This window comes from Sceloporus occidentalis, unplaced genomic scaffold (genome assembly GCF_023333645.1).
Source record: "Sceloporus occidentalis isolate IW3139 unplaced genomic scaffold, rSceOcc1.0.p SCAF_8, whole genome shotgun sequence".
Lineage (NCBI taxonomy): Eukaryota > Metazoa > Chordata > Lepidosauria > Squamata > Phrynosomatidae > Sceloporus > Sceloporus occidentalis.
The window spans coordinates 5,836,840-6,122,500 of NW_028316988.1; the positions used below are offsets into that span (position 1 = coordinate 5,836,840).

At 43.4% G+C, this 285,661-nt stretch overlaps 8 protein-coding genes across 28 annotated transcripts; 3 read left to right on the forward strand and 5 right to left on the reverse strand.

Annotated features, from left to right (window-relative positions):
* Window positions 1–6,315: 6,315 nt before the first annotated feature.
* SLC35E2B (solute carrier family 35 member E2B) lies at window positions 6,316–19,445 on the reverse strand. 4 transcript variants are annotated; one of them, XM_089534328.1, is made up of 9 exons: window positions 19,350–19,445; window positions 14,665–15,182; window positions 13,767–13,902; window positions 12,779–12,906; window positions 11,696–11,816; window positions 11,145–11,198; window positions 10,848–10,920; window positions 10,165–10,310; window positions 6,316–9,780 (listed from the first exon to the last, which is right to left on the reverse strand). In XM_089534328.1, exons 2-9 carry the CDS (start codon window positions 15,005–15,007, stop codon window positions 9,531–9,533), a joined length of 1,251 nt encoding a protein of 416 aa, XP_089390454.1. In that variant the 5' UTR covers window positions 15,008–15,182; window positions 19,350–19,445; the 3' UTR covers window positions 6,316–9,530. The 4 variants fall into 4 exon arrangements, with proteins under 4 accessions (XP_089390454.1, XP_089390453.1, XP_089390452.1 ...); XM_089534327.1 differs by lacking the exon at window positions 19,350–19,445 and adding an exon at window positions 18,889–18,937; XM_089534326.1 differs by lacking the exon at window positions 19,350–19,445 and adding an exon at window positions 18,754–18,876.
* On the forward strand, window positions 19,167–31,016 carry LOC149307729 (uncharacterized). Its single transcript, XM_089534331.1, has 9 exons — window positions 19,167–19,480; window positions 20,418–20,535; window positions 20,832–20,985; window positions 23,973–24,118; window positions 24,598–24,774; window positions 26,149–26,265; window positions 26,986–27,072; window positions 28,260–28,407; window positions 29,448–31,016. The coding sequence occupies exons 1-9, from the start codon at window positions 19,461–19,463 to the stop codon at window positions 29,477–29,479; spliced, it is 999 nt and encodes a 332-aa protein (XP_089390457.1). The 5' UTR covers window positions 19,167–19,460; the 3' UTR covers window positions 29,480–31,016.
* A 1,082-nt stretch (window positions 31,017–32,098) lies between these two features.
* Window positions 32,099–76,297, reverse strand: NADK (NAD kinase). Of its 9 annotated transcripts, none has more exons than XM_089534334.1 (14): window positions 76,189–76,297; window positions 71,007–71,067; window positions 65,286–65,484; window positions 61,973–62,029; window positions 55,882–55,965; window positions 45,626–45,755; window positions 42,548–42,656; window positions 42,122–42,207; window positions 41,382–41,484; window positions 40,711–40,865; window positions 39,532–39,631; window positions 38,959–39,116; window positions 37,654–37,736; window positions 32,099–36,403 (listed from the first exon to the last, which is right to left on the reverse strand). In XM_089534334.1, the coding sequence occupies exons 3-14, from the start codon at window positions 65,465–65,467 to the stop codon at window positions 36,253–36,255; spliced, it is 1,398 nt and encodes a 465-aa protein (XP_089390460.1). In that variant the 5' UTR covers window positions 65,468–65,484; window positions 71,007–71,067; window positions 76,189–76,297; the 3' UTR covers window positions 32,099–36,252. The 9 variants fall into 9 exon arrangements, with proteins under 9 accessions (XP_089390460.1, XP_089390459.1, XP_089390462.1 ...); XM_089534333.1 differs by lacking the exon at window positions 76,189–76,297 and adding an exon at window positions 75,566–75,659; XM_089534336.1 differs by lacking the exon at window positions 76,189–76,297 and adding an exon at window positions 71,575–71,778.
* Window positions 76,298–88,078: 11,781 nt separating this feature from the next.
* GNB1 (G protein subunit beta 1) lies at window positions 88,079–143,125 on the reverse strand. 5 transcript variants are annotated; one of them, XM_089534343.1, is made up of 12 exons: window positions 142,629–143,125; window positions 109,305–109,412; window positions 108,259–108,297; window positions 103,144–103,250; window positions 101,904–101,967; window positions 96,810–96,929; window positions 96,036–96,198; window positions 93,606–93,672; window positions 92,974–93,175; window positions 92,586–92,802; window positions 91,508–91,619; window positions 88,079–90,245 (listed from the first exon to the last, which is right to left on the reverse strand). In XM_089534343.1, exons 2-11 carry the CDS (start codon window positions 109,359–109,361, stop codon window positions 91,513–91,515), a joined length of 1,143 nt encoding a protein of 380 aa, XP_089390469.1. In that variant the 5' UTR covers window positions 109,362–109,412; window positions 142,629–143,125; the 3' UTR covers window positions 88,079–90,245; window positions 91,508–91,512. The 5 variants fall into 5 exon arrangements, with proteins under 5 accessions (XP_089390469.1, XP_089390468.1, XP_089390470.1 ...); XM_089534342.1 differs by having other exon boundaries at window positions 88,079–90,250; XM_089534344.1 differs by having other exon boundaries at window positions 91,504–91,619.
* Window positions 143,126–153,824: 10,699 nt separating this feature from the next.
* Window positions 153,825–166,215, forward strand: CALML6 (calmodulin like 6). Its single transcript, XM_089536937.1, has 5 exons — window positions 153,825–153,874; window positions 162,614–162,788; window positions 163,717–163,861; window positions 164,261–164,361; window positions 165,726–166,215. The coding sequence occupies exons 2-5, from the start codon at window positions 162,665–162,667 to the stop codon at window positions 165,770–165,772; spliced, it is 417 nt and encodes a 138-aa protein (XP_089393063.1). The 5' UTR covers window positions 153,825–153,874; window positions 162,614–162,664; the 3' UTR covers window positions 165,773–166,215.
* A 1,499-nt stretch (window positions 166,216–167,714) lies between these two features.
* Window positions 167,715–175,404, reverse strand: TMEM52 (transmembrane protein 52). Its single transcript, XM_089536801.1, has 4 exons — window positions 175,211–175,404; window positions 174,189–174,233; window positions 171,726–171,895; window positions 167,715–170,969 (listed from the first exon to the last, which is right to left on the reverse strand). The coding sequence occupies exons 1-4, from the start codon at window positions 175,402–175,404 to the stop codon at window positions 170,644–170,646; spliced, it is 735 nt and encodes a 244-aa protein (XP_089392927.1). The 3' UTR covers window positions 167,715–170,643.
* A 6,564-nt stretch (window positions 175,405–181,968) lies between these two features.
* CFAP74 (cilia and flagella associated protein 74) lies at window positions 181,969–238,616 on the reverse strand. 5 transcript variants are annotated; one of them, XM_089534349.1, is made up of 39 exons: window positions 238,541–238,616; window positions 236,688–236,851; window positions 235,666–235,765; window positions 233,936–234,079; window positions 230,874–230,972; window positions 228,148–228,252; window positions 225,902–226,075; window positions 225,467–225,577; window positions 224,619–224,721; window positions 222,058–222,215; window positions 221,355–221,559; window positions 219,622–219,798; window positions 216,093–216,266; window positions 215,620–215,738; window positions 213,322–213,388; window positions 213,087–213,176; window positions 210,915–211,088; window positions 208,191–208,356; window positions 206,841–206,962; window positions 205,433–205,555; window positions 204,066–204,187; window positions 202,109–202,237; window positions 198,352–198,439; window positions 197,718–197,891; window positions 197,335–197,468; window positions 195,071–195,347; window positions 194,090–194,224; window positions 193,407–193,543; window positions 191,851–191,985; window positions 190,547–190,656; window positions 189,899–189,954; window positions 189,023–189,142; window positions 188,196–188,351; window positions 187,421–187,547; window positions 186,744–186,898; window positions 185,719–185,854; window positions 184,669–184,796; window positions 183,004–183,138; window positions 181,969–182,674 (listed from the first exon to the last, which is right to left on the reverse strand). In XM_089534349.1, the coding sequence occupies exons 2-39, from the start codon at window positions 236,827–236,829 to the stop codon at window positions 182,561–182,563; spliced, it is 5,121 nt and encodes a 1,706-aa protein (XP_089390475.1). In that variant the 5' UTR covers window positions 236,830–236,851; window positions 238,541–238,616; the 3' UTR covers window positions 181,969–182,560. The 5 variants fall into 5 exon arrangements, with proteins under 5 accessions (XP_089390475.1, XP_089390473.1, XP_089390474.1 ...); XM_089534347.1 differs by having other exon boundaries at window positions 182,965–183,138; XM_089534348.1 differs by lacking the exon at window positions 238,541–238,616 and adding an exon at window positions 238,449–238,531 and having other exon boundaries at window positions 182,965–183,138.
* A 13,291-nt stretch (window positions 238,617–251,907) lies between these two features.
* GABRD (gamma-aminobutyric acid type A receptor subunit delta) lies at window positions 251,908–275,993 on the forward strand. Of its 2 annotated transcripts, XM_089534353.1 has the most exons (9): window positions 251,908–252,195; window positions 268,000–268,112; window positions 270,564–270,631; window positions 271,622–271,842; window positions 272,216–272,298; window positions 272,520–272,657; window positions 273,052–273,207; window positions 273,673–273,884; window positions 275,150–275,993. In XM_089534353.1, the coding sequence occupies exons 1-9, from the start codon at window positions 252,113–252,115 to the stop codon at window positions 275,447–275,449; spliced, it is 1,374 nt and encodes a 457-aa protein (XP_089390479.1). In that variant the 5' UTR covers window positions 251,908–252,112; the 3' UTR covers window positions 275,450–275,993. The 2 variants fall into 2 exon arrangements, with proteins under 2 accessions (XP_089390479.1, XP_089390480.1); XM_089534354.1 differs by lacking the exon at window positions 251,908–252,195 and having other exon boundaries at window positions 268,059–268,137.
* Window positions 275,994–285,661: the final 9,668 nt, after the last annotated feature.

The window sequence follows — 285,661 nt, forward strand, 5'->3', positions numbered from 1 at the left end:
AAGTGTCCTCTTATTTAGTGTCCTTCTCTCTTCAGGTGAAGGCAGTGAGAATCATTGGGAGAATCTTAACGTTCATCCCGGATACGGAAAAGCTAAATGACTGGATTCCAGCCGTTCTCACTACCATCTTGGAGGGTCTCATATCTGATTTACCATATTGCTCATCATCTGTGTCAAGTGTGTCTCCATGGTCTGTGCGAAGATTCCAGCCGTTCCAACCATGAAAAGGCCATGGAGATTGCAAACAGTGCTGCAGAGGGGGATATGACCATCTTTGTGGACCACGTATTGGCGTCATCAGAAGGGTAGATGGATTGCTTCTCCTCCTCCTCCTCTGACAAACAGCTTTGTAGGGCAGCTGTAGACAGGAGGGATGGTCTTTTCCTCCCATCATTTTAGATGTTCAGAGTCTGGAGATAGCTGGGATGAGCTGGCTACCCCTGAGAGCAGTGAGGAGGAACACTGTCTTACTGAGCTGGTAAGCAAAGAGAGTCCTAATGACCCAGGCGTCGTCCTTCAGCGGTTATTGGGATCCAAATTCATTCTAACGTTAAGAAGCCAAAAGTTCCAGCTGCTCCAACTGTGAAAAGGCCATGAAGATTGCAAACATGGTTGCAGAAGGGGATATGACCATCTTTGTGGACCACGAATTGGAGTCATCGGAAGGGTAGATGGATTGCTCCTCCTCCTCTGACAAACATCCCCGGGGTCCTCAGTATCCAGGTGACTTGTTACATTTCTCTTGTCAGAGTCTGTGATGACTTGATGACTGGCGTCCTCACCAGAGAGAATTGCGAGATGGACGAAGTGCTCCACCTGGTGCTACTACAGATCTCCAAGCAACCTTGCCATTCGCCAGATGAGATGCAGATCAAGGCCCAGGTAAGGATATCACACCATCACAAGGTCTGTGCTGATTCTCCGCAAGAGGTGTCCTCTTATTCCTGAGGCCAGAATGTCTTTTTCTCCTCAGGAGAAGGCACTCTGCGTCATCGAGAAGATCATCACTTTCATTCCAGATCCAGAGAAGCTCCATGAGTGGATACCAATAATCTCGACCATCTTGGGGAGTTTCATCGTGGAGCAAATCCTTAGGCCTGCGAAGATGCACATGACTTTAAAGTGAGATGCGTTACAAAGGTGGGCCTGGGGAAGATCCTACAAGATTCTCTGTCACTTCAGAAGAAACTGGTGGCATGACAAACCGCCCTCTCTTCTCTGCGGAGAAATAGCCAATATCTTTGATGTCATGGAAATGAGATGGGACATGGTGCCCTCCTTTGACTCGATGCTGAGGCAACTGTGCCTTCCATTATCAAACCCTCATTTGGGGAATGTCCATTTGGAATACTGCAAGCAGCGGGCTTCAAAAGAAAAACAAAATCCTGATTTCTCTGTCCTTTTTCAGGTGCACAGTCCTCCAGAGGATTGAAAGGTGGCACCTGCAGGAAGACCAATAAGAGACGGGAGACAATATTACTGTTGTATTTTAAAAATTATTGTTGTATTTCTTATTGTACTACAGTCATCCCTCCGAATTCACGGCTTTGACTGCTTTGAATTCGCCAGTTCCCCCCGTCCCTTTCCCTCCCCTCCCTCCTTGCCTCCTTCTTTTGCACCCCCCTTGCCACCTTTGCCCCTGGGGCCAATTTTAGGGCTCCGGAGGGCTTGGCATCCAGGCGCGCCCAACCCTACAATCAGCGTCTGCGTGCCATTTTGCCACAAGGAGCATGCGACGATGATGCACAGGCATCCGCGTGCCCAAACAGTGGAAGCAGTGGCGTCATGGCGAGCGGGCACCATTATGGCGCTCACAAAAAGAAGTTGCCTAAAGTGGTTCCTTTTTAGGGAGCGCATCAGTGCCCTGCCGTGCCGTTGGCGCAGCACCTGCAAGGGGCAAAGATGGGCGGCTTTTAGCCTTCCTCAGCTAAAGGGGAATGGAGACTTTTGAGCTTTTCAGATGGGATAAAGCCAAGGCCAGCTGGAGGAGTTACGACAGTCTCCATTGGTTGAGAGAACAGGACCCGGGATATAAATACTCTACATAAAATACATTCATTTTGTCCTTAGTAAGTTACCTTTAAACGAACAGAGGAATGATCGCTTGTGGTTATGGTTCCTTTTGCGGCACCTTTGAGACTAACTGAAAGAAAGAAGTTGGCAGCATGAGATTTTGTATTATTATGATTATGATATCTTTATATACAGTATATCCCGCTCTTTTCAAAGAACTGGGACCTGTAGTGGCTAAGACTAAAGTCAACTTCCTCAGATGCATTTGCTGAGATGCATTATGGTACCTGTAACTCGCTTTCGAAAGCTGGCATAGTGTCCCATTTTCATTGCTGGACTGCGGTCCAAAACACACGGCAGAAATAATCCAGTCTGAGGCCGCTTTAACTGCCCTGGCTTAAGGCAAGGGAATCCTGGGAACTGTAGTTTTGTGAGCTATTTAGCCTTCTCTGTCAGAGAGCTCTGGGGCCACCACAAACTACAATTCCCAGGATTCCCCAGGGCAGTTAAAGAGGCCTCAAACTGGATTATTTCTGCAATCTGTTTTGGACCTAAATCTGAAAGGGTACTACAAAGATCCCTTTGAATACTGAGTTTCCAGACTAACATGGCTAGGCCTTTGAACTGGGCACTCCAGCTCCCAAAACTTAAAACTCGTTTCTTGGGGCTGGGGAGGTCCCTTCTTACGACTCTGCTTTGGACTACAACTCTGTGAGGTCCAGGGTTCGAATCCCAGCTCAGCCATGAAACCCATTGGGTGACCCTGGGCATGCCACACTTTCTCAGCCTCAGGGGAAGGCAATGGCCAAGTTCTCCTTAGGGTTGCCATAAGTCCAGAACAACATGAAGGCACACACCACACGCACAAAATAAATAGTAGTAGTAGTATAGGATTGCCATAAGTCCAAAATGACTTGAAAGTACACAACAACAACAACAAATGACTGACCCTGAGTCGGTCACACTCTCTCAGCCTCAGAGGAAGGCCATGGCAAACCCCTTCTGAGGAAACTTGCAAAGAAAACCCCATGAAAGATTCTCCTCCAGGATGCCATAAGTCAGAAACAACTCAAAGACACACAACACGCAAACATATCCTGCTATGAATGGCCATGCGAACCCACTGGGCAAGCCACACTCTCTCAGCCTCAGAGGACGGCCGTGGCGAACCTCCTTTGAATAAACCTTCCATGGAAGGTTCTCCTTAAGGCTGCCATAAGTCAGAAACAACTGTTTCTTTCAGAGTCTGAAGGCCCAGATGCAGACAGGCCAAAATAAAGCTGTTTTGGGTCACTTTGGAGGTATGCTGTTTAAATGATGCATGTGTCCGAAGAGTCCAGAAGCCGTGCCAAAGCTTAGGACTGGAGCGTGGCTTTGGCGCAGCTTCTGGCCTGTAGGACACATGCACCATTTAAACAGCATACCTCCAAAGTGACCCGAAGCAGCTTTATTTTGGCCTGTCTGTACAGGCCCCGGGTCTCTTTCTTCCAGTCTAAATACATTACGGTCCCTCTCTTGGCCTAACAGGACCTTCTTTGTCTGCAGTCAAGCCCCAACTAACAGTTTGCTCCTAGACTCAACCGTTCTCCAACTGCCAGTTTTAACTGCCAACCCAGTCCTTCCAGCCAGTATTCTATTGGCTGAATGAAGGCATCTAGCGCATGGTTGGCTACATGGTGTGTCTTTTCACCACCATTTTTGAGGCTTGCGCAGAGTGCTCCCTGTTTCACCTCCCAAGCGATTTGGCAACGTCTTACCTGGACTCTTCAGTGAAACCGGCCAGGAGGTTTTTCGGAGCGAGTGATAATGTTCATGACAGTCACAGACCCAGGAAATTTGCAGCAGAGGTATCTAAATATGAATTCCAAATATTTACAAACACAAACAAACCACAAAAAGATTTTTTAAAGGTTTTTCGGGTTATATGGCCACGTTCTAGAAGAGTTTGTTCCTGACGTTTCGCGGCATCTGTGGCTGGCATCTTCAGAGAATGCTGGCATGGGAGAGAGTCGGGTATATAGAAAGTGATTTACATGTTAATCTGTCTATTGTTGTGTTGTTGAATGGCAATAGACACCCTGTAGACCTTTCCATTCAACAACAGAACAATACACAGACTAACATGTAAATCGCTTCCTCTCAACTAACAGTACATAATGTGTTGTTAACCGCCCTGATCTGTTGGAAGGGCGGTATATAAATAAAAATTTTATTTATTTATTTTTATTATATACCCCACTCTCTTCCATGCCAGCATTCTCTGAAGATGCCAGCCACAGATGCTGACAAAATGTATATATACCATCTATCTATCTATCTATCTATCTATCTATCTATCTATCTATCTCGATATAGATATAGATACACACACACCCAACTCTCTGCCAGCCACAGATGCTGGCGAAACCTCAGGAATAAACTCTTCCAGAACATAGCCACATAGCCCCCCAAACCCACAAAAAACTATGGATGCCGGCCATGAAAGCCTTCGACTTCACAAACCACAGATATAGAAATCTGTCATAGCATGAAAAGAATTTCTCAATGGAGCCATAAAAGACGCACAGGGATTACACAGCTCTATGCGCAGCATTGATCCTCTTTTCAGAAACATTTGAATAGAGGTTTAAGCAAAGTTACAACATCTGTATAAAACGCAAATATAAAAGCATCCAATGGCATATCAAAATTAGTCCGAGCTGCCATGTTTTTAAGTGAAAAGAAATCTGTTTTGAGATAGCGACATTTGGTTTCATCTCTTTATCTCTGGTGGTGCATTTGGGCATCTCTCTCTTTTTTCAATTTTATTATTAAAAATACACACACACACACACACATATAAAACATATAAACATACAAACAAAAGGCTCTACAAATCACATTATCAAAATGATTCTGTATCATCATACCATATCATTTACATTCTATTATATCACAACATTCACTATAGTTTTTTGTGGGTTTTTCGGGCTCTGTGGCCATGTTCCCAAAGAGTTTATTCCTGATGTTTCGCCGGCTTCTGTGGCTGGCATCTGCAGAGAATGCTGGCATGGAAGAGAGTTGGGTATATATGTATATATACTGTTGGTTGAGAGGAAGCGATTTATATGTTAATCCGTGTTTGTTTCATTGAAAGCCTCCTGACTCGGTACTTTTCCATCTGCATTGGCTGCGTCCTGATTTTGCTGTTTTTCCGGACTGGTAGCCAACTTTTGTACACTTTAAGGGTTTCTTCTTCCCTGTTGAAGTTGTCCAGGTGTCTATTTCAATGGCTTCTCTGGGCATTCTGACCTGATAGTTCTGCATTTCAGTGTTTTTAATGCTCTCTCTCCTCAGATAGATAGGATATTCTCTGCATGCAAATAATGGTAAGCCACCCTGAGAGCCTTTAAGGCTGAAGGGTGGGGTATACATACTGTAAATAAAGAAATCAATAAATGCTGCTTTTCCCTGGATAGGATTCCCTGGATTTGGAGGATGTGCTCACAGGCGCAGGAGACAGGGAACAGCGTCATGGATATTCTGATGACCCACAAAGCTAGCTTTCCAGATTCAAGGGTATGTTGGGCAAGGAAGAATAAATGTTCTGTTTCTCCTCTGAAACTATTAGTGGCACTATTGCTTCCCGTGATCTAGACACTATACATCTATTGATGCAGCCTAGAATCGCATTGGCCTTTTTAGCTGCCGCAGCGCACCATTGACTCATGTTCAACTTGTGGTCTACTTGGACTCCTAGATCCCTTTCGCATGTATACGTCTTGTTCTGCCAGGTGTCTCTCTGGCTGTTCTGCAAGAGATGTATGCGCCCTCTCTAACAAATAACACCCCTACTTTTGTTGTATTGTTTAAACAAAATCAGCAAATGAACTGAAAAGAAATGTTAGCTGGCTAACAGCAGCATGCTGAAAGTATGTGCATAAATTCAAAGAAACGTTAATTCTACCTTTTATTTTACACTTGACTAATATAGGCCTGTTACAGACTGCCAAAATAAAGCTGCTTTGGGTCTCTTTGGAGGCATGCTGTTTAAATGATGCATGCACCCGAAGAATCCGGAAGCTGCACCAAAGCTGCCCTCCAGTGCTTAGGAATGGAGTGTGGCTTTGGCGCGACCTCCGGACTCTTAGGACCCATGCGTCATTTAAATAGCATACCTCCAAAGAGACCCGAAGCAGCTTTATTTTGGCAGTCTGTAACAGGCCATAGTGTCCATTCCAGTTTTCACCCTACATCAATGCTAAAACGTTTCGGGGAGATGTAGTGTTAAAGATTATGCGTATTTAAATAAGGCATCCAGTCAACATTAAAAAAACACGTTATTTTTAATTTATCAAAGCAGATATCTTCGATGGAAACAGTGAACAAGAACAGGAATACACAGCATTGGAAATTACATTTAAAAAAATGAACGTTGCAGCAAGCAAGTCCCATAATTTATCGGTTTGCATTTGATACAAACCGACAAAATGATATCCACAGGATTGGTCAAGTGGGATTTTAAATAGACCTCACAGTTGCATCAAGGTGATTATGCGCAGAGCTTAGAAATGTTGCTTTTTCCTCTACAACTCCCAACATAGTCGGGGGATTCTGGAAGTTGTAGTACAAAAGTCTTTTTCCAAGTTCTGATTAAGCTTGGAAGCTAGTTGGCAATATGAAGGGCGTTCTTCGCCAGCATTTTCCAGCCGAGTGTGATGGACCACCATTCCTATCATACCCAGACACCACAATCTTCTACGATGGATTGTGTAGTCCAAAATACCTGGCTAGGAAAGGCTGCTCTATGTCAAGTAAACACTGAAAGAGTGAGTACTCAAAGAACGTGTTGGATAGTATTATTTTCTATCTCATATTGACATCCAGAAAGCTGAGGTTTGGCCCCCAATGCAAAAGCACCAGCAAAAATGTTAAGTCTTCAAGTTTTCACAGGAAGAAAAGGGTACGTTTCCATTCCTGGGAAACAGGTCCATGCAACTATTTACCTGGCATTACTTGCAATTGCAAATGAGAAGTACAACGTGAACTTATATATGCTTTTTCCTTGGAAGAAAGTCTCCAAGAACATACCCACAAAGTTGGAACTGTGAAATTTATGACCCAAGATAGAAAGACCTATCCCCAACACGGCTGTGAACTTCTTAAATGTCATGGCTTCCCCTTAAAATCTTGGGGGTTATAGTTTGGCAAGAGTAGCAACGATTCTGTCAGGTACTGTGAACAGACCAGGCTTGTAAAAACCGACCAGAACCTCAGGTTTTACTACCTGGAGCTTGGTGTAAAAGGCATTCACTTGGCATGAACCTGAGTCCAAGTCTCCAACTGTCCCAATCCCTCTGCCATCCCATCTCAATGGAGACCTCCCTTCTTCAGAACTAGTGTTGCATTCATAGGCAAGTGCAGCCATACTGAGGTTACAATCCTGTATGTATTTGCCTTTCCATAAACCCTATGGAACGAGGCTTGTCTTTCAACTGTGTACACCTCAGTCCCACCAATACTTGGCAAGCAGTGGCTCCCTCAATGTGTTCAACAAACTCTCCCCCCCCCCTTTGTTTCTTCCGTCTAGACATTGTGGAAGATTGAACATTGGCTCTTTTGCATCCTAAGTTGGTGTTGACTTGACTCCTCTAAGAAGCAAGGCAAGGACTAGCAATGGCATATCGCACAGATGGGATGGGATCTCAGCTGGATGGCTCATTGCTGTGAATCACTCCATAGTTAAATCCCTTCCAAAGAAATGGCAACAATACTGGGCTAGACAGACCAATAGTATGATACGTTTGGTGCTGGGGTGCTGAGAATCCCACCAAGTTGAGATGACAACCCATCAAATGCGGATCCGCAAAGATGTGGATCCTATCAAGCAATGTCCAGACTGTTCAGCATGAGTCCCTGGCAGTACACTGCCTCACTTTCTCTCTTGCTCAGCATGCATAAAATGAGCATACAACTATAAATGACTTGCCTTATATACTCATACGTTTTAGTCAATAAATGGACTCAAAAAACCTAGGTCAATGCAAGTACTGTACTTTAACTCTTATCAAAAAGGGAACTATGCGCTGGTGAAAGGTGAGAGCTTAATCTCTTCTCAGAGGACCTAAGAGAAGCATTAACCTCCTCTACTATGCATCCATCCAGCCTTTAGGGTGAGCGCAAACATTAACATCATTTTCCTTTGCGTCATCCTTTATATCCTTTGTAAAGGTTGCTAAGTTTTACTCTCTCGACTTATCCATGGGTCATATCAAAATCCGTAATTCTGGCCCCAAAACCTACCCTTGACTCATACATGAGATTGACTTACAGTCGCATGTATATACGATATGTCTAGCTTATCTACAATATTTAAAGACTGAAAGAGAGAGAAAGAGACTTCTCCCCTCTTTCATCCTGTTTCAATTTACTCTTTTGGAAGAATGCTTCATTCACCAGGAAATATACCTGTGAAGCATCATTTATTGCTTGCCTGCAGAGTACAGACATGGAAAAAAGGGTAATTCCTGCTTGCAAAATGTTTTCCAAACCTGGCCCTAAGAACCCTTCACAGATTTCAACTCTGAAATGCACTGCATTGTATTACACTTACCATTCCAAATGTAAATTTGGTCTGTGCAAACTGCTTATGTAATCTCAGCCATACCTGAATATCTTGAGAGGGCTTTACCTATAGTAAGACAGTCTCATCCATTCCTAGAGATGGTTAACAGTGTGCATTTGCATAAGGGCCTAAGTACACTAAAGGCACCAGATCCATCTGATCTTGGAAGCTAAGCAGGATCAGCCCTGGTTAGTACTTGAATGGGAGACCACCAACAAACACTAGGAGCTATATTTCAGAGGAAGGAACTGGCAAAACTGCCTCTGAGTATTCCTTGCCTAAGAAAACCTAAGGAATTCATGGAGTTGCCTAAGTCAACAGGCAGCTTGAAGACACACACACACACATTTGTGTTTCAGTTTATGCAGCAGATGAGACATGTTAGTGGTTAAGAATCCTTGCAGCCCCAGTTTTATCCCCTTTGCTGGTCTGACTTTTTAATGGTCCTCAAACTTGGGTCCCATAGTGGCAACTGACATCAACTAACATGCAAATAAAAAAACCTGACCGGTGTCTTTCAAAATGCTGTTACTTCTGCTCACATACAGAGTGGAAAAAATCTTGACCGTTCCCTGCAGAAGGCAAGTATTTTTGGCCTTGTGTATGTAAGGAAATGAAAGGGAAAGATGCCACATTTCACATTGTTTTGTTAATGGCCAGACCTCACAAGAATTCCTCCCAGATTTGCATTTCTCCTTTCCAACAAAACTCAAGTGTTGAGTGTGATTTCCAGCTTTTTCATCAACCCTGCTCTTCTTTACATCCTCTTTGCGGGATGGTCTCCCATTTTTCTTGACTGCAAAACGTATCCCGCAGCACAGCCCTGGCACTGCTGACTGCCAGGCGAAGGACTCCCGGGGAAAAAACAACGTTCGCTGTGGAAAAGCCATGATGAAAAGGGCAGAGGGCCAACTCACTCGTAGGGCTTTAAATCTGCTGGAATGAGGGGCTCCGTGTCTTCACTTGTAGCCTGGGACGAATGGGGCGATGATGGCACTGCCAGGCTCTTGAGGGTGGCCTGCTGATGTTGCTTGGCTTTGTTATAGAGCAGAACTCCAAGCGTCACTAGAACTGTCCCGATGGCTGAAAGGCTGGTGATCTTGTTACCAAACACAATGATACTGAGCCAGATGGAAAGGGCATGCTTGACTGTGCTGGCGACACTGAAAAGGGGACAAGAAAACGGAGTGAGTGAGTAGAGAGGAAATAAAAACATCATTTTAAACAGTGAGATATGGCCTTTAAAGATCCTCTTGTCAGATCTATCATGGCCTTTCTTATGTCTCATCTAGCACTACTGTTCCTCCTCTTCAGTAAATCGGAACTGAGACTGAACTGAAGATAAGGAGTCTCAAATCCTTGCCAATATACTAAAAATCACATCTTTTAAGAGATGGCCCTCATCTCCTTTGTGTACCCCTGTTCCCAATTTAAATAGCATCGTGAGCTGTCATGAAGATTAAATTCTGGACAAAACGTCGGAAACTTAACTGCTGAAATGCAGAAACAAATTTCATTTCTACCGCAGAACCAAATGAACTGCTCACCTGAAAGTTACAGGAGAAATCTTGCCCATCAAGGCATAGGCTGTAACGCTTTGAAGGTGAAAAAGGACTCCGTCAATCAGGAGCAGCACAACAATGTCCTGGTTATACTGGAAACTCCTTCCGCTCTTCCCAATGACTGGCATATCCTAAAAGCAAAAACAAGAACATAAATAGCAGATGGCCCTTCACCCTTCCATATACAGAAGCCAACCAGGTGGGGAGCTGGACCTTCCTCCTATGCTGGCTGTGGTTTAGGATATTCCCTTACACAGGCTGCTTGAGGGAGTGGAGGAGATGTTGTGTGGCACATATAGCTCTCTATTCTAAGGACAGAGAAATGGCCAGTTGGGACTTAGCAGAAGCTGCTAAGGGAGTGGCCATCCTCACTACCTTCCAGCATCTGCTACCTGGGGCAGTTGCTTATCTCTTTCTAAAGTTAGGACCTGTCTTTGACAAGGAGTATAATGGCAGAATATAGTTTTGCAGAAATTTGGTCACCATTTCTATCCCATATATCAGACTTGTCATTATCTCTAGGTCCTCCAGTAACTAAAATTTGGGAAGGACATCTTCTAATCATTTCCATATGTCCTTCATTATTTGTTTTTCTGACCAAAGCAGAAGTAAACGACACTGTTTTCGATTCACAGAAACCTCCCATCACTTCCCTCTGCTTTTCTTACCATGAAGAAGATCCAAGCCGGAATTAGCATGATCACAGCAGCTGTGCTGGTATAGAACTGCAGCTCTGGAGCACTACAAAAGCATATGGAGGGAGGGGAATAAATGGAGTGAAATTAGCCATTTGCATGGGCATGATAACTGCAGAGATGAAACAGGCATTGAAAAAACAGAACTCGGCAGTGTGCTGAAATCTAAAAAATCACACATTCTAAGAGATGATCCTGTGCTTTCCCCCTAAATCCATCCATCGAATCAGAGACAATCATGTTTGTTTCTAAAATATGGCAGGTACTTACGAGAAGCGGTACTTGTCTCCACTAAGCAGTTTCTTAGAGAACACGTTCTGCAAGCTGTAAGGAGGGAAGGAAACCACGTTTATTTTTAACCATCGCTGGGGAAAAACGCAAGCAAGGGAAAGTCAGTGGCTGAAACCAACGAAATGGGGATATGAATAAAAGCAATGGATACATGAATACCTCATAGTAAACCAGGATGCCACATGTGCAAAGCCTGATTGTTTGACTCCTCCTGAAATAGGGAATCAAACTAATCTGGAAATCAAACCAGAGTCCATGGTCCAAAGCACACTGAAGAAACAATCCAGTTTGAGGCCACTTTAACAGCCCTGGCTCAATGCTAGGGAATTCTGGGAACTGCAGTTTTGTGAGAGACTTAGCCTTCTCTATCAGAGAGCTCAGGTGCCACAATAAACTATGGCTACATTTTTGTTTTAAATTATTGTAAGCAGCTTTGGGTCTCATTCAGGATGAAAGGTGGGATATATTAAACATATATATATATATATATATATATATATATATACACACACACACACACACACACATACCAGTCCATGATGTTAGTAGACAAAGCTGCTGAGAAGCCAAGGACATTGAAGCTCAGCTCAGTCGCAGTGCACAGAGCAAGGCCTCCCATAACTGGAACAAGAGAGAGGTTCACTAACAGTCCTGTGGATTTCAGAAACAAGAGAGAGAAAATAACTAAGGGGCACAGTCATGCTTCTGAACATGCTTAATATTTGCAAACTGCCTCCAAGCATTATGTACTTGATATATGGAATGCACAGACTTTGGAAATGTTATTGAAACGCATAGATATAGGATGGGGGACACCTGGCTTAACAAGACTATGTGTGAAAGGGATCTAGGAGTCCAAGTAGATCACAAGTTGAACATGAGTCAACACTGTGATATGGCAGCTAAAAAGGCCAATGCGATTTTAGCCTGCATCAATAGAAGTATACTGTCTACATCAAGGGAGGTAATAGTCCCACACTGTCCTGCTTTGGTCAGGCCCCACCTGGAATATTGTGTCCAGGTCTGGGTACCACAATTCAGGAAGGATATTCACAAGCTGGAACATGTCCAGAGGAGGGAGACCAAAATGGTAAAAGGTCTGGAAACCATGCCTATGAGGAACAACTTAGGGAGCTGGGTATGTTTAGCCTAGAGAAGACAAGGTAAAGAGGTGATATGATAGCTCTGTTTAAATACTTGAAGGGATGTCATGTTGAGGAGGGAACGAGCTTGTTTTCTGCTGCTCCAGAGACTAGGACCCGGAGCAATGGATGCAAACTGCAGGAAAAGAGATTCCAGCTCAACTTTAGGAGGAACTTCCTGACAGTAAGGGCTGTTTGACAATGGAACAAACTCCTTCATAGTGTAGTGGAGTCTCCTTCCTTGGAGGTCTTTAAACAGAGGCTGGATGGCCATCTGTCAGGATGCTTTGATTGAGAGTTCTTGCATGGCAGAATGGGGTTGGACTGGATGGCCCTTGGGGTCTCTTCCAACTCTATGATCCTATGAGTCTATGTGTGTGTATGCGCATCTGTCCGTCTGAGAAAGACTGCTGTATAAATCACTTCTGTACATTAAGTGACAGACACATATCCATATTCATTATTACTTACCAGTGTATTCCCCCAAAATCATACGGGACATAATAACTGTGAAAATGGGTGCAGAGCTTTTAACTGTCTCAGCAAAGGAGACGGCAACGTTCTTCAGACTAACTAGGCCCAAGACCACTGTTGCAAACCTGAAAGGATAAAAGAACAACTAGCTAAAGACAAACACTGTGATTTATAATAAAAACCAGTGGACAAAAACAAGAGCAGAATCTTCTGGTCGATTTTTAGGTAATTTGCAGTAGGTCATCTGGCTTGTGGCACTCACTACACCAGCAAAGCCCATGAAGTAACTTTACTTTGCCAGGTTCAGGGGCTACTGCATGCTTACAGAAGCTCAGGAGAAACCACACAACTGGTCAAATAATTCAGTCTCCTGATAGTCTTGGGTTTCATGAAAGGAAATGCCACCCAGTTACTAGCTCTTATGGTTACTTGGGCCTGTTACAGACTACCAAAATAAAGCTGCTTCGGGTCTCTTTGGAGGTATGCTCTTTAAATGATGCATGGGTCCTAAGAGTCCGGAGGTCGCGCCAAAGCCACACTCCATTCCTAAGCACTGGAGTGCAGCTTTGGTGCAGCTTCCGGATTCTTCGGATGCATGCATCATTTAAACAGCATGCCTCCAAAGAGACCCGAAGCAGCTTTATTTTAGCAGTCTGTAACAGGCCTCAGATATTTATTAAGCATTTTCAAGCATATCACAGAAGACGTCTTCTTTTGATTTTAGGTGGCTCAACAGAGACTTGAACCTGGATCTTCCAAATGTATGCAGCACAGAAGTCTATGATTCAATGGACTGATTCAGTATCAGATGAGTTCTGATCTTCTGGAGCTTGTAAAGATAGAAACGGCAGCAATGGACAGAACTCTTTTCATACCACAGGAAACGCAAGACTGTACAAGAAGAAGTGGGACCCCAATTTGATGCCTCGAGCACTAGGTTCTTAAATAAATAAATGAACATGAACTCACACAAGCTCTTTCTTACCTCATCAGTCCAACAAACAACATGATCATGATGAAATTGGGAGGGTACGAGAGGCGAGTCTTGTGTTGGTACAGGCAGCAGGGGACAAACATTTTGACACAGCCGATGAAAGTGGTGGAGAGCATCTGGACAGCACCTGAACAACAAACAAAAAGATACCCAGAATGAGAGAGGAACCACAGCAGATTTGAACCTGCCTCCCCTTTTGCCCAGAACAGGGATGCCACTTGCTCACTCCCGCAGCTTGGAAGAGTGAAGTCCTTCTCCTTGGCAGAAAACCTTTGGCTTGGCAGATGTTTTGGCCTATAGCCTCTATACCTCCTCACCATTGGTCCTGGGAGCTGAAGTCCCAAACATCTAAAAAGGCAGAGGTTCCCTGGCTCTGTGCACAGGCGGCTGTATTTTCTGTGAGCCCTTGATATCCGTGGGCTTGCCATTCCCAGACTGAACTGTCTGCGGACAGCAAGCCCTGTTGCTTTCAATGGCAAGCGTGTGCACGCACCCACCATTGAAATCAATGGGACTCATGGTCTGATATTTTTGGGATGTGTGTGTCCAGAACAGATCCCCCACAGATACGAAGACGGACTGTATATCCCACCTCCATCCCAGTCTGGAACTCAAGGTGGCTTGTAAGAGTTAAAACAGCTAAAAGATTAACATCGTGCAAAAATTAAGCATATAACTACATTATCAATAAATTTAAAAGCATAAAAAAACCATGAAACTCACTGGGTGAAACTGGCCCAGCCACTTTCTCTTACTCTGATCTACCTTTTAGAGGGATAAAAGTGGGAAAGAAGCTATGTACCTGAGCTCATAGGAAGAATAGTGGGACATTATAATAATTAATTAATTAATGATAATATAGGATGTTGTTTGGGGTGGGAATAATTACCCAGCATGCTTGGCTCCCCTTCCAGAAGCGAAAGAATGTACTTGTTAAGGAACAGTGTGCAAAAGCTGAAGAAGAACCACAAGGTGAGGTATGTGAGAGCATGCGAGTTCCAGATGCCCAGATCTGACTCAATGACAGTGGTCTCAGTGATGGTGATCTTCAAAACGTTCTCTTCTGGCACGCTGTCACTCCGGGCAATGACAAACTTTTCGCTCCGGCCGTGGAAGAGGGAACCTAGCTGGAGACCTTTGCTCTTGGGCTTTTCCTCTGGGAGGAGAGGAGAGGTGGCAGTGGCAACCGTGACTGAACTTTCCAAACTCTGGCCGCTTGCGAGGTTGGCCATCTTGAGGAACCGGGATGATGTCTGCCTTTGACTTCGTGAGCATTGATCAACTGCGGTATTTAGCTGAAGTCAGTTGGATCCTTCGGTTCCTGGGAGGCTGAGGAACTTTCCCAAACAAAGCTCATCTTGCTTGCGTTTAACTTGAGATGGTTTCCTTTGACTATGGTCCCATTCCCTGCAGGTAAAAGAAAAGAAAAAGGAAGCTTTTTAAAACAAGAACATGGATTTGAAAACTTTAACATCCCTATCATGGAATGTAAAAGGACTAAACGACAAGAAAAAAAAGAGTGTTTAGGAATCCCATTGAATTCATGGATCTTTCAGTCACTCACTGCTTTTAACAATATTTTCAAGCAGTGGGCGACTGAAAAAATCCATGGATAAGGAGGGCAAACTGTTCAAGCATGGTTACACGGAAGTAAGTTTGTCTGTATTCAATTACATTTACTCCCATTGCACATTGCCTGGGAATACAGTGCACAGTGTGTGACCTAGAGTACATCTCATTGAAGTCGCCTACGTTCAGGAGACATGCACAGAATTGCACTGTAAGGGTGTTTTATATTTTACCTTTTCTAATCAAACATTTCACTTCAGATGCTTTGGACTACTGGAAAGAGATGAGGGGGTTTTATTTTTATTTGTGTGTGTGTGTGTGTGAAAACCCCACGCTGTTTTTGCACAGATCTGGCTTCAAGCACAACCCTGCCCAGTCGACTGCCAATCTTCAGACAAATCAATTAAGCTGTAAAGCCATGCAATATTTACCTTTGAACATCCTTGGCACACAGATAGATTGGGAAAAGCTGCTGCATTAAGAACCTTAATCTGTTTAATGGAGCTATTAAAATGGCATTTCGAAAGACAAGGCAGTGAGTTGTTGCCACGTCTTTTGAAAGTAACTCAACTCCTTCCCTTCTGTCTGCAAAACTTACGTGTCTCTTTGTAAAAAAAAGACAAAAACCCAAAGAGGAGGTTAATGCATCTCCAATTTTGGAGCTGATATTATTGGCCCCTGCAATATTGCTCCCAAAACAGATGTGGGCACAAAGTTGGCATCTGGGTTTGTGGTAGGTTTCGTTCCTGTATTACGTTCCATGTTTAGCTCATGGTCACAGAGGCCCCATACAGACAGGCCAAAATAAAGCTGCTTTGGGTCACTTTGGAGGTATGATGTTTAAATGATGCATGCGTCCTAAGAGTCCAGAAGCTGCGCCAAAGCCTCGATTCAGTCCTAAGGACTGGAGCGCAGCTTTGGTGCACTCTTGGTGCATAGCAGCTGCAGCGGCTAAATTAAAGCCCTTGGTTTTCCTCCCTGCTGGGGACTATTTGATAAGAACCTCCTATGTCTGGATGCAAACTCAACATGAGGGAGGGTTTTCTTCTTCTTCTTAATAGTGTAGCTAGGTCCCAAGACTTCCATGCCATGGATCCAAGGCAATGTAGCTGCTTTGCATGCAGACAGACCCAGTTTCAATACAACTGTAGAGCTGTTGTTAGTCTGTGGCAGTCAATACTGAGCTAGTAGATCTGGAATCTGATTCAGTGCATGCCCTGCAACATTGCACAGGTAAACATCTGGGCACATGGGTCCAAGAAACAACAGAGAGTGGTCAAGATGGCAAAAGCTATTTATGAGGAAGAACTTGCAAACTAGCAGAGCTTGCAGCAGTTTCCTTTTGTCTGAAAGCCAAAACACACAGCAGAAATAATCCAGTTTGATACCGCTTTACCTGCCCTGGCTCAATGAAGGAAAAGAGATTCCAGCTCAACATTAGGAGGAACATGTTGACAATAAGAGCTGTTGGAGAGTGGAACACACTCCTTCAATGGAGAGCGGTGGAGGCTCCTTCTTTGGAGGTCTTTAAACGGAGGCTGGATGGCCATCTATCAATGGGGATGCTTTGACTGAGAGTTCCTGCATGGCAGAATGGGGTTGGACTGGGTGGCCCTTGGGGTCTCTTCCAACTTTTATAACTGGCAAACATTAAATGATTACTCTGCTTTTGCTATCCCTGTGTTCTTCAGTCACGCAACCAGCTGCAAGCGATGTCTTTCAACTCCTACATAAGGCAAAGAGGTCACCATTGAAATGGGTACATTCAGTAGTCGGTCGAAAGGAACGTTTAACTACAAAGACGTGTCACAGCTGATCTGAACGGTTCCTGTTCCTCAGCCGAGGGAGGCTCCAATGTTAGCTTGGATTTGTCACGGAGGTTTGGTTCTGTTTAGGTTCACTGACTGAGCCAAAGTTTTCTTCTCTTGGTTTCCTGTCCCTTGACAAAACACAACACCGTTGACATGGCTGGGATCATTACCTATCACTGACGTTGTAAATAGTGAGACACAACTTAGTAAATATTGCAGTGAGCTTAGTAAATAGACACCGAGCCTTCTCTGTCCGAGAGCCCTAGTGCCACAATGAACTACAGTTCCCAGGATTCCCTAGCACTGAGCCAGGGCAGTTGAAGCGGTCTCAAGCAGGATTACTTCTGCAGTGTGTTTTGGACCTCTGGCAAACCGATCCTGGGGTTTTCTTGGCAAGGCTTGTTCTGAGGAGGTTTGCCATGGCTTTCCCTTGAGGCTGAGAGAGTGTGGCTTGTTCAGTGAGTGCCATGGCTGAGCTGGGGACTGGACCCTGGTCTCCAGAGCCATAGTCCAGCACTCAAACCGTTGTGCCATGCTGGCCCTTGTATAGAATACCACTTGGGAAAGTTACTTATTTAGATTGCAACTCAAAGTCAGCGTGGCGGAGTGGTTTGAACGCTGGACTGGGACACTGGGAGACCAGGGTCCGAATCCCAGTTTGGCCATGGAAGCCCAGTGGCTGACCTTGGGCAAGCCACACTCTCTCAGCCTCAGAGGATGACTGTGGCTGTAGAAACTGGCCAAGAAAACCCCAGGATAGGGTCTGCCACAGAAACAACTTGAAGGCGCACAACAAGAAAGTCTGCAACTCCCAGAATCCATCCGATAGTATGGCCAGGTTGGCTGGGGATTTTGGGACTTGTAGTTCACGTAAAGATCACATAAACACGCACAATGACGTCCCACAGAACCTTATCTTCCAATTCAGCCTTTAAGGCGAATTCAGACTCCTTGCTTCTAGCATCCTGGGGTCCATAATACATAGTCAGATCCCTGTTAAAACCCACCCTGACCCTCCCCTGCCTCTTTGGGTCCTCTTTCCCTTCCAAAGCCCCCGCATCTCAGGACTGCAACTCCCATCAGCACCGGCCCAGAGCAAATGGATTTGGCAGGCAATGGCATCTGCAGGACTCCCAAGTCAGAGAACCACTGCTTGGAGCCCAGGCTGCATCTACACTATAGAAAGAAACAACAACAATAATACACTGGAGAAACAATCTGGTTTGACAGCACTGGGAACTGCCATGGCTCCCTGCTGTGGGATTCTGGGAACTGTAGTTTGTTGGGGCACCAGAGCAGAGCTACATTTCCCAGAATCCCACAACATGGAGTCCAAGTGCCAGAGCAAACTACACTTCCCAGAATGCCACAGCAGGGAGCCAGGGCAGTCCAAGTGGTATCAAACCGTAGTATCTATACCAGTGCTCCCCAATTTACTGTGCCCTTTAAAGACCTTTTGGACTCCAGCTCCCAGGAGCCCAGGCTACTGGCCAACGTGGCTGAGGCTTCTGGGAACTGAAGTCCCCAAGCCCTGATCCCTGCAGTGTGGCTGCGAGCCCCTTTCCATCAAGCAGCCAAGGGCCCCTCCGTCGTCTCACCCGCAAAGGCTCCTCGGCCATCTCTCTTGGGAGCCTTCCCTCCAGCAAAGGAGGGCCTCTGTGCAGCTCCAGTCTGGCCAAGCATGCCCCCCGCGCTTGGCGTGCAATGGTTCGCTCCAGCCCCAAGAGACCCACCTGCCTCTGGCCCCAGACACGTCCAGGCCTCCCCTCCAGGAGCCATGGTTGCGCCCAGAGGGAGGGGCCAGGAGGAGAGGCGTGGCTCCTGCCTCTCGAAGGCCCCGCCCCCGTCAGTCGGCTTGCCTCGCTGGAAGGAGGGAGGGGCCAGGAGGGGGCGTGGCTCCTGCCTCTCGTTTGTGTGAGGAGTACTACTACATTTCCCAGCATTCCCAGGGCAGTTAAAGCAGCCTCAAACTGGGTTCTTTCTCCTTGGACTCCTCTTCCCAACGGAGGGAAGGGCAGCGTGGCTCAAGAAACTGTTTCTCAATAGCAAACAGTTGTCCATCGTCGCTCCTCTTTATTCAAAGCCTGTCAATCAATGCCTCAGCGTGGCGCATGCGCACTCCCTCCCTCGGAATGCCCAAGCGGCGCAGAGCGGACACTTTGACCAAAATGGCGGACCGGAAGTTTTGTTTTACCGGAAGTGGTGCCGCTCCAGCCTTCCCCCATCTCTATGGCCTCCGCCGCCATCAGGCGCGCCTCAGACCCGGAAGCGGAGCCGAAGCCCGGGCCATGCGACGGCCGCTGCCATGGAGCCGCCGGACACGAGGTAGAGCGGCCCCCTCGCGCCTCCCGGGAAGGGAAGGGGAGGGCCGGCGGCGGGGCTCTTGCGCGGAGGGAAGCGGCCGACTACCGCTCCGCCTCTGCGCTCGAGGCCCCGCCTCCCGGCATTACGTCAGGACGGCGTCACAGCACTGCTGCTCCTTGACGTCATCACGTCAGCTGACGTCATGTTTCCATATGTGTGTGTGTGTGTGTGTGTGTGTGTGTGTATATATATTGTATGTACATATACAATATATAATGTTATATATATATATATATATATATATGTATATATTGTATGCTGTATGTAAATATATATATATATATATATATATACACACACACATATATATATATACTGTCTATACACAATATACAATATATACATACAAACAATATATTATATATATATATATATATATACAATATATATATATGTATATATATTGTATATTGTATGTATGTGTATATATATATTATACACAATATACAATATATATATATACACACACACAATATATTATATATGTATATATCGTATACTGTATGTGTGTGTGTATATATATATATACTATACACCGTATACAATATATATGTTTATATTGTATATGTGTATATATATATATACAATATATATGCACACACACACAATGTATATGTATATTTTGTATACTGTATGTATGTATGTGTATATATTATACACAATATACTATATATATATATATATATATATATACACACACACACACACACACACACACACACAATATCCCTCTTTTGATTAGTTGTATCCCTTGTCTATTTCCACTTGAGTGTTGTTGCCACTATGCCTGACATCTGACAGGAGCCTTTGCCATTTTGTTCCATCGTCTGCCGATCAATATCTTGGCATTTGCAAGAGGTCCATCGCTGGCTGTCTTGCTTCTCTCCTTGACATTCAGGGTCCTTTTCTCACCTGAGGAAACCCTGCTTTCTCCGTGTCCAAATGATGCCGTAAACTCTCCGCTGCCGAATCTAATGCCGAGGCATCAGGAACTCATCCCAACTCCATGTGGGCCTGTGAGTAAATTCAGAGCATCAGAGAGCAATATTAATCCCAGTTGTACTGTTTGTGCATGTAGTTATCCTTGGGTCTCTTATAGCAACAGCAAGTACATCTTGCCTGATAAAGAAGCCCATGGAGCTTTGAACACTTGCAAACTACATTAGCAGAGTTCAGAGAAATAATTTTTTGGACTGTTATTGTGCAGCAGATTCTAATAGTCATAATATCCAGAGTAACTTTTCTAAGCTCTGTCCTTTGTAAATTTGCTGGAAAACTGCTTAGAAAGCATGTGCATACCTTCTATTTACAGATCAAGCCATGGTCAGAATTGTCCTCTCCTGTCAAGATTTACTTCTGCGTCACCATCCTCTCCCTGTTGAGCGTCATTGGATTGACCATAGAGAACCTTGGCCAGCAAAAGGATGAAGATTTCCCCGTCTCTCTCATTCAGTTGATTGGAGTCGGTAAGAAAAATTGAGACACAGTGTCGTATTGTGGTTTGAATGTTAGACAAGGACTACGGCAGTCCAAGGTTCAAATTCCTGTTTGGCTATGGAAGCATTGTGTACCCTTGGGCAGGTCACACTTTCTCAGCCTCAGAAGAAGGCAATGGCAAACTTACTCTGAATAAAATCTTGGTAAGAAAACCCTGTTCTAAGTAGCCATAAATAAACCACTTGAAGACACACAACAAGGTATTACACTGTGTGACAAGCACATGGACTTCCTTATGGTCTAGTAGTCTCTCAGAAGTGAGGCAGAAGGCTTCCAGCCTCTTGTCTGTACTTGGAAGTACACTTCCCATCTTTAACAGACGCTGTGCCAGTCAAACCTTTTGCATCCCATGTCACTTGAGAACCCACTCATCTAAGAAGTAGTAAGCCAGAGGGAGATGGTGGAGATGTACATTCAGTGCCATCTTTGCAGGAAGGGTGCCAAAGCCACACAGGTGTCTGATATGGATGGACGTTTTGCCCAACCCTGACATTTGAAAACCAGATGCTTTGCCCTGTGAATGGGAGCCAATTCAGACCAAATGAAAACTCCTAGAGTCTTATCTTTGCTCTATATACATCATTCCATATCTGTACACTACATGACCTTTCAGCAAAGACCATGCCATGATGCAACTGGACAGTTGGGCAATGCTCAGCTGTCCATCTTTCCCATGACAGCAACTTTTTAGCCGTGTTTTCTCTCCTCCTCCCTTGTGCACAATGTGATTTCTCTTCTTATCTACATTCTTTAGTCAAACCATGAATCTCCTTTGAGAAGGAGGAGGAGGCCTTGGATGGTTCATATTTCACCAGAACTGCCCTTTCAAGATGTTTGACCACTGGAGTTTAATACTGTCAGATTTAGATGAGCTAAACAGCCAGGGTCCTGTAATATAAACCTTCAAACTGTTAGAAGCTTCCAGATTCAGTTCTTAGCATCTCCTGTTCAAAGGAAAAGGTAGCAAGTAATAGGAAAGACCTCTCGCTAACACTCTGGAGAGTTGGTACCAGACAGAACAGAAACTACTAGGCTAAATGGACAAAGATGCTGACCTGGAATGAGGCGGTTTCTCATGTTCTCTAGAGGCTGGGTAGCCATGAAAGGGCTCTAGCTCAGTGACACCTGCTTTGCACGCAAAAGGTCTGTTTTTCCGTTCTGGAAACCTCAGATAGAACTGGGAAAGTTACATATCTGAAATCCTGGAGAGGAACCAGCAGACCACACTGTTAGTACTGAACTAAAAGGACATAAGGTTTGTCTTAGTATAAAACAAGACTCTGTGTTCTTAGAGATAGGCCCCTCTTGGTGGTGGCACTCCAATGACTGAATATCCTTGTTAGAAATATCCAGCAACCTTGTCTTAGCTTTTCAGAGTTCCATAAAGACTTCCATTTTCCTACTGGTTTGGGCAAAAAAGACTAGCAGCAATTTCAATTATGATCTCCATCACTGTCTTGAAATTGCCGCTGGTCTTTTTTATGGTACTGTTTTCAAACTGGTTGTCTTTAGATTCCTTGATATGAAGTACACTTCATGCAGGCTTTCATGGATTGCACTGGAAGCTGTTGCAGTTCCTGCAAGATGGAAAGGGTTCAGATTGAACTGTTTTAGGTAGATTGATAATAAACATATACACGCAAACACATATACTAATTGCCTTCTCTGCAATGGGCATCAAGAGGCCCAGATTCAAACATCTAGAGTAGGGACAGACAGCCTAAGAGATCCTCACCCGCCTATTTTGGGGTCCTCTAGACACAAATAGGCTGCATACCATCACTTTGGATGCTCACATCATTTCCAGTTCTTATTTCGTGATGGTTCAGGCTGGGGTCCAAAGTAGCAATTAAACCTCACACTGCATCCTCTAAAGGTGTCTGGAGGTACATTTGGGCCAGGGCTGAGACTGAGTCAGCAGTTATATAGATGTAGTGGCTGTTAGTAACACAACAGAAGCCCGATCCTTCACACCATTTGATCAGGAAGAGCACACAGCCAAAGCCAACAAAAGCCCCCACACTAGCTTTAACAAAAAACTAAGACCCCCAAAACACAGCTCTCCTTCTGCTCTCTAACTTTGACTCCATTCTACACGAATCCAAATTTGGACGCAATACAGGTCTCTTTCAAGAGTAATTGTCATCATAGGCAATCTGCAGATAAAAAATAGCAATATGTCATAACCCAGGTAAATTACATTTCAGGAGATTTGCTATAATCAGTAACTCGATGTGGGAGTGATATAATTTTGCCTCTAGCAAGTAAATATTTCTTGTCCTTTTCACCAAGCAACTACTCTTGATACCGCTCCCGTCACATCAGAGATAAGAGGCTTTGAAGCTTGGTATCTAGATAGGTTTGCTTGAAGTGTGTCTGTCCTCTTGTCTGTCTAGATATCTTTGGCTGTGCCAAGGATGTATGTACACCCTTTGCCAGCATTACTTCTGGGAACAGAACACTCTCTCAAAGTGCATTTTAACAGTTTTCAAACATGGCTGTTACCCAAAAAATTGAGGTGTGCTTCTCTGTGGGTTTCCTAGCATTGGTCATTGGCTGCTGCTTGCAGGGAAAAAGGAATCTCAAAACCTAAGTAGAGCTGTCCTGGATCAGACCAAGGGCCAATATTGTCACACATTCATAGAGTTGGAAAGCTAAAGCACCCCTTAAAGATGCCCATCTGTTTAAAGATCTCCAAAGAAGGAGGGCCTTTTAAATCAAAAGGAGCTCCCTTGTCTTCCAGGTCTGTCATTACAAGGATATATGGGCTGAAGGAGTGATGTTCTTTCCCGTCCACTATCTTGGAGATAAGGGAACACCATCTGTCTCACCAATGTTTAATTTTGAAAAATGAAGAAATACCTTAGTTGACGTCAGCCTTTAGCTTCCCATTCATCTTGGGAGATTTTCATCCCCCACGCAGAGGGTAACTGATGGATTTCTCTCTCCTTGGCAGTCTTCTGCATTTACTATGTGGGCCGGGGGATCCTGCAAGAGAACCGCCAGGAGCTCATTGTCTTTGTCCTCTCAATCTCACTGGTCATGCTGCGCTCCATCGTCAACTTCACGGTGCTCTCCGCCAAGCAGAAGCCAAAGTTGCTCGTGAGTGTTTAGCAGGAGGTTTTGTGCCCTGAAGTGAAATAATGGGGAAGTCTTGTCTTTGTGCTCTGTGTAGGTCTGACCAGAGCTCAGGAAAATTAACCTGTTTGAACTTTAGCTCCTAGAAATGGCCATGCTGTCTGATGGAACAAATCCCATCAAACTCAATGAGCATTAGTTCTGAGGACGATATAAGATATAAGGCTGTACTGTTCTGTACTGTTAGGCTTTCACTTGCAGTATAGGAAGTTATGGTACCAGGAATCAGATACAAATGGTTGAGCCTGTTGGTTTAAAACTCACCACAGTTTGCACAATCTATGGTTTCCCATGTTGAGATGTAATGGATGACTGTGGCTAGTCGCAAACTGCAAAATGGAGTTTTTGCAGGACAAGCACAAGCTAATCCGCTTCCTCCTCAGGACAAGGCAGGTGGGTGGGATGGTCCATTCTGACATTCCTGTCCTACTTCGTCCCCTCAGGCTCGCTTCATCTTGATCCTATTGGTCGGTGCCTTTGATGTGATCTGTGCTGTCATCCTGATCCAGAGTGACAGCATGATGGCTTTCCGGGTCGGCGGGGCCTTGGAGAGCCTCCAGGCCCAGTATTTCATGCTGAACCTCTGCTTTTCTATGCTGACCTTTGACTTCCAGGTTCAGGTAAACCCAGGTCTCAAACCAGATTATGACTTGAGAGGAATGCTTGTTTGTCCATCTTTGCCTATGTAATGTGCGCCTCACTGATCTCATAGTAGAACTACCAAGACTGTGGGAACTATCATTACTGAAATTTCCCTTGGAGAGTGGTGGAGTGTCCTTCCTTGGAGGTCTTTAAACAAAGGCTGGATGGCCATCTGTTGGGAATGCTTTGACTGAGAGTTCCTGCATGGCAGAGGTTGGACTGGGGGGCCCTTGGGGTCTCTTCCAACTTTATGATTCTGTTGACTGCCTTTTTACAGACAACACTCACAATGACATGTTGCTAGGATTATGAAGCCACTCCCAAGTTTTTGCCTCAACTTTAAAGGGGCTATCCAGGTTGTTGATCTTATATCTCAGGTAGGTTCAGATCATTGAACAGTGCCTTTACGAGTCTGGGCTAAAACCTGGATTAGCTTGACTGCTTCATTGGCATGGGAGCCACCACTCATGTCATTTACATGGCAAATTATTTAAATTTGGAAAACCAGCAAAATACAAGGAAACTGAATGTTCTACTAAACCTGTTCGTAAAAGACCAGAATCTATCTCTCCATCCTGACCCCTGTCTTGGAGTTGCACTGCTTTAGAATCTCTGTTTGTGTCCGCATCGGATCTTCAAATTCTTCTTTTTAAAAAACAAAATGGCATTTTAGAGATGGCTAACTTGTTGTGTGCAGCAATGTTATCAAAGCAGTGACGCATTTGATTCCTGATGTGGTTCTGTCTTGGAGGAGTCTCTGGCACACTTTTATCGATCATAATTCCTTCAGTTCAAGTAGTTAGTGCCATTATTTAGGGAACCAAAACAGAACTTCCTTTGTGCAATGAGTTATATCAGGGGGCTGGAATGCCTAAGGTTCATGGAGGTACAAAAATAGTTGCAAGGGGAAAGCTTAAAGGAGAAGGGAATCCACTTCTCAACAAAGAAACAAGCCACTGAGCAGCCTCCAGCCTAACTCCTGTTGGTAGTCCCAACTAAAACAGTCCCATTGAATTGGTTGTTAATGTTGAGCCAGCACCTGCCTAAATCCCATTGTATCAGTGAGTCAACTCTAGTTGAAGGAAACAGGGGAGGGAGTGGAAGATCCTTGGAAAAAGGCCAATCCAGCTAGTTGGAAATCTAAACAGGAACATTCAGTCCTGCATAATTTTGTTGCAGGTCTTACTTATTTTTCTTCTATTATAGACCTTGAAATAATTCAAGGAATTATTAACTTTGTTGAAATGAAAGAGTATTACTTAGGAATAGGGATCTATTAAGAATGCCTGGCTAAGGGGCAGATTTCACTCCACCCAACGAGGGCTCACTGACCCTACTGCTTTGCCTTACAGCTCTGCTTGTGTGTTCTGCTTCTTACCACTATCCAGACGATCTCAGTCCTCCACATTGTCTTATTGTCAGTTGGGATTCTCTGGGCTATCCTGAAGGTGACATGCGGCATCATTGCTGTGAGTATTTCTTGAAGCTCAGGTGGGCCTTTCCTGGGGCCAGGGACATTTCCTCTCTAAGAAAACTGTATGAGGAAGTAGCTGCCCTAGTCCTGGCCAACACTGAAAGTTGATAGAGTAAATAGGACAGCTCTTATGAGCAGATCATATATGAGAAACTGGAGCGTGTCCAAAGGAGGGCGACCGAAATGGTGAAGGCTTTGGGAACCATGCCCTATGAGGAACGACTTAGGGAGCTGGGGATGTTTAGCCTGGAGAAGAGAAGGTTAAGAGGTGATATGATAGCCCTGTTTAAGTATTTGAAGGGATGTCTTATGGAGGATGGAGCCAGCTTGATTTCTGCTGCTCCAGAGACTAGGACCCAACGGAGCAATGGATGCAAGCTCCAGGAAAAGAGATTCCACCTCAACATTAGGAGGAAATTCCTGACAGTAAGGGCTGTTCAACTGTGGAATAAACTCCCTCGGAGTGTAGTGGAATCTCCTTCCTTAGAGGTTTTTAAACAGAGGCTGGATGGCCATCTGTCAATGGGGATGCTTTGATTTAGATTTCCTGCATGGCAGAATGGGGTTGGAATGGATGGCCCTTGCGGTCTCTTCCAACTCTATGAGTCTAAGCAAAATATACAGAACTATATGCAGTGCTCTTCCATCAGATAACCCTTCTGATCCAATTAGTGAGCATGCAGTTGGTAAGAAAGACTTATCTTCTCTTTTACAGATCTTAAAAGAGTTAAAACCATTCACCTGGATTTTTCTGAGTCAGAATTTACCTGAAGTGGCTTATCTGGTCTACCTGCTTTACATGGTAAGTCATGCCAAGGTATTTGTTGATTTAACAAGAAGGGCAGAGGGAATGCTTTCATCCTCCAGGGGCTGCCTTCCCACACCAGTTAAATGCCTGTCATTTTGCATTTGCTTGGACTTTTGTCATTGTTCAGAAGCAGAGCCCTCACTTTCAGGAGGGCATGCAACTGGCCAGCTCACCTGAAATGAGTAGTACTAGTGGCGATACTATACTACAGACATTAAAAAGGCACAGAAACCCATTTATACAATTACAAGCTTAACCAGGGTTTTTACACTTCCTGCTCAATCTTCACTGGGATGGAAAAAAAATCTGGCTACTCTTTCAGAAAGGAAGGAAGATAAATCTTCAAGGCAGTAGGAAGCAATATTTACAAAACGGATTCCAGAAAAAGCTGTTAACAGAGGAGGGATTAACCGTTCTGGGCAATTATTACACAGAACAAACACGCTCAACAGTCTCCCAGCTGTCAGCTCTGCACAGACATTTTTGTTCATTAGCTGTCATCTTATTAACTTGACTTTCTGATAATGCTGATGGTAACACAGTGGAGCAGGCAAAAGTAAATGCTTTGCCGTATGTAGGGACAGTTTCTGAATGCAGACATGGAGCTGTAAAAATCCCATTTACTGTAATTCCCATTTAAGGGCCATCTGTATTTCCTTTAGCACATACTAGAACATGGATCTTATTATATTTGATAGAGATTGTTCCGGACATCCAACCGGACTAGAAGTGTGATCATATAAGCAACCGATGAGGAATAGCAATCACCTATCATAGTACTTTTTGTAGTTCAATTAAGTAGTTTAATTTAGAGCACAAGAGTTCCCTTGAACTGTCTGACTTTTAGGGTCGGTTTTCAGGACTCTTTCAGTCGTTGCAACGGTGAATGTGAATTTTAAACCTTACTGCATCATAACTTTGGCTTATGATATCATAAATACTGAAAAGGATGCCAACCGACATTTTATCTTCATTGAAGACCCTGTGGGGCAGGTTGTAATGGGTTTATGCTGACTGATGGACAACTTTTGTCCCTGACAGTGTCACCACTTTTGCAGGCTTATTGGGCTCACACTGCCAAGTTGGGCAGATGGGAAAAGCTAGGTTTCTCCTGTTCTGCTTTATTTTTGTTTGCAAATGTAAATGTCCTTGTGGAACATGGTCTCTTTCTTTCTCCCCAGGTTATCAGAGAGTGGGGCCAAGGGAATTCTTATGCTCTGGAAGCTGCCATCATTACCTGCTCTTGCATTTCTGTAATTATCAAAAGCATCCTGTTCTGGGCATTGTTCCATGTCTACTACAGCTTTGGGCAAGGACTGAGAGAAAGGAGTAAGTTTTTGAGGCAATTAAGCCAGTGGGGTTAAACAGGGGTTGTACCAAAGCAAGAGCAAAAGGAAGATTGTTATTACATGCCTTCAAGTTGTTTCCAACTTACGGTGACCAAGGCAAACCCATCATAGGGTTTTCTTAACATGATTTGTTCAGAGATTTGCCATTGCCTTCCTTTGAGGCTGAGAGCATGTGACTTTGCCCATGGTCACCCAGCGGGTTTCATTGCCGAGCTGGAAATTGAACCTTGGTCTCCAGAATCCAACACACAAACCATTACACCACGCTGGCTCTAAAGCAAGATAACAGACAGTAAACCCCAGAGGATTTGGGATCTCATGCCAGTGTGGGATAGGCATCACTACTTATGCAGCTTTCATCCCCAGGTGTGTTAGACTACACAACAAGAGTTACAGTCCAACACATGGGGGGCAGGTTGAGGAAGGCTCTTCTGTAGCCTGCAAGTGGGTTTCCCTAGAGCACTTTTGCTGAGATATCTGATGAGGGGGGCAGGATTTGTTTCCCTAATGTGCCAGGAATTGGCACCGTATTTATGTTCAATGACTAAAGCTGCTTCCTTCTGTCCTGGAAACCTGTGATGAACTGTGGCCACCAATACCTCACTCTTCAGCACTGATCCACAACAGTACTGCCCTAGAATTTTGGCTGGGTAAAATGGACAATTCGTATTGAATCCTGCAATGGACATCAAAATGGCAAAAATTGTGCATTGACCACTGGTTGGTAGAGAGGTCACCAATCAGCAGTCAAGGCAAAAAGCATTAGCACATTACGAAGGCTTCCATGGCCGGCATCCATAGTTTTTGTGGGGTTTTCGGGCTATGTGGCCACGTTCTAGAAGAGTTTGTTTCTGATGTTTCACCAGCATCTATAGCTGGTATCTTCAGAACACCAGCACATTGATCAAATGGCATTAGAGCAGGATGAATTTGCAAAGATGGCTCCCAAATCGTTTTCTAGATAGGTAGCAACACTGCGATGCCTCCTTTTACTGTTCCTCTCTCTGTTTCTCCTTGCAGTGTTTTCTTCCTATGGAAGAATTGATTCATGAAGCAACTCTCCTTTGTCGAGTTTGATGCAGCGCTCTTATAGAGTGAAAATGTTCAAGATCTGCTCCTGCCTGTCCCCAGGCCTTTCTTGGGAAAGTGAGGCTGAAAGAGAGACGTTAGGCGGAGGAACAACCACAAAACTCAAGTAGACAGTGTTTGCCTGCTGCTCCATGACTGGGCTTCATAGTTGGGGAAGTGTTTCGCTGTCTGGTTGGGTCTCCTTGCTGAAGCAGCTTAGTCTCATAACTCTGACAAATTCCTGAATTAATCAAACATTGGTGAACCGCTCTGAGCTGGAGGCCCCAAACCGAAAAGACAGACCTTAGAAGGCAATGCTTGTGGGTTCTGGTAAAGAGTCACATCTACTTTATGGTTGCAAGCCAAATTTGAGCTTTCTTAAAACTGAAACCGCTGGTCAGAATGCATAGGAACCAGGACCCCCTCATCTTGTACCAAGTAAAACATCTACTTGATGCCAGCAGCTTCTACAGAGCTCCTTAAGAATAGAGAGATTGCAGAGGTCCAAGGCCTAGGGTCTTATCCAGTACCTTCAAGGCTGTAGGAGTTCTGCTTTAATGGCTGTTGCATTTTGTTTCTCTTTGGGGTCTGTGAGGGCCAATGGGACAACTACCATCTGGAGTTGCTGTTTTGCCCCAGAATGGACTCACTTCTGGGAGGAGGAGGAGGAGGAGGGGTAATAACAAACCCAAGCATGCAGTCTGATGAGAAGTGATCCATCAGAGTGAGGGAAAGCAGTATCCATGTAGGATAAATAATCTGCCCTCAAGCTTTTGGGAGCACTTAAGACCTGTCAGGCTGGGGAAGACAGTTAGACTTTGGTGGCTAGAGAAGTACATGGATCTCTTAAGAGAACCTTCCCTGGCATTCACAACACAAGGTTCCCAAGGTTGGAGTAGCACATGCTGCCAGCTCCGATCCTCTTGGCAGCTGGTGACCCTTCTAACTACTTATAGGTCTTGACCTTTCCAGAGCCCAAGGAGCTGGATATGGAGTCTTCTCTGCTGCTTTCCTAGAAATTAAACTGCTTAATGTAAGAGGAATGTGCTGCAGTACAGAACTTTGTTCACTTAAAGTTTAATTTGCAAGACAGCTGCCCAATATGAGGCTACAGAAACCTAGGCTGTTATTTAATACTTAATACTTGCTCCTCTATATGCAGAAGCATGGATCTCGGTGCCTATGCTTTGCTCTGCTTGGAAGCCACACAGTCCTTGGCTCACCACCAGCCATTGGGTTGACCATTCCAGCTTTTACGGGCTAAAACTGTGGCATTTTGCTTGTGTCTGTATTGGCATGACTGATTTCGTGCTAAAGCAAAACAACAACATAAACTACTACTTCTGCCTCCAGGACAAACCTTCTGGTGATTTTGTTTTTGTTTCTGGTCCTCTTCTTTCAAAATAACCAAGTATGTTTTTGTAAAAGGAATCTTTATTACTAATATTAAAACTTTGTTAATATATTAATAGGTTGTTACTGAGCTTGTATTTTTTAATAAAGTGTTGATACCAACAATCAGACGGTGATTGTTGTCTTTCTATTCCTTCTTCATATAGTTCTTCTGTAAGTATTATCCTATATCCTTCATTTGTTTTGGTTAGAATATCTTCCTTTACCCTTGAATAACTAGGTTGGCGACTGTCACCTCGAGGACATTTGCATCAGCCGCCCCTAAATTGTGGAATGACCTGCTGGGAGAGATTCAACAGCTGCATATGCTGTCTGGATTTAAAACAGTATTAAAGACCAGTCTCTTCCAGCAGTTGGCATTTAAACTGTAAATTTTAAATAATAATAATAATAATGATAATAATTTTTATTTTTACCCCGCCTTTCCAAATGCATGATCAAGGCGGCTTACAAGATGAAAAACAATAAAATACAGTTAAAAACATCACAATATAAAATTTAAAAACATCATTACAAGGGGTATGAACGGGAATCTATACAAATCGCATTCACCAGGGGCGAGAAAAAACAATGTTTGCACTAGTCTGGGGTCAAAGAAAACAGAGAGACAAGGAGCAGAGAAGAAACACTATTAACTGAAGTGAAAAAGCCAGCTGTAAATTTTAAATGATGCATTTGAAATGTGGGTTTTTTTATACTATGGATGTTGCTTGTTCTTTTAAACTGATGTGCTTTTAACTGATGCTGTTGTTGTTCCCTGCCTTAGGTAAGGAATCGTCACCATCACCATCCCTTTTCTTCTGCAAGTCCACAACATTGCAGCCCCACACCTTTTTTGAGTCGCTATGTTTTGATCCACTTTGGATGGCCAATGAACGAATGGCCAGCACCAAAATATAGCAAAAATACAAAACATATAACATCCGGTGTACCGCCGTAGCACAAATATATCCACATTCTATTCCAACGGAGATTTATATCTTCTATATATCCAAGTAGGAGGGGAGAATGCCCACAGTCCCATCCCGCGTAGCATCACAACATTCACACATTATTATAAGACAATGGCATAGTCAAGTATTATAAAATGTTGGCACATTCAACAGTTGGATGCCACATCCTCATTCCACCAAACCTTTTCAAGGATGGCCAATGTACATTCACACACATGCACAGAGTGCGACACCATCTTTGGAAAAGAAAGATTTATTGAAAAGGTCTGGAAAATAGGTATGCTCTCAGCAATATTTTACAAGTTTTCAAAGCATTAACAGTATGAAATGTTAGGCATTTTTTTCTTTACAAAGTTCAGAATTCCGGATATGGGTTTAACATTAGGTTTGACGATAACAAAGTTTAACAATTAGACCTCTGGAGGATATCAGGCCAACCAGTTCCTTGTCACCAGCATTCACCCCAAACCTTTCTCTGCTGCATCTCCCTTTGTTGCCACATTTTAGGATGCTGGGAATGGACATAACCATAAGCAAATAGCTGCTAGGCCAGGGATGCTTTGAAAGCACCCAAGGGCAGCTGGTACTTACTGGGTTGGTAGGACACAGCTCTTTACACCAAGGTGCAATCATATGTTCTTTCTGGGAAACACAATCATAGCTCAGGTAACAAAGCCTTAGGTAACAACAGCCCCCTTTCTTGTATTCTCTGTATAGCTGGAAGGGTTCTGTTACTGGTTTTTGCAGCACAAGGCTGCAATATGAGAAAGAAACTCCTTTTTACACACCTGTTTCCCACCACCCATTTTGCTGGATGCTTTTCTTGGTAGTGTTGGCATTACGGGGATGGTGATTGTGAAACACTGGAGCAAGGAAGGATTTCTGGCTCCGGCACCAAGGTGTGTATATTGAAAAACGTTGGTAGTTTCTTTAGCAGAGGTGCTGAATTTTTATGGTTACTTTGGTCATGTTCTACAAACTCAATCTCCTAAACAAGGCTCGTCGTATTTTGTAATCTCATCTGTAATGAGTTTTTGCTTCTGCTACTAATCCTTTCTTGCATCAAAGTACTTCATATGAACACTAACTAGCAAAGCCTTTTACCCTGTTCAATGAAGCAAACTTACATTTAAGCACTATCCTGGTCACCAGAGGTAACTGGAAACTGCTTGGAAGTGAGCAGGATATCGGAGGAAGGATGGAGGACTGTGTGTGCCCAGCATAAAAACCTAGCAGGCTGGTAAGTGGAGAAAAATCCCTGTTGTTGTTGTGCGCTTTCAAGTCATTCGTGACACACAGTGACTCCAAGGCAAACGTATCACAGGAGCTTTTCTTGGCAAGGTTTGTTCAGATAGGTTCGCCTTTGCCTTCCTCTGGGGCTGAGAGTCTTTGACTTGCCCAAGAGTCACATAATGGATTTCCATGGCTAAGCAAGGATTCAAACCTGGTTCCCAGGGTTGCAGTCCATTGCTCAATGACCAGCAGACAAATGAAACTCTTGCCTCTCTGAGAGCCCACAGTGAACTAGTAAGGATTCTTCCAGGCTAGTAACATTTGTGAGCATGTTTACAGAGCCGTTCTAAAGCAATGCTCCATCACTACAGCTCAAGGAGGCAGTTATTAAAAAACCGAATACCATGCTGTCTAGAAACCCCATGACTTTTAAAAAAAGGTGATAACATAAATTATACAATTCAAGTGAAAACACGTATCTAAAATAGCTTTCTGAATTTCCTTACAAAGAGAGGGAAGGAGGGGTGAGGAGCAACTCACAATCCTTTGCTCTTTCAGACCAACTTTAAAAATCTATCCAGCAGCTCCAAACCCGCCGTTCTAACACACAAAACATTCACAAGACTTGCTGTTACACAAGCACATAACTTACATACACACAGATACTTTAGTGCAGCTGACACTACTGCTGAAAGCTGAAAATCTGTCCTGTGCAAAACAGACACGAGAAAGAACGTGGTGGAGGAATAAAAGCATTCGCACATTCAATGAATGCTTTGGGGAAAGACATTTTTACACGTGAATTAGGGTCAAGTTAGCGCCAGCCACGACACTGACAGACATCTGCTTAGCTTATTTGGAGCACACTAACTTCCCCCATTCTTGAGAATGTCTCAAGATTTTTGCAGAAGAGGAGGAGCAGGGGAAGCAAAGAACATAAATGGAAATGTAAAAGGCTGGACCTACCACCTGCAGCAGAATGAAAAAGCACAAACCAGTTGTAAAATGCACATTCTAATGAATGGAGGAGGTAACACTTTTATGAATGGAAACGCAGGCACATCCCACTCATCCTTCAAAACAAGGATGCGCTATTAAGCTTCTTTTTGATGCCACAGTTTTCTACTCACAGGAGATATTTATTTAGACATGGAAAGCATTCAATGCTGGAAGTTCCTACTAGTTGCCAGCAGCTATAACGCCTCACTTTGCAGCAAGTGAAGATTCGCCTGAGTTTCAACTGAGCAGGAGGATCTTGCCCTTCAACTGCGGAGATAAGGCAGGGATTAGAAGGAAAAAAGTATATTGGTTTTTAGAACAGCCTCTGTTTTCTTGACAATCCCCTTTTATCTTCATAAAAGCAGTGTGCAATTTCAAAATACAGGTATGCCTATGAGATAGAAACCACAGTGTGTTGAAGGCACCATAGGAAAAAATGCTAGGAATGTCTCCTGGTCTTCCAGTTGAACAATCCTTTTGATATCCTGGTCAGAAACTAACCAGGGGACAGCCCTCATTTCAGAGCCACCGGCTTCATTCTTGAGTTAAGGAGCATTTAGAGTCTTCCCACCCGAACAGCGCTAATAAAGCTCAGGCGTTCAGAAGACAAAAGCCAAGCCAGCCTCTTTAAACAGGGGGACTGGCATCTCAAGCTGCCATTCCTTGCTGGCTGGGTCATAGCTATGTGCTTGCTTCTGGTGTCGAGTTTGAATGATGCAGAAAGACATCCTCGTTTTAAAAGTACATACATACAAGCTGAGCTTCAGAATTACAAGACAAAGAACTCTGAGTGAAACCTTGTGGCTTGCTCATATAAGCATAGCGATTATGGAACCAGCCTCGCAGGTCGGTTCTGGCACAATGCGATGCCTCCTTGTGCAGCAGAGCAAATGGGAAAAGTATACAGAAGCAAAGTTTCACCTGGAATGGGCCTGGAAGCTCTCACTCTGCAGGGCTTGGCCTCAGAGGGCTGCAGAGGGCTGCAAGAGATGCTTTTGAGCCCGCAAGTCATCTACTCAGAATCCCACATTGCCACTTTAAAAGATGCTCCCAAATGTCATAAGAGCCAACCATTACAATGAAATGGATACATATGGGAAAAGAAACTGCTGTACATATGTACAGCATCTTTTTAAAAAACAATTCCACAGGTTTCTCATGCTCAGGTGAAACTTTAATTCCCCATAATTCCCTGGGGACATCTCCAGTGCAAAGAATGTGCACAGCAGCAAGTTCAGGAGTGCTGCAGCACACATCTGACATTATCCATTGCAGCATTTCTTCAACAGACGTACCCAGAGTACATTTTTGAGCAACACTGGCCTGGGTTTTCAAATCTCAAAAGCGCACTCATGTCCTTCAAATGCACAACGAGAAGCCAAATGCTTCCAACTACTGTCATATTCAAGGAAGAGCTTCAAAAGCTTGTCTGGATTATTCTTCCTGATGTTAGGGTAGAGGAGTGGGAAGAGAGGTCTGCTTGTTTCAACCACCATCAAAGAGGTCTAATGAACTTAGTACAGACATATCAGTGACAACAGTGTAAAAACACAGAGAAACACAGGAATGAAAAATCAGCAGCTGCGAAGACCCTTTTTTCGTAAACCGAGGACAAAGAGAACGAACAAACAAGAAGGAGCAGTCTCACTGATCCTTCTCACTTGGCTAACAGGATGCTGTTCTAAGTGCGCAGAGCTGCACATTTTACAAGTGCCATTTTAACAACCATTTGCTTAGCTCACCAAAATCGTGGCTGTTAAGAGACCCTGGGATTAGCCAACGTTGGGAACAAGTCCAAAGGAACGCCAACCATTTTAATAAGGCTTCTGCAAAACTTTTCTTCCCCAGAAAACACATTGCACATTTACAAACATTTCTTTGATCGACAAACTGCATCTCTAGTTACTCTCAACTCAAGCATTCCCGACGGACAGAAAAATAACATGATATCTGGTCATCAGCAGAACACACTGATATGAGGTACACTGCTGTCTTCTTTAAAAAATTATATATATGCATGTATATGTATATACATATATATACATATATAGCACAACATATTGGTTTAATCCCAGTAGATTTAGGCTTAAAAATACATTTTATACATAAGGGATAGTGCTATTTGTCATCTTGTCCCGTGTGCCCCACTAGCACCAGCATTAAAACTCTTCTTCCTCATCCACAGCAAAGTGATTTTGCTTCTTCCGAACGTTCCAATGCAAACACTCAGCCAGGCTTTCAAACCAGTCACTGACAGGGTCTTGGAAACAGATCGATGGGAGAGGGTAACATGAGGTAGTGATGCTGATACTGTTGGAAAGAGAAGAACTGCCTTCAGTTAGTATAGATCCAACACAGGAAACAGGCTGGCCCTTGAAAGCCAAGGAAGTGTGGTTATTAAGAAGCTCTCTATGATCCCACCACCACCACCACCACCATGGACTCATTGCAAGGACTGGAGAGCATCAACAAACCACTTTCAGTGTCAGTGCATGAATGCAAACAAAACCTGGAACTAATAGAAGGTACCTATTGTATATTGAGGCCTGCTGAAATAAGGTACATGGGAAAGGACAAAACCTGGAGGGAAAGAACAGATTTTGCATGCAAAAAAAAAAGCATTCTGTGAGTGTGGATCTGTGTCTGTGTCCAGTAAAAGGAGACAGAGCTGATGGGCAGAAGGCAAATTTGCTGTAGGAACCTACATGCAGAGCATAAGGGAGAGAGGGATGGAGGGAGGCATCACAACCCACTCAATAGAAGCAACAGCACATGGTTTCAAAGCTATCAAACTCTGCCAATTTGTTTATTTTATCCTGCAGAAGGGGGGAGGAGATGCTGCAAATTGCTATCTCTATAGTTCCTCAACCAACCCCTTTCCCAACCTGGTACCCTCAAGGCATGTTGGACTACACCTTGCACCACCCTCCGCAAGCAGGGAAACACTGAGTAAAAGTGTGATAGAATGCAGACAACTGGATAAGAGAAACACAGATGTGTCAAGAGAGAGAGATGGAGAGTTACAGTAATGTCTTATAAGTCTTTTTAATTTGTCGAATGATTGAAGGTATGGAAGGAAGAAGGAAGGTATGATTATGAGAATGATGGGGGCTGGTTATGGGGGGGTGGGGGGATTGAATTGTTATTTGTTATATGTAATGCGAGTTGTTGTATAAATGTTGTATGTGTTTATATTGTTTGCTTAATAAAATAATTTAAAAAAAATAACTGTTGCAGAAGCTGGCCTGATTCTGATATGTGCCGAGACCTTTGTAACAGCTAGAAATAAATAAGACAAAGAGGCAATGCAAGTGGGTGGGAATTCTTTTCTCTATTCCCTGCCCTTCCTAGCTACCAAGAACAAAGACTGCTCCTGAACTATTTGATCAAATCTGGGTTCCATTTTTTCATCCCAGTAAAGTCTGAAGGACTGTTGAAAAAGTTGGAAATTTATGTATTTTTAAAAATGACACAGAAATACTGCTCTTTCAGATGTATTTATCAGCTGAAGTGAGCGTTGAAACCTTTCCAGAATGTCAAGGAGGAAAAGAAAGCCTCACCTGTCCCCATGGCAGATTTCCTGTCTCTTCCGTCCATCAAATGAAACCCATGCTGTGTTTCTGGCATCAGGAGAAAGCATGATCTGAGGAGAGAAAAAAGCACATGACTTCCAAGATCTCAACACTTAAGCAGGAATTCATCTCTAACAGGCAGAGAAATGATGGGTAGTAGTTACAGTGGTCACATATTATCCTCCAGTATCAAAGGCAATGTTCCTCCAAAGATCATTTACTGAGAAACTAGAGGAAAATTGTGCTATTGGGTTTGAGTCCTGCTGGTGGACTTCCTAAAGTCCTAAGCTTGGTTGCTGTGGGAAAGACATTGGTGTACTGGAGAGACCTTTAGTTTGATCCAACAAGGACTACTGTTGTGTTCTTAATCATTAAAGTGTCTCCCTTGCTGCCAAGTTTGCAATGAATATGCAGCAATGTAGCGAAATTGCCAAAGTACAACTGGGATTACTTAAATGAGTTTATCATTAACGTACAGTATAACTGGCTTTCTTGGTGGTGACTTTAACTTTGGGATCTGCACATTTGGGGACATTATTAACATTTAAGATGTACCAGAGGATGGGGGAAATAGAACTTTATGCTCAATACAAAACAACTTTATGCATGCCTCCTTCTACTTTAAGAGTGGGGTAGCACTATGATTGATTGATTGATTATTTAATTTCTATCCTGCCTTTCTCCCCGAAGGGACCCAAGGCGGCTCACAATAACAATTCCAAAAACATATTGCCATAAAACAATTGAAACATCAGCTAAAAACAATATAACATTACAAACATTAAAACCACAACAAAATCACATCCCATATAAAACCCAATCCATGACTAGACATTAATGGCCTGTTACAGACAGCCAAAATAAAGCTGCTTCGAGTCACTTTGGAGGTATGGTATTTCAATGATACATGCATCCTAAGAGTCCAAAGGCCGCACCAAAGCCACGCTCCAGTCCTAAGAACTGGAGTGCAGCTTTGGTGAAGCTTCCAGACTCTTAGGACTCATGCATCATTGAAATACCATATCTCCAAAGTGACTCGAAGCAGCTTTATTTTGGCTGTCTGTAACAGGCCATTAAAAGCCTGCCTGAACAGAGCCACTTTTGCCTGCCGACAAAAGGCAAGCAAAGAAGGGGCCAGCCTTGTTTCTTGTAGAAGGGCATTCCAGCGGGCAGGAGCAGCCACCAAGAAGGGTCTTTCTCATGTCCTCACCAAGCGAGCCTGTGATGGTGGAGGGACTGAGAGAAAGTGTTCCCCAGAAAAGCTTAGGGCTCTAATTTTCAGGAAGCACCCACCTTCAGTTCCACTCCTGCAGGAACCACAATGGGCCGGAAGGACAGCGAGTGCGGGCAGATGGGGGTGATCATAATCGCAGGAACGTTTGGGTGGATCATGGAAGCACCCGCTGCAGCTGCGTATGCTGTGCTACCCGTTGGAGTGGAGACAATGACACCTGAGCAAAACAAGAAGCATTGTTTTTATTTGCAGCTTTTTCTATGCTTTAGGCTCAGCAGGGGGGAAATCCCTTGCAAGAGGATTGGACAATCTGCAACCCACTGGATGGGCATAAATTCCATGGTTTTGCTGTCTGAACTTCAAAAAATGAGGGAGGGGAGAGGTTTCCTAGCAGGCCAGAATGCATGGCTGGTGAGTTGAGCTTCGCTCGTTGGGTTATCAGGAACAGAGGTGTGCCTTATGAATGAACTAGTTTTTGAGCTAAGAAGATTCAAATGTTTCAAAAAGAAATGAGAGCCCACTCCCTTTCTCCAGTTTACATGCCTCATTTCCAGCTGGAATTTAATTTTCTTATGAAAGTATCAAGCTCTCTTGACTAAGAAAGCAGAGAACACCTGAGAGAATAGGCTTACCGTCACCTTGCACTGTAGTTATCAGATGCCCATCTAAAAACACATCCACATTAGAGAGGTAGGATGAAGGACCTCGGTCCACCACAACTTCATTCAGGACCTGTCATATATTAGAGAATTAAGTTAAATATCGGATGCATTTATCTAAAACTGTAGCCAGAATGACTCTGTTTTAAAAGGTATTGCTTCACATAATCAGACATTTTACCATTTGTGAGCAACCTGCAGAATATAGGGAAGAAACCAGCTGCACTTTTTTCATACAGGAATGGGCAAGTGCACAAGGTACAGAGGGCCATTTTCATCCTGCAAACTCTGCTGGGCTGTACCAGCACCCCAAAGCCCTCAGTGTGTCTGTGAGTACGCACACTTTCAAGTCACCTGTCGACTTGTGGTGACCCATGAATGGTTTGTTTAGGCAAGGAATACTCAGAGATGGTATTGCCACTTTCTTCCTCTGAAATATAGCCAACAGCATCTGGTATTTCTTGGTGGTCTCCCATTCAAGTACCAACCATGTCCGAGCCTGCTTGGCTTCCAAGATCAGACGGGTCTGGTGCCTTTAGGGTATTTAGACTATAAGAGGCTTTAGGGGCCATGTTTTGGGGCACCAAGAGCCCGTGATCCACACTTGGACAATCCCTCCCTATAGTTTGAGTCTCAACACTGATACATACCAGCTAAATACAGTTGTCCCTCCACATTTGCTGGGGTTGGGGTGAAGGACCCCCATATATGTGGAAAAAACACAAATAAAAAGCACTATTCTATTTACCTAAGAGAACACCTCTCTAGGAAAGTCTAGGTCCTCTATGGTCAACATCTGCCAGAAGTTGATCATAGAATGATGCTGGAGGAACTACAAATGCCTAGAGAAGTGTTTTCTCTAGGGATGTCTAGGTTTTCTAGCACACCTCTGCGGTCAACTTCCAGCAGAACTGCAACTTAGAGATTCCTAGAGAGAACATATTAATCAAAACCACAAATGATCAAATCCACAAAAGTCAAAGATGCAAATGTGGAGGGACAACTTTAATAAGAACAATTCAGAATAAGTGTAATTTCAGGAGTGGAACAAAGAAGCAACTCTTTCCTTCCCTTATTCCATACAAATCATTCTACTATGCATTCTTGTCCAAAAAGAGGAAGAAAAGCAAATGCATCTGAACACACACCTACCTGATACTGAATAGCATGCTTGAACATTTCTTTCTCCAGATTTGGAGGCATCACTCCATTTTCTTCAATCCTGTTCTGAATCACTGTTTTCGTCTCCCTGTGCTCCTTGACAACTTTCACTTTAAGCCTGCTTCGGAGAACAAGTGCTGCATTGCCTAGAAGAGTAGGTTTGAGGGAGAAATAGGGAATCAGAAATATAGCAGCTGCCTCCACTGGGTCAAATTCCAAGTTTAGTGGACACTGTTTACCACTGTGGCTTACGTATAATAAAAATACATTTGACACAATAAAATGATGTGTCAGGAACTGCGTCGTTGAACTTGCCTGCCATGGTTAATAGATTCTGGTTTGGTCACCATAGTTAATGGAAACTGGCTTTGCTTGCTTACAACATTATATGGTACCACCAGTGAATGATGGGATATGCAGTCATAAGTTAATTGCTATGCTTTTTGCTTCCATGTTTCCATGTTTCTCCCTGCATTTTTTTTAACTGCCTCACCTGATGGAGAGTCCTGGAGGCCACAGAAGCTTTCATATTACTGTGGGATTGCTGTTGGTCTTAATAAGGGTATTGCCTATCTGTGGATTGTGTTCTGTTACTTCTGCAAAAGCTTGTGAGAGCCAACACCAACTACAACTAAGACCACAACAACTAACACAATGCTTACCTTCTATAACCTGAGTGACTTGGGACTGAAAATTCTCAAAATTGAAGGGGGTAAGAAATCCAAGGGACCCCAAATGGAAAGCCATAACTGGAGGCACACTCCCCTATTGGAAAGAAGAGAACAATATTCAGAAATTGGACCCATTTTAATAACTTAACCTTGGCATTATGGCCCAGGCACATTACACAGAGCAATTCTGTGCTAAAATGTACAAGCTGAGTAACCGATGCCAATTAAAGCAACCTTGCAACTAAACCAAAGATAGGCCAGAATCCCATCAAGGTACTAAGCTTCCATAAAAACAGCGATGTAATTGTTACACTTCCTTAGAGCTCCCACAACTAACATTACACTTGTATCCTATGATGCTTCTCTACTCTAATTGCAGACCTTCCTCAAAATTAATTATCTTAATTATAATTTCGGTTATTGCTATTGACGAATTTCCATTTCCCTGACTTTGCAGAAAGTGTTAATACTGATTTCATTCAACCTAGGTTCCACTCTCCATTCCTACTTGCTAAAAGGACAAACAGATGTTAAGGGGACATAGTGATCTGGTGAAGTTCAGAGGACGTGACTGAGACTGTAGAAAGGCTGGATTTGGATCCAGGGCCAGCAGCTAACCACTCTTTGTGTTGTAGCAATATGGAAGCACACACAGGTATCAGGAGTGTTCCAAAGTACGCTTAACAATAAGAAGATTGTAGACAAAGAAACAGTGCTGATTATAAACTCACCGGGAAAAGTGAAGAAGCATACAGTAAGGTCCCATCTCCTCCCAAGCAGATGATAAAGTCTATCTGGTTTGAGATATCATCATAGTCTAAGGAAGGAAAAAAACATTTTACCTTTTAATTCCAATCCTATCAATTTAATGGGCTGAAACAGAGTGATATAAACAGTACTGCAAAGGCTTTCCACCGTTGTAACCATGTCCTATTAACACTATCCCTTCCAATTTTAGTCATTCCTCTTCTCTTGTGATTAAGTCAGAATATAACATTTACAAAGGAAGAGGACTTTCAGCAACAAGCGCCTGTACCCACTGATCTGGAATTAAAGGGGTGGATGTCCTTCCAAGGCACAGCAAAGGGTCCCATTTCACTCTGCCCTGATGGGGTTCTCTCTTAAAAGAGGGATGTAGACATAAAAGTGAGAATTACCTTCACTGAAAGAGCAAAATTTTTTCTTCACTGGTCCAAAACTATCATCATTCATGATGGCCGGGTCTTCCAGCACTTTTTTCTCTACATAAACAATCATGTTGTTCACCTGAAGGGGGAAAGACAGCAAAACATTTAAAAATATCATTATATTGGGGGCAGGGAGAGTCAAGGATGTCCTTCTGGAAGCAACATGCAATCCCAAGCCAACCTTATCTGCCTCAACAGTAAAAATGTTTCACAGTTCTTCCATGTTAAGGAAAAGCATATGCAAGTCTCACCAAAAAAACTGTAGCCATTCTACTGTCTCACAAGGCAATCGAGTCAGCCAGCATCTGAGTAGAGTCTCTACCTGACTATGGCTTTTCGAGAGGTCATTATACGCTCACACATATTTGAACACACACATTCTGTGCCTGCATGGAGATCCTCAAAAGCTTCTAGAGCTATGTTTATGTTATATCCCTTTTAACTGCATGGATATAAGCAGTGTGCTCCCACCTACTCCCAGTTCCAGGTCTGCCAAGTGGTAGGCTTGGAGCAAAGGGGCAGCATGAAGAAGGTGGGCTGTGTGAGGGCACAGATGGCCACTGAAAGAAGTATGGGTTTAGGTAGGCAATCTGCTTTTTTTCTTCATGAGTTTTATGACTTGCTGCAAGCAGTTCCTCAAATTCTATGGAATACCCTTGTCAAATTAAAATAATTGAGAAGCACTGAATTACACTGAGAACCCACATTTCTGCAGTGATAGTGTCCCATCTGTTGAAGAACAAGGCTAGTCTGTTGTGAAACAAAGGAGAGGGGCAGGGGGAGAGGGAGATAACTTAAGAGTCATGCAGAGGCATTTGGGTGGAAAGGCAGTGTTTCAACTGGAATGACAAGAAGAAGATGAGATCTAGGACATTTTATCACTGGGTTACAGGTGTTATTTCTCCTTCTGCAACCTAGGCAGCTACCATATACTGAATCAAACCAGTGGTCCACCTACCCAGTATTTGCTAGAACAGAGTTATTCCTCTGTACTCTTGACATTTTGGATTCCAGTTTCATCATCCTTTCCATTGGTTATACTGGCAGGGGCTGATGAGAGCTGGAGCCTCAAATATCTAGAAAGCAACAGGTTGCGGCAAAGCAGCAGGTTGGACAAAACTGATCTAGAATGAGTGGCAAAAATCCTTCAGGCAGGAGGCAAGAGTCTGCTGGATTTTACAATTGTTAACTTAGGGCCCAAACAGACAGGCCATAATAAAGCTACTTCGGGTCACTTTGGAGGTATGCTGTTTAAATGATGCACGCATCCTAAGAGTCCAAAAACTGCGCCAAAGCCGCGCTCTAATCCTTAGCACTGGAGTGCAGCTTCTGGCTTCTTGAGATGCATGTGTCATTTAAACAGCATACTTCCAAAATAATAATAATAATAATAATAATAATAATAATAATAGGATTTATTTATATACCACCCAATCACTGGGAATCTGAGCAGCTTTATTTTGGCCTGTCTGTTTGGGCCCTTAGTTTTTCAACTGTTTTCATTATTATGACTGATCTTTGGTTGTGTTTTGTTTTAATGTTTAATGTTATGAGCCACACAGATTGCCAATATTGGGAGAAAGGCAGGTGTAAGCAAAATAAACAAGTTAAATAAAATAAACAGAATAAGCCTGCAGTTGCCACACTTCCCTACAACATTTGGAACAGCTGAAAGAGTGGTCATACCAGTCTAGCCAGTGAAAGCTTCCCCCAAAGAATGAAAAGAATTGCAAAGGGAACTGAGCTTCATTGGCAATCCCTAACAAAGGAGGTCACAGTCCAACCAATTTTCAGCCTGGCTAATGTAAAGCTCCAAAAAATATCCTATCTGCAGGGCGAGTGAGAGAACAGCAATGTAAAAAATGCAGTATTTTGATAGTACTATGCCCTCCAAAACAAGAAATGAAGCTAACAGTTCAAGCTATGTCAGAGCTACATCCTCTTATATAGAAAACAGATTTGCTTTAAATATTGGAAACAAGGTGGGTTTTCTTCCGCACCCCTTATGTACTTTAGCAAGCATATACTCTTGCAACTGTAGGAGCTTTTCGGAAGAAAATAATTCCCCTAAGATTCTTCAGAATCAATGACTTGGATGACAGAATTGGGAGCATACTTATCAAATTTGCAGATGACACCAAATTAGGAGGAACAGCTAATACTCCAGAGGACAGGATCAAGATTCAAAATGACCTGAATAGACTAGAAAGCTGTGCCAAAGCTAACAAAATGAAATTCAACAGGGAGAAATGTAAGGTACTGCATTTAGGGCGGAAAAAATGAAATGCACAGATATAGGAAGGGGAACACCTGGCTGAATAAAACTACATGTGAAAGGGATCTGGAAGTCCAAGTAGACCACAAGTTGAACATGAGTCAACAGTGTGACGTGGCAGCTAAAAAGGTCAATGCAATTTCGGGCAGCATCAATAAAAGTATAGTGTCTAGATCAAGACAAGTAATAGTGCCACTGTATTCTGCTTTGGTCAGGCCCCACTTGAAATATTGTGTCCAGTTCTGGGCGCCACAATTCAGAAAGGATGTGGAGAAACTGGAGCCATGTGTCCAAAGGAGGGCGACTAAAATGGTGAAGGGTCTGGAAACCATGTCCTATGAGGAACGACTTAGGGAGCTGGGGATGTTTAGTCTGGAGAAGAGAAGGTTAAGAGGTGATATGATAGCCCTGTTTAAATACTTGAAGGGATGTCATATTGAGGAGGGAGCAAGCTTGTTTTCTGCTGCTCCAGAGAGTAGGACCCAGAACAATGGATGCAAACTCCAGAAAAAGAGATTCCAGCTCAACATTAGGAGGACCTTCCTGACAGTAAGGGCTGTTCGATCGTGGAACACACTCCCTCAGAGTGTGGAGGTCCTTAAACAGAGGCTGGATGGCCATCTGTCAGGGATACTTTGATTGAGAGTTCCTACATGGCAGAATGGGGTTGGACTGGATGTCCCTTGGGGTCTCTTCCAACTCTACAATTCTATGATTCTATGATTTAGAAAGCCCTGGCTTTGCTTTCTCAAGACTGAGGCCTTCCAGCTTACCTCTGTGAGATAGATGCAGAGTTCTTTAAAGGGCTGCAGGAGACTTGCATCCCTGATTTTTTTTATTACAAGGACGCTCTTCGGAGGTTTGTTCCATGTCAACCGCTGGCTTCCTGGGTCCTGAATGTGCCTGCAAACACAAACCCAGGGTTTTTCAAGCTGTAAGGTTAATTTTCATAGGACAGAACAGACCTTTCCTGGTAGATTTTCTCAGGAGAGAGTCATGGGCAATTTTTGATTCACTCGGCAGAAATAAGCAAGTTTTTGTTTGAGTACATCAAAGCTGCAGGTGGCAGAGTGCATATATTTAACATATCACTATAAACACACACATCATCTATAAAAACACACACACTTAGAAAATGTATCCAGGATTAGCTCCGTGTTGACCATACAGTAAAGTATAACAACATCCAAAATCCACAAAACAGTGATTGGGACAACAAAAATGCAAATAAATAAATACACAAAGCAAGCTCTCGGTGCTCCATTGGCTTCTTCATCAGGCAAAGCTTTTAAAATCTATAGCAGCATCTTGACAAAATGTAGGCTTGTGACTCCAATATCATCATTTTGACTTTTAACACCATTGCCTGATGAAGAAGCCAGTGGAGCTTTGAAAACTTGCATCATGTATTTTGTGCATTTTGGTTATCCCAGTAAAAGTATCACTATTTTGTGGATTTTGTACATTATTTTTCACATACACACTTTTGTCCATATAGAACTGACCCGACATAAGAATTGTTCAGAAATATGACACGTTGCATTTGAGTGGTCATCTGTGAACCCACACACATCCATGCCTGTGCAGTGCATTGTTTGGAACCTCCTAGGACTCTTAGATAAGCTTTTTGGTGCTAATCTCCATCCCACTGTCTGGGCGCCTTACTAGTGCGGATCCTGCTTAACCCCTCAGTTCCATGGATGCTGCAACAGCAGCATCCAAGGAATTAAGAACATGGCAAAGGGAGGATGGGTGGTGTTGTGTGAGTTCACAATGACCACCTGAAGAACTTCAGTTACAGGTATGCAACCTGTCCTCCTTCTTCATGGTCTCCGTGATTCACACAAATGGAAGACTAACCAGTTAATAACCATAGGGGGAGGGAGTATCATTCTGCAATGAAAAAAGCACACATCCCACCAGAATCATGATAAGCAGGTAAACAAAACAACACTCCCCAAAGCAGTATCAGCCTCTGTTGTGGCATCTAATCTAAAGTGAGGATGGAAAGTCAAAAGCTGTAGCCATATAGTTGTTGCTCTGCACACATCCTCCCAATGTACACCACAGTAGAAGGCATAAGATGAGGCCATGGCCCTTGTATGGATACAGACTTGATCTGGAGGGTCTTTTCTGGTCAGTTTGTAAGCAAGATGAATGGTGGAAGGCTTCTTAGAGAAAGTCAAATAGAATCATAGAGTTGGAAGAGTTGAAACCACCCACTTTGAAAAGCACTGCTTTGAAATGGGAAGTCCAAGCTTCTTGGAGGAGTCTCCGAGACCCTACAGTCCTGTCAACATAGAAAGGCTAGAGTCCGTCTGGCATCCAAGCAATGGAGGGTCCATTCAAAGTCCACAGCATGTTTTTGCACTGATGCCAGCAAAACAATATTGAGGTGAAATGATGACACCACCTTAAGTAGGAAGGAAATATCCAGGATGATATCCAGGATGACTTTGACTCAATGGAAACGTAAATAGGGCTGGTCCACCCTGAAGGCCCACAGCTTTCCTGCTCTTCTGGCAGGTGTAATTGCTACCCAAAAGGCAGTCTTTCAAGTGAATAGATGTGGGTCACAGGAAGCAATGGGTTTGAAAAGTTTCCTGAAAGCTGCAATAACACCAGCTCCAGACTCCATTGAGGTATTGGCCCTGAAACTGTAGGATGAAGATTCTTTTAACCCTTGAAGAACTTCTTCACCAAAGGGTTCTGGAAACAGAAAAGCTTTCTGATGGTCTAGAAATCTGCCAAAGGAGCAGCCTGACAGATAAAATGGAGAGGCATCTATCAATGAGAGCAAGAGAGAGAGAGAGAGCAGGAATTTGAGGACATGCTGAATTTGAGCTTGAATTGGAGAAATTCCTTCAGGCAACAAAGACAGAAGTTTCTTCCATTTATAAGCACAAGATCACCAAGTAGAAGATCTATGCACTACAGCGACCTGTTGGACAGAATTTGGGAAGGATGTCACTGGAGCATCTTCCAGGCAGTCAGCTTGAGAGAGTCCAAGTCTGAGTGCCTCACCTGCTGCCCATTGTGGATTGCTGACTGACACTGAGGAGAGCTGACTGGTATGGAAGCTTGAGATGGCTGCCTTGAGACAGATGGAGAAATGGAGCAAATCACAACTGTCTGCATCATCACAATGTAATGAGGGTGCATCTTGCATCGTCTCTTTGGATCTTTAATATCACACTGGTGAATAGGGGAAATGAATGAAAAGCGTACATGGTGGAATCTCCCCAGTAAAACAGGAATGCATTGTTGTGTGACTTCCCTCAATGAACCCTGGAGGAGAACGTCCAGCACTGGCTGTTTTCAGGAGTTTCGTCCAACTCCAGTGCCTCCACCCCACCAGTGTTAGAAAATCTGCTGTAAAATGTTGAGATGGTTCATCCATTCGTGGCACAAACACAAGGTTTTGCTCAGAGCATCTGCCAACATGTTCTCTTCCTATGGAAGATGGATTGAGGAGATGCTCCAGTTCCATAGTCTGAGCATTAGATGAAAAAGGGCCCTGGACTTCATCCCGCCTTGTTTTTTCAGGTAGTACATGGCCGTGCTGTTGTCAGCAACTACTTGAACCACTGTGTCTCTCAAAAGTACTGCCAAGACCCAAGATGCTTTCTCCATAGCCAACATCTCGAAGTGGAGAATACTTTCTTCAGATGTCCAATGTCTCTTTACTGAGAAGAGATCCATGTGAACCTCCCACCCTTCCAAGGAGACATCCAGGTAGACTGCCATTTCTGGTTGGGGTGAAAGGAAGGGCATACTGGTCTAAACTATGCTAATGATTGGTGAATACTTTTCAGTATGGTGAGACAAGGAGAATTGGTCAGAGAATCAAAGGAGAACAGGAACCTGCATCCTGAGCTGAGAAAGATGAGTGTCAGATGCCGTCAAAGCCATTAATCTGAGCAGTGCTTGAATGATCTTGGCACATGCCCTGTGGCTGCCTCAACATCACAGCTTGGCCTGGAGCAAAGCATTGTACCAGTTGCCTGGCAGAGAGGCAGTTGAAACGTGAGAGTTCAGGATGAGACAGATAAATTGTGAAGCCTGGGTCAGTTCCAGGTGAGACATCTCTAGGTTGACAATGAGCTCCAAGTGAGTAAGTAGCTTGTCCTGAGAATGAGCTTATAGAAACCAGTCATTGATGTAACAGGAAACTATTATTCTCTGTTGCTTGATATCTGCTGGGCTAAGGCATGAAAGTCTTACAGTGAGTACAACCTCCTACATCATGGCCCTCACCAAGACAAAAAGGGCAACAGGTATGCTCACCTCTTTCCAGTATTTTGGTACCAGAAGAGGCGCATCACTTGAAGGAAGTGGAGGAAGCCATAGAGAAACAGTGAAAGGAAGATGTAACTGAGGATGGACTACATGGAATCAAGAGTCATTTTTTCTAAAAAGCCAAATCACTACTAAAAAGCCAAGTCATAAATACGGCCAAGAGTCGACCAAGTCTGAAGCATATGCTAAAAAAACAGACCAAAGTCAAAATACCCAACAAGAGACAAAACGTAGCTCTGAGCATTTCTTCCGATGCCGCTGCAGTGGCGGATGAAAATGAACTGAGCGGTTAGGCAAGAACCCTGCTAGTAAGACAAGGAAGAACAAGTCTTTCCCCTCTGTTCCAGGAAAGAATTTAAACATATCATAACCTATCTGTGATGCAAAGTGGCATATTCCAGAAAGGGGTTTTCTAAACTTCAGCCTGCTCAAGAGCCAAAAACACAACAGCACAGAAAATTCCAAATATTACATAATTATGACTCCAAGATGTTTGATTTTCTCCCCTCCTCCATGCCATGCTCCTTTTTGCTGCAATGTGGGAAGTTCCAAGTGCTGAAACCTATTATAGGTTCCTCTTTCGACACACAAAAACAAACATAATCAGAAACATCAGGGCTATGTCTACTCTAATGCCAACGTGAAGGCTGTGATCCAATGGATTATTACCTAGGAAACCAGCCTGGGTGGGGGCCCTTCACGTCCTAGGAAAATCCCTTGCTCATTCCAGCACAATCCCTTGCATATCTGCTCTGTAGCCCCTGGCTGCCCTCTAACTTAATGCAAGGTGCTGGCTCTATCCAGTTCTATTCTAGATGTGCATTACACAAGAAGATCATCAGGAGAAAAAGAGAGCAAGTCGTCTTCTAGGAACCTGTTAGCCCATGTGGGTCATGTTGTCACAGAAACCTTGGAGGCTTATGAGAAATGCAAGGGTTCCTAAGGAATAGCATTTAAGGAATAGCTAGATAGGATAGCATTTGAGTTCAGTAGCTCTTTAAGAAACTGGGCATTGGCAATGTTTTCTATTCTGAGTTTGACCCCCTCCAGTTCTATGATCTTGAAATTCTTTGCTCCTTGTATCTTCATAGAGGCATCAAGATCTTTATGAGCTAGAAACAGGATAATTGTTTATGGGGATGGGAGTATGAGAGAAAAGGCAAGTTGTACCTTCCTCCAGTTCATGGAACTATAAATCTGGAAGAGAACTTGGAAGATATTAGTACACTCCTCATTTCCAGATCTACAGTGGAGGATGCAACTACTGTATATAGTTGCTATAGTTGTTGTTTTTGTTGTGTGGCATCAAATCATTTCCAGCTTATGGCAACTATAAGGGTTTTTCTCAGTAAGATTTGTTCAGAGGAGGTTTGCCATTGCCTTCCCCTGAGGCTGAGAGCATGCAACTTGCTCAAACTGCATAATGGTCATAGGTGCTGGATAGCAGTGGCACACATGCTTCCAAGCAGCTGTTTAAAGCTATGACACTCTGCTGTCAATGGAACACCCCAAAGAGAGCACTCCTTGCCTTCCACACATTGCATTGATTCTGGGGCAGCACCCCTGGAATGCTACTGTGGTCATGGCTGTATCTTTGTTGTTAACTGCCCTTGAGTCTGTGAAGTCAAAGGCTTTTATGGCTGGCATCCTTTTAATTGCAGAAAGAAAGAGAGAGGAAAGAAAGAAAGAAAGAAAGAAAGAAAGAAAGAAAGGAAGGAAGGAAGGCTGAGTCGCATTTTAAAGTGCCTGTCAAATAAGGAGCTTGCATTGTTGTCATAAAGTAGATTACTGGTGGAAAACAGCTCTCTTCTTCATACCTGGAACCAGGAAATTATTAGGAATTTTAACATAACCAGCCCAGTCTAAGCTATTATTAGACTCACAGATTATTCCATAACATCATATTCCTTTAAGAAATCCCAAACCACACCTAAGATAACCACAAATTCACTTCCAGTACAGTATATGAGACAGATCAGCTCTATTTGTTTCCTTTCAGACCACTCACCACTTCCAAACAGCGTTGCTGAATGAACGGTCACTAATATGCTGAAGTATCTTCATTGCTTTCTCCGCGGAGTCAGACACACAGTGAACCAAAACCAGAAATGGCCTCGAAACAATATTTTTCAGTCGCTACCTTAGGCAAAACATTGCAGCTGCATGTCAGATAGCCCCTGTTTCGATCTGTTATCAACAAGCACTGCCATGACACGGCCGCTGTTTAAAAGGAGGCCCAAAATGGTCCAGAAACGACCAGATCAGAAAAGGAAGGAAACATCCACAGCCTATTTGTTAAATATTACTATTGTTCTTCTGGGCCGTTCTCCATAATAGCAGCTTTAAAAGACCTTTAATCAATGTCAGGCATCTTGGTCTGCCGTCATGTAACCAACCGCAGCCATCCAAAGTTTAATCGTGGATTTTGTAAAATTCCTCTTCAAGGAGAGAGCGAATCGAGCACTTTTCAGTTCATTGAACATGCAGCCTTCTCTTATGATGCAGGAAAATAATGTTTGGATGTTCCACGCACTGTATTTTCAGTTTTCATAGAAGAGTTTAACTCTTCTAGGAAATTTAAAAGCTGTTTTTCTGTCCGAGAGTCGAAGGACGTGCCAAACTCGCCGGGTTTCTTGGATGCCGGGTATTGTTTGCTGTCTATCTGGGCAATGAAGGAGCTCTCAGTGTCTCCTGAAAAGCCTCTGGGATGGACTCAGCTCAACATGTTGTCATTATATTGTACAATCCCGGCTCAACCCAGAGGGAGGAGCAGCAGCGGCCGTGGCTCAGCTGCCAAAACCTGATGATAAAAAGGCATGATGTCAGTCCAAAGTTGAATAGCAGCAATCATCCCTTAACCCATAGGTTCCCAGGCTGTGGGAAGGGTGGCTCTTCACCTGGAGCAGTGAAATGGGTGATTCACAAGCTTTCCTGTGCAAGAAGTGAACAAACAGGACTTGGGAGGAGAAGCCACTGACTTCCTGCTCTTTGGGTCATAGCTTAAAGCAGCCCTGAAAGCAATGTCCTCCTGTCGAACCCATGTCTCGATAGGGCAACCTCTTCTTCTGCCCACTTCCCAGGTGCTTCAGGTGAGCAGTAGTGCTTGTGCCAGAGAGATGTTCTTGCACCCTCGCAAAGCAAAAATGTTATATCATTATCTACAAATCCACACACCGGGCTGCAGGCATACAGAGCATAGACAAACTGTGTGGCCACCCACTAACCGGACAGGTGGCTCCTGCCTAGTAGTGTGTTGGTGGTGGAGGGACTGAATAGGAGGTTAACAAGCTTAGAAAGGAAGAGTTAACTGCTTCTTTTGGAATCTCTGCCTCAACCACACTGAAAGGGAACTGGCAGAAGGGAAGTGACCCACAATCACATCCCCTTTTGTTTGGGAAAGTTAAGGAAGTAGACCAAAGCCTACGAAAGTCCATGCTGCCAACTTCTTTATTTCAGTTAGTCTCAAAGGTGCTACACCCAAAAAGGAGGCGATGGTGGGGAGGAGACTTCAACTCTCATAGATTTAAGAGCACAGGTTGCTTCACTCCGTCGATACATTGTTACACAAGCCTCTGCAATGTATCTTGGCATGCGTGGTCAAAGGCAGCATTGACCGAATTGCTTAATCTAATTCTGCTACGTTCCTCTTTTCAGCAGGAGGAGGAGGGCTTTCATCTTCTTTAAGCCAATGGAGCCAAAAAATAATATTTCAGATATGGGTATTAATACCAGACCTTCGTAGAATTTAATTTCTTCACAGAATCATAGAGATGGAAGGGGCCTCATGGGCCATCAACCCCAACCTCCTGCTCAGTGCAGGATCTCCAGCTAAAGTATCCCCAGTAGTAGGTAGCTCTCCATCCTCTTTTTGAAGATGTCCATCCAGAGAAGGAGACCCCAAAGAGAAAGGAGGCAATTGGTTCCACTGCTGAACTGCCCACATGTCTGTTGTGAAAATGAAAATCAGGGAAAGGACCACATGTGCCTTAAACATCTTATTGGAAATGTGGGATACAAATGAACAACAAACAATATGTTAACCTTCAAAACGTTTCATCGGCATACGAAAAACATATCCTGCCATGCCAGAATGACTGTTACATATTGACTTAGCAGCTGCCAACAATGATCTCTACTGTCCACAGCCCACGACAGGGTCCTTGGCTCATTTTAACCCCTGCTCTTAGAGCAAACACCAAACTAAGGGAAATTTGAAACATTGCTGTTCCAACGTCAAACGTGAAAATAAAAACAGTGATAAACAAATCACCAATTCAATTTAATACAAAGGTCTATATTTTAATGTGGATTATTTGCTACCACAATGGAAACTAACAAAATAATGTTGGAAAAATATTATGCCATATAACAAAACTTTAAAGCACTAGCAGTCGATCCACTACATTGGAGGGCAAACTTTATATCAGAGGTTCTGCCCCAGTATTTCCATTAGAAGTCAGAGTACCAGCCATAGACACAGAACGGAAGAAGGTACTCAAAGCGCATCCTCGACATAGGAATTTTAAAATTACTTTTATTAATTTTGTCCGTATTTAATGGCAATAATAAGAACTGCCTCCATCTCAACATTTGGACTTATGGAATGATGTTGTTTTCTGATCTGACACATCTCTTCCACGATATATACTGCATTCATGAATTTTTAATCTTTCTCAATGGATTATGTACAATATTTATTTAAAAATAATGTGTTTAATTAGAACAGTTTTATTTAAGTAATGGACTGGCAAGTTCCCATTTGTCATTCTGAATACTGACAAGTGGCAAGCTTTCTCTTGTCCAGTCCAAGAGAAAGTACAATATTTCTATTCAGGCAAAACTCCAGGAAAAGCAAGGAAGGCCTGTTACTGACTGCCAAAATAAAGCTGCTTCGGGTCTCTTTGGAGGTATGCTATTTAAATGATGCATGGGTCCTAAGAGTCTGGAGGTCGCACCAAAGCCACACTCCATTCCTAAGCACTGGAGTGCAGCTTTGGTGCACTTCCGGATTCTTAGGATGCATGCATCATTTAAACAGCATACCTCCAAAGAGACCCCAAGCAGCTTTATTTTGGCAGTCTGTAACAGGCCCACAACTCCTATATAATCTGTTCTAAAATGTTCCCCAGAATTGATGTCAGGGTGACTAGTTTTCTTTTAAACCTTCACACTTGAACCATTAAATGAAGCACCTTTACTTATCTTGGCCTAGTAGGGGTGCTATAATCAAGCGAGATGTGGAAGCAACTTCAGGGAGGTAGCATCTGGATCCTGTCCCTCATAGTCAAGAGTACCTTTTCCATCCTATCCATCTGTCCCATGGTGCCACTAAATTACAGCTGCCACCATTCCCAGTGGCACAGCTAAGGATGAGTGTTGCAGTCCAGCAAAATCAGGGGAGACTCAAATTTTTCTGCTGCTCCAGATAATAGGACCCCGGGCAATGGATTCAAACTACAGGAAAAGCAATTCCAGCTCAACATTAGGAAGAACATCCTGACAGTAAGAGCTGTTTGACAGTGGAACCCATTCCCTCGGAGAGTGGTGGAATCGCCTTCTTTGGAGGTATTTAAATAGAGGTTGGATGGCCATCTGTCATGGATGCTTTGACTGTGAATTCCTGCATAGAATCCTAGAGTTGGAAGAGACTACAAGAGCCATCCAGTCCAACCCCCTGCCATGCAGGAACTCTCAATTAAAGCATACCTGACAGATGGCCATCCAGTCTCTGTTTAAAGTCCTCTAAGGAAGGACACTCCACCACAATCTCCGAGGGAGTGTGCTCCATTGTAGAACAGCCCTTACTGTCAGGAAGTTCCTCCTAATGTTGAGGTGGAATCTCTTTTCCTGTAGCTTGCATCCATTATTCCACATTCTAGTCTCTGGAGCAGCAGAAAACAAGCTTGCTCCCTCCTCAATATGACATCCCTTCAAATATTTAAACAGGGCTGTCATATCACCTCTTAACCTTCTCTTCTCCAGACTAAACATCCCCAGCTCCCTAAGGCATGGCAAGGGGTTAGACTGGATGGCCCTTGAGGTCTCTTCCAACTCTATGATCCTATGACCAAGGGCTGGGACAGGAATGTTTTTTTCTTAATTTAGGTTAATGGTTACATAATAGGCTGCTATAAAAGTCGCACAGCAAATATGGGATGTGCACATACGCACAAAATTGAATTTTAAATGACCCCAGACACATGTCTTCTGAAACCATTTGGGAGATAAACTGCCTATATTTAAAGACCATAATACCTTCCTTGGATTTAAAGAGAAGCCCACAGTGGAGCATCATCTCAAAAAAGCCCCCATAGGGCATCCTCTAATGCTACAAGCTGTCCTACATTGACTCAGAACCTGATGGTAAGCAAACCATCCATTTATGGCAATATACCCTGCATAGTGAAATAGAGGTAAGCCCTACTATGTATTGTTGATGAAGCAGTAAAGATTCTATAAACCAAAGAGCTTACTGTAAGTTCCTGTGATAAGAGGTTTTTATGACTGAACCACCAAAGCAATTAAGTAATAGTTCAAAAGAATAAACACACAGGTTCATCCCATTTCAGCTTTCAGAGAATTTCCATAAACATCCAGGAAGAAATAATGAATGAGTTCAACCAAACAGACTGAAAAGCTTGTGTTATGTATGTATGGGAATGAAGAATTAGGCTTCAATTGCTTAACAGCATACAGTCTGATCAATAGGACTTGAACCTTTCCTACTTACATGATAGTTTTGGGGTTCTGCAGCATGCAGGCTTTTGGTCCAAATGTGGTCACTGGGCATGGTCCATGCAAGGAGCGCGTCCTCCTGAAAGAGAAGAGATACAGCTTAGTTCCTCCGTTATTTAAATGTCCTTGGAAATACATTTCCAAATGTATTTTTAAAAAGAAATCCTCAACTTAACTGATCACTACACAAAAATACATATATTGCTAAAGTTAGTTTTGCCTTCGTAGGGCTATGTTCTGCATATAATAGCTGCATTAAACATTTAAAAATAAAAAAATAGGGCACCATCTTGCTCCAAATCGAACAGTTTTAGATAGATTTACTTTTAGCAAGGAATATGTGTAAATTTTATATTAATTCAGGCTACTGGTCTTCCTAACCCAATTTCAGGGTTACTTTAAAAGTAGACAAAGTTTAGTTATGCCAGATCATTCTTTGTTTTTACCAGAACTTCAAGATCCATGAAGCAGAGCCAGGCAGAAAAGCTCTAACGTGGAACAAGATGTTTTAAGCACATCCTGAATCTGTTTTCAATAGCAGAACTGAACTGAAATCATGCTCCTTCCGTACAAAAGTCTACTTTTGGATTCTCCAAGCTTTCTGAATTACATCAGGGGAAATTCTACTGTTGCTGCTATTAGATAATTGGAAGGCCCTGCTGTTCTGATCTACTGATAGTTTACCATTGATCTATCTTCTACTGTATTTAACTATACCTAGTCTACTCCAACCAGCAGTGGCTTTCCAAGGTTTCTGGCAGATGGTTCCCTCAGTCTTGTCAACAGAAGATAATTTTAAGGGGTAGAAATAGGGCAAGGTTGGGGAATGATGGTCCATCCAGATGTTTTGGACTTCCAACTCCCAGAAGCCAGTGCCAAGAAGGTTGATGGTAAAGGATAATGGGTTTGTAGAGAAAACATCTGGAGGGCTAAACGTTCCCCAGCCATGCATTGGGGAGTTCAATTCAAGATTACACTACAAAATCACAAAACGCATGCTTACCTATTTCTCTTAATGAATGAAACAGGATAGCAAAATGCCTAACTTTGGCTAGACAGCATTCATAAAATTCGCTATCAATACCCATTATGTTATGTATGCAATTCTGATGACACAAAGAATCCTACCCACAGTGTTGCGATCTAAAAAGGGTCTATGCAATGCTTAGGAAAGGAAAGAATCAATAGCAAAAGAAGTTCAGTAGGTCCTTGTTATCTGATGGGACTTAGGCCTGTTACAGACTGCCAAAATAACGCTGCTTCGGGTCTCTTTGGAGGTACGCTCTTTAAATGATGCATGGGTCCTAAGAGTCCGGAGGTCGCGCCAAAGCTACACTCCATTCCTAAGCACCAGAGTGCAGCTTTGGTGCAGCTTCCGGATTCTTAGGACCCATGCATCATTTAAACAGCATACTCCAAAGAGACCCAAAGCAGCTTTATTTTGGCAGTCTGTAACAGGCCTTAGTTCCAGGACCACTACCGCCATTCCACATGGATACCATAATCTGTGGAAGCACAAATCCCATTATGGTGCAGTAAGTAAAATAGTAAAGTGGCAAAATCAAGATTTGCTTTTGCGATATTTTAAAGAAATATGTGTATGAGGATATATATTGCAAACCAAAACTGTTCATCACATTCAAAATTCAAGCTTCCAGTTTGGATATTTAACCATTCATAGCCGCAGTTCTGTAAAAATGCATCCGACTCCTTCTGCGACGGTCAATACTCCATAAACCCAGTGATTGGACTGACTCATGCAGGATAACTAAAAAATTACATAAGCTAAACTATATATCTAATGACTAACAGACACACTTCTATTAGCTATCCTAATATTCTTTTATAATAAATCACAACTTCCTCCCCATCTTCCCTCTCACTCACTCACACACACACACCAACACAAGTGTCCTGAATTGTCAAGTATGTCATTAGGGTTTATTACGTATATTTAATGTGATCAGAGTGGTGCATCTTTCTATGTAGTTTTTTTAACCTTGGTCAGGCAACCCACATTCTGTCCTCTTGTCCTGAAAAATGACCCTAAGGTTTGCCCCTTAGAAATATGAAACCAATTTGTGCACAGAATTAAGGGCCAATGACATAGCAGAATGCCAAAATACTGGAAATTTCATTTAGTAATTCCTTTTGAATTGCGGCAGCCACTGCCTCCGGGCATTTTCAAGGTAATACAGTTGGCCCTCCGCATTTGTGGCTTTGACTTGTGCAGATTGGATTATTCATGGATTTGACTCTAGAAATATCGAGGTCCTCCAATGGAACTCTGTGGTCAACCTCTACCAGAAGTCATGCTGGAGGATCTATATTCCTAGAGAGAGCACTTCTCTAGACATTTGTAGGTCCTCCAGTGCAATTATATGGTCAACTTCTATCAGATGTTGACCAGAGAATTGCCCTGGAGGACCTAGAGAGGTGATCTCTCTGGTTAAAAAAATAGCTTTGCGGGTTTTCCACTTTCATGGGAATTCTGTGCATCTAACTCCCGCGAATGTGGAGGGTACACTGTATTCACAGTAACAAAGCCCCTTTAAAAAAACAAAACCTAACCCAAACCTCCCACCCCCCAAAAATCCTTAGGAGGCTGAAATTTGCATCCTTTATCACATTCTGTCCTGTGAAGGATTTAGAACATGCACTATAGCCTTGAATAGGAAGAAATCAGATCACTAAGTGGTTCACATCCTGCCCCAAAGGTTGAAGATACTTCTTCTTGAAGCAATGCTCCCAAAGTAGAGCAAGCATACACTCAGCGCACAGCTTGGGCAAGTTTGCTAAACCAATTGGTTCAAGCCTAGAGTCAATCCATTAAGTAGAGAAGAGCAGAACAATCATATGTTGATCAAGATATCCTGGCCAAAATATAGTTCATTGAGTGGCAAAGACTTTCACAGGTGGTGACAACAAACTCTGCACTTGGAGCCTGATGGTGGACTGAAGGACTAGCTATTCAGACCTTTGGGTATGTCCTTCAAATATTTATCAGTCTGATCTCAGTTTCTGAACGATTACATACCACCAGTAGGACAGAACCTATTTGGGATTCTCCAGTGCCATGCATTAAGGCAGCAAGTTGCACCACATCACAACACTAAAATGTGCCATAAACACAGCTTACAAAAACATGTGACTTAGGCAGCTTTCGCAAATAAATCACAAGTTGCTAGTCCGCATTGTAATAGCCTGCTTCCCCATAGTATACTTACACAACTCATCAACAAACTAAACTGGAAAGTTAATTCTCTCTGCCTCCCATCCCAATGACCTGCGGGCAATTTTTCTTCACCACAGGTGACCAAAGAAGTGATGCAAACAGCTTGCGCCTTGTAATGAACTTGTTATGATAGAGGGAGAGAGAAAATTTGTCTTCTTGTCCATATTAGATGGCAAAAATTAAGCTGCTATATATACTTGACTATATGTCAATCTCATGTATAAGTCAAGGACAGGTTTTGGTGCCAAAATTGCAGTTTTTGATATGACCCATGGATAAGCCAAAAGTTAAATGTAGGGGCATGAAACAAAGGATCTAAAGCAGTGGTTCCCAAACTTTGGTTGTCCAGATGTTTTGGACCACAGTTCTCAGAATTCCAAATTGGCTGCGACATCTGGGGATTCAAGTTCAAAACATCTGGAGGACCAAAGCTTGGGGACCACTGATCTAAAGGATGAAACAAAGGAAAGCAATGCCAAACAACTTACAAAATCCCAGCAGGCAGAAACTGTTTGTGCTCATATTAAAGGCTGGATGAGAGAATAGAAGAGGGTCAGTGCTTCCAGGACAGATGACCCTCTTGGCTTTCACCAGGGGTTGGTTGCTTTTTCAGGAGGAGTTAAAGTCCAGTACTTACATTGACCTGTGGATAAGTCAATTTAGTGTTTTTGCGTCCCTGTCTTTCAAGGGACAAGTTTGATTCTCAGGATGCTCCATCCCACATCTGGCCTTCGTGCAGTATCACTGTACAAGTTGTTATATGATAAGGATATATTAAAGCAACAAAGGGAGGTAATTCTTTTTAAATCATTCATGGAAGCAATACCATAACCATTCTAGTCATCCCCCGATGAAGATCATCGGGGATTATCCCTTCAGTAACGTGATGACACAGTTCTGACTATAAATACTTATATTGCCATCATTAGTACTAGTACTGTGAGAGTGACTAAACCCTCTTAGGAGCTTTAAAAACTCCAAACTGACACATCACTCTCCTTGAGGTTTACAGAACTAAGACCCCATACAGACAGGCCAAAATAAAGCTGCTTCGGATCACTTTGGAGGTATACTGTTTCAATGGTGCATGCATCCTAAGAGTGCGGAAGCTGCGCCAAAGCTGCACTCCAGTCCTTAAGACTGGATCATGGCTTTGGCATGGCTTCCAAACTCTTAGGATGCATGCATCATTGAAACAGCATACCTCCAAAGTGTCTCGACGCAGCTTTATTTGGGCCTGTCTGTATGGGGCCAAAGAAACTAGTAGGAACAAAGGAATTCTTGGATTAAAAGGACTGCGAGAAATGAAAAAAATATATCAAGGAGACATGGGTCCCAAGAGCGATTATCTGTACATCTTGCTTTCTTTGGCACAAACTCTTAAGTATGCCGTGAGGCAGTACTGGTCAAAGTCCCTAAGCCTCTGACTGCTGGTCCCTGGCAAGTTTTCAGGAGAGAAAGAAACAATTGTACCCAGTGGGCACAATGATGGTGATGGTTCCCCACATTAGATATCCTAAGGATTACTGCAATAAGGAACATCTACCTGTTGTGGAACTAGTCCATTAATTTTCCAACAGGATGGGCAACCTGTTGCTCTCAGCCTAATGTCAAAAGCAATTGGTTCAACTTAACCATTGCACCAGAACAGTGTGTCCTAAGAGAATGACACCAGTTGGATAGACTTGGACCCATTGAGTCCCGAGAAAGGAGACACATTTGCGATATATTTTGCAACACCCTGCCATGAAGGTCTTCCAACTCTATGATCCTATGATTCAATCAACCCTCTGGAGAGGCCAGCTGCTTATGGCCAGACTTGTGCACTAGTTCTCGCTCCCTGTATCAGACCTATAGTATCTGATTTAATGGCCTGTTACAGACAGCCAAAATAAAGCTGCTTCGAGTCACAGTGGAGGTATGGTGTTTCAATGATGCATGCGTCCTAAGAGTCCAGAAGCCACACCAAAGCCACACTCCAGTCCTTAGGAGTGGAACATGGCTTTGGTGTGACTTCTGGAGTCTTAGGACGCATGCATCATTGAAACACCATACCTCCACTGTGACTCGAAGCAGCTTTATTTTGGCTGTCTGTAACAGGCCAATATGATGGGATTTGCTTCTGAGTAAACACACACCAGAGCAAGCTGTTAGTTCACAAAAGAGGAAATCAACTCTCCTGAACCAATGCTCCTTAATTTATTTCAGCCTCATATTTAAGCACTACCCTGACAGCCGTAGGTAACAAGAAAGTCCACATTTTGCAAGATGTCAGCTGACAAGATTATACTATAATGCCAAGGTTAATCTTGGATGTTGCAAGGTAGCTAAACTGGTCTGATGGAGAGAAATTAACTTTTCTTTGCCTATGGCCTGCTTCCACAGGCACAACGACAAGACAGCAGAAGCATAGGCTGTGATCCTGAACACCCTTAATGGGGAATAACTGTCCCTGAACTCCATGAGACTTCTTCTGGGTAAATATGTCTTCACAGGAAGCCCTCTTCTGCAGTGGCACCCTAGTTGTCGAATTCCCTCCCTCAAGAGGCCCGACTGGTGCCAATGTTAGAATCATTTTGGCATCAAATTAAAACCTGGCTTTTTATTACTGATTTTACCCAGGCTCTATGTTTGATAGTTATATTGTTTTAACCAGTTTTAAACTACTTAATCTATTTTAATGTTTTTAAACATTTGTAATTATTTATTGTTTTAGGTTGATTTTATTGTAGGTAAAGGCCGTTGGGACATACATATTTTTTACAGAGAAAGAAATCTGTCTCTTGCCCTGCCACAGTCCCAGCTGCACCCTGCGATTTCAACATCCCCTTTCGCTTGCTTTCAAACTCACCCACTTTCTCCTATCACTGTTCCTTTCTCTCTCCTTTTCAAGAAGTTGCAAGGAAAGCTGTGGGTAAAGAGAAGTGGGAAGGGGTTACGTGGGTCACTTTGAGATCAATGCAACCAGGCATTAACTTCTACATTAAAAATCATCAGCCTAATTACATTACTTGAAATTATTATTATTATTATTATTAATTATTATCCTTCTGGGTCAAAAGGGAGAGGGAAACAGAGGAAGACCAAAGAGAAAAAGCAGGTAGTAAAAAAAAAAAAAAAAAAAAAGAGTGTATGGGTCCAAACAGACAGGCCAAAATAAAGCTGCTTTGGGTCACTTTGTAGGTATGCTGTTTAAATGACACATGCATCTTGAGAGGCCAGAAGCTGTGCCAAAGCTGTATTCCAGTCCTTAGGACTGGAGCATGTCTTTGGGGCGGCTTCTGGGCTCTTAGGATGCATGCATCATTTAAACAGCATGCCGCCAAAGTGACCCAAAGCAGCCTGTCTGTTCCAGCCCTATATACACTGAGAATGAGCTGGGGACAGAGAGGGGCCAGAAACTCAGAGCTGGAAATATGACTTTTTAGGCTACAATTCTTAGAAAGTCATAGTCAACTACACCCCCTGAAGCAGTTTTTAAGACCACAAAGGGCTCTGGTGGAAGCAGGTTCCATTTCTGCTGGTGTTGGATATCAAAGTATAATATTGGATCTTGGCCACCAGAAGTAACTTTCAAAGATCTGCAGAATCAGAGAGAAAAGGGACACTTCCACCTCTTTTAGCTCTGACCCTGCTCTCTGCCAGCAGAAGGTTATCCACCCGGCAGGGGTTGCATTCAAGGAAAAGCAGTCTGACAGTGAGGGGAAAAAGAAAAGAACTCCCACCCCTGTTTTAAATTATGTTAAGAAAATATGACAAAGGGACAAAGGGAGAAAGAGAAAGAGAATAAGAGCAAGAGAAACAGGAGACAGGAGAAGTGTGGCTCTCCTAAAAAGAGGCAGATGACCCACTGTAGACTGTGCTGAAAGACAGCTCTAGGCTTCAGAAGGTTAAGGAGATCCAGATTGCAATTTGCTTCCACTCTAAAGAAGATGATTTTACCTGCAAAGCCGTAGCCGTTCCATACTCTTAAGCTGTTCAGAGGCAACATCTAGGTTAGCAGTGAAGTAATGCCTTCGTTCTGGAAAGGGCACTGAAGTGTTAAACCCACGATCCTGGCACACATGACTATCAGCGCCAGCTACCCATTTGATAAACATTCACTGCCATTAAGCTTCCAATTCAAACACAAAAAGGAGAGCACTCCTGTTGTGAAGCAACCAGCTCTACAAAGAGTTACCTTTGTACCATCATTAGTCACCATGCGGCTGAAACCACAACAGGTATTTCAAGCCACCTCTGTTGGTTTTATTTACTGGGTGAGACACACTGATATAAAAGATGCATAATAAAGCCTAAGAACATAACTGCACTTGCTTAAACTCATCCCTGGTATCCCATGTCTCTCTTTCCTTCAATCACCTCTCAAAATATGGACTGAAAACTTGTCAAGACATACACTTTGTACATCAATACTTCTTAAAAGATTTCTTACCCACCTCTCCCACAGGCTCAAGACAGGTTACAACATACATTAAAACACATAAAATCAATTTAGCATATTTGTCCACCAGAGGACATGATCATCTGGGGCAGATTGTACAGGAGGCGACAATCCTATAGGTAACCTGGACCCAAACCATGTAGTGCTTTAAATGTAATAACCAACACTGTGTACTTTGCCCAGAAGGTAACTGGCAGCCAGTGAAGTGATTTTCATATTGGTGTGAGAGAATCACTCCAAGATGTACCAACAATCAACCTGGCTGTGGTGTTTTGAACTAAGTGAAGTTTCTGAACTTGGTACAAAGGAAGGCCAATATAGAGTACACTGCAAATGGCAGCCTTGAGGTGACCAATGTACGCACTATCATCTTTAGGTCCTCCAGCTCTAGGAAGGGCCACAGTTGGCATATCAGCTGACGTTCATAATAGGCACTCCTGACCATCACATGTATCTGGGCTGACATTCAGAAAGATGGATCCAGCAGTACATCCAAGCTGGAAATAGTCTTTTAGAGGTAGTGTAACCCCATCCATAACTGGTTGACTCACCTCCAACCCCAGAATAGGACTCTTAATAGTAAGCACCTCTGTCTTGTCTGGATTCTGTTTCAAAGTTTTTTCTTCATCCTTACTTCCAGGCATTCATTCAGAGAAGACACACTATCCATACCTGTAGGTATATTTTTGAAGGTACGGAAAACTATACTTGGGTGTCATCGGTGTAATGATAGCATCCTGCTCCATGCCTCAGGATGATCTCTCCCGGTATTTTCATATAGATGTTACAAAGCATTGGGGATAGAATGGCACCTTATGGCATGCCATATAACAATGCCTTTTTTGAGGAGCAACTATCCCCAAGCACCACCATTTTGAACCTGCCAGAGAGGCAAGACTGGAACCTACACAATAAAGACCAATTCCTCACCAACAAAAACTGAATCCTGCACACCAAAAAGGTAACAAAATTCAAGTTACTTTGCAAGATTTGTTTCTTGTATCACCACACAAAATTTATTATCCTTCTTTAGTCAAGAAAAAAGTAAAGGAAGTATACAGATGCTATCAAAACATCATTCTCTGACCTCTACAGATGTCATTTGGTGGCCCCTTTTGCCTTCTATGACTTCATCCCATACTGCCATGGCACTCCAAAGTCTGTCCAAAGTCAAGTGTATACAGAAGAATTGCTCTTCAGACTTTAGCAAGACTATTGCTAGGGCCCTTTGTCTTATTGTCCGGCAATTTAATAAGATGATAACAGCCAGAGGCTAAGGTTTAACTAGTAGGAGGCATCTACAAGTTGGGACCATCCCTTCCTAGCCCAATTACCTGAGATATGAAATAGCCTTGAAGCCATGCACACACCTTCTTCACAGAAGAAAACAAGCCAGGAAATTATTAACTAGTTACTCTTTCTTGCTTTGTCCAAGGAAGGAAACTCTGGTTGACAGTTTTCAAACTAGCCAGGATATTACACCAAATAAAAACATGGTTAATATATTGACCTGTTCTGAAGCTGTTACCGAGAGTTTCCTGGTTTGGATTAAACAAGAAACTATAATGAGTGGAGTGCTTTGGGATATGTTTATTTGCTTGATATGAAGATTAGTATGAAACCTCAATGCTTATCAATATGTTGGGTTATTGAACCAAAATATGACTGTCTGAACTCAGACATCAAATTAAATTATTCATAACCATGCCTTTAGTTATACCTGAATTCTCTGGTGCTGCCCTGGGCTGGAGAAGCAGATAAACTGCGTGTCTTCGAGTGGCTCCGCATGGAGCTGGCACAACTGCGATCATCATCAGTACAGCATGTAGAACATTGGTAGCAGGTTGATTCTGAGTTTAGGTCATCTCCAGCAGGGCCAAAAATGTCTGGATCCATCTCCATCCTGGAAAAACAGCTTCCTTGGAAAGAAAGGAAAAGGGAAGTTTAAATTTTAAAACCACAGAGGTGCTCTGTTGGATCACAGTCAAGGTTTATCTAGCCAAGCGTTTCATTAGAGAGAGATGGGACAAACTTCTCTCAGGAAGGAGTTCTAAATTGTGGGTAAAACCACTGAAAAGGCCCTCTCCCTAATCCCAACTAAGTATCTGGGGATGTTGAAAAGCAACGCAAAACATTGGGAGGTGTTCCCTGTTTTCCTCTAGCTCCTACTACGGTACTTCCACTGAGGTGTACATATTATACCACTAATAAATAAACCCATTATATTAGAAGAACATAAGTCAGCCTTCCCCAATGTGGTAACTTCCAGATTCGGTGGAGTATAACTTCAAGTTTCTAGCAGGCAAGCAGTTAGGTAATGAGCTGAGACACCAGGTTGTGGAATGCTGTTTTAAGGGGATAGATCTATGCATGTACACTCCTTTGCTTTCAGAATAAGATCAGAATAGGGCAAGATATACACTTCATGCTGCATAGGTCCAGCAGGACACAAAAGGTCCTCCCTTCATTCCAAATGGCACTGCTGTGCTCTTGAAGGGAGAGAAGACCTGGCAGACACAGCTCTATCACACATTGATCCGTCACAGTTGATAAAAGGCTCTCCATTCATCCCAACTGCCACAGCTGTGGCCTGAGAGCAAAGAACTGGCAGTATCTGCAGGACTTGAGTCTGTCCTCCACTGCCATCCCCTTTTCATTATGGGTCCTGTCTTATTTAGACTGTAATCCTCAGGGCAGGGAACTGTAAAATTAACAATGTGCAAACCACTCTGGGAGTCACTGCATGAAGAGTGGGATATAAACATTCTAAATAAAGAAATAAATATGAAAATTCAGAGTGCATATTTTATAAATTCCTTGAATATTTAAACATCAAAGTTCCCTCCATCCCATCCTCAGCCAAGCACGTTTCTAGGAGTTTCCAGAGGGTAAACCATTTTAATCTGTTGCAACAAAACCTAGGAAGCATCTTGTGGTCTCCTTAAAGCATGGCATAACTGGACTAGAATCACAGAATCATAAAGGTGGAAGAGACCACAAAGGCCATCCAGTGGCCCACTGGCATGCAAGAAGATACCATCAAAGCACTCCTGACAGACGGCCATCCAACCTCTGTTTAAAACCTCCAAAGAAGGAGACTTGACCACACTCCAAGGAAACATCTTCCACTGTCAAACAGCTATTACCGTCAGAATTTATTTTCCTGTAGCTTGAATCCATTGCTCTGAGTCCTAGTGTCTGGAGCAGAAGAAAGCAAGCTTGCTCTTTCCTCAATATGATAGCTCTTCAAATATTTAGACATAGCTATCATGTCACCCCTTAACCTTCCCTTCTCCAGGCTAAACATACCCAGCTCCCTAAGTCTCTCTTTGTAGGGCATGGTTTTCAGACCCTTCACCATGCAGTCAGACCTATAGTCTATAAAGCACATGCTGTTACCCATCCTATGTTTGCAATGTGATTCACAGTGCCTTTCTGTTTCCTGAACAGACGTTCTCTGAACAGACTCACTATTAAGAACTGAATGCAGGTATCTCAGACTGCCCCCTGAAATAAATGAGTAGAAGAAGGAGCTGCTATAATCCAATGCTCCTCTCCCCTCTGCATTTCCATGGTTAAGTACAGGAGTCTGAGTGGCTATGGCACAGCCAAGTCTTTGGTGCTGGAGAGAAGTGTGTTTTTAGCTCTGGAGCTGTTGGATCAGCTTCATTCCTGAAACACATCCCTCGTCGCATTCAAACTCAATTAATATCAAGTACATTTCTATTCAATACTTATATATAGACAAACACACACTACAGTTTTTACCAGGTAATGGTAAAAACACTGGTCAACTCAAACTTTGGTGGCAGGACGAGAGATAATCCAGTATTATCTATTTTGAACTCACAGGCATTTCCTGGCTAGATCAACCAGGGGATTATTTTTAATTCCCAAGGAATCAAACAAGTGGTTTTTTTACAAATCAAAGTAACAGCTCCTTTGTTGAGAGTAAGAAGGAACTAACAACGTCTGCTTGCTTGGGATTTCCCTTTTGACTAGCAGCCATTTCATTTCAGGGGGAAACTCGATGCAACAGGTGCTGCAGCCACATTTAGGCATTTATTATCTTAATTCACAGACAATGCTTATAGAGCAGAATTTGCTTTTGACATAAAGGGGCAGAAACTTGCTCCAATTTATGACGCAGCCGGTTGCAGAGCAAAATATTACCTGCATCAAAAATGTGTGGTTAAAAAGGCAAGGGAAGCTTTAGTTCCCCTCAATCTTCTGCACTTTTTATTCTAAGACTCAGAGATCCCCACTTTATACATGAAGGGAGCATAAAACATGAACAGTCAGCTATCCTTCCAAATCAATCTACATCCATCTAGGGGTGAGTCTGGTATATTAACCTTCCAAACTAAAGGTTGAAAGCCTGGTAATTTTGGCTTGTTGTTGTTGAACAGAAAGGAAGGATTATGTATGCCACCCTGGGTTCCTTGAAGGAAGGATAAAAGTAGAGGCTAGCATCCTATTGAGAAGTTATGCCATCATAAAGTGACTTATGATGCCACAAGGTTGAATTGTGTCATTGCACAACATACATATTTTCCGGAGGGGAGGGGAGACGTAGCACCAGGTTCATTGTGTAAGCTAACCCTGCAGTGTGGCCATTGGTAATGGTCCGGATGCGCAAAGCGGGCTCCCATCACATGGCAGGATGTCTTGTACTCATAAGCCACAGGAGACCCAGTTGCACAATGAGGCATCATGCATGGTGCCTGATGCTCATTGTCACAATCCATTAGAAGGGTTGAATAACGTGTCAAGAGACATAGCAATGTTATCATAAAAGTTATGCGTCCTGAAGATGATATCAGGAAAAAGAATGAAAGAAGAAAGTCATGAGGAAGAAGATGATGAAGGAAAGAGAAGTTTGCAAGAGGATAAGACAGAGCAAGGACAAAGAATTAAGAAAGACAGAAGGGACTGAGTCCTAGTCCTGGGAAAAGAGCGGGATACAAATAAATATAATAAATAACTATAGTAAATAAATACAAGAGAGGTTATAGACAAAGAGGAGATTTATTGTAATGTTTATTTGATGTACAGTAGATAATGTCTTAGGATAATGTCTTAGGATAAATGAGGTGGTGTTAATGTGGAGATGTTTAGGAATGTATGTTTGAACATGTATGTATGTATGTAAATGAATGAATTCAGGCTTCAGACAGGTGAACCTTTTCAATGAGCAACACATTTTGTGTATGATTCAGGTCCTCATATGTCTGGCCATCTGATACAATAAAGTGGAGTATCAATGGAGTGGAGTACCACCATCATAAAGTGTCATGTGGATTGTTTGAAATATTTCTGACTCACATTTGTTCATGTCATCATTAATCGGCCAGAAATGCCTAGATCATCCCATGTCAGCCTATAAATTACACTATGAAGACTTCACTATTGTTCTTACACAAGAGGACACTGATGCATTTAGAACGGAGAACAAGCAGGCACTTTGTCTCACCCTTATTCTCTTTGCAAATTGATTTATTTTATTAAAATGAAATGTTTTATTTCGCATTTTATAGGAACAGTAAGGCATGGGAAGACATTCATTCCTAATGGTTTGTCTAACCATTTCTCTCTCCAGAACGCAGAAGACAACACAAATGCTAGCTAAAACACGTTTTAAAACATGTTATTTTGTGTAGATTTCTCTCTACTGTAGACAAATTATTTCGAAGGGCTTTAAAAACTCTGCCATGCTTCCATAGACTCATAGAGTTGGAAGAGACCCCTAGGGCCATCCAGTCCAGCCCCATTCTGCCATGCAGGAACTCTCAATCAAAGCATCCCCGACAGTCAGATGGCCATCCAGCCTCTGTTTAAAGACCTCCAAAGAAGGAGACTCTACCATACTCTGAGGAAGTGTCTTCCACTTTCAAATAGGTCTTACTGTCAGTACGGTCTTCTTAATGTTGAGCTGGTATCTCTTTTCCTGTAGCTTGCATCCGGGTCCTATTCTCTGAAGCAGCAGAAAACAAGCTTTCTTCATCCTCAATATGACACCTCTTCAAATACTTAAACTTAGCATATCACCTCCTAACCTTAACCCTATGAGCATTTGCTTTCCCTTATGGACTAGTATTACCATATGTGAAGTCAAAGGCTTTCATGGCCGGCATCCATAGTTTTTCCATTCACTATAAGCTTGTGGTTCAGCCACTATAGGTTTGATTTAAGTAAAATTAAAACCAAAATACTGTTATCATGTAGTTCTGTTTCGATAGGCCAATCTAGTCTGGCAGACCCAAATCCATCTGCTGTATTTACTGATGAATTTGCTGTTAGTATAAAATGAAAAGCACAGGTGAAAAAATGAAGCACTTCAAACTTCCACCAGTTACGCAACTTTTTAGTTACCGAGAAGTGAGAAATTGGCAAACTTCTTTGTCAAAAGCCCAGAATACACAAGACTCTTTTCCTTCCTCAAATGAGAGAGGAATTCCCATCATGTACTCCTGCCACTATTTTGTAATTGACTTTCTTAGCACTATGCAGAAACACAAGGTGGCCATCAGAATTAAAGCATACTTCCAAAATGAGCAACTGAAGTTTTATGACTTTGAGGAGACAGAACAGGGCAATAGAGAGTTAGGGTTGAACCTGAACCAGTAGAGCAACGTTTAAGCACCCAGGACTCAAGGTTCTGTCACCAAACTAGGGTTTGCACCAACCACAGTTTTAGAGAAGGCTATGAAAACTTTTGTCTACAGACAGCTGCATACCCTAAAATGCTAATATTTCAGGGCCTGCATGCTGGCAGCTTTGGGTCAAAGTCAGAACTATTTGAAGGGATGTCATGTTGAGGAGGGAGCAAGCTTGTTTTCTGCTGCTCCAGAGAACAGGACCCGGAACAATGGATGCAAGCTCCAGGAAAAGAGATTCCACCTCAACATTCGGAGGAACTTCCTGACAGTAAGGGCTGTTCAACAGTGGAACAAACTCCCTCGGAGTGTAGTGGAATCTCCTTCCTTATAGGTTTTTAAACAGAGGCTGGATGGCCATCTGTCAGGGATGCTTTGATTTGGATTTCCTGCATGGCAGAATGGGGTTGGACTGGATGGCCCTTGGGGTCTCTTCCAACTCTACGATTCTATGATTCTATGAGTGGGCCCAGATTCAAAGGCAGGTGAATCGATTCCCTTTTGCCCCCTGCTATGCCCATCTTCCTTCTTTCCCCCTTTGAAATTAGGATCAGGTTGTAGGTTGCCACGCTTGCACAGAATTGTGCCAATAGCAGTTGGTTGCAATGTCTGAACTGACAAAACACTTCCACCTCTGGAAGTAGCTGTGCCACATAAGTAGTGCAAACAAGCAATTGCAAACCATGGTTTGACCTTCCAAATGAACAAATGGAAAACCCATGATTCCAGTCCAAAGCTCAAACCTGTGGGCACTGCACTGGCTCCGTATTAAAACCATTACTAACCTCTTTTATTCTCAGTGCAAGCGAGGAAGAAGTCCCTTCTGACACCGTTGTGAAATTATTTCTGTTTGGATAATAAGAACATATGGTACATTGTATTGAACGTTTAATGATTTGTGAACCTAGCAAACTCCTTCTAAAGCTTCCATTTCAGCAAAAAGAAAACGTGGCACCTTTAGAGTCTGATATTTAGCAATACAAACTTGAGGTTTTGCCACAAGACTTTTTTTAGCAGCAAATGAGGACAATGGTTAACAAACCACTCTGTATATAATCATCAGAGGTCAGAAAATATTGCGCCGCAAAGAAGATGAGTCATAAGAAACAGAAAAACCCTGGGCATATATACACTGATGTGGCTCTTCTCCCTTTCTCTTGAATTATGTAACTTTGAAAAATCCACCCATTATGCCAAAAGTTAAAAATAGACAAAGCTCACGTTTCTTCCTTATTCAAGCCCACCTCTATTCAAGATTTTGCAACTTCCCTTTTCTATTGCACAGTTCAATATGCTTTCCAATATTCTTTCAGTCGTGTGCATTACTCCAGGTCTCTTTTTAGGGCTTCATACCTCAACCCTCCAAAGCACTCTTCTTCATCCTTCTCATTTTTCCTATCCAGCTGTCCTCCACTTTGCATTTGTTCTGCTCATACATCCGCTATTCAGGACTCTCTTTGCATTCAGCTTCTTTCTCACCATTTCCATATGGCAGAACCTCTGTATCCTTCGTACCTCCGTGATTCTTGCTATGTAATTCCCTACTGCTTTGCTGCTGAATTATGTGGGCTTAGTTCAGGAATGTGGTCAATATGACAGAAGCACAGGTGTCTTTCCTCTCTATTGAGCAATGATAGATTAGAATTGTGCATATCTAGGTGGACTGCTATCTCAGCAGAACAGAGACAGAGCACTTCTCATTAGGGAAATTATAGACTGCCTGCTAGTTATTAAACCTCTCCCAATTCTTGCTCCACTATGCAGCTCATCTTGCCCTCCTACACACCTTCCCCTTCTGTCCATACATTCTTGCCTGTCGTAATAATCTGAAGGTACCATGGACAGTCAAATAGACAAGTGAGTCAGGCCTGAAATCTCCCTGGAAGCCAAGACAATCAAGTTGAGGCTACTGGACTTTGGCCCCTTCATAAGAAGAAATGGGTCACTAGAAAAGACAATAATGCTCGGAAAGGCGAAAGGAGGTAGAAAGAGAGGAAGACTGCATGCAAGATGGTTGGATTCTATTAGGGAGGTCACAGAAATGAATTCACAGGACCTAAGCAGAGCAATGGAGGGCAGGGAGTACTGAAGACGTCTCATCCATCCATCAGAATCAACTTGAAGACAGTTAACAGCAGCAACAATAATCTATTTTCCTCATCATATCCCATCTTCCTCTGCCTCTCACAGCCCTGTCTTTCCTTTCTGTACCCACCCCAACTCTTGCCCCTTTTTATCATATGTCCCGTTCTCCATGCCTCTTCCCAAACCTCTTTTCTCCCTCAGTCCCAGACTCCTAGAATCCCATATCCCTACTCTTCTGACCCACCCAATACCCCTTTTCCTCATGCTTTTTCCTCCACCACATAACTTCTCCTACTCAGTTCCCTACTTTACCCCTACACTCCCACCTCAGCATCAAACTATAGTTCCTTTTCCCTCTTACCCCATCACTTCATGCTCCATATCCTTCTTTCCTCACCCACCTTGGTCTTCTCCTCTTTCCTTTACATCTCCTAATCTCCAGCCCCATACCTCACACTCTTCCTTCATACCTCCAGCCCATTTCACCTCGTGTTCACATGTCCTCCACATCCAGCCTTTTATGCCTTGTGCCAGTGGTTCCAAAACTTTGGTTCGCCAGATGTTTTGGACCTCATCTCCCAGAAGCCCTAGCCAGCTTGGCTAACAGTCAGGAGTTCTATGTAGAGAGATCCTGTAGCACCTTCGAGACTAACTGAAAGAAAGTAGTTGGCAGCAAGTGCTTTCGCAGACTTCAGTCTACTTCCTCAGATGTATTTAGTGGCGTCTTACCTGGGGGCATCCTACACTCATCTATTCTCTTCACCTACAGGCTAGATCCCAATGCCTTTGTTCACAAGCGACCACCACTGGACTTGCTGCTTCATTTCCATACACAAAGGATTTTGAATTTGAATTGACATTCTCACGTATCAAAGGCATAAATATCTCTGTCTCTGGCTTTGCTCTCCCCCAAATGTATCTCAGGAATCAGAGAGCTGGAAGAGGCCACAAGGGCCATCCAGTCCAACCCCCTGCCATGCAGGAAATCACAATCAAAGCAACCCCGACAGATGGCCAGCCGACCTAAGCCTACAAAAGCTCATGCTGCCACCTTCTTTCTTTCAGTTAGTCTCAAAGATGCTACAAGATCTCTCTCCATCCTGATTCTACAGTGGTCCCCAAACTGTGCTCTTTAAGGGATTTTGGACTTTAGCTCCCAGAATCCCAGATTATTGGCCAATATAGCTGAGACTTCCAGGAGCTGAAGTCCGAAATCTCTTAAAGGGCACAGTTTCGGGACCGCTGCTACAGAATCACACAGCTATATCTGGGAAGTCAGGAAGTCAGCTGAAGTCCAAATCATATGGAGAACCAAAGTTTGGAAACCACTGCCTTATACCCTCTAATTTCCCACATGAATGCTCTACTCCTCCTCACTTCACAGCCCCTCTTCTTTCGTTGACACCTCACAGCCCCTATTGCCCCAGGATTCCCCTTTTCTCCCTCACTCCCAATCCCTGGGCTCCCATTACCTTTCCCCATTCCCCACACATACACCTTTCCTTCCCAGGGACCCTCCATCTCTCCCAACACACCCCTCACAACCCCTCCTGCCATAGAGAGCCCTTATTTCTCTTCATCTCCAGACTAATCTCGTCCTGCTTTCCTCAGCCCCTATAGCCTTATCTCCTTTGCATCCCCTGACTCCCTTGACATCCCCACCGCACACCCTGCAAAGCGGACATACTAAAAAAAATGACTGTACTTCCCCATAAGGAAACCATACTTGGTCATAGGGAAAGACTGGAGGATATTTGGCCATAGGGAAAGACTGGAAGATACTTGCCTATAGGGAAACATAGGTGAATCCTTGTCCACAGGGAAAAATTGGAGGATTCCCTTATGTTTCCCTATGGGCAAGTATTCCCCTATGTTTCAAAGACTCATAGAGTTGGAAGAGACCCCAAGGGCCATCCAGTCCAGCCCCATTCTGCCATGCAGGAACTCTCCATCAAAGCATCCCCATTGACAGATGACCATCCAGCCTCTGTTTAAAGACCTCTAAGGAAGGAGGCTCCACCAAACTCCAAGGGAATGTGTTCCACTGTCGAACAGCCCTCTTTGTCAGGAATCTCTTTTCCTCTAGCTTGCATCCATTGCTCCATGTCTTTGTCTCTGGAGCAGCAGAAAAGAAGCTTGCTCCTTCCTCAATATGACACCCCTTCAAATACTTAAATAGGGCTATCATATCACCTCCTAACCTTAACCCTACGAGCAAATATTTCTTTATAGACTAGTATTCCCATATGTGGAGTCGAAGGCTTTCATGGCCGGCATCCATAGTTTTTAGTGGGTTTTTCGGTCTATGTGGCCATGTTCTGGAAGAGTTTATTCCTGATGTTTCACCAGTATCTGTGGCTGGCGTCTTCAGAGAAGGCTGGCATGGAAGAGAGTGAAGATGCCAAAGCCACAGATGCTGGCGAAACATCAGGAATAAACTCTTCCAGAACATGGCCACATAGACCGAAAATCCCACAGAAAAACTATTCCCCCACGTCTCCCTATGGACCTAACGCTTCCCTAATATTTCCCTATAGGCAAGTATTCCCCTATGTCTCCCTATGGACCTAACGCTTCCCTAATATTTCCCTACAGGCAAATATTCCTCTATGTCTTCCTATGGAGAAGTAAATAATAATAATAATAATAATAATAATAATAATATCATCCTGCCCCTCTACGAAATGCAATCAGGGCAGCTTACAAAAAAGCACATCCCCATGTTTCCCTGTGGACTCGTATCCCCCTCTGCCTCCCTATAGGCTACCATTCCCCTATCTATGGGCCAGAATTTCCTAATGTCTCCCTATATGGACTCGCATTCCCTTATGTTTCTCTGTGGGCAAATACTCCCTTATGGACTAGCTTTCCCCTATGTCTCCCTGTGGGCCTGACGTTTCCCTATGGGCAAGCATGCCCCTATGTTTCCCTATGGAAACATGGAAGACTAGAGTTGGAAGAGACCCCATGGAGGGCCCTGATCCCGTCCAACCCCATTTCTGCCATGCAGGAACCCTCCCTCAAAGCATCCCCACTGACAGATGGCCATCCAGCCTCTGCTCTTCCCTTAGGGACTGGCATTCCCTGTGGGCAAGCATCCCCCAGTGTCTCCCTATGGCCTTCTCTCTGTGTGCGAGAGGCCAGGGTTCCAGGGACTGGGGCTCCCATCACCCCCTGCGCGCGCCGCCTGTCCCGAGGCATGACGGGAGTTGTAGTCCCAGCCCAGAGGCGCCCAGAGACCCTCCCTCTCCTGGCTCACCTCCTCCAGGTGAGCGAGCCCCGCCGTTCCCGGGGCCGCTGCTCCTGCTGCTCTCCTCCTCAGAGGCCCCCTTCCGCCGCCTTCCTCCTCCTGCTCCGTCCCATGGTCCGCCCTCCGAAGCCCCCGCCCCGCGACGCCTCCATGAGGCTCCCCCTCCGCCTCTCGCTCAGGGGAGCCAGGGCTCCATGTGCGCATGCGCCAACCGAGCCCAGCAGCAGCAACCAAGGCCGCAGCTCCGCCCCCTCCTAATGCGCATGCGCCTCGCCTCTCGTGGAACTAGGCGATGCCTATAGACTGCGAGTGTAGAGTGACGCCGGGAAAGGGTCTTCCGGGTCCTGTAGGTCCCTCTCCCTCAGAGAAGAAGGCTTTGGCCTAAATTAGTGGCTTAAATAAACCACTTTGCCAACACTTTCACTGCGCAAATGAACCAGTTTGACACCACTTTTACTTTACAAACCAGTTTGGCACCACTTTCACTGGAGAAATAATCCAGTGTGTGACACCATTTTCACTGCAGAAACAAACCAGTTTGACACCACTTTCACTGAAATAAACCAGTTCGACACAACTTTCACTTTACAAACCAGTTTGACATCACTTTCACTGGAGAAAGCTTCACATACCACTTCCTTCCTCATCGTCTTATTTTGCTAGAAGTTTGGTTCTTCTTTCTTTAGCAGCATTGCCAACTTGAGGAGGAACGCACACTTCCAGCGTTGCGTTGCAACTTGCGTCTGTGTACAAAACAACACAAGTTTAAAGTTTGGGCTGGAAAATAATAGGATTCCTCTCTGATTCTATTGTTGTTGTTAATAATCACAATTCATAGACCCATCAATACAAACAATAACAAACAAAACATGTACAATATCAGCCCGTCTGTTTTGGCCTGTTTTTAACTCCTTGCCTGATGAAGAAACTGGTGGAACAAAACAATAATTATATAGTAGAAGGCAGCTTGAGAGGAGACTTGTCTTAAGGAGACTTATCCGTGTGAAAGGGATCTAGGAGTCCAAGTAGACCACAAGTTGAACATGAGTCAACAGTGTGATGCAGCAGCTAAAAAGGCCAATGCGATTCTAGGCTGCATCAATAGAAGGATAGTGTCTAGATCAAGGGAAGTAATAGTGCCACTCTATTCTACTCTGGTCAGGCCTCACCTGGAATACTGTGTCCAGTTTTGGGAAAAACAATTCAAAAAGGACATTGAGAAACTGGAGCCATGTGTCCAAAGGAGGGCGACTGAAATGGTGAAGGGTCTGGAAATCATGAAGCCCTATGAGGAAAGACTTAGGGAGCTGGGGATGTTTAGCCTGGAGAAAAGAAGGTTAAGAGGTGATAGGATAGCCCTGTTTAAATATTTGAAGGGATGTCACATTGAGGAGGGAGCAAGCTTGTTTTCTGCTGCTCCAGAGACTAGGACCCAGAGCAATGGATGCAAGCTCCAGGAAAAGAGATTCCAGCTCAACATTAGGAGGAACTTCCTGACAGTAAGGGCTGTTTGACAGTGGAACAAACTCTCTCAGAGGGTAGTGGACTCTCCTTCCTTGGAGGTTTTAAACAGAGGCTGGATGGCCATCTGTCAATGGGGATGCTTTGATTGAGAGTTCCTGCATGGCAGAATGGGGCTGGACTGGATGGCCTTTCTTGGGGTCTCTTCCAACTCTACAATTCTATGATTCTATACCCTCCAACTGTCCCGATTTGGCAGGGACAGTTTTGATTATACTCTCTCATCCCCCTTTTCCAGCAGTTCTTAAAAAGTTGCTTTCTCCCCCGACTTCCCTCTTTGCACTTAGCTTACTCCCATTCTTATTTCCATAACTGCAAACCAGAGTTCAAAGTGCAAAAGTAGTTTGCACTCCGTTAATTCAGCAAGAACAGGGTGCGAAAATACTACAGATATTACTGCATTGTAGCCAATTTCTGTCTGCCGCTGATTGATTTTTAAGACCAGGACACAGATTCCTAGTGGATGCATTTATATCATCCATGCAGAGGCCAGCAGATGTGTCACTTGAGTTGGAGAGTTGATTGACGCTTATCCTGAATGATGGCAATTGGACGCAACAGGTAAGCAGGCCGCGATGGCCTATTTTTAGGCAGCTCAGGGGGTCTTGCAATCGCCTTTAAAGCAAGCAACCTTGGCAATGAACTCTTCAAGGGTTATGTTTCCAGGCTATCTGTCGCCCAGGACTGTCTCTGAAGGGAATCATTCACATCTGAGCATTCTCATAAGCAGAATCAACACAACATGCCTTGTCTGTTCAGAGTGTTTTATTGTCTCTGCAGTGTAGTGTAGTGTGGTGCCTGGCCATTCCCTCTGCCCCAGAACCATCATTTGGACATGATACTTTTAGCACTTCGGTTCTGATCCTCCAGCAAACATGGCCATTTGGGAATTACTGTATACAGTTGTCCCTCTGTTTGCACGGGCTTCGAATCAGTGTCCCTTGCGAGGGGCAAATGGAGGGACTTAAAACGGGGCGCACTGCCATTCAAGCCAATAGAGCTTGAATATGCCCTCGACTTATATATGAGGCGGACTTATAGTTGAGTATATATGGTATACTCCAAGAAAGGGACTTTCCCAAGCTTTTGGGGTAGCTGTGTTGGCATTATAGCAAATCCAATAACATCCAAACGTTATCTTTCCAAACCAAAATGCACAATTACATGTTGCAAGCGTTCAAAGAGCTGCAGATAGCCCTCCCTACCATCTGAATTAAGATCAGAAGCAGAAAAGGCAGGCCTATGACTAACATCTTCCGCTTTTGTTCTCCTGTTTGTGTTGCAGGATGAAGAAGAAGCCAGTGTGACTTCGAAAGCTTGCAACGTTTAATTGTTCATTTTGGATGATCCGGTAAACTCGGTATCAATGTTTGCATGCTATTGGATTTCCCAAGCTTTGTTCAAGGTATGTTTCAGAATCCTGATACAGCATGAAAGCACATGATGTGACACTTGTGAGCTTTTCCAGACAGACCCATCTCAAAATGGTCCAAAACGCACTGCATACATAATCCAGTTTGAGACTGCTTCCGCTGCCCTGGCTCAGTGCTAGGGAATCCTGGGAATTATAGTTTATTGTGTGGCACCAGAGGCTCTCTGACAGAGAAGGCTCAGTGTCTTAGAAAACTATCATTCCAAAGATTCCCTGGCATTGAGTCAAAGCGGCCTCAAACTGGGTTATATCTGCAGTGTGTTTTGGACCTATGCTTGCCATCTAGAATGCTAAAAGTCCTGATACAGTATTTATGGTGTGCATATCTGGAGCAACTCTTGCTGGGTTATTTCTGCAGTGTGTTTTGGACCTATGCTTGCCATCTAGAATGCTAAAACTAAAAGGCCAGGTCCAGAATATTTATGATGATGTGCAATATCTATAGCAGCCCTTGCTTGAAACTGATGCGGCACTTCTGTGCCAGAGACGTTCGATAAGAGGTCTGGCAAGGAACTTCCCAGCCATGTCAAGTAGGGATTTAATTCTGAAGGGCACATGCTTAAGAGCCGTTTAAGCTGAGATTTGGCGGCTGGGCAAAGGCAGTGTAAAGCCGTAGCAAGGAGGGGAAGGTCAGGGTGGCTAATGGAAGTGACCAATCCTCCTTCCTAATGCTAAAAGGCACCTAACTAGGATGGCTGGCAAATAGGTTCAGGATGCGACCGCTGTAATGATCTCAGTATCATGGTCAGGGCATTAGCAGACAGCGGGAAAACTGTGGATGTCATTTGTCTGGATTTCAGCAAAGCATCTGATCCGGTCCCCCAATACATTTTGATCCGCAAACCGATTCAATGTGGAAACATGGGTAAACTAAGGTCTCTTTATATACTAAATGTCACAACGTACCCAGTATCAAATGCTGCCCAATGCTAAACCCCAGTGCATGATGGCCCTAAATCTAAACACCATTGGATGCTGTTAAAAGGTATTGATATCCATCATGACGACAGATAACAGGTACAGGCAACAACTATTTGTTAGCGCATTAAAATGCTATTGATGTTTAGTGAATAAGCCAGAAGCTTTGGAGACTAAATCCAGCTCAGTTCCAAGAAGGTCCATTCCTGGAAATGAAGGTAGGCACATTTAGAAACATGAAACAAAGCCTGGGAATAATAGTCTTCTAAGGGTCATAAGTGTGTTTTCATTATATTTTTGCTAAGCAGTGCTATTTTAACCTGCTGTCCGGCAAATACTGACAACCGAGAGGCTGCAAATGTCTTGACCATCCGTCGGCTGCATTGTCTCTGTCCTTCCTCCTCCAACATTGATATTCATTTTAGTTGCACCTATTTAAATACCTGTCAGCCTCAGATGTTGAAGATCCCTGGTGTTTTTTGCAATCCTACTCAGGCTTGGAGGACCACCACTGCCATTAAAAATCACTACAAAAAATAAGCTGTTTTGGAAGCTCTTACCTTTACTGCCTCCAGGTTTCTAAAGCAAGGCAAGCGGCCGCTCTGTGTCCGCTCCGCAATCCGTCTTCTTATATAGTATCAACGGCGAAGGATTAGGTGCTTCGACTAAGTCCTGCCTGTGCACTGAGTGAGAATGCTCCTGAATACAATTGCAAACTAGTCTTCATCTTACTAACATCTCTAATTCTTCTCCTGTTTGATATATAACACCTTGCCTGATGGAGAAGCTAGTAGAGCTTCGAAAGCTTGCAACAAGCATATTGTGTATTTTGGTTGGCCGATAAAGGTATCACTCTTTGGTGGGTTCTTCTTTTCACGTTGTTCTCTGCAAGATTGGTTAATTTCCATGTGTTCCCCCCCCCCCCAACTTTGTTAGCAAAAGCAGTCCCAATTTCAGAAGGACCCATTGCTTAGACCCAAGTTGGTGGACGATGAGAATTGCAGTCTTATCATATCTGGAGAAGTGGACCCCAATTTCTACGTGAGACTTTTTTTTTGCAATGTAAGATAAATTAATTCTTTTTTTCTAATCTTTCATTCCGACGGTTAAGAATATTTAAGGGATTTTAAAAAAACAACGACTTATTATTACGGTATTTTGGAACATTGTATTTGCAATTTTAATGGTATATTTTAATGCAGATTGTTCCCGATCCTGAGAGCGTTTGAGGAACAGCAGAGTAGAAAGCAAATAGATAATGAACAATATGTATTTTATTGCTTTTTCATGAAAGGTGTAATTCAGTGGTTGTTTTAATTTGTCGTCTGCCTTATTTTATTGAACGTTAACATGTACTAATACTACTCTGTCTTTAAACAGAGGCTGGATGGCCACCTGTCAATGGGGATGCTTTGATGGGGAGTTCCTGCATGGCAGAATGGGGTTGGACTGGATCAGGGCCCTTGGGGTCTCTTCCAACTCTACGATTCTATTTATGTACAGCCAACTTGCAGGATCGTAGCACTAATTTCTGGGTGTTTTTTCCCCCCGATGTTAGAACCATGTCAACAAAAAGAGTGGATTTATGAAGTGCTGAATTTGTGCCATCGTGAAGTTCCTGTCCTTGCAGAAGAAAACTCCAAAGGAGATCCATGAGTGTGTGATGCAAACATTGAGTGACAAGTGCCCATCATCATATTCAACAGTGAAGAATTGGCGTGTCAACTTTCAACTTGGAAATTTTAAGACCAAAGATGCAGCAAAGCCTGGGAGACCTTCAACAATGTCAACCCCTGTTGATCCGATCCGGTTCATGGTCTGCTTTTGACAGGTCAGCAAATGCCAGCTAAAACAACTGCTGAGACACTAGAAATATCCTGGGAGCGCATTGGGGTTGTAATTTGTGAGTAGTTGGCTATGCAAAAGGTGCCAGACAAGCGGGCGCTGAAATGTTTGAATGCTGACCAGAAGCGAAATGGAGCGGATACCTCCGAGTTGATTTTGCGGCATTTTGAGATATCTAGTGATCATTTTGGGAACGACTCGTCACCATTGATGAAACATGGTTACATTGCAATGATCCAAAGAGGACTCGGCTTCTCCACGGCTGGAGCAATTCAAGACTCAAAGATCAGCAGGAAAGGTCATGGCCACCGTATTTTGGAGAAGGAAGGTACTTTGATGACTATCTCCAGAAAGGCCAAACAGTTAAAGGCAGAACATGACTCTAACTCGCTCCGCCGATTAAAGGAAGCGTTGAATGAAAAACAATGAAGGAAGCTGGGGAAAGGTGTTGTCTCTTTGAGAGTGGCAAAATGGTGGGTGTTTTGGAGCATATGAGGTTTGAGTGCATGGCCAGTTTGCGCCAGTTTGAAAGGAAGGAAATTTTCAAGTGATTCAGGGGTGATAGCAGCATTTCAGTGAGCAAACATCAGAATTGGGGGGGGGGGGGGGAGGTTTAAAGAAAATTGAAAAACGATGTGCCTGGCGCATGTAAGTTTCATGGCTCTTCCCTTCTTGGGCAGGCCAAAAACTTTTCACCACCCCTTCATAAGGAATGCTGAGATTTCTAGTTTGGTGACCAACACCCTTATATATATATAAATTTAATTTAATTTTAATATATATTTATTTTTAGTTTTAGTTCATGAAAGTGTTTCAGAATTTGAACATTAAAAATAATTAAATAATGATTAAAATAATAATAATTCTAAGCCGCTCTGAGAGCCTTTAGGGCTGAAGGGTGGGGTATAAATACCATAAATAAAAATAAACAAATAACACATGTCCCTTTAAATACGGTACAAATAAATAGCCTCACACCAAATTATAATACTTTTAAATGGAGAATAGCCTCCCTCTCTAGGGCCTTTAAGTATGGATTTGTTACAAATCAAAAGGGAGTTTCCATCTTTCAAAGTCGTCGCAAATCCAATTTGATAAGAAAGGTTTCCATCTTCATTGCGCTCTGGGTGCAATGCATAATTTGTGGCAAAGAAAGGTTCTTGGCTTAGGTTACAGGATCATAAACACACTTTTTCTGCCTTCCTTGCCAATGCCCTGCTCAACCTCTGAGTTTCCCTACTCACAGTTTTCCCAGAGCAGATGCCCCCAGAAAATGATATGGCAACTAGCACAGGTGTCCACAGCATGTTCACCAACCACAGCCAATGGGTTAATCCCAGACTTGGCCATGTCTCCAACTCCTTAGAATCAGTGGAACATGCTAGTCATGGTTAATCCAAGCCCTAGTGACTTCAGTCTGTCTACTCAAACCACAACTACATTAGGATCCAACCCAAGATGGGGAATAGCTTTTCTTCTTCACATCACTAAGATCACACATTGTTCATTCAATGTTCCTTCATAGTCTTTCAACAAACTGACAACAGTGAGCCCTCCATCTCCAGGGATTTTTTTAACCATGGGTTCAAGCACCTACAGTTTGAAAATATACAAATTCCAGTAAGCAAACAATTTTATATCAGGGACACCATTTTACTACGCCATTGTATTTAATGGGATGTGAGCGTCCATGGATTTTGGTATCCATGGAAGGGTCCAGAAACCAAACCCCAGCGGATAACAAGGGCCCACTGTAACATACACTCACTCTGCTGAATTCCGGTCTTAACCCATGCTTAGCCCTTTAGAGAAAAAGGGTTCAAGCGAAGCACATGCTCTTAAGCATGCTTCATTGTTTGCAGTGATATCCAGACAAGAGAGTCCTTGAATCTTGTTGAGAGAGAGAGGTACTAGACAGCTCACATAACTTATTTATGTGGTTTCATGCTATGAAGTGTCCACGATGATGATTAATGCCAACGTTTCTCTTGGCTTTGCTTTCATCCTGCAGATGCTGCAGCGATTTCATACAGATCTTGTGGCCGTTTTGACCCATCGAGTCAAAATACTGGATGGTCTCCCTCCTCATATCTAGAACCACAAATGCCCAATGTATCCTTTCATGAATTGGCACCAAAGATCATATCTTGTTGGAATAAGTGCACTTCTTTGGTCCGTCTTCTTACCGCATTATAGCCTGCAGTATTTAACTTAAGAACATTCCTGTTCTTCTTTTTCAACTAGACAGTGTCTTCTGCCACAAGATTCCCAGGTTTAACTTAAGTGAGACCATCTCTGATAAATCACTGGCCAAGGGCTGCATTATACACTCTTTTTTCTGGACCACTATCTTGTCAGGTTCTGAAGATCTTTCTGGCGTTGCTAAGCTGCTTACATTTCTGCTAGAGCACAAGAAAAAGGGTGCAAGTGAAGCACATGCGCTCAAGCATGCTTCATTGTCTGCAACGATATCCGGACAAGAGAGTCCTTTGAATCTTGAGAGAGAGAGGTACTAGACAGCTCACATAACTTATGTATGTGGTTTCATACTATAAAATGTCAATGATCAAGCATTAAGGTCAACGTTTCTCTTGGCTTTGCTTTCATCCTGCAGATGTTCCAGCAATTTCATACAGATCTTGTGGCCATTTTGACCCATCGAGTCAAAATATTGGATGGTCTCCCTCTTCATATCTATAACCATGAATGCCCAATGTACCCTTTCATGAATTGGCACCAAAGATCATATCTTGTTGGAATAAGTCCACTTCTTTGGTCCGTCTTCTTACCGCATTATAGCCCGCAGTATTTAACTTCGGGTAGAAGAAAGTAAAGTACTGAAAGCATAAAGAGCTGGATATCCTTGCCTTTTATTTCTTTCCACTAAAAGACTCATATAGAAATTGATAACATTGTGGAGCCACTGTTGGTTTCTTAGAGACTGAAGGTCTCCTCGCGTAATATTCAGCTTGAAGGCGCTTGCCAAAATGTCATCTTCTTGGCTGTAATTTAGTATATTTGTTATCTTTCATTCCATATCAGGAAAGTACTCTATAGTCATTTTCCAGCTTAGACATTTATACATATCCATGCATCATTTTATTAGCTTACTCTTGTCCTTATTTCGATCGGTCCTTCTTTCTTGCCTTTCTAATGATCAGTATATCTTTTCAATATTGCTCATAGGGTACCCTCTAGTGGATGAAAATTTTCCATTGGTATTCGTCATCTTTCCATTTGCTTTACTTTTTTTCCTTAGGAAGAAAACCTCCACAGAAAGAAATCGCAGAGGTGCTTCCAGATGTCTTTTATCCTGCAATTGCAGGGTTTCCAGACATTGCCTTCTCTTTGTTATCGTTCCGCATTTTCCCATTTTGCTGCTTCTGTCTTTTTGTTCTTGCAAGAAGGAATCCTGTTAAGAATTGGTAGTGCTAGGCACGCTCTAGAACAAGGATGGGAATCATAAAGGCCTCAGCTTTTCAAAACCAAGTACCTTGAACTGGCTATTTGGAAGGCTATTTTTCAAAGGGTTTTAACCTATCCACATTCACCCAAGTCAATCAACTCAGGTCTGCCTCACTGTCCTCCAAGGAAGGCTTTCTCTTAGCCCTGATGCCATCACAGACACATCTGGTGAGAACACAGGAGAGAGCCTTTTTGGTGGCTGCTCCTAGGCCAGTGATGGCAAACCTATGGCACGCGTGCCAGAGGTGGCACTCAGAGCCCTCTCTGTGGGCACATGTACCATCGTCCCAGCACAGAGTTTGCTAGAGTTTGTTACTAGAAAGCCAGAAGGACATGGCACTTTGCAATAAGTGGGTTTTGGGTTGCAGTTTGGGCACTCAGTCCCTAAAAGGTTCACCATCACTGTCCTAGGCTACAGATCTCCCTTCTAAGACCAGCTGGATTAGCCCCTTTTCTGCTTTCCAGTGGCAGACAAAGATCTTTGAATTTACCCACACATTTGACTGTTAACTGGCCATTGCACAAAGTCTTTTACTTGTGGTGTGCTATATTTTTTTTCATGTTTTAAATTTTAAAGCGTTTTAATGTGTTTGGATAATTGTTTGAACTGTACTTTGTATCAACATACTGTGAACACCCTTGAGTTCTATACCGAGAGAAAACTGGGATACAAGTAAAGCAAAAATCAATACATATCTGTACTGCTGCTGAGACAGGTCTGACCTATGCGCACCTCTGTTTTTTTTCCTATCCAAATACTACGTGTCCCTGTTGTAATTCCTTTGGTTAGCTTAAGCACAACTTGTTTCGAGCCCATGCCCTCTGGGGTATCATTTGGTGCAAGTAATAATCCTGGATAACTTGCTGTGTAATAGCTTCAGATCATGATTATTATTATTATTATTAACCTTTATTTATGAAGCGCTGTAAATTTACACAGCGCTGTACATGCAATCTTTTTAGTTAGACGATTCCCTGCCCTCAGGCTTACAATCTAAAAAGACATGACACAGAGGGAGAAGGGAGTGGTGACGGGAAAGGGTAAGAGGTCCAGCAGTTCCTCTCAACCTCCGAGGCCTGGACCAAGGCAGATGGACTGGAGGGAGGGCTTGGCTTCAAAATGGAAGGTTAATCATTATCCAGGGACAATACATACTCACAAGTAGGATAATACATATACAGTACATAGCAATACAGGAAATGGATCAATAAACAGTCAACAACAGAACATCGGATAGTAAGCAACAATTATGCGAAGTCTGGGAAGGCTTCTCTGAACAGGATGGTTTTCAACACCGTTTTGAAGCTGGTTAAAGAAGTGATGACTCTTGCTTGTGGGGGAAGAAGGTTCCAGGAGTGAGGGGCAGCAAGTGAAAAGGGGCGAATCCGGGATGGGGCAGAGGAAATCATGGGCTGAGACAGGAACCCTTGACTACCAGAACGGAGGGCCCGAGTGGGAAGGTGAGGAGAAAGAAGGTCTGATAAGTAAGGAGGGGCCAGTCCATGGAGGGCTTTGAATGTCGACAGCAGGAGCTTATACTGAATGCGGAAAGGGAGAGGGAGCCAGTGAAGGGATGCCAACACAGGAGAGATGTGGTCAGAGCGGTGGGTGGAAGTGATAATGCGTGCAGCTGAATGCTGGGCAGAGATTAAAGGACGGAGGTGAGAAAGAGGAAGTCCAGCCAGGAGGACATTACAGTAATCAAGTCGTGAGATCACTAGGGCATGGACCAGGATCTTGGCAGTAGAGGCGGAGAGATATGGTTGGATTTTGGCAATATTGTACAAAAAGAATCTACAAGCCTTGGCTGTGGTCTGGATCTGAGGGATACACGACAGAGAAGAGTCAAAGATAAAGCAAAGACTGCGGGCTTGCTGGACTGGTTGAATGGAAATGTTGTCCACAGAGACAGAAAAGGAGTGTTGAAGGTTGGGCTTAGGAGGAAAGACAAGAAGCTCCGTCTTGGACATGTTGAGCTTCAAACGCCGATGGCGCATCCACTGTGAGACAGCTGTAAGGCAAGACGAGACTTGCTGTTCAAGCCTTGGAGAAAGGTCAGGGGCAGAAAGATACAGCTGGGTGTCATCAGCATACAGATGGTAGGAAAAACCAAAAGAGCTGATGAGTTTTCCTAAGGACAGTGTGTAGAGAGAAAACAGAAGGGGACCCAGAACAGAGCCCTGGGGAACTCCAACAGATAAGGGAACAGGAGAAGAAGTCTGACCCCCTGCAACTACTGCAAAAGATCTGCCGGACAAGTAAGATCTAAACCAGTCGAGAACAGAGTCTGAGAACCCAAGGTCAGAGAGTATGTCAATTAGGAGACAGTGATCAACAGTGTCGAAGGCTGCAGACAAATCGAGAAGAATGAGAACAGAGTAAAGGCCATTAGCCTTGGCCTGTAAAAGGTCATTCGAGATCTTTGTGAGAGCTGTCTCTGTGGAATGCCTTGGGCGGAAACCAGACTGATAGGGATCAAGGATGGAGTTGGTTTCGAGAAACTTGAGACAGCGTGAATAAACAACCCGTTCCAAAACCTTAGAAAGAAAGATCATGGCAGTTGGAAGAGTAGTTGTCGTCAGACATATATGCAGGAGCATTTATCATGCAGTAGTTACTCCAGAACATAGAGTACAGTGGTCCCTCCACATTCGCTGGGTTTAGTGGTAAAGGACCACTGTGAATGCAGATACCTCTCTAGGAATCTCCAGGTCCTCCAGTGTTAACTCTGTGGTCAACATCTGCCAGAAGTTCATTGTAGAATCATGCCAGAAGACCTACAAAAGCGTAGAGAAGTATTTTCTCTAGGAACGTTTAGGTTCTTCGGGGCAACTGTCTGGCAGAGTTGTTTTTTCCTAATACTGAGGTGGCATCTCTTTTCTTGTCATTTGAATTCATGGTTTTTGTTCTTGACTCAAGCAACAGAAAACAAGCTTGCTCCCGCATATGCATTCCTTAAAAATGGCTATCATATCACCACTCAGTCTTCTCTTTTCCATCTTCAGCATACATTACTCAACAAATAATGAAGACTATTGCAGAGAGATCTTGTAGCAGCTTTGAGACTAACTGAAGGAAAGAAACTGGCAGCATGAGCTTTCGTAGACTTAAGTCTAGTTCCCCAACTGCATCTGAGGAAGTAGACTTTAGTTTAGTCTTTCAGTTACTCTCTAAGGTGCTACAAGATCTCTCTACAACTGATTCTACAGACTAACACGGCTATATCTTTGAATTCCAACATAATGACGATGTAACACATAATAGGCAGAAGACATTATTCAGGCTGATAGCAAACAACCCAATCTCTGAGTTGGAAAAACCACACACGGTCCAAGTCAACTCATGTCAAACTGCTTTATTACATCTTAAATAACAGTACATTTTAATATAATCTATCTTGCATCCAGCTTTCTTGAAGTACACCAACTTTAAAATTAAATACAAAAGGTGAAGGATACAAGGGTGTGGAGAAAGCTCTACGGAGTTCCTTGAATGGGGTGGGGAGGTGGGTTTTAAAGTTTCAAAATGCCAAATCCAAGCCCCAAAATGCACGATCGCAGCACATTTTGTACCAAATGTTGCAGCGAGAGAGAGAGAGAAGAAATTAAAACCCAAATGAAGAAAAGCCACTGCTTTGGCAAACAAGGGTAAATTTTGGTTTGGTGAAAGAGAGAACCAGCGTTCTGACAAGACCTTTGCTGTTTAAACATTCTTTAGAGGCTTTCCCCTCCTCTTTCATTCTCAAAACACAAAGCCAGGAAAGGCGCTTGGAGGAAAAAACCCTAATCTGATTAAATGGGAGCACTTGGTCAGAGCCAACTGGCTTTTAGGAACTTAAAAGTGTTTTCCCCCTCCCTTCCCCACCCCAGAATCAAATCTATTGTGATGGTTGAAAAGGTGGCGATTGGTTTTTCCTTTTAAACATTAAGAATAGTGACTTATTACTACTCCGAGATGTGCATAACGCGGTCCGTTTCATTTCTCATAGGTCCTTGTTATGCACAGAGTAGTGACAGGAGATGAGATCGGCAATGGTTACGGCTTTCTTTTTCCTTTTGTCTTAAAATGAACAGGTTTATTTCTCGAAAGGAAACACATGTAAGGACGCTTTAGTCTCAGATGCACTTTAGCATTTCTACAGCATGCGATTCTAAAGAGTAATCCCACCCAATATGGCAAACTGAAACAATTTTTATGTCCTCTTCCCGTTGTTCTTGTTTAACTTAGAAAGTTTAAGATCATTATTTTCAAAAAAACATTAATTTGTACACTTGTTTCATACACAAAGAATTGATGGAGTAGCCAAGCGCTGAACAGGTTTCTCTTTTCAACCGCCCGCCCAACCCAAACCCAAACCCAAACCATCTTTGTTGACATTATGGGGTAGTGTCTGGCTATATAACCTGTCCTCCATTTAGGCATTAGAAATCCAAACTATGCAAAGGAAAGGATAATAAAATGTGAAGTGGGGTGGAAAAAAATCCTAGGCCTGTTACAGACTGCCAAAATAAAGCTGCTTCGGGTCTTTTTGGAGGTATGCTGTTTAAATGATGCATGCATCCTAAGAATCCAAAAGTTGCACCAAAGCTGCACTCCAGTGCTTACGAATGGAGTGTGGCTTTGGCGCGACCTCCAGACTCTTAGAACCCATGCATCATTTAAACAGCATACCTCCAAAGAGACCCGAAGCAGCTTTATTTTGGCAGTCTGTAACAGGCCCTAGTTTGCATTTTGATACCTATAAAAGGTGATTTTTTCTCTTAAAACAAACATTATACCATGTACAGCGTGTGCTTGGTTATCTTACTTCTTAACGTTATCCTATATATGCAATATTTTGTGCAACGATTTGTGACACTCGACGGAAACGGTTTTAAAAAAAAGGGACTAAATTTACAGCATTAACAATCCCAGGCGCGACTGGGCTGAGACTCCCTTAGTCTTGGCTCAACAACGGACCGTCAAAGCAAACTGTATTAAAAAAAGGAAAGGAAATGGAAATATGGACGAGAAAAGTAGATATCAACCCTGCTACAAACACGACTTCGAAGTTTGAAAGTGAGATTTAAAACAAAGGCCCTCCCACCCCCAACTCAGAGATTCGGTAAAACCAGGTCAACGGTCTGCGATTTTAAAACTACAGTGAAAGTTAGAAGTTGTCTGTTTCACAATGTTGTTTTTTTTCTCTTTTGTTTGGACATGCTTACACAAGTGTGTGTTTCTCTTTAGTTTCCTAGACGAAAAAGTGGTCCCAAAAAGGAATGCACAATTTTGACTTCTTTTGCTATTTTTTTGTATATAATAATTCACACAGATTTCTTCGCTTTAGAGAGAATTGTGCTCTTCGTTTCGGCAACGGGAGACGTGAAAGATCTCACCCTTTGGTGGTGGGGCAGGAACCGGGGAGAGGCAGGGGGTGTCCGAGTTAGTAGTAATAGTTGGATTCGATACATAATTTTAAACTTTCAACTGTTGGAAAAGTCTTCCAGTCGGCGGAGAGTCCACTGCTATTCTGACACAGAACAGACAGAAAGGTTTGTTTAGCTTGAAGGATATCAATCACAAAAAACATTGGACGCTAACCTTTCTCTCTCTGCAATCTGCAATGTAATCTAATCTGACCACCTGATTTTATTCCTAACTTTCTATGTTTTAATGTGTTTTAACATCATCTCTCCATTTTATATGCTTTAAGCAACCTTTCCATTTATGTAATCTAAGTTACTTTATGCCTCGATGGGCCTACTGACCATAAATAAAGACTGATTGGTTGATTTTGGTCATATCAAAAAAGACTGACAACTGCAATGAAAAGGAAACCAAACCTGGGATTTGGTCACGTTTATAGAACATCTTTAAAATCTTATCAAATCCTCTCATGCCTCTGCTTTTTAGAAAGCATTTAATCCTGGAATGCTGCAAAACAACAGGTACTAAGCTCCTACAATGGTTATTCTTTAAAGAAGTGGTTCCCAAACTTTGGTCTTCCAGATATTTTGGACTTCAGCTCCCAGAATTCCTGGCTGGGGCTTCTGGAAGTTGAAGTCCAAAATAACTTGAGGACCAAAGGCTAGGAGTCACTGCTCTAAAGCCTCAATGCTGCATATAATAAAGGCTTCAAGTTACATTCATAAGGACACACAACGTCAAAGGACACACAATATGGATGTGTTGAGCATAAGAACTTTCCAATGTCTACAGCAACTATGCAGTGTTATGTGCGAAGGGAAGTTTCCACAGTGGCTAAACTGAGGTCTGGGAAGCCCATAAGGAGGGCACAAAAGTCAACGCTTGTTTTTCACTTGTTGCTCTGCAGCAACTGGTGTTCAGAAGTATATTACTCCTACAGTCTCATCATGACTAGTAGCCACTGAATGCTTTATATTTCCATAAACCATATATCGAAACCATCAACTTCAAAATGACAAACAGGCTACAAGTGTCAACCTTCCCACAGGGATGCCATTAAAAGAGCACTCTCTTAACAATCTCTCCTGTCTCTGTCCTTTATGCGAGTTTTACAATGCTCTGTGGTTTCATGTGGGAGAGACAGACATACTGAAGCCCTGGAGCCTTCTCTGTAGACTGGAATGGGGCTTGGAATATATTGGGCTTCCCAACAGAAACAGGGTGATGGTGTGAAGCTATTCTGGAGCACGCATGTGACTGGTGGTCTTGTGCAATTACAGGACTAGTTAATGATAATGTGTGTGTGTGTGTGTGTAGTTGTGTTTTCCCACCCCTTCTATCCTTCTTAAAAAGTACCTACAGACTTTAATTCCAGATCTTGAGGAAGCTATCCCATGATCCTGTCGCCACTGCCATGCCATCATCAGTTACACCTAAGCAACTGACACGATTATCATGGCCAGCTAGGACACCTAGAAATTGGAAGGAGAGCGAGACAAAAAACAGAAACAAGTTTAAGATTTGACAGGTTCCAAAGATTATCACATCAAATATACACAGAATCCTAACATGGACAAAGTCTGGGTTTTTTAAATTATTGCTATTTGGCTCCTGCAATTTAAAGTGTTCTTCAGTAACTGGAAATGATTTTGGAAGGTGCTATTTTCTGAGTTCTTAATTCTACTACAATGTTCCTTGATTTTCTGAACAGCAATAACTGCACAGATATATTATGAAAGACAAACATCAGAAGCAGAGCAGTAGTAGCACATTTCCTGTTGTTATGGTACCCTGAAAATACAGCTAGCCCATTATTATATTGATAAATTCTTGCTAAGAAATGTATATATTAAGGATACTAACAGTAAAAGCTTTGGAAAATATTTTTAACATTAACAATGAGAACACAAAATACATTATGTTCAGAAAAGGAAAATGTTATTGAATGAGTGTTATAATAATAAAACCAGCATCTACAAATCAATATAGGATAGTTACCACTACTTGACCAAAAAGTGTGTGTGTCTGTGAAGTCCCACATTGTGAATATCCAGTGTCTAACATAGGTTATTATTAGCCTTATTCATAGGTTCTCTCAATTAGGATAGGTATACATGCAGAGAAAGAGGCACAATAACTCAGCTTTAAGAGGGCTATTCAGTTTCTTGTTACCGATACTGGCTGACATCCAGTTCAACATTTACAAGGTTGTAAGCTAACTCCTGGTTTGGGTTGGGGTAAAGTAATGTGCGTGAGAGAACCCAGAAATTTCTGGTTCGAATCACTTTAGTTTCTTTGTAAATGGTTTGGGTACTGGACTAGGACTCTGCCTGTCTTACTTGTTTCACCCTCCTTCATTTAGAGACCATGTCTTCTACCTCTACAGTATACTTGTTTCCTCTTTTGTATTCTTGGCCAAAGAGATTCCATAAGCTTACCTGCTCTGTCAGCTTTGAGTGTGTCCCATACATTGCAGTTAAAGTCATCATAGCCAGCTAGGAGAAGGCGTCCGCTCTTGGAGAAAGCTACAGAGGTGATGCCACAGATTATGTTGTCATGGGAATAAACCATAAGCTCCTGGTCAGCACGAAGGTCAAACAGCCGGCATGTGGCATCATCGGAGCCAGTGGCAAACGCATTGCCATTTGGGAAGAACTTGAGGGAAACAAAGAAACACGATTACAAGAAAGGTGTACTCTAACTTGCAAAGAAGCTTTCACAACAATTGGAGAACTATTTCATTCTCTGTGAAGATCTCCAGAATAAGTGTACAGTATCTCCTGTGCATGAAGATGTGTTCACTCTTACAATAAAGTTTTTACGTACACAGATGGCATTGATGTCTGACTCGTGGCCAGTGAAGGTTTGCCGGCACATTCCTTCTCGGACATCCCACAGCTTTGCAGAGGCATCACAGGCACCAGAAACAAAACACTTGGAATCCGGAGCAAGGGACAGGCTCATGACATCTCCGGTGTGACCAGTAAATGTGGTTGTTTGTTGGCCTGTTTCTATGTCCCAAAGGGCACTGACAGAGAATGGATGAAAATGAAGAAAAGAATGAGACTAACAAAAGCAAACAATTAGCATAGCACATTAAGTCACTGGTGACTCTGACTCTTTCCCCCCCCCCCCCAATTTGGGGTATCAGAAGAGAAGATAGCTCAAAATCCTTCCATGCAGAAATTTAGTTTTGGTTATCTCAAGATATCTTATGTCAGAAGTATAATATAGGGCTGTGGGAAGGAGGTAATATCATTGCTCTTGCTGGAGTTTGCCTTGTTAATGTATGAGAAAGTATTCAAGTAGATGGGGCTCCATCTACTGTCTGCTTACAGACACAGTGACTATCTCTGAGAGAACTAGACCCTAGTGAATTCATGCAAAGGTAAGACCTCAGAAGAACGTCCTACTTTACAGTTTTGCTTCCCAGCCTGTGTTAGTACTCTACTCCTTACCAAGTAGTATCTCCAGAGCTGGTAACAATTTGATTATCGTCCACAAAACGACAACATGACAAGTAGCCTGCAAAGGAGAGGAGAGAAAAAGTGAGAGCAAAATATGGTTGATGAATACTGAGAATTTTCCCCACCCCATCCTATACCTATTGCTTTTACTTCTTTTTAAAATGAATTGTTGTCTTCCACCAGCTAGACCAGGAGTGATCAACTTGTCCACTCCTAGATGATGTTGGATTGTAACTCTGTGAGTACTCATCACTTGCTAGTACCAGTAAGAGTTCCAGTCCAACAACAATGGTAGGGCCACAAGTTACTCACCCCACATCTAGACTGATATGTAGACCAGGGGAGGTACTGAAGTCACATAACTAGAGCTAGCATGACGAGACAACATTGCACCTCAGATTCTTCAACTTTATGTGTAGTAATCTTTTACCCGAGTAGACATACTTGACATCAACAGAGATTATAATCCCAGCATGCAAACTGCAGTCTATCAGAATCAGAGGTCTATCAGATCTTTCTATTCTTCTGTCCAAAACAAAAGGCTGATCACAGAAACTACCTTGTCTAAATAAGAATATTTTCTGGAAGTCTCCTAAATTCAGGTCTCAAATTTCTCACGCATATTGCTTGATAACTTCCTTGTCAGAGTAACATTCCCAAAGTTGGCCAAGGGTTTCCTCAAATGAAACAAAACAACAATGCTACCACAACAGTTCTTTCCATTTTTCGGCTTCACAGAACGAAAGGTTTTGGTGGAAGAAGCATAATTAGCCATAGCTGTCACCATGACCAAGAATCTGCTTCGACTGAGCTTATATGAGTGTGTAACTCTTATGCCCGTCTGAATATGGCTTTATGCATTTGTTATTCATTACATTAAATTGAGAGTTATAAACACTTTTGGCTCCGCTGGATTATAAATAACCATTCATGGCTGAGTAACCTCAGTTCCCCTCTGTGAGCTGTTTGCAGAGAGCGCCTTTTAGTCTGTATCTCTGAAGCCTTGCAGCGGCGGTGAGCCAGCAAGATACAGAGCCCCCCAAGGCTTCCTCTTAAGAACTGTTAAAGGTTTTTCCGGAGCCAAGCTGGCAACCTCTGGAGGAAGAGCCCTCTGCGCTTGGCCACACTTCGAGATTTTGTCCTTTTACAGAAACAAAGACAGTATACGAGATCCAACATAGCTCTGAAGGTAGGATGGGGGGTACAACAGTCTATTAGGATTTCTCTTGAGTTCATTCTTCCAGGCTGCAGTTCATCTAAGGTTAACTATCAATTTCAGGAGCAAACTGACTCTTGGATGGGATTCACTTAGGCCTGTTACAGACTGCCAAAATAAAGCTGCTTTGGGTCTCTTTGGAGGTATGCTCTTTAAATGATGCATGGGTCCTAAGAGTCCAGAGGTTGCGCCAAAGCCACTAAGCACTGGAGTGCAGCTTTGGTGCAGCTTCTGGATTCTTAGGATGCATGCATCATTTAAACAGCATACCTCCAAAGAGACCCAAAGCAGCTTTATTTTGGCAGTCTGTAACAGGCCTACGTATCACAAATAGTGGCTCCATGCCTATGTCTATAAACTTTACCAGTGGGAGAGATAAAAGTCTGTAACAGAATTTAAAGCTCTCTTGACAAACTGCAATTCACAGATTATTTGGAGGAATCCATGAGAAAGAATAAGTTCATTTCAAAATTGTTTCTTTTAATGTCACACAGCCCTGATTTTGGCAATACTTGTTTCTTTAAAAGGAACACCATGTCAATTTAGAGATGAGACACGTCGAGATTTCTGTGGTGATGGAAAGCCATTAATTTCTGTTATATTTGCTATATTCACTCATTTAAAGAAAAATAACAATAGCTGAATTGCCCTTTTAGATAAATTAGCTTCATGTATCGTGTCCATGTGCCCCTTCATTCTTGGTGGCAAAGCACAGCATATACATCCCTAAAGTGGTAGTCTAGCTATATGTTGCCTTGCCAGAATCTGCACCAGGGTGTCTCTCCAGAAGTTGCTGGACTTGAACCATGGGTTAGAAATGCTAGGAGCTGCAGTCCAATATCTAGAGAGCCATAATTTGACTACACATACTCCACACATGTGTACCACCACGAGGCAACATAAAGCGATTTCAATCTGCTTGTGGTATGATCTGTACAGGCAGAGAAATTACTCTATCACTATTCCAGCCTTGCTGTTGCTACTACAAAAGTAACTACCTACCTACCTAGGCAAGGCATTCACAGCCCTTGTAAAAGTTACAAAAATTACTTTTGGATTACAGCTGCCCATATCTTACAATAACTTTTATTTGCTCATTTTATAACAAACTTTATTGTGCAAGCAAGATGGAGACAGTTCTTTCAGGAGACAACATGGAGGAGTGCTTGCATTCATGTGGAGTTAATAGACTAAACCCCACTCACCTGTATGGCCAGCCAGTTCACGGCTTACGCGCACATTGCCTTCACGTGTTTTCAGGTTGTAAATGGAACATATGTTATCCAGACCACCACAAGCCACATAGTTTCCAGATGGGGCATAAGCACAGGTCATTACCCAGGAAGAGCGCAAGGGGATGGCATGGACCTAAATTAGAAGGAGGGAAAATACGTTAAGCCAGCCATTTTGTCAAGTTTTTGAAGTGAAGTAGCTTCCTTTGCTAAAAAAAAGTAGTAGACTACTGCTAAAAAACCTCCTCCCTGGATCTTCTGGACTCTAATATGCCATTCAGGGTAGCCTTCTGAAATGCCTGAAGGGGTTGGGACTCAGAGGCACTGTGTTTCAGTGGTTCCGGACCTACCTCTTAGGTTCCAGATCGGGGATAGTTGCTTCTCATAAAAGGAGATGTTATATGGCATACCACAAGGTGCCATTCTATCCCCAATGCTATTCAACATGTACATGAAACTGCTGGGAGTGATCTTCTGGAGGTATGGGGCAGCATGCTATTAGTATACTGAAGACACCTAAATATACTTCTTCATGCCTTCAAAAAAGAGCCTCAGCCAAGGATAGCGTGTCTCCTCTGAATGAATGCTTGGAAGAGGTAATGGATTGGATGAAGAAGATCAAACTGAAACTGAATCCAGACAAGAGAGAGGTGCTTACTAGCAAGGATTCTAACCTGGGGCTTCAACAATTGTATAATTGACTACAATCCCAGAGAGATACTGTAAGGGTTGAGAAATATTGCTTACCCTCCCTGATCCACGTCTCTCTAGGCGACGTTGGAGAAAGTAAGTGACCATGTTTGGACGTTGAGGGCGAAATGTGGGGGTGATGAATGGGATGGAGAGCGAGGACGGGAAGAGAAGGATCTGTGGAGAGAAGGTGGAGAGAAGGCAGGCTGAGGCGGACGGAGCATAGAGTGTAAGAAGTGGAGATGACTGCAACGGAAGTAGGAAGTAGAGGAGGAAACCATAGGGATGTCCATAGGGATAACCATAGAAGCGAAGCAAGAAATGGCGCTTGAGACTGGAATTGTAGTTTAAGAAAGGTAGAAAGAAATTTTCAGAGGAAAAGGCAAGACTGTAACTAAGCAAATGGTATTGATATGGGTATAATTGAAGTGATCATTATCCAACCTGGATCTGGCTCTGCTGGAAACAGTGAGAATATCTTAAGGTGCTGAAAGGTGGGTAATGAATAATTGTTGGGGCTTTTTTTCAGTTGGAATTTCAAATTGCTCAAAAATATACATAAGGCTTTTGGAATATATTTTGAACATATAACTGTATATGTATGCTTGTAAGGTAATTGTTTGAAATACTGTTATACTAATTAAGTAAGTAAGTAATTAACTATGCAATCTGATAGAATGGCATTTCGTGGTCAAACACAGAAAGCAAATATGCAGCCACAAAATCAAAGAAGATCCAAAACCAAAAAAATGTAGATTTTAATCAGGCAATTGTGGATAAAAGAAAATCCTTATCTCTGAACCTAACCCAACAGATGAATGCCTTTAAGAGGGAAATAAAACAGGAGATCCATGCAGATCTGAAAGAGATTAATCAATCTGTGGACAGACTGATGGCAGATATATGCAAGCCACAAAATGAAAAACGGACATTCTAGAATTTAAAAATGATAAGCTTGAATTAGATTTTGCCAAAATGGAGCATAAAAAAAGAGGAAGACTTAGATGAGAAAGAAATATAGGAGCAGAGAATGAGGGAGAAATGAGTGAAGATAAGAGGCTTATTGGAGGGAAAAATGAAAATTTAGTGGAGAAATTAATACCGAAAATTGCCCAGTTTATGGATAAAGAACTTGTCTGACCACCTTGTTCAGAAGAGATGGGAAATTCAGGAAGGTTTAAAGTTTTGGTGGGGGAAGGGTTTGTTAAACAATTCTTTGAAAGGAATAAATCAATAGGAAAACAAAAGGATAATCCGGATAATCAAGAAAAGGATGAAACTGAAGGAGGAGCCACAGCAGCGAAGCTAATTATAAGACGACGAAGAGAAGATGTGGAAACATCAGATGAAGGCGAAGATGGAGAGTTGAATCTTGTACCAGAAGATTTGTTAAGAGAATTGGATGATGAGGAAGTTGACTAAAATGAAAGAAGATCTTCAATTGAGAAACTAAGAGGGGAGGAGGACTACCAGCTGTTTGAGATGCTGGAAGAGCATGGGAGCACATACTAGCTGGTTCTCCCTTCTCTCCAAAGGCTTGGGAGAAGTCTGGGGACCCCGCTCAGGCCTTGCAGGGAAGGAAGGAGGGCACTTTGACTGCGTCCCCCTTCCCTCTGAAAGCTTGGGAGACGTCCAGGGACCTCTCTCAGGCCTTGAGAGGGAAGGGAAAAGGGTGCTTTGGTTGCTTCTACCTTCCCTCCGAAGGCCTGGGAGACGTCCAGGGACTTCTCTCAGGCCTAGGGAGGGAAGGAAGGAGGACGCACCTGCCGCTTCCTCTTTTAGTCCCAAGGATTCAGGGAGCTCAATTATCTGTGAGTCCGTTGCTGTGCGTGTGCACCCTCCCGGCTTTTCCGTCACTCACAGGGGAAAAGCCAGGGAGGGACGGAGAGGGAGGAGTGGACACGCGCACAGCTAGGGATTCGCGAATCGAATCCGCGAATCCCAAAGCCGCGAATCCAGAGAGACAACTGTAGAGCATTAGTAGATCAGTGAAGGCCTTTTGGAAAGAAAACATAGGCGTCTTACAGACGGGCCTAAGTGGCACCGTCGTTGCGCCAGGAATACGCGTGAGGGGCGGCGCTTCTGAACGCGCCTTGCCCCTCACGCGTATTCCGTACGGCAAGATGGGGGCGCCCTATACAGACGGGCGCGGCCATCTTGACGTAATGGACGCACAGCGTCCGGACGTCTAAACCCGGAAGAGACGTCGCGAGTGCGCGCTTTGGCACTTGCGGCGTCTCTTCCGGGTTGCCGGAAGTCCTTTTTTACAGCGTGGGGGAGTCGCGCGGTTTGGCTGCAGCGGCTTCCCCGCGCTGCAACCAGCAGCGGCCCAAGACCGCCCCTTTTGGGCAGTCTGTAACGGGTCATAGTTGCTGAAATATTTAAATATAATATAGTCCATAATAAATATAACCGGTTACAGATTCAGAGTTTATCTTAGGACACAGCCAAGAGTTTAATATGTATATAATATATAACATATATACAAGAATAGCTATACTCATAGATATATTATTTAAAGTGAAAATGAAATGGAACCATAAAAGCTCTTATACAGAGGACATTTACTAATATAGATATATATAGTATGGATAGTTATAATCTAGAGAGTACATTATATATTACAAATAAATATGTAGGATAGATTGAGCGTCCTTGTAGATAGTTTTTACTGTATGAACAACCTACAGTGCGCCCGCGCCATACGCGTGCGCGCCATACGCGGCCTTGAGCATATGTGCTCAAGCCCTGGCGCGTGCGCGGGGCAGAGTGTCCCATTCAATTGAATGGGCGCGCGCCCCCCGTTGCGCCCTGTGCGCGCCCGCGCCGCCGCGCACGAGCCCCATTGTTTCCAATGGGGCTCGAGCATAGGCGGAATTCGCCTTACGCAGAGGGATCTGGAACGGATCCCCCGCGTAAGGCGAAGACGGACTGTAGTTAATTTAAGCAGATTAGTCGGGGAATATAATAATTGACAGTCTTGGTATAGTTGGGTTTATCGATAAGCTTCAAAAGATAATAGCTTAAATTTAAAGAGATGAAGAGTTTGTGAAAAAGTAAGTATAGTTAAGGAAACTTATTTGTACAGCTTAGGAAGTTAAGATGTTCTTTGTTTAAATGTGAAGATATTGTTTGTTTGGTTGTTTTGTCTAATGTTTTATATATGTTAATATCACAACTTATAATGCTCAGCCAGTCAGCAAAACTTGACTAATGATACCGGCTTACTATCTTACAGGACATGGTAAGAAATACCAGAATGATGCATACATAACATTGGACTGGATGGCCCTTGTGGTCTCTTCCAACTCTACAATTCGATGATAACTGTTTGAACACTCTCAAACGCTATAAAAATAACAATTATAATTACCACAAGAGGCTTGACTTGAGGATGCAAATGAATGTGTGTTTAGTTACTGAATTAATCAGTGTATCTGTACAGTAAGATTCACTATGAAATTATGTCCTTGAGGGCCTTTTAAATATATATATATATATATATATATATATATATTCATATTAAGAAGAAAAACAAGGAAGCACCCAAACAAAGTTAAGCATGCTACTGTAACAAGTGGAATGATCCTTTATTTGGCATCCAAAGAAACACCTCTAAATCATTGCTCTTACTGCATCACTAGGATGAAGCCCCCCTTCTTTTAAAAGCACCTTCTTTGCGAAGTTCATCATCATAGCCAGCATGTGCAAGACTGCTTAGTTACAGCTATGATGCCTGTGATATTTTTAGCTTAGGTTTTGAATGTGTAAACGATTCTGATACTTATGAAAATGCTCATTTGAATCTACATTCTGGTTATTGCAGAACTGTCGTCTAATATCCTGCATTTGATGAATACTAGAGTCAGCATGGCGCAGTGGTTTGAGCACTAGATTTCAACTCTGGAGATCACCAGGGTTCAAATCCCTGCTTGTCCATGGACTGTGATTGGGTGATCTTAGGCAAGTTACACTCTCTCAGCATCAGAGGAAGGCAAACGCAAACTCCCTCTGAACAAACCTTGCCAAGAAAGCCCCATGATAGGTTTGCTATTAGTTAGAAATGACTTGAAGGCACACAACAACAACTTTACTGGCAAAGTCCTCCTTTCTAGAAGTGAAAGAGCGTGGTGAAGAGTAAATAGAATACTAACCTGTCATTTGACAACAGATTAACCCTTACTGTATTTCCTAACAATGTGAGTGAAGGCATCCAGATCTGTCTAAAAGACTGATCTGAATGTTTGCTAGTTTCAAGACTAAGTGAAGGTAATGCATAAGTGTGTGATTTTGGGGCTGTGCAACCAAGGGTTGTCATGCAGGCACCTCCAGGACTGCGGCAACCACATTTCGTGGTCCTGAACTGGTCTTTCCAGGGTGCCAAAAGAAGCTGCAAAAAGAGGCTCCATTTTGCATCCTGGAAAGGGTGCGATAGCTGTGGCTTTATGGCACTCCTTCGGCGCTGCATCATGTGGATTCAGTGCCAGAGGAGCAATGTGGCACCTCAAAGAACTCAAGCAATTACTAAGTACTTTCTTTCCCACACTGAAGAAACAGATGTTTCAAGGGATGAAAACTAAGCACCAGTGAGGTGCTTCCATGAACCTTTGCTGTCTCCTCTTCTAGAGTTGTACTTTACATTTAAGTCTGTATTTCCATTTCTGTTTTTTATCCAGCTATGACTTTCAATTCAATTATCTTCTAATATGTGCTAATCAAAGTCAGTGGATGCATCTCACATTAAGTGAACCTTGCATAATCTGGGTCCATGTTTCATATTACTACAGCCAGGACTGCAAGCCTCATTTCTAATACATATTTCTCTGCTAGAGAGGTTAACACTTTGCCTCACCAAGCATACCTCTTACTAAAAAGTTCCTACTCAGTGCCATTCCCCTTCATTTCACAAAGCAGCCTGCTCCCTCAAAATAAAATAAAATATTTAAAAAAGAAAAGAAAAAAGGTACCAATCTTGAATTTGTCTGTATCTATCCTCTTGGAATGATTATCTTTGGAAGAAAGCTAAACAAAAGCCCAATCCAAAAATGCAGCATTTGAAACACTCCTTCATAAAGTTTTCTTCCTTTGATTTATTCCTCCTCTTTCAGACAAGCTGTACTTAAGCAGAAGAAGCCAGGGAATTGCTCTCACCTTATTTGTGGTGTAACTGTCCCAAATGATAAGCTTGCCATCCTGTGATGCGCTAACAAGAAGCCTGGAGGTATGGGTAGGAAGAACGACATAAAACAAACAGATGAAGTACATATCAGCCGTGTAGGAAGATAGGTTTTACTTTCAATTAGGAGCTTTTGCTCTTTGTGTGGAAATGCTAACAGCTGTTTGTTCCAACCATTTGTTTAGCAAATTTACCAAGTTGTCCTCACACATTGGGAAACAAAGGCTCCATGCAGACTGCCAAAATAAAGCTGCTTCAAGTCACTTTGGAGGTATGCTGCTTAAATGATGCATGCGTCCGGAAGTTGCGCCAAAGCTGCACTCTAGTCCTTAGGACTTGATCGTGGCTTTGGTGTGGATTCCAGACTCTTAGTATGCATGCATCATTTAAAGAGCATACCTCCAAAGTGACCCAAAGCGGCTTTATTTTGGCCTGTCTGTATGGGGCCCAAGACAGTATGATCTGCCCAAAACCATCTCACTGAGCTGATTTCAAAACCAAACCCAAGATATCACCTGGTAATGAATAAAATGAAATTGCTTCTTACATCTGAAGCAGAAGCTACTGTTAATTTCAAAAGAAACAAGAATTTAGAAGTGTACTTTAATCTATAGGACTAAATAGGGATGCACAAAGATCATGCATATCCTGTTTTTTAAAGGTGGAGTTGATTGCTTGGAGTAGGCCACTGAACACTTCCAACATATTTACTACAGGCAGTCTATTCTAAAACAATGTTTTAACAAGGGAGCAGGAGTGGGGAGAGCCAAAGATTTATGTAACGTAAATGTTCTTATGACAACACAGATTGGGTTATAGCAGCCAGTGGCAATTCATATCCGTGCTGCTTGCTGCAAAACCAGTATCGCTGAATAATAAAAGTGTCAGGCATTCAGAAAAACAATGTAAAAACAGGCACATGCCTCTTCTATCTTTAGAATGCTCCAGAACTCCTCCAATACCACAACTGTATTTATTTTCCCAAAGGAGAAATGAGCAATGCTATTTTTAAGAATACATTTCAAATACTGCCGCCAACAAACAAAAAAATGTTAAACTCTTACTAAAATCAAAACCAGATAGTCTTAAAGGTGATGCCACATTCCTTTTTCTCTCCCTCCCTTCTTCCTTTTCATATTCAAAGAGTTACAACAGAGGTGGCTCTTATCAGAGGGATGGACAACTGAACATTCTTTAGGCACCAATGAAACTCACCTGGAATCGGTCCCCCAATGCATTGCATAAATTTTAGCCAAGTGTCCTCTCAGTGTTCTTCTAGTGCGCATCTGGATACGACCAACTGGATCAATGTTGGCGGTGATCTAAAAGAGAAATCGATTATAGATATTTGTAAGTGGCAACCACAAGGCTATCTTCTGACAGAAGAACCCTCAACGAAACTAGTCTTCTTGACAATGAACAAAATAAATGCACATTCCATTAAGGCCATTTTGGATGTGCTTTCCTAGTGTACTAAATAATGTTGCCAACTGATCAGTTAGGAGATGCACATTACTATTTCTTCAGAAAGAGGACCCCCATAAGAATACATAATGCAAGCTTTCAAAGCAACACTGGCTTTTTCATCAAAGATACTACAAATCATATAGGAGAGGAAAAGTGACCATGTTAGTTACAAGCCTACATTCTGCCTCAGTTGCTATTTTTGCTATCAGTTCAGCTGCTCTGGACAATGCAATCCCCTTCTTGGCCGTGGGGGAACTGGGGACAAAGGGCAGTAAAAGTCAGATAATAACATTTCAACTCCATTAACAACAGCAAAGTAACTTCCTTTGAGATCCAGGTGATCTCTGTCCCTTTTGAGGTTTCTATCTCTAGCAAAGGTCAAACTCTTTCATCTGGACTAAAATTGGGAACGCCTAAGATTAACAGATTTCCCCAGATTAACAGTACAGAGGCTTCTCGAGAAACTGAAGCCTTGCGTAAGGGAGACAGTGCCTGTATCTTTAGGGAAGTTACATTGCTGCTGCTAATGGAGCAGAAATTTTATTACCTGGCTTTTACTGATCTTTGTCCTCAATTCCCATACAGCCAGGAAGGGGACTGGCCTTTCCCTGCATTGATATCCATCCAGACCATCGTAACCGACAACAGAACTAACATCTGAAATGAAATATAGTCCTGAGTGGCTGACATCACAGTCCCAACACAGAGAGGCAAAGCTCCTTTATCGTGGTTTGGGGAGAGGCTAAACCCGCCAGCACAGAGAATGCCACTGGAAAGTACAACTATGGCCTGTTACAGACTGCCAAAATAAAGCTGCTTCGGGTCTCTTTGGAGGTATGCTATTTAAATGACGCATGGGTCCTAAGAGTCCGGAGGTCGCGCCAAAGCCACACTCCATTCCTAAGCACTGGAGGGCAGCTTTGGTGCAGCTTTTGGATTCTTAGGGTGCATGCATTATTTAAACAGCATGCCTCCACCAAAGAGACCCCAAGCAGCTTTATTTTGGCAGTCTGTAACAGGCCAATGATATGTTGAGTTTTGAACCCCCGACTGGTAGCTGTGTTAAGTCTGCTGCAGCAAGGTCTTGTGGCGTAATCTTTCATGGTTACATTCAAGATGGTTGCTCCCTTTATTTAGATTCGTTTCTTCATCTTGCTTTGTCAGTTACTTTGTCCAATGGGCCAGTGTCACACTGCAAAAAGATCCTTTCATTTTTTTACTATGTGCATACACCATTTTCATTTGTGCTCTACACGGTAACATTCTGCATTGCTGGTCCTTTTGACTTCGTCTTGAAAAACTTTCTTTGGACCTACGCAATTTTGGTATATCATTAATCAAATCTCATCAAGGTAATTGTATCATGTAGCGGAACTGGGCTCCAGCCCATGAAAGCCTCTAAGCTGGCTTTGGGGAACATGTTCATTTTTATAAGATGCTACATGACTCTCCACTGTCTGAAACAAGCATGCTTTCTAAGAAACTACTAATAAAAAGCGTCTTAAACGTATTTCTCCAGAATAAATTTAAGGCTTGTTTGTCAGTAGATTGTAATATGTTCTGGGAACTTTAAAGCAACCTCCCCCCCCCCCCCCCCCGGCCACATTTTAAAAAATAGTCTGCATACTTGTTCTGTCTCCATGTAAACACAGTTATTTAGCTAAAGGACCTGAACAAAGAATTCCAGCTTCCTCTTGAAATATGTCAAGGAAACTTAGTATGGATCAGAATGCTTTCCAGATTTATATTCTGACACGATTCCCTTTCTCTGCTCTATGTCAGGTTCTTGAAGTCTCTTTCCGTGCTTCCATGGTCTAAGTTACAACAGTAACACTGAATCTTGTTCATTCAGCATTTTTGTAAGACAGCCAAACATGATCCCCCCTCATGAATTATGCTAAAAGGCATCCTCACAGTTCAACACCACAAGACAAAATATTCAGGGAACCAATTTTAGCAATGTATGCTTAAGAGGCAATTCACTCGTCTCCTCCCTTCATTACTACTACCAATAGTATTCTTTTACATCAAGCTCTAGCACAGAAAATTTAGCTGACAAGTAATGTAAACCTGCATTCAAAACAGAACAGTAGATGCCAGTCCATTTTATTTATCTATGACCTGGCCACTGGCTGCAAAATGATGAGTGATGTTCTCCTGTTTTTTGCCTTTGAGGTCACGGGTTCTTGTTCAAAAAGTCAATACAAAGCCCAAAAGAAAGCTTGATGGGAGGTGCAATCCAACAAATCTGGAGGGCCACATATTACTCATTCCTGGTTTATGTTAACCTGTTTTGAAAATAGTTTCAGCCTTGGCCTGTTGCAAAAACACATGTAGTTTACCTGTATCTGTGGCTCTTCATGTGGTCATTTGAAAACTCACTCAAATGGGTCTTCCCATAACCTGCACAGATGCTTAGAACATTCTAGAGTTGAGCAAGTGTATTTTTGCAGGTACTCAACCACCTCTATTGTGCAAATCAGTACCACATCCCTACAATTCACTTTAGTTCCACATCTGCAGAGAGGTTACAAGTATAGCAATACAGAGAATTCCCTTGAGGGGAGGTGGGAGGGTTGTGTGAGTTCACAGATGACCATTCAAAGAAAGAGTATTACAGGAAGCAACTTGTGGTGTTTTTCCTCCCTTTTGTGGTGTCTGTGATTCTCACAAATGGGAAATTAAAGAACTTGCCTGAGTGGAGGTTGGGAGGAATTCAGACAAAGAGGGATGTGAGTGTTACAAATAAACACCAATGACTGTGACTACTGGCTATGCAACAAGTGTCTGGAATCACTACCTTGCTTAAGAATGGTGTGGATGTAGCTGTTGCTCTGACTTCTCAAACCCTGTGGAGGAATTATGTCCAATGGTCACAACAACCCACTTAGCTAGACACTGAAAGGAAACCAATTCACTGTGTTTTGTTAATATCACAAAGAGGCTAAAGGTATGGTTTCAAGACCTTTCACCATTTTGGTTGCCCTCCTCTGGACACTTTCCAGCTTCTCAATCTCCTTTCTGAACTGTGCTGCCCAGAGCTGGACACAAGATTCTAGGTGAGCAGACTAGAGCGGGACTATTACTTTCCTTGATCTAGACATGATACTACTACTATTAATGCAACCTAGAATCACAATGGCCTTTTATCTGCTACATCGCACTGTTGACTCATGTTCTACTTGTGGTCTACTCGGACTCCTAGCTCTCTTTCACATGTAGTCTTATTAAGCCAGGTGTCCCCATCCTATATCTATCATTTTTCGCCCTAAGTGCAGTACCTTACATTTCTCCATGTTGAAATTCGTTTTGTTAGCTTTGGCCCAGCTAAATCTATTAATCTTAATCTATTAAGGGGATTTTGAATTTTGATCCTGTCCTCTGGGGTGTTAGCTATTCCTCCTAATTTGGTGTCATCTGCAAATTTGATAAGCATGCCCTCTATTCTTTCATCCAAGTTGTTGATAAAGATGTTGAATAGCCCAGGACAGAACCTTCAATGTCTCTGAGGACAAAAGGTGCTTTAGTACTGAGCCAGGTCTATGTTACATTGCTGGCTGTTGAGGAGCTCAAGAGGTATTAAGGCCAATGTTGGGATTTTGCACACACTGGGCTGGCTGCACATTAGTGGAAATAAATGTACCAGGATGAATGGGCATCAACTAAGGCTGCATCTGCACTCCAGAAATAATCCAGTTTACCCCACTTTAACTTCCATGGCTCAATGCTATGGAATTCTGGTAACTGTAGTTCTGTGAGGCATTTAGCATTCTCTGTCAGAGAGCTCGGGTGTCACAACAAACTACATTTCCCAGAGTTCCATAGCTATTTGAGTTAAAGTGGTGTAAAACTAGATGATTTCTGCAGTGCAGATGCAGCATAAGTTGAAACGGAAGGAGGTATGTGGCCAATAGTGACAGTTTCAGTTCAAAAACCTTGGGAGGAAAAAAGAAAAAGCAGTCTGCCCAAGACAGTGTGCAGTTTTCCTGCCCTAATCAATCTACTTTGAAGTTTCAATGCTAGACAACATTTACACACAGAAACATTATGGGAGTTTTCCAAGGCAGAGAATGCAATGACCATCATTAGGAGACACCTTAATACTACCTTTTGAGAACATCTTCTAAATCAAGCCCTTGAAGCCACAGAGGCCATAAAAATGGGAACCAGTGGCATTACTGATGAAAATACAGGAAAAATATTCCAATTTTACGTTAAAGAGAAAGAAAAGATTATGGAATCTGCAAATATCTCTTTGGGAACAACTCAATAAATAGCTAGAGAGCATTCAACTAAAAAGATTGGATTGTTTAAAAGACACTGCTGTCAGTGAGGCAGATAAAAAGGAACTAGGGATATAAGGGATCTAGAAATTAAAGGGATATGGTACTAACCTGTGCATGTACCACCAAAAGTTCCTTGCTCAGCTCTATAATGTTACTAACACTCTACACAGGGGCAGGAAGACCCATTTATGTAATTCACTAAATGGCAAACCTCAATCATGTTTAAGGCCTCCATTGAGAGCACTATGAGTCTGGAAAAGAAACTTTTTGATCTCATTTCCTTAACCATGATTAAGGTAACAAGACATTACAGGTGTATCAGCATTCTGTATTTCAAAACTAACTTATTAAGTCTCCTTTATTTCAATGATAGTTGAGAACAATTTATTCCAAGTTAAATAGATTATTCCTGTTGCCAAGAGAAAAGACGACCCCCTGAAAAAGGTGACCACACACAGCAATCCCTTAGATGACATTTTTGCTGGTAAGCAAGTTAAAATTGCCACAGCTCCATCCGATGTAAGCCTTTTTAGTTTTAAAAAACTAAACAGTGTTTGGCAAGGTGATGTACACTCACCTGGGCCAATGTAGCATCAGCGCACGCTTTTCTAGCATCCTGGGGAAAGAAAGAACGAAGGGATTGTCAGGGAGGTGGAATATGCTCGCTGAATAATTTGGCACCATGCTACTATTACAAAAGGACAAGCAAATGTAAAGAATCTGGACAGCCTGTTTACTGCTGAAACCCAAAAGCAGTGACAGGAAATGTACATATCCAGACAGTTGAGCAGACAAGCATGTGCACCTTGTAGTAGGAAGCCCTGAAATTATAAGGATCCTATAGAAATCTGCAAAAATAAATAACACAAAATGTGTATAACTGTACTTCAACACATCAAGTTATTGTACTTATACTGTACAGTAACTTGTACTTATAAGTAACTATACAGTTACTTACTAGTTCTTCTAGAACTGTGCTTACAACTGACCTTGTTTCATAAAACATTTTTACAAAGTAGAACTTACAGGACCTAAAATAAATCTGCTTCTTTGAATATTATTAGGCTTTGACACTAGGTCTTCTTCTTTCATAAGGCACAAGCCAAAGAGCTTAGAAATTTACTCCTATATTAAGTGCAGAGTAGCATTGAAATTACAGTAATTACAAAATCAGTGTAATGATTTGACTGTTGACTCTGGAGACTAGGGTTCAAATCCCTGCTCTGCCTTGAAAATCCAGTGGGTGACTTTCAGCAAGTCACATGCTCTCAGCCTCAGAGGAAGGCAAAGGCAAAGCCCCTCTGAGCAAATCTTGCCCAGAGAATCCCATGAAAGGTTCATCTTGGAGTAATTACAAAATAGCAAAACTACAAGTGTTGAATATGTATAGCAATGAACAACTGTTTGGTTACTGTTTTAAAGTTATTTTTTAAAATTCTTGTTCTATTTGACTGCTTTATTATATATTGCTGCTTTATTATATATTGCTGCTTTATTATATATTGCTGCTTTATTATATATTGATTTACTTTATTACGTGCCTTGGAAACATCAGATAAAATTGACTTTATCCAAGGAGTCCAACAATGGGAAAACCGAACAGTTTTTTCCTTAAATACTTACTCTGATTTGGTTTCTCAGTTGTTCCGCCTCCTGGCGTAATTGGTCAAGTTCGCTCATCCTCTCAGGCTAAAGGTGTGCTTCTATGACACCCCTTAGATACTCAAAAATCTGGAGAGAAACATAAAACAGGTTGTGGTCAGAATTTAAATAGCACATTTAGACTGCAGTCCTATGCATATCAATCAGACATCATCCCAAACAATTCACACAAGATTGCCCTCACAGTCCACATTGCTTCAGTTATGTGATGTTGGTCATGTTCAATGTGAAGTCGAAGGCTTTCATGGCCGGCATCCATAGTTTTTTATGGGTTTTTCGGGCTATGTGGCCATGTTCTAGAACTTGGTCAAGTCCACTCATCTCGCCGTGTGTATATTCTGCTCTAAAGGCACACATAACCAAGGACAGGTTCAAGACAATCCAAATTCTGAAGTACAGTACATAAACTTTAGTCCTACAAGCATTGTAAATTATGCAACTTTGCATATGTGCCATACTCTGCATAACTTATTTGGGGTTTATTATCCATGGGTGGGGGATAAAACCTTATATATGGCACTGAAGACTCACTTGTCTTAGAAATGTGAAGCAATTCCTCTGGCCTGACATTGGTGGATTTGCTGAGCCCTGAGGTCTCTTCCAACTCTATGATTCTACAATTCAACTTGCATGCAAAGACCAAAGGTGATTTGTAATATATTTATATAATGGCTGTTTACTAGTTACAATAAATGTATGACTGACTGACTACTGACTGAACATTAAGAAAACAACAACAATGACCACAAATGATGTTACATAACTTTAAACAAGACACTTAGACAGTGAAATATATCCTAAACCTTGGTTCAGCCATTAACCAAAATGGGAACTGCAACCAAGAAATCAGACTAGGAGTAGGAAGTAGAGAAGCTATGAAGAAACTAGACAAAATGCTCAAGTGTAAAGCTAAATCATTCAATACCAATGTCGAGAATAATCCATGCCATTGTATTTCTAGTTGCTATGTACAATTGGGAAAAAAGCTGGACGGTGAAGAAAGTTGATAGGAAAGCTGAAACGTGGTGCTGGAAGAGAACATTGGTCATCTAAAATGCTATGGGAGACAGGATTGCTGCTTAAGTTTTGCATAAGTAATTGCACCCTCACCAACTTATATCTCTTTTGAAGACGTTATTTGATTTGTATTCTACTTTCCCTTCAAAATTGGAACAAGAAATTCACAAAAAGCTTTAACTGGTCTTACAACAAAATCAGCTCAAACTGTAGTTAGAACTGTGGATTTAAAAATAGTATGGGGAGAGGTTTTCAACTTCATGTTTAAGAGTAATCTTGAAACTCAGATTACAGGTATGGATAATTAAAACATTTTACTGGAAAAATCTTAGGGACGTTTAGGTAACACTTAACTATCATAGCAAAATGGTACCATGACAAATTTAATCTACAACTCAACCTTCTTAGTTCCTCACAAGTACTCATGGTTGAATGTACTCATGTTCACCACTGGACTTTTTAACTCAGGAAACAAAGCAAAGCAAAAACAGAATGACACTGTCACTTGATTCAAAGCTGTCTTAGTCTAGATCAGTATGCAATGGGATCTTCCAGCACCTTTGAGGCTAACAGCGTAGGTGTCACTTAGGATAGCAAGTGCTTGCATTGGCATTGCACTGCATATCTATGTATGCAGTTTGAGTCAGGTTATATACTAGTTCCTGGGGAATGAGGATGAATTCATGACCCCGCCGCCCAAAGGGATGATCAAAGACAAGGTTCAAGGAAAATTTCCATGACAATAGACACATGATTCTATGCTTAACAGGGGAGAGATGAAATTTTTCTAAATGTGCAGACTACACATGGTTGAGTCATTATTTCTACCACCCTGGATACTTCTTCTCTTGCTCAAATGCATCCCACGTAGCTTCTACTTTACTGGCCTATCACATCTTCAACCTACTGTTCTTCCCATCACTCTTCAACATGACCAAAATCTCTAAAGATACATGTCCTCCTCTCAGGCAACGTTCTCTTACTATGCAGGAGAGAGGCAAAATAAATAGAAGGAAGGAAGGAAGGAAGGAAGGAAGGAAGGAAGTCTACCCATGCAATTAACGGTAATGCTCTACAATTACTGAAGTACATTCTGCCGTCAAACACGTCACTTATTTCACCAGTATCAACACTTGAAATTCAGAGATAGAAAAGGCTAACCCTAAAACTAAAGTACAGTGCGCCCACATCATACGCAGGTGCATTATATGCTGCTTTCAGCATACACTGAAAGCAGTGTCGGAAGAAGCGCCGCTGTGCGCCGGAAGAAACAATGGCTTGTGTGCCCATGGTACGTATCCGCACCACCACACACTGCCGCGAGCACGAGCCCCATTACTTGTAATAGGGCTCGAGCATATGCGCTATTTCTTTTATGCATGGGGGGGGGTCTGGAATGGATCCCCTGCATAAAAGAAGGGCGCACTGTACCAATTCTACATTTGGTTGCCAATGATACAGTTCATCCATCCATGAAATCAGCACATCAGTGATATAACCAAGAGAACTATTTGCATTCTGCTCAGCCTCAAGAATTGTGATCTTGTAGTTATTATTTATGTATTTATTTAAAGTACGTATGTTTGTCCACATTTTAGCCAAAAAGGCTCCCTTACAATACAGAAATCTATGCCACCAGGCTTATATTCTAAAATTTAGTCTAAATGTGTTATCCATCCATAAGAGACTGAGGGAGAAGGGACGAACAATTGTTACCACTTGAATACTCCATTTTTTTAACCACACCTTCACAGCAATAGTAGAAAAGATACTTAAGAGGATCCTAAGCTTGTTAAACCTGCAGTCCCTGTAACAGTTTCTACGTAGGACCAGGTCCGAATAGTCTGCCTTGTGGTTGCAGTGTCACTGTTAAATCTCAATAATCTCTTGGCTAAGCTTAGCTACTCATTCAAATCCAGTTAAGATGAAACTTGCATGCTGTTCTGAGACTTGTCCTCCTAGAAGAATGTGTGATCCCTTTTCTGTTTCTTGCGAAGCCAAGAAATATAATCTTGCCACCAGAGGCTGGCTCCTTCTCCTTGGCTAGAATAGACCTTCACAGTAAGTAATCCAATGTGCCATTCTCCACTGGCAGAGGAGGTGTCATCCAGAAAAGAGAATAGCCCTAGGCTAACCAATGCATGGAACGGACATGGCAAGAGAAGATAATTAATATATCCTGCAGCTGAAGGATGCATGAGCTGATGCAAACAATTAATGCCTGGTAAAGGTGGAAAGAGTGATACAAGTGTCACCTCTACAAATTTCCTTGGGGGGCATTTGTTGAGAAGGCTGAAGAAGTAGCTGCTGACTGTAGAAGGACCCATAGGCTAAGAAAATACAAGCCTCCCACATCCCTAGTTCCTTCTTTCCAAGAGGAGAAAGAGGGAAGGAAGATGAATTCTGACAAAGAGGGGAAATAGCCAGAAAAAGATGAGCTTGGTTATGATCTTTCCTGGGTGAGGCAAAGGAAAGAACTGGAGTTACGGATCAGGATACTGATTCACTTCAATTAACATAGGCTCCCTTGCCTGGAATGAACCCTTTCCTGGACGGCTCCTTCTCTGCCAGCTGAGAGAGACTTCTTTAGAGTATCTTGAACTCTGGGCAAACTCCTATGGGTGAAAGCTATCTCCCTACATTCTCATCTCAAGAGGTGTAAGGCTTTATAGGCCAAAACCAACCATGTCTGAATGCAAAGATATAGCCGTGTTTGTAGAACCAGGATGCAGAGAGATTTTGCAGCACCTTTGAGATTAACTGAAATAAAGAAGTTAGCAGCATGAGCTGCTCCTCAGATGCAAAGGAGACTGACATCTATGAAAGCTCATGCTGCCAACTTCTTTATTTCAGTTAGTCTCAAAGGTGCTGCAAGATCTCTCTACCATTGCTTTTATAGTTACAACAGGTTTTACTTGTTGTTTTATACAAATGTGTCTGAAGCCACTATTCAGTACCGCAGTTTGGACTAGCTATTGTTGTTGCTGTGTGCCTTCAAGTCTTAAAAAAGACTTATGGCGACCCTAAGGCGAACTATCATGGGATTTACTTGGCAAGATTTGTTCGGAGATGCTTTGCCATTCCCTTCCCCTGAGGCTGAGAGAGTGTGACTTGCCCAGTGGGTTTCGTGGCTGTGCTGGGAATCGAACCTCGGTCTCCAGAGTCATAGTCCGACACTCAAACCACAACAGTTATGACTATATTGTATGAGAAATCACACTAAAAGGTGACATGCTAAGAAAGGCTCTTCAATGCAAGGTCACCTAATTATAAATCCATTTAATCCACTAATTTAAATCCTATTACAGAAACTGATAAAGGGAGAACACACATTCACATGAGGAACAACTTGCTCTGCAAACAAAGCATTCTGCTTTACTTTCACTCGAAATCCTGGCAAGATCAGACTTTATCTTTCTACCACCGTAATCCTAAAAGGATTTTTATCTTTCTACTACCTGCCTTTAGTATCCTAAAACTCCGCATATATGGTTCTGGTGAGTGTGTGGATGAGAAACCCACTTCAGGGACCGAAACCAACATGGATACAAGACTAATCCAAAAAGCAAGCTCTAATGGGTTTGTTGTGTGTTTTAAGTCGTTGAGAATCTCACAGAAGAATTTTAAAAGCATTTTTTAATTAAACATTTCAACAACACAACCATGAAAACAAATATTTTGCTTGATTTAAAATAGTATGGAACAACTCTAGTTACTTCTGAAACCAAACAGCAGAACTTTTACAGGATATACACTGGACATTACTGATATAAATGTGTATTTTCAGTGGCATGTTGTTAGAATGTTATGGATATGTTCCATCTGTGAAACAGCCCATATTTAGTGTATGTTTCTATCATAATTCTATCATGTGTGGCTTCGTCTTTGGGTTCTTTGCACTTGTTTTTCTTACAGTTTATTTCCTTTCTAGAATCTGTCTTAGTTTGTAGAGAAGCTATGCCAATGTGAGAACCACTATGGTGCACCAGTTTGAGTGCTGGACTATGATTCTGGAGACTGAGGTTTGATTCCCATTCAGCCACGGAAACCCACTTGGCGACCTTTGGCAAGCGACATTCTCTCAGCCTCAGAAGAAGACCCCATCTGAACAAATCTGGCCAAGAAAGCCCCATGATAGGTTTACCATAGGTGTTCATTCCACCTGGAATAATGTTCCGGTGCTAAAAAGACTCATTTAATATGTTCCGGTTTTAAAAGACTGGTTTATTGAAAGAAACCCCACTTAAACTTAGCAGGTTTCAACTCGTATAGCTAGTGAGGATACAAATGTAAAACTTGTACTACAATAGCCCCAACTGCAGGCTAATATATATCATGGAGCCAGGTTGTTTTCTGCTGTTCCAGAGATGAGAACACAAACCAATGGAGTCAAATTGCAATAAGATTCCACCCAAACATTAGGAAGAACCGCTTTACCCTAAGAGCTGTTCAATAGGGGAATAGGTTGCCTAGGAGGACTTAAACTAGGCTAGATGGGCATCTGTCAGGAGTGCTTTAGTTGGGTGGCAACAACATGGCATCCCAGGGGCTCCAAGGTGGACATTTTGTCAAGATGTAGCTGTTCTTAGTCATTGATGCAGGCCAGTCCTCCCTCTTTCTGGCCAACGAAATAAAAATCCTAAGTTTGATTAGCAAGACAAAGAGACCTTTCAATAACATCCAAACCGAATACAGCTGCATCTTGACAAAATGTTGTAATAATACATATGTTGAGTCAATAAAGCATATATTTTTTGGTCCTGTAGTTTTACAAGGAGGCGTGCCAGAATCCGATTATTAAACTACTGAGAAAATTTGTTGGATGCTTTGCCCAATTTTGTATCAGGTACTTGGTGGAAAAGGATAAGTCCCCAAATATAACATTGGCAGTTGCTAAATTTCTTCCAGAGGCAAAGAAGATTAGAGCTTTCCATGTGCTTTAGATAAAGCTGATAGCAATCATTTGATTGTTTTTATTGTACTATGTATTCCTTTTGGATAGAAAACTTAGGCTAACTGCCAAATCAAAATTAATTGCTATCAAAATCAAATTGCAACCTAATTATTTACAGCTAACGTTGTTATTCAAAATATGAATATAACCTGTATTCAACAAGACTGAATCCGGTAGTTCTTCTTGGCTTGGAGCCTAGAAGCCTAAATGATAACCAAACAGTTACAAATTTTGTTTACAGTGAAATGATAGGACATTTATTTATTTAAGTTAATTTTAATAAATTTAACAGCTTGAAATAAGAAATACATCTCACACACACACTCACATTATGAATGGGGGCATTGCTTCAAAATACCAGCTCAATGGAATAAATTGTGTGATGAACACCAGCATGTTATGTGTTTTCCAGCAACAAGCTATATCTTTTCTAGCAGCAAGTAGTCAAAACATTACAAGGTCCTTATATAATAATCAAGTCTTCACATTGGAAAAATATATATTAAGCAGCCCTAACTCTGATAGAGTTTCTATCTGCTGCTATGTAATTTCACCTAAGTCTTGAAAAGCTGCTCCTTCAACAGCAGAAATCACGGGGCAGCCCCAACACATAATAAGGAAATACGTTCCTATTAATCTGTAACTGCTCCAACACTGAGGAGAGGTGTTATAGATATAGATGATAACATTAGTGAGGTTATGTACCAGCCATATAGGATTTTCTTGCAGACAGTCAGACATTTGAAGCAGCCTGACATCCACATTTGGCACCAATCACTGTCTGCAATGAACTGATTAAAGTCCTACTTCCATTTTGTTTCTAAACCTTATACATTTTAGTAAAGAACAACATATGTTTATCAGCAAGCCTGCCTTTGCACTTTCTTCCTTGATCGTTCTTAGTATGTGTTGCAGGTCAGGAAGGTTTTCTGCTAGTATTATAGGCCTGTTACAGACTGTCAAAATAAAGCTGCTTTGGGTCTCTTTGGAGGTATGCTATTTAAGTGATGCATGGGTCCTAAGAGTCCGGAGGTTGCGCCAAAGCCACACTCCATTCCTAAGCACTGGAGGGCAGCTTTGGTGCAGCTTCCGGATTCTTAGGATGCATGCATCATTTAAACAGCATACCTCCAAAGAGACCCGAAGCAGCTTTATTTTGGCAGTCTGTAACAGGCCATAGTTTCATCTGCATATCTTAGATTGTTGGTGTTTCTTCCTCTTATTTTCACTCCTTCTTGTGTGTCCAAGCCTGCTTTTCTTACAATACATCCTTCATAAAAGATGAAAAGGTAGGGTGATAAGATGCGGCCTTGCCTGGTCCCTTTGCCCATTGGGAACCATTCTGTTTCTCCATCTTCTGTTCTGACAGTAGCCTCTTGTCCTGAGTACAGATTCCTCATCAGGACTATCAGATGTGTTGGCACTCTCATGTCTTTAAGGGCGTTCCATAGCCCTTCATGATCTATGCAGTCAAAGGCTTTGCTATGGCCTATAAAAAGCACTTGCTGATTTTCTTTTGGAATTCCTTAGCATGCCCCATTTGCCATCATACAATAAATAAATAATAAATAATAAGATAATAATAATAAATAATAATAGAAATCATACACTTTTATTAGTGTTTCATAAAACGTGATGTCTTGCCCCTATCATTATTTATTGGTTGCTTAGAAAATGCATCATTTCAAAGGTATAAAACCCAGGCTATGGATGGAGCCATGATAGTTAAAGTGGTGCCAAACTGCTTTATTTCTGCAGGGTGGATCTATCCCTAGTCCAAAATCCAGACCGCTCCAACTTGATGGCTCCCTAAGTAGTAAAAGAAATGCTACTATGGCTTCTCTATGGTTAGCGCATGGTAAACTGGCTACCTTCACTAGTAATACTTGGCAGGTGATATAGGGCTGGAAGAAATCCCTCTCAGTTGCAGCCTTGAGTTGCCTCTGAAGGAACAATCCATTTCCCATTTTCTGTCCTGATTTTCAGCTGTTATGTTTTAAACTTTTACATATTTTGACAGCTATAAATATTTGAAGTGACAGAGAGGTATTTAATAATTCACTGAAATTTTGTGGTTGGTTTCTCTTAGTGAGGAACATTAACTCTCTTTCTAAAGTTACAGTTCTCAGAATTTAGTGTGTTAATGGGGTTTATGATTGATCTTCATTTTTAGAGTTTTCACCTATATTCTATGGCTTTAAGGCACAGAAACGGCTGCAAGGTTTCAGTTACTTGTCATAATATGATCATTTAGTTAAAGTATTAATAAATAATCCCTACTGGGATTCATGGCGAGATTATAGATTTTAAAAAAGCCAAAATACGCATACAAAATGCTCATGGATATCACAGCCCAACACACAACAGTGTGCAATAAAGAAAAGGTTCTTAGAAAATTATTTTCTGCGCCGGAAACGACTAGTGTTGCATTTCCATCACACACACAAAAATTGCATTCTTCGCTTCAAATCCATCATCTCGCTTTCTGGAGGAAAGACTGGAGGATTTGGAGATGTTACTTACACTGAAAGCCATCTGCATAGATGGCTGCCATCCAGATGTCTGGATAGTCTGGTTCAAAAGATCATACTGTGAGCGCTGCACTGCTTCCACAACTGGAGACTGCAATCAAAGTCCAAAGACTAGGACTGGGGAGGACAGAGCTATGAAAGAACTTGACACGGGTCTAAAGTACCATGACAGGACATTGGCTGCTAATGTTAAGATTGTCTAAACCACTACATTCCCCACCACCATGTACGGATATGAGAGCTGGACAGTAAAGAAAGCAGATGGAAAATCAACTCATTTGAGGATCCCAGCCAAAAGGACAAACAAATGGGTCCTAGAACAGATCCAGTCTGAACTCTCGCTGGAAGTCAGGATGACTAAATGGAGGCTGCCATACTTTGGACACACCATGAAAGAAAGACCCATTAGAACAGTCAATGAAGGCACGCTATGAAGGAAAGGCTCATAGACATCTTCATGAAGAAGATAGAGAGCTTCCTACTACTGGGAACGCTTTAGTTGGAGACTAAGCAGGGGGTTGGAGTTGATGGCCCATGAAGCCCCTTCCAGCTCTATGATTCTATAAAGAAATTAAATTCTATGAAGAAAAGGCAATGATGTTGAGAAAAGTGGAAGGCAGCAGAAAAGAGAGGAAAACTGCAAGCCAGATGGCTAGACTCTCAGGGAGACCACAGGCCTAAGCCTGCAGGACCTGAGCAGAGAGATAGGGAGACTTGGAGATGTGTCATCGACAGGGACACCGACACCATGAGTTGAGGTCAACTCAAGGGCAGCTAACAATATCTGCTTTAGGCTCCATGAATGGTCCAAAACGAGTGTAACAACATCTAAAGAAAGCTCAGCGCTTAAAACTGATTTTGAAACTGTTTGGAGCAGTGATGTTACACAAGAAGTAATCACCCTTTTCATTCTTTTGAGGCAGAGCGGCTCAAGAAGATGTATGATGGAAGTGAAAGTTTTTCCCCATTACTATTTGGTTTACTCTGATTAGTAAAACCCACTTTAAAAAAACAGGGATATCAAGTATTTATATAGTACAGTTAGCCTTCCACAGTTGTAGCTTGGATTTTTTGTTGCTTTGATTAATATGTTCTCTCTAGGAATCTCTAGGTCCTCTATCAGAAGCTGACCATAGAATTGTGCTGGAGAACCTAGAGGTTCATCACTTCCCTAGGCACTTATAGGTCCTACAGCATGATTCTATGATCAACCTCTGGCAGATGTTGACCACAGAGTTGCACTGGAGGACCTTGGCGACTCCTAGAGAGGTGTTCTCTTAGGTAAAAAGAATACTGTTTTTCTTATTTGTGGTAACCCCAGTGAATGAGAGACGGTGAAGTCGTCAAAGTGCCTAAAAAATCTCACTGACTAAGGAGGATCAGTATTAGCATCCCCATACTGCAGAGAATGAAAGAGATGCCTACAGTTCCATAAGATGCAAGATCGCAAACAGGGACTTCCTCTTTCTGGTTTTACTTTTTCCCATAGCAGAAGTGTTCCTCCACTTTTGGCACCCTATTTCCATTCTGATTCATTTTCACCCATGCTTTCAAACCCTCGGAATGGCACACGCTGCCAATCAACCACCTCTAACGCATATATACAATATGGTAGCAACTGGTTGACTAGACTGATTGAAACCAAGATATATGACATCCATCAAAAGGCAAAGCTTAGTATGAAAATTGGAAAATTCCTCAATTGAAAAATCCAAGAGCATGATGGCTTGTTGTCACTGAAGGACTGTCAACATAAAGAATGCACAGAACGAAGTACTGATACGAACAATGCCTCTGGAATAAGACATCAAAAGAAGTTGTATTTGTTTCCTAAAGTCAGGCCTGTGGCCACCACTGGCTTGTAATTTTAACGTTCTTTTTAGAACGTTTTCTCTAAATAAGGAACTTGGCGTGGCAACAGGGCCATCTTTTTCTTCCCATAATTTCTTATTGCCATTAATTTTGCTGCACTGCATGAATGTTTATTTGGTTGCGTAGTGTATTTTCCCTGACATGGACACACCTTAGTAACTAGACAGGGAGGTTTTATACCCAAGAAAGCAATGCATGTTGTAGATATGTTTGACATTCAGTTTAGAAAGCAGCCAATTGAGGGAGAAAAACATTATAATGAGAGGACAACACCTCAGATTTAACATACATTGGATGACGTAATAACATTGAATGCAAGGATGCATCCTCTTCCTTTGGCATAGTCTTCTCAAAAACATACATCATTTATATTGGCATGACTCCCCCTCTCTCAGCTCTCCCACTTTCTTTATAGAAACCTATGTCTGCTCACAAAAGGATTTCCTTTTACTTGGAAACTGAAGGGTAATAAAACCCAATGTTATTTTTGTAACAGTTCTAGAGCTTTGCAGAGATTCCCCGCACCCCAAGCTACAGAAGGCCGGCCTTCGAACAAAGACATACTTTTCCGTTTCTTTCCTTTTTTTCAGATCATGTTGAAAGGTCCTGCTGCGTACATTCCAGTTCTCCAAATTGCGGGTTTGTGCCAAGCATTCCAACACAAGCTATTTGATAAAGCAGCTGCAAGTGAGAAGGGCACCATGGGTATTCGCATGTAGGCGAGAACGCCAAAGGACCAATTTTCATTCAGATTTTGCTTGCTGGCAAAAAAATCCCTATCCGAAAACCTTCCATCCATTTATGTCACTGAAACGATCAAATCAGAGTTCAAAAATGAACACAGCCAAGCCACTTGAAGACTTCTGAACGTAGGGAACACAAGACAAGGAAAGTACACAAAACCATCCTACCGAATGGTCAATAATCTACAATGTGTGTTTTGTTTTTCAAACCGTGAAAGCAACTCTGGCAGTGATTGTCAGATATCCCTAGGAGAGGGATGGACCTGTGGTTGCTCCTGTCCAAACTGTTCTAAGCCATGAAGGCTTCAAGGAAGCATGGGCAGAGATAATGGCTGCAAGAGCAGCAGACCAAGAGCTAGCAAAGGAAGAGCCCAAGTAATGACCAGAAAGAGGAGGAGAACGAGAAGTTTGTTTTCTACAGCTCCATAGAACAAGACATGCAGCAACGGATGTAAGCTACAGGAAAAGAGATTCCACCTCAACATTAGGAGGACATTCCTGAGAGTAGGAGCTGTTCAACAGTGGAAGACACTCTCTCAGAGGATGGTGGAGCTTCCTTCTTTGTAGGCTTTTAAACAGGGGCTGGATGGCCCTGTACTTTGACTGTGTATTCCTGCATGGCGGGAGGAGTCTTCCAACTCTATGATTCTTTGAGTCTATGAAAAGAAAAACTGGGAGAAGGGAGGGAACTAAGAGATGTAGCGACAGGAATGATTTCAAATAATCAGTCACTCTTTTTGTGGTAGACTTAACAGTACTTAACAGTATTACATGAATTTTGAAATACTCCATAGCACCTTGTCAAAGCTGTAGAACCAGCCTACATTTAGGTCTATGGGGCATTCTCAAACGTTCAATGGTAGGAACACATGAAAGATACATCTTCATTCAGCTTTTCAAGGACTAAGTGAATTTCCTTGGAAAGAGAAGAGTAAATACTACTTACAGAAGATAACATCAAGAAAACAACTGGCGGTCTGAAAGGTTAAGTGTCATTCTGGAGAAGAGCAAAATACAGAGTAGTCTGCACCCATTAAGAAAACATAGCTGAAAACACTGTGTTTTCTATAGCAATAGCTAACTGCTGTATTCAAAAGACAGATGGAGCAAAGGTTGGTTTGGTTGAGTAGTCTCTATATCAAATCTTTACCTTCCAATGCACACTTTATGTTAGAAACAAATAGTTTCTATAACAAAAGTAGTTATAGAGATGAACATACTATACATTATGATTTTACATGTAATAGTAATACAGTCGGGCCCTCCACATTTGTGGCTCTGACTTTTGTGGATTTGATTATCTGTGGTTTTGACCAATATGTTCTCTCTAGAAATGTCTAGGGGCCCATACAGACAGGCCAAAATAAAGCTGCTTTGGGTCACTTTGGAGGTATGCTATTTAAATTATGCATGCATCCTAAGAGGCCAGAAGCCATGCCAAAGCCACGATCCAGTCCTTAGGACAGGAGCGCAGCTTTAGCGCAGCTTCCGGACTCTTAGGACGCATGCATCATTGCTCCAAAGTGACCCGAAGCAGCTTTATTTTGGCCTGTCTGTACAGGCCCTATGTCTTGCTGGAGAACCTAGAGGTTCCTAGAGAAAACACTTCTCTTGGCATTTGTAGGTCCTCCAGCATGATTCTATGATCAACATCTGGCAGATGTTGACCACAGAGTTGCACTGGAGGACTTGGAGTTTCCTAGAGAGGGGTCCTTCACCCTGAACTTTGTTCAGCAGTCAGCTAGCCAGCAGTGTCTACCTCAGCTGTGCCCATGTCTCAGTTTCTTCCTCCTCCTTCTCTCATACATGAATACAGCAGCGGTCCAGGCCTGCTCCTCCCTCTTGCCCACACCAGCCTTATAGCTAAAGGAAGGCTGGCTGCTCCGTTGCTGCTCACAGGGAGACAAGGGACCAGCGACTGTCCACTGCCATGTGCTCCAACTGTGGACTCCAGTCAGTTTGTCCCAAAATAACGCCAATCTGAACCACAGAAACAATACCCTGATCCAAGCCTCACAAGAACATCCCAATGGCTGCCACCACTACTAGAGAAACATGTGGCTAAGAAAGTGAGCTCATGTGGGGAGACGAAGAGCAGAAGACACCACCACACGAAGCTATAGGCAACGCAGCACAGTGGTTTTAAAGGAGTTAGAAAGGAGAAATTCCATGGAGGCCTCATTCCCATCATGGTCCTACAGGCGACTGGTTCCTCTTCTCTTTCTTGCCCACCAATTCGCTGACTGAAGATCCCCCTGCTGTCCCCCTTTCTCTCATGGCTCCCCTGGATCTTTCTATCATCTCCAGGGGGACAGTACCACCCATTTTGGGAACCACTGCTTTAACTAAATTTAAAGCGTTCCTCTTTGACAAGGTTGTCAAGTCATGTCTGACTGTAAGGGGCGGTGCTCATCCCCTTAGTAAGCCAAGGGAAACTGAGGCCTGTTACAGACTGCCAAAATAAAGCTGATTCAGGTCTCTTTGGAGGTATGCTATTTAAATGATGCATGGGGTCCTGAGAGTCCGGAGGGCGCGCCAAAGCCACACTCCATTCCTAAGCACTGGAGTGCAGATTTGGTGCAGCTTCCGGATTCTTAGGATGCATGCATCATTTAAACAGCATACCTCCAAAGAGACCCGAAGCAGCTTTATTTTGGCAGTCTGTAACAGGCCTGAGTTGTCTAAGGCGACTTCGCGGTCATGTTGGACAGCATGACTTAACGGAAGGCTGTTACCTTCCCACCGGAGTGGTACCTATTTATCTATTTGCATTTTTACATGCTTATGAACTGCTAGCTTGGCAGGAGCTGGGACTAGTGATGGGAGCTCACTCTCTGCCACATGGTGCTTGGGTTTCAAACTGCCGATCTGCGGACTCTGCGATCATTAAGAGTCGGCATCTTCACCATTGAGTCCCTCAATGCTCCAACTAAATTCAATAATAAATTCCTAGGCTGGTGTGCCCATTTAGGACAATAGCCCTTACACCTAAACAGCGCACTGTCAATAGCTGCTGTGGGCATGGCAAACTAAGAACACAGCTGGGAACTGAAACAAACCCTGCTGCTGTTGATATTGTGCCTTACCTTTGCACATCTCTTAGGGAACTCCTCAGCTGTACAGAACACAAATCATTATTATGTTCCCTACATGTTTGCTTTGGCCAGTTTGAGGTCCCAATTTAACCCTTTTCAACAATGTTTGTATAATATATAGTCATACGTATTGAAAACGTAATAAAACACACATTCTGAATTTGTATTAAAGATATTTTCTTGGGCACAGGGCTCTGTTCTTAATGGCACTATGTCTCAGGAGCTTTATTTCTCAACAACAGTTAACCCTCCAGTGAACAAAATTGCCAATTAAATCACAATGTCTGACTCCTGTTTACCACTGGCAAAGAGAAAAATATGCTGAAAAACAAGTTATAGAATTTAATCTATATGGTGCAGATTTATATTCTGCTTTCCCACCAAGAGGAAAGCTCAAAAAGGGCTACATTTGGCAGCCCAATATAAACTAAATAGTTAATACTGTAATTACTGCACATTACAAAGCATTGGGTATTAAGAAAAGACAAGATATACAATCCCGTATCCCAATAACCCACCCCTAAAATACAATTAAAACAGTTTACAGATTAAAACATACCTTAAAATACTAAACAAATCAACATTTAATTGCATTTAAACTACTGTACATGAATAAAGCAGAGACCGGTGGAGAAGGAGAAGAGACAAGAGAGCAAGAAAGAAAATAAGAACGGAACAGTGTTATTCCAAAACAAAGAGATGACTAAGGGTTCGATTAACACAAGCCTCATGTCTTCACAAACTCAATTATTGTTGCAAACATTACACACTTGCTCCCTATTCAGAGCTGCAGGGCCGTTTCTTCCTTTCTCTTTAAGAGTCAGAGAAAGGAAGCCTGCATGAAATAAAAGACAAGAAATGTTCATGATTACTAATGAATATTGGAAGGGGATCAGAATTAAAAGGAAGCCACACCCTTGCGCTGCACACAATTTCAGACCACATCCAAGTTCTTTGTGTATCTTGCAGAAAACCAGAACGTGATGCAGCTCAGATTTGCTTTGCAATTCTAAGTTCACTTTCAAAAGAGGGCAGAAATTACAGCTTTTAGAAAGCAAACCGTTTACAAGAGTCTGAGCATCACAGAAAGGTAAAGATAAGGCAAGAGGATGCAAAAAATTCTGCTATGCAAGGCTATGATTTATTTAGTACAATCCATTTTTTAAAAGTGACCTTCCTGAAAACAACTTCTTACCTAACTTTGAACTTATGTCAGGGCAAAGTGTTGAAGAGTCAGTGGTTCATTCTTAATGGAAATGGCAATTTCAGCCCCTTTTGCTCTTGCTCCAACTCTCCATGGTTGGAGAAGAAAACCCACCCTCCAGAGAAATATTAAGAGTAGATAGAAATCTGTAGGAAGAAGGGGATCCATGTAGAAGCCACTGGATCTAGTGGGTATAACTGGGTAATTCCCAGATCATCTGGGACCCAGTAGGTCTCCTGGAGATCAGCCAGCTGTCTCCATGTGGCTCAATTGTAAATGTACTTCTGTTGAACAGAAACAAATGTATTTCCAAGATATATTCCAACCAGTTACTAGACTTTTCTTGCCCATCCCTTTCTGCCACCATTACACATTATAGAATAATGCAACCAATAAACAAAGGATACTGCCCCAAAATAGCTTGAAATGTAAATTTCAACCTGGAAGAGAAAAGAAGGAGCAGCAAGGGCTGATATCACATAGGAAATTCAGTGGTACCAGTAAATTAGCTACTAGGAAGATTTTTGTTGTTGTTGTGACTGCATAACTATCTTACTGTTGAACGCATTTTAAAAAGCGTTCTTGTAAATGCCTCTACACTAATGCACAGAGTATGGGAAATAAGCAAGATGAACTTGAACTCCTAGTACAACAAAGCCAATATGATATAAGAGGCATCATTGAAACCTGGTGGGATGAGTCTCACGATTGGAATGTAGGAATAGAGGGGTATAACCTTTTCAAGAGAGATAGGCCAAACAGGAAAAGAGGAGGAATAGCATTATATGCCAGGGACATTTACACCAGTGAAGAGATCCAGGACATTAATCCTGGAAGCCAAGTGGAGAGCATCCGGATAAAAAATTCACTTTTGATTTTAAACGCTTACAAGTAACCACTCTCCTAGACAACTAGTCAGGATAACCAACTATGCACAACCCACCACTGGGACACATGTTAATTTTTGGCAGGTTTAGTATCCAAACGTCTAATATGAAATGAAGATACGGTTAAAGTATCCATGTATCACTCTGCTGAATCACAGTCCAGTAGACCCTTTAAAGCAAATTCCAATAGCAGTGCACTTCTCTTCATTAAAAACAATACAAATTACATGAGTGGAAGCAATCTGCTGCAAACCGCTTAGGTAAGCTACTTGGAACCAGCTGTGGCACACCAAGCAAAGTAAACCTACAATGGACACGGACCATTTTGTACTAAACACACAAGGCTTTTGAAACAAACAAATAGTTGTTTCTATCCATTTAAAACAGTGGTGGGCAAAGGGTGGCCTGCAGGCCCCCAAAAAATCCACTGGGGAGTGAGGTGTTTCTATGACATTTTGCAAGGCCTCTGGTCCCTCTCCCCCAAACCTTCAGTTCCAGACAACAGCAGCATCCCACAAGGCCAAGAAAGCAGGACACAACAAGGGAAGGACGGGGAGGGTTGTGTGAATTCACAGATGACCACTCAAAGAACTAAGGTTACAAGTAAATGGCCTTTCTTTCTTCTTCATGGTCTCCATGACTCTCACAATTTGGAGATTAGCAAGCTCCTTCTTAGGGAAAATCACATAGAATCATAGAGGAGTGTCATGCCAAATAAAAATGACACATCTCTCAAGTTGTTGTGTCAAACATGAAAACGGCACATGCTGTCTGAGGCAAAGTTGGCAGTGCAGCCTGTTCAGAGACAGCTAGAATTGTAGACAGCATGGACGTTAGAAGTGGATGGCCTAAATTCAAAGAGCATCCAGAAGTAGCAGGGACACTGGGACCAATGGACTTAGGCAGCATGGAAGGCTTCTTAGAGAAAGTCACATCGAATCATAGAGTTGGAAGAGACCCCAAGGGCCATCCAGTCCAATTCTCAGTCAAAGCATAGCCGACAGATGGTCATCCAGCCTCTGTGTTAAATGCTGAATAGAGAGTCAACACATATGTAGGTAAATCCCGCTGACTCAACTTTAGGTCTAACAAAAGATTCAATCCCTGTTTTGCTCTTTGAATTTAGGCCATCCACTTCTGCAACGATGCATAAAGCAGACAAAAAGTGACTCAAAAAGGTTTGATGGAGACTTCCAAACGTCCATGCCGTCTACAATTACAAATACAGGTATCCGCTCCTCATTCAGTGCTACAGCTAGAAAATATGCCCTGTGACAATTAGGAAACTGTTCACAGAAGCTCTCTCCTGTAAAATGATGAAACCAGGCATCCTGGGTGATGCAACCATGGTAGATATTTTGAAGGAAGGGAGACAAAAACAGTTCAGGAAGTGAATGTGGTACATAATGTGAGTTTAAAATATGGGTGTGTACAAGGTCAACTAGGATCTCTGGGCAATCGGCAGCATCAGGAAAGATATTTTATTCCTTGATATTTAACAATAGCAGCAATAAAATATCGCCCCACCTATCTGTGAAATTTTATTTTGGAAAGGAGCTTGAAGGAACCAGGGGTCGATATCTGCATGGAAATCTATGAGCTCTGATCAGTTGCGGGTTCAGAATATTTTAATTCCAAGTGTATACTTTCTACATCAGCCTCTGCTTTGAACAGATACTAGGGCATCTAGAAAAACAGAAAACAGATCCTATAAGCCTGGCATTGGTCCACACCACTTTTAAGAGATGCTGAGGAAACCATTTCCGACATAAAATGGCTCTTCCAAGCTTGGACGTTCTCTTCTCAAAGGGCCTAACAGCAAACTGAGATCCTACCTTTATAGCAAGTTATGATCCTAATGTGGATATTAAACCAGATCCACATTTGAAATAAACCATTAAGAATAAAGGGCACAGTTTTAGACAATTCTGTTTATATTAGCTAAATGAGAGGCTTTTAAAAGAGTTGATATGCCTGAAGGTTTATTTATTTATTATAACCAGTGTAGGAGTTAACTTATGGTGCTATACAAATAAATGATAACGACAACAACAACAAGTCACCACCTATTGACTAACATGGGCTTGATCTCCCATGGTTTTTCCCATCCACAGGGTGGCCTGAAACCAAACCTTCATGGATGGGAAGGATATTGGCTAGTTGGTAGCTGTCCCTGCCACCCTTCTCCAAGTCTTTCCCTCTCCGCCTCCTAGGAAGACAACACTGCTGCTAAAATTTCCATCCCATGGTGCCCATAATCCGTGACTGAAGCGGCTTCTGCCCACCATTTTCCTGCCTGCTCCCTCTGCCCGTTTCCCCTGTTGATGGCTTTCTGGCTTTGTTCTCCTCACTCAGCCTGCAGACCATTGCCTCCACTTGCTGGGTGCATTTGCCCTGTCATGTCTGCCCCCTCAGGCTCCTGATAGTGATGTTCAGCCAAGGTCTGCTAGAGTGAGAAAGGCAAGGTGGAAGCAGGGAGTAAGGCGAAGGGGCGCTGGATGTTGCTGCTTCTGCAAATGCCTCCTCCTTCCCTCCCAACACTTACTCTAGCTAACTTGCCATGTAAGGGAGCAAGGATTAAGGCAAAAGGGGTACTGGATGTTATTGCTTCAGCAAATGCTCCCTCTTTCCTGCCACCTCTCTCTCTCTCTAGCGGGCCTCAGCTTAACATCGCTGTTGGGCCCTAAAAAGACAGAGGCAGTAGGTGACAGATGGGCTAGAAGGGATGTTAGCAGGAAAGAGATGGAGAAGAGTAGGATGGAAAGGATGACAAGCCACTGCCACTGCTGCTGATCCAGCACTGCCGCATCTGCTGCAAAGATCTCCTTTAGTGTTGCCATCTTACTGCTCCTTCACAAGAGAAGAACATTTTTAAATCTGAACATGTCATGTTTTTAACTTCTTGAAATGGTTTAATTGTTTTTTAAACTTCCCTGCACCTCCACGAAATCTGAGGGCTGACTGTATTTCAAACAACTGCATTTATTTACAGTATGCCTGAACTGGAGTCTGAAGATAAGGTTTCCGTTAGGATTGAGAAAGGAGAAGAAAATACCAGGATTTCGATTCTTCTACTAGGGGTTTGATTTTATTACTCATCCCAAATAATTTGAACCGCAGAAGTCAAATAATATACCTGCCTAATCAAGAAATACAGCAAATCCATAAACTCAGTACGGATTACAATACTGAAATATGCATGCAGGATGAAAATAATGCGATGCATTTAGACTAGCATGGCTATCCATAAAACCACATCTTAACCTAATTGCTAGGAATTAGCATTGCTTTTTTGCTTTTCTTTTTTCAAAGGTGGGGACTATTAACATCTTGCCCATCTCAAAATGGAAAATTCCAGAAGTTGAGTGCCTTTTTTCCTCTCCTTTCAACCAAAACATGAACTGGGAAAGGAACAAAGACTTTACATTATCTCACATCTGGCAAACTGCATAAGCCACTTCCTGTTTAGAGCAGGCGTTTCCAACTGCTCAGCTTCCTCAGACGCAGAAGGTGTGATAGTGCAAACGGAATTAAGATGGCGCTTGACACTCCAAAGTTGGTATTATTTAAAGGATATGTAACCCCCTCAAAAACCACACCCCAGTTCCCTGACCTCTGAAAAGCGGAGTGTCTTTTTTTGCATTCATTCATGTGTGGATTTCTTCTTAAACTAATATTTTTATAAGCCATGAACTCATTGATTTGCTCCAAAAGAGTCAGTGGCTTAAGATCACTGCTTCCTGTTTTAAAACTGAAACTTACGGTCAACAAAATTAAGGAACTTGTTTGCCATGTCGCTCCTAGAATTAGAAAATAAGGACTGAACAACACTCATTTTGTTTGCTTCCTTATGCATTAAAGCCAATAACACAACTCTGACTTGTAAGATCCTACTATTGCAATCATGGGATCCAATATGAAATATCTAGCTTGCATTCTTTATGTGTAAAATAACAGGGGTCTATTGTAAGGGTTAAGAGGACAAACTACAAAAAATGCACACAATTGTGAAACTGTAAATGTCATGTACAGTATTTGGTTTTGAAGTGAAGCATTAACAGAAACATAAATGAATTAAGGGTAATGCTTAAAGTGTCTTGTAATGACCAATATTAAATGTAGTCGAACTATTGGGACACCATTATCTAAGGAAAATAATCTATATGCCACATCACACTGATGCAGCAAAAACAAGGTGAAAAGAAATCATTCTCCTTATTTAGCCATCTGATATGCCGAAATGTACGGAGAGCCATGCTATCTCCATTATGAAAAGACAAATGTTCATGAATGCAGAAACAATGGAGTAAGAGATCTGGAAAATGGGCAGCGACTTGATCCAGCTGCTAAAAAGTACCACACCTACTTTTTGTACCTGCTGTGGAGAAATCTTATATCTTAATGTAATGTTTCTAAGCAATATGAGCTAGCATGGTATTGTGGTTTAAATGTGGGACTATGACTCAGGAGACTAGGGTTCGAATCAGAAAGCCACAGGGTGGCCTTGGGTAAGTGACACACTCTCAGGCGCAGAAGAAGGCAATGGCCAACGCCTTTTGAACGAATCATGTCAAGAAAAGCCTTGGGGGTCGCTGTGAGAAACAATCTGAAGGCAAACAATAACTGTTGTAGGATATGCAGCCTGTCAAGTATCTTAAAAGACAAGGGTCAAAATACTGCATCATCAGACACAATGGCAGAGCTTTGTAGTCATTATGACTTTTGCTCAACCATAGCCCTCTCCCCTAAAACCTCTTGATCCAAGCAGTGCCCCCACTAAGGGGTTTCTGGGGTGCTGTGGATTGGGGCACTGCAGGGTGGCGAATGCAGTGCTGTTCCAACTGCCGGCTGTGATGAGGTGGGTAGCTAAAGTTTAAAAAATGTAAGCTGCTCTGATAGCTTTTGGGCTGAAGAGTGGGGTATAAATACTATAAAAAATAAGAAAGGAAGGAAGGAAGGAAGGAAGAGAGCCCTTGGGCTTTTGCTGCAATTGACTGTGTCAGTGTGGCCCTCAAGCAGAAGAACACTACAGCTGTCACTTTCAAGTGCCCCTGTCAGAAGTGTCTCAGAAATGTCTAAGAGGTGCTGCCTGACTTAAGAGGTAGATTTTGGGGTATGTGTGACACATATTATCATTAATGGCCATAAATGTCAATCCCAAAAGTTACAAGATTGTGGCCCGTTACAGACGGGCATAAAATACGGACTGGGTCCGTATTAGGATTGAGAAGGGGTGTCCCTTCTGGACGCCCCTAACCCTAATACGGACCCAGTCCATACAAAATGGCGGCGCCCGTTCCACACGGGGTCTGCCATCTTTACGTAGCGGACGTGCTGCGTCCGCACGCAGTGCAGCACATATGACGTTGCGAGTGCACCACTGCAGCACGGAGGAGTTGCGCAGTTTGGTTGCTGCGGCTCCTCCACACTGCAACCAGCAGCAGCGCGAGACCACCCGTTTTGGGCGGTCTGTAACGCACCTGTAATTCTGGCTTGTGTCTCCATGTGTACCTTCAAATCGCCTGTGGGCTTAGGGTGACCCCATCATTTTCATACCAGTAGTTTCCTTAGTGAATGAATACTCAAGAGGTGGTTTTGCCACCTTCTCTTTCTGAAATATAGCCTATGGCACATGGTGTCCATTGGAGGTTTCCTGTCCAAGCACTAACCAGATCTGACTCTGCTTAGCTTCCAAGATCTGGTATCTTTAGGTATTTAGACCCTGGCTTACTATCTTGCAAATACTGAACAGGATGATAAGCAACAGTAAATCATGCTATCATGCCTGTAAATAGTCTAGCTTTTAAGATAATAATAGATCTCATGCTGAAAGTGTTCTGCTCATCCGTAGGCTTATGTTTTAGTCGTGAAATATTTGGTATGTCTGTTCTAATTGTTGGCAGCACTCATTACACAAATGACAAACAATTTCAGTACCTTGGTGTTTCTTCTGAACAGCTTTCTCATAGTGAGATGTGTAAAAAAGATTATAAATGAAATTTGGTTGCTATAGACACCTCAAATATCCATTGCTGTTTTTCACAGACATGTGTGTCTCACTGGTTTTTGGGTGGGGTTTCACGCTAGTGTCAAGGCTATTACGAGTTCAATTTCCAATGCTTTCCATTGACTCTTTGATTAGAGAAGAATGTAATGCATATCATGTTATGCATTTTCAAACAGCATTCAAATTGTGAGCAGCCATGGGTATGTATGAGTTCAGCATGTGCATGTCTGAATACAGGCATCACGCCTATGACCAAAACCAATTGAACTGCTTTAGATGGAAGCGTATGACAAAATACGTCAATGGGTGGAAGACTTAAAAAGTCTATGGCACAGCCCCTATGGACTGGGAAATGGAGGATTGTTGAGAGGCAAGGTAAGATGATCTTGCAGATCACCTTGATCGGGAGAAAGTTGAAGCAGAAGATGGGTGACATCAGGACACTGTCATTGTCTCTGGGCAGAAAGCTCTGTCTTCTTGGCAGTAAGGCATCCCTTGCAAAGATTGTCCAGGGATTCATCTGTTTTAGAGCTGAACAGACCTTCCCCATCAAAAGGCAGATCCTCCAACCTCAAGTATCGAGATGAGTATCACCAGGAAGATCACTAGAGCGAAGCCATGCACAGTGTCAAAGGGCCACAGCTCCCGACTGAACCTCTGAGGCACAATCCATGGTGTCCAGCCAAATGACAAATCAGGTAAATGCGGTGGTCAAAAGTGCCTTATATAAAATGGAAAATCAAGGCTTGCTATTTGGAATTTATACTTTTGAACCTGTGGATAAAAAATCTGTGGATATGGAGGGTCAACTGCCTTCTATAAATATAACAAGAACAGTAGCACAGAAAGACCAAGATAAAATAAGGAATTGGGTTAGGTTGGGTTGAAGCTTGTTTTGGAGGCTTAAATTAACATATGCTCATATTTCCTTCCCTATTTTTCATATATGGAAACTTTTAATATTGTTTTTATTAGACAACAGATATTTTGAAACTGAAGAACAGGCAACAGAATTTAGAGAAGCACCACAGCTTAGCAGTAGTAACCCATATGCTTTGCAACCCGAAGGTCCCAGGACCTATCTCTTAACGTTTTCACATACGGTTGGGAAAGACTTATGGAATAATTTGGGTCCGAGCGGACTTTTTTGAAGCTCAAAGCATGGGGAAAATGCTCCCATAGAGAAACATGCCCCTTTGGGAGCATCTACACTGCAGAAATGATGCGGTTTGATACCACTTTCAGTGCTATGGAATCCTGGGATTTGTAGTTTTATAACATCTTTAGCCTTCTCTGCCAAAGAGTGCAGGTGCCTCACAAAACTACAAATCCTAGGATTCTGTAGGACAGAGTCATGGCAGTTAAACGTGGTGTCAAAGCCCCCCAAGGTCTCCTATGTGCCCCCATAGCCTTCTACAGTTGCCCACTCCTGATCTAACCGAATCAAACGTTTTGCCACTCCCAGCTACTACTGCATGGTTTCAATGAAATGGTTCCTCTTCATGGTGGACAGCTTTCGAATTCATGCCCAAATTTAAGTAGCAGAGATGCCCTTTTCTACAATTCTCAAAGGACTAACGTAACTAGCCACCCCCTATTACCGACAGAAACTCCATCTAAAACATAGCCTTATCAGAAACATTTACAACCTTGCTACAACCCACCATGGTTCAGGACACCATCATAGATTACCATTCCTAAAATATCAACAGCCCTGAAGATGCCAGCCAGACGCTGGCGAAACACCAGGAGCAAACTTTTTCAGAGCATGGTCACATAGCCTGAAAAACACACAAAAACCTATGAATGCCGGCTGTGAAAGCCTTCGACTTCATACTTTCTAGGTCCTACAGCATGACTTCAACCTTCATGTTGCACTGGAGGACATAGAGATGCCTAGACAGAAGGCTTGTCTAGGCATTTGTAGGTCCTCCAGCACAATTCTATGGTCAACGTCTGGGGGATTTTGACCACAGAGTTGTTCTGGAGGACCTAGGCAGTGGTTCCCAAACTTTGGTCCTCCAGGTGTTTTGGACTTCAACTCCCAGAAGCCCTAGCCAGCTTGGCCAGCAGTCAGGAATTCTGGGAGATGAAGTCCAAAGCATTCAAATGACCAAAGTTTGGGAACCACTGACCTAGAGATTCTCAATGAGGTGCTCTCTCAGGTTAAAAAGAAACAGTGGCTATTTATTTGCAGTTTTCTCACATTCATGGGGGTCCCCACCAAATGTGGGGGGCTCCCTTGTTCTATTCAAAGCGGCTTACAAGATCAAAGAAATGTCAGTATAAAATATAGATAAAACATACCAAAATATATTTCAAATGGCATTAAAACGTCTACATATACACAAACCAAAACTATTTAAAAACAACAATTTACAAGCAGGAATAAAACTAGGAAAGCATATTATGAAAGGGCCTTTTGGTTAAAAAAAAAGCCAGTACAGAGATTAAAATCTTATAAAACCCACTAAAATGCTCTCGATGAACTTTTAAAAGCAGTCAAAAACCAGTCCTAAAGTAGTGCATCTCACTAACTAGCAAAAGTGGTTCTGTTATCATCATAAATATAATCCGCCCCGCACTCTCAGATCGGGTGAGAAACACTTATTGAGAGTTCCTAAATTTAGATACATTTCATCTCAGAGGGCTTTTTCCATCACAGCCCCACAGCTCTGGAACTCTTTGCCCAATGAGCTCCGCACTGTCACCTCCCTAGATGTGTTTAAGAGGAACCTGAAGACCTTCCTATTTCGCCAGGCTTTCCCCCATGAGCATTAATTGTCATCTTAATCCCTTCAATGATGTATACGGTTCTATCCAGCTATTGTATGGTTTTTTAATTGGTTTTAATCTGTTGTTATTGTTGTTATTTAGTTTGGGTTTTAGTTTATATATGTTTTTTTATTGTATAGGGGATGGGTTTGCACACGGTGGGATATTATTGTATTATTATCTTTATTGTACTTCCATGTTGTTGCTGTGTTGCTGTGATCTGTATAGGAATAGTGGTATAGAAATAAATGTTATTTTTATTTTTATTATTATTATTATTATTATAGACTTCAAAGTTGCAAGAGATACAAATCAAAGGCCTTAATTCCTGCCTTAATGTTTGCCCATTTATTCTCCCCCAATATTGCAACTTCCCTTATCCTTCTGTTCACCTTTCCAGTTCATGACAGCAAACTATTCCTTATGAGTAGAATCTGTATGTATGCATGTATATGCATATTTATACATAATATTTTCAAACCATGGGTGGTTAAATCAATGGATAAGGAATCCGTGGATATAGAGGGCCAACTATAGTTGTGTTCTTCTGCAGCTGGCTCCCTAATTCTTTTCTCCCTCTCTACCAAATCTGCCCTTATGTTCATCTTAGTTCTGCCTAATTACAAGCCCTTTGGGAAATGGCTATGACAGTTGCGTCCTTTGCAACACTTGCCATCTGGGCCCCATACATGATATCATAGGCCTGTTACAGACTGCCAAAATAAAGCTGCTTCGGGTCTCTTTGGAGGTATGCTCTTTAAATGATGCATGGGTCCTAAGAGTCCAGAGGTCACGCCAAAGCTGCACTCCAGTGCTTAGGAATGGAGTGTGGCTTTGGTGCGACCTCCAGACTCTTAGGACCCATGCATCATTTAAATAGCATACCTCCAAAGAGACCCGAAGCAGCTTTATTTTGGCAGTCTGTAACAGGCCTTATTTAATTAATAAATAGCAGCCAATCTAAAGTCACTTTGGAATTACTAATTTTCCCAGGATGACCAAACAATAGAACATCCCACTATTTCTTTCCATGTTACTTTGGTGGCAGTGATGGACAAACAGCACTGAGAATGTCCCTTAGTAGTCTGCTTGAGATTATTTTTCCCCTCCCTTGTACTGTTAAGACTAGCGTTAATGGCAATCTCAGAACAATATGGAATGCCATATGGCTACATCTGGATATTAAAATTGAGAATATCAATTACCAATCCACTAATGCAAAGCCCAAATCCACGGCCAGTAAGAATTTAATCCAATTCGGAGCCTGAAACTTGAGCCAACTGAAACATACAGGAAGCAAAACCGACAGGGATTTTTAAGCATAGATGTGATCCCTCCATTACAAATTTTCCATTAATAGTAGGATCTCTTTTATTCTCTTTCATCCTTCAATGAGTGGGGAGAAAGGCAACAAAGAACAAGAGCATTGACACGTTATTAATGAAATCAACTGGATTATATCGATGCAAAGCGAGGTTGTAGAATCAATTGCCCCCTTAAATGCAACTTCACACAACGTTATGCTGCTTTAAAAATGCATTTTAGATCACAGATTAGCAGTTTCCACCCAAAGTTGAAAGCAATTTGTGTGACTCCACACAATGGTTGAGAAAGCATGGCAAGAGCTTCTATAACGGTTACGTACTCCTTTAATGACCTAATTTTAGTTCTTGGTGTTTCAAGCTTATTACGCTCAACTGCCAACCATGAAATGGGTTAGTTTGGAGGGAGAAACGCCTACAAGCATCAGGTTAGTGTTACTGCCGATCTATTCCTGAAAAGGAAACATTTTGTTCCTATAAAACCAATTATTCTGGACTGAAAAAATTAAATATACCATATGAATCTCTCTCAGAACAGCTGTCCTCAACCCGGTGATGTTTTGTGGGTCAGACTACTGTTCCCATCATCTCCGCACCAATGTTGTGGTAGTTATAGATTATGGATGTTGTAACTCAGTAACAGGATGGGGAGTATCAGGCTAGTCTTACACCAAAGGCTTGCTTTAACTAGTATTCATGTTACTTTCCTCCTCCCAGCCCTGCATTGACTGGAGAGTATCTTATATTCCATAACATGGATTGAACAGAGGCGGGTTATAGACCGCCGCTTTGAGGCGGTCTGCCGCCGCCGCCATTTGCCCCGTAAGGGAGCCGTCGCAGCCACACCGCGCGGTTCCCTTGCGGAGCAAAAAAGAAGCTCCAAAATGGAGCTTCTTTCTGCGGCGCCCTAATGATGTCGCGAGGCGCCGCTGGTGCACTCGCGACGTCATTAGTGCCGCGACACGTTTGGACGCACAGCGTCCGATACGTAAAGATGGCGCCGGCCGTGTGGAACGGCCAGCGCCATATTGTACGGACAGAGTCCGTACTAGAGCCAGGGGCGTCTAGAAGAGACACCCCTTTTTTAAAATGGGACGTCCTATGGACGTCCCAAGAGGCGGTCTATAACCCGCCATAGACAATGTTCACACTACACATATTGTAAAACAAGTCAACACTCCAGACTCATGAGGGCTCCTTGCCCATTTTACTACCAGCCAACATCATACACATCCCAATAACTCTGTCCACTGTTTAAATAATTATCTACTCATCTTGGCTTTGAGCAATTTATTTCCTCCTACCTTTGCCCCCCAAATGGCCATCCATCTTTAAGACCCAACTTGTCACCTCAGTACCATACCTACACATTTTGCATTTTTACTGCTATTCACACACATAACCTCCTTATTCATAAGTATAAATGTCTGTCTGTAGGTATTCCACTCCATGCACATGATGGAGACCATGTCAGTATTTGAAAGGGTGTCATACTGAGGATGGACCAAGCTTGTTTTCTGCTGCTCCAGAGAATAAGACCCAGAACAATGGATGCAAACTATAAAAAAAGCAATACCACCTCAACATTAGGAGGACAGTATGAGCTGTCAGACAGTGAAAGACACTCCCTCAGAGCTTATAGTGGAGTCTCCTTCTTTGGAAGTCTTTAAACAGAGGCTGAATGGTCATCTGTTGTGGATGCTTTGATTGAGAGTTCCTGCATGGCAGAAAGGGGTTGGACTGGATGGCCCCTGGCAACTCTATGATTCTATGACCAAATCTAGTCATACCAACTTCTTTTCCTCAGTATCAAAGGTGCTGAAAGATCCCTTTGCTTATTGATCCAGACTGCCAGGGCTATGTCTTTGAACGTCCATCTGGTCAGACAGGACTGGAAAGACCTGGATCAAGTCTTTGTTGAATTTAATTTCAAAACAGGATCATAGAATCAGAAGAAGCCTCATGGACCATCAGGTCCAACCTGCTGCTCAGTGCTGGACTTCCAGATAAAGCATCCCCAGCAGGTAGCTGTCCAACCTCTTTTTGGAGTGGTCCAGAGAAGAAAACCCCACCACATCTGCCCCATCTCTATGTTGCCCTCTTGGTCTACCCCACATGTTTGTTGTGGAGATGAAAATGAAGGAAAGGACCACACTGAGCTTCTTGGAGGAGATGTGGGATACGAATTAACAAATAAGGAATAGGTTATCCTTCAACGATTTTCATCTGGAATAACAACTGAGGCCTGTTCCAGACTGCCCAAATAAAGCTGCTTCGGGTCTCTTTGGAGGTATGCTCTTTAAATGATGCATGGGTCCTAAGAGTCCGGAGGTCGCGCCAAAGCCGCACTCCATTCCTAAGCACTGGAGGGCAGCTTTGGTGCAGCTTCTGGATTCTTAGGATGCATGCATCATTTAAACAGCATGCCTCCAAAGAGACCCCAAGCAGCTTTATTTTGGCAGTCTGTAACAGGCCTGAGTTTCCCATGCAAAATACATACAGTATCCTATCCTGTCAGAATGGCTATTATGCACTGACTTAGTAGCTGCAAAACATAAAAGTCTATTGTTCTCATCCAAAGACTAGGCCCTTGACTTATTTTACCACCTGCTCTTAGAGAAAATGCAAAACAATTAAAAACAATATGAGTATACATCCATCCAAATAAATGTTATTCGTCCAGCCCTAACCCACTTTTAGGTACTGGATGTAGACAAAATATACCAAAATACAACTTTTTAAAGTCTTCGCTGGCACTTTGATCCCAACTGACATAATTCCAAAGAGGATTATTGAGGCCATCAGCATGAATCCAAATGTCAATGGGAATGCAGATACAATTAAAATTAGTCCACTTTACTTCCAGATGGATCTGTCCTGGGTCAGTTTAACGTCTGCAGTGCTTCAGCCTAATTAGAATGTGAATTAACATTCACTTTTGCTTCAAATTAATTAATTAGCTATTTAAAAAACTCATCAGACTTTACAGGCTATTTTAATACACCATTACAGGCCAAAATCCTATGCAAATTTGTCTGGCTGCTACTGAATTTTATCAGGCTTAATCTTAGCATGTATCAAATTTCAACCTTTATCAAAAACCACACAAGTTGTCTATCATTAAGCACAAAGCATGTATAAATGACTAGGAAAAATATGTTCCTAACCAAATACACTTTTGGTTTGCGGCCATTTTTATTGCACTACATCAATGCCGGTCCAAATAGTGTTAAAAAGAAGCTGCCACATAATTGGAACAAGGTTGCAGAGCAGAGCTGCATTTCCTTTCCTTCGGAGAGGTCACATGCGAGCATCACGCTGACAGATTGCACAGACCGACAAATAATGCTCCCACCAAATTTATGTAAGCTGCGCTGTGGAAGAAGAAACCTGGAGGTTAATAGCAGTGCATTGTAAAATAAAATGGCTACTCCTCTTACCAGGAGGGTTTGGAAGTTACAACAATCATGGCCCCTTTTATCCGGTGTTATTTATTATGCCGCTACGTGCAGAATTTAAACAAACCCACCCAATCTTTGTTTGGGGACTGAAAAATGCTGCTAGTGCTCTGACACTCCGCAACCCTAGAAAGAAAATGGATTCGTTACAAAAGGAGGGGGGATTAACCGAGTCAAAACAGACTCCAAACTGCAAGGTTTAGTTTGGCGAGGCTACAACGCCGAGTTGAAAAAACCGGAGAGTTGCTTCCCTGCAAACGCCATCTTGTTGCAGTTGCCCGGCCCAGGCACAAAAAGATCCATTCATTCTCTGGGATACGAGAAAAAAAAAAGGGGGGGGGAACGCTCGCACACACCCCATAATCTGCGGCCGCCGAGACAAGCAAACTATTCAGCCCCCTTTCTGAAATTACACAAGGGAGAGAAAAACGCTTAAAACGTTGCACGGCGCGTTGAGATCCCGTATCTTGTTTTCCAGCATGCGCCGCACATAGTGAGCAAAGAAGGCGCTCTGGCTTTATTTACAAGCCTCAAAATGGGCAGCAAACCTTTCCTCAGGCTATGGATGCAGGCAGCCAAGCTGGGAAGGGATCTTTTGGGGTCTACGCTTTCTCCACGTTCAGGTTATGCTTTCCCTACATTAAGAAGCAGTTTTATGTTTTCAAGTGTCTTTAAAATAAAGGGGGGAGGAAAGGCAGCCCTAGAGACAGCCCTATATTAGCTAAAATGTGCCCCAAAAGCAGCTTTGCAAAGGCCATCGTGATAACAAAAACCCCCACATACACTACCATTTTACCCCATATTTACAAGTGATAGACATTCTAAGGTACTTCTTTCTCTTCCGACTCCATGTCTAGTCTTCCTTATGATTCTTTTAATGTCACGTAATTTGTTTCCACGCCCCTTTCCCTCATTTTACTCAAGTGGATTTGCAGAAAAAAGCCCCCCCCCCCTTTAAAAAACTGTCTGTGGTTTTATTCCTCAACAGGCTGAACTTTCCCTGTGTATCTGCTGCCTCATCCTCCTGCGGCCAAAATCCATGGCGAGATGGCTAAATTATACAACACCTATTAAAACAGAAAAACAACTAAGGAAAAGGGGTCCGTGAAGCTCTCGGGTACAACCTACGGTGGTCTTAGGGAGGAGAAAAGCCCCCCAGGATCCTTTTTGCATCCTTTCCTTTGGCCAGGGTTTTTGTCTTCACCCATCTCGCTCTTCTTCTGCTTCATCTCCTCCTCCTTCCACCCGAATCCATGTTCCACCATGACAGCCATAAACAATTGTACACTTCTCCTAAGCATCCCCTTTGTGTGAAGTCGAAGGCTTCCAGGGCCAGGACCCAGTTTTTTGTGGGGTTTAGGGGCTATATGGCCATGTTCTGGAAGAGTATTATGATTCCTGATGCCCAGCATCCATGGCTGGCATCTTCAGAGAATGCTGGCATGGAAGAGAGTCTCCCAAGGTGCCAGATGCTGGAGAAACATCAGGAATGATAATAATAATAAGGCTCTTCCAGGACAAGGCCATATAGACTGAAAACCCCACAAAAGACTGTGGTTTCTCGCCCAACACATACACCTTTTAGTCTCAATAATAATAATAGTAGCAACAATAATGTTCCAGAACACGGCCCTATAGCCCAGAAAACAATATAACATCCCCTTCGTGGCTTCTCTCTCTCAGTACATACACCTTTTAGTCTCAAACCTGGAGGGAAAGTAGTAGTAATAATAATAATAGTAATAGTAATAATAATAATAAAGCTCTTCCAGAACACAGCCATACAGCCTGAAAAACCCACCAAAAACATCCCCATTTGTGGTTTCTCTCCCAACATTGACGAATTGTTATTTTAGAGAATAGGAATTTTGGTTAATTCAGTGTTTTATTGATCTTATTTTTAATTATTGTATCATTTTTACTGATGCAATCCTGCTTCAATCCTTGGGAGAGGCGGGAAATATAAATAAACCTTATTATTATTATTATTATTATTATTATTATTATTATATACACCTTTTAGTCTCAAACCTGGAGGGACAACAACAACAACGATGATGATAATAATGATATGAATCATAACCGCCCTCCCTTTCTTTCTCTATCTCTGTCCAGCAGCAACAGAGGCACACTCCCATATCCCTTTCTGTTGTGAGATGGGTGGGAACAGTGCTGCTGGGAGGAGAAAAACCAAACTAAAGCCCTTCCAAAATGGGATTATCATTATTATTACTATTATTATTATTATTTCTCCCTTCCAAAGGCTGCAGGAAAGGGCTGGGCAGAGAGAGAAAGAGAGAGGAAGCCTTGGCATTGCTGGGTGGAAAAGGAGGAGGAGGAGGAGGAGGAGAGGAGCAGGAAAGGGCTGAGAAGAAGAGAGGCAAAATGGGGGGAGCACAAAATGGAGGGAGAGCCCAGAGGGAAAGGATGTGAAGCAGCTGGGAAGGAAGAAAGGAAGGGAGGGAGGAAGGGGAGGAAAGGAAGGAAGGAGCAGATTCAAAAGGGAGGGGAAGAAAGGAAGGCAGGAAAGAGCAGATCCAAAAGGGAGGGGAAGAAAGGAAGGAAAGAGCAGATCCAAAAGGGAGGGGAAGAAAGAAGGAAGGAAGGAAGGAAGGAAGGAAGGAAGGAGCAAATCCAAAAGGGAGGGGAGGGAAGGAAGGAGCAGATTGAAAAGGGAGGGGAAGTAGAAGCAGAAGAGGAAGAAATGGGGGCAAAGGAGGGTTTTTCAAGCCCTAGGGAGGGAGGGAGGGAGGGGTTGGGAGAGTAGGAAAAGGAGAGGAATCCACTGCAGCCTTTGTCTCCCCCCTTTTAAAAAAGAAACCTGATTCAGAGAAAAGGGGGAAGGAGGAGGAAAAGGAGAAGAAGGGAGGGAGGGAGTAGGGCCTGGGTGGGGCTGGAGGCTTGTTCCTAAGGCCACCATTGAAGAAGCCCTGCTTTCTTTGGGGGGAGATGTGGGTCGGGGGGGGGGGGAAGGAAGGCCCAGGAAAGAGGGAAGGAGGGGGAGCTTTGGGGGAGAGCAGAGATGAAAGGTTTTGGGGGCAGGAATGGAGGGGTTTTTTGGGGGGTGAAATGGATGCTTGTGGGGCAGGAATTGAGTTTTTGGGGGACAAATACACAGGTATTTTGGGGACAGAAATGGAACCTTTTGGGGACACGAACGGAGGTTTTTTTGGGGGGCAAAAATGGAAGCTTTGGGGTAGAAATGGAAGATTTAGGGGGCAGAGATGGAGGCTTTGGGGGAGAGGAATGGAGGTTTTTTTGGGGGGTGGAAATGGATGCTTGTGGGGGCAGAAATCGGTGCTTTGGGGCAGGAAGAACCTTTTTTGGGGGGATGAGAAACGGCAGCTTTTGGGGCCAGGGATGGAGGTTTTCAGGGAAGAGCTATGGCTTGTTTTGGAAGGGGGAGAAAAGGGGGCTCACCTCCTCCTTCTCCTGCCGCCTCCGCCTCCGCCGCCTCCGCCTGCGGCTGCCCTCCTTCTTCTCCTTGCTCCAGGGCCCTCCGCCGCCGAGAGACCCTCCTGCTCCTGCTCCTGCTCCTGCTCCTGGGCTGGGCTCTGGGTCCCTCCGCCCAAAGGGCAGGAAGCAGAATGGAGGAGGAGAAGAAGAGGAGGAGGAGGAAGAGGCCGCCGCCTCGCCTTCTCCGTCCCTCCAGAGAGAGAGAGAGAGACAGGGGGAGAAATCCGAGGGCGGCGCCGGACCCCCAACAAAGGAACCACCCTCGACCCCGAGGGAGGAAGCAAGGCAGGCAGGCGGACAGTCGCTCGGTCGGGCGCCTTTCCTTCCTTCAGCCTCGCCCTGATTCAGCTCCCGCTCGCCGCCATAAGGGAAGCGGAGGCTGCTGGGCGCCGAACCAGAGACAGAGAGAGGAGACCGACCCTCCCTCCTTCCCTTCCCTTCCCTTCCCTCCTTCTTTCTTTCTGAGCCTTCCTCCTCCTCCTCCTCCTCCTCCTCTGCCGCCCCTGCGCCTCGGCTGGGAAACCCCGCGCCAGGCTCCGCCCCTTCTTTGCCCTCCTCCTCCTCAGTCTCCCCCTTTTTGCCTCACGAGCAGCAGAGCCTCTGTACGAAACAGATCTCTCTCTCTCTGAGGAGATCAATGTATACACAAGCACAAACACACACACACACACACAAGGTGTGAATAAAGGCAATGGGGTGGCTTCAGGCTTCCTGAGGGGGATAAGGCCGCCATGGAGGACACAGGCCCCCCTCTGTGGCCCAGGAAGAGGAAGGAGGAAGGAATGGATGGATGGATGGCTGCTGCCCTCAAAGCCAGGAGGAAGGGGGGGAAATGGGGTGGAAAAGACAAAAAGGGCGAAAAAAGGGGGATTTAAGCTAGGGGAAAGGAGTGATATAAGATGGTGGGGGGAATGGCTATTAACACAAAGGTTGGAAAAAGAGGAATATAAAAGACATAAGGTGGAAAGGAGGAATATAAAAGACACAAGGTGAAAAGGAGGAATATAAAAGACATGGGGTGAAAAGGAGGAATATAAAAGACACAGGGTGGAAAAGTGGAATATAAAAGATGGGGTGAAAAGGAGGGATATAAGACAAGGTGAAAAGGAGAAATATAAAAGACATGGGGTGAAAAGGAGGAATATAAAAGACAAGGTGGAAAGGAGGAATATAAAAGACTAGGTGGAAAGGAGGAATGTAAAAGAGACAAGATGGAAAGGAGGGATATAAAAGACATAAGGTGAAAAGGAGGAATATAAAAGACACAAGGTGGGAAAGAGGAATATAAAAGACATAAGGTGGAAAAGAGTACAGTCGGCCCTCCTTATACACAGATTTTTTATACACAGATTCAAGCATCCATGGCTTGAAAATATTCCAAAAAAGTATAAATTTCAAGTATAAAACCTTGAAATTTTTTTAGATTGTAAACCTGAGAGCAGGGAAATGTCTAATTTAAAGCAATGTAAGCCTCTCTGAGAGCCTTTTGGCTGAAGAATGGGGTATAAATACTATAAATAAACAATAATTTTTCCATTTGTCATAAGGGACGCCATTTTGCTCTGCTGTTGCCTTTAATGGGACTTGAGCATCCACGGATTTTGTTATCCACGGGGGATCTGGAAACCTAACAAGGGTCCACTGTATAAGAGCGAAAAAGAATATAAAAGGGTGGGAAAGAGGCATATAAGATGCAGGTTGGAAAGGAATATAAAAGAGTGAAAAAGAGGAATATAAGATGGTGGGAAACTGGGAAAGAGGACTATAAAAGTCCCAATGAATTCTGCCACCACATTTTTTCACCTGCTTTTAAAATATCCCTTACAGCTTAAAAATCACAATTTGTATCAGCGCAGCCAAGTGATATACAAAGATATGCGCAATAGTCATGTTGGCCATGTGGCAAAATACCACAAAATCCTCAGAAGAAGGTGGTACCAATCAAAATGCCCAAAATTCATCACGCAAGCTTTCAAAGCTCCACCAAAGGCTTCTTCATCAGGCTCTGAAGGCAGTGTTAAATACTGTGGACGTTATCAGACAAGGGAAATTGGAAGTGTAATCCAATGGCAATCCGAACGCAACCATGGGGTTTCACATTATTGCATGATAGACTACCACACACAATTTCGGGCAATGGGACGTCAGTCCGAACGCAATCATGGGGTTTCACGTTATTGTGTGAGAGGTGATCACACACAATTTCAAGCAATTGAAAGCTATTTTGGGGCAATGGGAGGTCAGTTCGAACACAATTCGCATTCACGTAAATTTGCTGAACTAGCGAATTCACGTGAATGCGTTCTGGCCCCACTTTCTTTTCATTTGAAATTAAGAGAAATTCTTCCCGTGTGATAAACTCCTGTATGATAACAATTGAATAGGAGAAGGAAAGCGACACGGAACGTGGCGGGTCAGTCCTGCCCTTAAGATTATGCTGAGAGGCCCCACTTCTCATTTCCTTGCCATTGGAATAAAACAGATAGGGACCCCATGTGCATATGCGCCTTCAGATTGCCTGCCAATACATGACAACCCCATGAATTTCATAAGATTTTCTAAGGTAAGAAACAGTCAGAGGTGGTTTTCCATTGCCTTTCAGGCAGGCAAAGGTGGAGCTCTCGGAAAGTCACTCGCCACTCATCTTCACGCTTTTCACTGATGAGAGTGCGGACAGATTATGTAGGGAGAGGCATTCCCGCAAGTAACTTGGGCCCAAGCCATGTAGGGCTTTAAAGGTAATAACCAACACTTTGTATTGGGTCCGGAAGCTGATCGGCAGCCAGTGAAGAGATTTTAATATTGGTGTTATGTGGTCAAGCCTTGATGCTCCGGTGACCCATCTGGCTGCAGCATTTTGAACCAACTGAAGCTTCTGAACTTAGTACAAAGGTAGCCCCATGTAGAGTGCATTACAGAAATCTAAACAAGAGATTACCAGTGCGAGTACCACGGTTTCAAGGTCCTTTTGGCCCAGATAGGGATGCAGTTGGTGTATCAACCAAAGTTGGTACTAAGCACTCCTAGCCGTCGCATCTACTTGAGATGATAACTGCAGAGACGGATCTAGGAGTACTCCCAAACTGCAAAGTTTGTACTTTACTGGAAGTGTGACAGGACAGGTTGGCAAACTTCCCTGCCTGGGCCTAGAGACCCCATCACTAGTTCCTCCGTTTTCTCTGGATTCAGTCTGAGTTTGTTTTCCCTCATCCAACCCATTACTGACTCAAGGCAGGCATTCAGAGTAGAGATGCCATCTTCGGTCACTGCATAGAGAAACATATTTGGGTGTCATCAGCGTACTGATAACACCACGCCCTATGCCTCCAGATGATCTCTCCCAGCGGCATCATGTAAATATTAAACAGCATGGTGGACAGAATGGCGCCCTGAAGGACACTGGATGTCGGCTCTCTTTTACGAGAGCAGCTGTCCCCCAGCATCACCATCTGGAATCTGACCGAGATTTAGGAACGGAGCCATTGGTGTGCAGTGCCCCCAATACCTAACTCTCTCAGGTGTTCCAGAAGGATACCATGGTCTATGGTATTGAATGTCAAGATGTCCAAGAGCACCAGCATGGTCACACTTTCCCGTCGATGCCCAGACGGAGATCATCGACCAAAGCGACCATGGCAGTCTCAACTCTGTATATTTTGGCAAGGAAAACCTATTTTATGCACAACAAATGCTGCAATAGAAGACTTATTCTGCGAAAAAGGGATTGATTGGCATAGAAAGCAGCATTTTCTGTACAGGAAACATCTTTTTCTGCTCAGAAGATGCTTCTCTCTGTGCAGAAAATGCTATTTTCTGTGACAAAACAACCATTTGCAGATTTTGTGCAGAATAAACCATGATAAAATTACTCATTGCTTTATCTGAGAAGAATTACATCCCTAGTGGATAATATAATCTGAACCCAGGACCTTTTGCATGCAAAACATATGTTGCAGCCCTTCCCTTCTTTGCAGCATGAATATGAAAATCTTTCTCTCTCTCTCTCTTTCTTCCTTGTGTGTGTGTTTGTGCGAGTGTGTAAATAATCCCTCTGTGTTTAGAATATCTGGATAGGCTAAACTGAACAAAACTGTATCATACTTTCGAAAAGACTCAGAAAGCAGATTATAAAGCTCACATTCATAGCACTTGCAGATTCTTTCAAACAATGCAAAGCCTAATTCTTGGAGATTAAAAAAACGCAGTAAGCACAGGAGGATGGAAAAGGGTGGGAGTAACTAATTCAGTCTCCCTAGTTACATTCCTCAGTTCCATACTTTCCCTTTCAGCTCCACTGTTTCTCATGGAACAAAAGAGTTATTTTAAATACCTACTGAAAATAGAGAATTTAAGAGATTAGCAACAGCATCTTGGTCATGAGGGTTTCTTCGGAGCTGAGCTGAACAGTCTAACAGCCATAATGGAGTATTTGGAAGAAGTTGGAGAATGCCTGGAACCTGGTGTTTTTCCTGTCATTTCGCCCCGTTCATTCAGTTCTTTCCACTCCTGGACCCTGGAATTGAGGAGAAGGCAAAGAGGCTGGAGCCCACCGAACCCGACTAGGATGCAGCCCCTTAGAATGATTTCACAAAATTAGACCACCATGGTGCCTGGATTATGAATCAGAAGTGTATTAAATGATCAAGCATTAAGAAAGGAAGAGGGCAACCAAAATGGTGAAAGGTCTGGAAACCATGCCCTACGAGGAGACAAGATGGAGCAAGAATGTTTTCTGCTGCTCCAGAGAATAGGATTCGGAACAATGGATGCAAATTGTCGCTTACCATCTGATGTTCTTTTAGTGCCTGTTTATCAAACCATTTCCTGTATTGCTATGTATTGTATTTGTATTATCCTACTTGAGAGTATATATTTTCCCTGGATGAAAATTAACCTTCCATTTTGAAGCCAAGCCCTCCCTCCAGTCCATCTGCCTTGGTCCAGGCTTCGGAGGTAGAGAGGAACTGCTGGACCTCATCCCCTTTCCCTCCACCACTCCCTTCTCTTTCTGTGTCATGCCTTTTTAGATTGTAAGCCCGAGGGCAGGGAACCATCTAACTAAAAAGATTGCATGTACAGCGCTGTGTAAATTTACAGCGCTTCATAAATAAAGGTTAATAATAATAATAATAAACTACAGGAAAAGAGATTCCACCTCAACATTAGGAGGAACTTCATGACAGTGAGAGCTGTTCGACAATGGAACAATTTGAATCATAGAATCCTAGAGTTGTAAGAGACCCCAAGGGCTGTCCAGTCCAACCTCTGCGATGTTGGACTCACAATCAAAGCATCCCCATTGACAGATGGCCATCCAGGATCTGTTTAAAGACCTCTAAGGAAGGAGACTCCACTATAATATCCGAGGAAGGAGTGTGTTCCACTGTCCAACAGCTCTCACTGTCAGGAAGTTCCTCCTAATGTTGAGGTGGGATCTCTTTTCCTGTAGCTTGCATCCATTGCTCCATGTCCTATTCTCTGGAGCAGCAGAAAACAAGCTTGCTCCCTCCTCAGTGTGACATTCCTTCAAATACTTAAACAGGGCTATCATATCACCCCTTAACCTTCCAAGGTGTCCAGACAAATGGCTCATTAAGTAAATGGACACCCTGTAGGCCTTGCCATTCGACAAGAGAACAATACACAGATTAATATGCATGTCGCCTCCTCTCAACCAACAGCATATATACCCTACTCCAGTGATGGTGAATCTTTTCGAGGCCGAGTGCCCAAACTGCAACCCAAAACCCACTTATTTATTGCCAAGTGCCATGTCCCTCTGGTTTTCTAGTAACAAACTCTGGCAAACTCTGTGCTGGGGCGACGGCACATGTGCCCACGGAGAGGGCTCTGAGTGCCACCTCTGGCACGCATGCCATAGGTTCGCCATCACTACCCTACTCTCTTCCATGCCAGCATTCTCTGAAGAAGACAGCCACAGATGCTGGCGAAATGTCAGGAATAAACTCTTCTAGAACATGGCCTCATAGCCCGAAAAAACCACAACTTCTTGTTTCTTCCTTTGGACGTTCTTAAACAGAGGCTAGATGGCCATCTGTCAGGAGTGCTCTGAATGTGTATTCCTGCATGGCAGAATAGGGTCGAGCTGGACGGTCCTTCTGGTCTCTCCCAGCTCTATGATTCTCTGAACTCCTAGACCAGTTGTTAAAATGCCAGTCCTGCAGCCACAACATTGTGAGTTCGATCCCAGGGCTCCAAGGTTGACTCAACCTTCCAACCTTTTGTAGGGTGTTAAAATGAGTACTCAGCTTGTTGGGGGCAATTGGCTTACAGTTTGTAAACCACTTAGAGAGTGCTGAGTTCACTATGAGGTTGTATACAAAAGGAAACGCTAATGCTATTGCTAAATGCTAAGTGCTATTGTTGGATAATCTGCGACTGACTTGGACTAAATTGACTGCTTGAATTATAACCCAGGATGCTTGCTGACTGGAGCATAGGACACCGACTAGCCATGCCCTTTTCCAGACTACTCTATTCCATCTCATTCTTCCACTCATCCCTCCTAGGCTTCTGTTCTCTTTCACCATAATAAAGTCAGCATTGTGTAACCAGAGAAAGTGCTCAATGCTCAGCAGATTGCTCTAAAGGTTTCCCCTCCCTTGGGTTAGTTCCCTTGATTAATTTATGTGCTTGTTTGTTTATGGCACTTCTGCAAGCGGGTTGGGGGTGGGAGTGACTCTCCAGGCCTGCTGATACCTTTGAATTGCACATAAATTGTGTTGCTTTGCCACATATGACTGGCACTCATATAATTACTTCACTATTAGTATACGCCAGCCTTCTCTCCAGTCCGGGTTCTTCAAGATGTTTAGAATACAGCCCCCATCAGTGCAGCCAACCTGGTTTATGGCATTTGCAGGACCCAAGATGAGATGTTTAGAACATGAAGGCAACCGAAGCAGAATTTCAACCAAGACGGAAAGAAAAAGTATGCCTTGGCCTACGACTTCCCAGATTTCCATACTCTCCAACTGCCCCGACTTGACTAGGACAGTCCCAGTTTATTGTCGATGGCCCCGTTTGTGTCAGTTGCTTCTAAAATTGCAATAGTAATAGCAAGTACATTTCTACTTTGGGACCAGAATACCCCAGGAACAGCCCAGAGTATTCTCACCTGTGTAGACCAGCCAATAATAGCAATAGCAATAGCACGGACATTTCCATACCAATTATCGGTGAACTAGCACTCCCTAAGCGGTTTCCAGTTTGTAATCCAATTCCCCCCAACAAGCTGGGTACTCATTTTAGCGACCTACAGAAGGATGCAAGGCTGAGTGGACCTTGGACCCCTTGGGATTGAACTCACAACCTTGTGGCGGCAGCCCAGGCATTTAACCACTGCGCCACTAGGACTCCCTATATCCCAGTTTCTCTCTCTTCCTTCCACTTTCCTTCTTTGCCCTCACCTTACTTCAACTGCTGCAAACTGATTTCAGAGTGCAAAAGTAGTAGCTCGGAAAAGGGACAGAATCTTGGTCTTCCCACTGGGCTCAGACAAAAGCAAGCTGCTGCAGCTTCCCCTGGCTTCCTCTTCATTAATACTTTTTGCCATGCTGCCCACATTCTGATGTTGCTTGGCCACACGTGTATTGGTGTTCATCTGTGAAATGTTGGAGGGTACGTTAGCCATTTGGGTTATGTTCTGTCCAAGGAAAAGTGCTCTTTTTCTACTCTGATGCATCTTTCTTGCATGTCTTCCTCCTCCTCCTCTAGGATCCGATTACATTGCTGCTTGGTCTTGCCAACAAGGGAGCCCTGTTCAGCTGAGGCCTCTCCAGCAAACACCTGTTGCTGGAGAAATGGGATGTTTCCATGCAACAAAACCTACACAAAGCAAAATAGATGATGATGTTGATGATGATGAAGATTATTCTCCTCCTAAGCCAACCCTTTAGGGACTAGACAACAAACAGGTGCAGAGAGAAGCAAGCTCATTAGCTAAAAGCCTGAACAACATTCCAGGGGGAGTCATTAAAACTGTTGCTTTTTAGGAGAGGTGATCTTTTTTAATTGAGACATCCTCTGGAAAAAGTAAAAGAAACATGACCAGGCCCTTTTTTTTTTGGGGGGGGGGGGTCAAGAAAAAGGGCAGTCTGGGGATGCCGGAGGTCACAAATACATCCTTGGCCCTTTTTTGGTGTAGAAGGGCAATCTGGGGATGCTGGAGGTCACAAAGGGCCTGAACAGACAGGCCAAAATAAAGCTGCTTCAGGACACTTTGGAGGTATGCTGTTTAAATGACACATGCATCTCAAGAGGCCAGAAGCTGTGCCAAAGCTGCGCCCCAGTCCTTAGGACTGGAGCATGGCTTTGGTGCAGCTTCCAGCATTTTAGGACGCATGCAGCATTTAAACAGCATACCTCCAAAGTGACTCGAAGCAGCTTTATTTTAGCCTGTCTGTTTGGGCCCAAATACATCCTTGGAGCACTTTGCCCACTCCACCTTAGAGGGAGGATTAGGCGCAAGTGTAGGTAAAAGAACAAAACATTGTCTGAGTCTGGCTAGTAGACTTTTATATCAATCTCCCTAATATCTCTTAGCCATACATTTCCTTGCCATTTATTACCAAACTAATGTTGTTTATCTTTGTGATAGAAGACCTTGTCTTATTCTTCCCCTGTCTGATCCCAGACCTTCTTCTTTGCCATCTCGAGGGCTCCCTTCCAAGAAACGCAGGATGCAGTTCACTGTCTTAAGTTGTAATCTTATTTGCAGATAAGCCTATTGACAGTCTAGTCATCCTGTAAATGAGACTGGTTTAAAATCACTCCCTCCCTGAAAAACAAAGTTCGGAAAGTGAATTTTAATTCATTGTGTGGCTATGTACAACCTCACATAATGACTTTTTTAACCATTACCACTGCCATTTTTAAAAAGCAATTTATTATCTTACTAGTTCATTCTTTGTTGTTTTTAACATACTTTTTAATTTCTTATAAAGATCTTAGGATTGAGAAGGAAAAAAACATGAAAAATTCAGTTCAACATTCTGCAAAATATGTAAAAATGCTCTTTAAAATTAGAAAGCACCTCGGAAAAATCATTTCAAGGGTTATATCCCCAAATTATTGTCTTTCACTCTGTATGTTGCCTTAGGACTGTAACTTCATGGTACTTTATTCATCATCATCATCATCATGACTTCATTATTATCGCCAGCCCTAGCTAGGCTAGGCAGGAGTAAGTTAGAAGTAACCACATGGATGTAGGAAAGTTACTAGAAAATGAATAACGCATTTAGTTTTAATCACTACTAAACTAATTTATCTAATTCAATTACAGTATAAAATAACATTTATTTTTAATTACCATTTAACTTTAAAGTAAAACCCTGCATTTAAACCATTACCAGAATAGTGGAAAATGCCATTGGTGATTTTATTAACCCTCCAACTGCTTCCCCTTTCTTCAACTTGGGAGAAAAGGAAACTGATGGATTAACGTTTGGAAACACAATTTCCCTTTCTCCCTTCTTTATAATCTCATCTTCTTCATTTTCCCCAGTTGCAAAAGTTCAAAACTGAGTTTCTTGTGACACACAGCTCCGCTCTTGGGCCACAACAAACCACAATACCCTGAATCCCATAGCACTGAGCCATGGCAACTAAAATGGTGCCAAACTGGATTATTTCTGCAGTGCGGATGCAGCCTCCATCCTGCACTTTCTTCTTTTGTTGTCCCTTAAATGCAATTGCTTCAAAGGGCTAATTGCAAGTAATAAACTCAGCAGCTGGAGGAAAAGAAGGGGAAGAATCTTGTCCTTCCCAGGAGGCTGAGACAAAAGCAAACTGCTGCAGCTTCTCCTATCTTGTGTCTTCTCCCTCATTCATAACATTTGTGCCAACTTGACCGCATCCTGATGTATGTTGAGCATGCGTGTCCTGTTGAAGGTTATGCTGTACACAGGTTTTGTGTAACCTTAGCCTGGGAAAGATGGCTTCAAAGTTGTCCACTGCTTGGGCAAGAAGGAGCAGCAGAATGACATATTATTCATGAAATGAGATGTCTAACACAACACCTTGCCCCCAGTTTGGAAACACTGCTGGTGAGCTTCACGGGAATCAAAATGAACATAAAGACTGTTGTATCCTCGATAGCCTTTGTGCAATGTTGGTGCCAGGCAGAATTTGCATTTGGCCAAGATGGCATCACTCCAACAGCTTATCTGTGGCATGTTGGTTTGTGCTGTTTGCATGCATCCATAGTATGTGAAGCAACTGGACAGAGCAAGGTTCATTTTCTGTATGAATAGATCAAGAGAATACAATTTTCCTCTACTTGTAAACTATCTGCTTACCTTTTATTTATTACTAGTAGTGAGCTTATCACCAGAAGACATTGAGATAGGAAGTTCCTTGAGAAGACCAGCCCTACCATTAGGCAGAATGGGGCAGGAGATGCTGGAGGAGTTGTGACTGTCCCCCAGCTGTTCCTTCAGAGCTGGGCCATTTCTTTGCCAGCATAGTTTCCAACAGTCATAACTAGGTCTCTGGACTCTGAGGAATCATAGAATCATAGAGTTGGAAGAGACCCCAAGGGCCATCCAGTCCAACCCCATTCTGCCATGCAGGAAATCACAACCAAAGCATCCCCATTGACAGATGGCCATCCAGGCTCTGCTTAAAGACCTCCAGGGAAGGAGTCTCCACCACTCTCCAAGGGAAAGTCTTCCACTGTCAAACAGCTCTTACTATCAGGAGGTTCCTCCTAATGTTGAGATGGAATCTCTTTTCCTGGAGCTTGCATCCATTGTTCCAGGTCCTGTTCTCTGGAGCAGCAGAAAACAAGTTGTTTATGTCGTAACTATTAGCATTACATTCAGTGGTATATGGGAATTACAATTTAGGATTAACGTTAGTACAAAAAAGCATTACTAAGGGTTCTGTATGGTATGAAATGAGAGGCAGTCAAGTGGGGGGTGTGACACCATTAGTACCGCAATGGGTGAGACCAGCCCTAGTGATACCAGGAGGCTTGGGAGGAAGATGGGACAGTCAGTCATCCCCTCCCACTCTCACAACATTGTCTCACAGTTTCTCCTCCTTTTCCTTTGTGTTGTCAGTTGACTTCTGTTACTGCAAATGGTTCAAAGTGCGGAAATGGTTTGAACACAAGGAGCTTGAGGCAAGGAGAGGAACAGAAGAATCTTGCTCTTCCCAGGAAGCTCAGGCAAAGCAAACTGCTGGTACCTCTCCTACTTTTTGTGTTTATCCTCATTCATGACATTTCCCATCTTGACCATGTGTGTTTGGCTCCGCGTGTCCGATCTGCGAAATGTTGGAGGGCTTGTTAAAACAAACAGTTTATCTCCAGTATACCGAAATGTTGTGCGAACGAAAGAGAATGTGGTAATGGCTGCTCCACAAATCGGCATGACTGAAGTGACAAAGAAGCTGGCCAAAGGGGCCTTGCCTTCCTGCTTGATGAAGTCCTTGCTCATCCCATGATAGTGGTTCCCAGTAAGCGACACCACAGTGTCCTATTGTGTGCCTCTGCTGCTGCTGCTGGTATTCAGCCACTGGCAGATCGGCCTGTAAGCATGGCAGAGCTCTCTGACATTTGCTAGCACTTGTGTTGCGTTATTTATTATTTAGGATGCCCTGCCAGCAGCAGCAAGCTCAGTGGTGACGTCTGTCTACATGTGTGCAACTATGTGTGTGTGATTTCTTCTTTTTCCTTGTCCGAGTGGGTGGCTTAGATGTGTCTATGTCAAAGAAAAAGCAGGGTCCTCCTTGCCCTCTTTTGTTTATTTCTTTTCATTCAATCATAGCGTTGGAAGAGACCCCAAGGGCCATCCAGTCCAACCCCATTCTTCCATGCAGGGACACACAGGGGTTTATCACACTGGGGCTAATTTCTGCATTAAAGAGAGATTAAAGCACATTTAAAGCATCCCGCAAATGAAGCGGAAATGGTGAGTCTTTGCACGAGTGATGATCACATGCGATTGCTCGAATAAAGTGATATTGGAAGTGCGTTGTCACCGAAATCTCAAAAGCGAAAAGATGTGCGTTAATGCTTCTTTGTGACCACTTAAATGGCGGGTTTTGTGCGACGTCGTGTGAAATCTACCCTTCAATGTCCATCCTAGCCTTCTTCTAATTTCAGTTTCTCCAAACCATGCCAGGAATGTGGCGCAAGGGCAAACAAGGGCCATTTAATCCTGTTCAGATCGGTTTTGAAAACTGGTTTATTATGTAGTGGGAATGAGGCCTTTAAGATTCTATACAATTTATAAAATTATAGTACTTCAATTCCACTTTAACCTCCAGGGTTATATCCATGGAATCCTAGGATTTGTAGTTTGATGAGCTGTTTCAGATTCATTGCTGGACACCTCTATTGTTTCACTAGGCTACAATTTCCAAGGTTCCTTAGGATGGCGCACTTAAAGTGGTATCAGACTGCTATAACTGTGCAGTGTGGATCCACCTTAAGACTCAAGATCAGCGTTGCTGATAACTAAAATGGCCGGTGGCTTACAAACAGGTGTTTGTAAGCCACCGGCCATTTTAGTTATCAGCAACGCTGATCTTGAGTCAAAGTTCTTGAGCGTAAGTCAAATGGTGGTTGGTTTCTAAGCCTTCTGTGGGAACATGGCGGTCAGCCAAAGAGTTTGGGAGAGTGTCCTTTTGGATTGCAACCCCAGCAAGCATTTCTAAAGGACAAACTGGTCAGGAGATCTGGGAGTTGTAGTCCAAACAAGTTTCTAAGCTCTGGTTGTATTGGAATCATAGAAACGTAGAGTTGGAAGAGAACCCAAGGGGCCATCCAGTCCAACCCCATTCTGCCATGCAGGAACTCTCCATCAAAAGATCCCCATTGACAGATGGCCATCCAGCCTCTGTTTAAAGACCTCCAAGGAAGGAGACTCCACTACTCTCCGAGGAAGAAGTTTGTTCCACTGTCAAACAGCCCTTACTCTCAGGAGGTTCCTCCTAATGCTGAGCTGGAATCTCTTTTCCTGCAGTTTGCATCCATTGTTATGGGTCCTGTTCTCTGGAGCAGCAGAAAACAAGCTTGTTCCCTCCTCAATATTTTCAAATATTTAAACAGGGCTATCATATCACCTCTTAACCTTCTCTTCTCGAGGCTAAACATCCCCAGCTCCCTACGTTGTTCCTCGTAGGGCATGGCTTCCAGACCCTTCACCATTTTGGTTGCTCTCCTTTGGACATACTCCAGTTTCTCAATGTCCTTTTAGAATTGTGGTGCCCAGAACTGGACACAGTATTCCAGGTGGGGCCTTACCAGAGCAGAATAGAGTGGCACTATTACTTCTCTTTATCTAGACACTATACTTCTATCGCATTGGCCTTTTTAGCTGCTGCATCGCACTGTCGACTCATGTTCAACTTGTGGTCTACTTGGACTCCCAGATCCCTTTCACATGTAGTTTCATTCAGCCAGGTGTCCCCCATAATCCTATATCTGTGCATTTCATTTTTCTGCCCTTAGTGCAGTACCTTACACTTCTCCGTGTTGAATTTCATTTTGTTAGCTTTGGCCCAGCTTTCTAGTCTATTCAGGTCATTTTGAATTTTGATCCTGTCCTCTGGGGTATTAGTTATTCCTCCTAATTTGGTGTCATCTGCAAATGTGATGAGTATGCCCCCAGGTCTGTATTATTGCATAGTCCTCTGTTTCTTACCAAGTTGAGAATGGGAAGGGATGGCCATCTTGCCAGATAGAGTAAGGCAGTAAGCACTATTGTGGGTGGAGTGTTCATCTTTTATGAAACATTTATTGAATGCAGAGCCAAGAGAGCAACTTGGTACCTCTGGGTGCCATCTCCTGGAAAACGAAAGACATAACAGGAGCATGCCGAACTGTTTCCATGACTGTACACACACACACACAATAATAATAATAATAATAACAACAACAACAACAACAACATCCCTTTCGATGTGCACAAAACATTTCCAGACCGGCCCACAGAAACCACACGTGGAATGATAAAACCAGCACCTAGAAAACAATATCCAACAATGAAAAGACCAACCGCAGAATGCAAGCGGTCATGTAAGCAAAGTCTAGTGAAGATGCTCATAGAATGTGTTGGGCTGCCTCTGGAAAGCTCCATGCAAACTTAGGGTGCTATAAATAATAATAATAATAATAATAATAATAATAATAATAATAATAGCACTTTAAGGTACATGGGACAAAGCTGATGAAAGTGGACTTCACCTCCTGAAAATACAACCGCTAGGCAGGGTGGCCAGATGTCCTAACTGCAAAGGAGGACAAGGCACCGTCAAATGTACGACATTCTTCCTGGACTGAAGGTTGACAGGTAGGACGCGTCCTGGAAAAGGAGGACACCTGGCCACCCTGCTACAGGTTTGGAAGACACTGCTAGTGCGAAAGGAGAGAGAGAGCTATATAGAGAAAGAAAGGCTCTCTTGGAATGGGATCGGATCCATGAACAGAGTCTCCACCACATTTTAGTGTTGGAAAGGTGTCAATATTAGGGTCATTCAGATCTCCCTGGAGAGACATGACCTACACTTTTTCGCCACCCTCTGAGCTTTATTGTATTGGACTGATTTGGACGGGATCCTCATTGACCTGCATGAAAACTCCAGTCCAAAACACACTGCAGCAACCCAACAATCCGCTTTGAGACTGCTTTAACTGCCTTGGCTCAGTGCAAGGGAATCATGGGGATTGTAGTTTATTTTGTGGCACCGGTGCTTTAACAGAGAAGGCTAAATGTCTCACCACAACTACAGCCCCCAGAATCCCCTAGCCTTGAGCCAAGGCAGTTAAAGCGGCCTCAAACCGGACTATTGCTGCAGTGTGTTTTGAACCTCCATCTCTTGCAGAGAGGGATGCAGTAGCTCTAGTCGCATCTATGCAAAATCCAGGGATGTTCAAGTCTCATTAAATACAATGGAGTAGTAAAATTGTGTTCCTTAGATCAAATAGCAAAACAAAAGCAAACCTTGGGCCCGCACAGACAGGCCAAAATAAAGCTGCTTCGGATCACTTTGGAGGTATGCTTTTTAAACGATGCATGCGTCCTAAAAGGCCAGAAGCCACACCAAAGCAGTGTGCCAGTCCTTAGGACTGGAGCACGGCTTTGGCATGGCTCCCAGCCTCTTAAGACGCGTGCATCATTTAAAAAGCATGCTTCCAAAGTGACTCGAAGCAGCTTTATTTTGGCCTGTCCGCATGGGCCCATCTTCCGAAGCCCCAATGAGTGAACGTTTCTAACCAGCTGAGCCAGAAGTGAGCCAGGCCAAAGAGATGTTGCCTATGGAAAAGAAAAGCTGTGCGCAAAAGGGAATGCTATTATTAGACTGCTGGCAAGAAGGAAATCTGCACCTGTGTGTATTCGCACACACACACATACACACACATACGCACACAGAGGAGCCATCATCCATTTCTCTATACAGCCACAATTTTATTCCGACATCTCCCTTGGCAGAAATCGCAGCAAGGGCGTTGCAGTTGTGGCGCATGCTTGGGAGACGGAGAGCAGATGGGAGCTTTGCCAGCAGGAGCAAGCTTTAGACTTCCATCTCAGAAGCAATTAAAATAAATAGCAGGAGCAGAAAAGCAACCCACAAGCGCCAACAAAACACTAAGCAAAACCAAACCACAAACAAATGCGCGCGCACTCTTTCTCACACATAGAGCCTGCCGCCCATCTTGCTGGTTCTAGCATTGAATATGGAGGTAACAATAGCCCCGTTCATCACATGGGCATAGAGGAAAAGGACTGGACAGTGGTACCTGCTGGGGTTTGGTTTCAGGACACTAAAATCCATGGATGCTCAAGTCCCATCAGTGGCTTCTGCGTAACATAGAGTCCCCTTAAATAAAATGGCAAAACCAAGCTTTGCTTTTTTGGTGGTTGAATTTATGGATCAGGAACTTGTGGCTGGCTGTAGTTGCTTCCCAGTCTGAGAAAACCAGAACATGAGCAAATCATAGAATCATTAAAATCATAGCGTTGGGAGAGACTTCAAGGGCCATCCAGTCCAACCCCATTCTGCCATGCAGGAACTCTCCATCAAAGCATCCCCGACAAAGCGGTAGCGCCCTTCGCTAGTGCAGGGACTGAATTTGGGACTACAATTCCCATCACTCACATGAACACACACATATACACACATATGTCTATATACATACACATGTATATATGCACACACATACATATATATCTACACATGCACACACAAATACACACAATTTATATCTATATATACAGTGCCCCCCCAAAGTCCCCCCTGGTCCAACGCCTTTTGTCTTGTGGGGATACATAGCATCGCACTGTTATCAAGGGCCCCCCAAAGCCGCCTTCTTGAGGCTGAGACCGAGTTACGGCCAGATGTCAGAATGGAGGACATTTTGAAATCCCTGGATTCCAACTCCCAGCATCCTGTGAAGGGATGATGGGGACTGCAGTCTTAGAGGGCCAGAGGGTCCCCTTTGACTCCTCCATTGCACTTAATGGGACTAGAGCATCCATAGGTTTTGGGATCCATGGAAGGCCTATTCTAATTCGTTCTACTGCAACGCCATCAGCCTTAGCCAACAATAGCCAGCCAGGGATGCTGGGGACTGCAGTCTCACCAACCCTTTGACTCTTCCCTTGCATTGAATGGGACTTGAGCATTGTGGCTTTTGGGATCGACAGCTACCCTTGAATGTTTTCTGAATCATCATCATCATCATCATCATCATCATCACAATAATAATTAAGCATACACCTTTTAATTGATAAAAAAAGAGAGAGAAGGAGGGAGTCTTAACTTTTGGAAATGCCAAGCATTGCTAGCCTCAAGGGTTTGGATTGGAGAAGGGAGGATCTGGGCAAAGGAGAGAGGAAGAAGGCATCCAGGTGCATTTGATGCAACCATGATCATCATCATCATCGCCAACAGCTGAGTCTCCATAGAGTTCAGTTTGATCAAGTTCTGGCTCATAGAGAACATTCCTAATACAAGGCTGCCATCTAGTGGCCATTTTAGAGCACTGCAACCTCCTTTGGATAGACTTAAGGAGAGAGAGAGGCACTGAGGTCGAGCAAGAGAGCGCACTAAGGAGAGAGAGAGAGAGAGAGAGAGAGAGAGAGAGAGAGATCCAGGGAGAAGGACAGCTGATTCCTTTGGAAAACCCCTTCAGATACATTAAGGCAAAGGGCCCCCCAAATCCCCCCCCCGGTCCAAGGCCCTTCTGTCTTGTGGGGATACATCGCACCCCAGCAATATAGAGGGCCCATACACATACATATCTACCCTTTGGAAAGCTGCTGGAAAGCTGGACAGAGGACGAGGAAAGAAAGGGCCCTTGGCTTTGTCAAGCCAGGGATGCTTCTGCGCTTGGCACTTCCGTGTGTGTGTGTGTGTGTCTGTGTGTGTATATATATATACATGTATATAAACACACACACACATATATACACAAACACACACACACTTCTGATACACACACACACACACACACACACACACACACACTCTATGATTCTTTGACTGCCACATTTCAGAGGGGATGGGCTTGTTGTGCGCTATTCTCCCACATGAATGATCCACACAACACTGCAAGGTACCTATTAGCTGTTGGCATTCCTGCCCAGTGTGCATCCTCCACATTCCTTCCCCTTAGGCCAAGCATGGGTAAGCTATGCGCTGCTCATCGCTTGTCGCTTGCAATCCCCTTGACAATATCCTAAATACATTTGCCCTCTGACAGCTGCCCTTATTCGGAGTGCAACTCAAAAAGGCTTTGCTCTTGGGGACTGCCAACTGCTTGGCATGATGAGAAATCCTGAAGGGGCAACAACAGCTGCTCAGTTGCAAACCGTATCATTTCGCGCCCTCCTTTAAGTTAAAGGGGAGACCCTTTTGGAGCCCATTCAAGACACTTTCTGCAGAGGGGAGTCAAGAGGACAAGAGATCCATGCTTTGAACATGTACAGCCAGCCCTCCATATCCACAGATCCTTCCGCGACTTGGAAATAGTTTTAGAAATTCCAAAAACCAAACTTTGATTTTGCCATTTTATATTAGGGACAACATGTCACAGGGCAATTGTATTTAATGGGACTTGAGTATTCACAGTTTCCAGTGAGGCCAGAAGCCATGCCAAAGCCACACTCCACTCCTAAGGACTGGAGCGCAGCTTTGGCGCAGCTTCCAGACTCTTCGGACGCATGCATCATTTAAACAGCATACCTCCAAAGTGACCTGAAGCAGCTTTATTTTGGCCTGTCTCTATGGGGCCATAGTCAAATTGAATCCCACAAGCCAAGCATGCATAGGGCTGCGCTGTGCTATTTTCTGCTCACATGAACAGCACTATGATGTATATCCTAGTTGTGTGGAAATAAGCGGATGGAAAAGCTTTCCCTATCTCCAAGGGGTCTTTTTTAATGACAAAGGGATTAGAGAAACATACAGTTCAGAGGATGCAGCAAGAACATAGCTGCTGATTTAGGACAAAGTAAAAAGGTGCGCGTTAATGCTTGTTTGTGACCGCTTTAATGGCGGATTTTGCGCGGCGGCGTGCGAAACCGTGAAGCGTCATTCCACAACTTTTCCAGGATACTCACAGGATAAACTCCCTGGTCTAGTCTAACATTCAAACCGCTATAACATATTGCCTTCTGAATGGAAACTTCCAGAATATCGACCCAGCATCCATCCAAAAAAAGGTAGCTTTCTAAGCTAATATAGACAAATTAGAGCAGACAGTCCAAATGAAAGCGGATAAGCCTAGCAAAGCAAAAGGCCCGACCCAAGAGAAAGCAATTGAGTCTGGCTGGAGGGTGTGCTATTTGTCATCAAAGTGTCTTAGGTTGGTCCTTCGGAGGTAAGAAGTGTCCAAAAATAAGGCGCTCCGATTTGGCTTCCATAAAAGGTTGCCAAGATTTTTGTTCCCTCTGGGGTCTTCTGAAACGCTGAGCTCTCTCTTTCCAGCCGTAAAAGAGACTGTCTCCACTGTCTTTCCTATCCTTTCACACGACTCTGCAACCAGCAAACCCAAGGGTCTCTTCTCGCAGCCCAAGGAAATGGTGAGTCCCCAATAGCTCCGACTTGCTATTCTTTGAGGCCTCCTTGTCTTACTCCTATTGTAGACGGATGAGTGGATCAAGTCCGTTCCGAGTCCCTGTGACTTTTGCATAGGTTCAGGCCTAGCTTTCTGCTGTCCAAATTTCTGGATCAATCTGCAATCAATTGTTATAAAGAGGAAAATTGCATTCAAGTATCTGTTTTTAAATACTTTCTCCAAGCTCCTTTTGCATACATGCATTTTATTCTAAAGTGTGCCGGTTTGTACATATATATGTGTTTGTGCACGTTTTATCCTACAAATGCTTCATTGTATACATTTTGTATATAATAATAATATTGATAATGATAATAATTTATAGCCCGCCTTCTCATGGGGAATCAAGGTGGGTTAAAAACAGCATATTACATATTAAATCTAGTTAAAGTTAATCCATCTGCATGAGGAGACTTATTCCACTCACTTTTGATATGTTATCTGGACCTGTTTAGCTGCCTTGAATTTCAGTTTTGGGACAAATCTGGAGTAAAGGTATAAATGATATTAGGAAGTCATTGATCATGCCCCCATGTACGACTGCCCTAGAAAGCAAAATATGTGGCTTGTTGACCTATAGTGGTAATGTTTCCTTTAGTCAAACAATATGCATAGGTTGCTTGCCATGATGTTCCTCTGAAATGGAGCCTTCCTTCCAATTACTAACCAGTCCTGAGCCTGCTTTGCTTCCAAGATCAGACAAGATATGGTGATTCCACTTCTTAGTCACCTTTTCTCCAAGCTACAAAACCCCAATTTTCATAAGCTTGCATGGAACAAAACAGCAGGAGCCATCCACATAGACACTTGGGTTGCCCTTTCCTGAGCCCCTTTAATGCATGCCCTTCTTCTGCAGACCCAAACGCTAACGGCAGAGCAGATCACGGAGTACAAGGGGATCTTTGAGATGTTCGACGAAGAGGGGAATGGCTTGGTGAAGACGTCGGAGCTGGAGCGGCTCATGAGCTTGATCGGCATCAATCCCACCAAGAGGGAACTGGTGACGATGGCAAAGGACGTCGACAAAGACAGTAAGACAGTCCTCCGACCTTCCTGCCCTTGTGCCTTGGCTCCTTAGAAAGGGGTCTGGCCCAGGACCAAGTTGAGGAAGCCCTATGGAGAGCATACACCAGAGGTGGGGAATCATAGAGTTGGAAGAAACCCCAAGGGCCATCCAGCCTAACCCCATTCTGCCATGCAGGAACTCTCAATCAAAGCAAAAACTGATGGGAGCAAGTCCCAGCAATCTTATTCACTTGGGAGAAAGGCTATTAAAATTTTACAGGGCTTATTTCTGGGTAGATATTCCTAGGCTTTCTGATGACACCCATCCCTCCACATTTGCAGCTTTGACTTATGCTGATGTCTTTGTGGGATCTGTTGAAATGAGTGCTCAGATTGTCCCATGGCTGGCCTCAGCTGGTCTATGGCCAGTTGCATGCCTTAGGACAATCCTAGCTCATTCCAATTTAGTCACCGTTAACATCCACAACTCCCTTTAATCTGAAGTTGATATCGAAATACGAAGGGGTCAAAGGACCTAACAGGGAGACCCTGTTCTATTGCCAAAAATGGAGATGAGGAGGTACCATCTTGTCTTTGGCTTCAGGCAGCCCAATGTATTAATGGTAATAGGACTGCCAGGGTAAAAGATGGAGATGGTTCCTGTGCCTTTCATGGTTGTGTAGAAGAGGGACTTTCAGTAGCTGCTGCCTGTTACCTGCCGAAATCCCCTCTTCTAAACAACCATTAAAGGCACAGGAACCATCTCCAGTTTTTACTCCGGCAGTCCTATTACGAAGGGCAAACTCAAAGACATTTTGCTGCCCGAAGCAAAAGACAAAATGGTATCTCCGCATCTCCATTTTCATACATAGAGGTGAGCAGTAGAACCAACCTGTTTTCATTCTGGCAACCTCACCTGGCGATCCCTCTTTCATTTCCCCCATTTCCCCTCAGATAAAGGCACCTTCAACTGCGACGGATTCCTAGTTTTGATGGGGATCTACCACGAAAAATCCAAAAACCAAGACGAAGAGCTGAGAGCGGCCTTCAAAGTCTTCGACCAAGAGCACAAAGGTTACATTGAGTGGAACACGCTGAAGTAAGTAGCAAAAGACATATCAAAATATGCAAGGCATCCATAGCACTCAAATCTTTAAACAGGGCTATCCTACCATTCCTTTATATCCTCTTCTCCAGGCTAAACACACCTAGCTCCCTAGGTTGATCCTCTTAGGGCATGGTTTCCAGATAGGTCCTGATCTATTAGACCAACTCTTTAGGCATGCCCTGTCTCCAGATATTACTTGCATGCTCAGAAGGTGTGCACAAAACAGTGCAGATGGAGAAAAGGGGATACTCATTATTCGGAGTGTGAAGTCAAAGGCTTTCATGGCCGGCATCCATAGTTTTTTGTGGGTTTTTTGGGCCATGTGGTCATGTTCGAGAAGAGTTTCTTCCTGACGTTTCGCCAGCATCTGTGATGTCTCTGCCTTTTCAGATATGTGCTGACAAACGCTGGAGAGCCACTGGATGAACATGAAGCTGAGCTCATGATGAAAGAAGCTGACAAGGATGGGGACGGGACCATTGATTATGAAGGTACTGGGACTGCAATTCCATTCAAAGGTGTCTTTTGCAGATATGGGGGCTGATGCGAGCATGGCTGACGCTCCAAAGTGTGCAACCGAGACTGGGAAACATTACTTTCTTGGGCTACAGCTCCCAGAACCCCTTCCCCGGTATTCCTCCTGCTGCACAGTCGTTTCTCTGCCAAATCCCTTTCCACTGATGCATTAGAGAACCCCAATGTCACTGTTAACATGAGCTTTTGTAGATTTCAATCCACTTCTTCAGCTGAGTTGATGGACTACAGCATTCAAGCTTTGCTTGTTAGACTGCTCTTCTCGGTCCTAGATCACCTAGCCATTGGTGAAAACAGATGGGAGTTGCAGTCCAACAGCATCTGGAGAGCCATAAAGTGCCACTCGAATATGCAGGATGCACCATTGCAGACTTTCCAGTGGATGGCAGGATAAGGCAATGTCCAGATTCTAGTATACAGTCAGCCCTCTATATCCATAGATTTTTATCCACGACTTGAAAATATTTCACATATATATATATATATATATATATATTCCAAAAAGCATCTTTGATTTTGCCATTTTTTAAATAAGGGACACCATATTTCTACTACACCATTATATTTCATAGGACTTGAGCATCCACAGATTTTGGTATCCATGGGGGTAGGGTTGCCATGTCCTGCTTTTACCCAGGACTTTCACAGTTTTGGGGCCTAGGGCAGTGATGGTGAACGTTTTAGAGGCCGAGTGCCCAAACTGCAACCCAAAATCCACCTATTTATTGCAAAGTGCCATGTCCCTCTGGCTTTCTAGTAACAAACTCTGGCAAATGCCCGGTTTTTAATACATGTCCTGCTGGAACTAAACCAAGGGCCCACTGCATCCCAGTTTTAGCCACTTTGCCTAATGGTCAAGGATGATGGGAATTGCAGTCCAACAGAAAAGTGCCCAGTAGAGAAAGAAGGTAGCCCATTCTGGGGTATGGTATGGTGGGAAGGAGGGATGGAGGGAATAATGGGATATATTTTTATAACTGTATGATGTATTTTATATTGTATTTTATTCTGAATGTAAGCCGCCTCCATCCAGCGGGAGAGGCAGGGTAAAAATAAAATTTATTATTATTATTATTATTATTATTATTATTATTATTATTATTATTATTAGATCAGCCATAACTTCTCTAGTGCCTTCCAGGTGTATGGTGTGCCATACTGGTGGAAATAATGGGAGATGCAGTCTAATATATATATTTGGAGAATGCCAAGTTGGAGGAGGTGGGAAGAGAGGGAGTGAAAGAGAGATAAAAAGGAGTGACTCTGCTTTCTCCTTCTTTGTATATGGGTGCCTCTACATTTCCATGTTTCTCTTCTCTAGAATTCGTGGCGATGATGACCGGCGAATCTTTTAAACTGACCCAATAAGTCTCCCTGGAAGAAAGGAACGATTAACAAAGGTTCTCTTGACGCATCACCCTGTTTTTCTCCTTGGAATGTAAATGCACAAAATAGGTCATCTTTCTGGTGTTTAGAGATAATAAAGTAATGCTATCGAACGTCAGCATCCCTGCTGAAAGACGGTGCGAGCAAAGTGATGTAATGTATTAACGCGTAATGCAATGAGTTGCGTTGACAAACCTAGTAACATGAATGGTAGCAGTTCCAAACAATTTTATTTGTTTTAAGGTGACTTTCAAAAAGCAATATTCCAAGCTACGGTGGAAAATGTTCTCAGCATATCCCTATAGTACAGATCTAAGTTGGTTTCCTTTCAGTTGGGAATTGCAGATCGGTCATGAAATCCAGACTCAGCTTCAAGAAGAAAATCCTCACTTCTCAGGTTCCTTGGAAGAGGCGCTCCTTGTTTCTTTTGGCACCCAAATAATGTGAGTGTAAATGGTTGGATTATATACCGTCATTCTGAACAATGTAACACTGGCAGTAGAACCGTTTTACCGTTGCTGAAGAGCTCCATTAATAAAGGTTTAATGAAAGAAACGTCTCTGCTCTAAGTGTCAATGAAGGAGAGGAAAAGGGAGATTTTGGCAGAGCAAGGAGCGATGGAAAAGTTACTTGTAAGGAAGGGAACACAAATGCACACCTTTGCAGTTGTTAGTCAAAGCCAGGTTGACCAGATGTCCTAACTGCAAAGGAAGAGTTGACCAGGAGGAAAATGCTCCTCTCAGTGTTGTGATGGCTAGCAGGACAACTGAAAATGGCACATGAATCAGTGCAGGCTTTTGAGATCTTTGGAGCGCTGCAAAGTTTAGGACGTTCAAGAAAAATATAGACGTGGTACATACTGCCAACAAGCGCTTTCCCGGACTGCTTTGTGCAACATTTTGCTTGTGAAGCGCTCCGAAGATCTCAAAAGCCTGCACTGATTCATGTGCCATTTTCAGTTGTCCTACTAGCTGTCACAGCACCGAGAGGAGCATTTTGCTCCTGGCCAACTCTTCCTTTTTTGCATGGCTTGGGAGAGTAATATACATAAAAAATGCTTATAAGTGCTAGAATCTTCTTTGCACTTTTTAAAAATACATACAGACATATATGACAATACTACAGGGAAGACAGAGGCATTTCCCCAAGAGAGAGAGCTGAAAAAGAGACACTTCGGATGAGGGCAAAGGAGAGGTTTGAGTAGATGGAGGGTTGCAATGCCAGCCCCTCCAAGCCCTGGAAGATGCCAGCGGGTGTTTTGCTTGGACCAGGCTGACCAGCTGATGACAACCCTGGAAATTGCTGGGTTGACTTTGGAAGGGCGAAGAGTATCATGCGCCCACATGCTCACATGCCTTTGAAACCCAGGCTGCCCAAGGGAGAGGGAAGATTCAAACATAAGGAAGAGAGAAGAGCACAAGACCCACCAAGCCTGGCTTAAAGGTTATGGATGTTATTCTTATACAACAGTAAGGATGTCGAAACACCTGCCATGGAAGGGAATGCAATCTGGGTTGGCTGGAAGATAAACCCAGGGCTGGGCTAGTCCAACTAAAATGTCCACCATCCCCAGCCAGTTGACCAAGGATGATGGAGGCTTTAATCCAAATGGAGAGTGTTGTAGGTGCTGCAAAAAGATGGCTTGCCTAGTTATTCCGGGCAAATGTTTCGCGCCGTCTGGACTTCCAAGGATTTGGGCATATTTTATTCCATGGGAAGAGCAGGATGCACTTCATCCTAAAGCACAGCCCTCACAGAATCCCTCTTGGATCAGATCAGAGGTCTATCCAAGCTGCGCGCTGCTCTCCGGTTCAAAGCCAAACCAAACCGAAAGGTGGTATTGAAACTTGGGTAGAATTTTGTAGAACATGCGCCATGATCAGGTTTATTTTATCTATTTTAATTGATTGTATGCACAGCGCTGTGTAAATCGACAGTGCTATATAATAATAAACTATACAGCAAAGATAAAAACAGGAATTCAGCCCAGCATTTCATTCCTCCCACTTTCCTTCTTGGCTTTAAAGAGAACCAGTCAAAATCCTGCTCTGCGATTCCTCTCCATGGACTTGGTTCTTTGGTGGGAGAGATCTCTTCTAAACCCGACGCCTTGAAATGTCACTTTCTTAAACACAACCCCAGGTTCTGGGTGTAGTAGTCCAAAGACAGCTTTAATGAGTGGCGACGTCTTGGTCTCATTCACACACAGACAGCAAATTCCTCATCCGAACGTGGTTCCTATCTAGGAAGTAATCCAAGAGGCTGTAACTTTCTGGCACCACTCTCACTGTGCAAAGACTGCACCCCTTGCCTGAGTAAATTTGCTCAAGGTTCGGTTCCTTTGCCTGCATTGCCAAGTTAAGTGGTACAATGCTGTTAAGTTTAACATTTACGACTCCTTTCCCCTTGCTCCGTTGTCCTTTTGCTGTACGGAGGAACTGGAAAAGAAAGGACTTACTGCAGGGGTGGGAGTCATGCTGTTGTTGGACTGCTGCCCCCAGCATGTGCCGCCACTGACTATGCTGGCTAGGACTGCTGGGATTTGCAGTCCAACAACATCTGAAAGGCAGGATGATTCCCACACCTGACTTACTGCAGCAGAGGAGAATCTGGTCAACCCTCTCCATTTGTGGCTTTGACTTTTGCTGATCTGGTGATTCATGGATTTGATCAGTAGGTTCTCTCTAGGTCCGCTAGAGCCACTCTTCTGGAAGCCGACCATAGAGTCACACCAGAGAACCTAGAGATTCTTAGCAAACACACTTGTAGGTCCCCCAGCACAATTCAATGGTTAACTTCTGGCAGATGTGGACCATAGAATTGCATAGGAGGACTTAGAGCAGTGATGTTGAACCTTTTAGAGGCCGAGTGCCCAAACTGCAACCCAAAACCCACTTATTTATTGCAAAGTGCCATGTCACTCTGGCTTTCTAGTAACAAACTCTGGCAAACTCTCTGCTGGGACAACAGCACATGTGCCCACACAGAGGGCTCTGAGTGCCACCTCTGGCACGCGTGCCATAGGTTTGCCATCACTGACCTACAGATTCCTAGGAGATATTCTCTTAATTTGCAGTTTTCCCACTTCTGTGGGAGTCTTGTGCCCCTAACCCAAATGAATATGGAGGGGCCATTGTATATCTTCTTCTTGTCGTGTGCCTTCAAGTCATATCCAACTTATGGCAACCCTAAGGCAAACCTATCACGGGGTTTTCTGGGGCTGAGAGTGTGTGACTCACTGAAGGTCAGCCAAGTAGGTTTCTATGGCCAAGCATGGTGGCATCGAACCCTGACCTCCATAGCCCACTGCGCAAATCACTACGGCGCACTGGCTCACAGAATCTAGTTCTATCATACTGTAATTCTCTTGTTACCGCTTGTTATGGCCACATAAAGAAAAGAAATACAAAGCTGAGATGTATTAGACTGTAAACTCAGTACCATGCTGTTTTACAACCCATGGCTGGCCAACTGCACTGTTAGAAAAGCAACTGCACAATGGGTGGCATGTGCACACACTCTTCCATCGCTCAAGTCAGTCCAATTCCCCACTCATTGCTAAGGACTACACCGAAAGAACTGCCCAGATAGCAATCTTAGGATTGCATAATGGTTTGTATTTGTGAAGAGGGAAATCACAATGTGACCCTAAGGATAAAAGGAGGTAGAGCCACGTTGAAAAAACAGTTGGCTCAGGCATGGAAAATGCTACAAGATCCTAGTGATTTCAAGTTATGTTAAACATGTGCAAAACATTCCGAGCCAGGTTCCGAAACATCTTGAACATGTGCTGCTGATATAACAAAAGAATAAAACATAAAGGGCAAGTGCTATGCACATGTTTTGGAAACATCACTTGCTCCTTATGGGTGGGTTTGCACATGTGCCATAGCTCTTTCTTGGTTAACTGCATGTTTTTGTATGAATTAATTAGACACTCGGTTTAACCACTTGGTTGTAGAGCCCTGGGCTTCCAAGCCAGAGTCAGCATGGCACTGTGTCATTTACACAACCTGCTAAATCCAATCTTATACCAAACCCCATTCATGAACCTTAAAGGGTTAAGAATGCCTTTCAGTTGTAGTCATGTTAATGCCCAAAATCAAGAGTCAATGTGTTTATATTCAGACACACACACACACACACATATATATATTTACATTTCAAGTGTGGTGCAGCCATTTCTTTTTTGAAGGGAACAAGAAAAACTGGCAATGGGAAACATCTGATTTGGAGAGGAGTTGTTTGCAAACACAATTTGGTCTTTCGATGAGTATCACACCACCAACACTACACACACACACACACTCAGTCATCAATAGATACAACAAGGAGCATTAAAATGGCCTTAAGACGTTACATAGCAACGAATCCAATTCTTCAGCACTTTGCTGGACACTTCACTCTTCTCTGAAGAAGGAGACACAAAAGTGGTACTCTCTTTTCTGCCTCGGCGAGACAAAAAACATCTCCTTTTGGTGCCAGCTTAGGTCCGACAGTCAGCCATTTCTAGTTGTATCACCACAGTCAGTTTTCATGAAGTGTTTTTCTTCACTTCATCTCCCCGTTGTCATATAAATCCACAGCATCCACACTGTGTACTAAAGTCAACTGACACTAAGTTATTTCCCATGCTCAGAGTGTCTTATTTTTAACCTGCCGTTTCATTTGGCACATTGGAAACGCCAATGGAAAGTCATCGCAAACCACAGGAGGCATTCCTTGTAGGCAACAGATCGCCGCTATGGGTCAGACAAGTAGGACTCTCTCCCTCTTGAGTCTAGCCAAGTTACGCAGCCAACCTTCCCTTGCCTCCCTTTTCTTTCCAACCAAGGCATTGGCAAGTGGAGCTACTAGGGCTGTGGCTGCCCTTGCGTAGAAGCATCCAGGACTTCTGGTCTTTCTGGTATCTCCTCAGGGCTGCCATGCGATGACTCAGGCAATGCCTGGGGTTCATTTGCTTCCTCTGTGGCTGCCGGTTCGGGAGCACGGCCACCCAATTTCTGGCCTGCAAACAGAGTCTCGACGTAAGGCTTGGCCATCCTAACAGCCTCGTCGTAGGACGGCGGCATTTCTATGGCATAGAGGCTGTAGGCTGGAGGGCTCCCCATGCTCCGGTCCGCCGGATGAAAGGGCAAAGGCAGTGGGAAGCTCTGGGGATACTGCAGAGAGCTGTAGGCTGTAAGGAGACAACACAGAAAGCAGTTGTTCTGATATGTCAATGTATAACACACACTTATAGCAGGGATAAGACGACACATGGAATCTAGAACATGAAAAGTTCTCTGGGAATCTCTAGGTCAGTGATGGCGAACCTATAGCACGCGTGCAAGTGGTGGCACCCAGAGCCCTCTCTCCGTCGATCCAGCACTGAGTTTGCCAGAGTTTGTTACTAGAAAGCCAGAGGAACATGACACTTTGCAATAAATAAGTGGGTTTTGGGTTGCAGTTTGGGCACTTAGCCTCTAAAAGGTTCACCATCACTCTCTAGGTCCTCCAGCGCAATTCCATGGTCCACATCTGCCAGAGGTTGACCACTGAATCATGCTGGAGCACCTACAAATGGCTAGAGAAGGTGTTTCCCCCAGAAACAAAACATTATCTAACTTGTTTAAAACACCCGTAAAGCAATCCTGTTACCAGTAGAGTAACCAGAAAGCAAACTGGAGAGGACTTCTGTAGCTTTAATGGTTGTGTAGAAGAGGTAATTGGTTGCACCTGGTTGTATGGCAAGCAACACCTACTAAAATTTACTCTTCTTTCATTCGTTTCTGGGCAACCTACAAAGTATTACCTTTAAAGGCCTACATGGTTTGGGTCCCAGAATCATCTAGCTGTTGGGAGTTGTAGTCCCAAGCAGTAACAGTTCTGAGCTCTACTTCTGGAAGCTGGAAATTGGGACTTGCAGTATTTTGTTGATACAACTCCTACTCACAGGTGATGGTGCTGTGGGCCGTACTGTCATGGTCCATGGGGATGACGGTGAGGTCGTGCGCATGGGGAGGAAACGCCTGTACCGGGGGCCTCTTCGTACGGCAACAGAACTTGACGCAGCTGGCGCCGATGCCGCACATCAGCAACAGAAACACGGTCAGCAGGATAAGCCTGGGGAGGGGGGAATCCATTATACAAAAGTTAAAAATATAATTACAACTAGTCCTCCACATTTGCGGCTTTGACTTGCGCAGATTGGATTATTCAAAGATTTGATTCATATGTTCTCTTAGGAATCTCTAGGTCCTCCTCCAGTGCAACTTTGCCAGAGGTTGATCATAAAGTCGCGCCGGAGTACCTATAGATTGCTAGAAGAAACACTGCCCTAGGCATGCGCAGGTCCTCCAGTGCGATCCTATGGTCGCTTTCCACTGGAGGACATAAAGATTCCCAGAGAGGTGTTCTCTTACATAAAAAAGGCTTTTTTAATTGGGGTTTTGCTTCTTTCATGGGGGTCCTGAACCCCTAACCCCAGCGAATGTGGCAGGCCTACTGTAAACTGTCAATAATATTTAAAACCATTAAAAAGAACAACAAATCTAAACAATACAGCGCATGAAAGACCATTCTCCTCAAAGGCCTGCAGAAACAGAAGGGTTTCTACAATGCAACTATTAGGTGAATTTGTAGTTCGTTGATCGGACGAACCCAAAGAGTACTCAGCAATGTCTCCTCTTCATCTTGGAGAGAAGTGACCACTGGAGTGCCACAGAGATATGTGCTATTCAACATCTTTATCAATGACTTGGAGGAAGGAATAGAAGAAGGCATGCTTATCAAATCTGCCGATGACACAAAATTAGGAGTAGCAGCTAATACCCCAGAAGAGAGGATCGAAATTCAAAAATGAGCTCAATAGGTTAGAAAGCTGGGTCAGAACTGACAAAATGAATTTCGACAATGTAAAGTGATGGCCTCTCCTGGGGCTAAAATGGCCTGGCAAAAATGCATCTCCAACCTAGAAGGCATTAAACACATTTTAAACTTTTTAGCAGGGGAGATTTTGTCGGCTGGGCTAATATACCCTCCTGTCTTTCATAATTGCCCTCTTCAGTATACAGCGTGATATGGGGATATGTGATATGGTGGTATGCCCCACAATATTACTCCACCATCCCATCATCCCCAGCCAGAAGAGGCAAGACAGCGGGAATCCATCAACATCTGTAGGGCTAAATGTTGCCTATTAAGAAAAGCCATATGTGGTTAAGAAAAAAAACCGTTGTCAATCCCAAACAAAGCCCCCTGCGCCTAATCCAACAATAATGTCTTTGGTACTAGAAGATGAAATTGTGTGTCACTCGATGGCTTTTGCAGTCCAGAGACTGATGCAAGCGCATGGCAAACTACTGGCCAAGGGATCTTGCGCTGACACTGCAGGTCTTACTCACATCCTCAGCTGCTCAAGGGCCTTTTGCAACGAGACATTCCACCAAAGGGAGGGAAGGGAGAAGGAAAGGGAGTTATTTCCTTATCCCCAACTATGTTAAACATCTCTCAGAAAGAAAAAGCAAGATTGCCATCCGCCCTTGCAAAAAGGACATTTGCAAGATGCCCTCGTCTTATTCACCGTCACGCGGCAAACCCACCCAAATGTTCCAGGCGAGGCACATTATTACGTTTACATGAATGGAAGTTGAGCGGCCGTGACACAACCCACTGAGACAGGACTGACTCTGCAGACTCAGACATTGGGGGTTTTTCTTAGTGCAACAATGTGCATCATCTCACTCACACATTCTGGGTTTGTTATGCACACTATGGAATCTCATCGATGCACATCTCTGCAGTTTGGTTGCTCACACATGCAAGCTCAGACATGCATTCGGAACAAGTTCAAGGCACACAGCGTTTTATCCTGGGTTTATCTGGGTTCATTCGCATCGGTTATTCGCACTACCGACGATGTGGATCTTTTACAAAAAACTTGGGGGGGAACCCAATATTGATTATTCCAGATTTTTGGAAGAAGACCCCCAAAAAATGTAACCAGGTGCATCCAGGATGCATGCGAACACCTGCAAATTTGATAAGCATGCCTTCTATTCTTTCCTCCAAGTCACTGATAAAGATGTCGATTCAACCTGGGTTAATCCTGGATTATTTTCACAGTGCTAACAACCCCTTAGAGAGACACGCACTTGTCTGATTGTCATTTTGCTACTAGGATCTTAACCAGCCATGACCAAAAAGTAAACAGAAACTCAGAACCCTTTCTCCCATGTGAAAACGGAAGCATGAAATGACACACACTTACTCTGGTATCTACTATCGTAGTAGAACTAGGTGGAGGTTGGTCAGCTGCGGGAAGAGCTGTTGTCACGGTACGGTTCACAGCGTCGCCAAAACCGTATTAAGACAACACTAATAAAAAGCATTCAAAACAAGACTATTGTTGACTTACCAGACGTACCACAAACTTGTCCAGCTGGTTCCCGATTGAGCGCACCTAAAGACAAAGGCAAAGAAAGAGGAAACGGATAGTCAAGAATGTCATTTTGTTTTATTCTTTGGCTCATACACATCCTCTTTGATATTCATATATATATATATATATATATATATATATATATATATATATATAAAATACATATACATGCATACATATATTTTTAAGTTAAAATACATATACATGCATGCATACATATATTTTTATCATGTTAAAATTCATAAATATCTATGTATGTATGCATATATATATATATATATAGACACACACACAGACAACACAAATTACAGTACAAATAATACAAATATGTCAAATACAAACACAAAAACCAATATCCTATCTAACTTCTTCCTATTTTAAACAGATGCCTCTTGGAAATGATTCCTTCCCAGTTAGGTCAATTTTATATAAATCATAGTTTCACCTTTCTCTTTCCGAGGGACATTTCTTTGAGGACTATTATATATTTATCGTCGTCTTGTTTTTAACGTAAATATATATATATACAGTTTTACATATATCCGTTATCTTAAAGATAAATTTCGTGTATATTGATCTCATTAAATCGCTATCCACTTTAGTATAAATGCATTCTTAATCTAACGGAATGATCTTATATATATTTCTGTGCTCTAATTGATTATTTTGAGTCTTTATAATCCTTGATATAATATAATCCGAAAGAAGCCTTTTTTTTGACCTGTCTGTCCAGGCCCATATGTAGCAAAAAGAATTCTGGACTTGTTGGTATTTTAACTTGCAATAATAATAATAATAATAATAATAATAAAATTTTATTTCTATATCGCTATTCCAGTGATCACAATATTGGATATTGCTACAACAACCAGGCAAGGTAGGACAGTGCAAATCTCTCTCTATTGCAGGTGAGGAACAAGAAAAGGCTGGTGAGGTTGAGATCTCAATAAGGAACTTTCCCTTAAATTATCACCACCAAACATCCTTTTTTCACTTACTCTTGGCCTGTGCAGTGACTCTCAGCAAAGGAAGGCACTACCTGGAGGAAATTAAGAAAGGAGTATTTTATTGCATGGAAAAGGGAGAGGAGAGGCAAGTACCTAGAGGAGTGTTTCTCCAGGTGATAGAAGGGGCCATCCAAAACATCTGGAGGGTGCCAGATTGGAAAGCGCCAGTCCAGAATTATAACCATGGTATTAATTGTGGCATCGTGGCGGGAGAGATGAACGCTGGAGATCAAGGTTCGGGTCTCCGCTCAGCCATGGAAACCCACTGGGTGACCTTGGTCAAGTCACACTCTCTCAGCCTCAGAGGATGGCAATGGCAAACCTCCTCTGAACAAATCTTGCCAAGAAAACCCCAGGATAGGCTTGCCTTAGGGTCACAATAAGTCACTCAACAACAGCAACACAACAACGGCAACAGCTTGATCATATAGGAGAGTTGAGGTTGGTAATGCCAGAGGAGGTTGAGTGGTGCAGTGGTTGGAGCGTTGGAGTCCTTCTGCAACAATCTGGTTTGACACCCCTTGAACCGCCCTGGCTCCATGCTATGGAAAGCCACAGCGAATTGCCATTCCCAGAATGCCATAGTATGGAGCCAGGGCAGTGAAAGCGGTATCAAACCGGATCATTTTTGCAATGCAGATCAATCCCAAGAGGACTGTTCCCCCCCCCCCTTTAAACTTAATTTTTATAGATTTCATAAAGATAAAACAATAGCATTTTAACATCAACATTTATATGTCTGGATTCATCCAAGAGGTTGAATAACAATCTCAGGACACCAAATAAAAATAAGAACAACTTAAGTCACTTCCAAATTATGTAGATATGACATGTTTTATCAATGGAATCAATAAAGAAATATTAACACCAAAAGGAAAAAGAAAAGCATTCCAAAGCATGGGAGTTCAAGTGGTGTCAAGCCGGATTATTTCCGCCCCGTTTGGAACGAACCGGGATTTTATCCATCTGAGGAGTTATCACACGACGAAGGAGATCGGACGCTTATCCCGTGAATATCCCGGAAATATGGCACAATTCCGCGCATCGATTTCACACGCCGCCGCACCACGCCCGCCATTAAAGTGGTCACAAAGAAGCATTAAAGTGCATCTTTTTAATCCCAGGATTTCAGCGACAATGCATTTCCGATATCGCTTTAGTTGCACGGTCGCGTGCGACAACCATGCGCGCAACGACTCGCCATTTCTGCTTTATTTGCTGGATGCTTTCAATGCGCTTTGATCAATGGAGAAATCAGACCCGGTATGAGACTTATATTTGATCACATCCTTTTATCAAACTACTGTAGTCTTGATTTTTATCAATGCATATAATCCGATCATCACCTATTTTATTCATGCGCTCCCCTCCAATTGGGAACAAATGGGGCTCTTTCCATCCATCTTCCTCCCTCCTCCTTTGTTTGGAAAGCAATCCTTAAACCAAGGGGAGGAAAAGACAGTGTGGAGTAGTGGTTGCAGCCATGGGGAGACCACGGTTCAAATCCCATGCAAAGCCACTGGAAAGGTCACACTCTCTCAGCCTCATGGTAATGCCAGTGGTTCAACCCCCCTCTGAACAGATCTTGCCATGAAAACTCCCCAAAGGGCTGGAAGGCACACAATAGCCCCCAATACACAAAGGCATCCCAATACCTGTACTTACCAGGGAGAAGAAGGTGAGGATGGAGATGGTCCAGGAGCAGCAGCAGCTGCCTCGCATCGCCATGGAAAGAAAGGCAGCCTCCTTTGTCTTCCCAGCCTCCGATCTCAGAAGCAGGCAAAGGAGGGAGTGGAGCCACAGAAAGTCAATGGGGTTTTCTAGTGCACCTATGCCCCTCCCCTTTGGCCACGCCCCCTCCACGCCCACTAATTGGGATTTCCCCTCCACAACAGTGACGTCATTCAGGGAGTGCAGGGGATGGGGGCTGCACCAGGGGATGCCCTGATTGGGGGGCTCCCCCAGAGACCTGCATCTGGCTGTGCACAGAATCATAGAGTTGGAAGAGACCCCAAGAAGGGCCCTGATCCAGCCCAACCCCTTTATTCTGCCATGCAGGAACTCTCCATCAAAGCATCCCCATTGACAGATGGCCATCCAGCCTCTGTTTAAAGACCTCCAGGGAAGGAGACTCCATTACACTCTGAGAGAGTGTGTTCCACTGTTGAACAGCCCTTACTCTCAGGAAGTTCCTCACCTGGGTCCCCTTACACTCATAGGATCCAAAGGGCCATCCAGTCCAACCCCATTCTGCCATGCAAGGACTCACAATCACAGCACACACACACACACACACACACACACAGAATCATAGAGTTGGAAGAGACCACAAGGGCCATCCAGTCCAACCCCCCCATGCAGGAAATCCCAATCAAAGCATCCCCATTGACAGATGGCCATCCAGCCTCTGTTTAAAGACCTCTAAGGAAGGAGACTCCATTACACTCTGAGGAAGGAGTGTGTTCCACTGTTGAACAGCCCTTTCAGGAAGTTCCTCCTAATGTTGAGGTGGAATCTCTTTTCCTGTAGTTTGCATCCATTGCTCCATTGGGTCCTATTCTCTGGAGCAGCAGAAAACAAGCTTGCTCCCTCCTCACTATGACATCCCTTCAAATATTTAAACTGTGCATTTACCTGGGTCCCCTTACACTCATAGAATCCAATGGTCATCCAGTCCAACCCCATTCTGCCATGCAGGGGACTCACAAACAAACACACACACACACACACACCCCTTGACAGATGACCATCTGCTTAAAGACTTCAATATAAGTACAGTCAACCCTCCATATCCATGGATTTTTTTTAAATCCACAGACTCCAAATAATAATAATAATAATAATAATAATAGAGTTTATTTATATTTCCCGCCTCTCCAAAGATTGAGGCGGGATTACAACCAAAACAATAGCAAACCTTTTTTAATACTGTATATTTAAAACATATAATGTACAAACACACACACACAAAACAACCATACAAACCCTGTCAAAACTTCCTAAGCTGCACAAAGGATTTCCCCAAGCCCCTATTTTCCAACCACAAAGTCAGTTTCCAGCAAAGGTCAGCGAATTTACATGATTTTGAATTGTGTTCAAACTGACTTCCCATTGCCCCAAAATAGCTTGCCATTGCCCGAAATTGTGTGTGATCCCCTCTCACGCGATAACGTGAAACCCCACGACTGCGTTCGGACTGACATCCCATTGCCCGAAATTGTGTATGGTAATCTATCACGCAATAACGCTAAACCCCATGATTGCGTTCGGATTGCCATTGGATTATATATACTTCCAATTTCCCTTGTCTGATAAACTCCACAGGCAGTACATTTATTTCCACTTTAATGACCACCTTTCTTAACTGTTGATCTGAGACAAGTCGGTGACTCCTCTTCCCAAACACAGCAATGTCCTAATCTGAAAAGAACCAGCTCAGGCTTACCTTTAGATTAGGGACCAGCATGACGGTTGTTGATCTTGGACTGATCATTTTTTCCCATGAGATCATCCGTTCCGGTTGCCTAAAGGTGTATTTTCAGCGCCAGAGCCACACACCCTTCCCTTCCCTCTTCGGCACCAAGATCGCTGGCAGATGACGGCACTGAGCCCAAGGCAGCAATTGGGAACCTGACAAACCAAGCAGCAGCCGCAGCAGAAGTGGACAGGGCTGGAATTATTTACAGGTCCTTAATCTCTTGAGTCACAACCAAAAGCAAAATGACTGGAGAGAGCCAGCAGGCTGCAGGCAGATAGCAAGTGGCCAAAAAGAAGGCCAACGTCAGTTAACTTTGGAGATTTTCACACGAGGAAAAGCGACCGGAGCATGGCCAGGATGCTCCCATTCTAACATGCAAGATTTTCCGACTTTAGTCACTTGTGGGTTTTTCAGGCTATGTGGCCATGTTCTAGAAGAGTTTATTCCTGACGTTTCGCCGGTGTCTGTGTCCAATTCTGGGCACCACAGTTCAAAAAGGATGTTGAAAAACTGGAGCGTGTCCAAAGGAGGGGGACTAAAATGGTGAAGGGTCTGGAAAACATGCCCTATGAGGAGCATCTTAGGGAGCAGGGGATGTTTAGCCTGGAGAAGAGAAGGTTAAGAGGTGATACAATAGCCTTGTTTAAATATATTGAAGGGATGTCATATTGAGGAGGAAGCAAGCTTGTTTTCTGCTGCTCCAGAGAATAGGACCCAATGGAGCAATGGATGCAAGCTACAGGAAAAGAGATTCCACCTCAACATTAGGAGGAACTTCCTGAGAGTAAGGGCTGTTTGTCAGTGGAACAAACTCCTTCCTCGGAGTATAGTGGAGTCTCCTTCCTTGGAGGTCTTTAAACAGAAGCTGGATGACCATCTGTCAATGGGGATGCTTTGACTGAGAGTTCCTGCATGGCAGAATGGGGTTGGACTGGATGACCCTTGGTGTATCTTCCAACTCTATATAATAATAATAATAATAATAATAATAATAATAATACCTTGATAGGTTTGCATTAGGGTTGCCCTAAGTCGGAAATGATTTGAAGTCACAACAGCAAGAACAACAACAAATGCTATATAGATTGATACGCCAGAACTTTCTGCATTGAATGCAGGTAAAATGCAGTCAGTTGATGCAACAGTGCACCTGACTTTTAGCCATTTCATCAATCTGGGTGGCTCTGTAAGCATATCTATGTGAGGATGTGTGTGGCCATGCATGGGCATGCAATGGCATTGGGAGAAACCTTGTAATGAAGATTGTAGAGTGAGAAGAGCTTTAAAGGCAGGTCTTCTGGCTCCCCGTCCGCAGCTGATTCCCAGCCTCCAGCTGGACAGGGCAGAGGTCAGGCTGCAGGCAATGTTAGGAATGGTCAGCGTGGCTCTCCAAGGAGGTTGTTTCTCAAACAAAGCGATTGCCCAACCACAGAAAAGATCCTATGTTCAGATGAGAAAAGATTCCTGTCCAAGAAGGTGCTCTGATGATAGGGATCTTTTTTCCATTCACTTACTGGGGCATAGAGCTCTAGCCTGGTAGGAATTTATGAAAGACAAATATTTGAAACATGTAGGAAAAGAAGAACCTCTTCCTCAAAGCAGTGTAGAAGCATAGACTCACACAATCTTAGGGGCTGCAAGGGTCATCCTTCCTTGGAGCAATACACAACTAAGGCACCCCTGAAAGAGGCCCATTCAACTTGTCATTAAAGGTTTCCAGAGATGGAAAGTCCACCATCCTCCAAGTGAATGTTCCACTGTCAAACCGCTCTTAAGTTATATATATATCTTCTCTGTCAAGAAAATACAGACGAGATGTTAGCAAAGAATTATAGACCAATCTCGCTATTAAATAATGACGATAAGATATTGATTACCATTGTGGCAATTGAGAAGGCATATGCCAGAATATCCACGAGGATCGGAGTGTTAATGTGCCAAAAAACACATGTAAGAACCGTTATCAATATCATTGAATTTTGATATATCATAATGATAAAAGGCGGAAAGAGAAATCTCCTGGCCTGCCATTACCAAAGCCAGTGATTAATTTTAGGTGGAAAATTAAGTTAATATAGGCCACATTAGTAATAAGGGTCAGTGTTGTGCCTGAATATCAGGAGAAGAGACCCGGAGGCTCATCTGCACTTCCATATTGTATCTATCTATATGGATACTGAACCAAGCTTTATACTATCAGAAGGGAATATAAGCCATCCAGAAATATAAGCCTACTACTCTGGGACAGCTGTTTCACCCAAGTTTTAGGCTTATTTTGCCATGTTTATAGTTACAGATCATCCATGCTATGATTTTAGTTTTTGCATCGAGGTTTAACGGGAGGAGATACCATAAAGTTCCATAAGAGTCAAAAAGACCGAACAAGTGACCTCTCATCTTGATCAGGACCAGCCCTGCAGGGTTTTTTCCATTGTGATTTTGAGATAGATAGGAGTGCCTAGGGCTCTCATAGAGACATATAAACCTCTCACTCAGACAGAACTCAGCTGCCTTGAACTGGATACACCATTTTTCAATCACCCCTTTCTTTTCCTTTCCTTTCCTTTCCTTTCCTTTCCTGAGATTCTTATTGGCTGTGAACCATCGGCTGCAACATCTACTGTATTTTCAATATAGTTTATGCTATAGTAGTAACCGTGTGTCAGCGTTCGGCACCCAATGAATTCTTGGAAAGGTCTGCAACTGCACCCAGTTTTGGCACAGATTAAACCCTTAATCAGTTAGTTAGCCATTGAGTCAATTGATCAAGAATGATAGACTTGCTGGATTCACTTCTAAACACAGTGTCTGCTATTTCTTCAGATGTAAGATTGTGGACTATCCCTGAAGCTGTTTCAAGTAAGATAGAGCCTGTACAGACAGGCCAAAATAAAGCTGCTTCGGGTCACTTTGGAGGTACGCTGTTTAAATGATGCATGCGTCCTAAGAGTCCGGAAGCCATGCCAAAGCCACACTCATACGATGTTGCACTTATCCCCTCATTATCCCGTCCAGAAAGTGCCATTGACTGCAACCATGCGAAAGACTTTCAAATGACATTGCGCAGATCTCGTCATTCTCCCATCATTGAAGTGGCAATGCCCGGCATTTTGCATGAATGGGGGGAGTTCACATTAATGCAATGGCGCTTCAATGACGGGGCAATAGCATCTACTGGGATAGATATCAGTATCAGCATCTCTTTTCTTTGCCTGGTCCAATACAGCAGAACCACTCTTCCACAGATATAAGTATTTTAAATTTCCTGTTTTCCACCACAGGGAAAAATAATATTTATTGCATTTTAAGTCAGCGAGGTAAAATACAGGTTATTTACAGATGTCCCTATTTTCTCATCACTTTATGGCAAACATTGGGTATGCACCATTGACCCTGACTAAAATTTGCAATGCACTACTGGGTTACTTAGAATAAGGTAGGCTTGGGTTTCTAAACATTTGTCATTCTGAAACGTGTCAAAACCTATTTTAAAAATGTAGATCCCCACAGCTGCATTAGTTAACAAAGAATAAAAAAGTCCGTCCCACATCGCATGTAGTTTGCCATTAAAGTCAAGGGTTAAAGACTCTCAGGTGCCATCTGCCTTGAAACCTGAAATGGGTCTTAGCCTGAGTAACCTTCCTTGCTGCAGTACTTTTAAATCAAAGATGCTAAAGATCTCCCCACTTTCAGTTGTTTCGGGAAAAGTCATTGTGACATCTATATATATGTGATCTGTCCAAAAGCTGTTTGGTTGTTGTTTCTTGATTTTGGCAAACCATTCCATAGCCCTGGCTTCAATTCCAGATGTTTTCAGAGAGTGATGGCAATGAATCTTCCTCCATGTTTCTTGCTATGTAGTTTCAGCTCGGTGGGAGCTCTTGGGTCACAATCCTACCCATGAAGTAGACGCTGTAGATTTCCTTAACGTCGCCTTTCACGGTCAATATGGCTGATCCTGTCACAGGCTGATTGGGCTGCAGGGACAAAAAGGAAGAGATTGAAAGGCATTTTCATGTGAAACTGAAAGCAAAGATGGTTTTCTTTTTAGTTTTGATCTCATTGGTTATAAAGAAAATCATAAAGGTGCTTCTCGCGATCAACAACGAAGTCCCGCGACAAAATAAAATTGGCATCAGTACTGAATGTAACACTGCTTTGAGTGTGTCCAGTTGAGAAATTAATGTCTTCTGTTGGACAAGGTAAACCCTGGATTCAGAATTTCAGGCAAATAGGTATTTCCCCAACTCGTGGCAATGTAACTTACACACAACGCAACAGTGATAAAATGAACTCTGCAACATACATCTGAGCCAGCAGGTGGAACCCACAGAACGCTGATCGACTTGGTCTGTCCTCGCTCCACGGTTCCTTTCACAGGGTCGACGGTGAATCCTTTCAGCTGAAGGAGTGGTAAGCTTTCCCAGGCGAACTCTACGTTCTGGAGAAATGAAAAGTTTGTAAAGCTTCCCGGCTTTGCAAATTGGCCGGCCGAACTCAGATTCTGGCCAGATGTTACTCAGGATGCACCTGTCCGGCGGCGTCGGCAGGAAAAACACGTGCGATAAAATCCGGATGTATCCCAAATTCAAATTGAATTTGGCATCAGTAAGTTGTTTTTTATAAACTATGTGGTAATCTCCCCAGTTTCTACTCTTCCTACTGAAAGTAAGCTTTCAGAGTAGAATCATAGAATCCTAGAGTTGGAAGAGACCGCAAGGGCCATCCAGTCCAACCCCATTCTGCCATGCAGGAACTCTCAATCAAGGCATACCCAACAGATGGCCATTCAGCCTCTGCTTAAAGACCTCCAAGGAAGGAGATTCTGTGATGGCAGCACAATTCCAGGTTTTCTTGGATTAATCTGAATCTGGTCCCAGTCTCCGTTCATGCCTATTTCTGAGATATGAACAGGTTTGGACATTTACGCTGGCAAACTGGATGGGGGGAAGTGCATCCATGTTCATTCTGTTGGATCTCTTACCGCCATATAGAAAGTCAAGGTGGCTGGGGGACAAAGCGCTGGATGGGAGAATCTCTGCTCCTGGAAAAGCATTTTCTATTTTCTGGCTCAAAATGTTTGTGTGTGTGTGTGTGTGTGTGTGTGGCATCTGGGAGGGCCAAGGTGGTCCCAGCGGGTGCAGAAATCCCCCACAGGTCACCCAACAGACCTCTGAAAAGGTGGCTAGTGGGCCCAAACAGACAGGCCAAAATAAAGCTGCTTCGGATCACTTTGGAGGTATGCTGTTTAAATGACACACGCATCTTAAGAGGCCAGAAGCTGCACCTAAGCTGCGCTCCAGTCTTTAGGGCCGGAGCGTGGTTTTGGCATGGCTTCCGGCCTCTTGGGACGCATGCAGCATTTAAACATCATACCTCCAAAGTGACCCAAAGCAGCTTTATTTTGGCCTGTCTGTTTGGGCCCTAGTATCTCCATCCACATGCTTCTCTTTCCTAGTTTGTGCCTGACCCAAAGGGTGCTTCTATTTCATGTACAGAAACAAAACAGATTAGTAGTTGAAATTTATTTTCACGTCATCTGCTATACCTGATGGCAGTAGGCTACTCTGGAGGTGCAGAACAACCTGTGTGTATCTCCCAAGAGGTAGGAGTGGTTGAAAAGTGGTAGCTGCTCCTCTCAGCATCTGTCCCCTAGTCCCACTCTACCTAACAATAGGGACGGCTACTGTCCCAGATTACAACTGCTCAGCTTTATGAATGTGGCACTCTCAACCCAGCCAACAACTGATTCTTCACAAGCTGGACCAAACAGACAAAAAGGTCTGTAAGTGTAGAACATGCTTCAAAGAGAACATCCAGGGCCAGCCAGCCGTGTTGGCCATATAGCAAATCCAATAACATCAAAAAATCCACCAAACAGTGATACCTTTATTGGCCAACAATATACATGTTGCAAGCTTTCGAAGCTCCACTGCTTCTTTACACACATCCGCTCTTTCAGTTACTGTACCTTTTTGGAAGCAAACTGGGTGGTTCGGATTGCCCCAACTTTCAGCTCCCTGACGGCTGGGATGACAAACGTCTCCGACTGAACAGATGCCAGGCTGACCAGGATAGAATTTGTGGCTTTGTCACTTTCTGTGGGAAACAAATTTTAACTGTTAGGTAGGTAGGAAAAAAAAATAGCTGAGATCCACATAGACATCACAACTATTGTTGCTGGAGAACTAACCTGGACCAACAATACAATCCAGATATCAAGTATGTAGAGAGATCTTGTGGCACCTTTGAGACTCATTGAAAGAAAGAAGTTGGCAGCATGAGCTTTCCTAGACTTCAGTCTATTTCCTCAGATGCATTTCGAAGTCTACAAAAGCTGATGTTGCCAACTTCTTTCTTTCAGTGAGTCTCAAAGGTGCTCCAAGATCTCTCTACATACCAATTCTACAGACTAACACGGCTATATCTTTGAATCCAGATCAAGAATACTCAGCTTCAGCAAGAAAGATATCAGGCCAATATGTTTGCATTGGTTCTGCTGGTTCACACATTCACATATTCCTGGCTCAACACTGAAACCATCAAATTTCACTGGCTCTGGCCAACACTATTTTATCCATTGTTATTTTACATCTGGCTTTAGTTAATGGACATCTGGGTTCTACAAACAAACAAGTGCTAGATGGATCCCATAAACATGAGCTCTGCCCTTGAAAGACATCTCTGTGCGGCTGTTTTGTCTGATGAAAGCTATGTAAGTTCTTTGGCCTTAATTCACAGAATGACCACTCTTTGCTTTTAAATGGTACCTCCAGGTGCGGCTTTTTACCACACAACCACACCACACTTCACATGTACCTCTGATGGGGGGTGTGTGTGTATGTGTGTGTGTGAAGTCTGTGCTTTGCCATGGCCATCTCTGTTATTTTTCTCACCAGACAGTATCAGGAAGGAGGAAGATGGAGTAGATGCGTTGCACCTTTTGAGCGTTTAGCAGTAAGCACTCTTCATCTGGAAACACCTCAAAGTGCAAAACACAACAGATTTAGCACTGTGTTACCTGCTTTGGCAGTTTCTTCTGCCACAGATGTTGTCACAGCCAGCGACTCTATTGGCACATCCAACGGTTCACCTCCTTCCACATACATGATATGGTTCCTGGCTGCCCCTTTCAGCTGGATCACACGGATGACTTCCTGAAAGGAGTGCAACACAGCATCCTATCTATACTGAATAACTGCAATTGCTCATTGTATTTTAAGGAGTAATATAATCTAAAGGCACCAGATCCTATTGGAAGTTAAGCAGGGTTGGCCCTCATTAATACTTGGATGGGAGCCCGCAAATGAATATCAGGTGCTGTAGGCTATTTTTCAGAGGAAGGAACTGGCAAAACCACCGCTGAGTATTCCTTGCTTAAGAAAACCGTATCAAATTCATGGAGTTGCAATATGTGAACAGGTGATAGGCAACATACAGATAGGTCTCCCTCCTTGGAGGGCTTTAAACAGAGGTTGGAGGGCCTTGTCTCAGGGGTGCTTTGATTGAGATTTCCTGCATGGCAGAAAGGGGTTGGATTGGATGGCCCTTGGGGTCTCTTCCAACTCTATGGCCTGTTACATACTACCAAAATAAAGCTGCTTTGGGTCTCTTTGGAGGTATGCTGTTTAAATGATGCATGGGTCCTAAGAGTCCGGAGGTCGCATCAAAGCCACACTCCATTCCTAAGCACTGGAGTGCAGCTTTGGTGGAGCTTTCGGATCCTTAGGACCCATGCATCATTTAAACAGCATGCCTCCAAAGAGACCCGAAGCGGCTTTATTTTGGCAGTCTGTAACAGGCCTATGATTCTATGATTCTAGGTTGACAGGTGACATGCACATTTATTGTTGTTGTTGTGTGCCTTCAAGGGCACTCTTCACTTCTGGCAACCCTAAGGCAACCCTATCATGGGGTTCTCTGGGGCTGAGAGTGTGTGACTCACCCAAGGTCACACTCTGTAGGTGCACAGGGAGGAGGTCCCAAGCATCAAAGAGTAGCAAAAATGGATGCGCTCTAGTGCCACAGGTCCCACAGTGTCCTCACCTTGTCAAACAGGAGGACCTGGATGCAGTCGGAGTAATGCAGGCTTTCGTGATCAGGGCTGAAGGTGACCGTAAACTCCTGAAACTTTCCAAGTGCAATGATGCCTTCCACAGGGGAGACGGTGAACACACTCAAGCCACTGTAGTTTTGCGTACCTAGCAAAGGGATGAGACACTTGCTAAGAGGAGAGATTGGTCAGGAGGGCTACATCTCTTTGAGTACAACTGGAACCACTGCATAACAATGTCCCCAAGTCCCATCCCAGAGAGGCAGCCGAGAAGGATATCATGTTTGACAGTATTGACAGGTCCAGCAAAACCAACAAGGACCCACTCCCCCTGTCCATTTCTTGCGTGTGTCATCCACCAAGGAGACCAAAGCTGTCTCTGTTCCAAGAAGTCAGACTAAAATGGATCTAGATCATTCATTTCATCCAGAAACCAAGAGGCCACTACCCTCTGAGGCAGACTCTTCTAAGGAAGAGAGGGTGAAACGAATGCCAAATTCTCTACCTGTAGAAAGTTCTGAAAGTATACTCTGCAATGGCACAGATCCATGTGTGGGATGCACAAAGGCCACAAAGAAAGAAGTAAGGTTTCCAAACCCTGTACAGGAGTGCCTCAGAAAGACTTCCACCTTTGCCATTGATACGGAAAAGAGTAAGAGAAATGATTTACCAACTAAGTCTGTTTTGCCTTGAGATCCAAGGAAAGGGGGAAGCTCCTGAAGGTCTCTGTCTCTGTTTGGGGAGAGAGATTCCAAGACGATGGTGTATTTCAAGGGCAGAGTTGAAGTGTTCTCTATCTGCAAAAAAGAAAGACAGACCCATGAACCAACAACAGAATCAAATGTTATGCCCCTGTAAATGGAATGTACTTGTTAGCTTTTTTCTAGCTTTGCATTTTCCATTCCTCAATGCACAAAAGAAATCATAGGCGCTTCATATTTCTTCATGCATGAGCTAGTTGGATTCTCACCAAATGTGGCATAAAACTAAAGTCATTATCACCAGAGCTTGGAACAGTTGATTTAGGAACTATAACACCCTTGCCATCTCGGGGTTTATACGAACTGTAGCCCCGAAAGTACATTTTTCAAGCTCTGATTTTTGTGGCCCCTCAAGGAGCCAAAAGTTGCTTTGCAAACTCCCTCCCCATGCCATCTGGGCAAACCTGGCACATTTTGGGGCCATCATGGGTAACTGTAAGCCAAGTAGAAGCCTTTAAAAACAAAACAGGCAGTGGTGACCATGGCCCTATTATTTAGAAATGGTCTCTCCTGTGTATCAATTGGAAGAGGGGGCCTTAAAACGTGGGGGAAATGCTCTATACCCCAAAAGGGTTTGGGGGACAAAAGGGCTAGGTTGGGCTTGCAGCCTTGCAAGGTCTCTTGGGGGCTCACTAACACCTTTTATATTCCTTGCCCCTGATTTATGGCATGGCTGTGACCTACCTTGAAGGTTGCAGTGGCTGTTTCTTTGGCAAGCACATATCCCATGTCAAACACGTCTCCTTCCACTGAGCAAGCAATCGAGGTGATGACTCCGCGGCCAGTCAAGATCAGGGTTAGGGTCGCTTTCTCACTCCGGAGTTCCAGTGTTTCAAAAAACTATGAAGGCATCTTTCTTGGGTTAGTTAAAAATCCACAGAAAGGAAGCAAGGAAAGGAAGCAACCACATTGTTCCAGGCTCCAGTGGCATCACTAGGATTGCCCTTATCAGGTGCAGTAAGTCATGGTGTCACCCACCCACTGACCTTCTCTAAGGATCCTTAGTAATTTTTTGTTGCAGTATGGTACTGATGTTACCCATAAATCATAATTCTCACCTATCACTGAATGTAATGGTAATACACTCGTCCCTCCATATTCACTAGGGTTAGGAGCACAAGACCCCCATGTATAAGAAGGGCCGACTGTATATATGGGGAGTGATAAAGATAGACTAGCTCCATCATTTCCAGGCTTCCAGCAGGCAGCCAAACATTTGCAACTTTGCTGGAGCTTTGGTTTTTAAATCTGGTTTTAATCCATTTTAAAAGAATGCATTAAATCTTTTTACTTGTTTTCACAGATTTCTTGGTAGATTTCTATGCAACTTCATCTCATGTGGGTCCTACACTGTACTTATCACCACCATTCATGCTCAATGTTAACATGCGGGTTACAGGCACCACAGGAGACTAGCTGCTGACACACTAAGAGCCTATGTCTATGGGCCAGGCAGTATGGGAAATACATTTGAACTATGAAGTGCATCTGTATTCTGTATAGATACTCACAGACTTGTTTTCCTCGGGGCTGAATGTGAGGACAAGATCGCGCGATTCTCCGTTTTCAAGCATACGGATGGGATTTGCCAAGAGGAACGGCCCAAAGGGATCCAGGAGGGAATATTGCAGCTGAAAATGCCAGCTCAAGGAAAATGCAAGTTTAGTGGTAACCAAAGAAACCATTTCCAAAAAAAGAAATGAAAAAGGCAATCTGTTACCTAGAGACAATTACAGAAATGCGCAAGAAACGAATTATATAGTGGGCAGCCTTCTAATACATTTCAGTTTCTGCCTTTATTTTCCCTCCCATAGGAGCCCAACATAGTATTGCTTTAGGGCAGCGTGGGGAACAAAGACAGGTGCAAAGTCATTCAGCAGAGGGTCTTAGGTTCTAAGGCCATACAAGTGTTGGCACCAGTCCTGAGTGATCTCTACCAAAACTAGTTATTCCATGCGATTGAGTCTCAATGCATGGATTTATCAGTGGTTAAATGGTCATTATGCAAGTGCCACTCAAAAGTGGTAGTCCTAAGTCCGGTGCTTGTTTGCGGTGAGATCCCAGGCAAGAAAAAAACAACTTCTGTCATCTCTAGCAAGCCACAGCAACCATGAAAAACAGCAATTGCAAGGATTCCCTGGGATATATCTCAACATGCATATTAAACTTCAATACATTTGCAGGACAGAACTAGTATGTAATGATTTGTGTTGGACCTGTCCTGAGGGTTGGGTTCATGCCTGTGGGTTGCATACCATTGCATTTTCCCATTTCCAAAATCTGACCTTGACCAATGAGTCTGCTTGCCTGGAGGGACTTAATCCACCCGATGTCCCAGTTTTTCATCTGCGAAATGTTGGTGGTAATGTGATTCCGGATAAGGATACGACTAATTGCTCTTGGGATATGTTCTGTATCTTGACATTTTCCTTAATCCTGTGCCCTAAACAGTGAGAGAATTTCCTTAATCCTGTGCCCTAAACAGTGAGAGAATTTCATGGGTTCAAAGACCGACAACAAAACCAGTATAAGGCTACTTAGAAAAGCCACCTGAAAGCTATTCTGAAATTGTCCATATCTGGAGGAAGGAGTTTCAGGATCAATTTGGCTGCTCCGAGAAAACTAGATGGACAGAAGAGAGATCTTTCCTGCACAGAAAATTCTGGTTTTGGTGCAAAACAATCACATGTAAACTTTGCAGAGTGGAAGCTTTGAAGTGGAAATCTAAATCTGTTAATAGTATTATTATTATTATTATTATTATTATTATTATCATCATCATCATCATCATCATAACCAACAAAGAAAGAAAAGCCATCAAGGACCACAATTCGGACCCAGAAATCATCATTCTCCCAGCAGACAAAGGCAATGCCACAGTAAGCATGGAAACAGAACAATACAAATGGAAAATCAAGGAACTCCTCGATTCTGCAACATACAAAAAACGGATTGATTTTTAACTTACAAACCCATACAGTCCTTTTCAAGTCACTAATGGTATCAAGAGGGTACTCAAAATGTAAGATGCATACCTACGGCGACGTCCCCAAAGTTGAAGAAAGTTCTTCCGTTATTTGAAGTGACGACTACAGCCGGTGCCACTGAAGGACAGTGCAGCTCTAAATACAGGTTGTTATAAGGGCTGTGGAGACAAATAGTAAAAATAAATGATACAGGGCTGTTCTCATATCCTAAAGAGAAGGTGGCGGTTCCAATGTATGACTGCGATTCATTGTGAAGGGAAGGAAAGTTTAAAGGGTTTAAACATACTACTGACAAAAGTGTTTGTGACAACTCATTGATATAGATTTAGCACTTAGCATTTTAAGCACGTTTGAAATGGTACGTAAATGGTATGGATTATTACTATGATGTCTGCTTAAATGTTATAAGAACATAAAACATGAAGTATAATGAAATGTAAGTATTGTGGGTAAATAGTAACCACTATGTTTGGGTGTGCCAATATGTCATATATGAGATTGTAAGGGCATTATGGCAAGTATTTTAATACGTTTAATGTTCTGTTTGTATTAAGGCACTAGATCTCACTGCTCTTGACTGAGATTTATGGAGGCCTCAATAGAGTGAATCTTACAACTACCCACTTCCACCATCAGCATCATTTCTTGCTCCTCGCCTATTTCTGTTGCTTCTTGCATTGCATCTATTCAACTGAAAGGCTGTGAGCAGCAATTGTTTGCTTAATCTTTGTGTAGGGCCTTGAAAAACCAGGCGCTGTAAAAATAAACTATGAACAAAATAAACACAAACCTGCGGAGTAGGTCTGTGTATCTCCTTCAGGTTGCATGCGGAAGATGAGATGGAGAGACTCTCTGCTAGTTCATAGGAGGCATAAAACCTAAACCGGAGGTGCATCAAATCCAAAACACATTGCAGAAATAATCCAGTTTGAGATCACTCAGTGCTAGGGAATCTAGGGAACTGTAGTTCTGTGAGACGTTTAGCCTTCTCTGTCAGAGAGCTCTGGTGCCACAATAGACTACATAGTTTATTTATCCCATGCTGTTTTAATTCGGGTGGCAAATTAGGCAGCAAAAAGCGTCTGATAAGATGAGGATGCCACACGAATTAAGATTTAATCTGGATAGAGGAAAGCTGAATTAAAACATCATGGGGGTAAGAGCCTATACATCTCCTATATATCTCTGGTCCAAGTTTGTCAGAGTCAACTTCAAAACAAAACATGCCACTAATGATGCTGTGATGCAGAGTAGCCTCTGTCTATTGCACTGTCTAGCTATTCATTGCAGCTAAAAGCAACACAGCAAACAACCAACAACCAAAGGGCAGGCTCACACATCCTTCACAGCACCTGAAACTCAGATTTTCGGCTCCTTTCTTCTCATCGATAACTCCGCTTGCAACAAGGCATGGTATGACGTATCTGTCAAATCGGTCGTTGAAACACCGAACCAGGGATAAATGAGCGGCGATATACTCTTCGGAACTGGCGAGGGACAAAAGGGAATATTGATCACTAAAAAAGGAAGCTATTATTTTGGGGGCTCTCGGTTATCTTGCTGCCCCTACCAATGCGAGGACTTTCCCCTGTCCCACAGGCCTGTTACAGACTGCCAAAATAAAGCTGCTTGGGGTCTCTTTGGAGGTATGCTGTTTAAATGATGCATGCATCCTAAGAATCCGGAAGCTGCACCAAAGCTGCACTCCAGTGCTTAGGAATGGAGTGTGGCTTTGGCGCGACCTCCAGACTCTTAGGACACATGCATCATTTAAATAGCATACCTCCAAAGAGACCCGAAGCAGCTTTATTTTGGCAGTCTGTAACAGGCCACAGTTAACAGCCTCAAATGTAGAAGCACCTTCTAGATGCCCTTATGGTTCCAATACAAGACTTCATTGATCTAATCTTCTCGCTGGACACCACTCCCTTGATCAAGTGCTGCAACCACAGAACCAAGCCTTGCATTATTCCTTGTGTAGCATTCTTGTGTATAATACAAATATAACGATTCATTAAACAGAGATTGAACATAACAACATTCAGCTGACATATCTAGACGACTATAGGAGGAAGCATTTCTTCATATATTCAGGTCATAGACCATATAGAGCAGTGTGGGAAACCTAAAGCCCTCTGGATGTTGCTTGACTTTAACTCCCATCATCCTGAGTCAATAAACTCAATGTAAAGGATGATAGGAATTATTGCCCAGCAATCTCTGGAGGATATCAGCTCCGATTTAGAACTTTAAAGGTCAAAACCAGGACTTGGCCAAGACACTAACTGGTAACATGTAGGAGATTTCGGGGGGGATAGGTATAATTTGTGATTTGTCATCACTTGCCTGTTTCAAAGTCAGGATGAAGCCTTATGTTTAGAATCAGAGTATCCTAAGAGTTGGAAGAGACCCCAAGAAAGGCCATCCAGTCCAACCCCATTCTGCCATACTGGAACTCTCAGTCAAAGCATCCCCAACAGATGGCTGTCCAGCCTCTGTTTAAAGACCTCCAAAGAAGGAAATTTCACCACTCTCCAAGGGAAAGTCTTCCACTGTCAAACAGCCCTTACTGTCAGGAAGTTCCTCCTAATGTTGAGGTGGAATCTCTTTTCCTGGAGCTTGCATCCATTGCTCTGGGTCTTAGTCTCTGGAGTAGCAGAAAACAAGCTTGCTCCATTCTCAATATGACATCCCTTCAAATACTTAAAGTGTCTGTAGGATTGCAGGGTGATAATGCAGGGCATGTTGGCAAGACACTCTTCAAACCTGGAGCAAGACACACCTAATGCTGTTGGCATTCTGAGCTACAACCTGACAGTGACATTGGGTGAGTCCTAAGTCACAAGGATTCATTAACAAAGAGAGAGACATTGCAGCAATAACCCCAACAATGCTTTTTCATACTTACTTTGGACATATGTCCTCTGGGTTTGGTGGTTCAAACGGCTTGGTAGAGTTTTTGTCCTTTGACAGCTGACCAAGGAAGGAGATGCTGGCCATCCTCTTCCCATCTTTCTTTCCTACCATCGCCTCTTCTTTCTTTCTCTGTCATGAAAAGAGCAGCCAAGAAGCAAAAAAAATCTATCCAGAATGCAACTGTCTCTGTGTCTGTTTTGGGTAAAGGGGTTCCTTCAGCTTTCTGAAGTCCATCCATGGAGAGAAACCAAAGCTATTTTGACATCGGAGGCAGAAAATCTTATACGTGCCTCTCCTTCTTTGTGGCAGGAAGAAAAATGCCCTCCACTAATGTATAATTTAACTAACAGTTTGCAAGCCAGTGGCCATTCTCTTTTTAAAGGATTTCAGTAATAAATGAAGAAGAAGCTAGGAGTCTAAGAACTGGGTACAAACTAAAGGTCAACTTCCATGTCTTCTGTCCTAGTTGTTTGCCTGTTTAATAGCGATGTTGTGTGATTAATGTTTGGCTTAATTATACCCGTAAAGAGCCATGTAAATTTACGTAATTCAAATATAAATTTTATATAGATAAACAATAATAATAGTTTTAAAATAAAGTAATCCATGTGTGCAACCAATGGGCTCTGCAACAAGCGACACGTGGAGAGGAGAAGACTGTTCTCCCCTGCTTACCTGCAGTTCTAGCTCCCGAGCTTTCCTCTCCATCTGGGCTTTGGCTTCGGCTGCCTGGCAAAGCAAGTGAACAGCCTCCTGTTTGATGAGCTGATCGCATAAGACCGGGCGGAAGGAAACTTCGAGCAAGCACTTCTGGCATTGGGACAGCAAGCAAGAGAAAGAAAGGTCAGTGGATGCGGGGAGAGCAAATGCAGGCCAGTAATAGGAGGGCGACCAAAATGGTGAAGGGTTTGGAAACCATGTCCTATGAGGAACGACTTAGGGAGCTGGGGATGTTTAGCCTGGAGAAGAGAAGGTTAAGTGGTGATATGATAGCCATGTTTAAATATTTGAAGGGAGGTCATACTGAAAATGGAGCAAGCTTGTTTTCTGCTGCTCCAGAGAACAGGACCTGGAACAATGGATGCAAGCTCCAGGAAAAGAGATGCCAGCTCAACATTAGGAGGAACATCCTGACAGTAAGGGCTGCTTGACAGTGGAAGAACGTCTTGATAGTAAGAGTCATTTGACAGTGGAACACACTCCTTCCTCGGAGTGTAGTGGAGTCTCCTTCCTTAGAGGTCTTTAAACAGACTCTGGATGGCCATCAGTTGGGGATGCTTTGATTACGATTCCTGTGGCTTCCGGACTCTTAGGACACATGCATCATTTAAACAGCATACCTTTATTTTGGCCTGTCTGTATGGGCCAACAATTCTATGAAAAATCAGGGCAATCCCAAGTGTATCCATGCTCTGTTCCAACTATCAGACCCTTGGTCTATCGGTAAACTCAAACAATATACAGGGTGATTCAAAAAGAATGTTGCAAGACCAACTAAGAACAGCTTTACTTTTGCACCCTTCTTTTGCAAGGATGCAAATGCAACCTAGAACACCCAAGAGATTATTTTCAACCAAGATGCCCTGGACTGCAACACTGCATAATAACAGAAACCACCTGCATTCAAGTTTTCTAATACGATAATAGAGATGTTACCTTTCCAGGCAGAACAGTGCCGACACATGGCATGATTGTTATGGGAGAGTCTTCTGGGACAAGGAACTGGAAGGAGGTTGGCCCAACGGGGGCCACTTCTCCATCGCCAATTCTCGGACCAAAGTGATTGAATCGACTGAGTCGGACGTGCGAATTTAGAATAAAGAGGGTTGCAGTTGACACATCATTCAGAGCTGTTGCGGAAAACTGAACCAAAGAATGAGAGAGCTCCAGGGGAGGGTGGACTCCAATTCCTTTGCAAGTCAGCTTGAATTTCCTGAAAACAGAAACACAGAGGAAATTGTCACGGTGCGGAACTAAGCTTCTTGACAAGACTATAAGGATGCCCCGTGATGCGCCTGGTATCCCATTGAGCCCAAGCCCAAGAAACCGAATATTTCCCATGCTCAGTTCTTGCTCTGAAGCACAGGATTATAAAGCAATCAAATCTCACTAAGGCAAAACGGAATGGCATTTTAGAAGAAACGATGCTGCTACTTCTGTTTGATTAAGAACAGATTGAAAAAGGTGAAAAGGCTCTCTGGTGGTACATCAGTAGCAGTGATACAGGAGTAAGTACATCTGCTACTGATACACCGGCAGATAGGTATGTATGATCCAGATAGGTACGAATAAGCAGATAATAACACAGACAGCTATACAGAGAGAGGGAGGAATGTCCTGACAGTAAAAGCTGCTAGACAGTGGAACAAATTCCCTCGGAGTGTATTGGAGTCTCCTTCTTTTAAACAGAGGTTGGATGGCCATCTGTTGGGGATGCTTTGATTGAGAGTTCCTGCATGGCAGAATGGGGTTGGACTGGATGGCCCTTGCAGTCTCTTCCAATTCTATGAACCAGAGCTGGAAACTGAGCCATTAACAAATTATTTAAAGTAGGGGAAATTGCTTTCCAAATGACCCAACAGCCTTGAATCTGCCACCTTGAATCTGAGTTCAATACCAGCCAGGGACTCCTGGTCAACTCAGCCTGGCATCCTTCCATAAGTCGCTAAAATGAGTACCCAGCTTTTTGGGGGCAATTGGCTTACACACTGTGAACCACATAGGGAGTGCTTAAGTGCACCAATAAGCGGTATAGAAATGTACTTGCTATTGTTATTGCTATTGCTAGAATTCACTTCAGCTCATTGGACCTGGGTTCATGCCGGGGATTGCCTTCCATTGTGTTTTTACATTTCAAAAATCTAATGTGGACCAATGAGTGTGCTTGGCCTGGAGGACTTATTCCACCCAACATCCCAGTTTTCATCTATTGCTACAAAACAAATAGTGGTATAGAATGGTACAGTATCAGAAGAGCTGCAACATCATACAATAAAGCAAAGATGGGAGTGAAGTCGAAGGCTTTCTGGCCGGCATCCGTAGGTTTTTTTGTGGGTCTTTCGGGCTATGTGGCCATGTTCTAGAAGAGTTTGTTTCTGACGTTTCAGACGACAACGCCAGCCACAGATGTTGGCAAAACGTCAGAAACAAACTCTTCTAGAACATAGCCACATAGCCCTAAAGACTCACAAAAAACTACAGATGGGAGTAATGCAGTGCAATTGTGGTATAACAACGCCAAGTGATAAGCTCCTCTCAAAAGCAGAATTACAGATTCTCAGTCTGTTTCCCAGTTGGAAAGGTGCATGTGGGAAAGGGGAGAATTTGCAGATCAGAAGCAGACAATAATGTAGAGTGGTTAACCCTGGCTCCTCTGGCTTTCCTGTGCAACCCTTCTCCTCCGATTTCTCCTCTGCACACCTCCAACTGGTTAAATTTGGTAAAACTGCTACCATAAGTGTGTACAGAGGAAAAGCAGCAAAGAGGGAATTGTTAGCTATCACCTTCCCCTCTGCCATCATATTTCCCATGTCACTAGGATGCGGTAAAGACTTGTTCCCTGCCATCAAGCCAGTGATTGGAAACGTTACTTGGACTCAGCTGCCCAAATTCTCCATTCAGCATGGCCACCAGCTTATAGTATAGTATGATATATTTCAGTTGGACATCTGGAAAACATTTTCATGGCGAAAACAATATGGAAATAGACTCAATTACTTTGCTGGAGGTCTTTAAGCAGAGGCTGGGAAGCCATCTGTCAAGGGATGCTCTAACTGAGCATTTCTTGCACTGCAGATGAGGTTGGGTTAGATGGCCCTGGCCTACTAAATCTGTGAGGCAAACCATGGACGGTAAAATCAAATCCAGCGTCTGTCTCATTGTCAGAAAACTGATGACCCTGAAATTCCCCATATTTATACCTATTGATCTCAGTCTTGCATGTCAGATGAAAGCTGTATTCTTTTGCCTTCTTGGGTTTGAAGAGTACATCCAGGCTCAAGGTTTCAAGAGGAAGGAGTATTCCAAATCCATCGTTGGGCTGAACTTCTATGAACTTTCCAAAAGCATGCAAAAAAGGAAAACAAATGTGTTAAAGACTACATTTTTAAAAAAGCATGTACTATATATCAATGAGAGCAGGGGCAACACATGGAAGAATCCATTCATCTGGAGTGGAAATTAAGATCGTATACTCCATTAGCTTTGTAAATTAATACAGCCAAGGCAACATGTTTGTCGACATTCTGAAGAAGCACAGAAAAGGTCTAGACTTTACTGGGCTAGAATAGGAGACTCTCTTTACCTCCTGGAGTCCTACAAAGCCAAACTCCTGGGGAAGGATGGATTTGTTTGTGAGTGTGATTGTCGTCTGGACAGCTTCATAGATAGAGCAGTATCCAAAGTCTACTTCTGTTGGGTTGATCTCCAAATCTGAGGTGGTGACAACTGCATGGACAGTAAATTCAACTGGCTTACTCTGAAAGGAAAACAAAAAGTATGGTAGTTTGGTGTCAAAGGGAATATGATGGAGGAGAATCAGACTCAAATCTCCACTCATTTGGTGACCCAGGACTAGTCAATCCTCTGAGCCTAACCTGTTGATGAATAAAATGGGGAAAGTCAGGTCCACTGCATACATACACACTCCAAAACCTGGAATATAAATGGGAATGAAAGAATGAATGCTAGAGGGAGCAAACCATTTGTCCAGTGTACTCCAGAATTGTACAGTGTTCAGTGTACTGGAGAACTAAAGGACAAGTTTCTGATCCACTCCCTATGGCATTTCCCCTGTTTCCTACTGTTACCCGGCTCCTTACAGATGTCTCAATGTTCAAATCATTTCTTGCTGGCCTTACCCGGCACGCAACAAACCCTCAAACGCAGTCTTTTATTATTTTTCCCTATTGAAAAGTGGATTTTTTTGCACCACTGACCTGATCTGAAACTATTATTGTCATTGGGACTTGCAGGACTCTTGTTTTTTCGTCAAAGTACTTGGCTGCATCTTCTGGAAGGGAGTGCCTGAAACAGAAAGATTATTAGATACTTGTGGAAGACCTGAGAAAGAAGACACGACTGAAGCAATAAGATGATGAGAATTGGGAAAGCTCTTTATCACTGAATCATTGGGAATCCTTGGAGCAAGGTATAAATATTCAAAATAATAATAATAATAAGAGGAAGAATTAGAAGAATTAGAATTAGAAGGCAGCAGGAAGAGAGGAAGACCACATTACAGATGGATAGACTCAACCAAGGAAGCCACAACCCTGAGTCTACAAACAGGGTTGTTGATGTTAGGATGACCTGGAGGATTCACTCATAGCTTCACCATTCATTGAAATCGACTTGACAACAGTTAACAACAGTCAGACTCTCTCCATGTATTTCACAGGTTGGGGACATCTTGGTAGCTTATCTCAAGGCTCACCCCCTCCAACAACTCCATAACCTCTGACTCCCAGTACAGCTATGTCAAATCATTAGTGATTTGATAAATCATCACCAATGAAAAGATGTTTTTGTCTCCAAACATCTGAACAACAGAGTTTCTCATCTTAGGCCCAGAACAGATGGGCCAAATGAAGCAACTTCAGGCTGCTTTGGAGGCTTAGTGTTCAAATGATGCATGCCTCCTGAAGCTGCGCCAATGCTGCTTTGGACCGGAGCAGAAAGGAGCCAGGATAATTTGGCTCCTGGAGGCATGGGTTGGGGTCAGTGTCCACAGTAGTGGGCCATGCAATTGGTGCTCTATAGACCTGGTTCTGGTTGGGGGGGAGTCAGGCTGCTCCTTTCCGCCTGTCTGCTCTGGCCCTTAGTTATTCATTTGTCATTATATTGATAAATGTAAGTCAATACACGCCTTTGAATAAGTCATATTCCTTTGAACCACAGCGTGCTCAGACCTGATTCAACATCAGAAATCAACATTCATCCCATGCTGGCTCAGGTGATGCCCAGAAACAGAAAATAGTAATGGAAGTAATGGAATTATGATGCTCCCTCTGAAGCATCTTATTTTTACCAACTAAGGGATTATACAGACTGCCCCAAAAGCTGGATTGGGCCATGGAAACCTCACGCTGTGCCCCCAATTCCGCCTCTGGAGGGTGCAAAAAGGAGCCGCAAAAAGCAGCTCCTTTTTGCGCCTTCCAAGGGGCACCATAGCCATGGCGGCATGGCTTTATGATGCCCCTTCGGTGCTGCATCATGTGGATGCAGCACCAGAGGGGTGTCATAATAGTGTGTGCTGTGTGGGCTGGCGCATGCCAAAATGGTGCCCTGGGGGCAGGGTTAGGGCATGCAGTGTGCGGACGTTGCACCCTAACTCCACCCGAAGGCCAGCACAAAGTCTCTAAGTTCCCTGACACTTTTTGTAGCTAAAGGTTGTAGAAAGGTGGGAGTAACCGCAGAGAAGATCCTACAATATTCCCAGGGAATAGTCCTAAAGAAGATCCCATAATGCTGTCCATCCTTTTTAACTCAAACAAAATGAAATAGATGTGCTCAGGGAACATTTCCCAAATCTAGCCACCTGGAAATATGTTCACCTTTAGTTTGCTTTTGACAATACAGGACCGCAACAGATTTTGCCTATCCCGCAAAGGATTTCACATCAAGTGTTCAAAACCTATGGACTTGTTCAAATCCAGGATCATTTTGTGCTACAAAATATTGTACCAGTTCCGCGTGGGAATAACAAAGCAGGGCATTAAAGGCTCCTGCCCCTCTTTCTTTGCCTGTAATTCTCATTAATGCTTCCCTAAGCACTTTCGTTTTGCATGACTAAAGAGAGCTGATTACAAGGCCATGTTGTATTTACTAGCGTTTTAAGAAAGCATTAGCCGATATGCGGCTCTTTTCCTCCCAAAATATTGGGCTATAAATAGGGCTTTAGAAAGATGCTTGGCAATTCCTCAGCCCCAGCTGTAAGCAGCACCACAGATGAGACCCATCGTGGGCAATCTGTTCCTTTTGACATTGACGTTAATTAATTACCAGTTTCTCTGAGTCAGTATCAATGGGATGGCAGAGCCATGCAGATCCAGAAATAAGACCAGGCTGGGAAAAGAGCCTTGAAAACCATCGCCTTCGATCTGATGGCCCAGCATGGAGAGGGGACGGGTAGATACCTCTTGCCAGAGCCTCTTGCTAGCGGAAGCCCAAGTTGTGGGTTGGAGCCAAATTCATGCCAAGAGCGTACCATGTTCAGAGGCTGTCTTTCTATTTATAACCCTAGGTCCTAAAACGGTTCATCCCGCCATGTCTCCAGGGAGATGATGTTCTCCTATTTTGGAGCCTTCTACTTTGAATGCAAGCGTCATACTAGTGGTTTGACAAACCAATTTGTTTCTTCGTGTCCACTGAGAACTTGAAGATCAAGAGAAGTAATAGTGCTACTGTATTCTGCTTTGGTCAGGCCCCACCTGGAATATTGTGTCCAGTTCTGGACATTCAAAAAGGACATTGAGAAACTGGAGCCATGTGTCCAAAGGAGAGCGACTAAAATGGTGAAGGATCTGTAAACCATGTCCTATGAGGACTTCAGCTCCAGGAATTCCAGACTGTTGGCCAAGCTAGCTTCTGGGAGTTGAAGTCCAAAACACCTTAGAAGACCAATATTTGGGAATCATAGACTGTGGCTGTATTATTCTGGTTTATTAACAAACTACAGTCAGAACAATTCATAGTCTTTGTGACATCCCAGACATCATGGCAACTTGCAATGCATTCTGTAGTGGAACATCTCTGTCTCCTTTTAACCAGAAGATAAGGAGGGAGAGTGTACAATCCTAGAGCTTTATGTGCTCCTATAACTGTGGTTTAGCATTACATCTGGAACAAGGGACCTCATTCTTGCTTCAGACATGCACTTGGACAGAACAAAAGTCTTATAAATACAAATCTACATCACAGAATTAGTGCAGTTTGACACCGCTTTAACTGCCATGGCTCAATGCTACGATAGTCTTCTCTCTCAGAAGGTGTTGGTACCCCAGCAAACTACAAATCCCAGGATTCCACAGGACGGAGCCATGATAGTTAAAGCGGTGGCACATTGCATTAATCCTGCCGTGTGGCAGGAACCTTGCATTCTTTTTAATATGGCACCAACTCAGCATTTTCAGCAGCAAACCTTGCTGTTCGACCGCCTCCTTCCACCCACTCCTTTCAACTGTCTCTATTTTGTAAACCAGTCTGAGGCTTATTTCATGAGCCAGAACTGCCTTAATCTCATCAAATCTCCTTTTCAAGCTTTTTTCTGCATATTTTAAAAACGCAGATTAACACGCTTAATCCAAGCTGTGTGCCACTCTACCCACTTGACAAAACCGGCGCAGTGTTTCACAACATCTGAAAGTTTAGAACTGGGGAACTGTCATAATAACGGGAAAGTTGGCGCATGAAGAGGACAGGAATTTCCTACATAACATTTGTGTTATAAATACTTTTTTTCTGGTTCTTAGAGCAGCGCTGCAAAGAAACTCTTGCAATTTAGGCAGAAGAGTACCAGCCTCGGCTTTCTCCTGGTTGGATAAGTGTATATGCCAGTTGCAGCTCCCCTTGACTTTGTCATAATTATCCATGCCCTGAAGACATTCAAAATGGATGACTGCAATACAAGCGATGTGGGACTTCCTCTGGCTATCAGTCAATATATAAAAAACAAGGAGGCTTGGGTATGCCTACCTTGGCAGAAACTTCAGCTGCACGCTGAATGACGACTGGGCCTGAATATAGCCTGTTTTTGGAAGCAGCTCCATGTGGTTGGCCAGTTCCTTGCAAACGTCAAACTTCAAGCGCAGGGCACTTGTGGCTCTGAAAAAAAGAAAGCGGGAGGTTTCAGTGCGCTTGGCGTTGGGTGCCCTGGGCCAAAAGCTTCATATTTGTATCACATTTCTGCTACCAATGCCCACTGTCCCAACATAAACACACAGCCCCAAGCGCTTGGTTTCTCTGCCTGTGTCTTGCAGAATTACCAAAATGAAATGTAACACAGTGGGCCATTGGAGCACTCGCAATGTCGTTGCAGCGCCGGAAAAAGTGTCGGAACAATGGATTTGAAAAGAGACTAATTGAGACAAGGTACTATAAAAGGCTTTATCTATAAATGCTTAAAAGGGTAACAAACAATAGATATAACAGAATCATACAAAACCCATATATGCAAAGGATATGAAATAAAGCTTAATAGTAATGGCAAACATAATAATAACAAATAGCAAATGATTATACAAACTATATAATACAATCAAATAACACAAGCATAATGCAACAGAAAAGAAGGCTGAGAATAGAGAGAGCAAGAGAGGGAGAAAGGAAGGCTCACTGCAAAGCTAACCTTATTAAGGCTCAAAAGTTGCTTAGAGATATATGCATATACATCTATAGGTCATCTGTGTTCTCAGTAGCTCTCCATTAACCCTGTAATGGTTATTAACCTCATAATGGCTCAAATGTAGAGCTTGCTACTATTCCAACAAAAATAACCTTTTTCCTCTGCAGGGACGGTGTTCTTTTTCCTCCGCAGGGATGGCGCGCCGTTTGGGAGCTGCGCCGTCTCTGCAGAGGAAACTAGGCTGCCGGCAGGCCGCCGTTTCTCAGCAGTCTGTCCCAGGCCATAGATCTGATAGAAAAGTTACTCTGTCTCTGTGCTTATAATCCTGTTTCTGGTAGTGGGGTTATCTAGACCTAAGAAAATCTCTTACATAATGCGACGCTTGTCACATCTGTAAGCTGAAATTTGGAGATAAGAGCTTTATTCACTTCCACCCAACTGTGAAGAATCTCAGCGGTGCCTCGTTTGAGCAAGGGGCTTAGGATGCATGCCTTCCAACAGAAATGGCAAAATAATATAAAATGAAATAAAATAAAATAAAATAAAACCAATCATACTTGCTTGTATATAAGTAGAGTTTAAAATAGAAGGCGAGAAAAAAAGATGTTAAAAATAGCCCAACTCAACACCTAGCTAGCAGAAAATGGACTGAAAGAAAGGTGGAAGTCTGCAACTAGCAGTCTGTAGGACAGAGATCTTGTAGCACCTTTGAGAAGAAAGAAGTTGGCAACATGAGCTTTTGTAGACTTCAGTCTACTTCTTCAGATGCTTTCGGTGGAGTGGAAGCCAGGGACAGATATATATATATATATGTATGGTACGTGAGAATGGTGTGATAGTCTCTTATGCTGCAATGCTATGTATTCCTCTCTCTCTCTCTCTCTCTGGCTTTGCTTCGCGAACGAAGATTCAGGAAGGACTTATGATCCCGCGCTTTGTACAAGCGCGTTGGTGACTAAAAAGGCCAATCCGGGATAAACAGGCCCGGTTGCAGAAAGCACAGCGGAAAGTCTCCTTGGGTGATGCTTCCGGGTTGCGGTTCTTTCTGCGTTGTCGTTTCTATATATATATAAGTATATATATATACTTATTCTACATATATACTTACCTAAGAGTAAACTAAATTGAGCGCAACAGAGTTCACTTCTGAGTAAACAAGCACAGAATTGCACTTTTAGTTACTAGATCACATCAAGCCTCATACAATATTAAAATATATCTGAAAAATTAAAATATATCTAAGTTGCAATTAAAAAAGCCAAGATTATGTGAATAGACAGGAAGCAGATCCATTACCAGGTCGCACACCTGCTTTGAATGACGATGCAGTCCTGGTAGAGCATGTCGTACATGCAGATTTTGAGGTCGACATCCGGATTGCGCACCCACACTGGCACAGCCACAGAAACGGCGACGACACTGAAGTGCAACTACATATGAGCAAATGCAGGCAAACGTTAAGATGCAAACAACAAGTGATGAAACTTGTTCAAGAAAGGCTGTGTATCCGTAGAGCCAACTTTGGAGGGTTTGGTTCATTCTATACCTGAGTGCCAGATATTTGTTGGTATTAGAGAAAGTTGTTTAGAGCCTTTCCTAAAGAAAACAAAATACTGGGGTGTGAAAGAGAAATGTAGTTGCTTGTTACAAACAACGAATCGATATGCGATCCAAAGAGTAGCTGTGTTGGCGGCAAAGGCTCCCAAGAGTAGAGGATCATTCTTGGAGACCATCTCAACTGACATAGAAACCCAAGGATATGAGTGTATAAAATACTTTCTGTTATGACACCAACGGTTAATAAGTTCTCATTCTTTGTTATTACAATGGCCTGTTACAGACAGCCAAAATAAAGCTGCTCCAGCCTTAGGGCTGGAGCGTGTCTTTGGTGCGACTTCTGGACTCTTAGGACGCATGCATCATTGAAACAGCATAGCTCCACTGTGACTCGAAGCAGCTTTATTTTGGCTGTCTGTAACAGGCCAAAGTGATCTGTTTTATAATGCAAGATGTGTATCTGAAGCTTAGGTATGTGTTTTATTTAGCTGGTTGATTTTAATGCTGATTTTATCATCGTAATTGTACGAAAGTTTGGATGTATTGTTTGCAAAGGTCTTTGGACTAAGCAATAAACTATCCGTCTATAGGAAACTTCCCAAAGGGGCTTTCTACCCCACATTTGTGTCTTGAAGGCCTGTTACAGACTGCCAAAATAAAGCTGCTTTGGGTCTCTTTGGAGGTATGCTATTTAAATGATGCATGGGTCCTAAGAGTCCGGAGGTTGCGCCAAAGCCACACTCCATTCCTAAGCAATGGAGTGCAGCTTTGGTGCAGCTTCCGGATTCTTCGGATGCATGCATCATTTAAACAGCATGCCTCCAAAGAGACCCAAAGCAGCTTTATTTTGGCAGTCTGTAACAGGCCGAAGACATCTACCCAAAGTATTTCCTTTGTATTGTTGTTGTGACTTATGATTTCTGACTTATGGTGACCCTAAGATGAACCTATCATGTGTTTTCTTGGCAAGTTTCTTCTGAGGCTGAGAGAGTGTGACTTGCCCAGTGGGTTTTGTAGCCGAAGCAGGATTTGAACCCCGGTCTTCCAACTTTCAAACCACTACACCATCCTGGCTCCAACTTGCCCCAGTCTGTTATTTTAAGACATCAACCACTTACCAGTTTGCAGTCTGGGTTGTCAAAAGTAATTTGAAAATCGGCCTTTACGTCTCCAGGAACCGCTGGGGTGAAAATGATCTGGAGTTTGATAGAACTAAAAGGTCCAATATCACCTTCTATAATCTGCAGGACAACACAAACAGAAAGGTTAATTTGCCAGAGACAGTTTGCTACTACTGTTTTAAGGTATAATTTTAAATTTTGCTAGTAGTTTATGTCACAACAATTACCCTTACATTCGGTTATGAAAGGGAATTGCGATTTACAAGTAAGATTGGCACAAAAAGTGGTAGAATTCGAAGATATAGCCGTGTTAGTCTGTAGAATTAGTGCGTATAGATCTTTAGCCCCTTCGAGACTAACTAAAGAAAGAAGTTGGCAGCATGAGTTTTCATAGACTTAAGCCAAATGCATCTGAGGAAGTAGACTTAAGTCTACAAAAGGGGGTATGTGATGCCATGCATTATCACATGGGATGATGCCAACCCTAATGGTGCCACTGCACTAAACAATCCCAAACTAAAGCTACGTATCCAGAAAAGTATTCTTACTGGGGGCAGCAGGCTAATACCTCGACAATGGACTAAAACTTCATGGTTAGAAACATTTAAGAGTTTGTGCTGATAACCCTTCGCTGTGGGAGATTTGCCTTTATTATAGTTATGACTTTTGGAAACACGCTTTGCGTGCAAATCTTGAGTTCAATCCCTGGCATCTCTAGTTAGAGAGGGATCATGGAGCAGGGGATGGGAAATAAACTTTCTTCTCCCAAACAGTGATAAGTGTAATAGACATTGGCTCGTTCCAGATGGGCGTAAAGTACGTCCCCAGGACGTACTAGGGTTAGGAAAGGGCGTGCCTTACGCATGCCCCTAACCCTAGTATGTTCTGGGTACGTACAAAATGGTGGCGCCCGTTCCACATTGTGTCCGCACGTCGCACGGCGGAAGTGACACCACGAGTGCGCCACTGGGCGCCATTTTTGGGCTTCTTTTTGCTCCACGCGGTACAACCGGCGGCGCCGGCAGACTGCTGCTTTCAGGCAGTCTGTAATGCATCATTATTAGGCTAGAAAGACTAATATTATGACTTTACATACAGCCAGCCCTCCTTATCCACGGATTTTCTTTAGTCCACGGATTCAAGCATCCACTGCTTGAAATATATTCCAAAAATATATAAATTCCAAATAGCAAACCTTGATTTTTCCATTTTATATAAGGGACGCCGTTTTACTATACCATTCGATCATCCACAGATTTTGTTATCTACGGGGAATCCTGAACCAAACCCCAGTGGACAGCAAGGGCCCACTGTATTACCACTTCCTGGATTGGAAGTTATGTTTTTGGACAACGTCTTTATACTGTCAGCAGTAGTCCAAAAATGTACCATTCTCCAATGTTACCTTGCCCAGTGTAATTTCAGGTGTTTCTTCCCTTGACTGGTGTACCAGAGGCGTCACGTCCAGAGAGCTTACTGACTTTTCTCCAGCTATACTCACATCAGAATTTATTCGCTGAAATTGATCTAGAAGGGAGACAGAGGAGGATGCGTAATAACCATTCATAGCAAGTGCTTCGTAATCCTTCCTACCCATGTCTCCAAAGCAAAACCCGCTTCTCATATCAGAGCCAACAGCCCGCTAACGTCTGCAAAAATTTTAAGGCACGTTTCATTTTATTAGTCTTGCAAAGGAATCCAATGAATTGAACACATTCTTTTGGAGAATGGAGCACTCCGACTTCTCATTTTTGACTTTTGGAAAGGACCTTTCCTGCTACATTTGCTAGTCCGCCACTCCCATGGGCAAATTCCCTATGCCCTGATGCCAGTGAGAGTGGAATATCTCCATCTGTCCTGGACATAAACAGCTTCCTGTAGTAATCATAATAGTACTCCATAGTCCTAAGCATTGAAAGAGCTTCATGTATACAGTTTAGTCTTAATCTATGCATTAACACTGCAGGTCTATGGTACATTATCATCTCCATAGTGTCAATGAGATGAGGAGAGGGAGGCAACAGCTTCTTTAAGAGAGTTTGTGCTTGAGGAGAGATTTTAGCTCCCTAAAGCCCTGCACACTTTAGCTTTCCATCCGGTGCAGCACTGGTAGCATTAATGTGTATGGCACATTCACACATAACACTTTACACCTTATTTCTTTCACTGAGATATTTATTCAATCTTTCCTCAAGTTGGTCAGAACAAGATACAAAGGCTTGAATCCTACTACTGGAGACTCGTTTTAGATGGTCATTCGGATGTCTTTATTTTTAGCAAGTTAATGCGAATCATCTCACACACACATTCCGGCTTTGTTATTCACACTATGGAACCGCACTGATTCACATCTCTGCAAGTGTGGTTGCTCACACATGCAAACGTTTGGATAAAGATGGAGATGGCGATGCAAATGCATTCGGAACAAGTTCAAGGCATGCAGCATTTTATCCTGGGTCGATTTGCGATGGCTGTTCATGCTACCGATGATGTGGATCTTTTTTTAAAAAACTCAGAGAAACCCCCAATATCAATTATCCCTGATTAAGTGGTTTTGTGGCAGCCTCCCCCCCCAGAAAAACCCCTTAATCGGGTGCATTCGGGATGCATGAACAACGGACTCTAATCCCTCAAGGGTTCTTGGGGAGGAAGCTATGACAGTTAACATTGTAGAACAAGAACAAACCTGTAAGCAATTTCCTCTTTTGCTTCCATTACTGAAATTCAGATTACATTTTCTTAAAACCAACCCTACCAGAATTGCTGTTGGTTGGCATCAATTCGGGCCGCTTCTCGGGTGAAGCAGCCTGCTGGATAACCTCATCCGAATGGCAAATGGAAACCGTTTCTTTGTCCGCGATGGAATCAGCCAGGCTATAGTTGCTGCCTTTTTCACTGTCAGTCCTTTCGAACAAATTAACCTAATTAAAAGATTTACAGGATACATTTTTTTCCTTTTCGAGCAAAACTGCAATTATTTTCATATAGACAAACAATGTCGACGGTGCCATTTAGAATAGAATAGAATACTTTATTATGGTCAAAGACCAGCATAGACGGTGCCATTTCTCCTCAATCTGATTCCACCTCGTTCACTACGAAAACAGGAGGTGCATCCTTTCGGAGTTGCTAGGGGCCATCCACACGAAATAAAATGGTGTGGAACCGGTTTATTTCCGTGCAGTTCACACTTGCCCCAACTGCAATTGGTGTAGTTTGCGGGCCTCAAAAGCCCACTTAAACCAGTGCATTTGGCATAGGGTCCCTTAGCGGTTTGCAGCTTCGGTAATGTGAGTGCACTACTGAATCAATCTGGATCACGCTACATTGTTTCCAGAGATGGAGGTGCCTCCGTTTTAAATCAATACAGTGGCAAAAGTGAACAGCAACAGGGGCCCTATACAGACAGGCCAAAATAAAGCTGCTTCAGGTCACTTTGGAGGTATGGTGTTTCAATGATGCATGCGTCCTAAGAGTCTGGAAGCTGCACCAAAGCTGCACCCCAGTCCTTAGGACTGGATCATGGCTTTGGTGCAGCTTCCAGACTCTTAGGATGCACGTATCTTTTAAATAGCATACCTCCAAAGTGACTTGAAGCAGCTTTATTTTGGCCTGTCTGTATCAGGCAAGGGTTAAAATGGCACAGTGGTAAATGTAGTGGGGACACCAAACCGATTCTGAATTGGTTCTGAATCGGAGCGGAGATGTGAGTCTCTTCATTCAAAAAAGTAAGTGTGGATGGCACATAGGGCTTTGTGCCAAGAGAGCCCACAGGGAGATTATCTTCTTGCTTCAGAGATATGTATTAACTGGTGGTGGTTGTGTGTGCGTTTGTTGTGAACCATCAAGTAATTTCCAACTTATGATGACCCCTATGGCAAGCTAGTTTGGTTCAGAGGGATTTGCCATTGCCCTCTTCGGAGATGAAGAGAGTGGGACCAAAACCCAAAAATGAAATGGCTCCTGGCAAACGTAGACACCAAAGTCAGCGCTGTTATCACTGGAAAAATAAGAGAGGTCCACCCCAACCCCTCAATAACATGAACAGGAAATAAATGGGAGCCCCCCAATACCTCCTATTTGATCTCAAGGCAGCTTAATAGCAAGAAGTAATGGCCAAAGACCACCACCATCCTTTTCACCTTTTACCTTGGAAAAGAAAAACCCTTCCACTAGTTTCTCTTGAAAGTCCTTTGCTTTGAAAAGAAACTTCTGTGTTCATTTCAAAATTTGTTTTGGTAAATTCGATAGCAAGAAAGAAAGAAAGAAAGAAAGAAAGAAAGAAAGAGGGACATACAACCTACACATTTCACAGCCACAAAGAGTCAAAATCTTATCTGACTGAGTTTTTTTTTTGTTCCAAAAAACCTTGACAAAGAACCGCAGAATTTGCTTTGGATTTTTTAAAAAATCCAACTGAGTTAATCTGAGGTTAGAAATGGCATTAGTGGGCTCAGCCCTCCAACCCTATAAAAAGTCAATCTCAAAATGAAGGGCACTTTCTTTAACAGTGAAGAGACTATGAAGTAGAATCATAGCATCATAGAATCATGGAGTTGGAAGAGACCCCAAGGGCCATCCAGTCCAACCCCATTCTGCCATGCAGGAACTCTCAATCAAAGCATCCCATTGACAGATGGCCATCCAGCCTCTGTTTAAAGACCTCCAAGGAAGGAGATTCCACTGCTCTCCAAGGAAGGAATGTGTTCCACCGTTGAACAGCCCTTATTGTCAGGAGGTTCCTCCTAATGTTGAGGTGGAATCTCTTTTCTTGGAGCTTGCATCCATTGCTCTGGGTCTTATTCTCTGGAGCAGCAGAAAACAAGCTTGCTCCCTCTTCAATATGACATCAGATACTTAAACAGGGCTATCATATCACCTCTTAACCTTCTCTTCTCCAGGCTAAACATCCCCAGCTCCCTAAGTCGTTCCTCATAGGACATGGTTTCCAGACCCTTCACCATTTTAGTTGTCCTCCTTTGGACACGGTTCAGTTTCTCAATGTCCTTTTTGAATTGTGGTGCCCAGAACTGGACTCAATATTCCAGGTGGGGCCTGACCAAAGCAGAACAGAGTATGACTATTACTTCCCCTGATACTATACTATACTTCTTTTGATGCAGCCTAAAATTGCATTGGCCTTGTTAGCTGCCACATCACACTGTTGACTCATGTTCAATTTGTGGTCTACTTGGACTCCCAGATCCCTTTCACATGTATAAGTCTCTCGTTCAGCCAGGTGTCCCACATAATCCTATATCTGTTCATTTCATTTTTCCGCCCTAACCTTACATTTCTCTGTGTACAAAGGTGTCAGAAAAAGACCTCTTCTTTGACCCAATGAGATGCATGGGAAATACGAATTGATTTTCTCTAGAGAGAGAGCGCGCCTAGAGACTATCAGCAGCTATTTTAAGATCTGCTGATCTCTGCCATTTGGAGCTTCAAAGTCCATCTAAGGAAATTTATGCAGACTAACCATTCCCTCGGTGGAAGGTGATACCGTCACGGCATGCGCGGCATCAGCGCCTGTTGATTTGCCAACTTGGAATCGTGTTCCCAAGGCGCCACGGTTCGTCAAGGTGACGGTGCGTGAAATTGTCTCTCCCACCACATGCGTGCCAAAGTCAATGAGCGCTTTATCTAGTGCCAGCTGGAAAAAGACCGGAGCGGGAGGGAAGCGTAATTATGACGGTCCTATATAACATCAGTAAAAGAAATGCTTCCCACTTCGAGCAAACGATTCAGACTCCTGTTTGCGATTTCCAAAGGCCGTGTCACAGAGAAATGCCCTCTTCCTGGGACTTTTGTATAGAAACTGCCTTTTTGGGGAACCAATTTGTGTTTTGGAATCCATACATACAAGTTTGGGGACTCATAGATCAAGGCAACTTCTATGCATGCCTGAATCTTCGCCAAAGGGGAGAAAATGCAGTTTAAAGATCAGTTTTAAAACCAAATATGCCTTCTAGCCAGTAAAGGTTTATTTACATTCACACTACAAAAAATGGAAAAAGGCAAAAAAGCACTTTTAATGTTATTGTAATAATAATACTAATAATAATCAATTTTATTTCTATTTCCTGCCTCTCCCAATGGATAGTTCAGATATCATAACCAGCACTTTGAATTGCGCCTGGAAACGGATGGGCAGCTGACATAATGGTTCTCCAAAGTGGCTTCTGCGGATGCATGGATGATATTCCATAGCTGAGTCTATACATTCATATGTATTATTCTGTTGCTCTGTTCATTAATCATGGCATACTGTCATGAATATACCTGATCCTGCCAGATATGACAAGTTAAGCAGGGCCAGGGCTGGTTAGTCCTTGGATGGGAGACCACCAATGAGTACCGGGATTCTTCAGAAAGAATTCTGCCTGGAACCTTCAGAGCTGACAACGCTGAGCTAGATGGACCTCTCTGAGGATAAGGGAAGTCCCTATGTTTCTGCAGGTTGGAATAGTACAGACACTGAGCCTGCCACTAATCCCAAGCACCCGATCTACCAAGTTGCAACCTTAGCGCTGCACCTCCCAATATCGGCCATCATGAATAATTCTCATGATGTAGCTATTTTGGTGTTTGATTGTTGAGCAGCTAAGGCTGGCATTTGGTGGCAAAGAGATCTAAGTACAGTGCTACCTCGGGTTACGAAATTAATTCGTTCCGCGGCGCCGTTCGTAACCCGATACATTTCGCAACCCGAAAAGGCTTTCCGTTAGCGCTGGAAAGCCGCTAGCCGCGCTTCGCATTTGAATTTCGCGCCGAAACGCGCCGAAATGAATTTCGTAACCCGAAAAATCTTTCGTTACCCGGAACAGTTTTTTCCAATCTAACTTTTTCGTACCCCGGAAATTTCGTAATGCGATCAATTCGTATCCCGGGGTACCACTGTAACTGATTTATTAAGCAATTCGTTCCCTGCCAATTTGCTGCTGAGTCAGGGAATATGCGTCTAAACCTGGCAAGGCTTACTGATATGGGAAAAAAGCAATCAAAGTCAAGCACTGAGGACTTGATGGGAAAGGAAGAGATGATTAGACCTTGGATGAGGAAAACCAAATGCCCAGAGATAGTTATCCAACTGCAAACACTTGAATAGTCCCATTCACTTAATAGTCTCACTATACTCACAGGCTGCAATCTTATAGGGTTCATCTTAGCATAATAGGGCCTGAACAGACAGGCCAAATATAAAGCTGCTTCGGGTCACTCTGGAATCCTGGGAATTGTATGTATATGTGTGTGTGTGTGTGTGTGTGTGTGTGTGTGTGTGTGTGTATACATTTTCCATAATCACAAAAAGTCAACATGGGTTTCAGAGAAACAAGTCACACCAGACAAATCTGATCTCTTCCATGGATAAAATTAATAGCTTGGTAGATGAATTGAATGCTATGGATGTAGTATACCTTGATTTCAGCCAAACCCAAGGAATCCCAACTTTCTGATCCTATAACTTTCCATAAGCACATATATTAAGTCAAAGTGTGTGTTTCCCGCTTCAGAGTAAATGACTGTTGGATTTATTACTAGAAACGGGAAAAGAAATGTAATTTCCCCCCTTTTTTCTGGTAATACGTTTATTTTCATTTCCATATTACGAAAACCAGTTATGTCACGCCGTTTGAAACGGTTAACTTACCACGCACTTCTTAGTTGAACATTTTAGCGGGGTTGAAAAGGGACCAATCTGAGATAAAAATGTCACCTCTCCTTCAAGATCTTCATTGATCTAAAAGGAGAAACAATGCTCTTAAAACCTCTTCCCTTTATCAACAAGTTAGGCAATGGTTTTATTTAATTTTGGTTATTTTGATCCCACCTTTCCATTGAAAAACAGTATATCAGACGGACATTAAAATGTATTTTGGGCTTACCAGAGGTTTAAAGGTGACCACAACTTCGCAAGACATTCCAGCGGACATTGGTCCGGGCGGATCAAGGCTGCGAGGGGAAATAAAAGGTAGAACTATCTGTATTTGTATCAGTCAACAGCAGCAAAGAAAACAGTGTAAAACATTTTTAAAATAGATGTTCCTGTTTAGGCATTATTGATGAGACCAAAAATATATAAACATTTGGGATTGGGAATGGGTATTGCCCTATATTTAGCTCAGCAGTGGATCACTGTTTTCCCGATGGATCAATTTCAGGGTAAGAGAGGCAACAGCTCCATTTTTGCCCATGCCCAAACTGACCTCCCATTGCCCGAAAATAGCTTGCCATTGCTCGAAATTGCATGTGATCACCTCTCACGCAATAACGTGAAACCCCATGGTTGCGTTCAGACTGACTTGCCATTGCCCAAAATTGTGTGTGGTAGTCTGTCACACAATATCCTGAAATGCCATGGTTGCGTTCGGACCAACTTCCCATTGCCTGAAATTGCATGTGGTAGTTATCACGCAATAACGTGAAACCCCATGATTGCGTTTGGATTGCCATTGGATTATACTTCCAATTTCCCTTGTATGGTAATGTCCATAGACATGTGGAGATGCCCATGGTGGTAGAAGAGCCCATTCTGGAAGGAACATGGTGACAGTTTCTGGTCTCTTGAATGCATCTCCGCAAATGCATCCTGGCCTTGCTGCTTCCGGATCTGATCCAGCAGCATCGGGGGAAACATGTGGCAGCAAAGTGTTCTGGATGGAAAATGGCGAAGTGCTGGAAATATTGGTGTGCGTGAAGCAGAACGCAGAGTGTGCCAATGGAATAGCAGCTTATATACCGCTTCATACTGCCTAAGAGGTTTACAATTGTAAGCTGGGTACTCATTTTGGTGACCGCAGAAGGATGCCAGTCTGAGTCTAACGTGAGCCCCTGGCTGGTATTGAACTCGCAACCTTATGGTTTGTGAGTGAGTGGCTGCAGTACAGGCATTGAACCACTGCGCCACCAGTTATGCAACATGTATAAAAACACATAGAAATATGTAGGCTCTCTTGGACTTGGAAGGCACTTCAAAAGAAAGGGAGGCTGCATCTGCAATGGTAAGGAATCACAGTGTTTGAGGGGGGATAATGCTATTAGAGTCGGCTCCCAACTCCTCTTCCATATCCGACTCTGTATATTGATCTTCAGTAACCCCCGCAGAGGCTAAATCCTCTATTTCTAATTGTTGTTGGATGGAAACGGTCTCCAGAGCCTCAGCTGTTCCAGTCGGAGGCACAAGGAGGATCTGTTTCAATTTGGAGAGATTCAACAGCTTCATTAGCCGAAGTGGTTCTGGAGGAGGTAGTCATTACTAGGAAGGGATGGAGTGCTGTGTTCACATCTTTACACTTCCCGGGTAAAGCAGTTAGTAATTCATGCATGTCACAAACTAAGCAGTTATGTTGCAGGGCAGGAGAGCTCCAAGAAATGGAGCTGGGTTTGGCTGTCTTTGCTTTAACTTTCCCCATCCCTAGATTTAAGAAGGAGTCACCAAGGACAGAGAAAGCAACAATTTAAAGATATAGCCATATTAGTCTGTCGAATAAGCATTTAGAGAGATCCTGTATCACCTCTGAGCCTAACGGAAAGAAAGAAGTTGGTAGCATGAGCTTTCGTAGACTTAAGTCTACTTGCATCTGAGAAATGCATCTGAGTTGTGCTGGTCAATGGCTGTAATAAGGATAAACTGAACCGAACTGCATCTGAGGAAGTAGACTTAAGTCTACGAAAGCTCCTGCTGCCATCTTCTTTCCTGTGGTTAAAATCAAAGACGTGACAAGATCCTCTGCATAGAGAAAGCAAGAGAAAAGGAGGAGGAAAGTACCGAGTGGGAAAGCTAACATGGGGAAGGCTAAAGATGCTAGTAAAGTGGTAGAAAGCAGAAAAAGGGGAAGGCCATGTTGGGTTGATTCTCCATGACTTTGGAGAACCTACGGAGAGCAGAGGATGACCAGAGATCTTGGAAGATCTCTTAATCATAGGGTCACCATACACCGAAGGTGGCTTGACAGCAAATAACATCAAAATGAATTGCTATTCTGCAGGGCAAAAAAGAGAACATGCTTCTTGAATAGGCTATGGAAAGTGGTGAGCAGAGAGGTGCATCTTTCATGCTCATATGAGGACAGAAAAGGCCCAAAGGCTGCTAACTGTGGGGTGAACCTAAACTGATGCTCAGTCTCCTGTCCTCTTGTGCCACCAACCCACACCAAGCCCACATTCCTCCCATGTGTACTTACTGAACGGTGAAAAAATCCTTCAGGTGTTCACTGACTCCAACTAACTTGCAGAAGTTAATGCCATAAAAAGCATTGATCAAAACCATCTTCTTTTTATACGTCTTACCGATGTCAAAGTCCTGGAAGGAATCAAGACATGTTTTATGCATTTGTGGCACAGTAAGAGGGGTTTATATTGGCAGCAGAAAACATAAAATTTCTCAATAAGCCTCCCTACTGTTGCATCTGGAAAAACCCTTAGGTACTATATAGGTAAAATCCAGCAAATGCAATCCCAATTAATTTTTTAAACACTTTCCTGGAGATCGAAACCTCAAAGACCTAAGTCCCATTCCCTTGGCTTCTTCTTCATTAGGATTCCTCTGCCGAGACTAAAATGCGGTATCCTCAAACCTAGAAAATATATCCATGGCTAGCCATGTTGGCCATACAGCAAACTCCAGTAATGTGTTCTCCATGGGGGCATCACTAACCTTGAAATGAATGAGGCTTGGCTTGCTATAGAAAGGGCATCCCTTAAATTCCCGTCCGCAGACCCGGTGTTTGCGGATGAGTCCACTGTGCAGCTTCTCCACATCGGGAGGGAAAATCTCCTTTTCCAGTTCAGCCGCGTCGAGAGGTTTCAAGTCGATTCTGTCATCTGTGACCTGAGCAACATGGAACCGTAATGGAGTCAATAGTCCAAAGAAGTCGGGTATCTGTTTCCCGATATAAACATCCAGAATTTTAAGGGCTTTCATCAAGACTTCAAACAGTGAAAATCATTACGTGAAAGCAAGAAAACGTGTAGATTTCAGGGAGGTTATTGTGGTTTTTGTCAAATGTACTCCCGAAAGCCACATTACATCTTGAAAACGTGGCCAAAGTTTTAAACTGAGGCTATAATTCATATATAAGTACACATGTATACATGACGTTTGCTATTATTGGTAAGGTAAAGTAATCCCTAGTCATGAATGTCTAGTCGTAACCGACTGTATGGAGTGGTGCTCATCTCTGTTTCTAAGCCAAAGAGTAGAATCATTGTCCGAAGATGACTCTGGTGTTCATGTGGCCAGCATGACTCTCCAAATGCTGTTACTTTCCCACAAAAGTAGTACCTATTTATCGACTTGCATTTGCATGCTTTCGAACCTGGGACTAGTGCTGGGAGCTCACTCCATCATGCAGCACTCAGGCCTCGAACTGCCAACCGTCCAATCTTACAATCATCAGAATTGGCATCTTACCACTAACCCACTGCATCCCTTTCCTATTATATACAAGGCTAAATAAGATAGGAACATGGAGATCCAGTTGATAGACCTCCCATCATCTTTATTAATGATTTGGATGACAGAATTGGGGGCATGCGTATCAAATTTGCACATGACACCAAACTAGGAGGAGTAGCTAATACTCCAGAGGACAGGATGAAAATTCAAAATGACCTGAACAGACTAGAAAACTGGGCCAAAGCTAACAAAATGAAATTCAATACAGAGAAATGTAAGGTACTGCACTTAGGGCGGAAAAATGAAATGCATAGATATAGGATTATGGGGGACACCTGTGAAAGGGATCTGGGAGTCCAAGTAGACCACAAATTGAACATGAGTCAACAGTGCGATGCAGCAGCTAACAAGGCCAATGCGATTTTAGGCTGCATCAATAGAAGTATAGTGTCAAGGGAAGTAAACTCTGGAAAATGGAAAACATGAGATTCCTGGCTTTGGGATGCAATAGGGCTTTCCACTTTCGAAAGGCACATTTTTCATTTGCGATCTGAATCTTTAAGTGGCTACTGTGCACTATGCTAAAGGGATGCTCTCTTTTCTCTCTCCAGCATGGAGCGAGAAAAGATTTCTTTCTTTTCTTTTCTTCCACATGAAATCACCTTTATCACCAACTCAACAGAATGTCATGTTCGGTTGTAAAAGTCAAAGCAAAGCCAGCAAACGTGAAGTGATATGTGTCTTCACAAATCGGCAAACCAAGGCTAAGTCAGATAGTTTTTCCTCTAGTTGAGAGAACAAATGCTTTGGATATTTCAGCTCCTCTGACCGATCACATTCTAATGAGTGCTTTTGCCAAGGAGAATGAGCAGAAAGGGACATTGTTTTAAAAATGTGCAAGAGAGGTATTCGTCCCAGAGGTTAAGCGGCATAACTTTTCAGTTCAGTTCAGTGTCTCTAAAGTTGGAAGTTTGGGGAGCACATGGTTTATATAGAAGCGACAGCCTTGCATTGCAAGACGGCTAAACTCTACACAAGATTCTACATCTTTATCAATGACTTTATCAACGACTTGGATGAAGGAATAGAGGGCATGGTTCCCTATGAGGAAAGACTTAGGGAGCTGGGGATGTTTAGCCTGGAGAAGAGAAGGTTAAGAGGTGATATGATAGCCCTGTTTAAATATTTGAAGGGGTGTCGTATTGAGGAGGGAGCAAGCTTGTTTTCTGCTGCTCCAGTGAATAGGACCCAGAGCAATGGATGCAAGCTCCAGAAAAGAGATTCCAGCTCAACATTAGGAGGAACTTCCTGACAATAAGGGCTGTTCGACCTTCGGAGAGGAGTGGAGTCTCCTTCCTTAGAGGTCTTCAAACAGAGGCTGGATGTCCATCTGTCAATGGGGATCCTTTGACTTAGATTTCCTGTATGACAGAATGGGGTTGGACTGGATGGCCCTTGAGGTCTCTTCCAACTCTATGATTCTATGAATCCAATCTGCCCATTTACACCATGATAGTCCTCATGTCCACAGAACTCTGAAGATGCCAGCCAAGATGCTGGTGAAACGTCAGAACATGGCCACATAGCCCAAAACCCCCACAAAAAACTATGGATGCCTGCCATGAAAGCCTTCGACTTCATATTTTTCAAGAGATGTAACCTTGCCTTCAAAGTGATCTGTATGTAGATGGAAAGACGTGCTTTAGAAGCACTCCAATAAGGCAAGACTCTTGCGCCTCTTCGTCCTCTCTTCTGCATGCCAGGTTTGGAACCGGAGAAGAAACTGGAGAGGTGTCTCCAAATGTTATTGTTTTTATTAGTGAAACTAGTACATTTGAAAAGAAGTTGAAAAAGTGGTACTGTCCCTATTCCACTTGAAGACATGAGTTCTTAGAGGGAGAAGGGTGAGCAGTTAGGATCTGGAAGCAGATGGTCAGAAAACTCCTTGAGACTTTTCCGACTGCTCCTTTCCCTTTGGCCCAGATTCATGCCTGTGTCCTTGGATGTTATCTACACTTATTTTCTGACCATCTGTGCAAGACCTAAAATAATCCTTTAGGCTATATTTACATGCTTTTGTTTCTCCAGTAAACAGTTGGAGAGTCCCTGGTCCAGATAATGTTTGAGGTTAGAGTTTAAAAGGGTATGTACAGTCCACAGGCACTGTACTAATGGTTTATTAAGTAATGTATTGTGTCATATATTTATTACGTAATGTAATAGTGTAATAAATACATTCCCTATACAGCGTGAAGTTGAAGGCTTTCATGGCTGGCATCCATAGCTTCTTTGTGGGTATTTCGGGCTCTGTGGCCATGTTCTGGAAGAGTTTATTCCTGACATTTCACCAGCATCTGTGACTGGCATCTTCAGAGTTAGCATCATCTTTCTCTAATGATGCCAGCCACAGATGCTGGCGAAACGTCAGGAATAAACTCTTCCTCCTCTGTTCACTCAGGGTTCAGTTCTTTGCTTAGTTTTTTCAGCACTGAGCACATGAACTACTACAGATATTCTTTACATCCCTAGAGATGCCATTACTTTTCCGTTTGCCTGAATGGCATGTTTTCATGGAACAAAAAAAGTGTTGCTAAGCACAAAGGTAGTAAATAAAAGCACAAATCAATACTAAATGCACCACTGCCATGGACCAAGGTCTGGAGCCAGGTGGAATGACTAACATCCCAGGATAAACCATCTCTACCAAGACAGATTTGGCATGGATGGATATTCCGCCCAACTAACCAGGGACTCCACAAAGACCAATCTGGATAGACAAAGTTTTCACCTTGGATATGTTGCACTCTTGATTCCAGATCCCCGTAAACTCTGGCTCAGCAAGAGTCTTGTTCTGGTCTTCATCCTTTTCCCTGCCTTTGCTTTCTGGGACCGTCTCTTCGGATGCTTCCAAAATGGAGCTTCTCTCGCCAAGTGAGGCACGAGGTGAAATGGGGTACAAGGATTTCTGCAGCAAGGAAAAGGACTCGGGTGATGGTCGCCATTTTGAGACAGTAATTTTACCTATCAGAATATCACAGTCGATCAAAGCAGGGTACTTTACAAGACCTAACATCAAACAACGCAGACAATAGTAGAAACGGGAAACTATAATACGGAGCTAGATGAGTAAACATTGCTTGGCACTGCAGAACTCAGAAAAACATAAGAGCCATTTTGATTCAGAGCAATTCATGGAAGTCCAGTATTCTGTTTCCTATAGTGCCTAACCAGATGCTTCCAAGTAATGGGCACTGAGGCAAGAACCATCCACCCATCAGCTGATATTTGGACTTCTTTTTCTTTTAGAAATAACACTTTTGGAGGCATCTAGATTACACCAAGGAAGATTATCAGATGGGGGACAGGAGCAAATCCCATCCTATAGCAATAGCAGTAGCAAGTACATTTCTATACCACTTATCAGTGCACTTAAGCACTCCCTAAGCAGTTTACAATGTGTAAGACAATTGCTGGGTACTCATTTTAGCGACTTATGGAAGGATGCCAGGCTGAGTTGACCCTGAGCCCTTGGCTGGTGTTGAACTCACAACCTTGTGGCTTGTGAGCGAGTGGCTGCAGTACAAGCATTGAACCACTGCGCCACCAGTATCCCATGCGTGACAGCGATTGCACGAAAGATCCTGTCATTAAACTGTCAGTGAAGTGGAACTGCATTAGCATATCCTTCCGTTAATACAAAATGAAGGGCAAGGATGGGACAACTCCAAATTCCAAATCACATGCGACGTCACGTGAAAGACTTTCGCGCGATCACAGTCAACTGCAGTTTAAAGATGGGATGAGCATGACGTCGTAGGAATATCTTTTCACAATTGTGCGATAAGGACAGGAAAAAGATGCGACAAGGATGGGATAGCCCCAGTCTGACAATCTCCAATGGCACACAGTCATGGAAGTCATCATTGTCCCACTTCTCTGTCTCATGACTTACCCAGACAGCCTATTTGCCTCTAAAAGTCTTAATTTGTGACATCCTCCTCTAAACAAGTCCTACTTATAAAAGAAAAAACAATTTTACACAGGTATTAATGTCTTGTCTGGATGAAAATGAATGGCTGCTGACACAATTTGTGGTAGCAAATTTCTAAACTAAGATAAACTAAACTGAAGTATGGGCCCAAACAGACAAGCCAAAATAAAGCTGCTTTGGGTCACTTTGGAGGTAAGCTGTTTAAATGATGCATGCGTCATAAGAGGCCAGATGCTGTGCCAAACCTGGGCTGCAGTCCTTAGGACTGGAGCATGGCTTTGGCGTGGCTTCTGGCCTCTTAGAACACATGCATAATCTAAATAGCATACCTCCAAAGTGACTTGAAGCAGCTTTATTCTGGTCTGTCTGTATGCGTCCATTATGCACAAAATACTGTGGTTCTACCAATGCTCGCCTGCTCTTATACCAATAAGGGTGCTGAGACAAAGAAGGAGGTGCAAGAATGCTAAACCAGCACCACTAATTTATCTGTCCTTAAAACCTAGCTGGTTCCTTGCACTTTCACTCACCTGAGTAAGAGCTGACCCTGAATCATCACATGTCTCTTTTATGTACTGCCATGTTTTCAAGCGCCACCTTTCGGCATCCGAAAGCTTTTTCTTGCATGGAACACCTGGTTGGGATTGTTTTTTCACTTTCTCCTGCTGAGCTTCTTCTTTCAAAATCCGAGCGACAATTTCAATCTTCCTCGCTTTCTGCTGCTCCATAAATTCTCTGCAGGTAAAGCAATAATGTGTAAACTGAGAGTAGCAAGTTGGACTAGTAGTGAAATTTCCTTCTGGTCAACAAACAGTGAACCCAGTATGCAAAAGTTAACTTCTCTCATTCATCTATGCATCTGAAGAAGTAGACTTAAGTCTACAAAAGCTCATGCTCCCAACTTCTTTCTTTCCATGAGTCTCAAAGGTGCTGCAAGACCTCTCTTATGTGTAATTCTAACTTTGTAGATAATCCCTTGGAAGTCAATAACCTTGTATTACACCAATGAAACTGTTACGCTTTCCATTTTTGGTTTTAATATAATAGCACCAGCAAAGTATGAAGTCTCCATTCTGTCTTACCAATTCAATGTTATCCAAATCTCTCCAACATTTCTACCATATAAAATATAAAAGATGTCTAGTGTTTAGATAGTGGGAGATTTTGGGGAGAGTTTATATCTTAACAGAGGCACAACAGTGGTTGCTTTAGATCAACGTGTGAGGAGCTTACTTCTTCTTCTGCTCAAACTCAACCTGTCGTTTATGGAGGAAGACCTCGCGGGCGACGTTGTGTCCTTGCGCCTGGATAGCCTCCATCACCTTCTTCTCTTGCGTTTGTGTCTCGAGCTCGTTGACTTTGTCCAGGGCCTGGAGAATTCGGAGATGTTCCTACACATCGTGAGAAGAGTCATTCATTTCTAGAGCCATAACAACAACAACAACAACAAAACACAAAAAGACTGGAGCTCATAACCACATTACACATTTCAACTCCCTCAACAGTTTTCCCAGTGCTGTGGGGAGAAGATGGTAAGAAGGAAGTCAACCAGATGGAAACCAGAAGATCAATAAAGAAACCAAATCTGCTTGCAATAAAGGAAGGAAATCTCCTTCGTTGGAGGTCTTTAAACAGAGGCTGGATGGCCATCTGTCGGGGATGCTTTGATTTGGATTTCCTGCATGGCAGAATGGGGTTGGACTGGATGGCTCTTGGGGTCTCTTCCAACTCTATGAGTCTATGATTCTATGATTCTAAGTCAAACCATCTTGCAGGTTAAGGTTGAGTCAAGAACTATTCACCTTGGCTCCAGTGTCACAGCTGTCCCTTGCTTCCACATGGCTCCCCCATGGCCTCTGCCTTACTCCAACTTGAACTGGCTCTGATTTCCCAAAGAATCTCAGATGATCTCATGCATTATTGTGCTATTATCCTCTCCACCTTACCATTTGGAGACCTGTAAATCATGACTCCCCCATTATAGAATGGACATGCAGTCCGGGGTGCCAAACAAGGGGGGCTGAGGAGCAAATTTCTCAGGTCAGCCCAAGGACAGAGATATGCCTGGTTGTTGTTTTTCATATAGTAAATATGCATTTGTTCTTTTAATGCCACAGGGCCCTTACAGACAGGCCAAAACAAAGCTGCTTCGGGTCACTTTGGAGGTATGCTGTTTAGATGACGCACGCATCTTAAGAGTCCAGAAGCTGCGCCAAAGCTGTGCTCCAGTCCTTAGCACTGGATCGTGGCTTTGGTGTGGCATCCGGCATCTTAGGACACATGCAGCATTTAAACAGCATACCTCCAAAGTGACCCGAAGCAGCTTTATTTTGGCTTGTCTGTATGGGCTCTAAGATCCAGATGATCATAGCCATTCTGCATAAAGCTACTACACCCAGCCCTCCATATCCACAGATTCTTTATGCACAGATTCAACCATCCGCGGCTTGAAGTTATTCCAAGAATATATAAATTCCAAAAGCAAATCTTGATTTGCCATTTTATATAAGGGACAACATTTTACTAGCCATTGTATTTAATGAGACTTGAGCATCCATAGATTTTGGTATCCATGGGGTTGGGGGCGGTCATGGAATCAAACCCCAGTAGATACCGATGGCCTACTGTACATGTTTCTGACACTTTCCCCTGAGTATACATCCAGAAAATTGAGTTGGTCTTTGCATTTCGGAATGGGGAATACTTGCTAAGTATTACACAGCTGGAATGTAGTCCCTGTGTAATATCCCAAACTAGAATTTGGCTCCTTGACCAAAACGATTCCCCATCCTTATTATACAGACCCATATAGCACAGATCCTTGGAGGGATACCACAGCTGTCCTTCTTTTAGGGAACTCAATTTTGTTCCTACCTTTTGCTTTCCCTCACTTTATAAAAACAGATACCAATGTATAAGTAATCCTATGTTGCTCTACCATAGTGATGATACTGACATTCATGCTCAGCTATGGAGCTAGTGTGGTGCAGTGATCTCAATGTAGGACAACAACTGCAAGAGACCAGTGTTTTCCTTCCCCATCCAGCCATGGAAACCCACACAGTAACATTGGGCAAGCTGCACTTCTTCAGCCTCAGAGGAAGGTAATGGCAAACTCCTTCTAAGTAAAACGTGCCAAGAAACCCCTGTGATAGGTCTGCCTTAGGGTTGCCATAAATTGGAAATGACTTAAGGGTACACAGCAACCTGGACAAGTTTATATTTGTAGTTCACCTCCTGCTGGCAAATGAAAAACACTGACAGACAGATGTATAACAATATCTGAGGGTGGAGTCCCAATTTGTTCTTGTTGTGTGTCTTCAAATTGTTTCTGACTTATGGCGACCTAAGCATGGCATTTTCTTGGCGGGTTTCTTCAGAGGTTTGCCATAGCTATCCTCAGAGACCGAGAGAGTATGACTTGCCCAATCCAACCCAATATTCATATACGTATTGTATGGGGGGCACTGGTCAGAAAACCTTCCAACGACGGCAAATCATGCAGAAATCTTCCAATCTGCATTCTGCCCAATCCTGGATGAGGCAAGTAAAGATCTCAGAATAACAGGATACTTGGAAAAGTCACCCAATCCAGCCACCTGCAATGAAGCAGATGGAGACTTAATATTCAGCAGATTGATGAGAAGAACCTTCAAGAAGAACGAGGTTCGGCAAACATATCAGGTCAGAACACGTACAAGATATGCTCAAAACAGGAGCGGCCTGCTGTACTGTACTTTACTCTCTTAACTTCATGAAACAGCAACACTAAGATTATCGGAACAAGCAAGTACCCGATGAGAATTGATGTTTTGTTTCAAGGAGAGCACAGTGTCCATCCTCCCTTGCGTGTATGCTTCGTACTCTTGGTCCTCGCTTGCTTTCTTCTCGCGGACCCTGCCAGAAAACGGCAAACAGTCACGTTCATGATCACTTTTAAGGCAAACAAGACTGAAGGGGATAACCTAGCAGTGATGGCGAACCTATGGCACGCGTGCCAGAGGTGGCACTCAGAGCCCTCTCTTTGGGCACATGTGCCGTCGCCCCAGCACAGAGTTTGCCAGAGTTTGCTACTAGAAAGCCAGAGGGACATGACACTTTGCAATGAATAAGTGGGTTTTGGATTACACTTTGGGCACTCTAAAAGCTTCACCATATTTCTAGCACCTATGGCATCTCTAAGGAACTTAGATCCATTATGATATTTTGGTTATTTTTTAGCTGCTCCTTCTATCTCCAAATGGAAATAGCTCTATTTGCTGCTGGGGGAAAGAAATGGGTTTTCCAAAACAGCAACATTACGTTTTTGATCATTCATTGGATGTAAAACAGCAGAAAGCAGGGTGAGCAGAGTGGAACCTATCTGCAAACAAATCAAAGCTAAAAGGATCTGAGAGTCATGGGTTCAAATCTGTACGCAACCATGTGCTCCTAGTTTTAATGAAAACAACTCGCTTTTGTGGGTTGTTTTTCACATGACATTTGGGGTTAACCGGGACAGAAAGTAGGAAAAATCCCACAAATGGACCCATCATTAAGACCTGATATTCATCACCTCTTGAAAGGTGCACTCTTTAAAAGGGCACATCTCTCAAGTCAGGATTGGTTCTTCAATATTTTCAGGGGAAGCATAAATGCAAACCTTTCTAGACTCTTCTTCAGAAACTTGACTGCCTTTTCGTGATGCTTCTGAGCGTCTTCCAAAGCTTTGGGAAACTTTCGGTCATACTCCTCCTTAGCTTCCTTTATTTTTCTGTAGAGAAATAAAACATCATCGTCATCATCATCATCATCATTTTTAAAGTGGGTTTAGCTTTCATTCTTGATTTAGGAGATTATCAGATGGGGAAAATTGGGGAAAGAAAAGGCATACTCTCAATGAAGTCACACTTCCTCCAACTTTCAAGCTAAAGGAAGAAAACGCCACCAAACTGAAGAAATAAAACAAAGGGAAATTCCTATGATTTTGGTTCCAGTTTGGAAACGAGAAAAATTTAGAAGGCCTCAATTGAGGCAGCAACTTAGATGAGGAATAATGCGCGAGTTTCCCACCTATGGCCCTCCATGCTCCGCCTACCTCTCTGTGGCTTTCCACCTGTGCCTGAGCAGCCGATTTCGGTGCTTCTGCTTCTGCAGCCGCTCTTCCGCTTGCTCTTTGTGGTGCCGATCAAGCTCTTCTTCCTCCCATATGATCTGTTTGCGGAGCTCTGAAAAATTGCCTTGTTCAATTTCTATCTTCCACATCTCCAGCCTTGGAAAGGTGCAACAGAGGATCGCGCTTAATGATGCTCACCAGTCATTTGGCGTCTGAGCAATCCATTAGTATGCCAAAGGAACTTATTCATTAGAATGGCAATCCCACTTCACTGGCCATAATCTTATATTATCAATGCTACCTTTATACTTTGCTGGCATATAAGCAAAACCAGACATTACAGCATAAAGCTACTAAGAAGGGTTAAAGAAGCCCCCTGATGCCTCCCTTTTACCTTTTAATGTAATTGTGCCACAGGAGAAACTGCTTTTTGGTTAATTCATTGGCTGAACCCTGCGATAAGTCCTTCCTCTTGGACTCACTTTGATGTGGCTGCAGAAGTACCATGACCTCTGAGACAGCTGGCACTTTTCTGGGAAGATATACCTTGCATTCCCAAATGAAATGATTCAATATATGCAAGATGTCAGTGAAGAGGGCATAGGGCTGACCTGTCTTTCCTCAAAACCCAATGCATTGCTAAGATACCCGTAATTCCAGCAACTTATTTCCTGCAAAAGCTAATGTTTTCCAAAAGTTAGACCTTTAAGGCACAGGTTGACAAAGTGGGGCAGCTGGGCTGCATGCGGCCTCCATCCCAGGATCAACATTTATTTTGCCCCCAAATGCTTTCTATGGGGCACGTGTGCCATATTTTGTGGGGCTGAACCAATTTTGGCCTTGGAGAGGTCTTTTTTTTGAAGCAATGAGTAAACTGGAAATGACTTTTTTTCACTTCCTGTGGTTTAATAAAGGCCTCTTTGTGGAGCTAAAATGACCTGTGGGACCAATGCCCCATTCTCTCTGGTGTTTGAGGCAAATAATGAATGGGGGGCTTTTGAGGGGAGTGCAGCCATGGGGTGACTTTAGGCAAGCCACACACTCTCAGTCTTCGAGGAAGGCAAAGGCAACATCCCCCTGAAAATCTCTGCCAAGAAAATTCAGCTGAAGGTTGTCCTAAGTTGGAATGACTTGAAGCCACTCAACAACAACAAAGCCATGACATTCATATTAAACATAGTGAGAGTGATGTTATCTCTTTACAGACAATGGAGCACAAAAGGGAAGGAACTGAAACCTGCTTACTCTCTTCCAACTTATCGTGCTGGGTTTACACAGTAATTCCCCAGCTCAGGTCTGCACTGGGACTGAATTGGAAGTGGAGGTAGAGAATGAGACTACATGTGAAAGGGATCTAGGAGTCCAAGTAGACCACAAATTGAATATGAGTCAACAGTGTTATGTGGCAGCTAAAAGGGCCAATGCAATTTTAGGCTGCATCAACAGAAGTATCGACTCTAGAACAAGAGGAGCAATAGTGCCACTCTATTCTGCTTTCGACAGTGGAACACACTCCTTCCTCGGAGTGCAGTGGAGTCTCCTTCTTTGGAGGTCTTTAAACAGAGGCTGGATGGCCATCTGTCGGGGATGATTTGCTTGAGAGTTCCTGCATGGCGGAATGCGGTTGGACTGGATGGCCCTTGGGGTCTCTTCCAACTCTAGGATTCTATGACTCTCTTTTTTAAAGGAGACCTAGGGCTGGCATCAGTGGTAGACCTGCTGAGGCACTGGCAGCTCCCCAAAACTTATGTAAGCGGAGGCCAAGCCTACAGAGGAGAAAAATGCTTAGAGCTACAGAAAAGGCATCTTCTCTCTAGGCCCTCCATTTTGTAGACTCCTATCCTATCTCGCCCAACCTCTTCTTCTCACTGGAGCAGGGCAACAGAAGGGATCCACCAAGGAACTCCTCCTGTAAAGGACAGCTAGGAAAGATCTACATGGTGCCAACGTTCATTTCTTGACATCTCAATTTTAACAGTAACAATAGAAGAAGAAAAGCGTTTGCATTACAAAATTAACAGGGTGATTGTCTTTCACATTTTCTTAAATCCCCAGAGTTTCATCTAACACATTTTCTGATTGATTGATTAATTCTTGTCCGCTTTAAAAACAAGCAGAAAACATTAAGTAGGCCTTTTTCTTGACTCAGGGCTAAATTGCTAGGTTGCATTAACGGAAAAGCTTAATGATCAATCTTGTCGCCATCTCTTTCATGCTCTTTAACTTACGTGTTTTCGTTCACCGTCGCAGCGATTTTTGACTCTAGGTCCTTTTCATTTCCCAGTTCACCACACAAGCGCCGATGCATTGCCTGCAGGCGGTACACAGCAGCCCTGATACATTAAAAGGGGAGAAGGAGAGGAAAGAAAAGAGAAATAGAAATAATGAATGTTAAAACCTGGCACATAAGAAAAAGGAACAATTATGATGCCTCGGGGGGTAAGGGCTTTTAAAGAAAGAATTTCACTGCTTTATATTAATGGAATGTCTATCAGTTGCACTCTTAATGTGGGGTTCACTGGCAATAACAGAAGCATGAGCATTTTTGCAGACATTACATTACAGCCTCTTTGAAAGCCGTTTGTGCTTTGCAAGTTGCAACCAATACCTGTTTGCAACAAATACCTTTGTTCGATATCTAATGTTACCCAAAAAATATGCCAAGGTGATGGTTTGTGATGTGTAGGCAGGCCTATGTGAATGGCTCAGAAACAGAACAGGGGGTCACATCAATAGGCAGCTATAGTGCTCCATGCTTCAGTTCCCGGAGGCAATTCTTTCTGCTGTTCTTCCCCGAAAACACTGCACTCTCTGAGCAAGTGAGGCATGACAAGAAGCAAGAGAAACAGCAACTCCACACACCTTTCTGATGTGCATCAAATGCACGGCAGGAGCAGTAAATAGGAGTGATGGCGGGGGGAAAGACCTTTAAGAACACCTGATGGCGAACCTATGGCACGCATGCCAGAGGTGGCACTCAGAGCCCTCTCTGTGGGCACATGTGCCATTGCCTCAGCACAGAGTTTGCCAGAGTTTGTTACTAGAAAGCCAGAGGGACATGGCACTTTGCAATAAGTAAGTGGGTTTTGGGTTGCAGTTTGGGCACTCAGCCTCTAAAAGGTTCACAACTGACATTTTCACCCACTTCACAGTTTAAACCCCCAATTTTCCCCATAGGATAAAGAACCAGCACTGGAGAATGGTCGAGGAATGCCTCGGCAAACAGAATTTACCGCAGTTAGAGATTCACAGAAACAGGTAATGAATGCTTCCAAAATTGTAAGGGCAGAGGGTTGGACTGGATGGCCCTTATGGTCGCTTCCAAATCTATGATTCTATGATTCCATGAAGACTTGTACCCAGGAACAAATGATGGACCCCCAATGACCAATGCTCACATACAGCTCCCAAATGAGACATATCATCACTAAACTACAACCTGTTTTGAACAAGAACACTGCCCTCTCAAAGGCGAGGAGATACTACGCCTTTAGATTTGTACATCATGGGCCCTTGGTATCCATTGGCGTTTGGTTCCAGGACCTCCCATGGACACCAAAATCCAAGGATGCTCAAGTCCGTTGATATGAAAAGGGGTAGTAAAACGGCATATCTTAAATAAGATTTTACTTCTGGGAATTTTTCCATGTGCAAGTATTTTCAAACCATGGTTGAATCTGCGCATGCAGAATCCATGGATAAGGAAACCTTTTGCAGAAGTTGGAAATGAAGAGAGAACACCAGCACTAATTAATTGTCAGCAAAGCAACAAAAATTGAGAATGGGACCAAGATCTGTCACATTCATTTTAGGGCATGGAAAGCTACATATTTATAGCAGATAAGCATCCCAAATATAGTAACATGTTTCTAAGCAACTACCACGGAAAAGAGAGAAGCACTGCTCCTCCGCAGCACAATGCAGAGAGAAATACATCAAATCAGGGCTGTGGTGGAGATTCAGGAGGTAAAGTAGGCCCTTGGACTTATTGCCCAGCGTTGCTGTTCTACAACTATATTTAAAGCAAACTGAATGAAGCAGACTGAAAGATCACTATATTCCACTAAGTCCACTAGATTCATAGACAGGTAGGTCTCCAGGATCACTGAGAAAACAGGGCCATTATGCCATGGGTCCCGTTGCACACTGGGCCCCAGAGTGCTATGGTGTTTATTGTGCAACAGGCATTCTCATTGTGAAATAGGACACCATGCAGAACACCCCGATGTACATTGTCACAATTCACTAGAAATGTTGCATGTCCTGTCAAGGATGCAGCTACAACATCATAAAGATATGAATTGCAGCATGTGATGCAAGATGTCAGCCGTTTGATTCTCCTTGTTAATGTTCTCGCCTCTGTGGACGGCAACCATTAAGAATATAGTCACCACAGATATCACCATTGATAAATTTATGGGTCAACCAAAATAAGCAATATACATGTTGCAAGCTTTCAAAGCTCGGTGGCTTCTTCACCAACATTGAAGGATAACGGGATTTGTAGTCTAACAATATCTGGACAGCCTCACGCACATTACTACCCATGCCCTTTGAGCATCTTCTGATTTGGGTGCATAAAAATGACAACCCGTTTCCAAAGGTCCTGCCCACACATAACTCTGAATCCACTGGGTATGAATAATATGGTGTGAAGAGGAAGATGATATCAGTAACCGGCATGCCATCTGTTTCCTAGCATACAGCTAAAGATAATGTTTTGTGTGGTCCCCGGAGATAACCGAGCTTTGCTTATCATTGACACAGTAAGCATCGCTTAACAAAGAGAATCAAAGAGGTAGTAGACAGCACCACCAAGCACCATGAGCACCAATGCAAGGCTGGAGGAGGGAACAAAATTGCTGGTTGGTACATTTTAAGAATCAATACAGGAAAAAGAAACACAGGAAAATAAATACAGGAGAATCTGCTACCCGGAGGTACTGTTACATACGTATTGCCAGACTCCTTTTCGATCTCAATTGCTCTCTCCACGTCTCTTTGTTGCGTTGTTAGCATCTCGATCCGGGAATGACAGGCATCCAGTTCCTCCCTGAAGAGAAGCATGCAACCACTTGGGTTTCCAAGTTTGTTTGGGGTTTTATTTTGGGCAAATCCCAGTCCCACTACATTCTTTGACGCTTCCGTTACCATTAAACACTTACTGTATATACTTGACTATAAATCGAGGTCTTTAAAGAGAGACTGGATGGCCATCTGTCGGGGATGCTTTGATTTAGATTTCCTGCATGGCAGAATGGGGTTCAACTGGATGGCCCTTGGGGTCTCTTCTAACTCTATGCTTCTATGATTCTAAGTCGAGGGCAGGTTTTGGAGGCAAAATTACAGATTTTGATCTGACCCTTGGAGAAGTCGAAGGTAAAACTTAGAGGAACATAACAAAGGAAATAAAGGACGAAGCTAAGGAAAATGATGCCAAAGAACTTACAAAATTCTGGCAGGCATACCTGTGCATTTCCAACCCAGGAGTCCAAAAAGGTCAGAACTGGAACCATGGAGGACAGAGTAGAAGGGTTTTTCAAGCCATGGATAGCTGGCAGAGTTGGTGCTTCTTTTAGGTGCTCCTGGGATGGATTAAGCTCTCGTCTTTTACCACTCTCCCCAGAGAAGAAAGTGGTGCCTTTTTTTTGACCCATGGATAAGTCGACCTGTTTTTTGGGGGTCAATTTTTTGACTAAAATTTTTAGACTTGAGTATATACAATATATGTATTTTATGGAGATCACACTCTTCCAGTTCCATCCTCTTTCTGTTTAGTACAAATAAGATTTTTGAATCCTGGGAGGCATTATGGGCACGAGTGAGTTTTGCAATCGCCAGCAGAAGTTATGCATGCTTAGCCTCGCTTAATTTTTGATGCCAAGCACCTTCTTGTATGAAGAGACCTCCAAGTACTGCCTTGAGGGTATCTCAGCGTAACACATCTGGGGTCCCTGGGGTCCTATTTCCCTTACAGAAATTATGAATGGCTTCCTGAATTGAGTTTTAAAAGGATTTCTCTGCCAGAGAATTTATACCCCAGAGGACAGGAACTGGATTCGAAATGTCTCTGACAGATTGAGAAGATGGTTGATACTACAGAAGTGAATTCCAACAGGTGAGGAACATAAGGTGCTACACAAATGCACAAATACAGGATGGTTGACACCTGGCTCGAAAGCAGTACATGTGGAAAGGGTCTAGGGCAGTGATGATGAACCTTTCGGAGGCCGAGTGCCCAAACTGCAAGCCAAAACCCACTTATTTATTTCAAAGTGCCGTGTCCCTCTGGCTTTCTAGTAACAAACTTTGGAAAACTCTATGCTGGGGCGACAGCACATGTGCCCACAGAGAGGGCTCTGAGTGCCACCTCTGGCACGCGTGCCATAGGTTTACCATCACTGGTCTAGGGGTCTTAGTAGCCCACAAGCAAAAAAACCCGAGTCAACATCCAAATAAACCAATGTAATTCTGGGCTGCGTCAACAGGAGTACAGTGCCCAGAATAAGGGAGATATGAGTGCCACTCTAAACTGCTTTGATCAGGCTTCACCTGGGATACTGTGTCCAGTTCTGGGAACCACAGTTCAAGAAGAAAATTGACAAACTAGGATGTGTCCAGAGAAGGGTGACTATGGGCCTTGACAGGTGGGCGATAAATGCCGGCCTGGGGCCTGACTGAGGGCATGGCGTACACACAACACACACCCTGACGCTGCTGTCACACTGTGCGCCCGATCACATGGTGAGCAGTGTCACAGCGCTCCTCTGGTGCTGCACCTAGATGATGCAGCACCAAAGGAGCACCGAAAAGCTGCAGTGGCTATGGCGCCCTTTCCATAGTGCAAGGGGGGCATTTTGCAGTTCCTTTTTGTGCCGTGGAAAGGCCGGATCAGGGCTGCAGCGTGTAGTTGCTTCCGCCCCAATCCGGCAAAGAAAGAAGTGGCTGCAGAATTGCATTGGTTTATTTCGATGTTGACTCATTTTTTTTTGCTTGTGGTCTACTAAGACCCCTAGACCCTTTCCACATGTACTGCTTTTGAGCCAGGTGTCAACCATCCTGTCTTTGTGCATTTGTCTGTCCAGCCCCTAAGATGATCCAAGTTCTAGAAACTAAGCCTTCCAAGGAATGACTGAAGGAGCTGGGTAGGTTTAGCTTGGAGAAGAGAAGACTAAGAGGTGAAACGATAGCCATCTTTAAATATCCGAAGGGATGTCATGTAGAAGATATAGAGCAAGTTTGTTTTCTGCTGCTTCAGAGGCTAGAATACAAACAAACGGATTTGAAAGAAACGAGATTTCATCTAACCATTAGTAAGAACTGTGGAATAAACTGCCTCATACTTTGGAGATCAGGATTGCTTTATCTGTGTATTACTGCATGGCAAGAGGTTCAATGAAATGGTCCTTGCAGTCCCTTCCAACATTATTATTCTAAGACTGTATGCTTCTATGGGTCCTGAACATACAGTTTAAAAACAGGATTAAGCACCGGCAGAGTCAAATGAATTATTAAAGGGAAATGTCTTCATGGAATAATGCTGAAGATGACATCTAAGCTGTTGTGACTGGAAATTTCACATGTGAGGCACTGCCACCAAGAAAGCCCTCTCATGCGCTGCCATCAGCCGGGTCTCCAAAGGAAACAGGAGCTGCAGTTAAAATGACAGGCGGGTTCACAAGGGAAGAGAATCTGCTCCAAGAAACCCGCTTCCAAGCCATTTAGGATTTAAAGAAGATAACAAGGCCCTTGAACAGCCCTCACAAGCAAACTGACAGTCAGTGCCAAAACACAGAGCAAGTGGGTTGCATAGTCCTAGCAGTCAAATGTGAGCAGAAGCATACCGTATATACTCAACTACAAGTCGATCTCATGTATAAGTCGAGGGCAGGTTTTGGCACCATAATTGATCCATGGATAAGTTGATTTGGGTTTTCGGGGTCAATTTTTGGTAACTAATAAATATATTTATAAATAATAACACACACACACACACACACACACACACAGACTCACCTGGTTTTTTGAATCGCCATCTCCTTCTCTTTGGCTATATTATCAAGCTGATTGAGGTTCCTGCGTACATTCAGGATGCGAACTCGGTCCGCGTAGCTCATGTTCTTTTTGGTGCTCTGGCTAATGGGCCGTTCCAAGCTTTCCCTTTGGGTTAGAAGAGGGTAAAACAGACTTCGGTTTCATAAATGTGTATTTACATATAAGAGTCACAAAGGCAGAGAGAGCTTCTGGGCCATCTAATCTGGCATTTCACATTGACACAGGCAAAATTCAATAGTCTAGGATTCAGCCTTTTGATCCATAGGATTGAGGCTCTAAAACATTGGAGTTTATCACACGGGAAGAATTTCTCTTAATTTCGAATGAAAAGAAAGTGGGGCCAGAACACATTCATGTGAATTCGCTAGTTCAGTGAATTGATGTGAATTCGAATTGCGTTCGAACTGGCTTCCCATTGCCCAAAAATAGCTTGCCATTGCCCGAAATTGCATGTGGTAGTCTATCGTGCAATAACGTGAAACCCCATAATTGCGTTCGGATTGCCATTGGATTATACTTCCAATTTCCCTTGTCTGATAAACTCCATTGAGTTAAAATAGAATTAAAGAAATTGAAGGAGATTCCTGCTAGAATACTATGCAATAGGAAGGAATATAAATGTTTGGCTGATAAGTTAAAACAGAAAAGGATTCCATTTGAATGGGAAAAGTAGGAAGGAAGGAATTTTGGCTCAAGAATCAAAGATTCTGGATGAATTCAGTGAAGAAAGCAAAACAATGTTTGGTAAAATACAGTCAGCCCTGCTTATCCATGGATTTTTTTTTATCCATGGATTCAAGCAGCCTTAGCTTGAAAATACTTTAAAAACATACAAATCCCCATAGGCAAATCTTGATTTTGCCCTTTTCTTTAAGGGTCACCATTTTACTGTGCCATTATGTGTAATGGGACTTGAGCATCCATGGATTTTGGTATCCATGAGGGGTCTTGGAAGCAAACCCCAGTGGATACCAATGGCCCATTGTATAAACAAAAGAAATCAGAAGGAAGAAGCAGTAGGAGATACATCAGACCACGAACTAGTCATATGAAGAGCATGATGGTGATCTACCAGGTGCATCAGGTGTGGACTTGTCTACTCGTTTGTCTTAAATATGGATTACAAAAGTACCGGCACCGATTCTAGGATTAGGAACCACGCGGCAACCGCACGGTCCCTAACCCTAGCACGGCGCGGCGGCGTAACAATGGCAGCACCCTGTACATGGATGCCTCCATTGTTACGTAAGCGCTGTGTGTCATCCGCACATTGCCACACGGCGCTTACGTCACGAGTGCGCCATTGCGACGCTGGAAAAAGTACCCAGTTTTTCCGGGTCCTTTTCCCTCCACAGCGACAATGCACCATTGGGGAGCTGCGCCGTCCCTGCGGAGGAAACTATGCTGCCAGCAGGCCACCGTTTCTTGGCGGTCTCTCCCAGGCCTATGCACCAAGTGAGGATAATGCTCACTTTGATGGAGATATTGGGTGGGATATTTCATATGAAGATTAGTGTTTGATAGGGGATTGGAAAATTACTTATGCTGCCTAATCCATAGTTACCCCAGCATAAATCACTGCAAATTTATCTGCAAAGAAATCCTGTACCTTATTATTTTTTAATGGGGAAGAGTTTGTCTTCTAACTCTAATAGTAGGTATGGCTTGTGGATGCAACTAAAGAGACTCACCCACTAGACTCCAGTTCTTCTTCCATTCCTTCTGAAGCGTCTTTGCTGCCTGTGTGGACCTCCTCCCTGTAGTCTTCTTCAAACCTGAGTCCTGATGGAACTGAAGGAGACTTTGCCCGTTAAAAGATGTAAAGCTTCAGTACCCCTCCTTGACAAGTCAAGTCAAGATAAGAGGTCACAGAGATGATGCGCTAAAAGCTTTACCACTGTGTATAATTGAGGGAAGGCAGAAATCTTGTCACATAACATACACAAAGACAACTTTACACCCAGGGACTCAAAGCCAATGCTCTCCACCTTCTCCGCAGAGTTGTCAGGAGCGATCAGCCTTAAGTGCTGTACAAACAGACTCTATAACAGCCAAATGAGAATATAGGTTTACAGCCCTCTGATGGGTTGTGGCACACAGTAAAAGGAAAAACGCACTGATGTAAGCACTCTGTCTTAATAAATATGGATTGGAAGAGGCTTCAGAGGTCATCTGTACCAACCCTCATCTTGATCCAGGATCTGAAATGAAAGCAGAAACTGCTGCGTTCCTGACCGAAAGATCATGCAGCATCTGCAGGAACATCTCAGACTCTCCTCCCGTTTCCACTAGCATCCTTTAACAATGACCAAATAAATGTCCGACTGACTAGAGCTTTCCCAATTCCCAGAAGATGCTGAAAGAAAATAAACAGTTGCTCTAGGAATTGGATGATCCCAAAGTTCATTGCTTTAGCAAAGCATCTTTGTTTGGAGGTTAACAAAGGAAACCGGAGACAAATCTCAAGATGTGCAAAAGGTGAGGTTGCTTTATTAATCCAAATGCTCAACGCATGTCAACCATACTTAATGCTTTAGAATCAACATTCAGGTATTTTGGACCATGACTATGGCTGGCTTCTCCTTTCCACCATATAACACACTCCAGGAGAACATGGTCACTATCACCTAAGGATCCCACCACTTGCACCCCATTAACCAGGTCCCATATTTCCCTCCCAGGAAATATGATTAAAATATGATGAAAATGTAACCTTTCCAGCTTTCCATTTCGGGTTCAAGTTCTTCAGGGGTGTCTTCTCCATGGTCCTCTCCCGACAAACACAACTCAGGGATGAGGTTGTCGTCTGAAACATCTGGGGACTCTATATCACTCATCTGGGCACTTTCCTCCATTTCCTCTCCAAGTTCAGCTCAGCTGCAAAAGGAAACAAATAATATTAGAGGGGAAGATATTTTCGACACTGCATCATATAATTTGCACTTTAAAAGCGAGCGGATTTCTTCATATATATATATATATATATATATATATATATATATATATAAAAACAAACAAAACCGTGGCTTTCTTGAAAATCCAGCTTTTCGAAAATGGACATTTTTTGCTTATTGTAAAAAGTGGTCATTTTACCAGCAAAGATATTAGTTTCTCAGAGATTTATAGATAAAGAGAATACAGAATATAGAGAACGTTTCGGTTATAGAAAGAGGTCAATGTAAAGGAAAAGCTAGTTACAATTCAAATAATGCTATAATAGGTTAAATTAGATATTATATATATATATATATTTAATATATATATGAAGGTGACAGATATATATGTTCATTACGGAAAGAGTCGTACGTTACTGAAATGATTAGTATTAATTTCAAGGTTTGTATTTTGAACGTGTTACGTTTTAATTTGTAACTGTTTTAACTCTTAAAATGGTTTAATTGTTTTTTAAAAAACTGATATTGATATTTATTTTATATAATAAATATATAATTATTATATTATATTTTTATATATTTATATCTATATAATATTATATGTGGTACTGGCTGGTTTGAAATTGTATTCTTTTTATATATGTTGTTCGCTGCCTTGAAGAAAGAAAGGAATACTATTAATAAATGTAAACCCATGCTTCTTATTCCTGCTCAAAATGGAGGACATTTTGCGATTTCTCCTGGAGAGAAGGTTGGGATGGAGGACATGTCCTGGAAAAGCATGGCCGCTCTGGGTTTGTCTGTAGAAATAATCCAGTTTGATACTGCTTTAACTGCCACGGTTCAGTGCTATGGAATCCTGGGAGATGTAGTTTTGGGAGACATTTAGTTTTCTCTGTCAGAGAGCTTTGGTGCCACAACAAACTACAATTCCCAGGACTCCACAGCACTGAGCCTGGGCAATTAAAGGGGTCTCAAACTGGGTTATTTCTGCAGTGTGGACGCAACCTATGATTCTTTTAATTCCAGCTCGATGGAATTCTAGGAGCTGTAGTTTTGCCGTGGCACGAGAACAGAGCTACAATTCCCAGGACTCCATAGCACTGAGCCATGGCAATTAAAGCAGTCTCAAACTGGATTATTCCTGCAGTGCAGATGCAACGTATGAATCTTTTAATGACATGGCTCAGTGCTCTGGCATTCTGGGAGCTGTAGTTTTGCTGTGGCACCAGAGCAGGGCTACAATTCCCAGGATTCCATAGCTCTGACCCATGGCAATTAAAGCAACCTCAAACTGGGTTATTCCTGCAGTGCAGATGCAACCTATGATTGTTTTCATGCCATGATGGCTGCAGAGGAGCTACAATTCCCCCCAAACCCCTAGCACTGAGCCAGGGCAGTGAAAGCAGGGTCAAAAGTGGATTATTTCTGCAGTGTGGGTGCAGTCTGGAGAAGCAGGGTTTGGTCATGGAAACCCATTGGGTGCCCTTGGGCAAGTCCCACTCTCTCAGCCTCAGAGGGCAAGGCAAAGCCCCCTTGGGAAGAAAGTGGGCCAAGAAGACCCCAATGGAGGCACCCACCTCCAGCAGCAGCCTTCCTCCATTGGCAAAAGATGCTCCCTCCAGGAAAGTATGTAGTGCCTTGGAGCAGAGGGAGGCCCCGGTCTACTCACCTGTTGGTCCAGCTGCTTCCTCTTCCCAACTGACTGTTTGGGGAAGTTCCAAGGCAACGGAAGGAACCATCTGTTGCCCAAAGCGGGGGGAGAAGGAGAAAGCAGAAGAGAAGAGGAAGGAGGGAGAAAGTGGTACAGTCCAAGGAGACCCAGGGACTCCAGGAGGAAGAGGAGGATAACTATAAAGATAAGGGTGATGGTGATGGCAACTGATAATGATAATGATAATAATAATAACAACTGATGATGATGATGATAATGGAAACTAATAATGATAATGATAATGATAATAATAATAATAATAATAATAATAATAACTACTGATGATGATGATAATGGTAACTGATAATGATAATGATAATAATAATAACAACTGATGATGATAATAATGAAAACTAATAATGATGATAATAATAATAATAATAATAATAATAATAATATTTATTTGTATCCCGCCTCTCCCTCTATTGGACCGAGGTGGGTAACAACAAACATAAGAACAATAAAAACAAACCACAACAAACCACAAGTAAAAGCATAGGAAAACATATCAAATCCAATTCCCTATCTCCCTCCCACCTTAAAATACCATTAAAAATGACATCATTATCATTATAGTTATCATCATCATCATTAGTAGTTATTATAATTAAAGTGGTGATAACGCCGTTTGCATTTTGGTTTTCTCTGCAGCTCTACATAGAAAACGGTTCATGCGCGACCACTTGTCCGTTCCCAAATATCCTTCTGTTGTTGCAAACTTTTAGGACAGTTTTCCTATTAGCTATAGTTCAGCTCATATAAAGAAAAGAAAGCAAGCAAGGTGTTATTTTGGATTTCAGTGTGGGAAGGACAGAGCGGTTCACGCAGCAAGCGTCTCAGATGCCCACCTTTGGATAGATCCGAGGCTGAAAGTACACTATCTGCCATACGTTACCAATCATAAAAATGGAGCCGGGGAGGTTCTTGTCATCAAACATTTTAAAGCTTAACAAGAAATCAATTAGAAGAATTTGCAACCGATCTATCAATACGGGAAAAGAAGTCGAGGACATTGCGCCTCTCCAAAGCGGCGCTGAAGAGGAAACGGTCATGGCGCAGCTTAGTACAAATCTGAAGAGCCTTTAAATCTGTCGCTGGAATTTAAGCGTAGTAGATTTCCCGAGAGCCTTTTTTGATAAAGGGAGAGTGAAGTAGCTATTAAAAAAGATTGCTGGAGGCAAGGGAGGGGAATAATTAAACCAGATGAACCTCTATAAAGATGGTTTTCTGCCTGCTGGGATGCGGAGCGATTGCATGAGGGCCTGCCTTGGGAAAGGAACAAAGCGGAGCATTGGTGCGTCTCTGTTGCCGGCAGAAGGTCCCAGCTTTCAAACCAGAAGATCTTCAAGTAGGACTGGAGGAGAAACTCCAGCCTGAAATCCTGGAGCAACAGGCAACAGATAATTCTGAACTAGATTTGTTTCTGAACTAACTTCACCTGTCCCTGTCCTGCAAGCGGAGAAATGGACCACTTGAGGTGACCTGAATGGAGCCAGCATTGCCACCACCAACCCTTTCATATAGAACCATAGAGTAAGAAGAGACCCCAGGGGCCATCCACTCCAACGCCATTCTGCCATGAAGGAACTCATGATCAAAGCACCCCCAAGAGATGGTCACCAAGACTCCTATCGAAATGCTCTTACCGTCGAAAGGTTCTTCCGAATGTTTAGGTGGGATGTCTTTTCCTGAAGCTTGCATCCATTGTTCCAGATCCTATTCTCTGGAGCAGCACAAAACAAGCTTGGTCCATACTCAATATGACATCCCTTCATATATTTAAACAAGGCTATCGTATCACCTCTTAACCGTCTCTTCTCCAAGCTAAACACCCCCAGCTCCCTAAATACCTTCTCAATGAGAGAGGCCTTGCTCCTGTCTATTGCTGGTTTGCCTGTTTCCACCTTCCTCCTTGTGGACTGCTGCCCCATGGATTTGCTCCCTACAGGACCACCTCCCTGTCCCTTTCCTTGTTGTTGTTGTTAGCTGCACTTGAGTTGGTCATGGCTACTCTGTGGATGAGACATCTCCAAGACCCCTGTCCTCCATTGCTCTGCTTAGATCCTGCAATTCATGCCTGTGACCTCTCTGATTGAGTCCATCCATCTGGAGTGCGGTCTTCCTCTCTTCCGACTAGCCTCTACCTTTCCTAGCATTATTGTCTTTTCTAGTGATATGTGCCTTCTTATTATGTGGCGAAGCATAACAGCCTCAACTTGATCATCTTGGTTTCCAAAGAGATTTCAGGCTTGATCTGTTCAAGAACCAATTTGTTCATCTTTTTAGCTGTCAGTGGTATCCTAAGCACTCTTCTCCAGCGCCACATCTCAAAGGAGTTGATTTTCTTTCAACAAAGCTTAGGGCCAGTCTTTAGAACTGTGCGGTTTAGATCTAAACACGGATTGCTTCTCACACGGACAATTATGCATTGTGTGTTGTAGAGTCGGCAAACCAGACAATCTGTGTATCTACACAGACAATGGAGCAACAAAAAATATTGTATATCCACAAGCATTGTGCACTTTCTCCTTTTCTTTCCTTTCCATTTAACCAGACTGAGCCACAGAGACGCATGGCCAGGTACCGCTAGTTAAGTAATAGAAACCATTCTTTGATACAGGATGCAACGGCTGGTATTAAATATGCATCATCTACAAATGATATTTTTCCCCATCACTTACAATTCACTTGTAACCCTAATCACTTGATTGTGCATCGGTAATGCTTCCAACATGCATAATGTTCACAAATGTTAAATATAACTCCTCTTACCGCCCCAAACTCTTGCACAAGATTTGCAGAAGAGCACTGGCAGCGATTATATGTCAGCTTGCAGCGCTTGGCACTGACCCAGTGTATAAATTCTACAATTGCTGACTTCTGTACACAATTCTCTGTATAGATAATGTGTGAGGAAAGGATTGCTACAAGTGCGCATAATCTCCAAATTGTGTTTTTCGACATCATTTACAATTCAGTGCGCAGCTGTGTTTTATCTCCTAGAAGCACAAGCTATTGAGGTCATTAATAGCGTACCTAATCTATCTCTTTTGTAAAGTACAAATATAAGTGTTCCAAATATATATGTGTGTGTATATATACACATGCACGCACACATGCATGCACACATAATCAAGCTTTTCTTTTCTTTTCAAAGGCCTTCCTCTATTTATTCCCCCATTTAAATGAACCGAGTCGCTCGGATCCTCTTTGGCTCTCAGTATGATCACTCCTTGAACCGTTCCAGTTTCTGGAGACCTTTGAGACAGCGTGATCCTTGCTCCAGAAAGCATGGCAAAGAAGATATCCCTTGCTAATAAAACCCACCTTCGGGGCAAAAAAGAAAGAAGGATCGCATAGCTTTTTATTACATTTTCACTCGTTTCTGCCGGAGACGGGAATTTTTAGCTTATTTGAGTTGCTGTCACCTTGGAAACATGGAAAAGAAGAGGGAAATTATATCTTAAACCACAATACTACACACACACACACACACACACACACACACACACTGCACACTTGGAAACCCATCCACATTTTAGATTTGATTTTTTTTATCAACTGGAGGCTTACGGTGTCTTTGTAATTTTTAAGTACCAACAAATCCCCAACTTTGCACAGCCATCAAACAAAAAGGAACTGTTTGTTGCCATGGAGTTTCCCCAATTTGTTACTGATATTTGGTAACAAACCGTGGAAATCTATTCCAATGCAACCATTTTTCATTTTGTGGCCACAATTAGTGTTGCAAGCATGATTTCCGAAGATGGTGGAGGTGCATGTGGCCCTTAAGGAATCATTTTTTCTACCCCTGAATAAGAGAATTATAGGATCCTGGAGCTGGACAAAGATTGCAAGGGTCATCCATTCCAACTCCAATTCTACCATGAAGGAAGACACCATCAAAGCACTCCCAATGGACAGCCATCCAGCCTCCAAAGAAGGAGATGCCACTCAGAAACAGTGTCTTCCTCTGTCCAACATCTCTTCTCCTGTAGTTTGCATCCATTGCTCTATGTCCTAATATCTGGAGCAGCAGAAAATAAGCTTGCTCCATCCTCCATATGACATCCCTTCAAATATTTAAACATGGCTATCATGTCACCCCTTAACTTTCTCTTCTCCAGGCTAAACATCCCCAGCTCCCTAAGCCGCTCCTCATAAAGCATGGCTGGCCAGCTGTATCAGGAGATCATGGTTTTAACTCCTGTCATTACCAGCTTACCACTGTTGTTACCAAGGACCTTTTCACATAGGGACCTATGTGCTTCCATCCCAAAAACGGTTAAAGCGTTGGCATCCCGGAAAAAGCAAGCCAATTTGCTCATGGTTATCACACACAGAGCACAACAAGAGGTGCAAAGCACATTATTTAGGCAAGATAGTGTGTTGAGCGCAAATTTGGGTTTCAGACGGATGAGGACAAATCGTGTGAAAAGCAGCTGCGGACTTGTCCCTAATGCCCTGGATAACTCTGCATTGGCACCAGTATAACCTTCCAGTTTTTCCCGTGTGAAAAAGTCCTCTAAGCCAGTGGTTCTCAACCTTCCTAACCCTTTTATACAGTTCCTCATGTTGTGGCAACCCCCAGCCATAACATTATTTTCATCTTGGTTCCTAAAACCATCGGAAATATGTGTTTTCCGATGCCCTGTGAAAGGGTCGTCCGACCCCCAAAGGGGTCACAACCCACAGGTTGGGAACCACTGCTCTGTGCAGTTTACAGTCTGTAAGCCAATTGCCCCCAAAAAGCTGGGCACTCATTTTACCAACCTATGAAAGGATGCAAGGCTGAATCAACCTTGGAGCCCTCTGGCATTGAACCCATTGGTCCAGAGCATGTATTCATGTATTTCAATGTCCCTCTGTTGCCCAAGTCTTTATGCCCTACCTGCAGAGTGTCATTTTTTGAAACTGATACATTTCTAGTATGCCAACCTCCTCCGTTGCATTCCCTTTATAACTCTCCTGCGTAATTTAAGTTAGATCTGCAGCGCTGTGTGTGTGTACACACCCACACACATCTGCACAAGGGGAGAAGAGCGGAGAAGAGGATGGGGGAAAGAGACCATCCCAACCCTTCCCACTGTGTTGCAAAGGAGGAGAGAGGTGACAGAAAGAGGGAAAGGGGTTACGAGAAAGAGATTCGATTTAAGTTTCCAGAAGACCCTGCTGGACATGTGGGATCTCATTCAACACAATAATTATAAGGAAGAATACATATTGTTGCAGATGGTGATGATGATGATGATGATGATGATGATGATGATGAGTGGATGTGGAAAGGGGAAGGAGCAGCCCAAAGTGGTATTAAATGTAGCTGATTGAATTACTTTGAATTACTATTAGTTGCCAGTATGGACACATCCCTGCTCTCTCTTTTTTAATCTGAACTCTAAAGGATTAATCCAGACTGTCCTTGCCAAACTAGGGCACTTGAAGCGTATGACCTTCAAGGCAGTGGTCTCACCCAAATATTTCTCTTCCTTCCCTTCAGGACTGGAGAAGAGAGTCCAAGGTCCTGACATTCAAGGTTAAGAGGTGATATGATATCCCTGTTTAAATACTCGAAGGGATGTTCATGTTGAGGAGGGAGCAAGCTTGTTTTCTGCTGCTCCAGAGAATAGGAACCAATGGAACAATGGATGCAAGCTCCAGGAAAAGAGATTCCAGCTCAACATTAGGAGGAACGTCCTGACAGTAAGGGCTGTTTGACAGTGGAACACACTCTTTCCTCGGAGTGTAGTGAAGCCTCCTTCCTTGGAGGTCTTTAAACAGAGGCTGGATGGACATTTGTTGGGAATGCTTTGATTGGGAGTTCCTGCATGGCATAATGGGGCTCGACTGGATGGCCCTTGCAGTCTCTTCCAACTCTATGATTCTATGATTCTAAGGTCAGGCCCCTATTAGAGATAGAGGCTGGCCCTTCTTCTCTCTCAGGCTGGATGGCCATCTGTGGGGGATGCTTTGATTGAGAGTTCCTGCATGGCAGAAGGGGGTTGGACTGTGATTCTACGATGCTCTCAGTGCTCAAGAGCAGCCAGAATTAATCCGACTCCTGGACACACTCACACAGGCAACCCAATCCCCACAATCACTGGCGTTGCATGAGAAGGTATCAGCCCCCGCTGCCTTCTGTATATATGCCAGGGAAGCGTGGTGTAGGACCTTGCCAAGCCTCACTTGGAATCCTGGGCACCACGATTCAAAAGGGAGGTTGAGAAGCTGGAGTGTATTCAAAGGAGGGCGACAAAAATGGTGAAGGGTCTGGAAACCATGACCTATGAGGAAGGACTTAGGGAGCTGGGGATGTTTAGCCTGGAGAAGAGAAGGTTAAGAGGTGATATGATAGCCCTGTTTAAACATTTGAAGGGATGTCATGTAGAGGATGGAGCAAGCTTGTTTCATCTTATTTTAAGCCACTTTGAGTTACAGCTCTGTGGGTAAAGCAAAGTTTAAGCAAAATGAACGAATACAAATAAATGCATTGATCAGATTGTCACGATCTAGAACTGGAGGCAACCTTGGTGCAAACTAGCCTCCGAAGGGTTCTAAGATATCTCTGCTGTGAGAGCATCACGAGCATCTTCAGCCCTGACTATAAAAATAGGAACAAATGTGTGCCGTTATACATTCAGAGTATTCGGGAGATGCTAGCGGGAAAAACAATCTTTCCTTCGGTACCCAGGCAGAGTTCATAGGAGATAAAGAAACTAATTATCAGTACAGTGCATTTGTGTGGGTGGATGGAAGGATGGATGGAAGGATGGAGGGAGGGAGGGAGGGAGGGGGGTGGTTTTATTTATTTATTGCCTTTGGAAACGGCACAAGACAATTAGCTGAGCTCAGCTGACAGATGGCAATGAAGTCACCTGTCGTTCTTTGAAAGTGATCTCCTCGGAAAAACCTGAACAAACACAGGTGCATCTTTAAACATTAAAGAAGACAGAACACAGTTAAACTTGCCTTGGAAATCCTCTAGCATTTTCCTACAGAGAAGGAAGCACTAGTTTCTCTAGGGAGATGCAGCACTTCTGAATGGATGCCCTAGAAACAGATCGGTCCAAATGATGGGCTGCATGCATCCGCACTGCAGGAAAAAATCCGGTTTGGCACCACTTGAACTGCCCTATATTGAGCCAGGGCAGTTAAGGTGGTGTCAACTCTGTGCAGATGCGGTAATGTGTTATATTAATGGGCTTTTTAAAAAACAGAATCATAGAATCATAGGATTATAGAGTTGGAAGAGACTGCAAGGGCCATCCAGTCCAACCCCATTCTGCCATGCAGGAACTCTCAATCAAAGCATCCCTGACAAATGGCCATCCAGTCTCTGTTTAAAGACCTCTAAGGAAGGAGACTCCACTACACTCCAAGGAAGGAGTTTGTTCCCCTGTCGAACAGCCCTTATTCTCAGGATGTTCTTCCTAATGTTGAGCTGGAATCTCTTTTCCTGCAGCTTGCATCCATTGTTCCATTTTCTAGTCTCTGGAGCAGCAGAAAACAAGCTTGCTCCCTCCTCAATATGACATCCCTTCAAGTATTGAAACAGGGCTATTATATCACCTCTTAACTGTCTCTTCTCCAAACTAAACATCTCCAACTCCCTAAGTCATTCCTCATAGGGCTTCATGGTTTCCAGACCCTTCACCATTTTGGTCATCCTCCTTTGGACACATGGCTCCAGTATACTTAAGACCTACTGTGTCTCTCAATAAGAAGCAGTCACAGGAAAGCCAAGGCAGATCAGCCGCATGGGACAGAGCAAATGAAAACGAACCTTCTCCCTTCCCTTATAATATTTTCCTGCTGAAATTTCCACCCCAAAGCTGCTATACAACCCCTTGCGACTTTGGGCTTGAGCTTTGGACTTGAAGTCGGATCTCAGCAGAAACCTGGCAGTGGCGAAAGGACTGCGGATCCCAAATTTGCCTGATGGCAGCTGAGGGAGGTGAAGTCCAAAAAAGTCGCTTTGCCAAGGTCCAAATATTCTTTAGCATTAAGAAAGTGCTTGACATCATAGAATCAGAGAATAATAGAGTTGGAAGAGACCACAAGGACCATCCAGTCCAACCCTCTGCCATGCAGGAAATGTAAATCAAAGCATGTACAGACTGAGTATAAGCAGCATGGTTATCATGCCTTCGTGGGCATCTGTAGACTTGCATCACAATGAAGGGTGTTTGGCTGGGTGCTGGCTGTTTCTTCAATTGCTGTATTTTCAATTGCGTTGTTCAATTGCTTATCATCACTAAGATGTTGATCCCTGAGTGCATTTTGCTATTCTTAGCTCCCCTGAGCATGTTTTTGAAGGAACAAAGCAGAGTTGTACATTTTAAATAAATCAATGCCAGTCTGGAAACAATGACTTTAAATGGAGCATAACAACTCCTTTGTTGCAATGGCTGCATTGGCTACTGGTCTGTTCCTGGGCCCAATCCAAAGTGCTAGTTTGTCTTATATGACTTATAGGAGCCTTATATGACTCAGGAGGACCAGGTTATCTAAAGGATTGTATACAGGCAAACCTCAGTTAACTTTGGGGCCGAACAGACTGGCCAAAATAAAGCTGCTTCGGGTTACTTTGGAGGTACGCTCCACATGCATCTTAAGAGGCCAGAAGCTGTGCCAAAGTTGCACTCCAGTTCTTAGGACTGGAGCATGGTTTTGGCGCGGCTTCCGACCTCTTAGGATGCATGCAGCATTTAAATAGCATACCTCTAAAGTGACTCAAAGCAGCTTTATTTTGGCCTTTCTGTTCAGGCCCTTTGCCCATGATGAAGGAGCACCTTCTTACAAAGTCTTTTTATGCCTGCTCAGTCCCCCTTTCCCCATCATCCTCTCCATAGCTGGAAGGTTTTTAGAAGCATTGGCATAGGAAGCATGGTGAAGGACAGCAATAGCATTTAGCAATAGCACTCTCTAAGCAGTTTGCAGTCTGTAAGCCAATTGCCCCCAACAAGCTGGGTCCTCATTTTACCAACCTACGAACGGATGAAAGGCAGTCAACTTGGGAGCCCTGGGATTGAAATCGCACCAATTGTGGTTGCAATACCAGCATTTAAGTGCTGCATCACCAGAAACACAGATTTTCAGTGGCATGCTGCAGATTGCAGTAAAAAATGCAATGAAGATTAAGGGGTGTGTGTGCTTTAAATGCTCTTGAATCTCTCTTTAATGCTGAAATTAGCCCCAGTGTGATAAACTCCATAGATCTGATAAACAGGTAGGAGCTGGAAAAGGAGAAAAAACCTGTCCCTGGAGGTTTCTAGAAGGCTGAAAATGCTTTTATTTACTTATGCAAGGCTTACTTACCCTAAGTGTTTCATTTCACAAGTGCATGTTGTTAGTTTGGTATTAAGTTTGCTGACACTTACCGAAATGCTCTTTCTTTTTGGTAGTGTAGGGATCTATCACTGATGTTCAAGAATCTGGAACATGCACAGAGGACAAAAAGTCTGGAAACCAAACCATATGAGGAATGACCGAGAGGTCTGGATACGTTTAACTCTGACAAGAGAAGACCGAGAGGTGAGAAGACACATCATGTTCAAACGTATGCGCAGGGATGTCACATAGAAGATGCAGCAACCTTGCAAAGGCACTGCTCAGTCGGCAGAACGTGCAATTGCCTTTCTTTAACATGTATTTCCCCCAGAAAATTAAAGCAAAGGAGACAAGACACCGAGGAGAGAACTGTTTTATCTGCCTGCCCTTCCCTTGATGCTTATTTTTAGCCTTTTTAAAGCACTAGCATTTTAAATAGACGCTAAAAAGGGGTGGGGGGGGGGGGGAAAGGAGCAAGATGACAAACCCTGCAGAAGCCTTGAGTTGGATAATCTCTGGAAATGCTTCTCTCTGAGATGTAAATCTGTTCTTTAATCCGGGGAAATATATGTTAACCCACCCAGGGCAATCGTGAGAGTTTTCAGCCGAAATCCCAAGATCCCCGTAACATGGCTACTAAAGCCGACAGGACGGGTCACACGACTCCCGCTTCCCCCAAACGCTCATGAGTTGGTATTAATCCCCCCCCAAAAGTGCCAATGGACGAAACAATAGTTTTGAAGTACGATGTGGTTGTACAGTCCGTCCTCGCCTTACGCGGGGGATCCGTTCCGGATCCCTCTGCGTAAGGCGAATTCCACCTATGCTCGAGCCCCATTGGAAACAATGGGGATTGTGCATGGTGGCACGGCGGCGCGGGCGCGCGCAGGGCACAACGGGCGCACGCGCCCATTCAATTGAATGGGACGTGCCGCCCCTTCCACCCTGTGCGCGCCCCGTGGCTTGAGCACATATGCTCAAGGCCGCGTAAGGCGCACCCGCGCTGTATTGCATGTCACAAATTCATGGCAGGCAGCGTTTTAGGAAAAGAATACATTGGGCCCTTGGTATCCGCTGGGGTTTGGTTCCGGGACCCTTCATGAATAGCAAAATCCGTGGATGCTCAAGTCCCATTAAACACAATGGTACAGTGAAATGGTGTCCCTTATGTGCTGCTGGGTTCAAAGACACGGCTGGGGTCTTAAGTCCTCAGGCAAGGAGGAGGAACCAAAGGATCCAACAAAAGAATTAAGATGCTCAGCCAGGCTGCAGGCTAAGCAGCAAGCAAGAAAGCAAGCTGTGGTTAGAACCAGGCTATTTAAGAGCTGAGTTTGTTAAAGGAGTTGCTGGAAGCAACTTGTTTGTTTCTTGGCCACCATTCCTTTTGCCTGTGTTGAGACTCCTGGATTCCTAGTTTGGACTTCTTCAACCTTTGGACAGTGTTGACGCTGGACTTTACCACACAGGCTCCAAGCATGGGATGAGTACGGTCCAAAAACGCATGATCAGTTGGTGTGGGCCTTTGGTGAACCAGGACAGGGGATGCTCAGCCCCCTGTGCTGCAGCCTATTGCTACCAGTTCCTGCAGATGAGATTATTGCACTTATCAGTTATGGCACAAACCACTTCTGACTGTATGATGCAGGGTGCAAACTGCTGTTACCCTGTGATAAAACTGCTACTTTTCATTCACGGGTAGAACCTGTGACGCAACCAATGCAACCACCAGGTGCACTGTCTTGATCTTGTGAGTTTGTCAGCGCAAAACTTCACTGCCCTCTCCTTTCTAGTGATGTCAGAGTCACGCAATTACGCATGCATTGCTTCTTTTTTTAAAAAGTTGCGGTCTCAAGAATGCAGTTAGCTCCTGCCACTCTTATCGCAAATACATCCCAGGAATGATTGCAGAATAATCATTGGGGGCTAGTAGTTGGCCATAAAGGGTCATTGGGGAATAGTTGGATTATAGGGAATGACTGCAGAATAGTTGGCCATAGGGGATCATTGGGAGATAGTTGGCCATAGGGAATGACTGTAGAATAGTTGGCCATAGGAAAACATTGGGAAATAGTTGGCCATAGGGGGTCATTGGGGAATGGTTGGCCATAGGAAATGACTATAGAACAGTTGGCCATAGGGAAACATTGGGGAATAGTTGGCCATAGGGGATCATTGGGAAATAGTTGGCCATAGGGAATAACTGCGGAATAGTTGGCCATAGGGAAACACTGGGGAGTAGTTAGCCATAGGGGATCATTGGGAAATAGTTGGCCATAGGGAATAACTGCGGAATAGTTGGCCATAGGGAAACACTGGGGAGTAGTTAGCCATAGGGGATCATTGGGAAATAGTTGGCCATAGGGAATAACTGCGGAATAGTTGGCCAGAGGGGAATGACTGAAGAGTTGCCCAATGTTTCCCCATCAGCAAGTCTTCTCTTGGCTTGAGTTGGGGGTCCCCTTGTGCCCCTCTTGCCGAAGCCTGGTGTCCCTGTGGCCCCTGGGAAGAAGACGGCCCCTCTCCTCCTCCTCCTCCTCCTCCTCCTCCTCTTTCTCTCTCTTCCTCCTCCTCCTCCTCCTTCTCTTTCTCGTTCTTCCTCTTTCCCTTTATTCCTCCTCCTCCTCTTTCTCTTTCTCTCTCTTCTCCTCCTCCTCTTTCTCTCTCTTCCTCCTCCTCTATCTCTTCCTCTCTCTTCCTCCTCCTCTTTCTCTCTCCTTCTCCTCCTCTCTCTCCTCCTCCTCCTCTTTCCCTTTCTTTCTCTCTTCCTCCTCCTCCTCTTTCTCTCTCTTCCTCCTCCTCTTTCTCTTTCTCTCTCTTCCTCATCCTCTATCTCTTCCTTTCTCTTCCTCCTCCTCCTCCTCTTTCTCTCTCTTCCTCCTCCTCCTCCTCTTTCTCTTTCTCTCTCTTCCTTCTACTTTCTCTCTCTTCCTCCTCGTCCTCTTCCTCGTCCTCTTTCTCTCTCCTCCTCCTCCTCCTCTTTCCCTTTCTTTCTCTCTTCTTCCTCCTCCTCTTTCTCTCTCTTCCTCCTCCTCTCTCTCTCTCTCTTCCTCCTCCTCCTCCTCCTCCTCTCTCTCTCTCTCTCTCTCTCTCTCTCTCTCTTTTCCTCCTCCGCCTCCAGCTGCCTGGCTCTTCGGGGGAAGTGCTCTGAAGCTGTAATTTCCCTGGGGTTTATTTTCGGCCACCAGCCTTTCCTCTCGTTTCGTTTCGAGTGGCTTTGCCTTTGCAGAAGCAGACGCCTCTTCTCTGGAAAGAGGGAAAGAGAGGCACCACTGAAGGAGGAGAGAAAGAGAAAGGTAAGGGAGAAGAGGAGGAGGAAGAAGAGGGGAGGAAGAGGAGGAGGAAAGGAGGAGAAGAAGTAAAGGAGAGAGAAAAAGAAAGGGAGGAAGAAGAAGAGGAGGAGGAGAAGGGGAGAAGAACAAAAGGTAAAAGAGAAAGAAGAGGAGGAGGAGGAAAAGGGCGGAGGAAGAAGAGGGGGAGGAAGAGAAGGAAGAGAGAGGAGAGAAAGTGTAGGCGGAGGAAAAGAAGGAGGAGGAGGAGGAGTGGAAGAATAGAAGGAGGAGGAAAGGAGGGAGAAAAAGAAGAGAAAGTAGAACGAAGAAGGGGAGGAGGAAGAAGAAAGGAGGAAAGCGAGAAGGAGGAAAAGAGGAAAAGACAAAGGGGGAGGGAAAAGGAGGTAGAGGAGGAGGAAGAAGCAGAAGAAGAGGAGGAGGAGGAAAAGAAAGAGGAGGAGGAGGAGGCAGAAGAGGAGGAGGAGAAAGGGGAAAAAGAGGAGGAGGAGAAAAAGAAAGAGGAAGAAGAAGAGGAGGAAGAAGAACAGAAGGAGGTGTAGGAAAAGGAGGAGCGGAAGAGCGGGAGAAGAAGAAGGAGGAAGAAGAAGCAGAAGAGGAGGAAGAAAAGGAAGAGGAGGAGGAGAAGAAAGGAGGAGGAAGCAGAAGAGGAGAAGGAGAAAGGGGGGAAAGAGGAGGAGGAAGAAAAGAAGAAAGAGGAAGAAGAAGAAGAGGAAGAAGAAGAGGAGGGAGGGGGAAGCTCGTGCCCGTCTCCCTGCGCGCCCCGTGCCTTGCCAGGCGGAGCAGAGGGCATCTGTGCCTGTGTCCTGCCTGGGGCCCCAGGATGGGCATCCTCTTCCGCGGGGGACTCCGGGGCTGAGCCCTGCGTCCTTCCTCCCTGCTTTGCCCGCCCCGCCCCGCCCTGCCCTGCCGCCAGATGGCGCCCTTGCCTTGGCTCTGGCCGTCCTTGGTCCTCCTCCTCCTCCTTCTCTCGGAGCATCCGCAGCACACCTGGGTCAGGTAAGGGCCAGCAGCCCTTGGGGCCAGGCCTTTGCTTTTTTGGAGGGGACGGGATTGGGGCTGCAGAGTTCTCCAGGAGCTGTGTCCGCACTGCTAGGTAACTCACTTTGAGAGCGCTTGAAGTGCGACCCAAGAGCAAGATGCTCAGAGAGCTTCTTCTGTGGCATCTTCAGCATAGCATCTTGCCTTGGTCCCTCTTGACTTTTCCTTGGGTTACTTTTTCTCACTCTCTTTCTTTTCCAAAACCCTCTTCTTTTTAGGAAGATGCCCAGTTGTCCATCCCTGGACCACTTTGGCTGTCCAAAAGTCCCCTCTGATAGTTCAGTACCGAAGCTGTTCTTCTGTTAGCCACATCAGCACTGCAGAGATAACCCACTTTGACACCACTTCAACTGTCACAATTCAACACTGTCCAGTTTGGGCAGCTGTGCTTTTACCATGGCGCAAAAGGTCTCTTGACAGAGAGGGCTACATGCCTCACAAAATCACACTTCCCAGAATTCCATAGCATGGAACCAAAGCACTATCAAACTGCAGCAGTGCGGACGCAGCCTGGGAAGCCCTCCTTCAGCCTCCTGTTGTGGTTGAGGTGGTTGTGGTGGTTGTTGTGTGCCTTCAAGTCATTCCCAACCTATAGTGACCCTAAGGCCATGAGCAAGTCACACACTCTCAGCCTCAAAGACAAAAGAAAAAACCCATCATGGGGTTTTCTTGGCAAGCTTCTTCAGAGGAGGGTTTGCCATTGCCATCCTCTGAGGCTGAGAGAGTGTGACTTGCCCAGGGTCATCCACTGGGTTCCATGACTGACCAAGGATTTGAACCCAGTACACCAGGGTTATAGTCCGGCACTCGAACTAGTACAAGCAGGCTATAAATCCTTGAAATAAATAAGCTTACAAAGGGGCTGCCCTGCAGATGTTCTTGGAGTGCAGCTCCATCATCCCTCGACAGGCGAAGAAGGCTGATGGGAGTTGCAGTCTGACAGCATCCACAAAACACTGAAGAGCGATAACACAAAGGACACCAGGTCAACAAAGAGACTTCAAGGGGTCATCCAGTCCCGCCCCATCCTGCCATGCAGGAACTCCCCATCAAAGCACCCCCGACAGATGGCCACCCAGCCTCTGTTTAAGGAGCTCCAAAGATGGAGGTTCTTCCTAGTGATTAGCTGGAACCTTTTTTTTTTTTTGCTTGTAATAAGAATCGATTGGTGCTTGTTTTTAGTTTCTGGAGCAACCGACAGCAAGCTCACGCCGTCTTCTGCATGACATCCCTTGAGATAATTATAGACGGTCCTCATGCCAGTCTTCTCTTCGCCAAGCAAAACAGACCCAGCTGCATGGTGGAAGATGTAGGGAGCTGGGGATGTTCAGCCTGGAGAGGAGAAGGTTAAGAGGAGATATGAGAGCCCTGTTTAAATACTTAAAGGGATGTCATATTGAGGAGGGAGCAAGCTTGTTTTCTGCTGCTCCAGAGAATAGGACCCGGAATAATGGATGCAAGCTGCAGGAAAAGAGATTCCAGCTCAACTTTAGGAGGACCATCCTGGGAATAAGAGCTGTTCGACTTTGAAATGCATTCCTTGGACAGTGGTGAAGTCTCCTTCTTTGGAGGTCTTTAAGCAGACTTTGGAAGACCATCTGCCAGGGATGCTTTGATGGAGAGTTCCTGCATGGCAGAATGGGGCTGGGCTGGATGGCCATTGCGGTCTCTTCCAACTCTATGATTCTACGGCTGGGTTTCCAGATCTTTGCCCATCTTGGTTCTCTTCCTCTGCACATGTTCCAGCTGGTTCTTTGTGGTTCCTCCCATGCAGAAAGACACCATCGAAGCAACCCCACAGATGGTCACCCGGCCTCTGTTTGAAAGCCTCCAAAGAAGGGGACTCCACCGCACTCCAAGGGAGTGTGTTCTACCTTCAAACACCTGTTACTATTCAGAAGTTCTTCCTAACGTTGAGGTGGAATCTCTTTTCCTGGAGCTTGCATCCATTGTTTCGGGTCCTGTTCTCTGGAGCAGCAGAAAACAAGCTTGCTCCATCCTCAATATGACATCCTTTCAAATATTTAAACAGGGCTATCATGTCACTTCTTAATCTTCAGGCTATATCTCCCCAGCTCCCTAAGTCTCTCCTCTGGAAGCCATAAGGTCTGGACTTGATGGCTTCCAGGCTTTAAACCATTTTGGTCGCCCTCCTCTGAATGCTCTCTGGCTTCTCCGGTACCCAAAACTGGACACAATAGTCCAAGTGGATGTCCCACCTTCAAACCTGGATGCTGCTCAGCTGCATCTTCCAAAGAGTGGCAAATTAAAGGTACGCCAGGCAAAGAATAAATGAAAGGATGGAGGTTTTCCCCATAAAAAGAAACATTAAAAGGTTTCCTACTAAAAGTTTCCCCATTCCCATACTGGCTGGGGCATCCCTAGAGGGCTGGACCAAGTGGAGAATGTCCTATAAAGGGAATTTGGAAGCGTGATATCAAATTTATTTGGGGGCTTCATATAAACCATTACAGGACTATAGGGCTTTTCATGCAAAACAAGGCATTTCAGTCATTCTTTGCGAATGGCAAGCTCATAATAGACCTCCAGCATTAAAGCTGCATCTTTGGGACACTATATTGGGCCTGTACAGACTGGCCAAAATAAAGCTGTTTCGGGTCACTTTGGAAGTATGTTGTTTAAATGATGCATGTGTCCTAAGAGGCCAAAAGCCATGCTGAAGTTACACTCCAGTCCTAAGGACTGGACCACACCTTTGGCACAGCTTCTGGCCACTTAAGATGCATGCATCATTTAAACAGCATACCTCCAAAGAGACCTGAAGCAGCTTTATTTTGGCAGTCTGTACAGGCCCATTGATACATTGCTCCTGATAGGTCCAAAACACAGGGCAGAAATAATCCAGTTTGAGGCCACTTTAACTGCCCTAGGGAATCCTGGGAACTCTAGTATCAATATAGTGTCCCAAAGATGCAGCTTTAACGCAGAAGGTCTATTATGTGGCACCAGAGCTCTCTGATACAGAAGGCTAAATGTCTCCGAAAACTACAGTTTGCAGAATTCCCTAGCATTGAACCAGGGAAGCAAAAGAGGTCTCATACCAGATTATTTCTGCAGTGTGTTTTAGGACATATAGGCCTGTTACAGACCGCCAAAATAAAGTTGCTTGGGGTCTCTTTGGAGGTATGCTGTTTAAATGATGCATGCATCCGAAGAATCCGGAAGCTGCACCAAAGCTGCACTCCAGTGCTTAGGAATGGAGTGTGGCTTTGGCACGACCTCCGGACTCTTAGGACCCATGCGTCATTTAAAGAGCATACCTCCAAAGAGACCCAAAGCAGCTTTATTTTGGCAGTCTGTAACAGGCCATAGTTTTACAGATTCCTAAGTATGCAATGCAGCTGTTGCAATTTAAATCTCGTCGTAACCATTCTTTTCCCCCCTCTCTTTCCCACCCACACTTTTTCTTGCTCTAAAAAATGCATGTATTTATCTTTAAGCAATTTGAACCTCAATTTATAATAATCTGTACCGGGTTTTTAGAGAAACAAGGTTGGGTTGCAAGATAACTGTGCAAACTACATACAGAAGTAGTATATTAAAATAGAATTAAATTGCTCCAATAATTAAAACAAGTTCAATACTAAAATCCAGTTTAAAAGATTAAGATGCTTTAAAACATAATGTAAAACAATACAGGGATTGCTTCTGTTGAAATAGCTCAGCTAAAGTAGCAATGAAGGTCCATTGGAGAAGAAACGTAGATGATCCCTTCGGATACGGCGATGCGATGGCCAGGGATCCCTTATGAAAAGGGATATCCTTTATTCGAGGGCCAGGAACGTTGTCAAATAAAACTTATCAGGCTGGCAGGTGTCTCTTATTATCGATGGATCGATAACAATAAAATAAATCCAAAGCAGTCCTGGTCCCAAGCATTTTGGAAAAGGGACACTCAACCTGTATTGTCACTCCATTACCTTTAAAGTATGGAAGGAGCCGCTTTCAAGCAGAACAGTCGGAAACAACTGACTAGTGTGATAAGCGCCTGTTCATACTAGGTTCTTGTTCCTTCTTGACTTACATGTTTTGTTTGTGGATTGCTGTGCTTTTTATAACCGTGCCAGAAGACACATTGGATTTGTTTTGCCAAGAAATGGGAGAGAACGGTTTTTAAAATAGCAACTGGGAGGTGTTTAGAAACAAACTTTCTTGTGGGTTTTTGGGGTTGCGTGGCCATGTTCCCAAAGAGTTTATTCTGGACGTTTCACCTGCATCTGTGGCTGGCGTCTTCAGAGAACGCTGGCATGGAAGAGAGTGGGTATATATACACATACTGTGTGACCCTGAGTTGGGAGGAGTGATTTACTTTTAATTTGTGTATTGAATGTCAGGCCTCAAGGTGGGAGGATATGCAAAGAGGATTAGTGACTATTTAGTTAGTGATCCATTGTCTGCTGGGAAAACCCTGATCCTGGGTGGTTTCGCATTTGCATTTGCTGCGTCCTGATTTTGCTCTTTTTCAGGATTGGGAGCCACACTTTGTTCACTTTAAGGGTTTCTTCTTTCCTGTTGAAGTTGTGTTTGTGGATTTCAATGGCCTCTCTGTGCATTCTGACCTGATAGTTGTTGGCATTTGAGTACTAGACCCATTAATCTGGATCCAATTTAAAAGCCTGATTTTTTGTTATTTAAGGCCCTTCATGGCTTTGAAACTCTGCAGAAGCATCCCCTCTCCTTTCAATGTCTTACTTTCTGTCTCACCGTCTTGACGGATCTAAGTTACAGCCATGTGCCATACTTTCAACCCCTGGCTTCTGGTTGCTTGAAGAAAGTGTTTGCAATGAACAAACTGTTGGCCCTACAAAATATATGCAGTTGTTTTCATACTTTGTTTCTCGAACCTAGGCCAAATTCTCCTAAAACGTTTGGTTCTGTAGTTTCCGACTTTTCGTTTCCAATCGTCTATGATTGGAATCATGGTCCTGATCAATTTCTCCCTGGATATTATCATAGAAACGTTCAGTTTCTTCCTCTTCTGCCTCTGTAGTTGGAGCATAAACATGGATTCTGGTTATACAGTTATCCTTTGGTTCCAGGACCTCCCATGGATACCAAAATTGGTGGATGCTCACAGTCCATTCAATATAATGTATTGGTGGGTTTTCCCTGGAATCTTATTGCTATGATTTGCAAGCTTTCGAAGCTCCGTGGGCTTCTTCATCAGGCAAGATGTTTACAAACCAAACAGGGGGGAAAAATAATTGGAGATGCATTTTGGTTGGCCAATAAAAGTATCACCGATGGATTTTTTTTGTTTGTATTTGTTAAATGGCCACCATAGCTGCATAGTTTCTGCTATGGCCATCTGTCACTGGGGATGCTTTGATTGAGATTTCCTGCATGGCAGAATGGGGTTGGACTGGATGGCCCTTGCGGTCTCTTCCAACTCTAGGATTCTATGGCCTGTTCCAGACTGCCAAAATAAAGCTGCTTCGGGTCTCTTTGGAGGTATGCTGTTTAAATGATGCATGCATGCTAAGAATCCGGAAGCTGCATCAAAGCTGCACTCCAGTGCTTAGGAACGGAGTGTGGCTTTGGCAGGACCTCCGGACTCAAAGGACCCATGCATCATTAAAATAGCATACCTCCAAAGAGACCCGAAGCAGCTTTATTTTGGCAGTCTGTAACAGGCCTATGATTATTATTTGGTTAGGTTTTGCATTATATCCTCTGACTATTTTAGCTACGTCTCTTCTCATTATCAGTGCCACCCCATTTCTTCTTACGTTTCCCATTTCCCGCGTAAAACACTGTTTTGTCTGAGTCAAAATGTCCCATTTCCATCCACTTTAGCTCACTCACCACAAGCGCCGCAGTGTTTATACGGTCCATTGGTTGCTTTTAGCATGTCTAGCTTCCCCCGATTCATGCTAAAACTAGAGTAGACATTTAAATTTTTATTGATCTATCTCCACATTGTGACTCCAGGTGCACAACATTCGGCACAAGTACAATATTCGCTTGTGCTCAACTGTGATACTGGAGTGTGTTTCTCTGAAGCAGCGCAACTTCCAGCACGATGCAGAATTTGTTATATAACTTTATTCCATTAAGGGCTTGATAGCCTAGTTACTCAGCTATGAACCTGCAATTACATGACAATGAAGACATTTTTAGTTAGGGATGCATGTACTGGGGAGCTCATTGTAGGGGAGTCCAATGTTGGTTAGGCTTCTCTCCTTAAAGGTTTAAAGCAAACCCAGACAGTTTTTAAAGTCCTTGCTTGCAGTTGCTTAAAAGAGTGCAGTGGGAGGAGAGACATTTGGATTAAACAGCAGATGAGCCATTTATTTTTCTTACAGATGAACCGTCTTGGAAATCTATCTTTAAAAGCAACCCATTCCCATTAACTTTTATTGCAGGAGGGAGCCTGCAGCTCCCAGCATACCTCACCATTGCTCATGCTGAATAGGGCCGATGGGATTTGCAGTCGAACAACATCTGGATACATATGATTCTCACTCTTACAGTGTTTAAAAGACAATTGATTGCTAATATTGTCAGTGGCTGCTCTCCCTGGAGAAGCGACACTGGCTCCCTCCATTTTCATGTGCCTTTAGGGAAGGCACTGTTCATGCAACTGTAAGGAACAGCCTTTTAATAGCGTGCTGTACTGTTCTTATTACTTGATTTTTAATATATATGATTTAAGTGGCTTTTAATGTCGCCTACAGCACATAGTATCCATCGGCGGTCTCCTGTCTCAGTACTAACTAGGGCTGACCCTGCTTGGCTTCTAAGATCGGATCGGATCTGGCACCTTTAGGGTATTTAGGCCCTTCGTGAATCAGAGTAACACTGTTTAAATGAAGGATTCCCCAAATACAAAAACAGGGACAGCGATAACAGAGGACAGGTGTCAGAAGATAGGGACGCACGCTACTCAGTCTGCTCTTGGGATTTTAACATCAGTTAAAAGCTATCTGGCTCCTTACTTAATCTGCAAGCATTAGGAGCACAGGATCCTGCTATAAAGAGGTCAGACACCAAATTAGGAGGAATAGCTAATACCTCAGAGGACAGGATGGAAATTTAAAATGACCTTAATAGTTTAGAAAGCTGGGCCAAAGCTAACAAAATGAAATTCAACACAGAGAAATGTAAGGTACTGCACTTAGGGTGAAAAATGAAATGCATAGATATAGGATGGGGGACACTTGGGTTAAGAAGACTACGTGTGAAAGGGATCTAGGAGTCCAAGTAGACCACAAGTTGAACATGAGACAACAGTGTGATGCAGCAGCTAAAAAGGCCAATGCAATTCTAGGCTGCATCAATAGAAGTATAGTGTCTAGATCAAGGGAAGTAATAGTGCCACTATATTCTGCTTTGGTCAAGCCACACTTGGAATATTGTGTCCAGTTCTGGGCTCACAATTTAAAAAGGATGTTGAGAAACTGGAGCCATGTGTCCAAAGGAGGACGACTAAAATGGTGAAGGGTCTGGAGACCATGCCCTATGAGGGAACTGGGGATGTTTAGCCTGGAGAAGAGGTTAAGAGGTGATATAAGAGCCCTGTTTACATATTTGAAGGGATGTCATATTGAGGAGGGAGCAATCTTGTTTTCTGCTGCTCCAGAGAATAAGACCCGGAGCAATGGATGCAAGCTATAGAGATTCCACCGCAACATTAGAAGGAACTTCATGATGATGAGAAGTATTTGACAGTGGAACCCAGTTCTTCAGAAAGTGGTGGAGTGTCCTTCCTTGGAGGTCTTTAAACAGAGGCTGGATGGCCATCTGTCAATGGGGATGTTTTGATTGAGAGTTCCTGCATGGCAGAATAAAGGGGTTGGACTGGATGGCCCTTGCAGTCTCTTCCAGCTCTATGATTCTATGCGATTATTTGTCGGTCTATCTTGATTTTATGTTTCCACAGTGTCTGCCTAGTGTCTCCCATCACTTGCTCTCTCATTCATTTGAAAGAGGTTGCCAGGGCTTATACCTGAGGCCTCCACCTACAAAATATGTGTTGAGGGTACCCCTGCTACTAGGCATTGGGGCCTCTGCCTCGGATTTTGAGTGTTATGGAAAAGCAGCGGAAAGCAAACCACTCTCCTCATAACAAGAGTAGTGTCAGTATGTTTATTGAATAGCCCAAGGGCTGTTTCAAAATACTCAAAACATAGTAATACAAGCAATGACAGAAACACACATATAAAATGTTAATATAGTCCCTGTATCGTACAATATAGATACGTATGAATAACCTAAACATGCACCTCTTATATACAGACTATACAAATCTAAATAAAAATTACCATGGGAAGTAAAATAGAATTAAAATGGGAGGTAGAAATAACATTAAACATCCATCGTCGTATGTCAAATCTCTTCATCACCCTTACAGTTAACACCCATCATCCCCACATATCTAGATCTCGACAGTGATCCTTTATGAAGGGACCAAGCCATGGCAATAGATATTTTTAATCTTCTCCACTCATAAAGTATGATGCTCTGATGTGAGTATCCCAGAATATGGTTCGTTTAATGTAGGGATCGAGGTATTGATCCCTTTCCTGTTGGTACAGATTACATTGAAACAAAATGTGTGCTAGATCCTCAGTTTTGTGGTCCCCACAAATGCAAGTTCGGTCATTATAAGGGATACCCTGGAATCTCCCATGTCTTACCATGGTATCAAGTTGGTCAAACCTAGCTCTGAGGTGGTTTGGGATCTGTATTTTTAGATAAGTTGGCATTTGAAAGGACCGTTTGTGTCGGCTCAACCAGACGGATATGTGTGAAACGCGATTGCTTATTGCACAAGTGTGCAAAACTATTGAGCGCTGTAGTGCCAGCGTTGCTTTTTATTCACATTGCTGCAATTATTGCCGAATTGGCTGTGGTGTGATCATCTCCTTTGCGCCATGATAACTTGTCTGGCTTTTGAATGCTCTCACAAGGTTAGGTTGGTTACGCGCCCATAGCAGAGCTTTCTCTGTAGTAGCACCTGGATTATGGAACTTATTGCCAAAGGAAGTTAGGCTGGCTCTGTCTGTTTTGAACTTCTGGCCGGCAGCTAAAACGTATTTAGGTGACAAAAACATCTTGCCTTTGAACATTTTCTCCTTGCCAAAGTTAAGATGAGTCGAGCATCATTCCCACCTTCATTATGTCTTCAACCCAAAAGGCCCAACTTTCTTTGCTTTCAACTCAGTGCAGGTAAAGCCGACTGAAAGGAAAGCAAACCGCAGGCGAGGATTGTGTGCGCCGTTGCTGTGACAATACAAGATGCATGTTGTAAGCACATCTTTAGAAAGGCAGCTGGCCATGTGGGACAATGGGCTAAAATAAAAAGCGGAACGGAGGCATCTTTTCTGTTTTTGTGTGACAAACGTACACACATCCTTTATCTGGGCGATGCGACGATGCTGAGCATTCAGACCTTTCTCTGCCTCCAGCAAACTGCACCGTTCCATTCTTTAATTAAAAATAGAAACATAATCTCTTACAGTTGTTTGTAGTCGGCATCTGTAACTTTAAAAGGATATCAATAAACCTGGTCGGTTATCGGAGAATTGTCACGTCTCTCTCTCGACCTTTCAACCTTTCCAAAGATAAAGCTTTTTCAAAAAGGTACAAAGAGCATGGCGATGCTTAAAACTGCCGTAAGAGAGGAAGGGAGAGAAGGGCTATAAGGTTGCCTTGAATTAAGCCTAATGCTTTTTCAATTACATTTGAAAATATAGAACATATTTGCCGCGAGCCTCATTTAGACTCCAGCCATGGCAGATGCGAAGGGGGCGCGCACATCTTTCCGGATTATCCCAAAGGTTAACACAAAGCAGCATCCATTTGGTGAACTCAAACCTGCCTCAGAGGCTGCCCCAGAAGTCATTTCAAAGAGACTCGGGAAAAGCATGGAGCCACTTTTCAGATGCTGACCTGCAGGGTAAGAATCATAGAATCGTAGAGTTGGAAGAGACTGCAAGGGCCATCCAGTCCAACCCCATTCTGCCATGCAGGAACTCTCAGTCAAAGCACCCCCAACAGAAGACCATCCAGCCTCTGTTTAAAGACCTCCAAAGAGGAAAGTTCTTTTGTTTAAATCCTGGTGGTTTCTATATCGGAGGCTTGAGGATCCATTCAGGGCTTTACTCCGAACTTCAGATGAGCTATTGTTGTTGTTAACTGTCCTTGGGTTGACCAGACTCATGGCGACCCTTTGGATGAGACTTTTCCAAGAGCACCTGTCCACCACTTCTCTGCTTAGGTCTTGCAATTTCATCTCCGTGAGTCCATCCATCTGGGTGGAGGTCTTCCTCTCTTTCTTCTACCTCCTACCTTTCCTAGCATTATTGCTTTGATTGAGAGTTCCTGCATGGCAGAGTCTCTTTAGCCCTTCAGATGTTTTGGCCTACAGCTTCCAACAGCAGCACGGCTAAAGGCATTAGGCAAGAGCCTTTTGAAATGGTCCAAACCATATGGAGTGCCAATGGATACGCACTCAGGCCTTATATTGGCCATGGAGACTGGAGATTGTAGGGTTGTAAACCAAGAGAGATCAGGGAAGCAAACAGGTCAATCGACCACCAGGAGTTTTAGGTATGGATTCAGCTCAAACCTTGAGGATTTTATCCGCTCCCGATTAGAAAACGGGCCGAGGATTGTGTCTACTGCGGAACACTGATAACACATACCGGCTTATTTCCTTTCCTTTCAAAGAAATTGGGGAACAGGTGGATGGGAAAGTTTCAGAATATAAAAATGCATTGGATTTACATTTTATAATCCACCTGGTAAGGGAGTTAACCCGCTTTAGTTGATTCAGCAATCTTGCTCATTGCTTCGGGATGAAAGATGCCATGTAAGAAGAGGTGATTCGTTTGTAAAAACGGAGAGTCTTACAGCAGCATTTAATGTGAAAGGAGGAAACCATGGCTTAGTCTCTCTCCTGCTCCCAAGATAAGCAGAGAACAAAGTTGACAGCAGCACCTATTTGACATCCTCTCTTTTTCTTGCCTTCTCCAATAAGGTCTTGTATTTTGCGGAGATGGGAAGCTTAGCTTTTTGGAACTGCTGCTGTAAGAATTCGGAAATAGTTCTCAAAAAAGTAACTTCTTCCCAGGTTTTGGTGTGGGCAGCTCCTGACCAAACATTGCTTATTGAGGTTTGAGAAGGCTGGCTGAAATCTTGTCTGATGAAAACTGGGATGTGGAGTCGAAGGCTTTCACGGCCGGCATTCATAGTTTTTAGTGGGTATTTCGGACTAATGTGGCCATGTTCTAGAAGAGTTTGTCCCTGACGTTTCGCCAGCATCTGTGGCTGGCATCTTCAGAGAACGTCTGAATCTCTGAAGCTTGTGCTATTGAAGAATGGTGCAGTGCTCTCAATGAATTTAGGAAAGTGTCTTCTTCAGAAGCAGACCCTTGGTTCTTCACGCTCATTGTCATCTTCACTGACTGGCACTCCACTTTTTCCTCACTGGAATCGATCAAATGAGGACCAGATTCGGTTTCCAGTGGGAATGAAGGTCATAAGCCCTGAATCGGGATTTAGAGCTTTGCATAGTCAGAACGACTCCTAGGACTCCTAGGCCTGTTACAGACTGCCAAAATAAAGCTGCTTTGGGTCTCTTTGGAGGTATGCTGTTTAAATGATGCATGCATCCGAAAAATCCGGAAGCTGCACCAAAGCTGCACTCCAGTGCTTAGGAATAGAGTGTGGCTTTGGCACGACCGCTGGACTCTTAGGACCCATGCATCATTTAAATAGCATACCTCCAAAGAGGCCCGAAGCAGCTTTATTTGGCAGTCTGTAACAGGCCTTAGATTCCTTTCACATGTGTATCCTTCCTTGAATTGCAAATCCCAGGATTGCATAGGATAAGACCATAGCAGTTCAAGTGGCATCCTAGTATAGGGTGAAGGGGCCCTGTGTTCCACAAAGTGTTTTTATCTTCTCTTGGGCTTTCTCTCAAAACCCCCATCCTTTTAGTATATGAAATAAAGGTTAACAACCTGCACGACATGAACTTTTCACATTGGGAGAAACAAATGTCAGGGAAGAATATGGGTGTTGGAACCGTCTCTTCCTTTCTCTCTTCTGTACTCCTCCACATGCAACGCTGCCATTGCTGCTGACAGCTCTTCCCATGGTGACTCTTATCAAAGTCTGATGTAGTGATTGAATGGAGATGAGTCACTTGTCTTGGGATCTACTTTCCATTTAGGTGTGCAGTGTTAGGCAGAAAAGAGCAAGGCTGCAGAAGTTGGCTGTTTTGGGCACGGCACGCGCATGATGGCATCGTTGCATGCTGAGTATGGATGGTGCCATGCCAAGATGGTGCCTCCCATATGTAGTAGGGCTGGGGAGCATGCGGTTGCTGCACGCTCCCCAGCCCTACATTTGGCCCCAGCATGGTGCTTTTGTGCCGTCTGTACTGGGCCTATGCCTGGCTTCTCCTTTCCACTTTATAACTCCAGGAGAACATGGTCACTTCTACCAAAGGATCCCACCACTTGCACCCCATTAACCAAGTCATCCTTATTGGTTAGGATCAGATCTAAAATAGCTCACCCCCTTGTTGCCTCTTCCACCTTTTGGACAATGAAACTGTCTTCGAGGTAATTGAGGAATTTACTAGACCTTGAGGATTTGGCTGAGTTTGTCTTCCACCAAAAATCAGGATAGTTGAAGTCACCCATCACTACTACATCCCTCCTTTCTGAGCATGTGATCATCTGTTTTAATTTGTGCAAGAAGTCACTCCTATGTTCAGTCCCTGGAATGCCCATGTGGGGCTGGAAAAGACTCCTGTTTTATGTGAAAAGCAATGAGCCATTGCTGTTGAGTAATAGGAATCTAGATCCTGTTTGGAAGCTAATCAGGTTCAGCCCTGGGTAGGACTTGGATGGGAGGCCACCAATGAACCTTAGGTGCTGTAGGCTATATTTCAGAGGAAAGAAGTGGCAATGCCACTCCTTGTATTACTTGTCTAAGAAAATCCTATGACAGTGATGGTGAACCTTTTGGAGACCGAGTGCCCAAACTTCAACCCAAAACCCACTTATTTATTACCAAGTGCCATGTCCCTCTGGGTTTCTAGTAACAAACTCTGGCAAACTCTGTGCTGGAGCAATGGCACATGTGCCCACAGAGAGGGCTCTGAGTGCCACCTCTGGCACGTGTGCCATAGGTTCGCCATCACTGCCCTATGAGATTCATGGGGTCACTACATATTGCCATATCCAGGGGTAGCTGTGTTGGCCACATAACAAAATCCAAAATCCAATAACATCCAGAATCCACAAAACAGTGATACCTTCATTAGGCCAAACAAAATACACGTTGCAAGCTTTGTAACCGCTTTGCCTGTGGAGCTTTGAAAGCTTGAGACATGTATTTTGTGCATTTTGAGGTATCCCTGTTTTGTAGTATATGTGCTGCCGAAGCAAGCACACAAAGGGATCACTGTTTTGTAGATTTTGGATATTATTGTACATGAATTGACAGGTGACTTGAAGGCACTTCTTCACACAATAGAATACACTAGCTTCCAAAATCTGCCAAACACTGATACCTTTAATAGCCAACCGAAATGCACAAAATACATCATGCAAGTCTTCAAAGCTCCACAGGCAAAGGTGTTAAAAACCATACAGGAGAAGGGGGAAATGACCATGTTAGAGTCTCAGGCCTACATTTTCTCAAGATGTTTTTGTCGTTGTCAGTTAAGATGGTCTGTAAAGATTTCCATATAGGCAGGGGCAACTCCTCTTGTTAGCCATGTGGGTTTTGGGAGACAAAGAGTCGTAAAATCCAGTCAATAACATTTCAAAATAGCAACAGAAAAAGTAACTTCCCTAGAGAGCCAGGCTGTATCTTAGATGAGGCTACCAGCTCCCTTCTTAGGCAGAAAACATTGAATTTCTGAAGAATCTTCTGTACTATTGTATCTGGTAAAAGCTTTAAGTGTGTAGGGGAAAACCACTAAAAGGATGGATTTTACTTTTCTTGGAGGTAGACACCCCAAAGAGCTAAGTCCCACTAACACACACAATAGGAATCCTATACCTTCCCCAAAGCTCCTCTGCCATGGACAGTTCTCCAAACATCAACCAACAGTGTCTTGCTGCTCAGAGCTTACATCTTTTCTCCCAACCGCTTTGCAAATGTCAAGGAAGGCGGAATATGATCAGCCACAAAGGACAAGGAAAATCTCCCACCATGGAGTCTTGCGGAATAATTTGGATTCTGGGTTATGTGTGATATGAAATACAGATGTTGCCTTGGATTTGGCTGCACTTCGGAAGAAAGGGTTGTGTGTTCTTTTATAGGTCAATGTCACACAGAGAGAAAAATTAAAACATCTCTAGGAAAGTTACATAAGTCCCAAGGCAGGAGATGTTTACAGTATATTAGACTTCAGCCTTTCATCAATATTTAACAAGGTTTCTCATCTTCAACTAGCAAATATTTCTTTTCAAGCTTATTCCTTGGCTTATTTCTGAGCCTGGTAACAGATGCAGCTGTGCCACATTTAAAGATTTGTTCAAGTCTCATGTTTGGGCTTTTTCAAAAGTACTGTCTTGGAGGTTTAAGTTGTTGTGCCCCTTGGTCCACCCTTGGAGCACTAGAAAACACCAATGAGGTTGAAAAAGTGAGTTTTCTAAAATCATATTAACCACATTCCCTGCAAATTTGCAGCAACCTCACTGCGAATCCTCAGGAATGTTGTGCGACCGGATTGCAGTGACTACGAGGCACATCATCTTTTCAGTGTTGACATGCCTTCTGAATGCTGCAATTGGGGAAGGTGCCATTTCTTGTCTAATGCAGCGCTTCCCAAACTTTGGTCCTCCGGATGTTTTGAACTTCAGCTCCCAGAATCCCAGACTATTGGCCAAGCTGGCTAGGGCTTCTGGGAGCTGAAGTCCAAAACATCCAGAGGACCAAAGTTTGGGAACGACTGGTCTCATGCTTCTGGGAACTGCCAGGTTAGGTGTCAAAACAACACGTCAAGTTGCATGAACAAAAATCCTTTGAATATCTCCGAAATGTCTAAAAATGCACTTTCTAACTACTGGAATACATCATGTGTGATACTAACATGGCTAATGCTGTTATGACTCATGACAGTGCTTTTGAAATTCAGCTCTGTTATCTTTGTTACTGCCGACACACACAGCGACACTCACATCTACATAGATACACACATCTTAAGACTTTGTTACTTCTCATCTCTAGACTTCTGTTGATTCATTTAGAAATGAGAACCAAATGCAGTTCCACACCATACTTGCATTGAATTCATCAGGACATACATCCGAATACACATATTTAGGACTGCTCTGTATGTTAACTTCTTCAAATCCAGCCAATATCTTTCATTGCCACTTCTTTCACTCACACCCCACTTGCTGTTGTTGTTGTTGTTAAAGTTTATTTATATAGCGCCATACATTTTAAACTGCATTTTACAAAGTCTTACCAAAATACAGATAAAAACTCGCCAACGGCATACAATCTAAAACCAAAAGCGGCAAAATATATCATTAAAGCAACTAAAAGAACAGATTATGGAGTTTATCTCACCGGCGCTATAGAGATTCAAGCGCATTTAGAGCATCCCGCAAACAAAGCGAAAATGGCGAGTGACTGCGCAGATGATTATCACACGCAATTGTGCAAATGAAGTGATCTTGAAAATGCATTGTTGCTGAAATCCTGAAAGTAAAAAGATGCACATTAATGCTTTCTAATGCTTCCTTTCTTTTTATTTTCATGTAGAGCTATGAATGACATTGGAGATTATATAGGGTCAAACATAGAAATCTCTTGGTTACCCAATTTGGATGACTTGATGAAAGGTTATGCCCGGAACTTCAGGCCTGGGATAGGAGGTAAGATGGATACGTCCCACAAACAGTGAGTACCGTATATATTTGACTATAGAATTCGGCGTTACGTATACGCTGAGGGCTGGTTTTGGGGCCAAAATTATAGATTTTCATATATGTATCAGTCGAGGGTAAAACTTAGGAGCATGTAACAAAGGATCTAAAGGATGAAGCAAAGGAAAGCAATGCCAAAGAACGTACAAAATTCCATTAGGAATAACTATTTGGATTCACACTAAAGGCTGAATGGATGAGAGAGTAGAGAGGGATCAATGCCTTCAGGACAGATTATATTCTTGCTTTAAAATAAAGGTTAAAGTACAATACTTATCTTGACCTGCCGATGTCGACTCAGGTTTTGGGGGTTGATTTTTTTACTTAAATCTCTAGACTTATACATGAGCATATACAGTGAAGTCAAGAGATGTATTATTTATATTTATGATGCATTATTTTTAGTGTCGGTGTGTAATTTTTATTCTTGTATACTGCCTCGGAGCCCACTTTCACAACCACATTCTATGCTTGCTATAGACTACTCGCAGGCATATGTATATAACCAAGGGACAATGCAAGGACGCTTGCAGTTGTAAATAAGAGCTTGGGTGATGGAGAGAAAAAGATGTCTATGGAAGTAAGAAAGAGTTTCTAGTTCTCTTTGGGCCCATACAGACAGGCCAAAATAAAGCTGCTTCGGGCCACTTTGGAGGTATGCTGTTTAAATGATGCATGTGTCCTAAGAGGCCAGAAGCTGCACCAAAGCTGCGCTCCAGTCTTTAGGACTGGACCATGGCTTTAGTATGGTTTGCGGACTCTTAGGATGCATGCATCATTTAAACATCATACCTCCAAAGTGACCCAAAGCAGCTTTATTTTGGCCTGTCTGTATGGGGCCCAGGAAGCAATATAAGTTTTTTCAGGCTGTATGGCTATGTTCTAGAAGAGTTTATTCCTGATGTTTCACCAGCATCTGTGGCTGGCATCTTATCCTTCAGAGAATATAAGTTTATTTTTCAATGGCCATCTTTTCTACTTTCTGAGACAACTCACACACACACTGAGAAGTACAGATAGATTTTTATTTCAGAAAGGTGAATTGGGTGAATTTAAACTAATCTAGAGAGCGGGAATGATGAGTTCCATTTATTGCAAGTGAGTTAAGCTCTTGTTCACAATTGCAAATGTCCTAAGCTAGACCTCTGGTCTTCTAGGCCCAAACAATATGTAATGTTTTAATCTTAACACTGTGTATATTTTAGTTATAAATGGTTTTACTGGCATCTGTTTTTATTTTGTAAGCCACCATGTAAGTCCCTCTCTTTTGGGAACGTCTGTTCACACCCATTTGTTCATGATAGATCTGCCTTGGAGTTGCCATAAGTCGGAAACGACTGGAAGGCGCACATCAGTGGCATACTCTCCAACTGTCACAATTGGGCATGGACAGACCGAACTAAATCTCAGCCATTCCACTTTTTCCATGCTTGCAAAATGTCCCGGTTCCTCTCCTTATTTTCCGTCATTGTCCTCAGCTTAGTTCAATGACTGCAAACTGAATTTTAAGTGCAAAAGGATTTTGCACTCACTTAACTCATTGCAGGGAGATGGGCGAAATCTCATCCTTCCCAGTAGACTTAGGCAAAAACAAACTGCTGCAGCCTCTCTTAGCTTGAACGTTGGGGCTTGGCCACATGCTGATGTTGCTTGGTCACACATAGAATCATAGAGTCATAGAGTTGGAAGAGACCCCAAGAAGGGCCATCCAGTCCAACCCCATTCTACCATGCAGGAACTCTCAGTCAAAGCATCCCTGACAGATGGCCATCCAGCCTTTGCTTAAAGACCTCCAAAGAAGTAGACTTCACCACACTCCAGAAACATGCCCCTGTTTTCATACATGGAGGGTATGGAGAAGTCTGATTTGTACGGTTGTAGGGAAGTTGGAATGGAGAATTAGTGCAGTTGGAGACAAGAGAACCAGTGGAGAAGGGGGTTAGTCCTAGTTTAGCATTCATCATATACTTGGCTTGCTGAGGATGATAAAAGCTGTTACTGCTGATTTAAAATATAACCTAACCATGGTTGCTCAGATGAAGTTGTGAGATTAGAGCCAACATCTTTCACAGTTATCTTGGTCTACTTGGAGCTGGTGAGCACCATAACGTTCTTCAGATGATGGCGATGGGCTGCTAGCAGACCTCTGAAGGGTTTCTTTTTCGGTCTGCAACTCTAAGAACCCTATATCCAGTGGCCCTGTTGGTTGCTGGGTTTGGGGAATGGTAGACTAAAAGGGAATATTTCCAAGCTATAGTGGTGGTAACAGCAATTCACTTCTTATCTCAACATCATAGTCCTGTGAGACTTCTCTAGGTCCATGAAAACCTACATGTAAAATGCAGAAATGTCACGGTTGCTTCCACTTTAACATCTCCCCTTGTCTATCTTCAATTCAAGGGCCCCCTGTGAATGTCGCCCTAGCTATTGAAGTAGCCAGCATTGACCATATCTCCGAAGTTAATATGGTAAGTCGGCATGAGAAACGCATAGATGGCAATGTCACGTTGTGCGTCATTCTGCAAAGGAGGAGGAAAGGAAGGATTTGTTTTCCATTTCAGTAGGGTTGCATTTGGGCTGACAACATGATATGATAACCCTGTTTAAGTATCCTGTCCCTCCCAGTGCTGGTGCATGCAGGCCTCCACACTGCCATTAAGAAGAATGGGACTTGAGATCCTACAATCTTTGGCATCCATAGTGGGGCCTGGAATGGGATCCCTGCAGATACAAAGGACCAATTGTATTGGTATTTTTCATACCAGCCTTTTGCCTTTGTCTCTAACCATCTCTGAAATCAGAGACTTACTGAAAGCAAGGAGTTGGCAGCATGAGCTTTCATAGACTACAGTCTACTTCCTCAGATGCATTTAATCAAGGCTGGTGGATTTCCACTCCATTCAGCGAAATTTGGTGGTTTCCATAGTGGTAGAATTCAAAGATATAGCTGTGTTAGTCTGTAGAATCAGTATGTAGAGAGATCTTGTAGCACCTTTGAGACTAACTAAAGAAAGAAGTTGGCAGCAGGAGCTTTTGCAAACTTCAGTCTACTTCCTTAGATGCATTTAGAAGAAGTGGACTGGAGTCTAGGAAAGCTCCTGCTGCCAACGTCTTTTATTTCAGTGAGTCTCAAAGGTGCTACATAGGTGCTCTCCATACTTTTTTTGTGGGTTTTTCGGACTGTGTGGCCATGTTCTAGAAGAGTTAATTCCTGACGTTTCGCCAGCATCTGTGGCTGGCATCTTCAGAGAATGCTGGCATGGAAGAGAGCTGGATATATATATATAATCTCCATACTGATTCTACAGACTAACATGGCTATATCTTTGAATTCCATCTCTGAAATGCCACTGAAATCGAATCCACTTGTCAGGTGGAAAGAGGTCCCCAATGCTTAGCTTACAGCTTGTTTCAACTAGCCCTGTTTTGTAATCCCATCTGGTGATTCTTGTCCCTAGGAATATACCATGACTGTTTTCCTGCATCAGAGCTGGCGCGATGACCGGCTGTCATACAACCACACTAATGAAACTCTGGGCCTGGACAGTCGCTTTGTGGACAAGTTGTGGCTGCCGGACACCTTCATCGTCAACGCAAAGTCAGCCTGGTTCCACGATGTCACGGTGGAGAACAAGCTCATTCGGTTGCAGCCCGACGGGGTCATTCTGTACAGCATCAGGTAAAACGAAACCTTGGGGAACAAGGGGTAATATCCGTGTCAGATGTGTAGGCTGAGCAATAGAAAGCAGAGTTACTTTTGTGCATCCAATCACAGTATATTAACGATACAGCTGCGCAATCAATCTTTGTATGCAGAACATGATCACCATAGCACTATGCTTCCATTATCTTCCAATAGTGTGACGATCTCCATTGTCACCTTCCTTTTCTACTGCTGCCCAGTTGACTTTTTTTTGACTAGGTCAAAAGTACCATAGACCCCTGTGATAAATAGTATTGAAATAGTATCAGATTAGCCTTGTGTGTTCTGAGCCATTGGTGTTCTTTGCATTGCTGTAATCATTGCCTTTTATCACCTTTGTTTTGGATAGGATTACCTCGACTGTGGCCTGTGACATGGACCTAACCAAATATCCTATGGATGAACAGGAATGCATGCTCGATTTGGAGAGCTGTGAGTTGAAACCTATGAGATCCATTTAAAAGGGCTTTCATAAATAGGAGGCTGGTAGATGCAAGGCAGGGAAGGGAACACCTTTGAGATATAGTGACAATGTTTTCCAAATGTAGGATGAACCATGCTGCAGAAGACCGAAGATCAGAGTTTCACCCTGGGTTTGTCCACCTTCTTATCTCTTCCCCATGTCTCCACATTTATTCCATTTCTATTGGCAGATGGCTATGCCTCAGAGGATATTGTCTACCGCTGGTCTGAAAACCAGGATCAGATCCATGGACTGGATAAGCTGCAGCTTGCTCAGTTCACAATCACCAGTTACCGGTTCACGACAGAAGTGATGAACTTCAAATCTGGTAAGCAAACCCTTCCGTCCTTTCGAGGCTTTGCAGACGCGCTGCCAAAAAGAAGCTGCCTAGAGCAGCTTATTTTTTGCGCCATTGCAAACAGGAAGGGGCACTGCCATGATGCCACTTCCTATCAGCAACGTCCGGACATTGCGCATTGTCATCATCGTCATCATGGCATCTCCCATGTGGACCAAAGCAGTGTCCGTATGTACTATGGTTCCGGAACGTGCGGTTGCTGCGCGCTCCCAAACCCTAGAATTGGCGCTGCCATGCTGCTTCCTGTCCGTCTGTATCCATGCCAATAACTATATAGGGAGGGAGAGAAGAACCTTATAAAAGACCTTGAGCTTCCTAAAAGAAATATGTGATAATAGATGTGTCTTGTTTTCCATTCACCCAGCTGGCCAGTTTCCCCGACTGAGTCTCCACTTCCATTTGAGGAGGAACCGAGGGGTTTATATCATCCAGTCCTATGTGCCTTCCATCCTCTTGGTCGCAATGTCCTGGGTTTCTTTCTGGATCAGCCAGTCAGCTGTGCCTGCACGAGTTTCATTAGGTAAAAGTGGTGAAGGGTTTTAAAACAATCTTTCCAGTTCAGGAATGGAGTCTGATAGCAGATTGAACTCAACATTTGATTTAACAACATAGTTCCAGGTGGACTGTGGCTTGGAAGCTCAGGGTGCCATCCCAAGTATGCAGTTAAACTATTTCTGTATTCTTATAAAACAAGATGGCATGGGGAGAAATTATATAATGGGGATAAATACTCCCACTCCCAGAATTTTGCTTATATTCAACCCCATAGGCTTGAATATAGGTGTGCTGGGTGCATGCCTCGGGCACATGGCCCATTGTTTCCTCTTTGGTTCGGTCCTGGCTCATAAGTGGGGGACATGGGTTTTAAAACCATGAGAATGGATGGAGGACTGTACAATGTTATAGTACCCAGTGTCAACTGGTTTTTGTTAGGCTTAATAAAACTAAACCCTGCCTGTGATATGCTTTTCTCTGCTTCGTTCAGGTATAACAACGGTCCTCACCATGACCACCCTGATGGTGAGCGCGCGTTCTTCGCTCCCAAGAGCTTCGGCCATCAAGGCCTTGGATGTGTACTTCTGGATTTGTTACGTCTTTGTCTTTGCTGCGCTGGTGGAATATGCGTTTGCCCATTTCAATGCCGACTACATGAAGAAGCAAAAAGACAAGCTAAAGACCAGCAGACAGTCAGCCGAGGTCAGTAAGACCCTCTTGCGAGCTCAGCCCTGAGCCATCAGTTTGTTAGCTTGGGGTGGCCAATATATGTGGAGGAAGACTTGATTTCATCCTCTGTTATGCTTTAAACCAAGGACAGAGAGAAGGCACTAGTTACAAGTAACTACTTGTTGTTGTTGTTGTGTGCCTTCAAGTCACTTCTGACTTATGACAACCCTAAGGTGAACCTATAATGGGGTTTTCTTGGCAAGATTTGTTCAGAGGAGGTTTGTCCGTGTCTTCCCCTGAAGCTGAGAGAGTAGGACTTGCCCAAAGTCACCCAATGGGTTTTATGGTCAAGCTGGGAATCAATCCCTGATCTCCAAGTCGTAGTCCAACTCACAAAATAGTATGCCACACTGAACTAGCACTTTGTAAGTACAGTATATACAGTGGGCCCTTGGTATCCGCTGGAGTTTGGTTCCAGGACCTGCCCAAAATCTGTGGATGCTCAAGTCCCATTAAACACAATGGCATAGTAAAATCGTGCCCATTATGTAAAATGGCGAAATCAAGTTTTACTATTGGAATATACAGTTGCCCCTCATTTTTCATGGGGGGTCCGTTCTGGACACACTCAAGGAAATGGCGTTTTCCCTATATTCAAGCCCTATTGGCTTGAATGTAGGCATGGCTGTGTGGGTGCATGCTGGCATGTGCTCCATTCATTCTCCCTCCGTTCATTCCGCATAAGCGATGGACACAGATCCAAAGACTGAGAAATGAAGGGAGAACTGCGTATATATTCTAATAGCAAAACTTTATATATAGATACACACACACACACACACACACACACTGTATATTTTCAAGCCGTGAATGTTTGAATTCGTGGATAAAGAATCCGTGGATAAGGAGGAATTGTAGCTTTGTGAGACATTTAGCCTTCTGTGTCAGAGAGCTTGGCACCAGAATAAACTACAGTTCCCAGAATCTCAAAGCATTGAGCCAGGGCAGTTAAAGTGGTGTCAACCTGGATTATTTCTGCAGTGCGGATGCAGCCTAAGAGTGCCTGGAGAGTTCCAGTTCTGTGTTATATTTTGTATCAGCCTCCACTAACCTGGATCTTTCCAGATATTTTGATATTTCCCTATAAGTCCTAACCAGTATAGCTAATGGTTGGCAGTGGGAATTTTTGATCTCTGCCCTAAATATTAGGAAGGACTCAGGTTAGAGAAGGCTAGATTACAACACCCAACCATCTTCTCAATTATTATTTCTCTCTCTCTGCCTCTTTCTCCTTTCAGGTTAATGTGAAGAACGCCATAGTTATGTTTTCCCTTTCAATAGCCGGGGTCAACCAGGAGCTTGCCGTTTCCAACCGACATCGCAGGGTCCCCAAAAACGTGCCTGGGTCCTCGGGCTCCGTGGAAGTCGAAACCGGAGAGACGAAAAAGCAACAAGAGGCTAAGCCTGAGAAGAAGACGGGCCTGAAATCCCTCTTCAAGCCCATTGACGCCGACACCATTGACATCTACGCCAGGGCAGTTTTTCCAGCGGCTTTTGCGGCCGTCAACGTCATTTACTGGGTGGCTTATACAATGTGAGTAGGCAGACTAGAAGCAAAGTGTGCAAATGGGCGACACATCGGGCCAAAGCAGAATATTTTGCTATCACCCATGGATAAGTCGAAGTTAAAACTTAGGGGCACATAGCAAAGGATCTAAAGGATAAAGCAAAGCAAATCAATGTCAAAGAACTTACAATATTCCAGCAGACATAACTCTTTGTGTTCACTCTTAAGGCTGGATGGATGAGAAAGTAGAGAGGCTCAGTGCTTCCAGGACAGATTATAATCTTGCTTTTCACCAGCGGATGATTCCTTCTTTTAAATAAGAGTCAAGATACAGTACTTGCATTGAGCCATGGATAAGTCGACTCAGGTTTTTTGGGTCCATTTTTTGACCTAAATTTCTAGGCTTATACATGAGGATATACAGTAACTTCTTTAGCATCTGTGGAGCAAAGCAAAGGCCGCCGTCTTCCCGACTTTGTCACAAAGCACCTGCTGAGGATCGACGATTTCCTAAACACCGGAGGAAAGTGGTTTGCTCCTTCCTTCTTTCAAAAAGGCTCTCTTGGATTGGGGCTAAAATAGATAGGGAATAATCTGGTGCGTCTCCAGGAAAATAATTGTCGGTGGCCTTGTCGCGGAATTGAAAAGTGGCTTGAATGGAACAATAGGGGCAAAGTGGATTATGACTGAGGCTATGCAACCGTCTGGATTTTACCAGCTTTTTGAACCTTAAAGAACAGTCAATAGCTAGCTGGCTGGCAATCACAGTTTTGAGCATTAACTCATTCTTCACTCTGCAGCACTGTAGGGTTCCCCCCCCCCCCCCCGTTCCTTTTCTTTACTGCACTGTTTATATGACATCTTTCCCTCCACCGAAGTGTTGATTTGTATCCGTATGCAATCCTTTCAAAGGCGGCAGGTGGGTGGATGTGCTGTGCATGTGCGCCAAGTCCCACAGAGTCCCACCTCTCACAATGTTTAGCCGTTTACCTTTGGGAAGCAAGGGCGATGTTTGGTTTGGGTTTTGAAACATGTATGATTTTCCCTGGACAAATCGAATAGTGGCGGGGGAATCATGGGGTCGAAGGGGGTGTTTACTCTTCTAGCTGCCGCATGAAATAAAGTATACGACTCCAAATTTGGCTGAAGTTTTATTCTGCTGCTTCTTGGTTTAGTTTATCGAGGAGGAAAGAGCCCATAGAGATGAGAAATAATTCATAGCAACAATCGAGGTCTGTAAAACTACAGAAAAGAACTAAATACTCAACTATAAGTCGACCTCACGGATAAGTCAAGGGCAGGTTTGGAGGGCAAAATGATGGGTTTTGATATGACCCATGGATAAGTCGAGGGTAAAACTTAAGGCCATGTAACAAAGGTTGAAAAGGACAAAGCAAAGACAAATGATACCAAAGAACTTTAAAAATCCTGGCCAGCATAACTATATGTAAAGTCATAGAATCATAGATTTGGAAGGGACCCCAAGGGCCATCCAGTCCAGCCCCATTCTGCCATGCAGGAACTCTCAATCAAAGCATCCCCATTGACAGATGACCATCCAGGCTCTGCTTAAAGACCTCCAGGGAAGGATACTCCACTACACTCCGAGGTTCCAAGTCGAAGGCTTTCATGGCTGGCATCCATAGATTTTTGTGGGTTTACCGGGTTCTGTGGCCATGTTCTAGAAGAGTTTATTCCTGATGTTTTGTCTCTGAAGATGCCAGCCACAGAAGTTGGTGAAACGTCAGGAATAAGCTCTTCTAGCACATGGCCACAGACCCCGAAAAACCCACAAACATCTATAACTATTTGTGCTCACTCTAAAGGCTGGATGGATGAGAAAGTAAAGAGGATCAGTGCTTCCTATAGGTCAGTGATGGTGAACCTTTTAGAGGCTGAGTGCCCAAACTGCAACCCAAAACCCACTTGCAAAGTTCCGTGTCCCTCTGGTTTTCTAGTAACAAACTCTGGCAAACTCTGTGCTGGGGCGACAGCACATGTGCCCACATAGAGGGCTCTGAGTGTCACCTCTGGCACACGTGCCATAGGTTCGCCATCACTGCTATAGGTGCTCTGAGGGAGGGTTAAGTTCTCACTTTTCACCAGGGGACAGTTCGTGTTTTTATAAGAATTAAAGTACAGTATATGCATTGACCTACGGAAAGGTCGATCCATTTTTGGGTCAGTTTTTCAACTAAGATTTCTAAATGTATACATGAGTATGTGCAGTATATTATAATAAAGGAGCAATGTAGTTGCTCCAGATAATACAGTCGGCCCGGCATATCCACTGATAGTTTATCCACAGATTTAACCATCTATGGCTTCCAGAAAGCAACTGAAATGCTTGTAACGTTAGTGTGGCGTAGTAGTTTGCGTGCTGGATTATGATCAGGGTTCGAAATTCCCACTCGGTTGCGGAAAGACACATTAGGTGAACTTATCGCTACTTTTCCTAGGGCTGTTAAAAAAGGCCAGTTTTAGCTTGCATATATTTGCTGAAGCTGCTGTTCTTAACCATCAACGATCTCTCTATTATCCTAGCTCTCTAGAATTTTAATCTGAATGTGGCAATAAAGGCATCTTGACTTGCTTACTCTGCATGTTTAAACCTGAGCTCAGAGGAATATCTAACATACAGACTATGGCCCGGTACAGACTGCTGAAAAGCGGCAGTCTGGGGCCGATTTTAGGGCTCTGGATTGCGGAGCGACCACATGATCCCGAGCCCTACCACGCGGCGGCGGCGGCGGCGCCATCATGGCGCAGCCCCATCCACATGGGGGCCGCCATGATGATGCAAGTGCGGCACAGCTTTCGCACATCATGACACCGAGCTTGCATTATTGAAGCATGACAGTGCGCCAATAGCACACTCATTGTGTCCACCACGCACGCCTTTTAGCAGGTTGTTTTTGATGCGGAGGGAGGGCTTGCGGTTTGGCTGCTGTGGCATCCCTCAGCAGCAAAATCGGGCGCCTCCAGCCCTCCCTTCCAGGGCCGCCTGTCGAGCCCCTGTTTGTCCATCAGCGCATTATCCCATCACCATAACCTGCTATGAAAAGAAGTAAAAACACCAGAATAGTGCTTTTTCCATTGCCTTTTAAAATCTGTTCCTTTAAACTGGAAATTCTAGGGATTCAACTCAAAATCGTCTGCATGCAAAACAGTACATGACTTTATAATGCCATAAATAGAATATAATGCCATAAATAGAATTAAAGATAGAATTTTTAATTTACATTTCCTCTTTCTTTGGGATCCATGTGCCAGCCACAGTCTGTGCGTATGTTGTTTGCCATCTAGTTGTCTCCAGTTGGGTTTTCTTGGACAGGTTTCTTCATAGGTTTGCCATTGTTGTCCTCTGAGGCTGAGAGACTGTGACTTGCCCAAGGGCTTCATGGCTGAGCAGAGACTGAAACCTTGCTCTCCAGAGTACACTCTACTGAACATCTGTAATGCCTTCCTTCGCGGTAACAACGCATCATGTGCAATAAGAAGGAACCGCAATTTCATTTCACTTGTCTTTGGAAATTGCTGCTCAGCTGCCTCTTTCGCTTAAGTCCCGGCTTTTTAAAAAGGTCCTGTAGGTAGTAGAATAAATGCAAAAAGAATGTAATTTCTGTGCGTTTAAAGTACTTGGTAATTCCTCACCCACACAGAGGATTAAAACGAATCTTTTAAAGGATTGGTGTGTGCATGTGTGTTATCTAGAGGACATAACCGTGTGTTAAATAACACTGCCAGATCAAACGCTGTACGCAGATACGCTGGCCTGAAAGAGGGATAACTTCAATTTTTGTAACAATAATGCTGCTTTGATCCTCCTTAAACATGCACTTCGAGGATCTTACACATACTGTGCTGGAAGGAAGGATCATCTGTGAATGCGGAGTTGTGCCAGATTTATATTGCCACCCATCTGGTGTGAGGTGGATCCCACAGTTGGAGGGAGGGACGCTGCTTTACAATTGACTGTTTGGCTGCTTGCAATCCCTTGTAAGATTAAACCAAAACACTTGGACAGTCAAATACAGTCTAGGAGACATCTGTCGCTGATGCCGCTGCTTGCTTGATGTGCGCATTGTTGCTCTGTCTGTATGCACAAAGTACTTCCTCCCACTAGGAGCCATGCATCAGGCTATGGATGAGACCATTTTTCAGCCACTGGAAGGCTGGATTCAGTTTCACCGAGGCCTGTTACAGACTGCCAAAATAAAGCTGCTTTTGGTCTCTTTGGAGGTATGCTATTTAAATGATGCATGGGTCCTAAGAGTCCGGAGGTCGCGCCAAAGCCACACTCCATTCCTAAGCACTGGAGTGCAGATTTGGTGCAGCTTCCGGATTCTTAGGATGCATGCATCATTTAAACAGCATACCTCCAAAGAGACCCAAAGCAGCTTTGTTTTGGCAGTCTGTAACAGGCCCAAGTTTCTGCCCAGATCTACAAGAGTCCTACAAGAGTCCTTCTCTCTGAAGTATTTGAAGGGGTGTCATATTGAGGAGGGAGCAAGCTTGTTTTCTGCTGCTCCAGAGAATAGGACACAATGGAGCAATAGATGCAAACTACAGGAAAAGAGAGTCCATATCCTTCATTCTTCCCAGATGAGGAAGAGAAACGTAAGAGGGGATATGACAGCCCTGTTTAAAGATTGGGAGGGATGTCATATTGACAATGGAGCACACTGAGGATGGGACATATTGAAGATGGAGCACGCTTGGCTCCTGCTGCTCCAGAGAATAAGGACATTATCACACGTGAGATGGACGTCATTGTCCTGTGCTTATCACACGGTCACAGGAAGAACCTTCACGCAAAATGGCTCTTATCGGGACATTGTCCCATCCAGAAAGTGATTACGCAAAAGGCTTTCTCACTAAATTGCGCTGATCCCTGAATGAAGTGGACTTGTCCCCTCATTTCCCCTAACTTTGTATTGTCGGATGATCCCAGTAATACAATTCCACTTCATTGACGGGACATTCACAGGATCAGTGTGATGTGGTGAAAAAGCCTTCCGCATGATCACATTCAACCGCGCTTTCCAGGATAAGAGATTCCACCTCAACATTAGGAGGAATGTCCTGACAGTAAGAGCTGTTCGACAGTAGAAGATGTTTCCTTGGAGAGCGGTGGAGTCTCCTTCTTTGGAGTACTTTAAGCAGAAGCTGGATGGCCATCTGTCAATGGGGATGCTTTGATTGAGAGTTCCTGCATGGCAGGGGTTTGGATCGGATGGCCCTTGTGGTATCTTCCATTTCTATGATTCTCCAAGAGTCTCTTGTAGTATAGAGCAACCGGATGCACTCCAACTGAGGGAAAGCAAGCAGAAGCATCTCAACCTTGCTTCTCTTCCTTAGTCCAACAGTTATAGAGGTGGGAGCAACCATGGCACAGGTGCAGCCGATGTGCGAATAATAGTTGCATGTTAGTTCTCCCCATCCATACCATCTGTTTCCACCACTTCTACCATGCCACTTCCAAACAGTTATTTCGACGAAAGGGCAGAATTAAACCTTGTCAGCGAGTGGAAGAGACGCAACCGATGCCCAAAGGCCAGCCAAGCTCCCTTCTGTTCGGCAAGCCATTCTCGTTCTTCGTGGCAGATGCAGATATCCATGCCTCCATTGTGACTTGAACCTCTCTTTGACAAGTAACTGAAGAAAATCTGTTAGCTTCTTAATATAGGCATTAACCGTGGGTCTGGTCTATTTTAAGAGGGACTAAATGATATTGAAATGCCATCTATCAGGCTTATTTATGAAGGAATTGCCATGGAGATCAGCCGTTTTTCATACACTCCATGGTTGTTATGCAAGAGGGGGTCGGGTTCTATTTTTGGGGTGGCAAACAAGATCCTGTTATTTGAACAGATCCTGGCCCATGCTCAGATGACATTTAAATCCTGTTCTCAGGAACCGCATTGATCCACACTGATGTGCATCTCTGCGAATTTGGTTGTTCACGTGTTCAAGCGTTCAAACAAAGATTGAGCTGATGATGCAAATGCTTCCGGAACCCACTTTTTGGCATGCAGCATTTTATCCCATGTCTATTCGGGTCTATTGCCTAAGTATTTGAAGGGGTGTCACACTGAGGATGGAGCAAGCTTGTTTTCAGCTACTTCAGAGAACAGGACATGGAATGATGGATGGAAGCTACAGGAAAAGAGATTCCATCTTAATATTAGGAGGACTCTCCTGACAGTAAGAACTGTTGGACAGTGCAAGACACTCACTCAAAGAGTGATAGTCTCTCCCTCCTTGGAGGTCTTTAAGCAGAGGCTGGATGGCCATCTGTCAATGGGAATGCTTTGATGGAGAGTTCCTGCATGGCAGAATGGGGTTGGACTGGATGGCCCTTCTTTGTGTCTCTTCCAGCTCTATGTTTCCTTTAACACTTGGAAACAGATCCTCACTGTTCCTCAGCACATCCCTCTGTCTCATTTGTTTCTCCAGCTGACTTGATCTGGCTTCTTACCTTGGACTCTTAATGACCAAAGCTAGCTGGGGATTGTAGTGCTCCATACAATAATTGACAACCATTGAAATGTGGTATTCTCTAAACCTCTGGACTGGACTTTGGGTCCAAGATGGAAGACGTTCTGCCACCTTTGTCTTAACAGAAGCTGGTACCATAGTAGCGAAGAGCCAGGAGCATTTGCAGAATAACCCCCTGAATGTACACATTTGATATGCGCAAAGATTCCAGGGATTGCTGACATACTGAAAGAGGTTACCAGAATCTGAGACACAACGACATTTGACGCACAAGCAAGTGTCCTGGATATAATCCAGGACACGCATATTATTAGCAAAGTCTGAAAACAGGTCATATTTATACATCTGTTTCTTCAAATGTTTGCGACGATTAAGCCCAAGTTAGCTAGAAAGCAAATCTTCCCAGCGCACTTTGGAAATAGGGCAACTTTACGCCAGATGAACACAAACACAGATGCTTATCACAGAGGCCACCATTCCCAGGAATGTGCCTCCAACCCATAGGTCTCCCCACAGCAACTTGCCCAGTCAATAGCTATCTAGAAGGCGGTGGATCTGCCCTTATGAGATCTTTTCATGTTTCTATGAATGTAATGATATTCATGTTCCTGTGAAGTTGAAGCGGAGCATAAACCGTGCTGCTAAAGTTCAGCCATCTTGGTCAGAAAGTCAGGACTTTTGACGTTCAAATAACTACAGTTGGCCCTCCGCATTTGCGGCTTTGGCTGTTGCAGATTTAATCATTCATGGATTCGATAAATACATCTCTGGGAATCTCCAAGGCATTTATCACACTAATTTTGGCACGAAAGAGCGATTAAAGCGCATGTAAAGCATCCCCCTGCAAATAAAGCGGAAATGGCGAGTAACTGCACAAATGGTTGTCGCACACAATTGTGCAAATAAAATGATATTGGAAATGCATTGTCGCTGAAATCCCAAAAGTAAAAAGATGTGCCTTAATGCTTCTTTGTGACCACTTTAATGGCGGGGTTTTGTGCAACGTCGTGTGAAATCGTTTTGCGTAATTATGCGATTTTCCTGGGATGTTCACAGGATGAACTCCCAATCTCCTTCGTGTGATAAACTCCCAAGTTTTTCCTTAGCATTGCCATAAGTCCAGAAATGACTTGAAGCCACTTTGGATTTGGCTCCTACCGTTGACCTAGCGGACCTGTTTATCCCAAATTGGCCTTTTTAGTCACCAATGCGCTTGTACAAAGTGCGGGATGAGTCCTTCCTGAATCTTCGTTCGCGAAGCAAAGCCAGAGAGAGAGAGAGCTATGTTGTTAAGTCGCAACGGTGCAAAATCTCTCCCGTATTTCTTTTAGCTTTCTCATAGTCTCCGAACTATGAAAACCAAAGGTATTAAACAACAGAAAGTACTGCAGCAAGGCATCTTTCCCCGAAATATATCCCTAGAGCCCTATTGCCCTCTGCTGGAAGAAGGGAATATACTGTGATGAAATAGGCAAGTATCTTTTCAGTGCGAAGTCGAACTCGAAGGCTTTCATGGCCGGCATCCGTACTATTTGGTGGGTTTTTCGGACGATGTGGCCATATTCTACAAGAGTTTATTCTTGACATTTCGCCAGCATCTGTGGCTGGCATCTTCAGTGGATGCTAACCTGGAAGAAAGGGGTATATATACTGTTGGTTGAGAAGATCCCAGATAAGCCACAGAAGCATCATTTTCTCCGAAGATGCCAGCCACAGATGCTGGCGAAGTGTCAGGAATAATCTCTTCTGGAACATGGCTGCATAGTCCAAAGAACCCACAAAAAACTATGGGTGATAAAACCATAAAATACTTCATTAAAGCAACTGAAATCACAATGTAAGGACACAGCCTCCTTATAGAAACTTGTGGACCACACTGAAACATATAACTTTATAATTGCCACAGAGTTCTTCTGCGATTTCAGGTGATCACTGCCAATCCCTTTGTTATTAAAGAGCAGACTAGTCTATATGAAATTAATTTTCAGTCCATGCATATGTTTATACATACATACATACATACATACATAGTGTGTAGAGGGAGATCTTGTAGGACTGGAGCACAGCTTTGGTGCAGCTTCTGGCCTCTTGAGATGCATGTGTCATTTAAACAGCATGCCTCCAAAGTGACCTGAAGCAGCTTTATTTTGGCCTGTCTGTTTAGGCCCTTTTACTCTTTTAAACAATGCTGGTTTTGGAAGCTCTTGGAGCTTTTTGTGGTTTCTTTTTGCGCCCTGGAAAGGCCAGATTGGGGCTGCGGCATGTGGTTGCCACAGCCCTGATCTGGCAAAGATGGAGGCGGCTGCAAGGCTGCCTCTTAGGGGTGGTTTGCACTGTATAGGGTTGCCATAATTGTCCACTTTTACCAGGGACAAAAAGTGGAACAAATTCAAGACCAAACTGTAGGACAACTGCAGGACAAAACTCAGCCCAAAATGTAGGACATTGAAGAAAAATGGTGGACCTTAAATGTCCTACATTTTGAGCTGAGTTTTGTCCTGCAGTTGCCCTACAGTTTGGTCTTGAATTTGTCCTACATTTTGTCCCTGGTAAAAGTGGACAATTATGGCAGCCCTATTTGCACAGCCCCAAAATAAGCAGCAGATAACAATTCCTCATCCCCCTCCTTACTTTTTGGCAGCATTCAGTGGTCACTGAGCTTGCTAATTTTTATCTTTAGTTAATGAACAGTGTTTATATCCCACTCATCAGCAATAGAAGTATAGTGTCTAGATCAAGGGAAGTAATAGTGCCACTCTATTCTGCTTTGGTCAGCCCCCACCTGGAATACTGTGTCCAGTACTGGGCACCACAATTCCAAAAGGACATTGAGAAACTGGAGCCATGTGTCCAAAGGAGGGAGACTAAAATGGTGAAGGGTCTGGAAATCATGAAGCCCTATGAGGAAAGACTTAGGGAGCTGGGGATGTTTAGCCTGGAGAAGAGAGGGTTAAGAGGTGATATGAGAGCCCTGTTTAAATAATTGAAGGGAAGTCACACTGAGGAGGGAGGAAGCTTGTTTTCTGCTGCTCCAGGGACTAGGGCATGGAGCAATGGATGCAAGCTGCAGGAAAAGAGATTCCAGCTCAACATCAGGAATAACTTCCTGACAGTAAGGGCTATTCAACAGTGGAACACACTCCTTCAATGGTGGAGTCTCCTTCTTTGGAAGTCTTTAAACAGAGGCTGGATGGCCATCTGTCAATGGGGATGCTTTGACTGAGAGTTCCTGCATGGCAGAATGGGGTTGAACTGGATGGCCCTTGGTGTCTCTCTCAGATAAATAAACAGCATCATTCCAATCCTTCTCCTAAGGGTGAAGCAGATCCACCCATCAGCAAACAGCCGCCCAATTCAAAGGACACCCAAGCTGCGAGGCCGAGTGGGTGGCCCAAGAAAGGGCAATGGATTGTTTGAGGAGACGCAGAAAATATGTCCATTTGCATGCACAACGAGGCGGAAAATGTGGAGCCACCCTGTTAGCGTGACCAAAAATAACCTGATGCATCAATCATGTAGAACTAGTGGGACACTCCCTTTGGTCCTGAGAATGGCAGGGCTGTCAATACGCATCTGAGGCAGATGATAACAGTTGTATGCGATGCTTGTTGTTGTTAGCTGCCCTTGAATCGGTTCGGACTCAAGGCGACTTTGTGGATGAGACATCTCCAAGAATCCCTATCCTTACCCAGATCCTACATGCCTTTGCCCATAATAACCCTCCTGATCAATTCTATCCATC

Coding starts and splice junctions, on each gene's coding strand:
- SLC35E2B (XM_089534328.1), bottom strand. CDS start 15,007: ATGGCCAACCTCGCAAGCGGCCAGAGTTTGGAAAGTTCAGTCACGGTT. Junction 10,921..11,144: donor GGAGACAAGTACCGCTTCTC/GTAAGTACCTGC, acceptor ATGCTTTTGTAG/TGCTCCAGAGCTGCAGTTCT. Junction 10,311..10,847: donor CGGCTTGGATCTTCTTCATG/GTAAGAAAAGCA, acceptor TTTTGCTTTTAG/GATATGCCAGTCATTGGGAA.
- LOC149307729 (XM_089534331.1), top strand. CDS start 19,461: ATGGAGCCGCCGGACACGAG. Junction 26,266..26,985: donor TGACATGCGGCATCATTGCT/GTGAGTATTTCT, acceptor TCTCTTTTACAG/ATCTTAAAAGAGTTAAAACC. Junction 28,408..29,447: donor GCAAGGACTGAGAGAAAGGA/GTAAGTTTTTGA, acceptor TTCTCCTTGCAG/TGTTTTCTTCCTATGGAAGA.
- NADK (XM_089534335.1), bottom strand. CDS start 65,467: ATGGAGATGGATCCAGACATTTTTGGCCCTGCTGGAGATGACCTAAAC. Junction 45,756..55,881: donor CAGAACCCCAAAACTATCAT/GTAAGTAGGAAA, acceptor TTGTGTTTGCAG/GCACATTCAGGACCCAGGAA. Junction 37,737..38,958: donor CTGCAGGAGTGGAACTGAAG/GTGGGTGCTTCC, acceptor TTCTCTCCTCAG/ATCATGCTTTCTCCTGATGC.
- GNB1 (XM_089534343.1), bottom strand. CDS start 109,361: ATGAGCGAACTTGACCAATTACGCCAGGAGGCGGAACAACTGAGAAAC. Junction 93,673..96,035: donor TGAACTGGCTGGCCATACAG/GTGAGTGGGGTT, acceptor TCTCCTTTGCAG/GCTACTTGTCATGTTGTCGT. Junction 93,176..93,605: donor AGCTCTGGAGATACTACTTG/GTAAGGAGTAGA, acceptor ATTCTCTGTCAG/TGCCCTTTGGGACATAGAAA.
- CALML6 (XM_089536937.1), top strand. CDS start 162,665: ATGTTCGACGAAGAGGGGAATGGCTTGGTGAAGACGTCGGAGCTGGAG. Junction 163,862..164,260: donor ATTGAGTGGAACACGCTGAA/GTAAGTAGCAAA, acceptor CTGCCTTTTCAG/ATATGTGCTGACAAACGCTG. Junction 164,362..165,725: donor CGGGACCATTGATTATGAAG/GTACTGGGACTG, acceptor TCTCTTCTCTAG/AATTCGTGGCGATGATGACC.
- TMEM52 (XM_089536801.1), bottom strand. CDS start 175,404: ATGGTTATAATTCTGGACTGGCGCTTTCCAATCTGGCACCCTCCAGAT. Junction 171,896..174,188: donor ACAAGTTTGTGGTACGTCTG/GTAAGTCAACAA, acceptor CCCCCTCCCCAG/GCTTATCCTGCTGACCGTGT. Junction 170,970..171,725: donor GGCCCACAGCACCATCACCT/GTGAGTAGGAGT, acceptor GTCTCCTTACAG/CCTACAGCTCTCTGCAGTAT.
- CFAP74 (XM_089534347.1), bottom strand. CDS start 236,829: ATGGAGGAAAGTGCCCAGATGAGTGATATAGAGTCCCCAGATGTTTCA. Junction 191,986..193,406: donor CCAGAGGACATATGTCCAAA/GTAAGTATGAAA, acceptor GTCCCTCGCCAG/TTCCGAAGAGTATATCGCCG. Junction 187,548..188,195: donor CAGCCACTGCAACCTTCAAG/GTAGGTCACAGC, acceptor TCTTTTTTGCAG/ATAGAGAACACTTCAACTCT.
- GABRD (XM_089534353.1), top strand. CDS start 252,113: ATGGCGCCCTTGCCTTGGCTCTGGCCGTCCTTGGTCCTCCTCCTCCTC. Junction 273,208..273,672: donor GCCTGCACGAGTTTCATTAG/GTAAAAGTGGTG, acceptor TGCTTCGTTCAG/GTATAACAACGGTCCTCACC. Junction 273,885..275,149: donor CCAGCAGACAGTCAGCCGAG/GTCAGTAAGACC, acceptor TTCTCCTTTCAG/GTTAATGTGAAGAACGCCAT.